The sequence below is a fragment of the Camelus dromedarius genome, unplaced genomic scaffold, assembly GCF_036321535.1.
Source record: "Camelus dromedarius isolate mCamDro1 unplaced genomic scaffold, mCamDro1.pat HAP1_SCAFFOLD_169, whole genome shotgun sequence".
Classification (NCBI taxonomy): domain Eukaryota; kingdom Metazoa; phylum Chordata; class Mammalia; order Artiodactyla; family Camelidae; genus Camelus; species Camelus dromedarius.
Genome location: NW_026989778.1, coordinates 1 through 288,358, shown reverse-complemented (window position 1 = coordinate 288,358; position 288,358 = coordinate 1). Strand labels below are relative to the sequence as shown.

General features: G+C 43.9%; 1 protein-coding gene across 14 annotated transcripts; it reads right to left on the bottom strand.

Moving 5' to 3' along the window:
• Positions 1–152,632: 152,632 nt before the first annotated feature.
• LOC135320633 (uncharacterized) lies at positions 152,633–288,352 on the bottom strand. Of its 14 annotated transcripts, XM_064483775.1 has the most exons (25): positions 288,270–288,352; positions 287,762–287,922; positions 287,425–287,471; positions 284,750–284,878; positions 284,273–284,406; positions 283,816–283,868; positions 281,873–282,037; positions 281,453–281,565; positions 279,501–280,044; positions 272,026–272,185; positions 268,742–268,972; positions 268,244–268,377; positions 255,105–255,327; positions 241,336–241,517; positions 240,644–240,783; positions 239,118–239,448; positions 238,629–238,853; positions 231,823–231,946; positions 213,838–221,181; positions 209,177–209,820; positions 187,179–187,364; positions 186,212–186,419; positions 185,233–185,292; positions 184,482–184,702; positions 152,633–154,565 (listed from the first exon to the last, which is right to left on the bottom strand). In XM_064483775.1, the coding sequence occupies exons 1-8, from the start codon at positions 288,297–288,299 to the stop codon at positions 281,562–281,564; spliced, it is 723 nt and encodes a 240-aa protein (XP_064339845.1). In that variant the 5' UTR covers positions 288,300–288,352; the 3' UTR covers positions 152,633–154,565; positions 184,482–184,702; positions 185,233–185,292; positions 186,212–186,419; positions 187,179–187,364; positions 209,177–209,820; positions 213,838–221,181; positions 231,823–231,946; positions 238,629–238,853; positions 239,118–239,448; positions 240,644–240,783; positions 241,336–241,517; positions 255,105–255,327; positions 268,244–268,377; positions 268,742–268,972; positions 272,026–272,185; positions 279,501–280,044; positions 281,453–281,561. The 14 variants fall into 14 exon arrangements, with proteins under 14 accessions (XP_064339845.1, XP_064339840.1, XP_064339842.1 ...); XM_064483770.1 differs by lacking the exons at positions 213,838–221,181; positions 239,118–239,448; positions 240,644–240,783 and having other exon boundaries at positions 209,177–209,948; XM_064483772.1 differs by lacking the exons at positions 209,177–209,820; positions 213,838–221,181; positions 239,118–239,448; positions 240,644–240,783.
• Positions 288,353–288,358: the final 6 nt, after the last annotated feature.

Genomic DNA, 288,358 nt, shown 5'->3' with positions numbered 1-288,358 from the left:
CAACTTAAAAGAAGCTTTGTGTTCCCAACAAGCTTGGTGAAGGACGGCTTTCACACACAATTCTCTCTCAGAACTGAGCAAGTGGAGAGACGTTCGTTCATCTAGCACCAAGGGAACGGGTTGCAGGAGACACTTTTTCTCTGGTTTCTCAGTCTGTTTCCTAGTGCCGGTTTGAAGTTCCTGCAGTTTTCACTGTGAAACCGAGTTGGAGCTAGTACCTCCCCATATATATGTATGGAATGGAGTTTGCAACTGAAAAGAAACTTTGTGTTCCCCACAATCTAGCTGAAGGATGGCTTTCAACACACTTATCTCTCAGAACTGAGCAAGTGGAGAGACGTTCGTTCATCTAGCACCAAGGGAACGGGTTGCAGGAGATAGTTTTTCTCTGCTTTCTCAGTCTGTTTCCTAGTGCCGGTTTGAAGTTCCTGCAGTTTTCAGTGTAAAACCGAGTTGGAGCTTGTACCTCCACATATATATGTATGGAATGGAGTTTGCAACTGAAAAGAAACTTTGTGTTCCCAACAAGCTAGTTGAAAGACGGCTTTCACACACACTTATCTCTCGGAACTGAGCAAGTGGAGAGACTTTCGTTCATCTAGCACCAAGGGAACGGGTTGCAGGAGACACTTTTTCTCTGCTTTCTCAGTCTGTTTCCTAGTGATGGTTTGAAGTTCCTGCAGTTTTCACTGTAAAACCGATTTGGAACTCGTAACTCCCCATATATATGTATGGAATGGAGTTTGCAACTGAAAAGAAACTTTGTGTTCCCAACAAGCTAGGTGAAGGACGGCTTTCACACACACTTATCTCTCAGAACTGAGCAAGTGGAGAGACGTTCGTTCATCTAGCACCAAGGGAACGGGTTGCAGGAGACACTTTTTCTCTGCTTTCTCAGTCTGTTTCCTACTGCCGGTTTGAAGTTCCTGCAGTTTTCACTGTCAAAACGATTTGGAACTTGTACCTCCCCATATATATGTATGGAATGGAGTTTGCAACTGAAAAGAAACTTTGTGTTCCCCACAATCTAGGTGAAGGATGGCTTTCAACACACTTATCTCTCAGAACTGAGCAAGTGGAGAGACGTTCGTTCATCTAGCACCAAGGGAACTGGTTGCAGGAGACACTTTTCCTCTGCTTTCTCAGTCTGTTTCCTAGTGCCGGTTTGAAGTTCCTGCAGTTTTCACTGTGAAACCGAGTTGGAGCTAGTACCTCCCCATATATATGTATGGAATGGAGTTTGCAACTGAAAAGAAACTTTGTGTTCCCCACAATCTAGCTGAAGGATGGCTTTCAACACACTTATCTCTCAGAACTGAGCAAGTGGAGAGACGTTCGTTCATCTAGCACCAAGGGAACGGGTTGCAGGAGATAGTTTTTCTCTGCTTTCTCAGTCTGTTTCCTAGTGCCGGTTTGAAGTTCCTGCAGTTTTCAGTGTAAAACCGAGTTGGAGCTTGTACCTCCACATATATATGTATGGAATGGAGTTTGCAACTGAAAAGAAACTTTGTGTTCCCAACAAGCTAGTTGAAAGACGGCTTTCACACACACTTATCTCTCGGAACTGAGCAAGTGGAGAGACTTTCGTTCATCTAGCACCAAGGGAACGGGTTGCAGGAGACACTTTTTCTCTGCTTTCTCAGTCTGTTTCCTAGTGATGGTTTGAAGTTCCTGCAGTTTTCACAGTAAAACCGATTTGGAACTCGTAACTCCCCATATATATGTATGGAATGGAGTTTGCAACTGAAAAGAAACTTTGTGTTCCCAACAAGCTAGGTGAAGGACGGCTTTCACACACACTTATCTCTCAGAACTGAGCAAGTGGAGAGACGTTCGTTCATCTAGCACCAAGGGAACGGGTTGCAGGAGACACTTTTTCTCTGCTTCCTCAGTCTGTTTCCTAGTGCCGGTTTGAAGTTCCTGCAGTTTTCACTGTAAAACCGAGTTGGAGCTTGTACCTCCCCATATATATGTATGGAATGGAGTTTGCAACTGAAAAGAAACTTTGTGTTCCCCACAATCTAGGTGAAGGATGGCTTTCAACACACTTATCTCTAAGAACTGAGCAAGTGGAGAGACGTTCGTTCATCTAGCACCAAGGGAACGGGTTGCAGGAGACACTTTTTCTCTGCTTTCTCAGTCTGTTTCCTAGTGCCGGTTTGAAGTTCCTGCAGTTTTCACTGTCAAACCGATTTGGAACTTGTACCTCCCCATATATATGTATGGAATGGAGTTTGCAACTGAAAAGAAACTTTGTGTTCCCAACAAGCTAGGTGAAGGACGGCTTTCACACACACTTAATTCTCAGAACTGAGCAAGTGGAGAGACGTTCGTTCATCTAGCACCAAGGGAACGGGTTGCAGGAGACACTTTTTCTCTGCTTCCTCAGTCTGTTTCCTAGTGCCGGTTTGAATTTCCTGCAGTTTTCAGTGTAAAACCGAGTTTGAGCTTGTACCTCCCCATATATATGTATGGAATGGAGTTTGCAACTGAAAAGAAACTTTGTGTTTCCAACAAGCTAGGTGAAGGACGGCTTTCACACACACTTATCTCTCAGAACTGAGCAAGTGGAGAGACGATCGTTCATCTAGCACCAAGGGAACGGGTTGCAGGAGACACTTTTTCTCTGCTTTCTCAGTCTGTTTCCTAGTGCCAGTTTCAAGTTCCTGCAGTTTTCCCTGTCAAACAGAGTTGGAGCTTGTACCTCCCCATATATATGTATGGAATGGAGTTTGCAACTGAAAAGAAACTTTGTGTTCCCAACAAGCTAGGTGAAGGACGGCTTTCACACACACTTATCTCTCGGAACTGAGCAAGCGGTGAGACGTTCGTTCACCTAGCACCAAGGGAACGGGTTGCAGGAGACACTTTTTCTCTGCTTTCTCAATCTTTTTCCTAGGGCCGGTTTGAAGTTCCTGCAGTTTTCACTGTAAAAACGTGTTGGAGTTTGTACCTCCCCATATATATGTATGGAATGGAGTTTGCAACTTAAAAGAAGCTTTGTGTTCCCAACAAGCTTGGTGAAGGACGGCTTTCACACACAATTCTCTCTCAGAACTGAGCAAGTGGAGAGACGTTCGTTCATCTAGCACCAAGGGAACGGGTTGCAGGAGACACTTTTTCTCTGGTTTCTCAGTCTGTTTCCTAGGGCCGGTTTGAAGTTCCTGCAGTTTTCACTGTAAAACCGAGTTGGAGTTTGTACCTCCCCATATATATGTATGGAATGGAGTTTGCAACTGAAAAGAAGCTTTGTGTTCCCAACAAGCTAGGTGAAGGACGGCTTTCACACCCACTTATCTCTCAGAACTGAGCAAGTGGAGAGACGTTCGTTCATCTAGCACCAAGGGAACGGGTTGCAGGAGGCACTTTTTCTCTGCTTTCTCAGTCTGTTTCCTAGGGCCGGTTTGAAGTTCCTGCAGTTTTCACTGTAAAACCGAGTTGGAGTTTGTACCTCCCCATATATATGTATGGAATGGAGTTTGCAACTGAAAAGAAGCTTTGTGTTAACCACAAGCTAGGTGAAGGACGTCTTTCACACACACTTATCTCTCAGAACTGAGCAAGTGGAGAGACGTTCGTTCATCTAGCACCAAGGGAACGGGTTGCAGGAGACACTTTTTCTCTGCTTTCTCAGTCTGTTTCTTAGGGCCGGTTTGAAGTTCCTGCAGTTTTCACTGTAAAACCGAGTTGGAGCTTGTACCTCCCCATATATATGTATGGAATGGAGTTTGCAACTGAAAAGAAACTTTGTGTTCCCCACAATCTAGGTGAAGGATGGCTTTCACACACACTTATCTCTCAGAACTGAGCAAGTGGAGAGACGTTCGTTCATCTAGCACCAAGGGAACGGGTTGCAGGAGACACTTTTTCTCTGCTTTCTCAGTCTCTTTCCTAGTGCCGGTGTGAAGTTCCTGCAGTTTTCACTGTCAAACCGAGTTGGAGCTTGTACCTCCCCTATATATATGTATGGAATGGAGTTTGCAACTGAAAAGAAACTTTGTGTTCCCCACAATCTATGTGAAGGATGGCTTTCAACACACTTATCTCTCAGAACTGAGCAAGTGGAAAGACGTTCGTTCATCTAGCACCAAGGGAACTGGTTGCAGGAGACACTTTTTCTCTGCTTTCTCAGTCTGTTTCCTAGTGCCGGTTTGAAGTTCCTGCAGTTTTCACTGTGAAACCGAGTTGGAGCTAGTACCTCCCCATATATATGTATGGAATGGAGTTTGCAACTGAAAAGAAACTTTGTGTTCCCCACAATTTAGGTGAAGGATGGCTTTCAACACACTTATCTCTCAGAACTGAGCAAGTGGAGAGACGTTAGTTCATCTAGCACCAAGGGAACGGGTTGCAGGAGATAGTTTTTCTCTGCTTTCTCAGTCTGTTTCCTAGTGCCGGTTTGAAGTTCCTGCAGTTTTCAGTGTAAAACCGAGTTGGAGCTTGTACCTCCACATATATATGTATGGAATGGAGTTTGCAACTGAAAAGAAACTTTGTGTTCCCAACAAGCTAGTTGAAAGACGGCTTTCACACACACTTATCTCTCGGAACTTAGCAAGTGGAGAGACGTTCGTTCATCTAGCACCAAGGGAACGGGTTGCAGGAGACACTTTTTCTCTGCTTTCTCAGTCTGTTTCCTAGTGATGGTTTGTAGTTCCTGCAGTTTTCACTGTCAAACCGATTTGGAACCTGTACCTCCCCATATATATGTATGGAATGGAGTTTGCAACTGAAAAGAAAGTTTGTGTTCCCAACAAGCTAGGTGAAGGACGGCTTTCACACACACTTATCTCTCAGAACTGAGCAAGTGGAGAGACGTTCGTTCATCTAGCACCAAGGGAACGGGTTGCAGGAGACACTTTTTCTCTGCTTCCTCAGTCTGTTTCCTAGTGCCGGTTTGAAGTTCCTGCAGTTTTCACTGTAAAACCGAGTTGGAGCTTGTACCTCCCCATATATATGTATGGAATGGAGTTTGCAAGTGAAAAGAAACTTTGTGTTCCCCACAATCTAGGTGAAGGATGGCTTTCAACACACTTATCTCTCAGAACTGAGCAAGTGGAGAGACTTTCGTTCATCTAGCACCAAGGGAACGGGTTGCAGGAGACAATTTTTCTCTGCTTTCTCAGTCTGTTTCCTAGTGCCGGTTTGAAGTTCCTGCAGTTATCACTGTCAAAACGATTTGGAACTTGTACCTCCCCATATATATGTATGGAATGGAGTTTGCAACTGAAAAGAAACTTTGTGTTCCCAACAAGCTAGGTGAAGGACGGCTTTCACACACACTTATCTCTCAGAACTGAGCAAGTGGAGAGACGTTCGTTCATCTAGCACCAAGGGAACGGGTTGCAGGAGACACTTTTTCTCTGCTTTCTCAGTCTGTTTCCTAGTGCCGGTTTCAAGTTCCTGCAGTTTTCCCTGTCAAACAGAGTTGGAGCTTGTACCTCCCCATATATATGTATGGAATGGAGTTTGCAACTGAAAAGAAACTTTGTGTTCCCAACAAGCTAGGTGAAGGACGGCTTTCACACACACTTTTCTCTCGGAACTGAGCAAGCGGTGAGACGTTCGTTCACCTAGCACCAAGGGAACGGGTTGCAGGAGACACTTTTTCTCTGCTTTCTCAGTCTTTTTCCTAGGGCCGGTTTGAAGTTCCTGCAATTTTCACTGTAAAACCGAGTTGGAGTTTTTACCTCCCCATATATATGTATGGAATGGAGTTTGCAACTGAAAAGAAGCTTTGTGTTCCCAACAAGCTATGTGAAGGACGGATTTCACACCCACTTATCTCTCAGAACTGAGCAAGTGGAGAGACGTTCGTTCATCTAGCACCAAGGGAACGGGTTGCAGGAGACACTTTTTCTCTGCTTTCTCTGTCTGTTTCCTAGGGCCGGTTTGAATTTCCTGCAGTTTTCACTGTAAAACCGAGTTGGAGTTTGTACCTCCCCATATATATGTATGGAATGGAGTTTGCAACTGAAAAAAAGCTTTGTGTTAACAACAAGCTAGGTGAAGGACGGCTTTCACACACACTTATCTCTCAGAACTGAGCAAGTGGAGAGACGTTCGTTCATCTAGCACCAAGGGAACGGGTTGCAGGAGACACTTTTTCTCTGCTTTCTCAGTCTGTTTCTTAGGGCCGGTTTGAAGTTCCTGCAGTTTTCACTGTAAAACCGAGTTGGAGTTTGTACCTCCCCATATATATGTATGGAATGGAGTTTGCAACTGAAAAGAAACTTTGTGTTCCGAACAAGCTAGGTGAAGGACGGCTTTCACACACACTTATCTCTCAGAACTGAGCAAGTGGAGAGACGTTCGTTCATCTAGCACCAAGGGAACGGGTTGCAGGAGACACTTTTTCTCTGCTTTCTCAGTCTGATTCCTAGAGCCGGTTTGAAGTTCCTGAAGTTTTCACTGTAAAACCGAGTTGGAGATTGTACCTCCCCATATATATGTATGGAATGGAGTTTGCAACTGAAAAGAAACTTTGTGTTCCCCACAATCTAGGTGAAGGATGGCTTTCACACACTCTTATCTCTCAGAACTGAGCAAGTGGAGAGACGTTCGTTCATCTAGCACCAAGGGAACGGGTTGCAGGAGACACTTTTTCTCTGCTTTCTCAGTCTCTTTCCTAGTGCCGGTTTGAAGTTCCTGCAGTTTTCACTGTCAAACCGAGTTGGAGCTAGTACCTCCCCATATATATGTATGGAATGGAGTTTGCAACTGAAAAGAAACTTTGTGTTCCCAACCAGCTAGTTGAAGGACGGCTTTCACACACACTTATCATTCGGAACTGAGCAAGTGGAGAGACGTTCGTTCATCTAGCACCAAGGAACGGGTTGCAGGAGACAATTTTTCTCTGCTTTCTCAGTCTGTTTCCTAGTGCCGGTTTGAACTTCCTGCAGTTTTCACTTTCAAAACGATTTGGAACTTCTACCTCCCCATATATATGTATGGAATGGAGTTTACAACTGAAAAGAAACTTTGTGTTCCCAAGAAGCTAGTTGAAGTACGGCTTTCACACACACTTATCTCTCAGAACTGAGCAAGTGGAGAGACGTTCGTTCATCTAGCACCAAGGGAACGGGTTGCAGGAGACACTTTTTCTCTGCTTTCTCAGTCTGTTTCCTAGTGCCGGTGTGAAGTTCCTGCAGTTTTCACTGTCAAAGCGATTTGAAACTTGTACCTCCCCATATATATGTATGGAATGGAGTTTGCAACTGAAAAGAAACTTTGTGTTCCCAACAAGCTAGTTGAAGGACGGCTTTCACACACACTTATCTCTCAGAACTGAGCAAGTGGAGAGACGTTCGTTCATCTAACACCAAGGGAACGGGTTGCAGGAGACACTTTTTCTCTGCTTCCTCAGTCTGTTTCCTAGTGCCGGTTTGAAGTTCCTGCAGTTTTCAGTGTAAAACCGAGTTGGAGCTTGTACCTCCCCATATATATGTATGGAATGGATTTTGCAACTGAAAAGAAACTTTGTGTTCCCAACAAGCTAGGTGAAGGACGGCTTTCACACACACTTATCTCTCAGAACTGAGCAAGTGGAGAGACGTTCGTTCATCTAGCACCAAGGGAACGGGTTGCAGGAGACACTTTTTCTCTGCTTTCTCAGTCTGTTTCCTAGTGCCGGTGTGAAGTTCCTGCAGTTTTCAGTGTAAAACCGAGTTGGAGCTTGTACCTCCCCATATATATGTATGGAATGGAGTTTGCAACTGAAAAGAAACTTTGTGTTCCCCACAATCTATGTGAAGGATGGCTTTCAACACACTTATCTCTCAGAACTGAGCAAGTGGAGAGACGTTCGTTCATCTAGCACCAAGGGAACTGGTTGCAGGAGACACTTTTTCTCTGCATTCTCAGTCTGTTTCCTAGTGCCGGTTTGAAGTTCCTGCAGTTTTCACTGTGAAACCGAGTTGGAGCTAGTACCTCCCCATATATATGTATGGAATGGAGTTTGCAACTGAAAAGAAACTTTGTGTTCCCCACAATCTAGGTGAAGGATGGCTTTCAACACACTTATCTCTCAGAACTGAGCAAGTGGAGAGACGTTCGTTCATCTAGCACCAAGGGAACGGGTTGCAGGAAACACTTTTTCTCTGCTTTCTCAGTCTGTTTCCTAGTGCCGGTTTGAAGTTCCTGCAGTTTTCACTGTGAAACCGAGTTGGAGCTAGTATCTCCCCATATATATGTATGGAATGGAGTTTGCAACTGAAAAGAAACTTTGTGTTCCCAACAAGCTAGGTGAAGGACGGCTTTCACACACACTTATCTCTCAGAACTGAGCAAGTGGAGAGACGTTCGTTCATCTAGCACCAAGGGAACGGGTTGCAGGAGACACTTTTTCTCTGCTTTCTCAGTCTGTTTCCTAGTGCCGGTTTGAAGTTCCTGCAGTTTTCACTGTCAAAGCGATTTGGAACTTGTACCTCCCCATATATATGTATGGAATGGAGTTTGCAACTGAAAAGAAACTTTGTGTTCCCAACAAGCTAGGTGAAGTACGGCTTTCACACACACTTATCTCTCAGAACTGAGCAAGTGGAGAGACGTTCGTTCATCTAACACCAAGGGAACGGGTTGCAGGAGACACTTTTTCTCTGCTTCCTCAGTCTGTTTCCTAGTGCCGGTTTGAAGTTCCTGCAGTTTTCAGTGTAAAACCGAGTTGGAGCTTGTACCTCCCCATATATATGTATGGAATGGAGTTTGCAACTGAAAAGAAACTTTGTGTTCCCAACAAGCTAGGTGAAGGATGGCTTTCACACACACTTATCTCTCAGAACTGAGCAAGTGGAGAGACGTTCGTTCATCTAGCACCAAGGGAACGGGTTGCAGGAGACACTTTTTCTCTGCTTTCTCAGTCTGTTTCCTAGTGCCGGTGTGAAGTTCCTGCAGTTTTCAGTGTAAAACCGAGTTGGAGCTTGTACCTCCCCATATATATGTATGGAATGGAGTTTGCAACTGAAAAGAAACTTTGTGTTCCCCACAATCTAGGTGAAGGATGGCTTTCAACACACTTATCTCTCAGAACTGAGCAAGTGGAGAGACGTTCGTTCATCTAGCACCAAGGGAACTGGTTGCAGGAGACACTTTTTCTCTGCTTTCTCAGTCTGTTTCCTAGTGCCGGTTTGAAGTTCCTGCAGTTTTCACTGTGAAACCGAGTTGGAGCTAGTACCTCCCCATATATATGTATGGAATGGAGTTTGCAACTGAAAAGAAACTTTGTGTTCCCAACAAGCTAGGTGAAGGACGGCTTTCACACACACTTATCTCTCAGAACTGAGCAAGTGGAGAGACGTTCGTTCATCTAGCACCAAGGGAACGGGTTGCAGGAGATACTTTTTCTCTGCTTTCTCAGTCTGTTTCCTAGTGCCGGTTTGAAGTTCCTGCAGTTTTCAGTGTAAAACCGAGTTGGAGCTTGTACCTCCACATATATATGTATGGAATGGAGTTTGCAACTGAAAAGAAACTTTGTGTTCCCAACAAGCTAGTTGAAGGACGGCTTTCACACACACTTATCTCTCAGAACTGAGCAAGTGGAGAGACGTTCGTTCATCTAGCACCAAGGGAACGGGTTGCAGGAGACACTTTTTCTCTGCTTTCTCAGTCTGTTTCCTAGTGCCGGTGTGAAGTTCCTGCAGTTTTCAGTGTAAAACCGAGTTGGAGCTTGTACCTCCCCATATATATGTATGGAATGGAGTTTGCAACTGAAAAGAAACTTTGTGTTCCCCACAATCTAGGTGAAGGATGGCTTTCAACACACTTATCGCTCAGAACTGAGCAAGTGGAGAGACGTTCGTTCATCTAGCACCAAGGGAACTGGTTGCAGGAGACACTTTTTCTCTGCTTTCTCAGTCTGTTTCCTAGTGCCGGTTTGAAGTTCCTGCAGTTTTCACTGTGAAACCGAGTTGGAGCTAGTACCTCCCCATATATATGTATGGAATGGAGTTTGCAACTGAAAAGAAACTTTGTGTTCCCAACAAGCTAGGTGAAGTACGGCTTTCACACACACTTATCTCTCAGAACTGAGCAAGTGGAGAGACGTTCGTTCATCTAACAACAAGGGAACGGGTTGCAGGAGACACTTTTTCTCTCCTTCCTCAGTCTGTTTCCTAGTGCCGGTTTGAAGTTCCTGCAGTTTTCAGTGTAAAACCGAGTTGGAGCTTGTACCTCCCCATATATATGTATGGAATGGGGATTGCAACTGAAAAGAAACTTTGTGTTCCCAACAAGCTAGGTGAAGGACGGCTTTCACACACACTTATCTCTCAGAACTGAGCAAGTGGAGAGACGTTCGTTCATCTAGCACCAAGGGAACGGGTTGCAGGAGACACTTTTTCTCTGCTTTCTCAGTCTGTTTCCTAGTGCCGGTGTGAAGTTCCTGCAGTTTTCAGTGTAAAACCGTGTTTTAGCTTGTACCTCCCCATATATATGTATGGAATGGAGTTTGCAACTGAAAAGAAACTTTGTGTTCCCCACAATCTAGGTGAAGGATGGCTTTCAACACACTTATCTCTCAGAACTGAGCAAGTGGAGAGACGTTCGTTCATCTAGCACCAAGGGAACTGGTTGCAGGAGACACTTTTTCTCTGCTTTCTCAGTCTGTTTCCTAGTGCCGGTTTGAAGTCCTGCAGTTTTCACTGTGAAACCGAGTTGGAGCTAGTACCTCCCCATATATATGTATGGAATGGAGTTTGCAACTGAAAAGAAACTTTGTGTTCCCCACAATCTAGGTGAAGGATGGCTTTCAACACACTTATCTCTCAGAACTGAGCAAGTGGAGAGACGTTCGTTCATCTAGCACCAAGGGAACGGGTTGCAGGAAACACTTTTTCTCTGCTTTCTCAGTCTGTTTCCTAGTGCCGGTTTGTAGTTCCTGCAGTTTTCACTGTGAAACCGAGTTGGAGCTAGTATCTCCCCATATATATGTATGGAATGGAGTTTGCAACTGAAAAGAAACTTTGTGTTCCCAACAAGCTAGGTGACGTACGGCTTTCACACACACTTATCTCTCAGAACTGAGCAAGTGGAGAGACGTTCGTTCATCTAACACCAAGGGAACGGGTTGCAGGAGACACTTTTTCTCTGCTTCCTCAGTCTGTTTCCTAGTGCCGGTTTGAAGTTCCTGCAGTTTTCAGTGTAAAACCGAGTTGGAGCTTGTACCTCCCCATATATATGTATGGAATGGAGTTTGCAACTGAAAAGAAACTTTGTGTTCCCAACAACCTAGGTGAAGGACGGCTTTCACACACACTTATCTCTCAGAACTGAGCAAGTGGAGAGACGTTCGTTCATCTAGCACCAAGGGAACGGGTTGCAGGAGACACTTTTTCTCTGCTTTCTCAGTCTGTTTCCTAGTGCCGGTGTGAAGTTCCTGCAGTTTTCAGTGTAAAACCGAGTTGGAGCTTGTACCTCCCCATATATATGTATGGAATGGAGTTTGCAACTGAAAAGAAACATTGTGTTCCCCACAATCTAGGTGAAGGATGGCTTTCAACACACTTATCTCTCAGAACTGAGCAAGTGGAGAGACGTTCGTTCATCTAGCACCAAGGGAACTGGTTGCAGGAGACACTTTTTCTCTGCTTTCTCAGTCTGTTTCCTAGTGCCGGTTTGAAGTTCCTGCAGTTTTCAGTGTAAAACCGAGTTGGAGCTTGTACCTCCACATATATTTGTATGGAATGGAGTTTGCAACTGAAAAGAAACTTTGTGTTCCCAACAAGCTAGTTGAAGGACGGCTTTCACACACACTTATCTCTCAGAACTGAGCAAGTGGAGAGACGTTCGTTCATCTAGCACCAAGGGAACGGGTTGCAGGAGACACTTTTTCTCTGCTTTCTCAGTCTGTTTCCTAGTGCCGGTTTGAAGTTCCTGCAGTTTTCACTGTCAAACCGATTTGGAACTTGTACCTCCCCATATATATGTATGGAATGGAGTTTGCAACTGAAAAGAAACTTTGTGTTCCCAACAAGCTAGGTGAAGTACGGCTTTCACACACACTTATCTCTCAGAACTGAGCAAGTGGAGAGACGTTCGTTCATCTAGCACCAAGGGAACGGGTTGCAGGAGACACTTTTCTCTGCTTCCTCAGTCTGTTTCCTAGTGCCGGTTTGAAGTTCCTGCAGTTTTCAGTGTAAAACCGAGTTGGAGCTTGTACCTCCCCATATATATGTATGGAATGGAGTTTGCAACTGAAAAGAAACTTTGTGTTCCCCACAATCTAGGTGAAGGATGGCTTTCAACACACTTATCTCTCAGAACTGAGCAAGTGGAGAGACGTTCGTTCATCTAGCACCAAGGGAACGGGTTGCAGGAGGCACTTTTTCTCTGCTTTCTCAGTCTGTTTCCTAGTGCCGGTGTGAAGTTCCTGCAGTTTTCAGTGTAAAACCGAGTTGGAGCTTGTACCTCCCCATATATATGTATGGAATGGAGTTTGCAACTGAAAAGAAACTTTGTGTTCCCCACAATCTAGGTGAAGGATGGCTTTCAACACACTTATCTCTCAGAACTGAGCAAGTGGAGAGACGTTCGTTCATCTAGCACCAAGGGAACTGGTTGCAGGAGACACTTTTTCTCTGCTTTCTCAGTCTGTTTCCTAGTGCCGGTTTGAAGTTCCTGCAGTTTTCACTGTGAAACCGAGTTGGAGCTAGTACCTCCCCATATATATGTATGGAATGGAGTTTGCAACTGAAAAGAAACTTTGTGTTCCCCACAATCTAGGTGAAGGATGGCTTTCAACACACATCTCTCAGAACTGAGCAAGTGGAGAGACGTTCGTTCATCTAGCACCAAGGGAACGGGTTGCAGGAAACACTTTTTCTCTGCTTTCTCAGTCTGTTTCCTAGTGCCGGTTTGAAGTTCCTGCAGTTTTCACTGTGAAACCGAGTTGGAGCTAGTATCTCCCCATATATATGTATGGAATGGAGTTTGCAACTGAAAAGAAACTTTGTGTTCCCAACAAGTTAGTTGAAGGACGGCTTTCACACACACTTATCTCTCAGAACTGAGCAAGTGGAGAGACGTTCGTTCATCTAGCACCAAGGGAACGGGTTGCAGGAGACACTTTTTCTCTGCTTTCGCAGTCTGTTTCCTAGTGCCCGTGTGAAGTTCCTGCAGTTTTCAGTGTAAAACCGAGTTGGAGCTTGTACCTCCCCATATATATGTATGGAATGGAGTTTGCAACTGAAAAGAAACTTTGTGTTCCCCACAATCTAGGTGAAGGATGGCTTTCAACACACTTATCTCTCAGAACTGAGCAAGTGGAGAGACGTTCGTTCATCTAGCACCAAGGGAACTGGTTGCAGGAGACACTTTTTCTCTGCTTTCTCAGTCTGTTTCCTAGTGCCGGTTTGAAGTTCCTGCAGTTTTCATTGTAAAACCGAGTTGGAGCTTGTACCTCCACATATATATGTATGGAATGGAGTTTGCAACTGAAAAGAAACTTTGTGTTCCCAACAAGCTAGGTGAAGTACGGCTTTCACACACACTTATCTCTCAGAACTGAGCAAGTGGAGAGACGTTCGTTCATCTAGCACCAAGGGAACGGGTTGCAGGAGACACTTTTTCTCTGCTTCCTCAGTCTGTTTCCTAGTGCCGGTTTGAAGTTCCTGCAGTTTTCACTGTAAAACCGAGTTGGAGCTTGTACCTCCCCATATATATGTATGGAATGGAGTTTGCAACTGAAAAATAACTTTGTGTTCCCCACAATCTAGGTGAAGGATGGCTTTCAACACACTTATCTCTCAGAACTGAGCAAGGGGAGACACGTTCGTTCATCTAGAACCAAGGGAACGGGTTGCAGAAGACACTTTTTCTCTGCTTTATCAGTCTGTTTCCTAGTGCCGGTGTGAAGTTCCTGCAGTTTTCATTGTAAAACCGAGTTGGAGCTTGTACCTCCCCATATATATGTATGGAATGGAGTTTGCAACTGAAAAGAAACTTTGTGTTCCCCACAATCTAGGTGAAGGATGGCTTTCAACACACTTATCTCTCAGAACTGAGCAAGTGGAGAGACGTTCGTTCATCTAGCACCAAGGGAACTGGTTGCAGGAGACACTTTTTCTCTGCTTTCTCAGTCTGTTTCCTAGTGCCGGTTTGAAGTTCCTGCAGTTTTCACTGTGAAACCGAGTTGGAGCTAGTACCTCCCCATATATATGTATGGAATGGAGTTTGCAACTGAAAAGAAACTTTGTGTTCCCCACAATCTAGGTGAAGGATGGCTTTCAACACACTTATCTCTCAGAACTGAGCAAGTGGAGAGACGTTCGTTCATCTAGCACCAAGGGAACGGGTTGCAGGAAACACTTTTTCTCTGCTTTCTCAGTCTGTTTCCTAGTGCCGGTTTGAAGTTCCTGCAGTTTTCACTGTGAAACCGAGTTGGAGCTAGTATCTCCCCATATATATGTATGGAATGGAGTTTGCAACTGAAAAGAAACTTTGTGTTCCCAACAAGTTAGTTGAAGGACGGCTTTCACACACCCTTATCTCTCAGAACTGAGCAAGTGGAGAGACGTTCGTTCATCTAGCACCAAGGGAACGGGTTGCAGGAGACACTTTTTCTCTGCTTTCTCAGTCTGTTTCCTAGTGCCGGTTTGAAGTTCCTGCAGTTTTCACTGTCAAAGCGATTTGGAACTTGTACCTCCCCATATATATGTATGGAATGGAGTTTGCAACTGAAAAGAAACTTTGTGTTCCCAACAAGCTAGGTGAAGAACGGCTTTCACACACACTTATCTCTCAGAACTGAGCAAGTGGAGAGACGTTCGTTCATCTAGCACCAAGGGAACTTGTTGCAGGAGACACTTTTTCTCTGCTTCCTCAGTCTGTTTCCTAGTGCCGGTTTGAAGTTCCTGCAGTTTTCAGTGTAAAACCGAGTTGGAGCTTGTACCTCCCCATATATATGTATGGAATGGAGTTTGCAACTGAAAAGAAACTTTGTGTTCCCCACAATCTAGGTGAAGGATGGCTTTCAACACACTTATCTCTCAGAACTGAGCAAGTGGAGAGACGTTCGTTCATCTAGCACCAAGGGAACGGGTTGCAGGAGACACTTTTTCTCTGCTTTCTCAGTCTGTTTCCTAGTGCCGGTTTGAAGTTCCTGCAGTTTTCACTTTCAAACCGATTTGGAACTTGTACCTCCCCATATATATGTATGGAATGGAGTTTGCAACTGAAAAGAAACTTTGTGTTCCCAACAAGCTAGGTGAAGGACGGCTTTCACACACACTTATCTCTCAGAACTGAGCAAGTGGAGAGACGTTCGTTCATCTAGCACCAAGGGAACGGGTTGCAGGAGACACTTTTTCTCTGCTTCCTCAGTCTGTTTCCTATTGCCGGTTTGAAGTTCCTGCAGTTTTCAGAGTAAAACCGAGTTGGAGCTTGTACCTCCCCATATATATGTATGGAATGGAGTTTGCAACTGAAAAGAAACTTTGTGTTCCCCACAATCTAGGTGAAGGATGGCTTTCAACACACTTATCTCTCAGAACTGAGCAAGTGGAGAGACGTTCGTTCATCTAGCACCAAGGGAACGGGTTGCAGGAAACACTTTTTCTCTGCTTTCTCAGTCTGTTTCCTAGTGCCGGTTTGAAGTTCCTGCAGTTTTCACTGTGAAACCGAGTTGGAGCTAGTATCTCCCCATATATATGTATGGAATGGAGTTTGCAACTGAAAAGAAACTTTGTGTTACCAACAAGTTAGTTGAAGGACGGCTTTCACACACACTTATCTCTCAGAACTGAGCAAGTGGAGAGACGTTCGTTCATCTAGCACCAAGGGAACGGGTTGCAGGAGACACTTTTTCTCTGCTTTCTCAGTCTGTTTCCTAGTGCCGGTTTGAAGTTCCTGCAGTTTTCACTGTCAAAGCGATTTGGAACTTGTTCCTCCCCATATATATGTATGGAATGGAGTTTGCAACTGAAAAGAAACTTTGTGTTCCCAACAAGCTAGGTGAAGTACGGCTTTCACACACACATTTCTCTCAGAACTGAGCAAGTGGAGAGACGTTCGTTCATCTAACACCAAGGGAACGGGTTGCAGGAGACACTTTTTCTCTGCTTCCTCAGTATGTTTCCTAGTGCCGGTTTGAAGTTCCTGCAGTTTTCAGTGTAAAACCGAGTTGGAGCTTGTACCTCCCCATATATAAGTATGGAATGGAGTTTGCAACTGAAAAGAAACTTTGTGTTCTTAACAAGCTAGGTGAAGGACGGCTTTCACACACACTTATCTCTCAGAACTGAGCAAGTGGAGAGACGTTCGTTCATCTAGCACCAAGGGAACGGGTTGCAGGAGACACTTTTTCTCTGCTTCCTCAGTCTGTTTCCTAGTGCCGGTTTGATATTCCTGCAGTTTTCAGTGTAAAACCGAGTTGGAGCTTGTACCTCCCCATATATATGTATGGAATGGAGTTTGCAACTGAAAAGAAACTTTGTGTTCCCAACAAGCTAGGTGAATGACGGCTTTCACACACACTTATCTCTCAGAACTGAGCAAGTGGAGAGACGTTCGTTCATCTAGCACCAAGGGAACGGGTTGCAGGATATACTTTTTCTCTGCTTTATCAGTCTGTTTCCTAGTGCCGGTTTGAATTTCCTGCAGTTTTCAGTGTAAAACCGAGTTGGAGCTTGTACCTCCACATATATATGTATGGAATGGAGTTTGCAACTGAAAAGAAACTTTGTGTTCCCAACAAGCTAGTTGAAGGACGGCTTTCACACACACTTATCTCTCAGAACTGAGCAAGTGGAGAGACTTTCGTTCATCTAGCACCAAGGGAACGGGTTGCAGGAGACACTATTTCTCTGCTTTCTCAGTCTGTTTCCTAGTGCCGGTTTGAAGTTCCTGCAGTTTTCACTGTCAAACAGAGTTGGAGCTTGTACCTCCACATATATATGTATGGAATGGAGTTTGCAACTGAAAAGAAACTTTGTGTTCCCTACAAGCTAGGTGAAGTACGGCTTTCACACACACTTATCTCTCAGAACTGAGCAAGTGGAGAGACGTTCGTTCATCTAGCACCAAGGGAACGGGTTGCAGGAGACACTTTTTCTCTGCTTCCTCAGTCTGTTTCCTAGTGCCGGTTTGAAGTTCCTGCAGTTTTCAGTGTAAAACCGTGTTGGAGCTTGTACCTCCCCATATATATGTATGGAATGGAGTTTGCAACTGAAAAGAAACTTTGTGTTCCCCACAATCTAGGTGAAGTATGGCTTTCAACACACTTATCTCTCAGAACTGAGCAAGTGGAGAGACGTTCGTTCATCTAGCACCAAGGGAACGGGTTGCAGGAGACACTTTTTCTCTGCTTTCTCAGTCTGTTTCCTAGTGCCGGTTTGAAGTTCCTGCAGTTTTCACTGTGAAACCGAGTTGGAGCTAGTACCTCCCCATATATATGTATGGAATGGAGTTTGCAACTGAAAAGAAACTTTGTGTTCCCAACAAGCTAGTTGAAGGACGGCTTTCACACACACTTATCTCACAGAACTGAGCAAGTGGAGAGACGTTCGTTCATCTAGCACCAAGGGAACGGGTTGCAGGGGATACTTTTTCTCTGCTTTCTCAGTCTGTTTCCTAGTGCCGGTTTGAAGTTCCTGCATTTTTCACTGTCCAACCGATTTGGAACTTGTACCTCCCCATATATATGTATGGAATGAAGTTTGCAACTGAAAAGAAACTTTGTGTTCCCAACAAGCTAGGATAAAGTGCGGCTTTCAACACACTTATCTCTCAGAACTGAGCAAGTGGAGAGACGTTCGTTCTTCTAGCACCAAGGGAACTGGTTGCAGGAGACACTTTTTCTCTGCTTTCTCAGTCTGTTTCCTAGTGCCGGTTTGAAGTTCCTGCAGTTTTCACTGTGAAACCGAGTTGGAGCTAGTATCTCCCCATATATATGTATGGAATGGAGTTTGCAACTGAAAAGAAACTTTGTGTTCCCAACAAGCTAGGTGAAGGACGGCTTTCACACACACTTAACTCTCAGAACTTAGCAAGTGGAGAGACGTTCGTTCATCTAGCACCAAGGGAACGGGTTGCAGGAGATACTTTTTCTCTGCTTTCTCAGTCTGTTTCCTAGTGCCGGTTTGAAGTTCCTGCAGTTTTCAGTGTAAAACCGAGTTGGAGCTTGTACCTCCACATATATATGTATGGAATGGAGTTTGCAACTGAAAAGAAACTTTGTGTTCCCAACAAGCTAGTTGAAGGACGGCTTTCACACACACTTATCTCTCAGAACTGAGCAAGTGGAGAGACGTTCGTTCATCTAGCACCAAGGGAACGGGTTGCAGGAGACACTTTTTCTCTGCTTTCTCAGTCTGTTTCCTAGTGCCGGTTTGAAGTTCCTGCAGTTTTCACTTTCAAACCGATTTGGAACTTGTACCTCCCCATATATATGTATGGAATGGAGTTTGCAACTGAAAAGAAACTTTGTGTTCCCAACAAGCTAGGTGAAGGACGGCTTTCACACACACTTATCTCTCAGAACTGAGCAAGTGGAGAGACGTTCGTTCATCTAGCACCAAGGGAACGGGTTGCAGGAGACACTTTTTCTCTGCTTCCTCAGTCTGTTTCCTATTGCCGGTTTGAAGTTCCTGCAGTTTTCAGAGTAAAACCGAGTTGGAGCTTGTACCTCCCCATATATATGTATGGAATGGAGTTTGCAACTGAAAAGAAACTTTGTGTTCCCCACAATCTAGGTGAAGGATGGCTTTCAACACACTTATCTCTCAGAACTGAGCAAGTGGAGAGACGTTCGTTCATCTAGCACCAAGGGAACGGGTTGCAGGAAACACTTTTTCTCTGCTTTCTCAGTCTGTTTCCTAGTGCCGGTTTGAAGTTCCTGCAGTTTTCACTGTGAAACCGAGTTGGAGCTAGTATCTCCCCATATATATGTATGGAATGGAGTTTGCAACTGAAAAGAAACTTTGTGTTACCAACAAGTTAGTTGAAGGACGGCTTTCACACACACTTATCTCTCAGAACTGAGCAAGTGGAGAGACGTTCGTTCATCTAGCACCAAGGGAACGGGTTGCAGGAGACACTTTTTCTCTGCTTTCTCAGTCTGTTTCCTAGTGCCGGTTTGAAGTTCCTGCAGTTTTCAGTGTAAAACCGAGTTGGAGCTTGTACCTCCCCATATATATGTATGGAATGGAGTTTGCAACTGAAAAGAAACTTTGTGTTCCCCACAATCTAGGTGAAGGATGGCTTTCAACACACTTATCTCTCAGAACTGAGCAAGTGGAGAGACGTTCGTTCATCTAGCACCAAGGGAACTGGTTGCAGGAGACACTTTTTCTCTGCTTTCTCAGTCTGTTTCCTAGTGCCGGTTTGAAGTTCCTGCAGTTTTCACTGTGAAACCGAGTTGGAGCTAGTACCTCCCCATATATATGTATGGAATGGAGTTTGCAACTGAAAAGAAACTTTGTGTTCCCAACAAGCTAGGTGAAGGACGGCTTTCACACACACTTAACTCTCAGAACTTAGCAAGTGGAGAGACGTTCGTTCATCTAGCACCAAGGGAACGGGTTGCAGGAGATACTTTTTCTCTGCTTTCTCAGTCTGTTTCCTAGTGCCGGTTTGAAGTTCCTGCAGTTTTCAGTGTAAAATCGAGTTGGAGCTTGTACCTCCACATATATATGTATGGAATGGAGTTTGCAACTGAAAAGAAACTTTGTGTTCCCAACAAGCTAGTTGAAGGACGGCTTTCACACACACTTATCTCTCAGAACTGAGCAAGTGGAGAGACGTTCGTTCATCTAGCACCAAGGGAACGGGTTGCAGGAGACACTTTTTCTCTGCTTTCTCAGTCTGTTTCCTAGTGCCGGTTTGAAGTTCCTGCAGTTTTCACTTTCAAACCGATTTGGAACTTGTACCTCCCCATATATATGTATGGAATGGAGTTTGCAACTGAAAAGAAACTTTGTGTTCCCAACAAGCTAGGTGAAGGACGGCTTTCACACACACTTATCTCTCAGAACTGAGCAAGTGGAGAGACGTTCGTTCATCTAGCACCAAGGGAACGGGTTGCAGGAGACACTTTTTCTCTGCTTCCTCAGTCTGTTTCCTATTGCCGGTTTGAAGTTCCTGCAGTTTTCAGAGTAAAACCGAGTTGGAGCTTGTACCTCCCCATATATATGTATGGAATGGAGTTTGCAACTGAAAAGAAACTTTGTGTTCCCCACAATCTAGGTGAAGGATGGCTTTCAACACACTTATCTCTCAGAACTGAGCAAGTGGAGAGACGTTCGTTCATCTAGCACCAAGGGAACGGGTTGCAGGAAACACTTTTTCTCTGCTTTCTCAGTCTGTTTCCTAGTGCCGGTTTGAAGTTCCTGCAGTTTTCACTGTGAAACCGAGTTGGAGCTAGTACCTCCCCATATATATGTATGGAATGGAGTTTGCAACTGAAAAGAAACTTTGTGTTCCCAACAAGCTAGGTGAAGGACGGCTTTCACACACACTTAACTCTCAGAACTTAGCAAGTGGAGAGACGTTCGTTCATCTAGCACCAAGGGAACGGGTTGCAGGAGATACTTTTTCTCTGCTTTCTCAGTCTGTTTCCTAGTGCCGGTTTGAAGTTCCTGCAGTTTTCAGTGTAAAACCGAGTTGGAGCTTGTACCTCCACATATATATGTATGGAATGGAGTTTGCAACTGAAAAGAAACTTTGTGTTCCCAACAAGCTAGTTGAAGGACGGCTTTCACACACACTTATCTCTCAGAACTGAGCAAGTGGAGAGACGTTCGTTCATCTAGCACCAAGGGAACGGGTTGCAGGAGACACTTTTTCTCTGCTTTCTCAGTCTGTTTCCTAGTGCCGGTTTGAAGTTCCTGCAGTTTTCACTTTCAAACCGATTTGGAACTTGTACCTCCCCAAATATATGTATGGAATGGAGTTTGCAACTGAAAAGAAACTTTGTGTTCCCAACAAGCTAGGTGAAGGACGGCTTTCACACACACTTATCTCTCAGAACTGAGCAAGTGGAGAGACGTTCGTTCATCTAGCACCAAGGGAACGGGTTGCAGGAGACACTTTTTCTCTGCTTCCTCAGTCTGTTTCCTATTGCCGGTTTGAAGTTCCTGCAGTTTTCAGAGTAAAACCGAGTTGGAGCTTGTACCTCCCCATATATATGTATGGAATGGAGTTTGCAACTGAAAAGAAACTTTGTGTTCCCCACAATCTAGGTGAAGGATGGCTTTCAACACACTTATCTCTCAGAACTGAGCAAGTGGAGAGACGTTCGTTCATCTAGCACCAAGGGAACGGGTTGCAGGAAACACTTTTTCTCTGCTTTCTCAGTCTGTTTCCTAGTGCCGGTTTGAAGTTCCTGCAGTTTTCACTGTGAAACCGAGTTGGAGCTAGTATCTCCCCATATATATGTATGGAATGGAGTTTGCAACTGAAAAGAAACTTTGTGTTACCAACAAGTTAGTTGAAGGACGGCTTTCACACACACTTATCTCTCAGAACTGAGCAAGTGGAGAGACGTTCGTTCATCTAGCACCAAGGGAACGGGTTGCAGGAGATACTTTTTCTCTGCTTTCTCAGTCTGTTTCCTAGTGCCGGTTTGAAGTTCCTGCAGTTTTCAGTGTAAAACCGAGTTGGAGCTTGTACCTCCACATATATATGTATGGAATGGAGTTTGCAACTGAAAAGAAACTTTGTGTTCCCAACAAGCTAGTTGAAGGACGGCTTTCACACACACTTATCTCTCAGAACTGAGCAAGTGGAGAGACGTTCGTTCATCTAGCACCAAGGGAACGGGTTGCAGGAGACACTTTTTCTCTGCTTTCTCAGTCTGTTTCCTAGTGCCGGTTTGAAGTTCCTGCAGTTTTCACTTTCAAACCGATTTGGAACTTGTACCTCCCCATATATATGTATGGAATGGAGTTTGCAACTGAAAAGAAACTTTGTGTTCCCAACAAGCTAGGTGAAGGACGGCTTTCACACACACTTATCTCTCAGAACTGAGCAAGTGGAGAGACGTTCGTTCATCTAGCACCAAGGGAACGGGTTGCAGGAGACACTATTTCTCTGCTTCCTCAGTCTGTTTCCTATTGCCGGTTTGAAGTTCCTGCAGTTTTCAGAGTAAAACCGAGTTGGAGCTTGTACCTCCCCATATATATGTATGGAATGGAGTTTGCAACTGAAAAGAAACTTTGTGTTCCCCACAATCTAGGTGAAGGATGGCTTTCAACACACTTATCTCTCAGAACTGAGCAAGTGGAGAGACGTTCGTTCATCTAGCACCAAGGGAACGGGTTGCAGGAAACACTTTTACTCTGCTTTCTCAGTCTGTTTCCTAGTGCCGGTTTGAAGTTCCTGCAGTTTTCACTGTGAAACCGAGTTGGAGCTAGTATCTCCCCATATATATGTATGGAATGGAGTTTGCAACTGAAAAGAAACTTTGTGTTACCAACAAGTTAGTTGAAGGACGGCTTTCACACACACTTATCTCTCAGAACTGAGCAAGTGGAGAGACGTTCGTTCATCTAGCACCAAGGGAACGGGTTGCAGGAGACACTTTTTCTCTGCTTTCTCAGTCTGTTTCCTAGTGCCGGTTTGAAGTTCCTGCAGTTTTCACTGTCAAAGCGATTTGGAACTTGTTCCTCCCCATATATATGTATGGAATGGAGTTTGCAACTGAAAAGAAACTTTGTGTTCCCAACAAGCTAGGTGAAGTACGGCTTTCACACACACATTTCTCTCAGAACTGAGCAAGTGGAGAGACGTTCGTTCATCTAACACCAAGGGAACGGGTTGCAGGAGACACTTTTTCTCTGCTTCCTCAGTATGTTTCCTAGTGCCGGTTTGAAGTTCCTGCAGTTTTCAGTGTAAAACCGAGTTGGAGCTTGTACCTCCCCATATATAAGTATGGAATGGAGTTTGCAACTGAAAAGAAACTTTGTGTTCTTAACAAGCTAGGTGAAGGACGGCTTTCACACACACTTATCTCTCAGAACTGAGCAAGTGGAGAGACGTTCGTTCATCTAGCACCAAGGGAACGGGTTGCAGGAGACACTTTTTCTCTGCTTCCTCAGTCTGTTTCCTAGTGCCGGTTTGATGTTCCTGCAGTTTTCAGTGTAAAACCGAGTTGGAGCTTGTACCTCCCCATATATATGTATGGAATGGAGTTTGCAACTGAAAAGAAACTTTGTGTTCCCAACAAGCTAGGTGAATGACGGCTTTCACACACACTTATCTCTCAGAACTGAGCAAGTGGAGAGACGTTCGTTCATCTAGCACCAAGGGAACGGGTTGCAGGAGATACTTTTTCTCTGCTTTCTCAGTCTGTTTCCTAGTGCCGGTTTGAATTTCCTGCAGTTTTCAGTGTAAAACCGAGTTGGAGCTTGTACCTCCACATATATATGTATGGAATGGAGTTTGCAACTGAAAAGAAACTTTGTGTTCCCAACAAGCTAGTTGAAGGACGGCTTTCACACACACTTATCTCTCAGAACTGAGCAAGTGGAGAGACTTTCGTTCATCTAGCACCAAGGGAACGGGTTGCAGGAGACACTATTTCTCTGCTTTCTCAGTCTGTTTCCTAGTGCCGGTTTGAAGTTCCTGCAGTTTTCACTGTCAAACAGAGTTGGAGCTTGTACCTCCACATATATATGTATGGAATGGAGTTTGCAACTGAAAAGAAACTTTGTGTTCCCTACAAGCTAGGTGAAGTACGGCTTTCACACACACTTATCTCTCAGAACTGAGCAAGTGGAGAGACGTTCGTTCATCTAGCACCAAGGGAACGGGTTGCAGGAGACACTTTTTCTCTGCTTCCTCAGTCTGTTTCCTAGTGCCGGTTTGAAGTTCCTGCAGTTTTCAGTGTAAAACCGTGTTGGAGCTTGTACCTCCCCATATATATGTATGGAATGGAGTTTGCAACTGAAAAGAAACTTTGTGTTCCCCACAATCTAGGTGAAGTATGGCTTTCAACACACTTATCTCTCAGAACTGAGCAAGTGGAGAGACGTTCGTTCATCTAGCACCAAGGGAACGGGTTGCAGGAGACACTTTTTCTCTGCTTTCTCAGTCTGTTTCCTAGTGCCGGTTTGAAGTTCCTGCAGTTTTCACTGTGAAACCGAGTTGGAGCTAGTACCTCCCCATATATATGTATGGAATGGAGTTTGCAACTGAAAAGAAACTTTGTGTTCCCAACAAGCTAGTTGAAGGACGGCTTTCACACACACTTATCTCACAGAACTGAGCAAGTGGAGAGACGTTCGTTCATCTAGCACCAAGGGAACGGGTTGCAGGAGATACTTTTTCTCTGCTTTCTCAGTCTGTTTCCTAGTGCCGGTTTGAAGTTCCTGCATTTTTCACTGTCCAACCGATTTGGAACTTGTACCTCCCCATATATATGTATGGAATGAAGTTTGCAACTGAAAAGAAACTTTGTGTTCCCAACAAGCTAGGATAAAGTGCGGCTTTCACACACACTTATCTCTCAGAACTGAGCAAGTGGAGAGACGTTCGTTCATCTAGCACCAAGGGAACGGGTTGCAGGAGACACTTTTTCTCTGCTTCCTCAGTCTGTTTCCTAGTGCCGGTTTGAAGTTCCTGCAGTTTTCAGTGTAAAACCGAGTTGGTGCTTGTACCTCCCCATATAATTGTATGGAATGGAGTTTGCAACTGAAAAGAAACTTTGTGTTCCCAACAAGCTAGGTGAAGGACGGCTTTCACACACACTTATCTCTCAGAACTGAGCAAGTGGAGAGACGTTCGTTCATCTAGCACCAAGGGAACGGGTTGCAGGAGACACTATTTCTCTGCTTTCTCAGTCTGTTTCCTAGTGCCGGTTTGAAGTTCCTGCAGTTTTCACTGTCAAACCGAGTTGGAGCTAGTACCTCCCCATATATATGTATGGAATGGAGTTTGCAACTGAAAAGAAACTTTGTGTTCCCAACAAGCTAGTTGAAGGACGGCTTTCACACACACTTATCTCACAGAACTGAGCAAGTGGAGAGACGTTCGTTCATCTAGCACCAAGGGAACGGGTTGCAGGAGATACTTTTTCTCTGCTTTCTCAGTCTGTTTCCTAGTGCCGGTTTGAAGTTCCTGCATTTTTCACTGTCCAACCGATTTGGAACTTGTACCTCCCCATATATATGTATGGAATGAAGTTTGCAACTGAAAAGAAACTTTGTGTTCCCAACAAGCTAGGATAAAGTGCGGCTTTCACACACACTTATCTCTCAGAACTGAGCAAGTGGAGAGACGTTCGTTCATCTAGCACCAAGGGAACGGGTTGCAGGAGACACTTTTTCTCTGCTTCCTCAGTCTGTTTCCTAGTGCCGGTTTGAAGTTCCTGCAGTTTTCAGTGTAAAACCGAGTTGGTGCTTGTACCTCCCCATATAATTGTATGGAATGGAGTTTGCAACTGAAAAGAAACTTTGTGTTCCCAACAAGCTAGGTGAAGGACGGCTTTCACACACACTTATCTCTCAGAACTGAGCAAGTGGAGTGACGTTCGTTCATCTAGCACCAAGGGAACGGGTTGCAGGAGACACTATTTCTCTGCTTTCTCAGTCTGTTTCCTAGTGCCGGTTTGAAGTTCCTGCAGTTTTCACTGTCAAACAGAGTTGGAGCTTGTACCTCCACATATATATGTATGGAATGGAGTTTGCAACTGAAAAGAAACTTTGTGTTCCCAACAAGCTTGGTGAAGGACGGCTTTAACACACACTTATCTCTCAGAACTGAGCAAGTGGAGAGACGTTCTTTCATCTAGCACCAAGGGAACGGGTTGCAAGGGAAACTTTTTCTCTGCTTTCACAGTCTGTTTCCTAGGGCCGGTTTGAAGTTCCTGCAGTTTTCACTGTAAAACCGAGTTGGAGCTTGTACCTCCCCATATATATGTATGGAATGGAGTTTGCAACTGAAAAGAAACTTTGTGTTCCCAACAAGCTAGGATGAAGTGCGGCTTTCACACACACTTATCTCTCAGAACTGAGCAAGTGGAGAGACGTTCGTTCATCTAGCACCAAGGGAACGGGTTGCAAGAGACACTTTTTCTCTGCTTTCTCAGTCTGTTTCCTAGTGCCGGTTTGAAGTTCCTGCAGTTTTCACTGTCAAACAGAGTTGGAGTTGTACCTCCCCATATATATGTATGGAATGGAGTTTGCAACTGAAAAGAAGCTTTTTGTTCCCAACAAGCTAGGTGAAGGACGGCTTTCACACACACTTATCTCTCAGAACTGAGCAAGTGGAGAGATGTTCGTTCATCTAGCACCAAGGGAACGAGTTGCAGGAGACACTTTTTCTCTGCTTTCTCAGTCTGTTTCTTAGGGCCGGTTTGAAGTTCCTGCAGTTTTCACTGTAAAACCGAGTTGGAGCTTGTACCTCCCCATATATATGTATGGAATGGAGTTTGCAACTGAAAAGAAACTTTGTGTTCCCAACAAGCTAGGTGAAGGACGGCTTTCACACACACTTATCTCTCAGAACTGAGCAAGTGGAGAGACGTTCGTTCATCTAGCACCAAGGGAACGGGTTGCAGGAGACACTTTTTCTCTGCTTCCTCAGTCTGTTTCCTAGTGCTGGTTTGAAGTTCCTGCAGTTTTCAGTGTAAAACCGAGTTGGAGCTTGTACCTCCCCATATATATGTATGGAATGGAGTTTGCAACTGAAAAGAAACTTTGTGTTCCCAACAAGGTAGGTGAAGGACGGCTTTCACACACACTTATCTCTCAGAACTGAGCAAGTGGAGAGACGTTCGTTCATCTAGCACCAAGGGAACGGGTTGCAGGAGACACTTTTTCTCTGCTTTCTCAGTCTGTTTCCTAGTGCCGGTTTGAAGTTCCTGCAGTTTTCACTGTCCAACCGATTTGGAACTTGTACCTCCCCATATATATGTATGGAATGAAGTTTGCAACTGAAAAGAAACTTTGTGTTCCCAACAAGCTAGGATAAAGTGCGGCTTTCACACACACTTATCTCTCAGAACTGAGCAAGTGGAGAGACGTTCGTTCATCTAGCACCAAGGGAACGGGTTGCAGGAGACACTTTTTCTCTGCTTCCTCAGTCTGTTTCCTAGTGCCGGTTTGAAGTTCCTGCAGTTTTCAGTGTAAAACCGAGTTGGTGCTTGTACCTCCCCATATAATTGTATGGAATGGAGTTTGCAACTGAAAAGAAACTTTGTGTTCCCAACAAGCTAGGTGAAGGACGGCTTTCACACACACTTATCTCTCAGAACTGAGCAAGTGGAGAGACGTTCGTTCATCTAGCACCAAGGGAACGGGTTGCAGGAGAAACTTTTTCTCTGCTTCCTCAGTCTGTTTCCTAGTGCCGGTTTGAAGTTCCTGCAGTTTTCAGTGTAAAACCGAGTTGGAGCTTGTACCTCCCCATATATATGTATGGAATGGAGTTTGCAACTGAAAAGAAACTTTGTGTTCCCAACAAGCTAGGTGAAGGACGGCTTTCACACACACTTATCTCTCAGAACTGAGCAAGTGGAGAGACGTTCGTTCATCTAGCACCAAGGGAACGGGTTGCAGGAGACACTATTTCTCTGCTTTCTCAGTCTGTTTCCTAGTGCCGGTTTGAAGTTCCTGCAGTTTTCACTGTCAAACAGAGTTGGAGCTTGTACCTCCACATATATATGTATGGAATGGAGTTTGCAACTGAAAAGAAACTTTGTGTTCCCAACAAGCTTGGTGAAGGACGGCTTTAACACACACTTATCTCTCAGAACTGAGCAAGTGGAGAGACGTTCTTTCATCTAGCACCAAGGGAACGGGTTGCAAGGGAAACTTTTTCTCTGCTTTCACAGTCTGTTTCCTAGGGCCGGTTTGAAGTTCCTGCAGTTTTCACTGTAAAACCGAGTTGGAGCTTGTACCTCCCCATATATATGTATGGAATGGAGTTTGCAACTGAAAAGAAACTTTGTGTTCCCAACAAGCTAGGATGAAGTGCGGCTTTCACACACACTTATCTCTCAGAACTGAGCAAGTGGAGAGACGTTCGTTCATCTAGCACCAAGGGAACGGGTTGCAAGAGACACTTTTTCTCTGCTTTCTCAGTCTGTTTCCTAGTGCCGGTTTGAAGTTCCTGCAGTTTTCACTGTCAAACAGAGTTGGAGTTGTACCTCCCCATATATATGTATGGAATGGAGTTTGCAACTGAAAAGAAGCTTTTTGTTCCCAACAAGCTAGGTGAAGGACGGCTTTCACACACACTTATCTCTCAGAACTGAGCAAGTGGAGAGATGTTCGTTCATCTAGCACCAAGGGAACGAGTTGCAGGAGACACTTTTTCTCTGCTTTCTCAGTCTGTTTCTTAGGGCCGGTTTGAAGTTCCTGCAGTTTTCACTGTAAAACCGAGTTGGAGCTTGTACCTCCCCATATATATGTATGGAATGGAGTTTGCAACTGAAAAGAAACTTTGTGTTCCCAACAAGCTAGGTGAAGGACGGCTTTCACACACACTTATCTCTCAGAACTGAGCAAGTGGAGAGACGTTCGTTCATCTAGCACCAAGGGAACGGGTTGCAGGAGACACTTTTTCTCTGCTTCCTCAGTCTGTTTCCTAGTGCCGGTTTGAAGTTCCTGCAGTTTTCAGTGTAAAACCGAGATGGAGCTTGTACCTCCCCATATATATGTATGGAATGGAGTTTGCAACTGAAAAGAAACTTTGTGTTCCCAACAAGGTAGGTGAAGGACGGCTTTCACACACACTTATCTCTCAGAACTGAGCAAGTGGAGAGACGTTCGTTCATCTAGCACCAAGGGAACGGGTTGCAGGAGACACTTTTTCTCTGCTTCCTCAGTCTGTTTCCTAGTGCCGGTTTGAAGTTCCTGCAGTTTTCAGTGTAAAACCGAGTTGGAGCTTGTACCTCCCCATATATATGTATGGAATGGAGTTTGCAACTGAAAAGAAACTTTGTGTTCCCAACAAGGTAGGTGAAGGACGGCTTTCACACACACTTATCTCTCAGAACTGAGCAAGTGGAGAGACGTTCGTTCATCTAGCACCAAGGGAACGGGTTGCAGGAGACACTTTTTCTCTGCTTTCTCAGTCTGTTTCCTAGTGCCGGTTTGAAGTTCCTGCAGTTTTCACTGTCCAACCGATTTGGAACTTGTACCTCCCCATATATATGTATGGAATGAAGTTTGCAACTGAAAAGAAACTTTGTGTTCCCAACAAGCTAGGATAAAGTGCGGCTTTCACACACACTTATCTCTCAGAACTGAGCAAGTGGAGAGACGTTCGTTCATCTAGCACCAAGGGAACGGGTTGCAGGAGACACTTTTTCTCTGCTTCCTCAGTCTGTTTCCTAGTGCCGGTTTGAAGTTCCTGCAGTTTTCAGTGTAAAACCGAGTTGGTGCTTGTACCTCCCCATATAATTGTATGGAATGGAGTTTGCAACTGAAAAGAAACTTTGTGTTCCCAACAAGCTAGGTGAAGGACGGCTTTCACACACACTTATCTCTCAGAACTGAGCAAGTGGAGAGACGTTCGTTCATCTAGCACCAAGGGAACGGGTTGCAGGAGAAACTTTTTCTCTGCTTCCTCAGTCTGTTTCCTAGTGCCGGTTTGAAGTTCCTGCAGTTTTCAGTGTAAAACCGAGTTGGAGCTTGTACCTCCCCATATATATGTATGGAATGGAGTTTGCAACTGAAAAGAAACTTTGTGTTCCCAACAAGCTAGGTGAAGGACGGCTTTCACACACACTTATCTCTCAGAACTGAGCAAGTGGAGAGACGTTCGTTCATCTAGCACCAAGGGAACGGGTTGCAGGAGACACTATTTCTCTGCTTTCTCAGTCTGTTTCCTAGTGCCGGTTTGAAGTTCCTGCAGTTTTCACTGTCAAACAGAGTTGGAGCTTGTACCTCCACATATATATGTATGGAATGGAGTTTGCAACTGAAAAGAAACTTTGTGTTCCCAACAAGCTTGGTGAAGGACGGCTTTAACACACACTTATCTCTCAGAACTGAGCAAGTGGAGAGACGTTCTTTCATCTAGCACCAAGGGAACGGGTTGCAAGGGAAACTTTTTCTCTGCTTTCACAGTCTGTTTCCTAGGGCCGGTTTGAAGTTCCTGCAGTTTTCACTGTAAAACCGAGTTGGAGCTTGTACCTCCCCATATATATGTATGGAATGGAGTTTGCAACTGAAAAGAAACTTTGTGTTCCCAACAAGCTAGGATGAAGTGCGGCTTTCACACACACTTATCTCTCAGAACTGAGCAAGTGGAGAGACGTTCGTTCATCTAGCACCAAGGGAACGGGTTGCAAGAGACACTTTTTCTCTGCTTTCTCAGTCTGTTTCCTAGTGCCGGTTTGAAGTTCCTGCAGTTTTCACTGTCAAACAGAGTTGGAGTTGTACCTCCCCATATATATGTATGGAATGGAGTTTGCAACTGAAAAGAAGCTTTTTGTTCCCAACAAGCTAGGTGAAGGACGGCTTTCACACACACTTATCTCTCAGAACTGAGCAAGTGGAGAGATGTTCGTTCATCTAGCACCAAGGGAACGAGTTGCAGGAGACACTTTTTCTCTGCTTTCTCAGTCTGTTTCTTAGGGCCGGTTTGAAGTTCCTGCAGTTTTCACTGTAAAACCGAGTTGGAGCTTGTACCTCCCCATATATATGTATGGAATGGAGTTTGCAACTGAAAAGAAACTTTGTGTTCCCAACAAGCTAGGTGAAGGACGGCTTTCACACACACTTATCTCTCAGAACTGAGCAAGTGGAGAGACGTTCGTTCATCTAGCACCAAGGGAACGGGTTGCAGGAGACACTTTTTCTCTGCTTCCTCAGTCTGTTTCCTAGTGCCGGTTTGAAGTTCCTGCAGTTTTCAGTGTAAAACCGAGTTGGAGCTTGTACCTCCCCATATATATGTATGGAATGGAGTTTGCAACTGAAAAGAAACTTTGTGTTCCCAACAAGGTAGGTGAAGGACGGCTTTCACACACACTTATCTCTCAGAACTGAGCAAGTGGAGAGACGTTCGTTCATCTAGCACCAAGGGAACGGGTTGCAGGAGACACTTTTTCTCTGCTTCCTCAGTCTGTTTCCTAGTGCCGGTTTGAAGTTCCTGCAGTTTTCAGTGTAAAACCGAGTTGGAGATTGTACCTCCCCTTATATATGTATGGAATGGAGTTTGCAACTGAAAAGAAACTTTGTGTTCCCAACAAGCTAGGTGAAGGAAGGCTTTAACACACACTTATCTCTCAGAACTGAGCAAGTGGAGAGACGTTCGTTCATCTAGCACCAGGGGAACGGGTTGCAGGAGACACTTTTTCTCTGCTTTCTCAGTCTGTTTCCTAGTGCCGGTTTGAAGTTCCTGCAGTTTTCACTGTCAAACACAGTTGGAGACTGTACCTCCACATATATATGTATGGAATGTAGTTTGCAACTGAAAAGAAACTTTGTGTTCCCAACAAGCTAGGTGAAGGACGGCTTTAACACACACTTATCTCTCAGAACTGAGCAAGTGGAGAGACGTTCGTTCATCTAGCACCAAGGGAACGGGTTGCAGGAGACACTTTTTCTCTGCTTTCTCAGTCTGTTTCCTAGTGCCGGTTTGAAGTTCCTGCACTTTTCACTGTCAAACAGATTTGGAGCTAGTACCTCCCCATATATATGTATGGAATGGATTTTGCAACTGAAAAGAAGCTTTTTGTTCCCAACAAGCTAGGTGAAGGACGGCTTTCACACACACTTATCTCTCAGAACTGAGCAAGTGGAGAGACGTTCGTTCATCTAGCACCAAGGGAACGGGTTGCAGGAGACACTTTTTCTCTGCTTTCTCAGTCTGTTTCTTAGGGCCGGTTTGAAGTTCCTGCAGTTTTCACTGTCAAACCGAGTTGGAGCTTGTACCTCCCCATATATATGTATGGAATGGAGTTTGCAACTGAAAAGAAACTTTGTGTTCCCAACAAGCTAGGTGAAGGACGGCTTTCACACACACTTATCTCTCAGAACTGAGCAAGTGGAGAGACGTTCGTTCATCTAGCACCAAGGGAACGGGTTGCAAGAGACACTTTTTCTCTGCTTTCTCACTCTGTTTCCTAGTGCCGGTTTGAAGTTCCTGCAGTTTTCACTGTCAAACAGAGTTGGAGTTGTACCTCCCCATATATATGTATGGAATGGAGTTTGCAACTGAAAAGAAGCTTTTTGTTCCCAACAAGCTAGGTGAAGGACGGCTTTCACACACACTTATCTCTCAGAACTGAGCAAGTGTAGAGACGTTCGTTCAACTAGCACCAAGGGAACGGGTTGCAGGAGACACTTTTTCTCTGCTTTCTCAGTCTGTTTCTTAGGGCCGGTTTGAAGCTCCTGCAGTTTTCACTGTAAAACCGAGTTGGAGCTTGTACCTCCCCATATATATGTATGGAATGGAGTTTGCAACTGAAAAGAAACTTTGTGTTCCCAACAAGCTAGGTGAAGGACGGCTTTCACACACACTTATCTCTCAGAACTGAGCAAGTGAAGAGACGTTCGTTCATCTAGCACCAAGGGAACGGGTTGCAGGAGACAGTTTTTCTCTGCTTCCTCATTCTGTTTCCTAGTGCCGGTTTGATGTTCCTGCAGTTTTCAGTGTAAAACCGAGTTGGAGCTTGTACCTCCCCATATATATGTATGGAATGGAGTTTGCAACTGAAAAGAAACTTTGTGTTCCCAACAAGCTAGGTGAAGGACGGCTTTCACACACACTTATCTCTCAGAACTGAGCAAGTGGAGAGACGTTCGTTCATCTAGCACCAAGGGAACGGGTTGCAGGAGACACTTTTTCTCTGCTTCCTCAGTCTGTTTCCTAGTGCCGGTTTGAAGTTCCTGCAGTTTTCAGTGTAAAAGCGAGTTGGAGCTTGTACCTCCCCATATATATGTATGGAATGGAGTTTGCAACTGAAAAGAAACTTTGTGTTCCCAACAAGCTAGTTGAAGGACGGCTTTCACACACACTTATCTCTCAGAACTGAGCAAGTGGAGAGACGTTCGTTCATCTAGCACCAGGGGAACGGGTTGCAGGAGACACTTTTTCTCTGCTTTCTCAGTCTGTTTCCTAGTGCCGGTTTGAAGTTCCTGCAGTTTTCACTGTCAAACACAGTTGGAGCTTGTACCTCCACATATATATGTATGGAATGGAGTTTGCAACTGAAAAGAAACTTTGTGTTCCCAACAAGCTAGGTGAAGGACGGCTTTCACACACACTTATCTCTCAGAACTGAGCAAGTGGAGAGACGTTCGTTCATCTAGCACCAAGGGAACGGGTTGCAGGAGAAACTTTTTCTCTGCTTTCTCAGTCTGTTTCCTAGGGCCGGTTTGAAGTTCCTGCAGTTTTCACTGTAAAACCGCGTTGGAGCTTGTACCTCCCCATATATATGTATGGAATGGAGTTTGCAACTGAAAAGAAACTTTGTGTTCCCAACAAGCTAGGATGAAGTGCGTCTTTCACACACACTTATCTCTCAGAACTGAGCAAGTGGAGAGACGTTCGTTCATCTAGCACCAAGGGAACGGGTTGCAGGAGACACTTTTTCTCTGCTTTCTCAGTCTGTTTCTTAGGGCCGGTTTGAAGTTCCTGCAGTTTTCACTGTCAAACCGAGTTGGAGCTTGTACCTCCCCATATATATGTATGGAATGGAGTTTGCAACTGAAAAGAAACTTTGTGTTCCCAACAAGCTAGGTGAAGGACGGCTTTCACACACACTTATCTCTCGGAACTGAGCAAGTGGAGAGACGTTCGTTCATCTAGCACCAAGGGAACGGGTTGCAGGAGACACTTTTTCTCTGCTTTCTCAGTCTGTTTCCTAGTGCCGGTTTGAAGTTCCTGCAGTTTTCACTGTCAAACCGATTTGAAACTTGTACCTCCCCATATATATGTATGGAATGGAGTTTGCAACTGAAAAGAAACTTTGTGTTCCCAACAAGCTAGGTGAAGGACGGCTTTCACACACACTTATCTCTCAGAACTGAGCAAGTGGAGAGACGTTCGTTCATCTAGCACCAAGGGAACGGGTTGCAGGAGACACTTTTTCTCTGCTTCCTCAGTCTGTTTCCTAGTGCCGGTTTGAAGTTCCTGCAGTTCTCAGTGTAAAAACGAGTTGGAGCTTGTACCTCCCCATATATATGTATGGAATGGAGTTTGCAACTGAAAAGAAACTTTGTGTTCCCAACAAGCTAGGTGAAGGACGGCTTTCACACACACTTATCTCTCAGAACTGAGCAAGTGGAGAGACGTTCGTTCATCTAGCACCAAGGGAACGGGTTGCAGGAGACACATTTTCTCTCCTTTCTCAGTCTGTTTCCTAGTGCCGGTTTGAAGTTCCTGCAGTTTTCAGTGTAAAACCGAGTTGGAGCTTGTACCTCCCCATATATATGTATGGAATGGGGTTTGCAACTGAAAAGAAACTTTGTGTTCCCAACAAGCTAGTTGAAGGACGGCTTTCACACACACTTATCTCTCGGAACTGAGCAAGTGGAGAGACGTTCGTTCATCTAGCACCAAGGGAACGGGTTGCAGGAGACACTTTTTCTCTGCTTTCTCAGTCTGTTTCCTAGTGCCGGTTTGAAGTTCCTGCAGTTTTCACTGTTAAACCGATTTGAAACTTGTACCTCCCCATATATATGTATGGAATGGAGTTTGCAACTGAAAAGAAACTTTGTGTTCCCAACAAGCTAGGTGAAGGACGGCTTTCACACACACTTATCTCTCAGAACTGAGCAAGTGGAGAGACGTTCGTTCATCTAGCACCAAGGGAACGGGTTGCAGGAGACACTTTTTCTCTGCTTCCTCAGTCTGTTTCCTAGTGCCGGTTTGAAGTTCCTGCAGTTCTCAGTGTAAAAACGTGTTGGAGCTTGTACCTCCCCATATATATGTATGGAATGGAGTTTGCAACTGAAAAGAAACTTTGTGTTCCCAACAAGCTAGGTGAAGGACGGCTTTCACACACACTTATCTCTCAGAACTGAGCAAGTGGAGAGACGTTCGTTCATCTAGCACCAAGGGAACGGGTTGCAGGAGACACATTTTCTCTCCTTTCTCAGTCTGTTTCCTAGTGCCGGTTTGAAGTTCCTGCAGTTTTCAGTGTAAAACCGAGTTGGAGCTTGTACCTCCCCATATATATGTATGGAATGGGGTTTGCAACTGAAAAGAAACTTTGTGTTCCCAACAAGCTAGTTGAAGGACGGCTTTCACACACACTTATCTCTCGGAACTGAGCAAGTGGAGAGACGTTCGTTCATCTAGCACCAAGGGAACGGGTTGCAGGAGACACTTTTTCTCTGCTTTCTCAGTCTGTTTCCTAGTGCCGGTTTGAAGTTCCTGCAGTTTTCACTGTCAAACCGATTTGAAACTTGTACCTCCCCATATATATGTATGGAATGGAGTTTGCAACTGAAAAGAAACTTTGTGTTCCCAACAAGCTAGGTGAAGGACGGCTTTCACACACACTTATCTCTCAGAACTGAGCAAGTGGAGAGACGTTCGTTCATCTAGCACCAAGGGAACGGGTTGCAGGAGACACTTTTTCTCTGCTTCCTCAGTCTGTTTCCTAGTGCCGGTTTGAAGTTCCTGCAGTTCTCAGTGTAAAAACGAGTTGGAGCTTGTACCTCCCCATATATATGTATGGAATGGAGTTTGCAACTGAAAAGTAACTTTGTGTTCCCAACAAGCTAGGTGAAGGACGGCTTTCACACACACTTATCTCTCAGAACTGAGCAAGTGAAGAGACGTTCGTTCATCTAGCACCAAGGGAACGGGTTGCAGGAGACACTTTTTCTCTCCTTTCTCAGTCTGTTTCCTAGTGCCGGTTTGAAGTTCCTGCAGTTTTCCCTGTCAAACAGAGTTGGAGCTTGTACCTCCCCATATATATGTATGGAATGGAGTTTGCAACTGAAAAGAAACTTTGTGTTCCCAACAAGCTAGGTGAAAGACGGCTTTCACACACACTTATCTCTCGGAACTGAGCAAGTGGAGAGACGTTCGTTCATCTAGCACCAAGGAACGGGTTGCAGGAGATACTTTTTCTCTGCTTTCTCAGTCTGTTTCCTAGTGCCGGTTTGAAGTTCCTGCAGTTTTCAGTGTAAAACCGAGTTGGAGCTTGTACCTCCCCATATATATGTATGGAAAGGAGTTTGCAACTGAAAAGAAACTTTGTGTTCCAAACAAGCTAGGTGAAGGACGGCTTTCACACACACTTATCTCTCAGAACTGAGCAAGTGGAGAGACGTTCGTTCATCTAGCACCAAGGGAACGGGTTGCAGGAGAAACTTTTTCTCTGCTTTCTCAGTCTGTTTCCTAGGGCCGGTTTGAAGTTCCTGCAGTTTTCACTGTAAAACCGAGTTGGAGCTTGTACCTCCATATATATATATATGGAATGGAGTTTGCAACTGAAAAGAAACTTTGTGTTCCCAACAAGCTAGGATGAAGTGCGGCTTTCACACACACTTATCTCTCAGAACTGAGCAAGTGGAGAGACGTTCGTTCATCTAGCACCAAGGGAACGGGTTGCAGGAGACACTTTTTCTCTGCTTTCTCAGTCTGTTTCGTAGTGCCGGTTTGATGTTCCTGCACTTTTCACTGTCAAACACAGTTGGAGCTAGTACCTCCCCATATATATGTATGGAATGGAGTTTGCAACTGAAAAGAAGCTTTTTGTTCCCAACAAGCTAGGTGAAGGACGGCTTTCACACACACTTATCTCTCAGAACTGAGCAAGTGGAGAGACGTTCGTTCATCTAGCACCAAGGGAACGGGTTGCAGGAGACACTTTTTCTCTGCTTCCTCAGTCTGTTTCCTAGTGCCGGCTTGAAGTTCCTGCAGTTCTCAGTGTAAAAACGAGTTGGAGCTTGTACCTCCCCATATATATGTATGGAATGGAGTTTGCAACTGAAAAGAAACTTTGTGTTCCCAACAAGCTAGGTGAAGGACGGCTTTCACACACACTTATCTCTCAGAACTGAGCAAGTGGAGAGACGTTCGTTCATCTAGCACCAAGGGAACGGGTTGCAGGAGACACTTTTTCTCTCCTTTCTCAGTCTGTTTCCTAGTGCCGGTTTGAAGTTCCTGCAGTTTTCCCTGTCAAACAGAGTTGGAGCTTGTACCTCCCCATATATATGTATGGAATGGAGTTTGCAACTGAAAAGAAACTTTGTGTTCCCAACAAGCTAGGTGAAAGACGGCTTTCACACACACTTATCTCTCGGAACTGAGCAAGTGGAGAGACGTTCGTTCATCTAGCACCAAGGAACGGTTTGCAGGAGTTACTTTTCTCTGCTTTCTCAGTCTGTTTCCTAGTGCCGGTTTGAAGTTCCTGCAGTTTTCAGTGTAAAACCGAGTTGGAGCTTGTACCTCCCCATATATATGTATGGAAAGGAGTTTGCAACTGAAAAGAAACTTTGTGTTCCCAACAAGCTAGTTGAAGGACGGCTTTCACACACACTTATCTCTCGGAACTGAGCAAGTGGAGAGACGTTCGTTCATCTAGCACCAAGGGAACCGGTTGCAGGAGACACTTTTTCTCTGCTTTCTCAGTCTGTTTCCTAGTGCCGGTTTGAAGTTCCTGCAGTTTTCACTGTCAAACCGATTTGAAACTTGTACCTCCCCATATATATGTATGGAATGGAGTTTGCAACTGAAAAGAAACTTTGTGTTCCCAACAAGCTAGGTGAAGGACGGCTTTCACACACACTTATCTCTCAGAACTGAGCAAGTGGAGAGACGTTCGTTCATCTAGCACCAAGGGAACGGGTTGCAGGAGACACTTTTTCTCTCCTTTCTCAGTCTGTTTCCTAGTGCCGGTTTGAAGTTCCTGCAGTTTTCCCTGTCAAACAAAGTTGGAGCTTGTACCTCCCCATATATATGTATGGAATGGAGTTTGCAACTGAAAAGAAACTTTGTGTTCCCAACAAGCTAGGTGAAAGACGGCTTTCACACACACTTATCTCTCGGAACTGAGCAAGTGGTGAGACGTTCGTTCATCTAGCACCAAGGGAACGGGTTGCAGGAGACACTTTTTCTCTGCTTTCTCAGTCTGTTTCCTAGTGCCGGTTTAAAGTTCCTGCAGTTTTCACTGTCAAACAGAGTTGGAGCTAGTACCTCCCCATATATATGTATGGAATGGAGTTTGCAACTGAAAAGAAACTTTGTGTTCCAAACAAGCTAGGTGAAGGACGGCTTTCACACATACTTATCTCTCAGAACTGAGCAAGTGGAGAGACGTTCGTTCATCTAGCACCAAGGGAACGGGTTGCAGGAGACACTTTTTCTCTGCTTTCTCAGTCTGTTTCCTAGGGCCGGTTTGAAGTTCCTGCAGTTTTCACTGTAAAACAGGGTTGGAGTTTGTACCTCCCCATATATATGTATGGAATGGAGTTTGCAACTGAAAAGAAGCTTTGTGTTCCCAACAAGCTAGGTTAAGGACGGCTTTCACACCCACTTATCTCACAGAACTGAGCAAGTGGAGAGACGTTCGTTCATCTAGCACCAAGGTAACGGGTTGCAGGAGACACTTTTTCTCTGCTTTCTCAGTCTGTTTCCTAGGGCCGGTTTGAAGTTCCTGCAGTTTTCACTGTAAAACCGAGTTGGAGATTGTACCTCCCCATATATATGTATGGAATGGAGTTTGCAACTGAAAAGAAACTTTGTGTTCCCAACAAGCTAGGATGAAGTGCGTCTTTCACACACACTTATCTCTCAGAACTGAGCAAGTGGAGAGACGTTCGTTCATCTAGCACCAAGGGAACGGGTTGCAGGAGACACTTTTTCTCTGCTTTCTCAGTCTGTTTCTTAGGGCCGGTTTGAAGTTCCTGCAGTTTTCACTGTCAAACCGAGTTGGAGTTTGTACCTCCCCATATATATGTATGGAATGGAGTTTGCAACTGAAAAGAAACTTTGTGTTCCCAACAAGCTAGGTGAAGGACGGCTTTCACACACACTTATCTCTCGGAACTGAGCAAGTGGAGAGACGTTCGTTCATCTAGCACCAAGGGAACGGGTTGCAGGAGACACTTTTTCTCTGCTTTCTCAGTCTGTTTCCTAGTGCCGGTTTGAAGTTCCTGCAGTTTTCACTGTCAAACCGATTTGAAACTTGTACCTCCCCATATATATGTATGGAATGGAGTTTGCAACTGAAAAGAAACTTTGTGTTCCCAACAAGCTAGGTGAAGGACGGCTTTCACACACACTTATCTCTCAGAACTGAGCAAGTGGAGAGACGTTCGTTCATCTAGCACCAAGGGAACGGGTTGCAGGAGACACTTTTTCTCTGCTTCCTCAGTCTGTTTCCTAGTGCCGGTTTGAAGTTCCTGCAGTTCTCAGTGTAAAAACGAGTTGGAGCTTGTACCTCCCCATATATATGTATGGAATGGAGTTTGCAACTGAAAAGAAACTTTGTGTTCCCAACAAGCTAGGTGAAGGACGGCTTTCACACACACTTATCTCTCAGAACTGAGCAAGTGGAGAGACGTTCGTTCATCTAGCACCAAGGGAACGGGTTGCAGGAGACACATTTTCTCTCCTTTCTCAGTCTGTTTCCTAGTGCCGGTTTGAAGTTCCTGCAGTTTTCAGTGTAAAACCGAGTTGGAGCTTGTACCTCCCCATATATATGTATGGAATGGGGTTTGCAACTGAAAAGAAACTTTGTGTTCCCAACAAGCTAGTTGAAGGACGGCTTTCACACACACTTATCTCTCGGAACTGAGCAAGTGGAGAGACGTTCGTTCATCTAGCACCAAGGGAACGGGTTGCAGGAGACACTTTTTCTCTGCTTTCTCAGTCTGTTTCCTAGTGCCGGTTTGAAGTTCCTGCAGTTTTCACTGTCAAACCGATTTGAAACTTGTACCTCCCCATATATATGTATGGAATGGAGTTTGCAACTGAAAAGAAACTTTGTGTTCCCAACAAGCTAGGTGAAGGACGGCTTTCACACACACTTATCTCTCAGAACTGAGCAAGTGGAGAGACGTTCGTTCATCTAGCACCAAGGGAACGGGTTGCAGGAGACACTTTTTCTCTGCTTCCTCAGTCTGTTTCCTAGTGCCGGTTTGAAGTTCCTGCAGTTCTCAGTGTAAAAACGAGTTGGAGCTTGTACCTCCCCATATATATGTATGGAATGGAGTTTGCAACTGAAAAGTAACTTTGTGTTCCCAACAAGCTAGGTGAAGGACGGCTTTCACACACACTTATCTCTCAGAACTGAGCAAGTGGAGAGACGTTCGTTCATCTAGCACCAAGGGAACGGGTTGCAGGAGACACTTTTTCTCTCCTTTCTCAGTCTGTTTCCTAGTGCCGGTTTGAAGTTCCTGCAGTTTTCCCTGTCAAACAGAGTTGGAGCTTGTACCTCCCCATATATATGTATGGAATGGAGCTTGCAACTGAAAAGAAACTTTGTGTTCCCAACAAGCTAGGTGAAAGACGGCTTTCACACACACTTATCTCTCGGAACTGAGCAAGTGGAGAGACGTTCGTTCATCTAGCACCAAGGAACGGGTTGCAGGAGATACTTTTTCTCTGCTTTCTCAGTCTGTTTCCTAGTGCCGGTTTGAAGTTCCTGCAGTTTTCAGTGTAAATCCGAGTTGGAGCTTGTACCTCCCCATATATATGTATGGAAAGGAGTTTGCAACTGAAAAGAAACTTTGTGTTCCCAACAAGCTAGTTGAAGGACGGCTTTCACACACACTTATCTCTCGGAACTGAGCAAGTGGAGAGACGTTCGTTCATCTAGCACCAAGGGAACGGGTTGCAGGAGACACTTTTTCTCTGCTTTCTCAGTCTCTTTCCTAGTGCCGGTTTGAAGTTCCTGCAGTTTTCACTGTCAAACCGATTTGAAACTTGTACCTCCCCATATATATGTATGGAATGGAGTTTGCAACTGAAAAGAAACTATGTGTTCCCAACAAGCTAGGTGAAGGACGGCTTTCACACACACTTATCTCTCAGAACTGAGCAAGTGGAGAGACGTTCGTTCATCTAGCACCAAGGGAACGGGTTGCAGGAGACACTTTTCTCTCCTTTCTCAGTCTGTTTCCTAGTGCCGGTTTGAAGTTCCTGCAGTTTTCCCTGTCAAACAGAGTTGGAGCTTGTACCTCCCCATATATATGTATGGAATGGAGTTTGCAACTGAAAAGAAACTTTGTGTTCCCAACAAGCTAGGTGAAAGACGGCTTTCACACACACTTATCTCTCGGAACTGAGCAAGTGGAGAGACGTTCGTTCATCTAGCACCAAGGGAACGGGTTGCAGGAGACACTTTTTCTCTGCTTTCTCAGTCTGTTTCCTAGTGCCGGTTTAAAGTTCCTGCAGTTTTCACTGTCAAACAGTGTTGGAGCTAGTACCTCCCCATATATATGTATGGAATGGAGTTTGCAACTGAAAAGAAACTTTGTGTTCCAAACAAGCTAGGTGAAGGACGGCTTTCACACACACTTATCTCTCAGAACTGAGCAAGTGGAGAGACGTTCGTTCATCTAGCACCAAGGGAACGGGTTGCAGGAGAAACTTTTTCTCTGCTTTCTCAGTCTGTTTCCTAGGGCCGGTTTGAAGTTCCTGCAGTTTTCACTGTAAAACCGAGTTGGAGCTTGTACCTCCATATATATATATATGGAATGGAGTTTGCAACTGAAAAGAAACTTTGTGTTCCCAACAAGCTAGGATGAAGTGCGGCTTTCACACACACTTATCTCTCAGAACTGAGCAAGTGGAGAGACGTTCGTTCATCTAGCACCAAGGGAACGGGTTGCAGGAGACACTTTTTCTCTGCTTTCTCAGTCTGTTTCGTAGTGCCGGTTTGAAGTTCCTGCACTTTTCACTGTCAAACACAGTTGGAGCTAGTACCTCCCCATATATATGTATGGAATGGAGTTTGCAACTGAAAAGAAGCTTTTTGTTCCCAACAAGCTAGGTGAAGGACGGCTTTCACACACACTTATCTCTCAGAACTGAGCAAGTGGAGAGACGTTCGTTCATCTAGCACCAAGGGAACGGGTTGCAGGAGACACTTTTTCTCTGCTTCCTCAGTCTGTTTCCTAGTGCCGGCTTGAAGTTCCTGCAGTTCTCAGTGTAAAAACGAGTTGGAGCTTGTACCTCCCCATATATATGTATGGAATGGAGTTTGCAACTGAAAAGAAACTTTGTGTTCCCAACAAGCTAGGTGAAGGACGGCTTTCACACACACTTATCTCTCAGAACTGAGCAAGTGGAGAGACGTTCGTTCATCTAGCACCAAGGGAACGGGTTGCAGGAGACACTTTTTCTCTCCTTTCTCAGTCTGTTTCCTAGTGCCGGTTTGAAGTTCCTGCAGTTTTCCCTGTCAAACAGAGTTGGAGCTTGTACCTCCCCATATATATGTATGGAATGGAGTTTGCAACTGAAAAGAAACTTTGTGTTCCCAACAAGCTAGGTGAAAGACGGCTTTCACACACACTTATCTCTCGGAACTGAGCAAGTGGAGAGACGTTCGTTCATCTAGCACCAAGGAACGGTTTGCAGGAGTTACTTTTCTCTGCTTTCTCAGTCTGTTTCCTAGTGCCGGTTTGAAGTTCCTGCAGTTTTCAGTGTAAAACCGAGTTGGAGCTTGTACCTCCCCATATATATGTATGGAAAGGAGTTTGCAACTGAAAAGAAACTTTGTGTTCCCAACAAGCTAGTTGAAGGACGGCTTTCACACACACTTATCTCTCGGAACTGAGCAAGTGGAGAGACGTTCGTTCATCTAGCACCAAGGGAACCGGTTGCAGGAGACACTTTTTCTCTGCTTTCTCAGTCTGTTTCCTAGTGCCGGTTTGAAGTTCCTGCAGTTTTCACTGTCAAACCGATTTGAAACTTGTACCTCCCCATATATATGTATGGAATGGAGTTTGCAACTGAAAAGAAACTTTGTGTTCCCAACAAGCTAGGTGAAGGACGGCTTTCACACACACTTATCTCTCAGAACTGAGCAAGTGGAGAGACGTTCGTTCATCTAGCACCAAGGGAACGGGTTGCAGGAGACACTTTTTCTCTGCTTCCTCAGTCTGTTTCCTAGTGCCGGTTTGAAGATCCTGCAGTTCTCAGTGTAAAAACGAGTTGGAGCTTGTACCTCCCCATATATATGTATGGAATGGAGTTTGCAACTGAAAAGAAACTTTGTGTTCCCAACAAGCTAGGTGAAGGACGGCTTTCACACACACTTATCTCTCAGAACTGAGCAAGTGGAGAGACGTTCGTTCATCTAGCACCAAGGGAACGGGTTGCAGGAGACACATTTTCTCTCCTTTCTCAGTCTGTTTCCTAGTGCCGGTTTGAAGTTCCTGCAGTTTTCAGTGTAAAACCGAGTTGGAGCTTGTACCTCCCCATATATATGTATGGAATGGGGTTTGCAACTGAAAAGAAACTTTGTGTTCCCAACAAGCTAGTTGAAGGACGGCTTTCACACACACTTATCTCTCGGAACTGAGCAAGTGGAGAGACGTTCGTTCATCTAGCACCAAGGGAACGGGTTGCAGGAGACACTTTTTCTCTGCTTTCTCAGTCTGTTTCCTAGTGCCGGTTTGAAGTTCCTGCAGTTTTCACTGTCAAACAGATTTGAAACTTGTACCTCCCCATATATATGTATGGAATGGAGTTTGCAACTGAAAAGAAACTTTGTGTTCCCAACAAGCTAGGTGAAGGACGGCTTTCACACACACTTATCTCTCAGAACTGAGCAAGTGGAGAGACGTTCGTTCATCTAGCACCAAGGGAACGGGTTGCAGGAGACACTTTTTCTCTGCTTCCTCAGTCTGTTTCCTAGTGCCGGTTTGAAGTTCCTGCAGTTCTCAGTGTAAAAACGAGTTGGAGCTTGTACCTCCCCATATATATGTATGGAATGGAGTTTGCAACTGAAAAGTAACTTTGTGTTCCCAACAAGCTAGGTGAAGGACGGCTTTCACACACACTTATCTCTCAGAACTGAGCAAGTGGAGAGACGTTCGTTCATCTAGCACCAAGGGAACGGGTTGCAGGAGACACTTTTTCTCTCCTTTCTCAGTCTGTTTCCTAGTGCCGGTTTGAAGTTCCTGCAGTTTTCCCTGTCAAACAGAGTTGGAGCTTGTACCTCCCCATATATATGTATGGAATGGAGCTTGCAACTGAAAAGAAACTTTGTGTTCCCAACAAGCTAGGTGAAAGACGGCTTTCACACACACTTATCTCTCGGAACTGAGCAAGTGGAGAGACGTTCGTTCATCTAGCACCAAGGAACGGGTTGCAGGAGATACTTTTTCTCTGCTTTCTCAGTCTGTTTCCTAGTGCCGGTTTGAAGTTCCTGCAGTTTTCAGTGTAAATCCGAGTTGGAGCTTGTACCTCCCCATATATATGTATGGAAAGGAGTTTGCAACTGAAAAGAAACTTTGTGTTCCCAACAAGCTAGTTGAAGGACGGCTTTCACACACACTTATCTCTCGGAACTGAGCAAGTGGAGAGACGTTCGTTCATCTAGCACCAAGGGAACGGGTTGCAGGAGACACTTTTTCTCTGCTTTCTCAGTCTCTTTCCTAGTGCCGGTTTGAAGTTCCTGCAGTTTTCACTGTCAAACCGATTTGAAACTTGTACCTCCCCATATATATGTATGGAATGGAGTTTGCAACTGAAAAGAAACTATGTGTTCCCAACAAGCTAGGTGAAGGACGGCTTTCACACACACTTATCTCTCAGAACTGAGCAAGTGGAGAGACGTTCGTTCATCTAGCACCAAGGGAACGGGTTGCAGGAGACACTTTTCTCTCCTTTCTCAGTCTGTTTCCTAGTGCCGGTTTGAAGTTCCTGCAGTTTTCCCTGTCAAACAGAGTTGGAGCTTGTACCTCCCCATATATATGTATGGAATGGAGTTTGCAACTGAAAAGAAACTTTGTGTTCCCAACAAGCTAGGTGAAAGACGGCTTTCACACACACTTATCTCTCGGAACTGAGCAAGTGGAGAGACGTTCGTTCATCTAGCACCAAGGGAACGGGTTGCAGGAGACACTTTTTCTCTGCTTTCTCAGTCTGTTTCCTAGTGCCGGTTTAAAGTTCCTGCAGTTTTCACTGTCAAACAGTGTTGGAGCTAGTACCTCCCCATATATATGTATGGAATGGAGTTTGCAACTGAAAAGAAACTTTGTGTTCCAAACAAGCTAGGTGAAGGACGGCTTTCACACACACTTATCTCTCAGAACTGAGCAAGTGGAGAGACGTTCGTTCATCTAGCACCAAGGGAACGGGTTGCAGGAGAAACTTTTTCTCTGCTTTCTCAGTCTGTTTCCTAGGGCCGGTTTGAAGTTCCTGCAGTTTTCACTGTAAAACCGAGTTGGAGCTTGTACCTCCATATATATATATATGGAATGGAGTTTGCAACTGAAAAGAAACTTTGTGTTCCCAACAAGCTAGGATGAAGTGCGGCTTTCACACACACTTATCTCTCAGAACTGAGCAAGTGGAGAGACGTTCGTTCATCTAGCACCAAGGGAACGGGTTGCAGGAGACACTTTTTCTCTGCTTTCTCAGTCTGTTTCGTAGTGCCGGTTTGAAGTTCCTGCACTTTTCACTGTCAAACACAGTTGGAGCTAGTACCTCCCCATATATATGTATGGAATGGAGTTTGCAACTGAAAAGAAGCTTTTTGTTCCCAACAAGCTAGGTGAAGGACGGCTTTCACACACACTTATCTCTCAGAACTGAGCAAGTGGAGAGACGTTCGTTCATCTAGCACCAAGGGAACGGGTTGCAGGAGACACTTTTTCTCTGCTTCCTCAGTCTGTTTCCTAGTGCCGGCTTGAAGTTCCTGCAGTTCTCAGTGTAAAAACGAGTTGGAGCTTGTACCTCCCCATATATATGTATGGAATGGAGTTTGCAACTGAAAAGAAACTTTGTGTTCCCAACAAGCTAGGTGAAGGACGGCTTTCACACACACTTATCTCTCAGAACTGAGCAAGTGGAGAGACGTTCGTTCATCTAGCACCAAGGGAACGGGTTGCAGGAGACACTTTTTCTCTCCTTTCTCAGTCTGTTTCCTAGTGCCGGTTTGAAGTTCCTGCAGTTTTCCCTGTCAAACAGAGTTGGAGCTTGTACCTCCCCATATATATGTATGGAATGGAGTTTGCAACTGAAAAGAAACTTTGTGTTCCCAACAAGCTAGGTGAAAGACGGCTTTCACACACACTTATCTCTCGGAACTGAGCAAGTGGAGAGACGTTCGTTCATCTAGCACCAAGGAACGGTTTGCAGGAGTTACTTTTCTCTGCTTTCTCAGTCTGTTTCCTAGTGCCGGTTTGAAGTTCCTGCAGTTTTCAGTGTAAAACCGAGTTGGAGCTTGTACCTCCCCATATATATGTATGGAAAGGAGTTTGCAACTGAAAAGAAACTTTGTGTTCCCAACAAGCTAGTTGAAGGACGGCTTTCACACACACTTATCTCTCGGAACTGAGCAAGTGGAGAGACGTTCGTTCATCTAGCACCAAGGGAACCGGTTGCAGGAGACACTTTTTCTCTGCTTTCTCAGTCTGTTTCCTAGTGCCGGTTTGAAGTTCCTGCAGTTTTCACTGTCAAACCGATTTGAAACTTGTACCTCCCCATATATATGTATGGAATGGAGTTTGCAACTGAAAAGAAACTTTGTGTTCCCAACAAGCTAGGTGAAGGACGGCTTTCACACACACTTATCTCTCAGAACTGAGCAAGTGGAGAGACGTTCGTTCATCTAGCACCAAGGGAACGGGTTGCAGGAGACACTTTTTCTCTCCTTTCTCAGTCTGTTTCCTAGTGCCGGTTTGAAGTTCCTGCAGTTTTCCCTGTCAAACAGAGTTGGAGCTTGTACCTCCCCATATATATGTATGGAATGGAGTTTGCAACTGAAAAGAAACTTTGTGTTCCCAACAAGCTAGGTGAAAGACGGCTTTCACACACACTTATCTCTCGGAACTGAGCAAGTGGAGAGACGTTCGTTCATCTAGCACCAAGGGAACGGGTTGCAGGAGACACTTTTTCTCTGCTTTCTCAGTCTGTTTCCTAGTGCCGGTTTAAAGTTCCTGCAGTTTTCACTGTCAAACAGAGTTGGAGCTAGTACCTCCCCATATATATGTATGGAATGGAGTTTGCAACTGAAAAGAAACTTTGTGTTCCAAACAAGCTAGGTGAAGGACGGCTTTCACACACACTTATCTCTCAGAACTGAGCAAGTGGAGAGACGTTCGTTCATCTAGCACCAAGGGAACGGGTTGCAGGAGACACTTTTTCTCTGCTTTCTCAGTCTGTTTCCTAGGGCCGGTTTGAAGTTCCTGCAGTTTTCACTGTAAAACAGGGTTGGAGTTTGTACCTCCCCATATATATGTATGGAATGGAGTTTGCAACTGAAAAGAAGCTTTGTGTTCCCAACAAGCTAGGTTAAGGACGGCTTTCACACCCACTTATCTCACAGAACTGAGCAAGTGGAGAGACGTTCGTTCATCTAGCACCAAGGTAACGGGTTGCAGGAGACACTTTTTCTCTGCGTTCTCAGTCTGTTTCCTAGGGCCGGTTTGAATTTCCTGCAGTTTTCACTGTAAAACCGAGTTGGAGATTGTACCTCCCCATATATATGTATGGAATGGAGTTTGCAACTGAAAAGAAGCTTTGTGTTCCCAACAAGCTAGGTGAAGACGGCTTTCACACACACTTATCTCTCAGAACTGAGCAAGTGGAGAGACGTTCGTTCATCTAGCACCAAGGGAACGGGTTGCAGGAGACACTTTTTCTCTGCTTTCTCAGTCTGTTTCTTTGGGCCGGTTTGAAGTTCCTGCAGTTTTCACTGTAAAACCGAGTTGGAGCTTGTACCTCCCCATATATATGTATGGAATGGCGTCTGCAACTGAAAAGAAACTTTGTGTTCCCAACAAGCTAGGTGAAGGACGGCTTTCACACACATTTATCTCTCAGAACTGAGCAAGTGGAGAGACGTTCGTTCATCTAGCACCAAGGGAACGGGTTGCAGGAGACACTTTTTCTCTGCTTTCTCAGTCTGTTTCCTAGTGCCGGTTGAAGTTCCTGCAGTTTTCACTGTAAAACCGAGTTGGAGCTAGTACCTCCCCATATATGTATGGAATGGAGTTTGCAACTGAAAAGAAACTTTGTGTTCCCCACAATCTAGGTGAAGGGTGGCTTTCACACACTCTTATCTCTCAGAACTGAGCAAGTGGAGAGACGTTCGTTCATCTAGCACCAAGGGAACAGGTTGCATGAGACACTTTTTGTCTGCTTTCTCAGTCTCTTTCCTAGTGCCGGTTTGAAGTTCCTGCAGTTTTCACTGTCAAACCGAGTTGGAGCTAGTACCTCCCCATATATATGTATGGAATGGAGTTTGCAACTGAAAAGATACTTTTTGTTCCCAACAAGCTTGGTGAAGAGCGGCTTTCACACACACTTATCTCTCAGAACTTAGCAAGTGGAGAGACGTTCGTTCATCTAGCACCAAGGGAACGGGTTGCAGGAGACACTTTTTCTCTGCTTTCTCAGTCTGTTTCCTAGTACCGGTTTGAAGTTCCTGCAGTTTTCACTGTCAAACCGAGTTGGAGCTTGTACCTCCCCATATATATGTATGGAATGGAGTTTGCAACTGAAAAGAAACTTTGTGTTCCCCACAATCTAGGTGAAGGATGATTTTCAACACAATTATCTCTCAGAACTGAGCAAGTGGAGAGACGTTCGTTCATCTAGCACCAAGGGAACGGGTTGCAGGAGACACTTTTTCTCTGCTTTCTCAGTCTGGTTCCTAGTGCCGGTTTGAAGTTCCTGCAGTTTTCACTGTCAAAACGAGTTGGAGCTAGTACCTCCCCAAATATATGTTTGGAATGGAGTTTGCAACTGAAAAGAAACTTTGTGTTCCCAACAAGCTAGCTGAAGGACGGCTTTCACACACACTTATCTCTCAGAACTGAGCAAGTGGAGAGACGTTCGTTCATCTAGCACCAAGGGAACGGGTTGCAGGAGACACTTTTTCTCTGCTTTCTCAGTCTGTTTCCTAGTGCCGGTTTGAAGTTCCTGCAGTTTTCACTGTCAAACCGATTTGGAACTTGTACCTCCCCATATATATGTATGGAATGGAGTTTGCAACTGAAAAGTAACTTTGTGTTCCCAACAAGCTAGGTGAAGGACGGCTTTCACACACACTTATCTCTCAAAACTGAGCAAGTGGAGAGACGTTCGTTCATCTAGCACCAAGGGAACGGGTTGCAGGAGACACTTTTTCTCTGCTTCCTCAGTCTGTTTCCTAGTGCCGGTTTGAAGTTCCTGCAGTTTTCAGTGTAAAACCGTGTTGGAGCTTGTACCTCCCCTTATATATGTATGGAATGGAGTTTGCAAATGAAAAGTAACTTTGTGTTCCCAACAAGCTAGGTGAAGGACGGCTTTCACACACACTTATCTCTCAGAACTGAGCAAGTGGAGAGACGTTCGTTCATCTAGCACCAAGCGAACGGGTTGCAGGAGACACTTTTTCTCTGCTTTCTCAGTCTGTTTCCTAGTGCCGGTTTGAAGTTCCTGCAGTTTTCACTGTCAAACAGAGTTGGAGCTTGTACCTCCACATATATATGTATGGAATGGAGTTTGCAACTGAAAAGAAACTTTGTGTTCCCAACAAGCTAGTTGAAGGACGGCTTTCACACACACATATCTCTCGGAACTGAGCAAGTGGAGAGACGTTCGTTCATCTAGCACCAAGGGAACGGGTTGCAGGAGACACTTTTTCTCTGCTTTCTCAGTCTGTTTCCTAGTGCCGTTTTGAAGTTCCTGCAGTTTTCACTGCAAAACCGAGTTGGAGCTTGTACCTCCCCATATATATGTATGGAATGGTGTTTGCAACTGAAAAGAAACTTTGTGTTCCCAACAAGCTAGGTGAAGGACGGCTTTCACACACAGTTATCTCTCAGAACTGAGCAAGTGGAGAGACGTTCGTTCATCTAGCACCAAGGGAACGGGTTGCAGGAGACACTATTTCTCTGCTTTCTCAGTCTGTTTCCTAGGGCCGGTTTGAAGTTCCTGCAGTTTTCACTGTAAAACAGGGTTGGAGTTTGTACCTCCCCATATATATGTATGGAATGGAGTTTGCAAGTGAAAAGAAGCTTTGTGTTCCCAACAAGCTAGGTTAAGGACGGCTTTCACACCCACTTATCTCTCAGAACTGAGCAAGTGGAGAGACGTTCGTTCATCTAGCACCAAGGTAACGGGTTGCAGGAGACACTTTTTCTCTGCTTTCTCAGTCTGTTTCCTAGGGCCGGTTTGAAGTTCCTGCAGTTTTCACTGTAAAACCGAGTTGGAGATTGTACCTCCCCATATATATGTATGGAATGGAGTTTGCAACTGAAAAGAAGCTTTGTGTTCCCAACAAGCTAGGTGAAGGACGGCTTTCACACACACTTATATCTCAGAACTGAGCAAGTGGAGAGACGTTCGTTCATCTAGCACCAAGGGAACGGGTTGCAGGAGACACTTTTTCTCTGCTTTCTCAGTCTGTTTCTTTGGGCCGGTTTGAAGTTCCTGCAGTTTTCACTGTAAAACCGAGTTGGAGCTTGTACCTCCCCATATATATGTATGGAATGGCGTCTGCAACTGAAAAGAAACTTTGTGTTCCCAACAAGCTAGGTGAAGGACGGTTTTCACACACATTTATCTCTCAGAACTGAGCAAGTGGAGAGACTTTCGTTCATCTAGCACCAAGGGAACGGGTTGCATGAGACACTTTTTGTCTGCTTTCTCAGTCTCTTTCCTAGTGCCGGTTTGAAGTTCCTGCAGTTTTCACTGTCAAACCGAGTTGGAGCTAGTACCTCCCCATATATATCTATGGAATGGAGTTTGCAACTGAAAAGATACTTTTTGTTCCCAACAAGCTTGGTGAAGAGCGGCTTTCACACACACTTATCTCTCAGAACTTAGCAAGTGGAGAGACGTTCGTTCATCTAGCACCAAGGGAACGGGTTGCAGGAGACACTTTTTCTCTGCTTTCTCAGTCTGTTTCCTAGTACCGGTTTGAAGTTCCTGCAGTTTTCACTGTCAAACCGAGTTGGAGCTTGTACCTCCCCATATATATGTATGGAATGGAGTTTGCAACTGAAAAGAAACATTGTGTTCCCCACAATCTAGGTGAAGGATGGTTTTCAACACAATTATCTCTCAGAACTGAGCAAGTGGAGAGACGTTCGTTCATCTAGCACCAAGGGAACGGGTTGCAGGAGACACTTTTTCTCTGCTTTCTCAGTCTGTTTCCTAGTGCCGGTTTGAAGTTCCTGCAGTTTTCACTGTCAAAACGAGTTGGAGCTAGTACCTCCCCAAATATATGTTTGGAATGGAGTTTGCAACTGAAAAGAAACTTTGTGTTCCCAACAAGCTAGCTGAAGGACGGCTTTCACACACACTTATCTCTCAGAACTGAGCAAGTGGAGAGACGTTCGTTCATCTAGCACCAAGGGAACGGGTTGCAGGAGATACTTTTTCTCTGCTTTCTCAGTCTGTTTCCTAGTGCCGGTTTGAAGTTCCTGCAGTTTTCACTGTCAAACCGATTTGGAACTTGTACCTCCCCATATATATGTATGGAATGGAGTTTGTAACTGAAAAGTAACTTTGTGTTCCCAACAAGCTAGGTGAAGTACGGCTTTCACACACACTTATCTCTCAGAACTGAGCAAGTGGAGAGACGTTCGTTCATCTAGCACCAAGGGAACGGGTTGCAGGAGACACTTTTTCTCTGCTTCCTCAGTCTGTTTCCTAGTGCCGGTTTGAAGTTCCAGCAGTTTTCAGTGTAAAACCGTGTTGGAGCTTGTACCTCCCCTTATATATGTATGGAATGGAGTTTGCAAATGAAAAGTAACTTTGTGTTCCCAACAAGCTAGGTGAAGGACGGCTTTCACACACACTTATCTCTCAGAACTGAGCAAGTGGAGAGACGTTCGTTCATCTAGCACCAAGGGAACGGGTTGCAGGAGACACATTTTCTCTGCTTTCTCAGTCTGTTTCCTAGTGCCGGTTTGAAGTTCCTGCAGTTTTCACTGTCAAACAGAGTTGGAGCTTGTACCTCCACATATATATGTATGGAATGGAGTTTGCAACTGAAAAGAAACTTTGTGTTCCCAACAAGCTAGTTGAAGGACGGCTTTCACACACACATATCTCTCGGAACTGAGCAAGTGGAGAGACGTTCGTTCATCTAGCACCAAGGGAACGGGTTGCAGGAGACACTTTTTCTCTGCTTTCTCAGTCTGTTTCCTAGTGCCGGTTTGAAGTTCCTGCAGTTTTCACTGTCAAACAGAGTTGGAGCTTGTACCTCCACATATATATGTATGGAATGGAGTTTGCAACTGAAAAGAAACTTTGTGTTCCCAACAAGCTAGTTGAAGGACGGCTTTCACACACACATATCTCTCGGAACTGAGCAAGTGGAGAGACGTTCGTTCATCTAGCACCAAGGGAACGGGTTGCAGGAGACACTTTTTCTCTGCTTTCTCAGTCTGTTTCCTAGTACCGGTTTGAAGTTCCTGCAGTTTTCACTGTCAAACCGAGTTGGAGCTTGTACCTCCCCATATATATGTATGGAATGGAGTTTGCAACTGAAAAGAAACATTGTGTTCCCCACAATCTAGGTGAAGGATGGTTTTCAACACAATTATCTCTCAGAACTGAGCAAGTGGAGAGACGTTCGTTCATCTAGCACCAAGGGAACGGGTTGCAGGAGACACTTTTTCTCTGCTTTCTCAGTCTGTTTCCTAGTGCCGGTTTGAAGTTCCTGCAGTTTTCACTGTCAAAACGAGTTGGAGCTAGTACCTCCCCAAATATATGTTTGGAATGGAGTTTGCAACTGAAAAGAAACTTTGTGTTCCCAACAAGCTAGCTGAAGGACGGCTTTCACACACACTTATCTCTCAGAACTGAGCAAGTGGAGAGACGTTCGTTCATCTAGCACCAAGGGAACGGGTTGCAGGAGATACTTTTTCTCTGCTTTCTCAGTCTGTTTCCTAGTGCCGGTTTGAAGTTCCTGCAGTTTTCACTGTCAAACCGATTTGGAACTTGTACCTCCCCATATATATGTATGGAATGGAGTTTGCAACTGAAAAGTAACTTTGTGTTCCCAACAAGCTAGGTGAAGTACGGCTTTCACACACACTTATCTCTCAGAACTGAGCAAGTGGAGAGACGTTCGTTCATCTAGCACCAAGGGAACGGGTTGCAGGAGACACTTTTTCTCTGCTTCCTCAGTCTGTTTCCTAGTGCCGGTTTGAAGTTCCTGCAGTTTTCAGTGTAAAACCGTGTTGGAGCTTGTACCTCCCCTTATATATGTATGGAATGGAGTTTGCAAATGAAAAGTAACTTTGTGTTCCCAACAAGCTAGGTGAAGGACGGCTTTCACACACACTTATCTCTCAGAACTGAGCAAGTGGAGAGACGTTCGTTCATCTAGCACCAAGGGAACGGGTTGCAGGAGACACTTTTTCTCTGCTTTCTCAGTCTGTTTCCTAGTGCCGGTTTGAAGTTCCTGCAGTTTTCACTGTCAAACAGAGTTGGAGCTTGTACCTCCACATATATATGTATGGAATGGAGTTTGCAACTGAAAAGAAACTTTGTGTTCCCAACAAGCTAGTTGAAGGACGGCTTTCACACACACATATCTCTCGGAACTGAGCAAGTGGAGAGACGTTCGTTCATCTAGCACCAAGGGAACGGGTTGCAGGAGACACTTTTTCTCTGCTTTCTCAGTCTGTTTCCTAGTGCCGTTTTGAAGTTCCTGCAGTTTTCACTGCAAAACCGAGTTGGAGATTGTACCTCCCCATATATATGTATGGAATGGAGTTTGCAACTGAAAAGAAACTTTGTGTTCCCAACAAGCTAGGTGAAGGACGGCTTTAACACACACTTATCTCTCAGAACTGAGCAAGTGGAGAGAAGTTCGTTCATCTAGCACCAAGGGAACGGGTTGCAGGAGAAACTTTTTCTCTGCACTCTCAGTCTGTTTCCTAGGGCCGGTTTGAAGTTCCTGCAGTTTTCACTGTAAAACAGAGTTGGAGCTTGTACCTCCCCATATATATGTATGGAATGGAGTTTGCAACTGAAAAGAAACTTTGTGTTCCCAACAAGCAAGGATGAAGTGCGGCTTTCACACACACTCATCTCTCAGAACTGAGCAAGTGGAGAGACTTTCGTTCATCTAGCACCAAGGGAATGGGTTGCAGGAGACACTCTTTCTCTGCTTTCTCAGTCTGTTTCCTAGGGCCGGTTTGAAGTTCTTGCAGTTTTCACTGTAAAACCGAGTTGGAGCTTGTACCTCCCCATATATATGTATGGAATGGAGTATGCAACTGAAAAGAAACTTTGTGTTCCCAACAAACTAGTTGAAGGACGGCTTTCACACACACTTATCACTCAGAACTGAGCAAGTGGAGAGACGTTCGTTCATCTAGCACAAAGGGAACGGGTTGCAGGAGACACTTTTTCTCTGCTTTCTCAGTCTGATTCCTAGTGCCGGTTTGAAGTTCCTTCAGTTTTCACTGTCAAACCGAGTTGGAGCTAGTACCTCCCCTTATATATGTATGGAATGGAGTTTGCAACTGAAAAGAAACTTTGTGTTCCCTACAAGATTGTTGAAGGGCGGCTTTCACACACACTTTTCTCTCAGAACTGAGCAAGTGGAGAGACGTTCGTTCATCTAGCACCAAGGGAACGGGTTGCAGGAGACACTTTTTCTCTGCTTTCTCAGTCTGTTTCCTAGTGCCGGTTTGAAGTTCCTGCAGTTTTCACTGTCAAACCGAGTTGGAGCTTGTACCTCCCCATATATATGTATGGAATGGAGTTTGCAACTGAAAAGAAACTTTGTGTTCCCCACAATCTAAGTGAAGGATGGCTTTCAACACACTTATCTCTCAGAACTGAGCAAGTGGAGAGACGTTCGTTCATCTAGCACCAAGGGAACGGGTTGCAGGAGACAATTTTTCTCTGCTTTCTCAGTCTGTTTCCTAGGGCCGGTTTGAAGTTCCTGCAGTTTTCACTGTAAAACCGAGTTGGAGTTTGTACCTCCCCATATATATGTACGGAATGGAGTTTGCAACTGAAAAGAAGCTTTGTGTTCCCAACAAGCTAAGTGAAGGACGGCTTTCACACACACTTATCCCTCAGAACTGAGCAAGTGGAGAGACGTTCGTTCATCTAGCACCAAGGGAACGGGTTGCAGGAGACACTTTTTCTCTGCTTTCTCAGTCTGTTTCCTAGTGCCGGTTTGAAGTTCCTGCAGTTTTCACTGTCAAACCGAGTTGGAGCTAGTACCTCCCCATATATATGTATGGAATGGAGTTTGCAACTGAAAAGAAACTTTGTGTTCCCACCAAGCTAGGTGAAGTACGGCTTTCACACACACTTATCTCTCAGAACTGAGCAAGTGGAGAGACGTTCGTTCATCTAGCACCAAGGGAACGGGTTGCAGGAGACACTTTTTCTCTGCATCCTCAGTCTGTTTCCTAGTGCCGGTTTGAAGTTCCTGCAGTTTTCAGTGTAAAACAGAGTTGGAGCTTGTACCTCCCCATATATATGTATGGAATGGAGTTTGCAACTGAAAAGTAACTTTGTGTTCCCAACAAGCTAGGTGAAGGACGGCTTTCACACACACTTATCTCTCAGAACTGAGCAAGTGGAGAGACGTTCGTTCATCTAGCACCAAGGGAACGGGTTGCAGGAGACACATTTTCTCTGCTTTCTCAGTCTGTTTCCTAGTGCCGTTTTGAAGTTCCTGCAGTTTTCACTGTCAAACAGAATTGGAGCTTGTACCTCCACATATATATGTATGGAATGGGGTTTGCAACTGAAAAGAAACTTTGTGTTCCCAACAAGCTAGTTGAAGGACGGCTTTCACACACACATATCTCTCGGAACTGAGCAAGTGGAGAGACGTTCGTTCATCTAGCACCAAGGGAACGGGTTGCAGGAGACACTTTTTCTCTGCTTTCTCAGTCTGTTTCCTAGTGCCGGTTTGAAATTCCTGCAGTTTTCACTGTCAGAGTTGGAACTTGTACCTCCCCATATATATGTATGGAATGGAGTTTGCAACTGAAAAGAAACTTTTTGTTCCCAACAAGCTTGGTGAAGAGCGGCTTTCACACACATTTATATCTCAGAACTTAGCAAGTGGAGAGACGTTCGTTCATCTAGCACCAAGGGAAAGGGTTGCAGGAGAAACTTTTTCTCTGCTCTCTCAGTCTGTTTCCTAGGGCCGGTTTGAAGTTCCTGCAATTTTCACTGTAAAACCGAGTTGGAGCTTGTACCTCCCCATATATATGTATGGAATGGAGTTTGCAACTGAAAAGAAACTTTGTGTTCCCAACAAGCTAGGATGAAGTGCGGCTTTCACACACACTCATCTCTCAGAACTGAGCAATTGGAGAGACGTTCGTTCATCTAGCACCAAGGGAATGGGTTGCAGGAGACACTTTTTCTCTGCATTCTCAGTCTGTTTCCTAGGGCCGGTTTGAAGTTCCTGCAGTTTTCACTGTAAAACCGAGTTGGAGCTTGTACCTCCCCATATATATGTATGGAATGGAGTTTGCAACTGAAAAGAAACTTTGTGTTCCCAACAAGATAGTTGAAGGACGGCTTTCACACACACTTATCACTCAGAACTGAGGAAGTGGAGAGACGTTCGTTCATCTAGCACCAAGGGAACGGGTTGCAGGAGACACTTTTTCTCTGCTTTCTCAGTCTGATTCCTAGTGCCGGTTTGAAGTTCCTGCAGTTTTCACTGTCAAACAGAGTTGGAGCTAGTACCTCCCCATATATATGTATGGACTGGAGTTAGCAACTGAAAAGAAACTTTTTGTTCCCAACAAGCTAGGTGAATGACGGCTTTAACACACAATTATCTCTCAGAACTGAGCAAGTGGAGAGACGTTCGTTCATCTAGCACCAAGGGAACGGGTTGCAGGAGATACTTTTTCTCTGCTTTCTCAGTCTGTTTCCTAGTGCCGGTTTGAAGTTCCTGCAGTTTTCATTGTAATACCGAGTTGGAGCTTGTACCTCCACATATATATGTATGGAATGGATTTTGCAACTGAAAAGAAACTTTGTATTCCCATCAAGCTAGGTGAAGGACGGCTTTCACACACAATTATCTCTCAGAACTGAGCAAGTGGAGAGACGTTTGTTCATCTAGCACCAAGGGAACGGGTTGCAGGAGACACTTATTCTCTGTTTCTCAGTCTGTTTCCTAGTGCCGGTTTGAAGTTCCTGCAGTTTTCACTGTCAAACAGAGTTGGAGCTTGTACCTCCCCATATATATGTATGGAATGGAGTTTGCAACTGAAAATAAGCTTTGTGTTCCCAACAAGCTAGGTGAAGGACGACTTTCACACACAATTATCTCTCAGAACTGAGCAAGTGGAGAGACGTTCGTTCATCTAGCACCAAGGGAACGGGTTGCAGGAGACACTTTTTCTCTGCTTTCTCAGTCTGTTTCCTAGTGCCGGTTTGAAGTTCCAGCAGTTTTCACTGTAAAACCGAGTTGGAGCTAGTACCTCCCCATATATATGTATGGAATGGAGTTTGCAACTGAAAAGATGCTTTTTGTTCCCAACAAGCTAGTTGAAGGACGGCTTTCACACCCACTTATCTCTCAGAACTGAGCAATTGGAGAGACGTTCGTTCATCTAGCAACAAGGGAACGGGTTGCAGGAGACACTTTTTCTCTGCTTTCTCAGTCTGATTCCTAGTGCCGGTTTGAAGTTCCTGCAGTTTTCACTGTCAAACCGAGTTGGAGCTAGGACCTCCCCATATATATGTATGGAATGGAGTTTGCAACTGAAAAGAAACTTTGTGTTCCCAACAAACTAGTTGAAGAGCGGCTTTAACACACACTTATCTCTCAGAACTGAGAAAGTGGAGAGACGTTCGTTCATCTAGCACCAAGGGAACGGGTTGCAGGAGACACTTTTTCTCTGCTTTCTCAGTATGTTTCCTAGTGCCAGTTTGAAGTTCCTGCAGTTTTCACTGTCAAACAGAGTTGGAGCTAGTACCTCCCCATATATATGTATGGAATGGAGTTTGCAACTGAAAAGCAGCTTTGTGTTCCCAACAAGCTAGGTGAAGGACGGCTTTCACACACACTTATCTCTCAGAACTGAGCAAGTGGAGAGACGTTCGTTCATCTAGCACTAAGGGAACGGGTTGCTGGAGAAACTTTTTCTATGCTTTCTCAGTCTTTTTCCAGGTGCCGGTTTGAAGTTCCTGCAGTTTTCACTGTCAAACCGAGTTGGAGCTAGTACCTCCCCATATATATGTATGGAATGGAGTTTGCAACTGAAAAGAAACTTTGTGTTCCCAACAAGCTAGGTGAAGGACGGCTTTCACACACACTTATCTCTCAGAACTGAGCAAGTGGAGAGACGTTCGTTCATCTAGCACCAAAGGAACGGGATGCAGGAGACACTTTTTCTCTGCTTTCTCAGTCTGATTCCTAGTGCCGATTTGAAGTTCCTGCAGTTTTCACTGTCAAACCGAGTTGGAGCTAGTACCTCCCCATATATATGTATGGAATGGGGTTTGCAACTGAAAAGAAACTTTGTGTTCCCAACAAGTTTGTTGAAGAGCGGCTTTCACACACACTTATGTCTCAGAACTGAGTAAGTGGAGAGACGTTCGTTCATCTAGCACCAAGGGAACGGGTTGCAGGAGACACTTTTTCTCTGCTTTCTCAGTCTGTTTCCTAGTGCCGGTTTGAAGTTCCTGCAGTTTTCACTGTCAAACCGAGTTGGAGCTACTACCTCACCATATATATGTATGGAATGGAGTTTGCAACTGAAAAGAAACTTTGTGTTCCCCACAATCTAGGTGAAGGATGGCTTTCAACCCACTTATCTCTCAGAACTGAGCAAGTGGAGAGACGTTCATTCATCTAGCACCAAGGGAACGGGTTGCAGGAGACATTTTTCTCTGCTTTCTCAGTCTGTTTACTAGTGCCGGTTTGAAGTTCCTGCAGTTTTCACTGTCAAACAGAGTTGGAGCTAGTACCTCCCCATATATATGTATGGAATGGAGTTTGCAACTGAAAAGAAGCTTTGTGTTCCCAACAAGCTACGTGAAGGACGGCTTTCACACACACTTATCTCTCAGAACTGAGCAAGTGGAGAGACGTTCGTTCATCTAGCACCAAGGGAACGGGTTGCAGGAGACACTTTTTCTCTGCTTTCTCAGTCTTTTTCCTAGTGCCGGTTTGAAGTTCCTGCAGTTTTCACTGTCAAACCGATTTGGAAATTGTACCTCCCCATATATATGTATGGAATGGAGTTTGCAACTGAAAAGAAACTTTGTGTTCCCAACAAGCTAGGTGAAGGACGGCTTTCACACCCACTTAACTCTAAGAACTGAGCAAGTGGAGAGACGTTCGTTCATCTAGCAACAAGGGAACGGTTTGCAGGAGACACTTTTTCTCTGCTTTCTCAGTCTGTTTCCTAGTGCCGGTTTGAAGTTCCTGCAGTTTTCACTGTCAAACCGAGTTGGAGCTTGTACCTCCCCATATATATGTATGGAATGGAGTTTGCAACTGAAAAGAAACTTTGTGTTCCCAACAAGCTAGGTGAAGGACGGCTTTCACACACACTTATCTCTCAGAACTGAGCAAGTGGAGAGACGTTCGTTCATCTAGCACCAAGGGAACGGGTTGCAGGAGAAATTTATCTCTGCTTTCTCATTCTCTTTCCTAGTGCCGGTTTGAAGTTCCTGCAGTTTTCACTGTCAAACAAGTTGGATCTTGTACCTCCCCATATATATGTATGGAATGGAGTTGGCAACTGAAAAGAAACTTTGTGTTCCCAACAAGCTAGTTGAAAGACGGCTTTCACACACACTTATCTCTCAGAACTGAGCAAGTGGAGAGACGTTCGTTCATCTAGCACCAAAGGAACGGGATGCAGGAGACACTTTTTCTCTGCTTTCTCAGTCTGATTCCTAGTGCCGATTTGAAGTTCCTGCAGTTTTCACTGTCAAACCGAGTTGGAGCTAGTACCTCCCCATATATATGTATGGAATGGGGTTTGCAACTGAAAAGAAACTTTGTGTTCCCAACAAGTTTGTTGAAGAGCGGCTTTCACACACACTTATGTCTCAGAACTGAGTAAGTGGAGAGACGTTCGTTCATCTAGCACCAAGGGAACGGGTTGCAGGAGACACTTTTTCTCTGCTTTCTCAGTCTGTTTCCTAGTGCCGGTTTGAAGTTCCTGCAGTTTTCACTGTCAAACCGAGTTGGAGCTACTACCTCACCATATATATGTATGGAATGGAGTTTGCAACTGAAAAGAAACTTTGTGTTCCCCACAATCTAGGTGAAGGATGGCTTTCAACCCACTTATCTCTCAGAACTGAGCAAGTGGAGAGACGTTCATTCATCTAGCACCAAGGGAACGGGTTGCAGGAGACATTTTTCTCTGCTTTCTCAGTCTGTTTACTAGTGCCGGTTTGAAGTTCCTGCAGTTTTCACTGTCAAACAGAGTTGGAGCTAGTACCTCCCCATATATATGTATGGAATGGAGTTTGCAACTGAAAAAAAGCTTTGTGTTCCCAACAAGCTACGTGAAGGACGGCTTTCACACACACTTATCTCTCAGAACTGAGCAAGTGGAGAGACGTTCGTTCATCTAGCACCAAGGGAACGGGTTGCAGGAGACACTTTTTCTCTGCTTTCTCAGTCTTTTTCCTAGTGCCGGTTTGAAGTTCCTGCAGTTTTCACTGTCAAACCGATTTGGAAATTGTACCTCCCCATATATATGTATGGAATGGAGTTTGCAACTGAAAAGAAACTTTGTGTTCCCAACAAGCTAGGTGAAGGACGGCTTTCACACCCACTTAACTCTAAGAACTGAGCAAGTGGAGAGACGTTCGTTCATCTAGCAACAAGGGAACGGTTTGCAGGAGACACTTTTTCTCTGCTTTCTCAGTCTGTTTCCTAGTGCCGGTTTGAAGTTCCTGCAGTTTTCACTGTCAAACCGAGTTGGAGCTTGTACCTCCCCATATATATGTATGGAATGGAGTTTGCAACTGAAAAGAAACTTTGTGTTCCCAACAAGCTAGGTGAAGGACGGCTTTCACACACACTTATCTCTCAGAACTGAGCAAGTGGAGAGACGTTCGTTCATCTAGCACCAAGGGAACGGGTTGCAGGAGAAATTTATCTCTGCTTTCTCATTCTCTTTCCTAGTGCCGGTTTGAAGTTCCTGCAGTTTTCACTGTCAAACAAGTTGGATCTTGTACCTCCCCATATATATGTATGGAATGGAGTTGGCAACTGAAAAGAAACTTTGTGTTCCCAACAAGCTAGTTGAAAGACGGCTTTCACACACACTTATCTCTCAGAACTGAGCAAGTGGAGAGACGTTCGTTCATCTAGCACCAAGGGAACGGGTTGCAGGAGACACTTTTTCTCGGCTTTCTCAGACTGATTCCTAGTGCCGGTTTGAAGTTCCTGCAGTTTTCACTGTCAAACCGAGTTGGAGCTAGTACCTCCCCATATAGATGTATGGAATGGAGTTTGCAACTGAAAAGAAACTTTTTGTTCCCCACAAGCTAGGTGAAGAGCGGCTTTCACACACACTTATCTCTCAGAACTGAGCAAGTGGAGAGACGTTCGTTCATCGAGCACCAAGGGAACGGGTTGCAGGAGACACTTTTTCTCTGCTTTCTCAGTCTGTTTCCTAGTGCCGTTTTGAAGTTCCTGCAGTTTTCACTGTCAAACCGAGTTGGAGCTAGTACCTCCCCATATATATGTAAGGAATGGAGTTTGCAACTGAAAAGAAACTTTGTGTTCCCCACAATCTAGGTGAAGGATGGCTTTCACACACACTTATCTCTCAGAACTGAGCAAGTGGAAAGAGGTTCGTTCATCTAACACCAAGGAAACGGGTGGCTGGATACACTATTTCTCTGCTTTCTCAGTCTCTTTCCTAGTGCCGGTTTGAAGTCCCTGCAGTTTTCACTGTCAAACGGAGTTGGAGCTAGTACCTCCCCATATATATGTATTGAAGGGGTTTTGCAACTGAAAAGAATCTTTGTGTTCCCAACAAGCTAGGATGAATTGCGGCTTTCACACACACTTATCTCTCAGAACTGAGCAAGTGGAGAGACGTTCGTTCATCTAGCACCAAGGGAACGGGTTGCAGGAGACACTTTTTCTCTGCTTTCTCAGTCTGTTTCTTAGTGCCGGTTTGAAGTTCCTGCAGTTTTCACTGTCAAACAGATTTGGAGCTAGTACCTCCCCATATATATGTATGGAATGGAGTTTGCAACTGAAAAGAATCTTTGTGTTCCCAACAAGCTAGGTGAAGGACGGCTTTCACACACACTTATCTCTCAGAACTGAGCAAGTGGAGAGAAGTTCGTTCATCTAGCACCAAGGGAACGGGTTGCAGGAGACACTTTTCTCTGCTTTCTCAGTCTGTTTCTTAGTGCCGGATTGAAGTTCCTGCAGTTTTCACTGTCAAACCGAGTTGGAGCTTGTACCTCCCCATATATATGTATGGAATGGAGTTTGCAACTGAAAAGAAACTTTGTGTTCCCAACAAGCTAGGTGAAGGACGGCTTTCACACACACTTATCTCTCAGAACTGAGCAAGTGGAGAGACGTTCTTTCATCTAGCACCAAGGGAACGGGTTGCAGGAGACACTTTTTCTCTGCTTTCTCAGTCTGTTTCCTAGTGCCGGTTTGAAGTTCCTGCAGTTTTCACTGTCAAACCGAGTTGGAGCTAGTACCTCCCCATATTTATGTATGAAATGGAGTTTGCAACTGAAAAGAAACTTTGTGTTCCCAACAAGCTAGGTGAAGTGCGGCTTTCACACACACTTATCTCTCAGAACTGAGCAAGTGGAGAGACGTTCGTTCATCTAGCACCAAGGGATCGGGTTGCAAGAGACACTTATTCTCTGCTTTCTCAGTCTGTTTCCTAGTGCCGGTTTGAAGTTCCTGTAGTTTTCACTGTCAAACCGAGTTGGAGCTAGTACCTCCCCATATATATGTATGGAATGGCGTTTGCAACTGAAAAGAAACTTTGTGTTCCCAACAAGCTAGGTGAAGGACGGCTTTAACACACACTTATCTCTGAGAACTGAGCAAGTGGAGAGACGTTCGTTCATCTAGCACCAAGGGAACGGGTGGCAGGATACACTTTTTCTCTGCTTTCTCAGTCTGTTTCCTAGTGCCGTTTTGAAGTTCCTGCAGTTTTCAGTGTAAAACCGAGTTGGAGCTTGTACCTCCCCATATATATGTATGGAATGGAGTTTGCAACTGAAAAGAAACTTTGTGTTCCCAACAAGCTAGGTGAAGGACGGCTTTGACACAAACTTATCTCTCAGAACTGAGCAAGTGGAGAGACGTTCGTTCATCTAGCACCAAGGGAACGGGTTGCAGGAGACACTTTTTCTCAGCTTTCTCAATTTGTTTCCTAGTGCCGGTTTTAAGTTCCTGAAGTTTTCACAGTCAAACAGAGTTGGAGCTTGTACCTCCCCATATATATGTATGGAAAGGAGTTTGCAACTGAAAAGAAACTTTGTGTTCCCAACAAGCTAGGTGAAGGACGGCTTTCACACACAATTATCTCTAGGAACTGAGCAAGTGGAGAGACGTTAGTTCATCTAGCACCAAGGGAACGGGTTGCAGGAGACAGTTTTTCTCTGCTTTCTCAGTCTGTTTCCTAGTGCCGGTTTGAAGTTCCTGCAGTTTTCACTGTCAAACAAGTTGGATCTTGTACCTCCCCATATATATGTATGGAATGGAGTTTGCAACTGAAAAGAAACTTTGTGTTCCCAACAAGCTAGGGGAAGGACGGCTTTCACACACACTTATCTCTCGGTACTGAGCAAGTGGAGAGACGTTCGTTCATCTAGCACCAAGGTAACGGGTTGCAGGAGACACTTTTTCTCTCCTTTCTCAGTCTGTTTCCTAGTGCCGGTTTGAAGTTCCTGCAGTTTTCACTGTCAAACAGAGTTGGAGCTAGTACCTCCCCATATATATGTATGGAATGGAGTTTGCAACTGGAAAGAAGCTTTGTGTTCCCAACAAGCTAGGTGAAGGACGGCTTTCACACACCCTTATCTCTCAGAACTGAGCAAGTGGAGAGACGTTCGTTCATCTAGCACCAAGGGAACGGGTTGCAGGAGACACTTTTTCTCTGCTTTCTCAGTCTGTTTCCTAGTGTCGCTTTGAAGTTCCTGCAGTTTTCAGTGTAAAACCGTGTTGTAGCTTGTATCTCCCCATATATATGTATGGAATGGAGTTTGCAACTGAAAAGAAACTTTGTGTTCCCAACAAGCTAGTTGAAAGACGGCTTTCACACACACTTATCTCTCAGAACTGAGCAAGTGGAGAGACGTTCGTTCATCTAGCACCAAGGGAACGGGTTGCAGGAGACACTTTTTCTCGGCTTTCTCAGTCTGATTCCTAGTGCCGGTTTGAAGTTCCTGCAGTTTTCACTGTCAAACCGAGTTGGCTCTAGTACCTCCCCATATAGATGTATGGAATGGAGTTTGCAACTGAAAAGAAACTTTTTGTTCCCCACAAGCTAGGTGAAGAGCGGCTTTCACACACACTTATCTCTCAGAACTGAGCAAGTGGAGAGACGTTCGTTCATCGAGCACCAAGGGAACGGGTTGCAGGAGACACTTTTTCTCTGCTTTCTCAGTCTGTTTCCTAGTGCCGTTTTGAAGTTCCTGCAGTTTTCACTGTCAAACCGAGTTGGAGCTAGTACCTCCCCATATATATGTAAGGAATGGAGTTTGCAACTGAAAAGAAACTTTGTGTTCCCCACAATCTAGGTGAAGGATGGCTTTCACACACACTTATCTCTCAGAACTGAGCAAGTGGAAAGAGGTTCGTTCATCTAACACCAAGGAAACGGGTGGCTGGATACACTATTTCTCTGCTTTCTCAGTCTCTTTCCTAGTGCCGGTTTGAAGTCCCTGCAGTTTTCACTGTCAAACGGAGTTGGAGCTAGTACCTCCCCATATATATGTATTGAAGGGGTTTTGCAACTGAAAAGAAACTTTGTGTTCCCAACAAGCTAGGATGAATTGCGGCTTTCACACACACTTATCTCTCAGAACTGAGCAAGTGGAGAGACGTTCGTTCATCTAGCACCAAGGGAACGGATTGCAGGAGACACTTTTTCTCTGCTTTCTCAGTCTGTTTCTTAGTGCCGGTTTGAAGTTCCTGCAGTTTTCACTGTCAAACAGAGTTGGAGCTAGTACCTCCCCATATATATGTATGGAATGGAGTTTGCAACTGAAAAGAATCTTTGTGTTCCCAACAAGCTAGGTGAAGGACGGCTTTCACACACACTTATCTCTCAGAACTGAGCAAGTGGAGAGAAGTTCGTTCATCTAGCACCAAGGGAACGGGTTGCAGGAGACACTTTTCTCTGCTTTCTCAGTCTGTTTCTTAGTGCCGGATTGAAGTTCCTGCAGTTTTCACTGTCAAACCGAGTTGGAGCTTGTACCTCCCCATATATATGTATGGAATGGAGTTTGCAACTGAAAAGAAACTTTGTGTTCCCAACAAGGAAGCTGAAGGACGGCTTTCACACACACTTACCGCTCGGAACTGAGCAAGTGGAGAGACGTTCGTTCATCTAGCACCAAGGGAACGGGTTGCAGGAGACACATTTTCTCTTCTTTCTCAGTCTGTTTCCTAGGGCCGGTTTGAAGTTCCTGCAGTTTTCAGTGTAAAACCGGGTTGGAGCTAGTACCTCCCCATATATATGTATGGAATGGAGTTTGCAACTGAAAAGAAACTTTGTGTTCCCAACAAGCTAGGTGAAGGACGGCTTTCACACACACTTATCTCTCAGAACTGAGCAAGTGGAGAGACGTTCGTTCATCTAGCACCAAGGGAACGGGTTGCAGGAGACACTTTTTCTCTGCTTTCTCAGTCTGTTTCCTAGTGCCGGTTTGAAGTTCCTGCAGTTTTCACTGTCAAACCGAGTTGGAGCTAGTACCTCCCCATATTTATGTATGAAATGGAGTATGCAACTGAAAAGAAACTTTGTGTTCCCAACAAGCTAGGTGAAGTGCGGCTTTCACACACACTTATCACTCAGAACTGAGCAAGTGGAGAGACGTTCGTTCATCTAGCACCAAGGGATCGGGTTGCAAGAGACACTTATTCTCTGCTTTCTCAGTCTGTTTCCTAGTGCCGGTTTGAAGTTCCTGTAGTTTTCACTGTCAAACCGAGTTGGAGCTAGTACCTCCCCATATATATGTATGGAATGGAGTTTGCAACTGAAAAGAAACTTTGTGTTCCCAACAAGCTAGGTGAAGGACGGCTTTAACACACACTTATCTCTGAGAACTGAGCAAGTGGAGAGACGTTCGTTCATCTAGCACCAAGGGAACGGGTGGCAGGATACACTTTTTCTCTGCTTTCTCAGTGTGTTTCCTAGTGCCGTTTTGAAGTTCCTGCAGTTTTCAGTGTAAAACCGAGTTGGAGCTTGTACCTCCCCATATATATGTATGGAATGGAGTTTGCAACTGAAAAGAAACTTTGTGTTCCCAACAAGCTAGGTGAAGGACGGCTTTGACACACACTTAACTCTCAGAACTGAGCAAGTGGAGAGACGTTCGTTCATCCAGCACCAAGGGAACGGGTTGCAGGAGACACTTTTTCTCAGCTTTCTCAATCTGTTTCCTAGTGCCGGTTTTAAGTTCCTGAAGTTTTCACAGTCAAACAGAGTTGGAGCTTGTACCTCCCCATATATATGTATGGAAAGGAGTTTGCAACTGAAAAGAAACTTTGTGTTCCCAACAAGCTAGGTGAAGGACGGCTTTCACACACAATTATCTCTCGGAACTGAGCAAGTGGAGAGACGTTAGTTCATCTAGCACCAAGGGAACGGGTTGCAGGAGATAGTTTTTCTCTGCTTTCTCAGTCTGTTTCCTAGTGCCGGTTTGAAGTTCCTGCAGTTTTCTCTGTCAAACCGTGTTGGAGCTAGTACCTCCCCATATATATGTATGGAATGGAGTTTGCAACTGAAAAGAAGCTTTGTGTTCCCAACAAGCTAGGTGAAGGACGGCTTTCACACACACATTTCTCTCAGAACTGAGCAAGTGGAGAGACGTTCGTTCATCTAGCACCAAGGGAACGGGTTGCAGGAGACACTTTTTCTCTGCTTTCTCAGTCTGTTTCCTAGTGCCGGTTTGAAGTTCCTGCAGTTTTCACTGTCAAACCGAGTTGGAGCTAGTACTTCCCCATATATATGTATGGAATGGAGTTTGCAACTGAAAAGAAGCTTTGTGTTCCCAACAATCTAGGTGAAGGACGGCTTTCACACACACTTATCTCTCAGAACTGAGCAAGTGGAGAGACGTTCGTTCATCTAGCACCAAGGGAACGGGTTTCAGGAGATACTTTTTCTCTGCTTTCTCAGTTTCTTTCCTAGTGCCGGTTTGAAGTTCCTGCAGTTTTCACTGTCATACCGAGTTGGAGCTAGTATCTCCCAATGTATATGTATTGAATGGAGTTTGAAACTGAAAAGAAACTTTGTGTTCCCAACAAGCTAGGATGAAGTGCGGCTTTCACACACACTTATCTCTCAGAATTCAGCAAGTGGAGAGACGTTCGTTCATGTAGCACCAAGGGAACGGGTTGCAGGGGACACTTTTTCTCTGCTTTCTCAGTCTGTTTCCTAGTGCCGGTTTGAAGTTCCTGCAGTTTTCACTGTAAAACCGATTTGGAGCTTGTACCTCCCCATATATATGTATGGAATGGGGTTTGCAACTGAAAAGAAACTTTGTGTTCCCAAGAAGCTAGGTGAAGTACGGCTTTCACACACACTTATCTCTCAGAACTGAGCAAGTGGAGAGACGTTCGTTCATCTAGCACCAAGGGAACGGGTTGCAGGAGAAACTTTTTCTCTGCTTTCTCAATCTGTTTCCTAGTGCCGGTTTAAAGTCCCTGCAGTTTTCACTGTCAAACGGAGTTGGAGCTAGTACCTGCCCATATATATGTATTGAAGGGGTTTTGCAACTGAAAAGAAACTTTGTGTTCCCAACAAGCTAGGATGAATTGCGGCTTTCACACACAATTTTCTCTCAGAACTGAGCAAGTGGAGAGACGTTCGTTCATCTAGCACCAAGGGAACGGGTTGCAGGAGACACTTTTTCTCTGCATTCTCAGTCTGTTTCTTAGTGCCGTTTTGAAGTTCCTGCAGTTTTCAGTGTAAAACCGAGTTGGAGCTTGTACCTCCCCATATATATGTATGGAATGGAGTTTGCAACTGAAAAGAAACTTTGTGTTCCCAACAAGTTAGGTGAAGGACGGCTTTGACACACACTTATCTCTCAGAACTGAGCAAGTGGAGAGACGTTCGTTCATCTAGCACCAAGGGAACGGGTTGCAGGAGACACTTTTTCTCAGCTTTCTCAGTCTGTTTCCTAGTGCCGGTTTGAAGTTCCTGCAGTTTTCACAGTCAAACAGAGTTGGAGCTTGTACCTCCCCATATATATGTATGGAATGGTGTTTGCAACTGAAAAGAAACTTTGTGTTCCCAACAAGCTAGGTGAAGGTCGGCTTTCACACACAATTATCTCTCGGAACTGAGCAAGTGGAGAGACGTTAGTTCATCTAGCACCAAGGGAACGGGTAGCAGGAGACACTTTTCTCTGCTTTCTCAGTCTGTTTCCTAGTGCCGGTTTGAAGTTCCTGCAGTTTTCTCTGTCAAACCGTGTTGGAGCTAGTACCTCCCCATATATATGTATGGAATGGAGTTTGCAACTGAAAAGAAGCTTTGTGTTCCCAACAAGCTAGGTGAAGGACGGCTTTCACACACAATTTTCTCTCAGAACTGAGCAAGTGGAGAGACGTTCGTTCATCTAGAACCAAGGGAACGGGTTGCAGGAGACACTTTTTCTCTGCATTCTCAGTCTGTTTCTTAGTGCCGGTTTGAAGTTCCTGCAGTTTTCACTGTCAAACAGAGTTGGAGCTAGAACCTCCCCATATATATGTATGGAATGGAGTTTGCAACTGAAAAGAAACTTTGTGTTCCCAACAAGCTAGGTGTAGGACGGCTTTCACACACACTTATCTCTCAGAACTGAGCAAGTGGAGAGAAGTTCGTTCATCTATCACCAAGGGAACGGGTTGCAGGAGACACTTTTTCTCTGCTTTCTCAGTCTGTTTCCTAGGGCCGGTTTGAAGTTCCTGCAGTTTTCACTGTCAAACCGAGTTGGAGCTTGTACCTCCCCATATATATGTATGGAATGGAGTTTGCAACTGAAAAGAAACTTTGTGTTCCCAACAAGCTAGGTGAAGGACGGCTTTCACACACACTTATCTCTCAGAACTGAGCAAGTGGAGAGACGTTCGTTCATCGAGCACCAAGGGAACGGGTTGCAGGAGACACTTTTCTCTGCTTTCTCAGTCTGTTTCCTAGTGCCGTTTTGAAGTTCCTGCAGTTTTCACTGTCAAACCGAGTTGGAGCTAGTACCTCCCCATATATATGTAAGGAATGGAGTTTGCAACTGAAAAGAAACTTTGTGTTCCCCACAATCTAGGTGAAGGATGGCTTTCACACACACTTATCTCTCAGAACTGAGCAAGTGGAAAGAGGTTCGTTCATCTAACACCAAGGAAACGGGTGGCTGGATACACTATTTCTCTGCTTTCTCAGTCTCTTTCCTAGTGCCGGTTTGAAGTCCCTGCAGTTTTCACTGTCAAACGGAGTTGGAGCTAGTACCTCCCCATATATATGTATTGAAGGGGTTTTGCAACTGAAAAGAAACTTTGTGTTCCCAACAAGCTAGGATGAATTGCGGCTTTCACACACACTTATCTCTCAGAACTGAGCAAGTGGAGAGACGTTCGTTCATCTAGCACCAAGGGAACGGGTTGCAGGAGACACTTTTTCTCTGCTTTCTCAGTCTGTTTCTTAGTGCCGGTTTGAAGTTCCTGCAGTTTTCACTGTCAAACAGAGTTGGAGCTAGTACCTCCCCATATATATGTATGGAATGGAGTTTGCAACTGAAAAGAATCTTTGTGTTCCCAACAAGCTAGGTGAAGGACGGCTTTCACACACACTTATCTCTCAGAACTGAGCAAGTGGAGAGAAGTTCGTTCATCTAGCACCAAGGGAACGGGTTGCAGGAGACACTTTTCTCTGCTTTCTCAGTCTGTTTCTTAGTGCCGGATTGAAGTTCCTGCAGTTTTCACTGTCAAACCGAGTTGGAGCTTGTACCTCCCCATATATATGTATGGAATGGAGTTTGCAACTGAAAAGAAACTTTGTGTTCCCAACAAGGAAGCTGAAGGACGGCTTTCACACACACTTACCGCTCGGAACTGAGCAAATGGAGAGACGTTCGTTCATCTAGCACCAAGGGAACGGGTTGCAGGAGACACTTTTTCTCTGCTTTCTCAGACTGATTCCTAGTGCCGGTTTGAAGTTCCTGCAGTTTTCACTGTCAAACCGAGTTGGAGCTTGTACCTCCCCATATATATGTATGGAATGGAGTTTGCAACTGAAAAGAAACTTTGTGTTCCCAACAAGCTAGGTGAAGAGCGGCTTTCACACACACTTATCTCTCAGAACTGAGCAAGTGGAGAGACGTTCGTTCATCTAGCACCAAGGGAACGGGTTGCAGGAGACACTTTTTCTCTGCTTTCTCAGTCTCTTTCCTAGTGCCGGTTTGAAGTTCCTGCAGTTTTCAGTGTAAAACCGAGTTGGGGCTTATACCTCCCCATATATATGTATGGAATGGAGTTTGCAACTGAAAAGAAACTTTGTGTTCCCAACAAGCTAGGATGAAGTGCGGCTTTCACACACATTTATCTCTCAGAACTGAGCAAGTGGAGAGACGTTCGTTCATCTAGCACCAAGGGAACGGGTTGCAGGAGACACTTTTTCTCAGCTTTCTCAGTCTGTTTCCTTGTGCCGGTTTGAAGTTCCTGCAGTTTTCACTGTAAAACCGAGTTGGAGATAGTACCTCCCCATATATATGTATGGAATGGAGTTTGCAACTGAAAAGAAACATTGTGTTCCCCACAATCTAGGTGAAGGATGGCTTTCACACACACTTATCTCTCAGAACTGAGCAAGTGGAGAGACGTTCGTTCATCTAGCACCAAGGGAACGGGTTGCAGGAGACACTTTTTCTCTGCATTCTCAGTCTCTTTCCTAGTGCCGGTTTGAATTTCCTGCAGTTTTCAATGTCAAACCGAGTTGGAGCTAGTACCTACCCATATATATGTATTGAATGGAGTTCGCAGCTGAAAAGAAACTTTGTGTTCCCAACAAGCTAGGATGAAGGACGGCTTTCACACACACTTATCTCCCAGAACTGAGTAAGTTGAGAGACGTTCGTTCATTTAGCACCAAGGGAATGGGTTGCAGGAGACACTTTTTCTCTGCTTTCTCATTCTGTTTCCTAGGGCCGGTTTGAAGTTCCTGCAGTTTTCACTGTAAAACCGAGTTGGAGCTTGTACCTCCCCATATATATGTATGGAATGGAGTTTGCAACTGAAAAGAAACTTTGTGTTCCCAACAAGCTAGGTGAAGGACGGCTTTCACACACACATACCTCTCAGAACTGAGCAAGTGTAGAGACGTTCGTTCATCTAGCACCAAGGGAATGGGTTGCAGGAGAAACTTTTTCTCTGCTTTCTCAGTCTGATTCCTCGTGCCTGTTTGAAGTTCCTGCAGTTTTCACTGTCAAAACGAGTTGGAGCTAATACCTCCCCATGTATATGTATTGAATGGAGTTTGAAACTGAAAAGAAACTTTGTGTTCCCAACAAGCTAGGATGAAGTGCGGCTTTCACACACATTTATCTCTCAGAACTGAGCAAGTGGAGAGACGTTCGTTCATCTAGCACCAAGGGAACGGGTTGCAGGAGACACTTTTTCTCTGCTTTCTCAGTCTCTTTCCTAGTGCCGGTTTGAAGTTCCTGCAGTTTTCACTGTAAAACCGAGTTGGAGCTTATACCTCCCCATATATATGTATGGAATGGAGTTTGCAACTGAAAAGAAACTTTGTGTTCCCAACAAGCTAGGATGAAGTGCGGCTTTCACACACATTTATCTCTCAGAACAGAGCAAGTGGAGAGACGTTCGTTCATCTAGCACCAAGGGAACTGGTTGCAGGAGACACTTTTTCTCAGCTTTCTCAGTCTGTTTCCTTGTGCCGGTTTGAAGTTCCTGCAGTTTTCACTGTAAAACCGAGTTGGAGCTAGTACCTCCCCATATATATGTATTGAATGGAGTTCGCAACTGAAAAGATACTTTGTGTTCCCAACAAGCTAGGTGAAGTACGGCTTTCACACACACTTATCTCTCAGAACTGAGCAAGTGGAGAGACGTTCGTTCATCTAGCACCAAGGGAACGGGTTGCAGGAGAAACTTTTTCTCTACTTTCTCAGTCTGTTTCCTAGTGCCGGTTTGTAGTTCCTGCAGTTTTCACTGTAAACCCGAGTTGGAGCTTGTACATCCCCATATATATGTATGGAATGGAGTTTGCTACTGAAAAGAAACTTTGTGTTCCCAACAAGCTAGGATGAAGTGCGGCTTTCACACACATTTATCTCTCAGAACTGAGCAAGTGGAGAGACGTTCTTTCATCTAGCACCAAGGGAACGGGTTGCAGGAGACACTTTTTCTCTGCTTTCTCAGTCTGATTCCTAGTGCCGGTTTGAAGTTCCTGCAGTTTTCACTGTCAAACCGAGTTGGAGCTTGTACCTCCCCATATATATGTATGGAATGGAGTTTGCAACTGAAAAGAAACTTTGTGTTCCCAACAAGCTAGGTGAAGAGCGGCTTTCACACACAGTTATCTCTCAGAACTGAGCAAGTGGAGAGACGTTCGTTCATCTAGCACCAAGGGAACGGGTTGCAGGAGACACTTTTTCTCAGCTTTCTCAGTCTGTTTCCTTGTGCCGGTTTGAAGTTCCTGCAGTTTTCACTGTAAAACCGAGTTGGAGATAGTACCTCCCCATATATATGTATGGAATGGAGTTTGCAACTGAAAAGAAACATTGTGTTCCCCACAATCTAGGTGAAGGATGGCTTTCACACACACTTATCTCTCAGTACTGAGCAAGTGGAGAGACGTTCGTTCATCTAGCACCAAGGGAACGGGTTGCAGGAGACACTTTTTCTCTGCATTCTCAGTCTCTTTCCTAGTGCCGGTTTGAATTTCCTGCAGTTTTCAATGTCAAACCGAGTTGGAGCTAGTACCTCCCCATATATATGTATTGAATGGAGTTCGCAACTGAAAAGAAACTTTGTGTTCCCAACAAGCTAGGATGAAGGACGGCTTTCACACACACTTATCTCCCAGAACTGAGTAAGTTGAGAGACGTTCGTTCATTTAGCACCAAGGAAAGGGGTTGCAGGAGACACTTTTTCTCTGCTTTCTCATTCTTTTTCCTAGGGCCGGTTTGAAGTTCCTGCAGTTTTCACTGTAAAACCGAGTTGGAGCTTGTACCTCCCCATATATATGTATGGAATGTAGTTTGCAACTGAAAAGAAACTTTGTGTTCCCAACAAGCTAGGTGAAGGACGGCTTTCACACACACATACCTCTCAGAACTGAGCAAGTGTAGAGACGTTCGTTCATCTAGCACCAAGGGAATGGGTTGCAGGAGAAACTTTTTCTCTGCTTTCTCAGTCTGATTCCTCGTGCCTGTTTGAAGTTCCTGCAGTTTTCACTCTCAAAACGAGTTGGAGCTAATACCTCCCCATGTATATGTATTGAATGGAGTTTGAAACTGAAAAGAAACTTTGTGTTCCCAACAAGCTAGGATGAAGTGCGGCTTTCACACACATTTATCTCTCAGAACTGAGCAAGTGGAGAGACGTTCGTTCATCTAGCACCAAGGGAATGGGTTGCAGGAGACACTTTTTCTCTGCTTTCTCAGTCTCTTTCCTAGTGCCGGTTTGAAGTTCCTGCAGTTTTCACTGTAAAACCGAGTTGGAGCTTATACCTCCCCATATATATGTATGGAATGGAGTTTGCAACTGAAAAGAAACTTTGTGTTCCCAACAAGCTAGGATGAAGTGCGGCTTTCACACACATTTATCTCTCAGAACAGAGCAAGTGGAGAGACGTTCGTTCATCTAGCACCAAGGGAACTGGTTGCAGGAGACACTTTTTCTCAGCTTTCTCAGTCTGTTTCCTTGTGCCGGTTTGAAGTTCCTGCAGTTTTCACTGTAAAACCGAGTTGGAGCTAGTACCTCCCCATATATATGTAGGGAATGGAGTTTGCAACTGAAAAGAAACTTTGTGTTCCCCACAATCTAGGTGAAGGAAGGCTTTCACACACACTTATCTCTCAGAACTGAGCAAGTGGAGAGACGTTCGTTCATTTAGCACCAAGGGAACGGGTTGCAGGAGACACTTTTTCTCTGCATTCTCAGTCTCTTTCCTAGTGCCGGTTTGAATTTCCTGCAGTTTCCAATGTCAAACCGAGTTGGAGCTAGTACCTACCCATATATATGTATTGAATGGAGTTCGCAACTGAAAAGAAACTTTGTGTTCCCAACAAGCTAGGATGAAGGACGGCTTTCACACACACTTCTCTCCCAGAACTGAGCAAGTGGAGAGACGTTCGTTCATTTAGCACCAAGGGAACGGGTTGCAGGAAACACTTTTTCTCTGCTTTCTCATTCTGTTTCCTAGGGCCGGTTTGAAGTTCCTGCAGTTTTCACTGTAAAACCGAGTTGGAGCTTGTACCTCCCCATATATATGTATGGAATGGAGTTTGCAACTGAAAAGAAACTTTGTGTTCCCAACAAGCTAGGTGAAGGACGGCTTTCACACACACATATCTCTCAGAACTGAGCAAGTGGAGAGACGTTCGTTCATCTAGCACCAAGGGAACGGGTTGCAGGAGAAACTTTTTCTCTGCTTTCTCAGTCTGTTTCCTAGTGCCGGTTTGAAGTTCCTGCAGTTTTCACTGTCAAAACGAGTTGGAGCTAGTACCTCCCCATATATATGTATGGAATGGAGTTTGCAACTGAAAAGAAACTTTGTGTTCCCAACAAGCTAGATGAAGAGCGGCTTTCACACACACTTACCTCTCAGAACTGAGCAAGTGGAGAGACGTTCGTTCATCTAGCACCAAGGGAATGGGTTCCAGGAGACACTTATTCTCTGCTTTCTAAGTTTCTTTCCTAGTGCCGGTTTGAAGTTCCAGCAGTTTGCACTGTCAAACCGAGTTGGAGCTAGTACCTCCCCATGTATATGTATTGAATGGAGTTTGAAACTGAAAAGAAACTTTGTGTTCCCAACAAGCTAGGATGAAGTGCGGCTTTCACACACATTTATCTCTCAGAACTGAGCAAGTGGAGAGACGTTCGTTCATCTAGCACCAAGGGAACGGGTTGCAGGAGACACTTTTTCTCAGTTTTCTCAGACTGTTTCCTTGTGCCGGTTTGAAGTTCCTGCAGTTTTCACTGTAAAACAGGGTTGGAGCTAGTACCTCCCCATATATATGTATGGAATGGTGTTTGCAACTGAAAAGAAACTTTGTGTTCCCCACAATCTAGGTGAAGGATGGCTTTCACACACACTTATCTCTCAGAACTGAGCAAGTGGCGAGACGTTCGTTCATCTAGCACCAAGGGAACGGGTTGCAGGAGACACTTTTTCTCTGCATTCTCAGTCTCTTTCCTAGTTCCGGTTTGAATTTCCTGCAGTTTTCAATGTTAAACCGAGTTGGAGCTAGTACCTCCGCATATATATGTATTTAATGGAGTTCGCAACTGAAAAGAAACTTTGTGTTCCCAACAAGCTAGGATGAAGGACGGCTTTCACACACAATTATCTCCCAGAACTGAGCAAGTGGAGAGACCTTCGTTCATTTAGCACCAAGTGAACGGGTTGCAGGAGACACTTTTTCTCTGCTTTCTCAGTCTGTTTCCTAGTGCCGGTTTGAAGTTCCTGCAGTTTTCACTGTAAAACCGAGTTGGAGCTTGTACCTCCCCATATATATGTATGGAATGGAGTTTGCAACTGAAAAGAAACTTTGTGTTCCCAACAAGCTAGGATGAAGTGCGGCTTTCACACACATTTATCTCTCAGAACTGAGCAAGTGGAGAGACGTTCGTTCATCTAGCACCAAGGGAACGGGTTGCAGGAGACACTTTTTCTCAGCTTTCTCAGTCTGTTTCCTTGTGCCGGTTTGAAGTTCCTGCAGTTTTCACTGTAAAACCGAGTTGGAGATAGTACCTCCCCATATATATGTATGGAATGGAGTTTGCAACTGAAAAGAAACATTGTGTTCCCCACAATCTAGGTGAAGGATGGCTTTCACACACACTTATCTCTCAGAACTGAGCAAGTGGAGAGACGTTCGTTCATCTAGCACCAAGGGAACGGGTTGCAGGAGACACTTTTTCTCTGCATTCTCAGTCTCTTTCCTAGTGCCGGTTTGAATTTCCTGCAGTTTTCAATGTCAAACCGAGTTGGAGCTAGTACCTACCCATATATATGTATTGAATGGAGTTCGCAGCTGAAAAGAAACTTTGTGTTCCCAACAAGCTAGGATGAAGGACGGCTTTCACACACACTTATCTCCCAGAACTGAGTAAGTTGAGAGACGTTCGTTCATTTAGCACCAAGGGAATGGGTTGCAGGAGACACTTTTTCTCTGCTTTCTCATTCTGTTTCCTAGGGCCGGTTTGAAGTTCCTGCAGTTTTCACTGTAAAACCGAGTTGGAGCTTGTACCTCCCCATATATATGTATGGAATGGAGTTTGCAACTGAAAAGAAACTTTGTGTTCCCAACAAGCTAGGTGAAGGACGGCTTTCACACACACATACCTCTCAGAACTGAGCAAGTGTAGAGACGTTCGTTCATCTAGCACCAAGGGAATGGGTTGCAGGAGAAACTTTTTCTCTGCTTTCTCAGTCTGATTCCTCGTGCCTGTTTGAAGTTCCTGCAGTTTTCACTGTCAAAACGAGTTGGAGCTAATACCTCCCCATGTATATGTATTGAATGGAGTTTGAAACTGAAAAGAAACTTTGTGTTCCCAACAAGCTAGGATGAAGTGCGGCTTTCACACACATTTATCTCTCAGAACTGAGCAAGTGGAGAGACGTTCGTTCATCTAGCACCAAGGGAACGGGTTGCAGGAGACACTTTTTCTCTGCTTTCTCAGTCTCTTTCCTAGTGCCGGTTTGAAGTTCCTGCAGTTTTCACTGTAAAACCGAGTTGGAGCTTATACCTCCCCATATATATGTATGGAATGGAGTTTGCAACTGAAAAGAAACTTTGTGTTCCCAACAAGCTAGGATGAAGTGCGGCTTTCACACACATTTATCTCTCAGAACAGAGCAAGTGGAGAGACGTTCGTTCATCTAGCACCAAGGGAACTGGTTGCAGGAGACACTTTTTCTCAGCTTTCTCAGTCTGTTTCCTTGTGCCGGTTTGAAGTTCCTGCAGTTTTCACTGTAAAACCGAGTTGGAGCTAGTACCTCCCCATATATATGTATTGAATGGAGTTCGCAACTGAAAAGATACTTTGTGTTCCCAACAAGCTAGGTGAAGTACGGCTTTCACACACACTTATCTCTCAGAACTGAGCAAGTGGAGAGACGTTCGTTCATCTAGCACCAAGGGAACGGGTTGCAGGAGACACTTTTTCTCTGCTTTCTCAGTCTGATTCCTAGTGCCGGTTTGAAGTTCCTGCAGTTTTCACTGTCAAACCGAGTTGGAGCTTGTACCTCCCCATATATATGTATGGAATGGAGTTTGCAACTGAAAAGAAACTTTGTGTTCCCAACAAGCTAGGTGAAGAGCGGCTTTCACACACAGTTATCTCTCAGAACTGAGCAAGTGGAGAGACGTTCGTTCATCTAGCACCAAGGGAACGGGTTGCAGGAGACACTTTTTCTCAGCTTTCTCAGTCTGTTTCCTTGTGCCGGTTTGAAGTTCCTGCAGTTTTCACTGTAAAACCGAGTTGGAGATAGTACCTCCCCATATATATGTATGGAATGGAGTTTGCAACTGAAAAGAAACATTGTGTTCCCCACAATCTAGGTGAAGGATGGCTTTCACACACACTTATCTCTCAGAACTGAGCAAGTGGAGAGACGTTCGTTCATCTAGCACCAAGGGAACGGGTTGCAGGAGACACTTTTTCTCTGCATTCTCAGTCTCTTTCCTAGTGCCGGTTTGAATTTCCTGCAGTTTTCAATGTCAAACCGAGTTGGAGCTAGTACCTCCCCATATATATGTATTGAATGGAGTTCGCAACTGAAAAGAAACTTTGTGTTCCCAACAAGCTAGGATGAAGGACGGCTTTCACACACACTTATCTCCCAGAACTGAGTAAGTTGAGAGACGTTCGTTCATTTAGCACCAAGGAAAGGGGTTGCAGGAGACACTTTTTCTCTGCTTTCTCATTCTTTTTCCTAGGGCCGGTTTGAAGTTCCTGCAGTTTTCACTGTAAAACCGAGTTGGAGCTTGTACCTCCCCATATATATGTATGGAATGTAGTTTGCAACTGAAAAGAAACTTTGTGTTCCCAACAAGCTAGGTGAAGGACGGCTTTCACACACACATACCTCTCAGAACTGAGCAAGTGTAGAGACGTTCGTTCATCTAGCACCAAGGGAATGGGTTGCAGGAGAAACTTTTTCTCTGCTTTCTCAGTCTGATTCCTCGTGCCTGTTTGAAGTTCCTGCAGTTTTCACTCTCAAAACGAGTTGGAGCTAATACCTCCCCATGTATATGTATTGAATGGAGTTTGAAACTGAAAAGAAACTTTGTGTTCCCAACAAGCTAGGATGAAGTGCGGCTTTCACACACATTTATCTCTCAGAACTGAGCAAGTGGAGAGACGTTCGTTCATCTAGCACCAAGGGAACGGGTTGCAGGAGACACTTTTTCTCTGCTTTCTCAGTCTCTTTCCTAGTGCCGGTTTGAAGTTCCTGCAGTTTTCACTGTAAAACCGAGTTGGAGCTTATACCTCCCCATATATATGTATGGAATGGAGTTTGCAACTGAAAAGAAACTTTGTGTTCCCAACAAGCTAGGATGAAGTGCGGCTTTCACACACATTTATCTCTCAGAACAGAGCAAGTGGAGAGACGTTCGTTCATCTAGCACCAAGGGAACTGGTTGCAGGAGACACTTTTTCTCAGCTTTCTCAGTCTGTTTCCTTGTGCCGGTTTGAAGTTCCTGCAGTTTTCACTGTAAAACCGAGTTGGAGCTAGTACCTCCCCATATATATGTAGGGAATGGAGTTTGCAACTGAAAAGAAACTTTGTGTTCCCCACAATCTAGGTGAAGGAAGGCTTTCACACACACTTATCTCTCAGAACTGAGCAAGTGGAGAGACGTTCGTTCATTTAGCACCAAGGGAACGGGTTGCAGGAGACACTTTTTCTCTGCATTCTCAGTCTCTTTCCTAGTGCCGGTTTGAATTTCCTGCAGTTTCCAATGTCAAACCGAGTTGGAGCTAGTACCTCCCCATATATATGTATTGAATGGAGTTCGCAACTGAAAAGAAACTTTGTGTTCCCAACAAGCTAGGATGAAGGACGGCTTTCACACACACTTCTCTCCCAGAACTGAGCAAGTGGAGAGACGTTCGTTCATTTAGCACCAAGGGAACGGGTTGCAGGAAACACTTTTTCTCTGCTTTCTCATTCTGTTTCCTAGGGCCGGTTTGAAGTTCCTGCAGTTTTCACTGTAAAACCGAGTTGGAGCTTGTACCTCCCCATATATATGTATGGAATGGAGTTTGCAACTGAAAAGAAACTTTGTGTTCCCAACAAGCTAGGTGAAGGACGGCTTTCACACACACATATCTCTCAGAACTGAGCAAGTGGAGAGACGTTCGTTCATCTAGCACCAAGGGAACGGGTTGCAGGAGAAACTTTTTCTCTGCTTTCTCAGTCTGTTTCCTAGTGCCGGTTTGAAGTTCCTGCAGTTTTCACTGTCAAAACGAGTTGGAGCTAGTACCTCCCCATATATATGTATGGAATGGAGTTTGCAACTGAAAAGAAACTTTGTGTTCCCAACAAGCTAGATGAAGAGCGGCTTTCACACACACTTACCTCTCAGAACTGAGCAAGTGGAGAGACGTTCGTTCATCTAGCACCAAGGGAATGGGTTCCAGGAGACACTTATTCTCTGCTTTCTAAGTTTCTTTCCTAGTGCCGGTTTGAAGTTCCAGCAGTTTGCACTGTCAAACCGAGTTGGAGCTAGTACCTCCCCATGTATATGTATTGAATGGAGTTTGAAACTGAAAAGAAACTTTGTGTTCCCAACAAGCTAGGATGAAGTGCGGCTTTCACACACATTTATCTCTCAGAACTGAGCAAGTGGAGAGACGTTCGTTCATCTAGCACCAAGGGAACGGGTTGCAGGAGACACTTTTTCTCAGTTTTCTCAGACTGTTTCCTTGTGCCGGTTTGAAGTTCCTGCAGTTTTCACTGTAAAACAGGGTTGGAGCTAGTACCTCCCCATATATATGTATGGAATGGTGTTTGCAACTGAAAAGAAACTTTGTGTTCCCCACAATCTAGGTGAAGGATGGCTTTCACACACACTTATCTCTCAGAACTGAGCAAGTGGCGAGACGTTCGTTCATCTAGCACCAAGGGAACGGGTTGCAGGAGACACTTTTTCTCTGCATTCTCAGTCTCTTTCCTAGTTCCGGTTTGAATTTCCTGCAGTTTTCAATGTTAAACCGAGTTGGAGCTAGTACCTCCGCATATATATGTATTTAATGGAGTTCGCAACTGAAAAGAAACTTTGTGTTCCCAACAAGCTAGGATGAAGGACGGCTTTCACACACAATTATCTCCCAGAACTGAGCAAGTGGAGAGACCTTCGTTCATTTAGCACCAAGTGAACGGGTTGCAGGAGACACTTTTTCTCTGCTTTCTCAGTCTGTTTCCTAGTGCCGGTTTGAAGTTCCTGCAGTTTTCACTGTAAAACCGAGTTGGAGCTTGTACCTCCCCATATATATGTATGGAATGGAGTTTGCAACTGAAAAGAAACTTTGTGTTCCCAACTAGCTAGGTGAAGAACGGCTTTCACACACACTTATCTCTCAGAACTGAGCAAGTGGAGAGACGTTCGTTCATCTAGCACCAAGGGAACGGGTTGCAGGAGAAACTTTTTCTCTGCTTTCTCAGTCTGATTCCTCGTGCCAGTTTCAAGTTCCTGCAGTTTTCACTGTCAAAACGAGTTGGAGCTAGTACCTCCCCATATATATGTATGGAATGGAATTTGCAACTTAAAAGAACCTTTTTTTCCCAACAAGCTAGGTGAAGGACGGCTTTCACACACACTTATCTCTAGGAACTGAGCAAGTGGAGAGACGTTCGTTCATCTAGCACCAAGGGAACGGGTTGCAGGAGACACTTTTTCTCAGCTTTCTCAGTCTGTTTCCTTGTGCCGGTTTGAAGTTCCTGCAGTTTTCACTGTAAAACCGAGTTGGAGCTAGTACCTCCCCATATATATGTATGGATTGGAGTTTGCAACTGAAAAGAAACTTTATGTTCCCCACAATCTAGGTGAAGGATGGCTTTCACACACACTTATCTCTCAGAACTGAGCAAGTGGAGAGAAGTTCGTTCATCTAGCACCAAGGGAACGGGTTGCAGGGACATTTTTTCTCAGCATTCTCAGTCTCTTTCCTAGTGCCGGTTTGAATTTCCTGCAGTTTTCAATGTGAAAACGAGTTGGAGCTAGTACCTCCCCATATATATGTATTGAATGGCGTTCGCAACTGAAAAGAAACTTTGTGTTCCCAACAAGCTAGGATGAAGGACGGCTTTCACACACACTTATCTCCCAGAACTGAGCAAGTGGAGAGACGTTCGTTCATTTAGAACCAAGTGAACGGGTTGCAGGAGACACTTTTTCTCTGCTTTCTCAGTTTCTTTCCTAGTGCCGGTTTGAAGTTCCTGCAGTTTTCACTGTCAAACCGAGTTGGAGCTAGTACCTCCCCATGTATATGTATTGAATGGAGTTTGAAACTGAAAAGAAACTTTGTGTTCCCAACAAGCTAGGATGAAGAGCGGCTTTCACACACACTTATCTCTCAGAATTGAGCAAGTGGATAGACGTTCGTTCATCTAGCACCAAGGGAACGGTTTGCAGGGGACACTTTTTCTCTGCTTTCTCAGTCTGTTTCCTAGTGCCGGTTTGAAGTTCCTGCAGTTTTCACTGTAAAACCGATTTGGAGCTTGTACCTCCCCATATATATGTATGGAATGGAGTTTGCAACTGAAAAGATACTTTGTGTTCCCAACAAGCTAGGTGAAGTACGGCTTTCACACACACTTATCTCTCAGAACTGAGCAAGTGGAGAGACGTTCGTTCATCTAGCACCAAGGGAACGGGTTGCAGGAGTAACTTTTTCTCTGCTTTCTCAGTCTGTTTCCTAGTGCCGGTTTGTAGTTCCTGCAGTTTTCACTGTAAAACCGAGTTGGAGCTTGTACCTCCCCATATATATGTATGGAATGGAGTTTGCAACTGAAAAGAAACTTTGTGTTCCCAACAAGCTAGGATGAAGTGCGGCTTTCACACACATTTATCTCTCAGAACTGAGCAAGTGGAGAGACGTTCGTTCATCTATCACCAAGGGAACGGGTTGCAGGAGACACTTTTTCTCTGCTTTCTCAGTCTGATTCCTAGTGCCGGTTTGATGTTCCTGCAGTTTTCACTGTCAAACCGAGTTGGAGCTTGTACCTCCCCATATATATGTATGGAATGGAGTTTGCAACTGAAAAGAAACTTTGTGTTCCCAACAAGCTAGGTGAAGAGCGGCTTTCACACACACTTATCTCTCAGAACTGAGCAAGTTGAGAGACGTTCGTTCATCTAGCACCAAGGGAACGGGTTGCAGGAGACACTTTTTCTCTGCTTTCTAAGTCTCTTTCCTAGTGCCGGTTTCAAGTTCCTGCAGTTTTCACTTTAAAACCGAGTTGGAGCTTATACCTCCCCATATATATGTATGGAATGGAGTTTGCAACTGAAAAGAAACTTTGTGTTCCCAACAAGCTAGGATGAAGTGCGGCTTTCACACACATTTATCTCTCAGAACTGAGCAAGTGGAGAGACGTTCGTTCATCTAGCACCAAGGGAACGGGTTGCAGGAGACACTTTTTCTCAGCTTTCTCAGTCTGTTTCCTTGTGCCGGTTTGAAGTTCCTGCAGTTTTCACTGTAAAACCGAGTTGGAGCTAGTACCTCCCCATATATATGTATGGAATGGAGTTTGCAACTGAAAAGAAACATTGTGTTCCCCACAATCTAGGTGAAGGATGGCTTTCACACACACTTATCTCTCAGAACTGAGCAAGTGGAGAGACGTTCGTTCATTTAACACCAAGGGAACGGGTTGCAGGAGACACTTTTTCTCTGCTTTCTCATTCTGTTTCCTAGGGCCGGTTTGAAGTTCCTGCAGTTTTCACTGAAAAACCGAGTTGGAGCTTGTACCTCCCCATATATATGTATGGAATGGAGTTTGCAACTGAAAAGAAACTTTGTGTTCCCATCAAGCTAGGTGAAGGACGGCTTTCACACACACATATCTCTCAGAACTGAGCAAGTGTAGAGACGTTCGTTCATTTAGCACCAAGGGAACGGGTTGCAGGAGAAACTTTTTCTCTGTTTTCTCAGTCTCATTCCTCGTGCCGGTTTGAAGTTCCTGCAGTTTTCACTGTCAAAACGAGTTGGAGCTAGTACCTCCCCATGTATATGTATTGAATGGAGTTTGCAACTGAAAAGAAACTTTGTGTTCCCAACAAGCTCGGATGAAGTGCGGCTTTCACACACATTTATCTCTCAGAACTGTGCAAGTGGAGAGACGTTCGTTCATCTAGCACCAAGGGAACGGGTTGCAGGAGACACTTTTTCTCTGCTTTCTCAGTCTGTTTCCTAGGGCCGGTTTGAAGTTCCTGCAGTTTTCACTGTAAAAACGAGTTGGAGCTTGTAACTCCCCATATATATGTATGGAATGGAGTTTGCAACTAAAAAGAAACTTTGTGTTCCCAACAAGCTAGGATGAAGTGCGGCTTTCACACACATTTATCTCTCAGAACTGAGCAAGTGGAGAGACGTTCGTTCATCTAGCACCAAGGGAACGGGTTGCAGGAGACACTTTTTCTCTGCTTTCTCAGTCTGATTCCTCGTGCCGGTTTGAAGTTCCTGTAGTTTTCACTGTAAAACCGAGTTGGAGCTTGTACCTCCCCATATATATGTATTGAATGGAGTTTGCAACTGAAAAGAAACTTTGTGTTCCCAACAAGCTAGGTGAAGGACGGCTTTCACACACACTTATCTCTCAGAACTGAGCAAGTGGAGAGACGTTCTTTCATCTAGCACCAAGGGAACGGGTTGCAGGAGAAACTTTTTCTCTGCTTTCTCAGTCTGATTCCTCGTGCCGGTTTGAAGTTCCTGCAGTTTTCACTGTCAAAACGAGTTGGAGCTAGTACCTCACCATATATATGTATGGAATGGAGTTTGCAACTGAAAAGAAACTTTGTGTTCCCAACAAGCTATGTGAAGAGCGGCTTTCACACACACTTATCTCTAAGAACTGAGCAAGTGGAGAGACGTTCGTTCATTTAACACCAAGGGAACGGGTTGCAGGAGACACTTTTTCTCTGCTTTCTCATTCTGTTTCCTAGGGCCGGTTTGAAGTTCCTGCAGTTTTCACTGAAAAACCGAGTTGGAGCTTGTACCTCCCCATATATATGTATGGAATGGAGTTTGCAACTGAAAAGAAACTTTGTGTTCCCAACAAGCTAGGTGAAGGACGGCTTTCACACACACATATCTCTCAGAACTAAGCAAGTGTAGAGACGTTCGTTCATTTAGCACCAAGGGAACGGGTTGCAGGAGAAACTTTTTCTCTGCTTTCTCAGTCTGTTTCCTTGTGCCGGTTTGAAGTTCCTGCAGTTTTCACTGTCAAACCGAGTTGGAGCTAGTACCTCCCCATATATATGTATGGAATGGAGTTTGCAACTGTAAAGAAACTTTGTGTTCCCCACAATCTAGGTGAAGGTTGGTTTTCACACACACTTATCTCTCAGAACTGAGCAAATGGAGAGACGTTCGTTCATCTAGCACCAAGGGAACGGGTTGCACGAGAAACTTTTTCTCTGCATTCAAAGTCTCTTTCCTAGTGCCGGTTTGAATATCCTGCAGTTTTCAATGTCAAACCGATTTGGAGCTAGTACCTCCCCATATATATGTATTGAATGGAGTTCGCAGCTGAAAAGGAACTTTTTGTTCCCAACAAGCTAGGATGAAGGACGGCTTTCACACACACTTATCTCCCAGAACTGAGCAAGTGGAGAGACGTTCGTTCATCTAGCACCAAGGGAACGGGTTGCAAGAGACACTTTTTCTCCGCTTTCTCAGTCTGTTTGCTATTGCCGGTTTGAAGTTCCTGAAGTTTTCACTGTAAAACCGAGTTGGAGCTTGTACCTCCCCATATATATGTATGGAATGGAGTTTGCAACTGAAAAGAAACTATGTGTTCCCAACAAGCTATGTGAAGGACGGCTTTAACACACAATTATCTCTCAGAACTGAGCAAGTGGAGAGACGTTCGTTCATCTAGCACCAAGGGAATGGGTTGCAGGAGAAACTTTTTCTCTGCTTTCTCAGTCTGATTCCTCGTGCCGGTTTGAAGTTCCTGCAGTTTTCACTGTCAAAACGTGTTGGAGCTAGTACCTCCCCATATATATGTATGGAATGGAGTTTGCAACTGAAAAGAAACTTTGTGTTCCCAACAAGCTAGGTGAAGGACGGCTTTCACACACATTTATCTCTCGGAACTGAGCAAGTGGAGAGACGTTCGTTCATCTAGCACCAAGTGAACGGGTTGCAGGAGACACTTTTCTCTGCTTTCTCTGTCTGTTTCCTAGTGCCGGTTTGAAGTTCCTGCAGTTTTCACTGTCAAACCGAGTTGGAGCTTGTACCTCCCCATATAAATGTATGGAATGGAGTTTGCAACTGAAAAGAAACTATGTGTTCCCAACAAGCTAGTTGAAGGACGGCTTTCACACACACTTATCGCTCGGTACTGAGCAAGTGGAGAGACGTTCGTTCATCTAGCACCAAGAGAACGGGTTGCAGGAGACACATTTTCTCTGCTTTCTCAGTCTGTTTCCTAGGGACGGTTTGAAGTTCCAGCAGTTGTCAGTGTAAAACCGGGTTGGAGCTTGTACCTCCCCATATATATGTATGGAATGGAGTTTGCATCTGAAAAGAAACTTTGTGTTCCCAACAAGCTAGGTGAAGGACGGCTTTCACACACACTTATCTCTCAGAACTGAGCAAGTGGAGAGACGTTCGTTCATCTAGCACCAAGGGAACGGGTTGCAGGAGAAACTATTTCTCTGCTTTCTCAGTCTGATTCCTCGTGCCGGTTTGAAGTTCCTGCAGTTTTCACTGTCAAAACGAGTTGGAGCTAGTACCTCCCCATATATATTTATGGAATGGAGTTTGCAACTGAAAAGAAACTTTGTGTTCCCAACAAGCTAGGTGAAGAGCGGCTTTCACACACACTTATCTCTCAGAACTGAGCAAGTGGAGAGACGTTCGTTCATCTAGCACCAAGGGAATGGGTTGCAGGAGACACTATTTCTCTGCTTTCTCAGTCTGTTTCCTAGTTCCGGTTTGAAGTTCCTGCAGTTTTCACTGTCAAACCGAGTTGGAGCTAGTACCTCCCCATATATATGTATGGAATGGAATTTGCAACTTAAAAGAAACTTTGTTTTCCCAACAAGCTAGGTGAAGGACGGCTTTCACACACACTTATCTCTCGGAACTGAGCAAGTGGAGAGACGTTCGTTCATCTAGCACCAAGTGAACGGGTTGCAGGGGACACTTTTTCTCTGCTTTCTCAGTCTGTTTCCTAGTACCGGTTTGAAGTTCCTGCAGTTTTCACTGTCAAACCGAGTTGGAGCTTGTACCTCCCCATATATATGTATGGAATGGAGTTTGCAACTGAAAAGAAACTATGTGTTCCCAACAAGCTAGTTGAAGAACGGCTTTCACACAAACTTATCGCTCGGAACTGAGCAAGTGGAGAGACGTTCGTTCATCTAGCACCAAGGGAACGGGTTGCAGGAGACACATTTTCTCTGCTTTCTCAGTTTGTTTCCTAGGGCCGGTTTGAAGTTCCAGCAGTTTTCATTGTAAAACCGTGTTGGAGCTTGTACCTCCCCATATATATGTATGGAATGGAGTTTGCAACTGAAAAGAAACTTTGTGTTCCCAACAAGCTAGGTGAAGGACGGCTTTCACACACACTTATCTCTCAGAACTGAGCAAGTGGAGAGACGTTCGTTCATCTAGCACCAAGGGAACGGGTTGCAGGAGACACTTTTTCTCTGCTTTCTCAGTCTGTTTCCTAGGGCCGGTTTGAAGTTCCTGCAGTTTTCACTGTCAAACAGATTTGGAGCTTGTACCTCCCCATATATATGTATGGAATGGAGTTTGCAACTGAAAAGAAACTTTGTGTTCCCAACAAGCTAGGTGAAGGACGGCTTTCACACACAATTACCTCTCGGAACTGAGCAAGTGGAGAGACGTTAGTTCATCTAGCACCAAGGGAACGGGTTGCAGGAGACACTTTTTCTCTGCTTTCTCAGTCTGTTTCCTAGTGCCGGTTTGAAGTTCCTGCAGTTTTCTCTGTCAAACCGAGTTGGAGCTAGTACCTCCCCATATATATGTATGGAATGGAGTTTGCAACTGAAAAGAAGGTTTGTGTTCCCAACAAGCTAGGTGAAGGACGGCTTTCACACACACATTTCTCTCAGAACTGAGCAAGTGGAGAGACGTTCGTTCATCTAGCACCAAGGGAACGGTTTGCAGGAGACACTTTTTCTCTGCTTTCTGAGTCTGTTTCCTAGTGCCGGTTTGAAGATCCTGCAGTTTTCACTGTCAAACCGAGTTGGAGCTAGTTCCTCCCCATATATATGTATGGAATGGAGTTTGCAACTGAAAAGAAGCTTTGTGTTCCCAACAAGCGAGGTGAAGGACGGCTTTCAAACAGACTTATCTCTCAGAACTGAGCAAGTGGAGAGACGTTCGTTCATCTAGCACCAAGGGAACGGGTTGCAGGAGATACTTTTTCTCTGCTTTCTCAGTCTGTTTCCTAGGGCCGGTTTGAAGTTCCTGCAGTTTTCACTGTAAAACCGAGTTGGAGCTTGTACCTCCCCATATATATGTATGGAATGGAGTTTGCAACTGAAAAGAAACTTTGTGTTCCCAACAAGCTAGGTGAAGGACGGCTTTCACACACACTTATCTCTCAGAACTGAGCAAGTGGAGAGACGTTCGTTCATCTAGCACCAAGGGAACGGGTTGCAGGAGACACTTTTTCTCTGCTTTCTCAGTTTCTTTCCTAGTGCCGGTTTGAAGTTCCTGCAGTTTTCACTGTCAAACCGAGTTGGAGCTAGTACCACCCCATGTATATGTATTGAATGGAGTTTGAAACTGAAAAGAAACTTTGTGTTCCCAACAAGGTAGGATGAAGTGCGGCTTTCACACACACTTATCTCTCAGAATTGAGCAAGTGGAGAGACGTTCGTTCATCTAGCACCAAGGGAACGGTTTGCAGGGGACACTTTTTCTCTGTTTTCTCAGTCTGTTTCCTAGTGCCGGTTTGAAGTTCCTGCAGTTTTCACTGTAAAACCGATTTGGAGATTGTACCTCCCCATATATATGTATGGAATGGGGTTTGCAACTGAAAAGATACTTTGTGTTCCCAACAAGCTAGGTGAAGGACGGCTTTCACACACACTTATCTCTCAGAACTGAGCAAGTGGAGAGACGTTCGTTCATCTAGGACCAAGGGAACGGGTTGCAGGAGAAACTTTTTCTCTACTTTCTCAGTCTGTTTCCTAGTGCCGGTTTGTAGTTCCTGCAGTTTTCACTGTAAACCCGAGTTGGAGCTTGTACATCCCCATATATATGTATGGAATGGAGTTTGCTACTGAAAAGAAACTTTGTGTTCCCAACAAGCTAGGATGAAGTGCGGCTTTCACACACTTTTATCTCTCAGAACTGAGCAAGTGGAGAGACGTTCTTTCATCTAGCACCAAGGGAACGGGTTGCAGGAGACACTTTTTCTCTGCTTTCTCAGTCTGATTCCTAGTGCCGGTTTGAAGTTCCTGCAGTTTTCACTGTCAAACCGAGTTGGAGCTTGTACCTCCCCATATATATGTATGGAATGGAGTTTGCAACTGAAAAGAAACTTTGTGTTCCCAACAAGCTAGGTGAAGAGCGGCTTTCACACACACTTATCTCTCAGAACTGAGCAAGTGGAGAGACGTTCGTTCATCTAGCACCAAGGGAACGGGTTGCAGGAGACACTTTTTCTCTGCTTTCTCAGTCTCTTTCCTAGTGCCGGTTTGAAGTTCCTGCAGTTTTCAGTGTAAAACCGAGTTGGGGCTTATACCTCCCCATATATATGTATGGAATGGAGTTTGCAACTGAAAAGAAACTTTGTGTTCCCAACAAGCTAGGATGAAGTGCGGCTTTCACACACATTTATCTCTCAGAACTGAGCAAGTGGAGAGACGTTCGTTCATCTAGCACCAAGGGAACGGGTTGCAGGAGACACTTTTTCTCAGCTTTCTCAGTCTGTTTCCTTGTGCCGGTTTGAAGTTCCTGCAGTTTTCACTGTAAAACCGAGTTGGAGATAGTACCTCCCCATATATATGTATGGAATGGAGTTTGCAACTGAAAAGAAACATTGTGTTCCCCACAATCTAGGTGAAGGATGGCTTTCACACACACTTATCTCTCAGAACTGAGCAAGTGGAGAGACGTTCGTTCATCTAGCACCAAGGGAACGGGTTGCAGGAGACACTTTTTCTCTGCATTCTCAGTCTCTTTCCTAGTGCCGGTTTGAATTTCCTGCAGTTTTCAATGTCAAACCGAGTTGGAGCTAGTACCTACCCATATATATGTATTGAATGGAGTTCGCAGCTGAAAAGAAACTTTGTGTTCCCAACAAGCTAGGATGAAGGACGGCTTTCACACACACTTATCTCCCAGAACTGAGTAAGTTGAGAGACGTTCGTTCATTTAGCACCAAGGGAATGGGTTACAGGAGACACTTTTTCTCTGCTTTCTCATTCTGTTTCCTAGGGCCGGTTTGAAGTTCCTGCAGTTTTCACTGTAAAACCGAGTTGGAGCTTGTACCTCCCCATATATATGTATGGAATGGAGTTTGCAACTGAAAAGAAACTTTGTGTTCCCAACAAGCTAGGTGAAGGACGGCTTTCACACACACATACCTCTCAGAACTGAGCAAGTGTAGAGACGTTCGTTCATCTAGCAACAAGGGAATGGGTTGCAGGAGAAACTTTTTCTCTGCTTTCTCAGTCTGATTCCTCGTGCCTGTTTGAAGTTCCTGCAGTTTTCACTGTCAAAACGAGTTGGAGCTAATACCTCCCCATGTATATGTATTGAATGGAGTTTGAAACTGAAAAGAAACTTTGTGTTCCCAACAAGCTAGGATGAAGTGCGGCTTTCACACACATTTATCTCTCAGAACTGAGCAAGAGGAGAGACGTTCGTTCATCTAGCACCAAGGGAACGGGTTGCAGGAGACACTTTTTCTCTGCTTTCTCAGTCTCTTTCCTAGTGCCGGTTTGAAGTTCCTGCAGTTTTCACTGTAAAACCGAGTTGGAGCTTATACCTCCCCATATATAAGTATGGAATGGAGTTTGCAACTGAAAAGAAACTTTGTGTTCCCAACAAGCTAGGATGAAGTGCGGCTTTCACACACATTTATCTCTCAGAACAGAGCAAGTGGAGAGACGTTCGTTCATCTAGCACCAAGGGAACTGGTTGCAGGAGACAGTTTTTCTCTGCTTTCTCAGTCTGTTTCCTTGTGCCGGTTTAAAGTTCCTGCAGTTTTCACTGTAAAACCGAGTTGGAGCTAGTACCTCCCCATATATATGTATTGAATGGAGTTCGCAACTGAAAAGAAACTTTGTGTTCCCAACAAGCTAGGATGAAGTGCGGCTTTCACACACACTTATCTCTCAGAATTGAGCAAGTGGAGAGACGTTCGTTCATCTAGCACCAAGGGAACGGTTTGCAGGGGACACTTTTTCTCTGTTTTCTCAGTCTGTTTCCTAGTGCCGGTTTGAAGTTCCTGCAGTTTTCACTGTAAAACCGATTTGGAGCTTGTACCTCCCCATATATATGTATGGAATGGAGTTTGCAACTGAAAAGATACTTTGTGTTCCCAACAAGCTAGGTGAAGTACGGCTTTCACACACACTTATCTCTTAGAACTGAGCAAGTGGAGAGACGTTCGTTCATCTAGCACGAAGGGAACGGGTTGCAGGAGAAACTTTTCTCTACTTTCTCAGTCTGTTTCCTAGTGCCGGTTTGTAGTTCCTGCAGTTTTCACTGTAAACCCGAGTTGGAGCTTGTACATCCCCATATATATGTATGGAATGGAGTTTGCTACTGAAAAGAAACTTTGTGTTCCCAACAAGCTAGGATGAAGTGCGGCTTTCACACACATTTATCTCTCAGAACTGAGCAAGTGGAGAGACGTTCTTTCATCTAGCACCAAGGGAACGGGTTGCAGGAGACACTTTTTCTCTGCTTTCTCAGTCTGATTCCTAGTGCCGGTTTGAAGTTCCTGCAGTTTTCACTGTCAAACCGAGTTGGAGCTTGTACCTCCCCATATATATGTATGGAATGGAGTTTGCAACTGAAAAGAAACTTTGTGTTCCCAACAAGCTAGGATGAAGTGCGGCTTTCACACACATTTATCTCTCAGAACTGAGCAAGTGGAGAGACGTTCGTTCATCTAGCACCAAGGGAACGGGTTGCAGGAGACACTTTTTCTCAGCTTTCTCAGTCTGTTTCCTTGTGCCGGTTTGAAGTTCCTGCAGTTTTCACTGTAAAACCGAGTTGGAGATAGTACCTCCCCATATATATGTATGGAATGGAGTTTGCAACTGAAAAGAAACATTGTGTTCCCCACAATCTAGGTGAAGGATGGCTTTCACACACACTTATCTCTCAGAACTGAGCAAGTGGAGAGACGTTCGTTCATCTAGCACCAAGGGAACGGGTTGCAGGAGACACTTTTTCTCTGCATTCTCAGTCTCTTTCCTAGTGCCGGTTTGAATTTCCTGCAGTTTTCAATGTCAAACCGAGTTGGAGCTAGTACCTCCCCATATATATGTATTGAATGGAGTTCGCAACTGAAAAGAAACTTTGTGTTCCCAACAAGCTAGGATGAAGGACGGCTTTCACACACACTTATCTCCCAGAACTGAGTAAGTTGAGAGACGTTCGTTCATTTAGCACCAAGGAAATGGGTTGCAGGAGACACTTTTTCTCTGCTTTCTCATTCTTTTTCCTAGGGCCGGTTTGAAGTTCCTGCAGTTTTCACTGTAAAACCGAGTTGGAGCTTGTACCTCCCCATATATATGTATGGAATGGAGTTTGCAACTGAAAAGAAACTTTGTGTTCCCAACAAGCTAGGTGAAGGACGGCTTTCACACACACATACCTCTCAGAACTGAGCAAGTGTAGAGACGTTCGTTCATCTAGCACCAAGGGAATGGGTTGCAGGAGAAACTTTTTCTCTGCTTTCTCAGTCTGATTCCTCGTGCCTGTTTGAAGTTCCTGCAGTTTTCACTCTCAAAACGAGTTGGAGCTAATACCTCCCCATGTATATGTATTGAATGGAGTTTGAAACTGAAAAGAAACTTTGTGTTCCCAACAAGCTAGGATGAAGTGCGGCTTTCACACACATTTATCTCTCAGAACTGAGCAAGTGGAGAGACGTTCGTTCATCTAGCACCAAGGGAACGGGTTGCAGGAGACACTTTTTCTCTGCTTTCTCAGTCTCTTTCCTAGTGCCGGTTTGAAGTTCCTGCAGTTTTCACTGTAAAACCGAGTTGGAGCTTATACCTCCCCATATATATGTATGGAATGGAGTTTGCAACTGAAAACAAACTTTGTGTTCCCAACAAGCTAGGATGAAGTGCGGCTTTCACACACATTTATCTCTCAGAACAGAGCAAGTGGAGAGACGTTCGTTCATCTAGCACCAAGGGAACTGGTTGCAGGAGACACTTTTTCTCAGCTTTCTCAGTCTGTTTCCTTGTGCCGGTTTGAAGTTCCTGCAGTTTTCACTGAAAAAACCGAGTTGGAGCTAGTACCTCCCCATATATATGTAGGGAATGGAGTTTGCAACTGAAAAGAAACTTTGTGTTCCCCACAATCTAGGTGAAGGAAGGCTTTCACACACACTTATCTCTCAGAACTGAGCAAGTGGAGAGACGTTCGTTCATCTAGCACCAAGGGAACGGGTTGCAGGAGACACTTTTTCTCTGCATTCTCAGTCTCTTTCCTAGTGCCGGTTTGAATTTCCTGCAGTTTCCAATGTCAAACCGAGTTGGAGCTAGTACCTCCCCATATATATGTATTGAATGGAGTTCGCAACTGAAAAGAAACTTTGTGTTCCCAACAAGCTAGGATGAAGGACGGCTTTCACACACACTTCTCTCCCAGAACTGAGCAAGTGGAGAGACGTTCGTTCATCTAGCACCAAGGGAACGGGTTGCAGGAAACACTTTTTCTCTGCTTTCTCATTCTGTTTCCTAGGGCCGGTTTGAAGTTCCTGCAGTTTTCACTGTAAAACCGAGTTGGAGCTTGTACCTCCCCATATATATGTATGGAATGGAGTTTGCAACTGAAAAGAAACTTTGTGTTCCCAACAAGCTAGGTGAAGGACGGCTTTCACACACACATATCTCTCAGAACTGAGCAAGTGGAGAGACGTTCGTTCATCTAGCACCAAGGGAACGGGTTGCAGGAGAAAATTTTTCTCTGCTTTCTCAGTCTGTTTCCTAGTGCCGGTTTGAAGTTCCTGCAGTTTTCACTGTCAAAACGAGTTGGAGCTAGTACCTCCCCATATATATGTATGGAATGGAGTTTGCAACTGAAAAGAAACTTTGTGTTCCCAACAAGCTAGATGAAGAGCGGCTTTCACACACACTTACCTCTCAGAACTGAGCAAGTGGAGAGACGTTCGTTCATCTAGCACCAAGGGAATGGGTTCCAGGAGACACTTATTCTATGCTTTCTAAGTTTCTTTCCTAGTGCCGGTTTGAAGTTCCAGCAGTTTGCACTGTCAAACCGAGTTGGAGCTAGTACCTCCCCATGTATATGTATTGAATGGAGTTTGAAACTGAAAAGAAACTTTGTGTTCCCAACAAGCTAGGATGAAGTGCGGCTTTCACACACATTTATCTCTCAGAACTGAGCAAGTGGAGAGACGTTCGTTCATCTAGCACCAAGGGAACGGGTTGCAGGAGACACTTTTTCTCAGTTTTCTCAGTCTGTTTCCTTGTGCCGGTTTGAAGTTCCTGCAGTTTTCACTGTAAAACAGGGTTGGAGCTAGTACCTCCCCATATATATGTATGGAATGGTGTTTGCAACTGAAAAGAAACTTTGTGTTCCCCACAATCTAGGTGAAGGATGGCTTTCACACACACTTATCTCTCAGAACTGAGCAAGTGGAGAGACGTTCGTTCATCTAGCACCAAGGGAACGGGTTGCAGGAGACACTTTTTCTCTGCATTCTCAGTCTCTTTCCTAGTTCCGGTTTGAATTTCCTGCAGTTTTCAATGTTAAACCGAGTTGGAGCTAGTACCTCCGCATATATATGTATTTAATGGAGTTCGCAACTGAAAAGAAACTTTGTGTTCCCAACAAGCTAGGATGAAGGACGGCTTTCCCACACAATTATCTCCCAGAACTGAGCAAGTGGAGAGACCTTCGTTCATTTAGCACCAAGTGAACGGGTTGCAGGAGACACTTTTTCTCTGCTTTCTCAGTCTGTTTCCTAGTGCCGGTTTGAAGTTCCTGCAGTTTTAACTGTAAAACCGAGTTGGAGATTGTACCTCCCCATATATATGTATGGAATGGAGTTTGCAACTGAAAAGAAACTTTGTGTTCCCAACTAGCTAGGTGAAGAACGGCTTTCACACACACTTATCTCTCAGAACTGAGCAAGTGGAGAGACGTTCGTTCATCTAGCACCAAGGGAACGGGTTGCAGGAGAAACTTTTTCTCTGCTTTCTCAGTCTGATTCCTCGTGCCAGTTTAAAGTTCCTGCAGTTTTCACTGTCAAAACGAGTTGGAGCTAGTACCTCCCCATATATATGTATGGAATGGAATTTGCAACTTAAAAGAACCTTTTTTTCCCAACAAGCTAGGTGAAGGACGGCTTTCACACACACTTATCTCTAGGAACTGAGCAAGTGGAGAGACGTTCGTTCATCTAGCACCAAGGGAACGGGTTGCAGGAGACACTTTTTCTCAGCTTTCTCAGTCTGTTTCCTTGTGCCGGTTTGAAGTTCCTGCAGTTTTCACTGTAAAACCGAGTTGGAGCTAGTACCTCCCCATATATATGTATGGAATGGAGTTTGCAACTGAAAAGAAACTTTATGTTCCCCACAATCTAGGTGAAGGATGGCTTTCACACACACTTATCTCTCAGAACTGAGCAAGTGGAGAGAAGTTCGTTCATCTAGCACCAAGGGAACGGGTTGCAGGGACATTTTTTCTCAGCATTCTCAGTCTCTTTCCTAGTGCCGGTTTGAATTTCCTGCAGTTTTCAATGTGAAAACGAGTTGGAGCTAGTACCTCCCCATATATATGTATTGAATGGCGTTCGCAACTGAAAAGAAACTTTGTGTTCCCAACAAGCTAGGATGAAGGACGGCTTTCACACACACTTATCTCCCAGAACTGAGCAAGTGGAGAGACGTTCGTTCATTTAGCACCAAGTGAACGGGTTGCAGTAGACACTTTTTCTCTGCTTTCTCAGTTTCTTTCCTAGTGCCGGTTTGAAGTTCCTGCAGTTTTCACTGTCAAACCGAGTTGGAGCTAGTACCTCCCCATGTATATGTATTGAATGGAGTTTGAAACTGAAAAGAAACTTTGTGTTCCCAACAAGCTAGGATGAAGAGCGGCTTTCACACACACTTATCTCTCAGAATTGAGCAAGTGGAGAGACGTTCGTTCATCTAGCACCAAGGGAACGGTTTGCAGGGGACACTTTTTCTCTGCTTTCTCAGTCTGTTTCCTAGTGCCGGTTTGAAGTTCCTGCAGTTTTCACTGTAAAACCGATTTGGAGCTTGTACCTCCCCATATATATGTATGGAATGGAGTTTGCAACTGAAAAGATACTTTGTGTTCCCAACAAGCTAGGTGAAGTACGGCTTTCACACACCCTTATCTCTCAGAACTGAGCAAGTGGAGAGACGTTCGTTCATCTAGCACCAAGGGAACGGGTTGCAGGAGTAACTTTTTCTCTGCTTTCTCAGTCTGTTTACTAGTGCCGGTTTGTAGTTCCTGCAGTTTTCACTGTAAAACCGAGTTGGAGCTTGTACCTCCCCATATATATGTATGGAATGGAGTTTGCAACTGAAAAGAAACTTTGTGTTCCCAACAAGCTAGGTGAAGAGCGGCTTTCACACACACTTATCTCTCAGAACTGAGCAAGTTGAGAGACGTTCGTTCATCTAGCACCAAGGGAACGGGTTGCAGGAGACACTTTTTCTCTGCTTTCTAAGTCTCTTTCCTAGTGCCGGTTTCAAGTTCCTGCAGTTTTCACTTTAAAACCGAGTTGGAGCTTATACCTCCCCATATATATGTATGGAATGGAGTTTGCAACTGAAAAGAAACTTTGTGTTCCCAACAAGCTAGGATGAAGTGCGGCTTTCACACACATTTATCTCTCAGAACTGAGCAAGTGGAGAGACGTTCGTTCATCTAGCACCAAGGGAACGGGTTGCAGGAGACACTTTTTCTCAGCTTTCTCAGTCTGTTTCCTTGTGCCGGTTTGAAGTTCCTGCAGTTTTCACTGTAAAACCGAGTTGGAGCTAGTACCTCCCCATATATATGTATGGAATGGAGTTTGCAACTGAAAAGAAACATTGTGTTCCCCACAATCTAGGTGAAGGATGGCTTTCACACACACTTATCTCTCAGAACTGAGCAAGTGGAGAGACGTTCGTTCATTTAACACCAAGGGAACGGGTTGCAGGAGACACTTTTTCTCTGCTTTCTCATTCTGTTTCCTAGGGCCGGTTTGAAGTTCCTGCAGTTTTCACTGAAAAACCGAGTTGGAGCTTGTACCTCCCCATATATATGTATGGAATGGAGTTTGCAACTGAAAAGAAACTTTGTGTTCCCATCAAGCTAGGTGAAGGACGGCTTTCACACACACATATCTCTCAGAACTGAGCAAGTGGAGAGACGTTCGTTCATTTAGCACCAAGGGAACGGGTTGCAGGAGAAACTTTTTCTCTGTTTTCTCAGTCTGATTCCTCGTGCCGGTTTGAAGTTCCTGCAGTTTTCACTGTCAAAACGAGTTGGAGCTAGTACCTCCCCATGTATATGTATTGAATGGAGTTTGCAACTGAAAAGAAACTTTGTGTTCCCAACAAGCTCGGATGAAGTGCGGCTTTCACACACATTTATCTCTGAGAACTGAGCAAGTGGAGAGACGTTCGTTCATCTAGCACCAAGGGAACGGGTTGCAGGAGACACTTTTTCTCTGCTTTCTCAGTCTGTTTCCTAGGGCCGGTTTGAAGTTCCTGCAGTTTTCACTGTAAAAACGAGTTGGAGCTTGTACCTCCCCATATATATGTATGGAATGGAGTTTGCAACTGAAAAGAAACTTTGTGTTCCCAACAAGCTAGGATGAAGTGCGGCTTTCACACACATTTATCTCTCAGAACTGAGCAAGTGGAGAGTCGTTCGTTCATCTAGCACCAAGGGAACGGGTTGCAGGAGACACTTTTTCTCTGCTTTCTCAGTCTGATTCCTCGTGCCGGTTTGAAGTTCCTGCAGTTTTCACTGTAAAACCGAGTTGGAGCTTGTACCTCCCCATATATATGTATGGAATGGAGTTTGCAACTGAAAAGAAACTTTGTGTTCCCAACAAGCTAGGTGAAGGACGGCTTTCACACACACTTATCTCTCAGAACTGAGCAAGTGGAGAGACGTTCGTTCATCTAGCACCAAGGGAACGGGTTGCAGGAGAAACTTTTTCTCTGCTTTCTCAGTCTGATTCCTCGTGCCGGTTTGAAGTTCCTGCAGTTTTCACTGTCAAAACGAGTTGGAGCTAGTACCTCACCATATATATGTATGGAATGGAGTTTGCAACTGAAAAGAAACTTTGTGTTCCCAACAAGCTATGTGAAGAGCGGCTTTCACACACACTTATCTCTAAGAACTGAGCAAGTGGAGAGACGTTCGTTCATTTAACACCAAGGGAACGGGTTGCAGGAGACACTTTTTCTCTGCTTTCTCATTCTGTTTCCTAGGGCCGGTTTGAAGTTCCTGCAGTTTTCACTGAAAAACCAAGTTGGAGCTTGTACCTCCCCATATATATGTATGGAATGGAGTTTGCAACTGAAAAGAAACTTTGTGTTCCCAACAAGCTAGGTGAAGGACGGCTTTCACACACACATATCTCTCAGAACTGAGCAAGTGTAGAGACGTTCGTTCATTTAGCACCAAGGGAACGGGTTGCAGGAGAAACTTTTTCTCTGCTTTCTCAGTCTGATTCCTCGTGCCTGTTTGAAGTTCCTGCAGTTTTCACTGTCAAAACGAGTTGGAGCTAGTACCTCCCCATGTATAAGTATTGAATGGAGTTTGAAACTGAAAAGAAACTTTGTGTTCCCAACAAGCTAGGATGAAGTGCGGCTTTCACACACATTTATCTCTCAGAACTGAGCAAGTGGAGAGACGTTCGTTCATCTAGCACCAAGGGAACGGGTTGCAGGAGACACTTTTTCTCTGCTTTCTCAGTCTGTTTCCTAGGGCCGGTTTGAAGTTCCTGCAGTTTTCACTGTAAAAACGAGTTGGAGCTTGTACCTCCCCATATATATGTATGGAATGGAGTTTGCAACTGAAAAGAAACTTTGTGTTCCCAACAAGCTAGGATGAAGTGCGGCTTTCACACACATTTATCTCTCAGAACTGAGCAAGTGGAGAGTCGTTCGTTCATCTAGCACCAAGGGAACGGGTTGCAGAAGACACTTTTTCTCTGCTTTCTCAGTCTGATTCCTAGTGCCGGTTTGAAGTTCCTGCAGTTTTCACTGTCAAACCGAGTTGGAGCTTGTACCTCCCCATATATATGTATGGAATGGAGTTTGCAACTGAAAAGAAACTTTGTGTTCCCAACAAGCTAGGTGAAGAGCGGCTTTCACACACACTTATTTCTCAGAACTGAGCAAGTGGAGAGACGTTCGTTCATCTAGCACCAAGGGAACGGGTTGCAGGAGACACTTTTTCTCTGATTTCTCAGTCTCTTTCCTAGTGCCGGTTTGAAGTTCCTGCAGTTTTCACTGTAAAACCGAGTTGGAGCTTATACCTCCCCATATATATGTATGGAATGGAGTTTGCAACTGAAAAGAAACTTTGTGTTCCCAACAAGCTAGGATGAAGTGCGGCTTTCACACACATTTATCTCTCAGAACTGAGCAAGTGGAGAGACGTTCGTTCATCTAGCACCAAGGGAACGGGTTGCAGGAGACACTTTTTCTCTGCTTTCTCAGTCTGATTCCTCGTGCCGGTTTGAAGTTCCTGCAGTTTTCACTGTCAAAACGAGTTGGAGCTAGTACCTCCCCATGTATATGTATTGAATGGAGTTTGAAACTGAAAAGAAACTTTGTGTTCACAACAAGCTAGGATGAAGTGCGGCTTTCACACACATTTATCTCTCAGAACTGAGCAGGTGGAGAGACGTACGTTCATCTAGCACCAACTGAACGGGTTGCAGGAGACAGTTTTTCTCTGCTTTCTCAGTCTGTTTCCTAGGGCCGGTTTGAAGTTCCTGCAGTTTTCACTGTAAAAACTAGTTGGAGCTTGTACCTCCCCATATATATGTATGGAATGGAGTTTGCAACTCAAAAGAAACTTTGTGTTCCCAACAAGCTAGGATGAAGTGCGGCTTTCACACACATTTATCTCTCAGAACTGAGCAAGTGGAGAGTCGTTCGTTCATCTAGCACCAAGGGAACGGGTTGCAGGAGACACTTTTTCTCTGCTTTCTCAGTCTGATTCCTAGTGCCGGTTTGAAGTTCCTGCAGTTTTCACTGTCAAACCGAGTTGGAGCTTGTACCTCCCCATATATATGTATGGAATGGAGTTTGCAACTGAAAGAAACTTTGTGTTCCCAACAAGCTAGTTGAAGGACGGCTTTCACACACACTTATCTCTCAGAACTGAGCAAGTGGAGAGACGTTCGTTCATTTAGCACCAAGGGAACGGGTTGCAGGAGAAACTTTTTCTCTGCTTTCTCAGTCTGATTCCTCGTGCCGGTTTGAAGTTCCTGCAGTTTTCACTGTCAAAACGAGTTGGAGCTAGTACCTCCCCATGTATATGTATTGAATGGAGTTTGAAACTGAAAAGAAACTTTGTGTTCCCAACAAGCTAGGATGAAGTGCGGCTTTCACACACATTTATCTCTCAGAACTGAGCAAGTGGAGAGACGTTCGTTCATCTAGCACCAAGGGAACGGGTTGCAGGAGTCACTTTTTCTCTGCTTTCTCAGTCTGTTTCCTAGGGCCGGTTTGAAGTTCCTGCAGTTTTCACTGTAAAAACGAGTTGGAGCTTGTACCTCCCCATATATATGTATGGAATGGAGTTTGCAACTGAAAAGAAACTTTGTGTTCCCAACAAGCTAGGTGAAGAGCGGCTTTCACACACACTTATTTCTCAGAACTGAGCAAGTGGAGAGACGTTCGTTCATTTAGCACCAAGGGAACGGGTTGCAGGAGAAACTTTTTCTCTGCTTTCTCAGTCTGATTCCTCGTGCCGGTTTGAAGTTCCTGCAGTTTTCACTGTCAAAACGAGTTGGAGCTAGTACCTCCCCATGTATATGTATTGAATGGAGTTTGAAACTGAAAAGAAACTTTGTGTTCCCAACAAGCTAGGATGAAGTGCGGCTTTCACACACATTTATCTCTCAGAACTGAGCAAGTGGAGAGACGTTCGTTCATCTAGCACCAAGGGAACGGGTTGCAGGAGTCACTTTTTCTCTGCTTTCTCAGTCTGTTTCCTAGGGCCGGTTTGAAGTTCCTGCAGTTTTCACTGTAAAAACGAGTTGGAGCTTGTACCTCCCCATATATATGTATGGAATGGAGTTTGCAACTGAAAAGAAACTTTGTGTTCCCAACAAGCTAGGTGAAGAGCGGCTTTCACACACACTTATTTCTCAGAACTGAGCAAGTGGAGAGACGTTCGTTCATCTAGCACCAAGGGAACGGGTTGCAGGAGACACTTTTTCTCTGCTTTCTCAGTCTGATTCCTAGTGCCGGTTTGAAGTTCCTGCAGTTTTCACTGTAAAATCGAGTTGGAGCTTATACCTCCCCATATATATGTATGGAATGGAGTTTGCAACTGAAAAGAAACTTTGTGTTACCAACAAGCTAGGATGAAGTGCGGCTTTCACACACATTTATCTCTCAGAACTGAGCAAGTGGAGAGACGTTCGTTCATCTAGCACCAAGGGAACGGGTTGCAGGAGACACTTTTTCTCAGCTTTCTCAGTCTGTTTCCTTGTGCCGGTTTGAAGTTCCTGCAGTTTTCACTGTAAAACCGTGTTGGAGCTAGTACCTCCCCATATATATGTATGGAATGGAGTTTGCAACTGAAAAGAAACTTTGTGTTCCCCACAATCTAGGTGAAGGATGGCTTTCACACACACTTATCTCTCAGAACTGAGCAAGTGGAGAGACGTTCGTTCATCTAGCACCAAGGGAACGGGTTGCAGGAGACACTTTTTCTCTGCATTCTCAGGCTCTTTCCTAGTGCCGGTTTGAATTTCCTGCAGTTTCCAATGTCAAACCGAGTTGGAGCTAGTACCTCCCCATATATATGTATTGAATGGAGTTCGCAACTGAAAAGAAACTTTGTGTTCCCAACAAGCTAGTATGAAGGACGGCTTTCACACACACTTCTCTCCCAGAACTGAGCAAGTGGAGAGACGTTCGTTCATTTAGCACCAAGGGAACGGGTTGCAGGAGACACTTTTTCTCTGCTTTCTCATTCTGTTTCCTAGGGCCGGTTTCAAGTTCCTGCAGTTTTCACTGTAAAACCGAGTTGGAGCTTGTACCTCCCCATATATATGTATGGAATGGAGTTTGCAACTGAAAAGAAACTTTGTGTTCCCAACAAGCTAGGTGAAGGACGGCTTTCACACACATATCTCTCAGAACTGAGCAAGTGGAGAGACGTTCGTTCATCTAGCACCAAGGGAACGGGTTGCAGGAGAAACTTTTTCTCTGCTTTCTCAGTCTGTTTCCTAGTGCCGGTTTGAAGTTCCTGCAGTTTTCACTGTCAAAACGAGTTGGAGCTAGTACCTCCCCATATATATGTATGGAATGGAGTTTGCAACTGAAAAGAAACTTTGTGTTCCCAACAAGCTAGGTGAAGAGCGGCTTTCACACACACTTATCTCTCAGAACTGAGCAAGTGGAGAGACGTTCGTTCATCTAGCACCAAGGGAACGGGTTGCAGGAGACACTTTTTCTCTGCTTTCTCAGTCTGATTCCTAGTGCCGGTTTGAAGTTCCTGCAGTTTTCACTGTCAAACCGAGTTGGAGCTAGTACCTCCCCATATATATGTATGGAATGGAGTTTGCAACTGAAAAGAAACTTTGTGTTCCCAACAAGCTAGGATGAAGTGCGGCTTTCACACACATTTATCTCTCAGAACTGAGCAAGTGGAGAGACGTTCGTTCATCTAGCACCAAGGGAACGGGTTGCAGGAGACACTTTTTCTCAGCTTTCTCATTCTGTTTCCTTGTGCCGGTTTGAAGTTCCTGCAGTTTTCACTGTAAAACAGGGTTGGAGCTAGTACCTCCCCATATATATGTATGGAATGGTGTTTGCAACTGAAAAGAAACTTTGTGTTCCCCACAATCTAGGTGAAGGATGGCTTTCACACACACTTATCTCTCAGAACTTAGCAAGTGGAGAGACGTTCGTTCATCTAGCACCAAGGGAACGGTTTGCAGGAGACACTTTTTCTCTGCATTCTCAGTCTCTTTCCTAGTGCCGGTTTGAATTTCCTTCAGTTTTCAATGTCAAACCGAGTTGGAGCTAGTACCTCCCCATATATATGTATTGAATGGAGTTCGCAACTGAAAAGAAACTTTGTGTTCCCAACAAGCTAGGATGAAGGACGGCTTTCACACACACTTATCTCCCAGAACTGAGCAAGTGGAGAGACGTTCGTTCATTTAGCACCAAGTGAACGGGTTGCAGGAGATACTTTTTCTCTGCTTTCTCAGTTTCTTTCCTAGTGCCGGTTTGAAGTTCCTGCAGTTTTCACTGTCAAACCGAGTTGGAGCTAGTACCTCCCCATGTATATGTATTGAATGGAGTTTGAATCTGAAAAGAAACTTTGTGTTCCCAACAAGCTAGGATGAAGTGCGGCTTTCACACACACTTATCTCTCAGAATTGAGCAAGTGGAGAGACGTTCGTTCATCTAGCACCAAGGGAAAGGTTTGCAGGGGACACTTTTTCTCTGCTTTCTCAGTCTGTTTCCTAGTGCCGGTTTGAAGTTCCTGCAGTTTTCACTGTAAAACCGATTTGGAGCTTGTACCTCCCCATATATATGTATGGAATGGAGTTTGCAACTGAAAAGATACTTTGTGTTCCCAACAAGCTAGGTGAAGTACGGCTTTCACACACACTTATCTCTCAGAACTGAGCAAGTGGAGAGACGTTCGTTCATCTAGCACCAAGGGAACGGGTTGCAGGAGAAACTTTTTCTCTGCTTTCTCAGTCTGTTTCCTAGTGCCGGTTTGTAGTTCCTGCAGTTTTCACTGTAAAATCGAGTTGGAGCTTGTACCTCCCCATATATATGTATGGAATGGAGTTTGCAACTGAAAAGAAACTTTGTGTTCCCAACAAGCTAGGATGAAGTGCGGCTTTCACACACATTTATCTCTCAGAACTGAGCAAGTGGAGAGACGTTCGTTCATCTAGCACCAAGGGAACGGGTTGCAGGAGACACTTTTTCTCTGCTTTCTCAGTCTGATTCCTAGTGCCGGTTTGAAGTTCCTGCAGTTTTCACTGTAAAACCGAGTTGGAGCTAGTACCTCCCCATATATATGTATGGAATGGAGTTTGCAACTGAAAAGAAACTTTGTGTTCCCCACAATCTATGTGAAGGATGGCTTTCACACACACTTATCTCTCAGAACTGAGCAAGTGGAGAGAAGTTCGTTCATCTAGCACCAAGAGAACGGGTTGCAGGGACATTTTTTCTCAGCATTCTCAGTCTCTTTCCTAGTGCCTGTTTGAATTCCCTGCAGTTTTCAATGTCAAACCGAGTTGGAGCTAGTACCTCCCCATATATATGTATTGAATGGAGTTCGCAACTGAAAAGAAACTTTGTGTTCCCAACAAGCTAGGATGAAGGACGGCTTTCACACACACTTATCTCCCAGAACTGAGCAAGTGGGAGACGTTCGTTCATTTAGCACCAAGTGAACGGGTTGCAGGAGACACTTTTTCTCTGCTTTCTCAGTTTCTTTCCTAGTGCCGGTTTGAAGTTCCTGCAGTTTTCACTGTAAAACCGAGTTGGAGCTAGTACCTCCCCATGTATATGTATTGAATGGAGTTTGAAACTGAAAAGAAACTTTGTGTTCCCAACAAGCTAGGATGAAGTGCGGCTTTCACACACACTTATCTCTCAGAATTGAGCAAGTGGAGAGACGTTCGTTCATCTAGCACCAGGGGAACGGTTTGCAGGGGACACTTTTTCTCTGCTTTCTCAGTCTGTTTCCTAGTGCCGGTTTGAAGTTCCTGCAGTTTTCACTGTAAAACCGATTTGGAGCTTGTACCTCCCCATATATATGTATGGAATGGAGTTTGCAACTGAAAAGATACTTTGTGTTCCCAACAATCTAGGTGAAGTACGGCTTTCACACACACTTATCTCTCAGAACTGAGCAAGTGGAGAGACGTTCGTTCATCTAGCACCAAGGGAACGGGTTGCAGGAGACACTTTGTCTCTGCTTTCTCAGTCTGTTTCCTAGTGCCGGTTTGTAGTTCCTGCAGTTTTCACTGTAAAATCGAGTTGGAGCTTGTACCTCCCCATATATATGTATGGAATGGAGTTTGCAACTGAAAAGAAACTTTGTGTTCCCAACAAGCTAGGATGAAGTGCGGCTTTCACACACATTTATCTCTCAGAACTGAGCAAGTGGAGAGACGTTCGTTCATCTAGCACCAAGGGAACGGGTTGCAGGAGACACTTTTTCTCAGCTTTCTCAGTCTATTTCCTTGTGCCGGTTTGAAGTTCCTGCAGTTTTCACTGTAAAACCGAGTTGGAGCTAGTACCTCCCCATATATATGTATGGAATGGAGTTTGCAACTGAAAAGAAACATTGTGTTCCCCACAATCTAGGTGAAGGATGGCTTTCACACACACTTATCTCTCAGAACTGAGCAAGTGGAGAGACGTTCGTTCATCTAGCACCAAGGGAACGGGTTGCAGGAGACACTTTTTCTCTGCATTCTCAGTCTCTTTCCTAGTGCCGGTTTGAATTTCCTGCAGTTTTCAATGTCAAACCGTGTTGGAGCTAGTACCTCCCCATATATATGTATTGAATGGTGTTCGCAACTGAAAAGAAACTTTGTGTTCCCAACAAGCTAGGATGAAGGACGGCTTTCACACACACTTATCTCCCAGAACTGAGCAAGTTGAGAGACGTTCGTTCATTTAGCACCAAGGGAACGGGTTGCATGAGACACTTTTTCTCTGCTTTCTCAGTCTGTTTCCTAGGGCCGGTTTGAAGTTCCTGCAGTTTTCACTGTAAAACCGAGTTGGAGCTTGTACCTCCCCATATATATGTATGGAATGGAGTTTGCAACTGAAAAGAAACTTTGTGTTCCCAACAAGCTATGTGAAGGACGGCTTTCACACACACTTATCTCTCAGAACTGAGCAAGTGGAGAGACGTTCGTTCATCTAGCACCAAGGGAATGGGTTGCAGGAGATACTTTTTCTCTGCTTTCTCAGTTTGATTCCTCGTGCCGGTTTGAAGTTCCTGCAGTTTTCACTGTCAAAACGAGTTGGAGCTAGTACCTCCCCATGTATATGTATTGAATGGAGTTTGAAACTGAAAAGAAACTTTGTGTTCCCAACAAGCTAGGATGAAGTGCGGCTTTCACACACATTTATCTCTCAGAACTGAGCAAGTGGAGAGACGTTCGTTCATCTAGCACCAAGGGAACGGGTTGCAGGAGACACTTTTTCTCTGCTTTCTCAGTCTGATTATTAGTACCGGTTTGAAGTTCCTGCAGTTTTCACTGTCAAACCGAGTTGGAGCTAGTACCTCCCCATATATATGTATGGAATGGAGTTTGCAACTGAAAAGAAACTTTGTGTTCCCCACAATCTAGGTGAAGGTTGGATTTCACACACACTTATCTCTCAGAACTGAGCAAGTGGAGAGACGTTCGTTCATCTAGCACCAAGGGAACGGCTTGCAGGAGACACTTTTTCTCTGCATTCTCAGTCTCTTTCCTAGTGCCGGTTTGAATTTCCTGCAGTTTTCAATGTCAAACCGAGTTGGAGCTTATACCTCCCCATATATATGTATGGAATGGAGTTCGCAACTGAAAAGAAACTTTGTGTTCCCAACAAGCTAGGATGAAGGACGGCTTTCACACACACTTATCTCCCAGAACTGAGCAAGTGGAGAGACGTTCGTTCATTTAGCACCAAGGGAACGGGTTGCAGGAGACACTTTTTCTCTGCTTTCTCAGTCTGTTTCCTAGGGCCGGTTTGAAGTTCCTGCAGTTTTCACTGTAAAACCGAGTTGGAGCTTGTACCTCCCCATATATATGTATGGAATGGAGTTTGCAACTGAAAAGAAACTTTGTGTTCCCAACTAGCTAGGTGAAGGACGGCTTTCACACACACTTATCTCTCAGAACTGAGCAAGTGGAGAGACGTTCGTTCATCTAGCACCAAGGGAACGGGTTGCAGGAGAAACTTTTTCTCTGCTTTCTCAGTCTGATTCCTCGTGCCGGTTTGAAGTTCCTGCAGTTTTCACTGTCAAAACGAGTTGGAGCTAGTACCTCCCCATATATATGTATGGAATGGAGTTTGCAACTGAAAAGAAACTTTGTGTTCCCAACAAGCTATGTGAAGAGCGGCTTTCACACACACTTATCTCTCAGAACTGAGCAAGTGGAGAGACGTTCGTTCATCTAGCACCAAGGGAATGGGTTGCAGGAGACACTTTTTCTCTGCTTTCTCAGTCTGTTTCCTAGTGCCGGTTTGAAGTTCCTGCAGTTTTCACTGTCAAACCGAGTTGGAGCTAGTACCTCCCCATATATATGTATGGAATGGAATTTGCAACTTAAAAGAACCTTTTTTTCCCAACAAGCTAGGTGAAGTACGGCTTTCACACACACTTATCTCTAGGAACTGAGCAAGTGGAGAGACGTTCGTTCATCTAGCACCAAGGGAACGGGTTGCAGGAGACACTTTTTCTCAGCTTTCTCAGTCTGTTTCCTTGTGCCGGTTTGAAGTTCCTGCAGTTTTCACTGTAAAACCGAGTTGGAGCTAGTACCTCCCCATATATATGTATGGAATGGAGTTTGCAACTTAAAAGAAACTTTGTGTTCCCCACAATCTAGGTGAAGGATGGCTTTCACACACACTTATCTCTCAGAACTGAGCAAGTGGAGAGAAGTTCGTTCATCTAGCACCAAGGGAACGGGTTGCAGGGACATTTTTTCTCAGCATTCTCAGTCTCTTTCCTAGTGCCGGTTTGAATTTCCTGCAGTTTTCAATGTCAAACCGAGTTGGAGCTAGTACCTCCCCATATATATGTATTGAATGGAGTTCGCAACTGAAAAGAAACTTTGTGTTCCCAACAAGCTAGGATGAAGGACGGCTTTCACACACACTTATCTCCCAGAACTGAGCAAGTGGAGAGACGTTCGTTCATTTAGCACCAAGTGAACGGGTTGCAGGAGACACTTTTTCTCTGCTTTCTCAGTTTCTTTCCTAGTGCCGGTTTGAAGTTCCTGCAGTTTTCACTGTCAAACCGAGTTGGAGCTAGTACCTCCCCATATATATGTATTGAATGGAGTTTGAAACTGAAAAGAAACTTTGTGTTCCCAACAAGCTAGGATGAAGTGCGGCTTTCACACACACTTATCTCTCAGAATTGAGCAAGTGGAGAGACGTTCGTTCATCTAGCACCAAGGGAACGGTTTGCAGGGGACACTTTTTCTCTGCTTTCTCAGTCTGTTTCCTAGGGCCGGTTTGAAGTTCCTGCACTTTTCACTGTAAAACCGATTTGGAGCTTGTACCTCCCCATATATATGTATGGAATGGAGTTTGCAACTGAAAAGATACTTTGTGTTCCCAACAAGCAAGGTGAAGTACGGCTTTCACACACACTTATCTCTCAGAACTGAGCAAGTGGAGAGACGTTCGTTCATCTAGCACCAAGGGAACGGGTTGCAGGAGACACTTTTTCTCTGCATTCTCAGTCTGTTTCCTAGTGCCGGTTTGAAGTTCCTGCAGTTTTCACTGTCAAACCGAGTTGGAGCTAGTACCTCCCCATATATATGTATTGAATGGAGTTCGCAACTGAAAAGAAACTTTGTGTTCCCAACAAGCTAGGATGAAGGACGGCTTTCACACACACTTATCTCCCAGAACTGAGCAAGTGGAGAGACGTTCGTTCATTTATCACCAAGGGAACGAGTTGCAGGAGAAACTTTTTCTCTGCTTTCTCAGTCTCTTTCCTAGTGCCGGTTTGAAGTTCCTGCAGTTTTCACTGTAAAACCGAGTTGGAGCTTGTACCTCCCCATATATATGTATGGAATGGAGTTTGCAACTGAAAAGAAACTTTGTGTTCCCAACAAGCTAGGTGAAGGACGGCTTTCACACACACTTATCTCTCAGAACTGAGCAAGTGGAGAGACGTTCGTTCATCTAGCACAAAGGGAACGGGTTGCAGGAGAAACTTTTTCTCTGCTTTCTCAGTCTGATTCCTCGTGCCGGTTTGAAGTTCCTGCAGTTTTCACTGGCAAAACGAGTTGGAGCTAGTACCTCCCCATATATATGTATGGAATGGAGTTTGCAACTGAAAAGAAACTTTGTGTTCCCAACAAGCTAGGTGAAGTGCAGCTTTCACACACACTTATCTCTCAGAACTGAGCAAGTGGAGAGACGTTCGTTCATCTAGCACCAAGGGAATGGGTTGCAGGAGACACTATTTCTCTGCTTTCTCAGTCTGTTTCCTAGTGCCGGTTTGAAGTTCCTGCAGTTTTCACTGTCAAACCGAGTTGGAGCTAGTACCTCCCCATATATATGTATGGAATGGAGTTTGCAACTGAAAAGAAACTATGTGTTCCCAACAAGCTAGTTGAAGGACGGCTTTCACACACACATATCGCTCGGAACTGAGCAAGTGGAGAGACGTTCGTTCATCTAGCACCAAGAGAACGGGTTGCAGGAGACACATTTTCTCTGCTTTCTCAGTCTGTTTCCTAGGGCCGGTTTGAAGTTCCAGCAGTTTTCAGTGTAAAACCGGGTTGGAGCTTGTACATCCCCATATATATATATGGAATGGAGTTTGCAACTGAAAAGAAACTTTGTGTTCCCAACAAGCTAGGTGAAGGACGGCTTTCACACACACTTATCCCTCAGAACTGATCAAGTGGAGAGACGTTCGTTCATTTAGCACCAAGGGAACGGGTTGCAAGAGACACTTATTCTCTGCTTTCTCAGTCTGTTTCCTAGTGCCGGTTTGAAGTTCCTGTAGTTTTCACTGTCAAACCGAGTTGGAGCTAGTACCTCCCCATATATATGTATGGAATGGAGTTTGCAACTGAAAAGAAACTTTGTGTTCCCAACAAGCTAGGTGAAGGACGGCTTTCACACACACTTATCTCTCAGAACTGAGCAAGTGGAGAGACGTTCGTTCATCTAGCACCAAGGGAACGGGTTGCAGGATACACTTTTTCTCTGCTTTCTCAGTCTGTTTCCTAGTGCCGGTTTGAAGTTCCTGCAGTTTTCACTGTCAAACAGAGTTGGAGCTTGTACCTCCCCATATATATGTATGGAATGGAGTTTGCAACTGAAAAGAAACTTTGTGTTCCCAACAAGCTAGGTGAAGTGCGGCTTTCACACACACTTATCTCTCGGAACTGAGCAAGTGGAGAGACGTTCGTTCATCTAGCACCAAGGGAACGGGTTGCAAGAGACACTTATTCTCTGCTTTCTCAGTCTGTTTCCTAGTGCCGGTTTGAAGTTCCTGCAGTTTTCACTGTCAAACAGAGTTGGAGCTTGTACCTCCCCATATATATGTATGGAATGGAGTTTGCAACTGAAAGAAACTTTGTGTTCCCAACAAGCTAGTTGAAGGACGGCTTTCACACACACTTATCTCTCAGAAATGAGCAAGTGGAGAGACTTTCGTTCATCTAGCACCAAGGGAACGAGTTGCAGGAGACACTTTTCCTCAGCTTTCTCAGTCTGTTTCCTAGTGCCGGTTTGAAGTTCCTGCAGTTTTCACTGTCAAACCGATTTGGAGCTTCTACCTCCCCATATATATGTATGGAATGGATTTTGCAACTGAAAAGAAACTTTGTGTTCCCAACAAGCTTGGTGATGGAAGGCTATCACACTCACTTATCTCTCAGAACTGAGCATGTGGAGAGACGTTCGTTCAGCTAGCACCAAGGGAACGGGTTGCAGGAGACACTTTTTCTCTGCATTGTCAGTCTGTTTCCTAGTGCCGTTTTGAAGTTCCTGCAGTTTTCACTGTCAAACCTAGTTGGAGCTAGTACCTCCCCATATATATGTATGGAATGGAGTTTGCAACTGAAAAGAAACTTTGTGTTCCCAACAAGCTAGGTGAAGGACGGCTTTCACACACACCTATCTCTAAGAACTGAGCAAGTGGAGAGACGTTCGTTCATCTAACACCAAGGGAACGGGTTGCAGGAGACACTTTTTCTCTGCTTTCTCAGTCTGTTTCCTAGTGCCGGTTTGAAGTTCCTGCAGTTTTCAGTGTAAAACCGAGTTGGAGTTTGTACCTCCCCATATATATGTATGGAATGGAGTTTGCAACTGAAAAGAAACTTTGTGTTCCCAACAAGCTATTTGAAGGACGGCTTTCACACACACTTATCTCTCGAAACTGAGCAAGTGGAGAGACGTTCGTTCACCTAGCACCAAGGGAACGGGTTGCAGGATACACTTTTTCTCTGCTTTCTCAGTCTGTTTCCTAGTGCCGGTTTGAAGTTCCTGCAGTTTTCACTGTCAAACCGATTTGGAACTTGTACCTCCCCATATATATGTATGGAATGGAGTTTGCAACTGAAAAGAAACTTTGTGTTCCCAACAAGCTAGGTGATGTACGGCTTTCACACACACTTATCTCTCAGAACTGAGCAAGTGGAGAGACGTTCGTTCATCTAGCACCAAGGGAACGGGTTGCAGGAGACACTTTTTCTCTGCTTCCTCAGTCTGTTTCCTAGTGCCGGTTTGAAGTTCCTGCAGTTTTCAGTGTAAAACCGAGTTGGAGCTTGTACATCCCCATATATATGTATGGAATGGAGTTTGCAACTGAAAAGAAACTTTGTGTTCCCAACAAGCTATTTGAAGGACGGCTTTCACACACACTTATCTCTCGAAACTGAGCAAGTGGAGAGACGTTCGTTCACCTAGCACCAAGGGAACGGGTTGCAGGAGACACTTTTTCTCTGCTTTCTCAGTCTGTTTCCTAGTGCCGGTTTGAAGTTCCTGCAGTTTTCAGTGTAAAACCGAGTTGGAGCTGGTACATCCCCATATATATGTATGGAATGGAGTTTGCAACTGAAAAGAAACTTTGTGTTCCCAACAAGCTAGGTGAAGGACGGCTTTCACACACACTTATCTCTCAGAACTGAGCAAGTGGAGAGACGTTCGTTCATCTAGCACCAAGGGAACGGGTTGCAGGAGACACTTTTTCTCTGTTTCTCAGTCTGTTTCCTAGTGCCGGTTTGAAGTTCTTGCAGTTTTCACTGTCAAAAAGAGTTGGAGCTTGTACCTCCCCATATATATGTATGGAATGCAGTTTGCAACTGAAAAGAAACTTTGTGTTCCCAACAAGCTAGGTGAAGGACGGCTTTCACACACACTTATCTCTCGGAACTGAGCAAGTGGTGAGACGTTCGTTCATCTAGCACCAAGGGAACGGGTTGCAGGAGACACTTTTTCTCTGCTTTCTCAGTTTGTTTCCTAGTGCCGGTTTGAAGTTCCTGCAGTTTTCACTGTCAAACAGATTTGGAGCTTGTACCTCCCCATATATATGTATGGAATGGAGTTTGCAACTGAAAAGAAACTTTGTGTTCCCAACAAGATATGTGAAGAGCGGCTTTCACACACACTTATCTCTCAGAACTGAGCAAGTGGAGAGACGTTCGTTCATCTAGCACCAAGGGAATGGGTTGCAGGAGACACTTTTTCTCTGCTTTCTCAGTCTGTTTCCTAGTGCCGGTTTGAAGTTCCTGCAGTTTTCACTGTCAAACCGAGTTGGAGCTAGTACCTCCCCATATATATGTATGGAATGGAATTTGCAACTTAAAAGAACCTTTTTTTCCCAACAAGCTAGGTGAAGGACGGCTTTCACACACACTTATCTCTAGGAACTGAGCAAGTGGAGAGACGTTCGTTCATCTAGCACCAAGGGAACGGGTTGCAGGAGACACTTTTTCTCAGCTTTCTCAGTCTGTTTCCTTGTGCCGGTTTGAAGTTCCTGCAGTTTTCACTGTAAAACCGAGTTGGAGCTAGTACCTCCCCATATATATGTATGGAATGGAGTTTGCAACTTAAAAGAAACTTTGTGTTCCCCACAATCTAGGTGAAGGATGGCTTTCACACACACTTATCTCTCAGAACTGAGCAAGTGGAGAGAAGTTCGTTCATCTAGCACCAAGGGAACGGGTTGCAGGGACATTTTTTCTCAGCATTCTCAGTCTCTTTCCTAGTGCCGGTTTGAATTTCCTGCAGTTTTCAATGTCAAACCGAGTTGGAGCTAGTACCTCCCCATATATATGTATTGAATGGAGTTCGCAACTGAAAAGAAACTTTGTGTTCCCAACAAGCTAGGATGAAGGACGGCTTTCACACACACTTATCTCCCAGAACTGAGCAAGTGGAGAGACGTTCGTTCATTTAGCACCAAGTGAACGGGTTGCAGGAGACACTTTTTCTCTGCTTTCTCAGTTTCTTTCCTAGTGCCGGTTTGAAGTTCCTGCAGTTTTCACTGTCAAACCGAGTTGGAGCTAGTACCTCCCCATGTATATGTATTGAATGGTGTTTGAAACTGAAAAGAAACTTTGTGTTCCCAACAAGCTAGGATGAAGTGCGGCTTTCACACACACTTATCTCTCAGAATTGAGCAAGTGGAGAGACGTTCGTTCATCTAGCACCAAGGGAACGGTTTGCAGGGGACACTTTTTCTCTGCTTTCTCAGTCTGTTTCCTAGGGCCGGTTTGAAGTTCCTGCACTTTTCACTGTAAAACCGATTTGGAGCTTGTACCTCCCCATATATATGTATGGAATGGAGTTTGCAACTGAAAAGATACTTTGTGTTCCCAACAAGCAAGGTGAAGTACGGCTGTCACACACACTTATCTCTCAGAACTGAGCAAGTGGAGAGACGTTCGTTCATCTAGCACCAAGGGAACGGGTTGCAGGAGACACTTTTTCTCTGCATTCTCAGTCTGTTTCCTAGTGCCGGTTTGAAGTTCCTGCAGTTTTCACTGTCAAACCGAGTTGGAGCTAGTACCTCCCCATATATATGTATTGAATGGAGTTCGCAACTGAAAAGAAACTTTGTGTTCCCAACAAGCTAGGATGAAGGACGGCTTTCACACACACTTATCTCCCAGAACTGAGCAAGTGGAGAGACGTTCGTTCATTTATCACCAAGGGAACGAGTTGCAGGAGAAACTTTTTCTCTGCTTTCTCAGTCTCTTTCCTAGTGCCGGTTTGAAGTTCCTGCAGTTTTCACTGTAAAACCGAGTTGGAGCTTGTACCTCCCCATATATATGTATGGAATGGAGTTTGCAACTGAAAAGAAACTTTGTGTTCCCAACAAGCTAGGTGAAGGACGGCTTTCACACACACTTATCTCTCAGAACTGAGCAAGTGGAGAGACGTTCGTTCATCTAGCACAAAGGGAACGGGTTGCAGGAGAAACTTTTTCTCTGCTTTCTCAGTCTGATTCCTCGTGCCGGTTTGAAGTTCCTGCAGTTTTCACTGGCAAAACGAGTTGGAGCTAGTACCTCCCCATATATATGTATGGAATGGAGTTTGCAACTGAAAAGAAACTTTGTGTTCCCAACAAGCTAGGTGAAGTGCAGCTTTCACACACACTTATCTCTCAGAACTGAGCAAGTGGAGAGACGTTCGTTCATCTAGCACCAAGGGAATGGGTTGCAGGAGACACTATTTCTCTGCTTTCTCAGTCTGTTTCCTAGTGCCGGTTTGAAGTTCCTGCAGTTTTCACTGTCAAACCGAGTTGGAGCTAGTACCTCCCCATATATATGTATGGAATGGAGTTTGCAACTGAAAAGAAACTATGTGTTCCCAACAAGCTAGTTGAAGGACGGCTTTCACACACACTTATCGCTCGGAACTGAGCAAGTGGAGAGACGTTCGTTCATCTAGCACCAAGAGAACGGGTTGCAGGAGACACATTTTCTCTGCTTTCTCAGTCTGTTTCCTAGGGCCGGTTTGAAGTTCCAGCAGTTTTCAGTTTAAAACCGGGTTGGAGCTTGTACATCCCCATATATATATATGGAATGGAGTTTGCAACTGAAAAGAAACTTTGTGTTCCCAACAAGCTAGGTGAAGGACGGCTTTCACACACACTTATCCCTCAGAACTGATCAAGTGGAGAGACGTTCGTTCATTTAGCACCAAGGGAACGGGTTGCAAGAGACACTTATTCTCTGCTTTCTCAGTCTGTTTCCTAGTGCCGGTTTGAAGTTCCTGTAGTTTTCACTGTCAAACCGAGTTGGAGCTAGTACCTCCCCATATATATGTATGGAATGGAGTTTGCAACTGAAAAGAAACTTTGTGTTCCCAACAAGCTAGGTGAAGGACGGCTTTCACACACACTTATCTCTCAGAACTGAGCAAGTGGAGAGACGTTCGTTCATCTAGCACCAAGGGAACGGGTTGCAGGATACACTTTTTCTCTGCTTTCTCAGTCTGTTTCCTAGTGCCGGTTTGAAGTTCCTGCAGTTTTCACTGTCAAACCGAGTTGGAGCTTGTACCTCCCCATATATATGTATGGAATGGATTTGCAACTGAAAAGAAACTTTGTGTTCCCAACAAGCTAGGTGAAGTGCGGCTTTCACACACACTTATCTCTTAGAACTGAGCAAGTGGAGAGACGTTCGTTCATCTAGCACCAAGGGAACGGGTTGCAAGAGACACTTATTCTCTGCTTTCTCAGTCTGTTTCCTAGTGCCGGTTTGAAGTTCCTGTAGTTTTCACTGTCAAACCGAGTTGGAGCTAGTACCTCCCCATATATATGTATGGAATGGAGTTTGCAACTGAAAGGAAACTTTGTGTTCCCAACAAGCTAGGTGAATGACGGCTTTGACACACACTTATCTCTCAGAACTGAGCAAGTGGAGAGACGTTCGTTCATCTAGCACCAAGGAACGGGTTGCAGGAGACACTTTTTCTCAGCTTTCTCAGTCTGTTTCCTAGTGCCGGTTTGAAGTTCCTGCAGTTTTCACTGTCAAACAGAGTTGGAGCTTGTACCTCCCCATATATATGTATGGAATGGAGTTTGCAACTGAAAAGAAACTTTGTGTTCCCAACAAGCTAGGTGAAGGACGGCTTTCACACACAATTACCTCTCGGAACTGAGCAAGTGGAGAGACGTTCGTTCATCTAGCACCAAGGGAACGGGTTGCAGGAGACACTTTTTCTCTGCTTTCTCAGTCTGTTTCCTAGTGCCGGTTTGAAGTTCCTGCAGTTTTCACTGTAAAACCGAGTTGGAGCTTATACCTCCCCATATATATGTATGGAAAGGAGTTTGCAAATGAAAAGAAACTTTGTGTTCCCAACAAGCTAGGGTGAAGTGCGGCTTTCACACACATTTATCTCTCAGAACTGAGCAAGTGGAGAGACGTTCGTTCATCTAGCACCAAGGGAACGGGTTGCAGGAGACACTTTTTCTCAGCTTTCTCAGTCTGTTTCCTTGTGCCGGTTTGAAGTTCCTGCAGTTTTCACTGTAAAATCGAGTTGGAGCTTGTACCTCCCCATATATATATATTGAATGGAGTTTGCAACTGAAAAGAAACCTTGTGTTCCCAACAAGCTAGGTGAAGTGCGGCTTTCACACACACTTATCTCTCAGAACTGAGCAGGTGGAGAGACGTTCGTTCATCAAGCACCAAGGGAACGGGTTGCAGCAGACACTTTTTCTCTGCTTACTCAGTCTGTTTCCTAGTGCCGGTTTGAAGTTCCTGCAGTTTTCACTGTCAAACCGATTTGGAGCTTCTACCTCCCCATATATATGTATGGAATGGAGTTTGCAACTGAAAAGAAACTTTGTGTTCCCAACAAGCTTGGTGATGGAAGGCTATCACACTCACTTATCTCTCAGAACTGAGCATGTGGAGAGACGTTCGTTCAGCTAGCACCAAGGGAACGGGTTGCAGGAGACACTTTTTCTCTGCATTGTCAGTCTGTTTCCTAGTGCCGTTTTGAAGTTCCTGCAGTTTTCACTGTCAAACCTAGTTGGAGCTAGTACCTCCCCATATATATGTATGGAATGGAGTTTGCAACTGAAAAGAAACTTTGTGTTCCCAACAAGCTAGGTGAAGAGAGGCTTTCACACACACTTATCTCTCAGAACTGAGCAGGGGGAGAGAAGTTCGTTCATCTAGCACCAAGGGAACGGGTTGCAGGGGACACTTTTTCTCTGTTTCTCAGTCTGTTTCCTAGTGCCGGTTTGACGTTCCTGCAGTTTTCACTGTCAAACCGATTTGGAGCTTCTACCTCCCCATATATATGTATGGAATGGAGTTTGCAACTGAAAGAAACTTTGTGTTCCCAACAAGCTAGGTGAAGGACGGCTTTCACACACACTTATCTCTCAGAAATGAGCAAGTTGAGAGACTTTCGTTCATCTAGCACCAAGGGAACGAGTTGCAGGAGACACATTTCCTCAGCTTTCTCAGTCTATTTCCTAGTGCCAGTTTGAAGTTCCTGCAGTTTTCACTGTCAAACAGAGTTGGAGCTTGTACCTCCCCATATATATGTATGGATTGGAGTTTGCAACTGAAAAGAAACTTTGTGTTCCCAACAAGCTAGGTGAAGAACGGCTTTCACACACACTTATCTCTCGGAACTGAGCAGGTGGAGAGACGTTCGTTCATCTAGCACCAAGGGAACGGGTTGCAGGAGACACATTTTCTCTGCTTTCTCAGTCTGATTCCTAGTGCCGGTTTGAAGTTCCTGCAGTTTTCACTGTAAAACCGAGTTGGAGCTTCTACCTCCCCATATAAATGTATGGAATGGTGTTTGCAACTGAAAAGAAACTTTGTGTTCCCAACAAGCTAGGTGAAGGACGGCTTTCACACACTTATCTCTCGGAACTGAGCAAGTGGAGAGACGTTCGTTCATCTAGCACCAAGGGAACGGGTTGCAGGAGACACTTTTTCTTTGCATTCTCAGTCTCTTTCCTAGTGCCGGTTTGAATTTCCTGCAGTTTTCAATGTCAAACCGAGTTGGAGCTAGTACCTCCCCATATATATGTATTGAATGGAGTTCGCAACTGAAAAGAAACTTTGTTTTCCCAACAAGCTAGGATGAAGGACGGCTTTCACACACATACATCTCCCAGAATTGAGCAAGTGGAGAGACGTTCGTTCATTTAGCACCAAGGGAACGGTTTGCAGGAGACACTTTTTCTCTGCTTTCTCATTCTGTTTCCTAGGGCCGGTTTGAAGTTCCTGCAGTTTTCACTGCAAAACCGAGTTGGAGCTTGTACCTCCCCATATATATGTATGGAATGGAGTTTGCAACTGAAAAGAAACTTTGTGTTACCAACAAGCTATGTGAAGGACGGCTTTCACACACACTTATCTCTCAGAACTGAGCAAGTGGAGAGACGTTCGTTCATCTAGCACCAAGGGAATGGTTGCAGGAGACACTTTTTGTCTGTTTCTCCGTCTGTTTCCTAGTGCCGGTTTGAAGTTCCTGCAGTTTTCACTGTAAAACCGATTTTGAGCTTGTACCTCCCCATATATATGTATGGAATGGAGTTTGCAACTGAAAGAAACTTTGTGTTCCCAACAAGCTAGTTGAAGGACGGCTTTCACACACACTTATCTCTCAGAAATGAGCAAGTGGAGAGACTTTCGTTCATCTAGCACCAAGGGAACGAGTTGCAGGAGACACTTTTCCTCAGCTTTCTCAGTCTGTTTCCTAGTGCCGGTTTGAAGTTCCTGCAGTTTTCACTGTCAAACCGATTTGGAGCTTCTACCTCCCCATATATATGTATGGAATGGATTTTGCAACTGAAAAGAAACTTTGTGTTCCCAACAAGCTTGGTGATGGAAGGCTATCACACTCACTTATCTCTCAGAACTGAGCATGTGGAGAGACGTTCGTTCAGCTAGCACCAAGGGAACGGGTTGCAGGAGACACTTTTTCTCTGCATTGTCAGTCTGTTTCCTAGTGCCGTTTTGAAGTTCCTGCAGTTTTCACTGTCAAACCTAGTTGGAGCTAGTACCTCCCCATATATATGTATGGAATGGAGTTTGCAACTGAAAAGAAACTTTGTGTTCCCAACAAGCTAGGTGACGGACGGCTTTCACACACACCTATCTCTAAGAACTGAGCAAGTGGAGAGACGTTCGTTCATCTAACACCAAGGGAACGGGTTGCAGGAGACACTTTTTCTCTGCTTTCTCAGTCTGTTTCCTAGTGCCGGTTTGAAGTTCCTGCAGTTTTCAGTGTAAAACCGAGTTGGAGTTTGTACCTCCCCATATATATGTATGGAATGGAGTTTGCAACTGAAAAGAAACTTTGTGTTCCCAACAAGCTATTTGAAGGACGGCTTTCACACACACTTATCTCTCGAAACTGAGCAAGTGGAGAGACGTTCGTTCACCTAGCACCAAGGGAACGGGTTGCAGGATACACTTTTTCTCTGCTTTCTCAGTCTGTTTCCTAGTGCCGGTTTGAAGTTCCTGCAGTTTTCACTGTCAAACCGATTTGGAACTTGTACCTCCCCATATATATGTATGGAATGGAGTTTGCAACTGAAAAGAAACTTTGTGTTCCCAACAAGCTAGGTGATGTACGGCTTTCACACACACTTATCTCTCAGAACTGAGCAAGTGGAGAGACGTTCGTTCATCTAGCACCAAGGGAACGGGTTGCAGGAGACACTTTTTCTCTGCTTCCTCAGTCTGTTTCCTAGTGCCGGTTTGAAGTTCCTGCAGTTTTCAGTGTAAAACCGAGTTGGAGCTTGTACATCCCCATATATATGTATGGAATGGAGTTTGCAACTGAAAAGAAACTTTGTGTTCCCAACAAGCTATTTGAAGGACGGCTTTCACACACACTTATCTCTCGAAACTGAGCAAGTGGAGAGACGTTCGTTCACCTAGCACCAAGGGAACGGGTTGCAGGAGACACTTTTTCTCTGCTTTCTCAGTCTGTTTCCTAGTGCCGGTTTGAAGTTCCTGCAGTTTTCAGTGTAAAACCGAGTTGGAGCTGGTAAATCCCCATATATATGTATGGAATGGAGTTTGCAACTGAAAAGAAACTTTGTGTTCCCAACAAGCTAGGTGAAGGACGGCTTTCACACACACTTATCTCTCAGAACTGAGCAAGTGGAGAGACGTTCGTTCATCTAGCACCAAGGGAACGGGTTGCAGGAGACACTTTTTCTCTGTTTCTCAGTCTGTATCCTAGTGCCGGTTTGAAGTTCTTGCAGTTTTCACTGTCAAAAAGAGTTGGAGCTTGTACCTCCCCATATATATGTATGGAATGGAGTTTGCAACTGAAAAGAAACTTTGTGTTCCCAACAAGCTAGGTGAAGGACGGCTTTCACACACACTTATCTCTCGGAACTGAGCAAGTGGTGAGACGTTCGTTCATCTAGCACCAAGGGAACGGGTTGCAGGAGACACTTTTTCTCTGCTTTCTCAGTTTGTTTCCTAGTGCCGGTTTGAAGTTCCTGCAGTTTTCACTGTCAAACAGATTTGGAGCTTGTACCTCCCCATATATATGTATGGAATGGAGTTTGCAACTGAAAATAAGCTTTGTGTTCCCAACAAGCTATTTGAAGGACGGCTTTCACACACACTTATCTCTCAGAACTGAGCAAGTGGAGAGACGTTCGTTCATCTAGCACCAAGGGAAAGGGTTGCAGGAGACACTTTTTCTCTGATTTCTCAGTCTGATTCCTAGTGCCGTTTTGAAGTTCCTGCAGTTTTCACTGTCAAACCGAGTTGGATCTAGTACCTCCCCATATATATGTATGGAATGGAGTTTGCAACTGAAAAGAAACTTTATGTTCCCCACAAGCTAGGTGAAGAGCGGCTTTCACACACACTTATCTCTCAGAACTGAGCAAGTGGAGAGACGTTCGTTCATCGAGCACCAAGGGAACGGGTTGCAGGAGACACTTTTTCTCTGCTTTCTCAGTCTGTTTCCTAGTGCCGTTTTGAAGTTCCTGCAGTTTTCACTGTCAAACCGAGTTGGAGCTAGTACCTCCCCATATATATGTATGGAATGGAGTTTGCAACTGAAAAGAAACTTTGTGTTCCCCACTATCTAGGTTAAAGATGGCTTTCACACACACTTATCTCTCAGAACTAGGCAAGTGGAGAGACATTCGTTCATCTAACACCAAGGGAACGGGTTGCAGGAGACACTATTTCTCTGCTTTCTCAGTCTCTTTCCTAGTGCTCGTTTGAAGTCCCTGCAGTTTTCACTATCAAACGAATTGGAGCTAGTACCTCCCCATATATATGTATTGAAGTGGTTTTGCAACTGAAAAGATACTTTGTGTTCCCAACAAGCTAGGATGAATTGCGGCTTTCACACACACTTATCTCTCAGAACTGAGCAAGTGGAGAGACGTTCGTTCATCTAGCACCAAGGGAACGGGTTGCATGAGACACTTTTTCTCTGCTTTCTCAGTCTGTTTCCTAGTGCCGGTTTGAAGTTCCTGCAGTTTTCACTGTAAAACCGAGTTGGAGCTTGTACCTCCCCATATATATGTATGGAATGGAGTTTGCAACTGAAAAGAAACTTTGTGTTCCCAACAAGCTAGGTGAAGGACGGCTTTCAAACACACTTATCTCTCAGAACTGAGCAAGTGGAGAGACGTTCGTTCATCTAGCGCCAATGGAACGGTTTGCAGGAGACACTTTTTCTCTGCTTTTACAGTCTGTTTCTTAGTGCCGGTTTGAAGTTCCTGCAGTTTTCACTGTCAAACTGATTTGGAGCTAGTACCTCCCTATATATATGTATGGAATGGAGTTTGCTACTGAAAAGAAACTTTGTGTTCCCAACAAGCTAGGTGAAGGACGGCTTTCACACACACTTATCTCTCAGAACTGAGCAAGTGGAGAGACGTTCGTTCATCTACCACCAAGGGAACGGGTTGCAGGAGACACTTTTTCTCAGCTTTCTCAGTCTGTTTCCTAGTGCCGGTTTGAAGTTCCTGCAGTTTTCACTGTCAAACCGAGTTGGAGCTAGTACCTCCCCATATATATGTATTGAATGGAGTTCGCAACTGAAAAGAAACTTTGTGTTCCCAACAAGCTAAGATGAAGGACGGCTTTCACACACACTTATCTCCCAGAACTGAGCAAGTGGAGAGACGTTCGTTCATTTATCACCAAGGGAACGAGTTGCAGGAGAAACTTTTTCTCTGCTTTCTCAGTCTCTTTCCTAGTGCCGGTTTGAAGTTCCTGCAGTTTTCACTGTAAAACCGAGTTGGAGCTTGTACCTCCCCATATATATGTATGGAATGGAGTTTGCAACTGAAAAGAAACTTTGTGTTCCCAACAAGCTAGGTGAAGGACGGCTTTCACACACACTTATCTCTCAGAACTGAGCAAGTGGAGAGACGTTCGTTCATCTAGCACAAAGGGAACGGGTTGCAGGAGAAACTTTTTCTCTGCTTTCTCAGTCTGATTCCTCGTGCCGGTTTGAAGTTCCTGCAGTTTTCACTGGCAAAACGAGTTGGAGCTAGTACCTCCCCATATATATGTATGGAATGGAGTTTGCAACTGAAAAGAAACTTTGTGTTCCCAACAAGCTAGGTGAAGAGCGGCTTTCACACACACTTATCTCTCAGAACTGAGCAAGTGGAGAGACGTTCGTTCATCTAGCACCAAGGGAATGGGTTGCAGGAGACACTATTTCTCTGCTTTCTCAGTCTGTTTCCTAGTGCCGGTTTGAAGTTCCTGCAGTTTTCACTGTCAAACCGAGTTGGAGCTAGTACCTCCCCATATATATGTATGGAATGGAGTTTGCAACTGAAAAGAAACTATGTGTTCCCAACAAGCTAGTTGAAGGACGGCTTTCACACACACTTATCCCTCAGAACTGATCAAGTGGAGAGACGTTCGTTCATTTAGCACCAAGGGAACGGGTTGCAAGAGACACTTATTCTCTGCTTTCTCAGTCTGTTTCCTAGTGCCGGTTTGAAGTTCCTGTAGTTTTCACTGTCAAACCGAGTTGGAGCTAGTACCTCCCCATATATATGTATGGAATGGAGTTTGCAACTGAAAAGAAACTTTGTGTTCCCAACAAGCTAGGTGAAGGACGGCTTTCACACACACTTATCTCTCAGAACTGAGCAAGTGGAGAGACGTTCGTTCATCTAGCACCAAGGGAACGGGTTGCAGGATACACTTTTTCTCTGCTTTCTCAGTCTGTTTCCTAGTGCCGGTTTGAAGTTCCTGCAGTTTTCACTGTCAAACCGAGTTGGAGCTTGTACCTCCCCATATATATGTATGGAATGGATTTGCAACTGAAAAGAAACTTTGTGTTCCCAACAAGCTAGGTGAAGTGCGGCTTTCACACACACTTATCTCTCAGAACTGAGCAAGTGGAGAGACGTTCGTTCATCTAGCACCAAGGGAACGGGTTGCAAGAGACACTTATTCTCTGCTTTCTCAGTCTGTTTCCTAGTGCCGGTTTGAAGTTCCTGTAGTTTTCACTGTCAAACCGAGTTGGAGCTAGTACCTCCCCATATATATGTATGGAATGGAGTTTGCAACTGAAAGGAAACTTTGTGTTCCCAACAAGCTAGGTGAATGACGGCTTTGACACACACTTATCTCTCAGAACTGAGCAAGTGGAGAGACGTTCGTTCATCTAGCACCAAGGAACGGGTTGCAGGAGACACTTTTTCTCAGCTTTCTCAGTCTGTTTCCTAGTGCCGGTTTGAAGTTCCTGCAGTTTTCACTGTCAAACAGAGTTGGAGCTTGTACCTCCCCATATATATGTATGGAATGGAGTTTGCAACTGAAAAGAAACTTTGTGTTCCCAACAAGCTAGGTGAAGGACGGCTTTCACACACAATTACCTCTCGGAACTGAGCAAGTGGAGAGACGTTCGTTCATCTAGCACCAAGGGAACGGGTTGCAGGAGACACTTTTTCTCTGCTTTCTCAGTCTGTTTCCTAGTGCCGGTTTGAAGTTCCTGCAGTTTTCACTGTAAAACCGAGTTGGAGCTTATACCTCCCCATATATATGTATGGAAAGGAGTTTGCAAATGAAAAGAAACTTTGTGTTCCCAACAAGCTAGGGTGAAGTGCGGCTTTCACACACATTTATCTCTCAGAACTGAGCAAGTGGAGAGACGTTCGTTCATCTAGCACCAAGGGAACGGGTTGCAGGAGACACTTTTTCTCAGCTTTCTCAGTCTGTTTCCTTGTGCCGGTTTGAAGTTCCTGCAGTTTTCACTGTAAAACCGAGTTGGAGCTAGTACCTCCCCATATATATGTATGGAATGGAGTTTGCAACTGAAAAGAAACTTTGTGTTCCCAACAAGCTAGGTGAAGGACGGCTTTCACACACACTTATCTCTCGGAACTGAGCAGGTGGAGAGACGTTCGTTCATCTAGCACCAAGGGAACGGGTTGCAGGAGACACTTTTTCTCTGCTTTCTCAGTCTGTTTCCTACTGCCGGATTGAAGTTCCTGCAGTTTTCACTGTAAAATCGAGTTGGAGCTTGTACCTCCCCATATATATATATTGAATGGAGTTTGCAACTGAAAAGAAACCTTGTGTTCCCAACAAGATAGGTGAAGAGCGGCTTTCACACACACTTATCTCTCAGAACTGAGCAGGTGGAGAGACGTTCGTTCATCAAGCACCAAGGGAACGGGTTGCAGCAGACACTTTTTCTCTGCTTACTCAGTCTGTTTCCTAGTGCCGGTTTGAAGTTCCTGCAGTTTTCACTGTCAAACCGATTTGGAGCTTCTACCTCCCCATATATATGTATGGAATGGAGTTTGCAACTGAAAAGAAACTTTGTGTTCCCAACAAGCTTGGTGATGGAAGGCTATCACACTCACTTATCTCTCAGAACTGAGCATGTGGAGAGACGTTCGTTCAGCTAGCACCAAGGGAACGGGTTGCAGGAGACACTTTTTCTCTGCATTGTCAGTCTGTTTCCTAGTGCCGTTTTGAAGTTCCTGCAGTTTTCACTGTCAAACCTAGTTGGAGCTAGTACCTCCCCATATATATGTATGGAATGGAGTTTGCAACTGAAAAGAAACTTTGTGTTCCCAACAAGCTAGGTGAAGAGAGGCTTTCACACACACTTATCTCTCAGAACTGAGCAGGGGGAGACAAGTTCGTTCATCTAGCACCAAGGGAACGGGTTGCAGGAGACACTTTTTCTCTGTTTCTCAGTCTGTTTCCTAGTGCCGGTTTGACGTTCCTGCAGTTTTCACTGTCAAACCGATTTGGAGCTTCTACCTCCCCATATATATGTATGGAATGGAGTTTGCAACTGAAAGAAACTTTGTGTTCCCAACAAGCTAGGTGAAGGACGGCTTTCACACACACTTATCTCTCAGAAATGAGCAAGTGGAGAGACTTTCGTTCATCTAGCACCAAGGGAACGAGTTGCAGGAGACACATTTCCTCAGCTTTCTCAGTCTATTTCCTAGTGCCAGTTTGAAGTTCCTGCAGTTTTCACTGTCAAACAGAGTTGGAGCTTGTACCTCCCCATATATATGTATGGATTGGAGTTTGCAACTGAAAAGAAACTTTGTGTTCCCAACAAGCTAGGTGAAGGACGGCTTTCACACACACTTATCTCTCGGAACTGAGCAGGTGGAGAGACGTTCGTTCATCTAGCACCAAGGGAACGGGTTGCAGGAGACACATTTTCTCTGCTTTCTCAGTCTGATTCCTAGTGCCGGTTTGAAGTTCCTGCAGTTTTCACTGTAAAACCGAGTTGGAGCTTCTACCTCCCCATATAAATGTATGGAATGGAGTTTGCAACTGAAAAGAAACTTTGTGTTCCCAACAAGCTAGGTGAAGGACGGCTTTCACACACTTATCTCTCGGAACTGAGCAAGTGGAGAGACGTTCGTTCATCTAGCACCAAGGGAACGGGTTGCAGGAGACACTTTTTCTTTGCATTCTCATTCTCTTTCCTAGTGCCGGTTTGAATTTCCTGCAGTTTTCAATGTCAAACCGAGTTGGAGCTAGTACCTCCCCATATATATGTATTGAATGGAGTTCGCAACTGAAAAGAAACTTTGTGTTCCCAACAAGCTATGTGAAGGACGGCTTTCACACACACTTATCTCTCAGAACTGAGCAAGTGGAGAGACGTTCGTTCATCTAGCACCAAGGGAATGGTTGCAGGAGACACTTTTTCTCTGTTTCTCAGTCTGTTTCCTAGTGCCGGTTTGAAGTTCCTGCAGTTTTCACTGTAAAACCGATTTGGAGCTTGTACCTCCCCATATATATGTATGGAATGGAGTTTGCAACTGAAAGAAACTTTGTGTTCCCAACAAGCTAGTTGAAGGACGGCTTTCACACACACTTATCTCTCAGAAATGAGCAAGTGGAGAGACTTTCGTTCATCTAGCACCAAGGGAACGAGTTGCAGGAGACACTTTTCCTCAGCTTTCTCAGTCTGTTTCCTAGTGCCGGTTTGAAGTTCCTGCAGTTTTCACTGTCAAACCGATTTGGAGCTTCTACCTCCCCATATATATGTATGGAATGGATTTTGCAACTGAAAAGAAACTTTGTGTTCCCAACAAGCTTGGTGATGGAAGGCTATCACACTCACTTATCTCTCAGAACTGAGCATGTGGAGAGACGTTCGTTCAGCTAGCACCAAGGGAACGGGTTGCAGGAGACACTTTTTCTCTGCATTGTCAGTCTGTTTCCTAGTGCCGTTTTGAAGTTCCTGCAGTTTTCACTGTCAAACCTAGTTGGAGCTAGTACCTCCCCATATATATGTATGGAATGGAGTTTGCAACTGAAAAGAAACTTTGTGTTCCCAACAAGCTAGGTGAAGAGAGGCTTTCACACACACTTATCTCTCAGAACTGAGCAGGGGGAGAGAAGTTCGTTCATCTAGCACCAAGGGAACGGGTTGCAGGAGACACTTTTTCTCTGTTTCTCAGTCTGTTTCCTAGTGCCGGTTTGACGTTCCTGCAGTTTTCACTGTCAAACCGATTTGGAGCTTCTACCTCCCCATATATATGTATGGAATGGAGTTTGCAACTGAAAGAAACTTTGTGTTCCCAACAAGCTAGGTGAAGGACGGCTTTCACACACACTTATCTCTCAGAAATGAGCAAGTGGAGAGACTTTCGTTCATCTAGCACCAAGGGAACGAGTTGCAGGAGACACATTTCCTCAGCTTTCTCAGTCTATTTCCTAGTGCCAGTTTGAAGTTCCTGCAGTTTTCACTGTCAAACAGAGTTGGAGCTTGTACCTCCCCATATATATGTATGGATTGGAGTTTGCAACTGAAAAGAAACTTTGTGTTCCCAACAAGCTAGGTGAAGGACGGCTTTCACACACACTTATCTCTCGGAACTGAGCAGGTGGAGAGACGTTCGTTCATCTAGCACCAAGGGAACGGGTTGCAGGAGACACATTTTCTCTGCTTTCTCAGTCTGATTCCTAGTGCCGGTTTGAAGTTCCTGCAGTTTTCACTGTAAAACCGAGTTGGAGCTTCTACCTCCCCATATAAATGTATGGAATGGAGTTTGCAACTGAAAAGAAACTTTGTGTTCCCAACAAGCTAGGTGAAGGACGGCTTTCACACACTTATCTCTCGGAACTGAGCAAGTGGAGAGACGTTCGTTCATCTAGCACCAAGGGAACGGGTTGCAGGAGACACTTTTTCTTTGCATTCTCATTCTCTTTCCTAGTGCCGGTTTGAATTTCCTGCAGTTTTCAATGTCAAACCGAGTTGGAGCTAGTACCTCCCCATATATATGTATTGAATGGAGTTCGCAACTGAAAAGAAACTTTGTGTTCCCAACAAGCTATGTGAAGGACGGCTTTCACACACACTTATCTCTCAGAACTGAGCAAGTGGAGAGACGTTCGTTCATCTAGCACCAAGGGAATGGTTGCAGGAGACACTTTTTCTCTGTTTCTCAGTCTGTTTCCTAGTGCCGGTTTGAAGTTCCTGCAGTTTTCACTGTAAAACCGATTTGGAGCTTGTACCTCCCCATATATATGTATGGAATGGAGTTTGCAACTGAAAGAAACTTTGTGTTCCCAACAAGCTAGTTGAAGGACGGCTTTCACACACACTTATCTCTCAGAAATGAGCAAGTGGAGAGACTTTCGTTCATCTAGCACCAAGGGAACGAGTTGCAGGAGACACTTTTCCTCAGCTTTCTCAGTCTGTTTCCTAGTGCCGGTTTGAAGTTCCTGCAGTTTTCACTGTCAAACCGATTTGGAGCTTCTACCTCCCCATATATATGTATGGAATGGATTTTGCAACTGAAAAGAAACTTTGTGTTCCCAACAAGCTTGGTGATGGAAGGCTATCACACTCACTTATCTCTCAGAACTGAGCATGTGGAGAGACGTTCGTTCAGCTAGCACCAAGGGAACGGGTTGCAGGAGACACTTTTTCTCTGCATTGTCAGTCTGTTTCCTAGTGCCGTTTTGAAGTTCCTGCAGTTTTCACTGTCAAACCTAGTTGGAGCTAGTACCTCCCCATATATATGTATGGAATGGAGTTTGCAACTGAAAAGAAACTTTGTGTTCCCAACAAGCTAGGTGAAGAGAGGCTTTCACACACACTTATCTCTCAGAACTGAGCAGGGGGAGAGAAGTTCGTTCATCTAGCACCAAGGGAACGGGTTGCAGGAGACACTTTTTCTCTGTTTCTCAGTCTGTTTCCTAGTGCCGGTTTGACGTTCCTGCAGTTTTCACTGTCAAACCGATTTGGAGCTTCTACCTCCCCATATATATGTATGGAATGGAGTTTGCAACTGAAAGAAACTTTGTGTTCCCAACAAGCTAGGTGAAGGACGGCTTTCACACACACTTATCTCTCAGAAATGAGCAAGTGGAGAGACTTTCGTTCATCTAGCACCAAGGGAACGAGTTGCAGGAGACACATTTCCTCAGCTTTCTCAGTCTATTTCCTAGTGCCAGTTTGAAGTTCCTGCAGTTTTCACTGTCAAACAGAGTTGGAGCTTGTACCTCCCCATATATATGTATGGATTGGAGTTTGCAACTGAAAAGAAACTTTGTGTTCCCAACAAGCTAGGTGAAGGACGGCTTTCACACACACTTATCTCTCGGAACTGAGCAGGTGGAGAGACGTTCGTTCATCTAGCACCAAGGGAACGGGTTGCAGGGGACACATTTTCTCTGCTTTCTCAGTCTGATTCCTAGTGCCGGTTTGAAGTTCCTGCAGTTTTCACTGTAAAACCGAGTTGGAGCTTCTACCTCCCCATATAAATGTATGGAATGGAGTTTGCAACTGAAAAGAAACTTTGTGTTCCCAACAAGCTAGGTGAAGGACGGCTTTCACACACTTATCTCTCGGAACTGAGCAAGTGGAGAGACGTTCGTTCATCTAGCACCAAGGGAACGGGTTGCAGGAGACACTTTTTCTTTGCATTCTCAGTCTCTTTCCTAGTGCCGGTTTCAATTTCCTGCAGTTTTCAATGTCAAACCGAGTTGGAGCTAGTACCTCCCCATATATATGTATTGAATGGAGTTCGCAACTGAAAAGAAACTTTGTGTTCCCAACAAGCTAGGTGAAGGACGGCTTTCACACACTTATCTCTCGGAACTGAGCAAGTGGAGAGACGTTCGTTCATCTAGCACCAAGGGAATGGTTGCAGGAGACACTTTTTCTCTGTTTCTCAGTCTGTTTCCTAGTGCCGGTTTGAAGTTCCTGCAGTTTTCACTGTAAAACCGATTTGGAGCTTGTACCTCCCCATATATATGTATGGAATGGAGTTTGCAACTGAAAGAAACTTTGTGTTCCCAACAAGCTAGTTGAAGGACGGCTTTCACACACACTTATCTCTCAGAAATGAGCAAGTGGAGAGACTTTCGTTCATCTAGCACCAAGGGAACGAGTTGCAGGAGACACTTTTCCTCAGCTTTCTCAGTCTGTTTCCTAGTGCCGGTTTGAAGTTCCTGCAGTTTTCACTGTCAAACCGATTTGGAGCTTCTACCTCCCCATATATATGTATGGAATGGATTTTGCAACTGAAAAGAAACTTTGTGTTCCCAACAAGCTTGGTGATGGAAGGCTATCACACTCACTTATCTCTCAGAACTGAGCATGTGGAGAGACGTTCGTTCAGCTAGCACCAAGGGAACGGGTTGCAGGAGACACTTTTTCTCTGCATTGTCAGTCTGTTTCCTAGTGCCGTTTTGAAGTTCCTGCAGTTTTCACTGTCAAACCTAGTTGGAGCTAGTACCTCCCCATATATATGTATGGAATGGAGTTTGCAACTGAAAAGAAACTTTGTGTTCCCAACAAGCTAGGTGAAGGACGGCTTTCACACACACCTATCTCTAAGAACTGAGCAAGTGGAGAGACGTTCGTTCATCTAACACCAAGGGAACGTGTTGCAGGAGACACTTTTTCTCTGCTTTCTCAGTCTGTTTCCTAGTGCCGGTTTGAAGTTCCTGCAGTTTTCACTGTCAAACCGATTTGGAGCTTCTACCTCCCCATATATATGTATGGAATGGAGTTTGCAACTGAAAAGAAACTTTGTGTTCCCAACAAGCTAGGTGAAGGACGGCTTTCACACACACTTATCTCTCGGAACTGAGCAAGTGGAGAGACGTTCGTTCATCTAGCACCAAGGGAACGGTTTGCTGGAGACACTTTTTCTCTGCTTTCTCAGTCTGTTTCCTAGTGCCGATTTGAAGTTCCTGCAGTTTTCACTGTCAAACCGATTTGGAGCTTCTACCTCCCCATATATATTTATGGAATGGAGTTTGCAACTGAAAAGAAACTTTGTGTTCCCAACAAGCTAGGTGAAGAGCGGCTTTCACACACACTTTTCTCTCAGAACTGAGCAGGTGGAGAGAAGATCGTTCATCTAGCACCAAGGGAACGGGTTGCAGGAGACACTTTTTCTCTGCTTTCTCAGTCTGTTTCCTAGTGCCGGTTTGACGTTCCTGCAGTTTTCACTGTCAAACCGATTTGGAGCTTCTACCTCCCCATATATATGTATGGAATGGAGTTTGCAACTGAAAAGAAACTTTGTGTTCCCAACAAGCTAGGTGAAGGACGGCTTTCACACACACTTATCGCTCAGAACTGAGCAAGTGGAGAGACGTTCGTTCATCTAGCACCAAGGGAACGGGTTGCAGGAGACACTTTTCCTCAGCTTTCTCAGTCTGTTTCCTAGTGCCGGTTTGAAGTTCCTGCAGTTTTCACTGTCAAACCGATTTGGAGCTTGAACCTCCCCATATATATGTATGGAATGGAGTTTGCAACTGAAAAGAAACTTTGTGTTCCCAACAAGCTAGGTGAAGGACGGCTTTCACACACACTTATCTCTCAGAACTGAGCAAGTGGAGAGACGTTCGTTCATCTAGCACCAAGGGAACGGGTTGCAGGAGACACTTTTTCTCTGTTTCTCAGACTGTTTTCTAGAGCCGGTTTGAAGTTCCTGCAGTTTTCACTGTAAAACCGAGTTGGAGCTTGTACCTCCCCATATATATGTATGGAATGGAGTTTGCAACTGAAAGAAACTTTGTGTTCCCAACAAGCTAGGTGAAGGACGGCTTTCACACACACTTATCTCTCAGAAATGAGCAAGTGGAGAGACTTTCGTTCATCTAGCACCAAGGGAACGAGTTGCAGGAGACACATTCCTCAGCTTTCTCAGTTTATTTCCTAGTGCCAGTTTGAAGTTCCTGCAGTTTTCACTGTCAAACAGAGTTGGAGCTTGTACCTCCCCATATATATGTATGGAATGGAGTTTGCAACTGAAAGGAAACTTTGTGTTCCCAACAAGCTAGGATGAAGGACGGCTTTCACACACATACATCTCCCAGAATTGAGCAAGTGGAGAGACGTTCGTTCATTTAGCACCAAGGGAACGGGTTGCAGGAGAAACTTTTTCTCTGCTTTCTCATTCTGTTTCCTAGGGCCGGTTTGAAGTTCCTGCAGTTTTCACTGTAAAACCGAGTTGGAGCTTGTACATCCCCATATATATGTATGGAATGGAGTTTGCAACTGAAAAGTAACTTTGTGTTCCCAACAAGCTAGGTGAAGGACGGCTTTCACACACACTTATCTCTCGGAACTCAGCAAGTGGAGAGACGTTCGTTCATCTAGCACCAAGTGAACGGGTTGCAGGAGACACTTTTTCTCTGCTTTCTCAGTCTGTTTCCTAGTGCCGGTTTGAAGTTCCTGCAGTTTTCACTGTAAAAACGAGTTGGAGCTTGTACCTCCCCATATATATGTATGGAATGGAGTTTGCAACTGAAAAGAAACTTTGTGTTCCGAACAAGCTAGGTGAAGAGCGGCTTTCACACACACTTATCTCTCAGAACTGAGCAGGTGGAGAGAAGTTCGTTCATCTAGCACCAAGGGAACGGGTTGCAGGAGACACTTTTTCTCTGCTTTCTCAGTCTGTTTCCTAGTGCCGGTTTGACGTTCCTGCAGTTTTCACTGTCAAACCGATTTGGAGCTTCTACCTCCCCATATATATGTATGGAATGGAGTTTGCAACTGAAAAGTAACTTTGTGTTCCCAACAAGCTAGGTGAAGGACGGCTTTCACACACACTTATCTCTCGGAACTGAGCAAGTGGAGAGACGTTCGTTCTTCTAGCACCAATGGAACGGGTTGCAGGAGACACTTTTTCTCTGCTTTCTCAGTCTGTTTCCTAGTGCCGGTTTGAAGTTCCTGCAGTTTTCACTGTAAAACCGTGTTGGAGCTTGTACCTCCCCATATATATGTATGGAGTGGAGTTTGCAACTTAAAAGAAACTTTGTGTTCCCAACAAGCTAGGTGAAGGACGGCTTTCACACACACTTATCTCTCAGCACTGAGCAAGTGGAGAGACGTTCGTTCATCTAGCACCAAGGGAACGGGTTGCAGGAGACACTTTTTCTCTGCTTTCTCAGTCTGTTTCCTAGTGCCGGATTGAAGTTCCTGCAGTTTTCACTGTAAAATCGAGTTGGAGCTTGTACCTCCCCATATATATGTATGGAATGGAGTTTGCAACTGAAAAGAAACTTTGTGTTCCCAACAAGCTATGTGAATAGCGGCTTTCACTCACACTTATCTCTCAGAACTGAGCAGGTGGAGAGACGTTCGTTCAGCTAGCACCAAGGGAACGGGTTGCAGGAGAAACTTTTTCTCTGCTTACTCAGTCTGTTTCCTAGTGCCGGTTTGAAGTTCCTGCAGTTTTCACTGTCAAACCGATTTGTAGCTTCTACCTCCCCATATATATGTATGGAATGGAGTTTGCAACTGAAAAGAAACTTTGTGTTCCCAACAAGCTTGGTGATGGAAGGCTATCACACTCACTTATCTCTCAGAACTGAGCATGTGGAGAGACGTTCGTTCAGCTAGCACCAAGGGAACGGGTTGCAGGAGACACTTTTTCTCTGCATTGTCAGTTTGTTTCCTAGTGCCGTTTTGATGTTCCTGCAGTTTTCACTGTCAAACCGATTTGGAGCTAGTACCTCCCGATATATATGTATGGAATGGAGTTTGCAACTGAAAAGAAACTTTGTGTTCCCAACAAGCTAGGTGAAGGACGGCTTTCACACACACTTATCTCTCGGAACTGAGCAAGTGGAGAGACGTTCGTTCATCTAGCACCAAGGGAACGGGTTGCAGGAGACACTTTTTCTCTGCTTTCTCAGTCTGTTTCCTAGTGCCGGTTTGAAGTTCCTGCAGTTTTCACTGTAAAACCGAGTTGGAGGTTGTACCTAGCCATATATATGTATGGAGTGGTGTTTGCAACTGAAAAGTAACTTTGTGTTCCCAACAAGCTAGGTGAAGGATGGCTTTCACACACACTTATATCTCAGAACTGAGCATGTGGAGATACGTTCGTTCATCTAGGACAAAAGGAAATGTTTGCAGGAGACACATTTTCTCTGTTTCTCAGTATGTTTCCTAGTTCCGGTTTGAAGTTCCTGCAGTTTTCACTGTAAAACCGAGTTGGAGCTTGTACCTCCCCATATATATGTATGGAATGGTGTTTGCAACTGAAAAGAAACTTTGTGTTCCCAACAAGCTAGGTGAAGGCGTCTTTCACACACACTTATCTCTCAGAACTGAGCATGTGGAGAGACGTTCGTTCATCTAGCACCAAGGGAACGGGTTGCAAGGGAAACTTTTACTCTGGTTTCTCAGTCTGTTTCCTAGTGCCGGTTTGAAGTTCCTGCATTTATCAGTGTAAACCTGAGTTGGAATTAGTACCTCCCCATATATATTTATGGAGTGTAGATTGCAACTGATAAGAAACTTTGTGTTCCCAACAAGCTATGTGAAGGACGGCTTTCACACACACTTATATCTCAGAACTGAGCATGTGGAGAGACGTTCGTTCATCTAGGACAAAGGAAAGGTTTGCAGGAGACACTATTTCTCTGCTTTCACAGTCTGTTTCCTAGTGCCGATTTGAAGTTCCTGCAGTTTTCACTGTAAAACCGAGTTGGAGCTTGAACTTCTCCATATAAATGTATGGAATGGAGTTTGCAACTGAAAAGAAACTTTGTGTTCCCAACAAGCTATGTGAAGGCGTCTTTCACACACACTTATCTCTCAGAACTGAGCATGTGGAGAGACGTTCGTTCATCTAGCACCAAGGGAACGGGTTGCAGGAGAAAATTTAGTCTTTTTTCTCAGTCTGTTTCCTGGTGCCGGTTTGATGTTCCTGCAGGTTTCACTGTAAAACCGAGTTGGAACAAGTACCTCCCCATATTTATTTATGGAGTGTAGTTTGCAACTGAAAAGTAACTTTGTGTTCCCAACAAGCTAGGTGAAGGCGTCTTTCACACACACTTATCTCTCAGAACTGAGCATGTGGAGAGACGTTCGTTCAACTAGCACCAAGGAAACGGTTTGCAAGGAAACTTTTACTCTGGTTTCTCAGTCTGTTTCCTAGTGCCGGTATGATTTTCCTGCAGTTTTCACTGTAAATCGGAGTTGGAGCTAGTACCTCCCCATATATATGTACGGAGTGGAGTTAGCCACAGAATAGAATCTTTGTGTTCCCCACAAGCTACTTGAAAGACGGCTTTCACACACACTTATCTCTCAGAATTTAGCAAGTGGAGAGACGTTCGTTCATCTAGCACCAAGGGAAAGGGTTGCAGGAGACACTTTTTCTCTGCTTTCTCAGTCTGTTTCCTAGTGCCGGTTTGAAGTTCCTGCAGTTTTCACTGTAAAACCGAGTTGGAGCTAGTACCTCCCCATATATATTTATGGAATGGAGTTTGCAACTGAAAAGAAACTTTGTGTTCCCAACAAGCTAGGTGAAGGACGGCTTTCACACACACTTATCTCTCAGAACTGAGCAAGTGGAGAGACGTTCGTTCATCTAGCACCAAGGGAACGGGTTGCAGGAGACACTTTTTCTCTGCTTTCTCAGTCTGTTTCCTAGTGCCGGTTTGAAATTCCTGCAGTTTTCACTGTAAAACCGAGTTGGAGCTAGTAACTCCCCATATATATATATGGAATGGAGTTTGCAACTGAAAAGAAACTTTGTGTTCCCAACAAGCTAGGTGAAGGACGGCTTTCACACACACTTTTCTCTCAGAACTGAGCAAGTGGAGACACGTTCGTTCATCTAGCACCAAGGGAATGTGTTGCAGGAGACAGTTTTTCTCTGCTTTCTCAGTCTGTTTCCTAGTGCCAGTTTGTAGTTCCTTCAGTTTTCACTGTAAAATCGTGTTGGAGCTAGTACCTACCCATATATATGTATGGAGTGGAGTTTGCAACTGAAAAGAAACTTTGTGTTCCCAACAAGCTAGGTGAAGTACGGCTTTCACACACACTTGTATCTCAGAACTGAGCATTTGGAGAGACGTTCGTTCATCTAGCACCAAGGGAACGGGTTGCAGGAGACACTTTTTCTCTGCTTTCTCAGTCTGTTTCCTATTGCCGGTTTGAAGTTCCTGCAGTTTTCACTGTAAAACCGAGTTGGAGCTAGTACCTAGCCATATATATATATGGAGTGGAGTTTGCAACTGAAAAGAAACTTTGTGTTCCCAACAAGCTAGGTGAAGGACGACTTTCACACACACTTATATCTGAGAACTGAGCATGTGTAGATACGTTCGTTCATCTAGCACAAAAGGAACGGTTTGCATTAGACACTTTTTCTCTGCTTTCTCAGTATGTTTCCTAGTGCCGATTTGAAGTTCCTGCAGTTTTCACTGTAAAACCGAGTTGGAACAAGTACCTCCCCATATATATTTATGGAGTGGATTTTGCAACTGAAAAGAAACTTTGTGTTCCCAAGAAGCTAATTGAAGGACGGCTTTCACACACACTATTCTCTCAGAAATGAGCATGTGGAGAGACGTTCGTTCATGTAGCAGAAATGGAACGGGTTGCAGGAGCAAGTTTTACTCTGGTTTGTTTGTGTTTTTCCTAGTGCCGGTTTGAAGTTCCTGCAGTTGTCACTGTAAAACCGAGTTGGGGCTAGTACCTCCCCTTATATATTTATGGAGTGTAGTTTGCAACTGAAAAGAAACTTTGTGTTCCCAAGAAGCTAATTGAAGGACGGCTTTCACACACACTATTCTCTCAGAAATGAGCATGTGGAGAGACTTTCGTTCATCTAGCAGAAATGGAACGGGTTGCAGGAGCAAGTTTTACTCTGGTTTGTTTGTCTTTTTCCTAGTGCCGGTTTGAAGTTCCTGCAGTTGTCACTGTAAAACCGAGTTGGGGCTAGTACCTCCCCTTATATATTTATGGAGTGTAGTTTGCAACTGAAAAGAAACTTTGTGTTCCCAAGAAGCTAATTGAAGGACGGCTTTCACACACACTATTCTCTCAGAAATGAGCATGTGGAGAGACTTTCGTTCATCTAGCAGAAATGGAACGGGTTGCAGGAGCAAGTTTTACTCTGGTTTGTTTGTCTTTTTCCTAGTGCCGGTTTGAAGTTCCTGCAGTTTTCACTGTAAAACCGAGTTGGGGCTAGTACCTCCCCTTATATATTTATGGAGTGTAGTTTGCAACTGAAAAGCAACTTTGTGTTCCCAACAAGCTAGTTGAAGGACAGCTTTCACACACACTTATCTCTAAGATTTGAGCATGTGGAGAGACTTTCTTTCATATTTCATCATGTGGTGGTACGTTCTTTTATCCAGTTAATAGGTAGCGTGTATTTTAATAACACCTTCTCATTTCTTTGTAAGTATTCAACGGTCGGTTTTCATGTAAATCTTGTTTGCTCTTTAAAATGTTTTTGCAGTAGTGCTTGCCCTGGGATATGTAATTAATGTATTTTCTCTAGACCAGTAACTCTGGTTTTCCAAGGATTTATGTGAAGGACTTTTCCAACACACATACTGTTGTGGGAATTCTCCATGTGTTGAGCCATTCTATCATCCAGTATTTAAGTTAAGTAATACAGAAACCCTTACTCTGTTTTCTCTGTTTGTTTCTCAAAGCCGGTTTCCAATAAAAGTTTTTTGCACTGGAAACCCGATTTGGTCCTAATACATTGCCATATATATGAAAACAGTTTAGTTTCCCCTCCCAAAAACTCTGGTTTCCCAACAAGCCAGTGGAAACGCGGCTTCCGTACGCATACAGACCTAAAAATTTTGCATGTATATAGGCATTATGTCATCCAGCATAATGTACAAGGTGACTTCTAGAGACACATTCTCTGATTTCTCAGAATGTTTCCTGATGCCGGTTTCTAAGTTAAAGCCGTTTCCTCTGGATAACCGTTTTGGAGATTGTGCCTCCCTTTACATATATAATTAGTGTAGATGCTCTAAGACAGAAGCTCTGTGTACCCAAAAATCTAGTTTTACAACAGCTTCCACACAGATTGAGATGTCAGAAGTGATCATGTGGAGAGGCTTTTTACATCCGTCATAAAAGGTAGAGTGACATGTAGAAACACTTACTCTCTTTTCTCAGCATGATTCTTAAAGCCGGTCTGTAGTAAAATCGGTTTGCAATGGAAAAGCGCGCTGGAGTTTTTGCCTCCCCTTTGATATGTAACTAGCCTATTTCCCCGTGGCCAGAAACTCTGGGTTTCCATAAACCTAAGTGAAGGAGGCTGCAACACATATTCCGTTCCCAAAATGGTACATGTGGGGACGCATTCCTTTATGTAACGTAAACAGCAAGGCTACACCTCAAGCACTTACCATGATTTCTCAGCATGATTTCTAGAGTAGGTTTAAAGCTAAAAGCATTTTTCGCTCAAAAACCTTATTAGAGCTTGTTCCTTCTCTTATATTTATAGGTCGGGCAGTGCCCCTAACACCAAAATTCTGTGTTCCAACAGGGTTGGTGAAGGATGATTTGCAAACATATTCGGTTTTCTCTCCTCCTCACTCTTCTGCTAAGGGAACCATGCAGGTTGTCTATTCTGGAAGCCAAGGAAAGTTTTTTCATTTAGGATCAGCCTCGGAGAAAACTGAGACCTGCTTCTGCTTCTGCTTCTTTTCCCTGCTAGATTTCCTCTTGATGCATTTCCAGATCCTCACGAGTGAGTTCCTGTAACCAAGAAATTATTTCAAAGAAAATGAGCAGGTTTCCGTAAGGCCGCTACTTCTTTTATATTCTTGCTTTTTAATACCTCATTTCCATCTCTTTATCTCCAGGTATCTTATTTCTATGTTCTTTGGTTGAGGCTGAAGTCTAATCAGCAATAGTGTAGAAATTATTGCTTGATATTACTGATCTACTTTCTTTCCATGGATATTTGAATTATCATTGGATTTTAGGGAAGATACATTCTTTAAAAAAATTCTGGTAATTATCTTGTGGGTGATTCTGATTCTCTTTGTCTAGAATTATAATGCTTAATTTCTGAATAAGTGATGCTTTCATAGAGCTCAAAATTCCAAAGGTTTGAGTGCCACCACTGTCCCGAAGCCTTTCAAACTTTTCCTTGGGGGCACTCAGAACTGCGTGTGTCTCTCTCTCTGTGTGTGTGTGTGTGTGTGTGTGTGTGTGTGTGTCCTTCTGGACTTAGTTTAGCCTGAAATGAGCAAAAGGAAGTACCCCTCTTTTTACACAAACAGCAGACGACTTTCACAAATTTATAACTTTTAAAAATATATGAACTGTAATGTTGTAGAATTTTACAAGAGGCAGTGACCTTCAGAGCTGTCAATAATGGAGGCAGAACAGTTGGAAGGACAGCAGGTGCTCGTGCTCAGTGGCTGAAGTCACAGAACATCCACGGCCACCTCTGGTTAATCTTATAGGGTTGGTGCTGTCTGCAGGCATTCAGAGCTGTGCCCCCCTCCCCACCAAATATATATATTAGGAAAACTGGTGAGCCTCAGTATGAGAAACAATAAAGTATTAGAAGGGGAAATTGAGTATATTGTTTTTTAAAAAAAAATTAGCATCCAGGTAGTTAAATTTCAGCTCCTAATAGACTGATGTGATGACATTGACAAGGATGCGTAAACACCTGTAAGATCAAGGGACAGGACCGGAGACTCTGAAGCAGCAATCACCACACACAACCTTCACTGCTGTCCTTGACAACCTTATTGAATTACTTGATTTAAAATAGACTATAGATGTTAAATATCATCATTTTGAGAAAGCAGATCTTTTGAAATCTTATATATTAATGTAACTGAATTGGATAAAGAAATGCTAAATGTGTAATAAAGTATCCAAAGAGGTAACGATTCCTGTAAACACCACAAATTGAATAGGACCACAGCATAATGTGCATATATAGTTTAATGATCTGGAAGAATCACTCACCATTGTATTCAAGACATCTAGAGATGATGTTAAATGTGGTTGTCCTTGGATAGATTTTTGTGAATGTTAGAATGAAATCAGGGTCAAGCACACAAGTTTAGTTTAAAAGCAAAAGGTGAAACAGACTTCTTTTCAAAAAGCTATTGTGTCTGGTTAGAAATCATCGAAACCATGGGTCAAGGGAAGGAAAAAAAACCTAGTGACCACGTGACTGTTTCAGGAGCTGGTAGTAAAATGAAAGTTGACAATAGTGTAAATTAGATATGGTATTGATGTCCAACTGACCCAATGATTTTTAGTCCATGTGTAAAAAATATATCAAGGAATAAATACTGATTTATGTGTTCTCAGCTCTGTTGCCCCCCTTCAAGCCTGCATTCTGGTTGGGAAAATAAGAACTTCTACTGCAGGGAGGAGGATTTTCAAAAAAGGAGTGTCCCCCAACCGACAAAATAAAGAAAAAGTAGACGACCACTTTAGAGACACAGGGAGATCTGTTGAGCCAGATGACACTTGCTTTACTGTCAATTAGTAGGAGGCACAGCTTTTTGATGAGTTGGGTAACGTATTGCTGCCTTTCTCAAGGTATTGCCCACGGCTCTTGAGAAGCGATGAAGTGGGGCCAAGGAATTAGCCTCCGAATGCCCTTTGCCATGGATGTTGTCTCTATTTTCCACTTTTAAGCTTTAGCTTAGACAAGTTGCCGTGTCTTGCCAAGTGAGCTACAGACAGTAAGTACATCTTGAAGCACACGGCTCTTTCCTCTTCACTGCAGCAGAGAACCTCTGCATTGGAGCATCCTGAGATGTCATTGGTGGTCATTTTTCATGTTAGGAATCAGTAAGGATGCTATGTCCACATGGATGAGGAGGGTAAGGCTTCAGTCTCTAAAGTGTAATGATGGGTTTACCTTTTCACTTAAAGAGTCTCACATCAACAAATGCGGGTCTGTTCTGGACCAAGAAGAAACAAGTGTTTCAAAAATAACAGCTTGAAAGGTCAGTGGGACATGCCAGGCATCTTCTTCATGTCTTCAAGTTCGGGTATCAAACATGGGTTTCCTATCCTGAGTGATACTGACAATTTGTCATGCTCTGTGCCTCATGTATACCAAAGGCTTTCCTAGATAAAATGTCTAGAAATGGTATCATTCTTGATATCTGTTAAACAGGGGAAGATGAAGGAATTAAATTTAGTCCCTAATGTGCATTGATTTTTTTAAAGACATCAATTTTATAGAAACTTTTGAAGAATTAAAGTGACAGAAAATTGTAAAGCACCTTCTCCTTCTGGTAGAAAACTATTCTGTTTTCGTTTTTTGAAGAATGTGACATAGAATCAGTACTAATATTGTTTGTATTGTACTTAGTGTTTACAGAGTGATTCACAGATATTCTCCTATTTCATCTGTGCAATGACCTCTGGAAGATAAGATTTCCTAGTTATGCTTTTTAATGTCTGTTTCCTAACTCTGTCTAAAAGCAGATTGATTGAGCTCCATTTGCTCAATTTAGAAGGCTGGACTGATTAATTGTGTCAGAACATTCCAGGAGGCAGAGGAAAGGAAGAGACAGGGGTTCTACACGATGGAAGCTGCTCCTGAAATGATTTGACCAGCAGTCATCCATTTTTCCCAAGGCTGGAAAGAAAAGACAACCCAAGGCAAGGAAAACAGGGAGCCCATGAGACTCCAACCTTGGCACGTAGAGTCACGGCTGTCCTCCTGTGCCTTGGAGAAGAGGAGGCTTTGTGTCTCTGTTCTATAATCTCTGTTTTGCTTTTTCTCCACAGTGTCTTGTTTTACTAGCATATGCTGAAACTTGATTTACATTTCATAGCATTAAAACAAAAATCAGGAACTCTTTATCATTTATTAACTATTTGGTAAATAGTTTTTGGTGAATCTTTAACTTTATTATTAGGACTTACCGTGGCAATGTACAACACCTACTTCCCCAGATAACAGCGGTAGCTTACACATGCTAAACTTGTATTTCCCTCTTACATAAAGAAGTCAAGCAATCGGTACCACAGGGCTGGTTTGCATGAAGGTCCCAGGGTCAGAGAACCAGATGCCTCTTATTTTCAGCCCGTCAACTTGATGGCCCAAAGTGTCTGCCTGAGTGTCAAAAATCAGGCCCACATTCCAGGCAGCAGAAAGGAGGGAAGAAAGGTGCTTCAGTTCCCTTTTGGGTTGGTTCTGTAAAGTCCCAGGTAGCTTTCCTGCTTTTATCTTGCTTTAGACAGAGGGCTGAGAGACAGCTTGCTATGAGGTAAGCTCAGCTCAGGACCAGCCATCTCCATCGAGGGGAGGGGAGGGAGGGGGCGGGGAGGCACTGCTCAACCTGCACATGGTGTAAGACAACACGATGAGACGCCGGGGGCCTCCGCAGTCCGTCCATTGCTTCGGGCTGCACTGATCGTTTGGTAACGGTTGAGATTTTCCCGTAGAAGTGCGTGTATGCTCGAACAATTGTTCAGTTCATTTAAACTAGTGGCTACCAGAGCACGTTGGAGAACACATTTGTTCTCACCTTCTAGCCAGTGACTCTCCCGCCATGTTTCTGTCCTACTGTTCATTTCCACCTTATTTTCCAAGACTCCCGGAGGAAATGTAAGCAGCCTGATGCTCAAATGCTTTTCTGTGTGATTCCCCACTTGTTCTTTGAAGGAAAAACAAATTGCCTAGAGAACAGTGGACGAAATGCCAACCCCCCATTTCTTTAAGGGTCTGAGATTTGGTGTTAGGAAATAGAAATTTCCAGAAACACCCTTAAGAAACATTATTTCTTTCAAATGTGATTTGGAACAACAAAGAACAATATATTTTATAGCACAGCTTTTAAGACAAATGAATTGGCAGTAAGTTAGCATAATGAAACTTCCAACGTCTTTATATTTCTCCTGGAATTTCCATGGTTCTTGGTGTAAATTTTTAATAATTAATACCAGCTTTCTATTCTTTCTCTTCCTGTAGTTGTAGAGTTAACTTGAAAATAGCTTGTTGTGTCACTGAGAAAGCCTCCTGGTCAGCCTTCTAGTTAAACAGCTTGTGTGCGTTTCGGTGGCAGGTGTGCTAAATAGTAGTTTTCAGGCACTTGAGGGATGCCCATCACACCAGCACTGCGGGAGACTATTTCTCACCCACGATAAGGTGAGACCCTCCTTTCCTCCGCTGCCTCGCCCAGGCCCCCGCATTCTGGTTCTTTCTCACGACCCATTTTCATAAATTTCAGCCCTGCACCAGCAGAGCAAGTCTTGGTTTCTCAAAGACCAGGAACTTAGTTCAAGGTTTTCTGTTAAAGGACAGTGTATAAAATCAGGCAAATTGATATGTCTTTTGAGGCCTCAGGATCTCTGCATTTAAAACAAGAACTTGAGTTACAATACTATTCTCTTCCACTTTTGAAATTCTAAAGCTCCACACAATAGCTTTTTTAATTGCTAAAATTTTTTTCTAGACTATATTTTTCAAAGATTCACAAATATCTGTTAATTTATATTTAAAGATATTATATTTAAGAAATGGAATAATTATTTACATTTAAATAGGAATTTAAGTCAAGAAATATTTGATACTGAATGTTTACTCTGAGTTCAAGTATGTAAGCTTAATTTTTGTGGTACTGTCGATAAACCACAAAACGTGAGAGTTGTTGGTTAAAGTTTATCTGGGGCAAAATAAGGACCAGAGCCCAGGTGACAGCATCTCAGAGAGCTCGGAGGAACTGCTCTGAAGAGGAGGGGGAGCTCAGAATTATATAAGATTTCAGTGAAGGGGGACGTGCGGTCCAATACAAGTTTAGGCAGAGGCTGCTGTTAGTCAAGAAGCAGGTGTCTCTGTTAATGATTTTAGCGCTTTTCTAGATAGGAGGGGATGTAAGAATTTGGGCGCATAAAATTTCCTGAAAATGTCTAACTATGTGAATACTCTTCTGCCCATTTTCCCAGAGCACAGAGCGCCCCATTCCTGATCTCCACACTTAACTACTTTCAGAGGGTGTTGAAAGTCAGCAGCTGCAGTGGCTCATGACTTAACCAAATCAGAGGCAGATGACAAGTGCCAATTTTTAGTTGACAATATGTATATATTGTAGGAAAAAATGTTACTTTCCAACCCTACCCGTGTTCTAGTTTTAGTTAGAGATCAACGGATAACTGTGTTCGATGACTTAGGTCAGACGAGGGGGCGACGGGGTCGTCTCGTGAGCCGGCCAGTGCTCTATGTCAGCCTCCTTGATCACATTCAATTTTCTTTCTCTTCAAACAGTATGCTTCTGATTTTGTGAAGTTTGGAGCCTGTCCTGAGCACATGGGGTCTGGAGGTGGCCCTGTTCCTGTGGTCTTTGTTTATTCTGTGAATTATGGTGTGAATCTTTATGTGCCCAAGCTTCATCATAATTTCAAACTTAAAGGATTTAAATATGGGAGATGGATGCCACGTTCTGGGAATAGATTTTCAGGATAACAGCCAGGATTTGTAAAAAGTAGGGAGAATGAATACGGCCTTCAAAAAAGAAATGCTATTTTACAATTTCTTGTAGACAAATTAAAGTGCTTGTTGGGATTCTATCAGGAATGTTTAATTGGGAGACTTGCCTCCCATTTTCATGAAACAAAATAATTTTATTATTTGTTTAGTGCCTACTGTCTGGCAATGAAGTAGCCCCTTTGCATACAGTTTTATCATTTAATCTCTACAAAGAGTCCCAGGAGAACACATGTGTCACCGGTGAGGGAACCAAGGTCATCCAGGGTATGTGGCTGGAAGGCAGATGGGCTGGAGGGCTTACCCTCCTTCAGGCTGAGAGAGAGACACCAAGGTTTATTGACAAGCATGTTGCAGAATGGCTTACTTAATACTTTGCTTCCTTGATGAAGTGGATCTCTTGAAATTGTTTATGTCTGGCTTATATTCCCCTCTCTCCTCTGCCTCAGGACTTCTCGTAAGTAGAATGAATTCAGCCTGAACTGATTCAGGAAAATCAGAAAATATAAAATTAGCTCACACAAATGTCTGATTAGTCCTTGTAATTCAGTAATTCCTAAAACTCCTAGAAATGCAAGGAAGGTGTGTTACCTCGGGGACTGAGTGCATTTGAAGAGTGAGAAATTTAGTGTGATCTGGTAAAGGCACAGGCTCTATAGACAAAGATCCGGGTTTGGATCCTGGCTCCACCAAGTACTGGAAACATGACCACACATAGCCTCAGTTTCTTCATGTGTTAAATGCGCTGATGGAGCTCACCTCTAAGCAGTCAGGTCAAAATAAGATGGTACGAGTGACTCTTAGGCAGAATGCTTGGCAAAGTGCTAGTTGCTCTTGCTGCTTTATAATGTCTTCTTAGGTAATTCCGTTGTCCATTGGCTTGCAAATATCTCCTCATTTGATTTAAGAAATATAGCATGCCTTAAGAATTTTAAAATAAGGAATGAAGATTTACTGGTTAATGCTGGGTGTATTTTTATAGGTCATTTATTAAAAACAAGTAGTTCTCTAAAAAGAATTTATTCAGTGTGCCTAGAACATGATTCAGTTAAAAATGATTTTCCTTTAAATTCTTTTCAGAAATTTTCTGTGATATTTTTATCGAATAGTAGTTGAAGTTTTCTGAGGAGGGGTTACATTTTAAAAAGATTATTCTAGTAACAATTGATATATTAAATAAATGATTCATATCCCTGGACAGCATAAAGCCCTGTTTTTTTTTAAATATATATAATTTTGGGGCTTAGTTCTATGTCATTTTATTGGGCAGAAGTATTTCCCATTTCCATTTTACAGGCAGAGAAGATGAGTCATACAATACTCATTACACAAGAGCAGCAGAGGCTGATTAATTTGGGCAGAGGAGGAAAAGTGTGTGGAGAAAAAATCCTTATTCTCAAACTGGACACATTCTGCAGTGCTGTGCAGCTGGAACGGTTTTGAATTTGCTTCTGGGCTGTCCTAGGTTTCGGCCCATGTGCCTGGAAAGGTCACTCAGGCAAACATGCTAATTTAAGAAGTTTGTCATTCTAAATGCTCTTAAGAGGATTAAACAAAGTCCACAGCAAATAAATGAACATGTTTGGAAGGTTTTCCACCCTCATGTAATTTCCAGAAAACAGACATGATTCACTTGCTAAACCAAACACACATGTATATTAATGAGCCTGGTTCACATGACTGGACAGCACGGAGGGAGCCTCATCTATTGGCGTGGGTTCTGCTGCAGGAACCGCACCTGAAGGTTTAATTAGAATTTATTTCCAGCGAGTGCTGCTCCAGCCTTTTTCTCCCCAATGTAAGAAAGCGCCCTCCTTGCCTGGCCATTAGTCTGCAGAGCCCCGCGGCTCACACACTCCCCTGCTCATCAGGATGCTGATGGAGCCAGCTTGCTTAGACACACTTAGCTACACTCGCAGTGGGGATCATCAGTCTCTTCTGTGTGTTCACCTCCACGTGCAGGGGAGAAAATCGAGTTTTGCTGGAGACAAACGCTAATTGACCACCAGTTGTTTCAGAGGGACTGTGATGTTGAAAACTGGAGTCCCTTTCATTTTTATATGTTGGATGCAGACAAACTGCACGGCGACAACCCCCACTGTAAGTACACCTACCAGGGAGGGGGTCGGAATTTTGATCTGCACGTATTCAGATCCTGGCACTGGTCAGCTTACAGTGTTCTCACTGGGTTTGGGAGACTGTTTCCATAGTGATTTATTTGGTTTCCAATAAATTTGCACAGCCGTCTCCTTCAGTCGAGTTCTGATGGGTTCAGTTGGGAGGGGCATGTGAAATTGGGGCAGGCAGAGAGTTGCAATGAAGACTAGACACCATCTGGTTACCTCTCATTTTTTATGGGCCCAAAAATGCTTGTCTTGTTTTCTTTTCTCCTCCATCTACCCCTTCAGTTCAGGGAGTCGTCTTCAAGAATTTCATCCTAAAATATAAAGTAATGAAGAAGGCAGTGTGTCTTTTTGGTTGATTTCATTTGACTTGGGTTCATTGTTAAAGATTTTCCAGTGAGGATTTTGTGAGCTTTTAAAAGCTGGAAGTGTAGCACAACCAAGGAGAGAAAGTCAGAGAAACGAGTCAGCGGCCCCTGTGAGGTCTGCAGGACGAAGGCAGGAAGTGGGGCGGAGGCAGCACCGTGGCCTCCCCTGTAGCCCTGAGGCCAACGTGGGCATGAAAAGCCAGCTTCTCTTGTCGCCATGTGTTCTACCAGGTCTCCAACTAAAGGAATGCGAGGAGATTTGGAGAGGCCTTACCTTTTACCCTCTTGTCAAACATCTTAATGCTGACTGTATTTATTCAAGATGACACAGAGATCACCTGCAGAGCTTGAGGGAGCGGTGCTTGCTTCCTGACTTGCCCGCCCCAGGCTCACTCATCAGACTCCTGATTCTTGCAGGCACTGCAGTGCCCGTGGGGGGTGCTCTGCTCCTGGGGGGGTCTCTGCTCCTGTGGGGGGAGCTCTGCTCCTGGAGGAGCTGGGCACTGGAGTGCTCACATTGGAGCCGGTCGCACAAGCGCTGATCCCTCACCACGTGATGAGCCCTTTGTGTAAGTAGTAGAGGTGGGAAACAGAGTCTTCCTGTGTCTACGGAGTTCTCCAGTAAAGCCAACTTGGAGGAAAGAAAGAAAATGCCTACTGTTCCATGACTGTGTCCTAAGGGTTTAAAGCTCACTGCGGGGCACACGTGAGATCTCATCCAGTAAATACTCTGGGGTCTTGACTCTGACATGTCATGAATTTGGCATTCTCATAATGTTATTTCTCTTAAAATATGTCTAAGCAATCATTTTTGTGTGATGGTTATATGTGCATAAGTGTCCTGAAGAAACTGTTGTGGATGGAAGTGTGGGCATCAGTGGTACCAGAATGGCTGGTGGTCCTGGGGGTTGCCCGAGCTGCACACCATTTGTTACCAGCAGTCTTTCAGGTCGCATCTTATTCCAGAGCTCACCGGGGCTCCCATCTCTCACTATGTGTCTTGAGAGAATATTTGTTCAGAGGGTAGGGGACAGGGTGCTTCCAAGTCTGGGTTCTGGGGTTCCCTGTCTAAAGGTGGCACTGGCACAAATCCTTTATTCATGGGGTAATTAAGCCACACAGTCTCGTGGTTAATTTGGCCTCCCTGTACTTCTTCATGTTAGGAGCTGGAGGGCTTGGGTAAGGCCCCCAAACCTGTTTTTGGTAAGCTTTCAGCCCTACCACACAACCTGGGTTGTCCCATTTCAGTCACATGACTTTGATTTTTGCAGGTAGGTGTGACTCCTGGACAGTGCCTGGGACTTCCAGGTTTCCCCTACAGTAGGAACACTGAAGAAATTTCAACCCGTAAGTTGTGTTTGGGGGCCTCGAGGACAAGTAGGGACCCACAGAAAGATATCTGGATGGGTGGCGATCAGGCCCGAGTCTTGGAAGGACAGAGATTCCATTATTGTTTTAACAGTGAACTTAAGGGAGGAATTCGGGAAGGTCTGATGCAATTGAGGTTAAAAATATTATCTGGCTTTTATTGTTAGCAGTAGTGGTTTTTAAACCTTAGACCCATTCCCGCTTTTTATAAAAAATATTTTGCAACCTTTCTTTTTTGGTGCCCGGAATTGAACATCATGGAAAGTGTAACCTAAGTATAAATATGATAAACAAATAGACAGGTAGATGGAAAAATGGGGTACCTAAATTCTTATATTATGGGGTATTTTATATTTTTGCTAATTAGTGACCTCTCAGGACAAAAGGCACATACAAAGGGAGTCACTTCTAATAAACTGTTTTTCCAAGCCTTACCTAAATGGGAAACAAGTGGCTTCAGAATGTTAGAGCACCTCCCAGGTCCCCGGGGAAATCTCCTTGTCAGAGTTACACTTGCTGATGGTGTCCTGTGCCAAGTGCAAGCAGATGCGGTTCGGAAGCTGCCCGGGGGCTGACTCCGGGGATTCCTTCTCCGTCTCAGCTCTGAGGGAGCCTTGCCTTTCCTGACCACAACCACAGAGGCGATTTTGAATCTCTGAAAACTGCCATACCAGTGTATATCACAACCCCCACAAGATATGTTGAATAAAGTAGAAAACTTTAAGTGCCTCCTTTAGGATAGAAATAGGATATAAAATAAATCATGATTTAAAAAATTCTAGTGCCCGAATAAGTGCTACATTACACTGGCTGCATTATTAGGTTAGACAACTTCATTACTGCTTTCCATACCACATCTTCTAGTTAGTTTTTATTTATCTTTTTTTCCCTAAAGAAAAAAATCATATGATGCATTCTTGTGTCAGAGGTGACAAGAAGAGAGCAAGTGTAAAACCGGAAATCGTGATGCTGGTCAGTCTAATATCAGCTCCGTCACTGCACAGATCATCTTAACTCATTTTACTGCAATTTTTGGAATTACCTTCTCACTTGGAAAATCCCCTGTGTCAGTTAGATTTGCTAGTAAAACAATTTTTTTTCTTACTTAGTGCATCAGTGATGTTTTCAAGATGATAAAAAATTTTGCCCATGGCATTTAAACAGTTGCTTCTTCTCGTAATTCATGGTTCACGGTCTTGTATTTGTCACAACTGGAGAAATGTGTTTTCTGTGTGCAAATTCTCATTGTTTTGGTGACGCAGGGACACTTGTCCTTACTGGATGGAGTATGATAGTAGTTGTTTGAATTCTCTCTCTAAATCTGGAGTCCTGTGTTATGATTCCTGTTACCTTAAAAAATATGAATATTGTTATTTACCTAAATAGATAACATCACACCAGTGATGTATATCAAATTGGTCCAACTAGGAATTCCAATATTAAATGAGACAGTAATTTCACAACTCACTATTCCAAAAATTTGGATTGATGGTTCAATTATACCAGGGACATTACCTGTTGTAATTGAATCAATCATTGCTTTCTTCAATAAAAGTTTCCATTCCATCTGCTCTTTTGTTTTATTGTCCTTCTGTGTTTTGTTTGCTTTCTTTTCCAAATATATATGATTTTGGATTTTGTCATTGAAAATCCTTGCTGGTTTTGCTACCTCATGCTGCAGAGAAAGCCTTGTGACTGTTTTATAGTCACTGATTTCATGGTTGTATGAGTGCTTAATGCCACCTTGCAGGGATGTGGAGACCTAATGAAGTGTGTGCATAAAAGGCTTAGTCTACATTGAGTGCAGGGTTAGTGTGAGCAGCTCATGTCATCAGTATCATAGTTAATCCATTACAATCATCCTCTGTTAATCAGTGTTATCATTCTAACGTCTCCAGGAGAGGAAATGTAGTATTCTAAATGCAAATCTTTGCCACTCTTTTAGTCAATTCAACACCTTTAAAGCTTTGCTGTAATAGGACTGTGTGCCTGGTATCCCTACTTTTGCTTCTCCTGACCCAGGACGCGGTCTCCACGGCTGATGATCCATGAGACACTGGATTCTTGGTCCCATGGCTCTGTGTGTTCTGGGACATCTGGGGACTTCAGCACTGTTTTAGGGGCTTTGGGTCCCACCTCTTCATAGCATTGCTGAGATGAGATCTGTGGGTTCACCCTCATTCTTGAGTGTATGGTGCATTTTTTCTAGAACCAACACACGCCACCGTGACAGCACTGCTTTGACCACGTGCTGGGGCAGCGTGTGCTTGTCAGTTCTTGGGTTTAAATTTTCTGTTCAAATTTCTAAAATGGGGTATATTGACAGATACACTCCATGTAAACAGAAGCTCTGTGGGGTTTTCAGCAACTTCTAAGAACATAAATATTCCTGAAGCAGCTAATCTTCCTCCCAACAAGTGAGGAGCAAGCCGGCAAGTCCTGGGGGCCTGTGGCGGCCAAGCTCTGCAGCCCAGGCTGCTCACCGAGGAGCAAGGAGAAAATCTTAAAAACCTACTTCAATGCTGTCTTTCACAGAATCTCAGAACTGAATGTTTTAATATTTAAAGAGGGGTGATTAGTTTTTTTATATATTATTTTATTTTTTTCCTTTTTCAGTATTATTAGGTATAATTATTACAGTTCAACTCCACATACACATTGCATGTAAATACATGTATAGAGTATACTGCATTTTTTTAGTTACATATATGTACTAATTATTGTTTCTAAGAACAGATTAGAGTTTCAGATTTTTAAACTTACATAGTTACCAGAGGAATAAAGCCAACTACAAAAGAATAATAAACAGAATATGGTAATCCAATCACAAAGGACAGTCATATGTGCTTAAGCATATTCAAGAAATCAAAATAACAATTAGTTCATTTGTGGTCTTATTATTATTGCTATTAATTTTAGATTCCTCATAAATGAAGTCTTATGGCATTTTTCTTTCTCTTTTCACCCCACTTCACTTAGAATGACAGTCTTCAGGTCCATCCATGTTGCTGCAAATTGCATCTGTTATGGCTGAGTAGTATTCCATTGTAGATATGTATCACCTTGTCTTTATCCAGTCATGTGCTGATGGACATTTGTGTTGTTTCCATGTTCTTTGTTCTATGTCCCTTCTGGCAACAATTACTGATTTTAAATATTTTCCACCTTAAAATCCTTCCTGAAGGAGACGTGGTAACAGGAATCAAAAACAGTTACAGCACAGGGTTGTGTGTGATGGGCCCTAGGGCTTGGTAGGAAGGTTGGCAGAAAAGATTTCAGATTCTGATCAAATGATTCCTCCTCTTGTAGCCCTGCTGACCGCCTCTCTCACGGCCTGCCCTACTAGTCTGACCAGTCCCTTCTGTGAATCCCACTGTATTGTGCACAAATTTTTTCCAATTGGTGTCATCCCGCAGGGACCTTAGGTGAGGCACCTAAGCTCCTGTGTTGGTTTCTTCCATCAGCCCTTAACTTCCTTGGGAGCCAGGACTGTCTCATTGCCCCAAGGATTCCTAATGCCTAGTGAGATGCCTGATACAGCTGGTACTTAACGAGCACATAAGTCAAATGGAAAAACCTGATCAAAGAAATGGCCCTCATTTTTCAGACATGCCTACTTGAGTACATAGGGTAAAATGACATGTTTTCTTGAATTTGCTGTCAAATACTTCAACAAAGGACAAGTAAAAGAACAAAGGTCTGAATAAAGGAAATATGGAAATGTTTGTGAATTCCTTATTGTATTGGGCTTATTGTACTATATTTATTGATGTATAATTAAGTTATTTTATAATTTTCTTATCATTAGCTGAATAGCAAGTATTAATACGTATTAATTGAAATCCTTTGAGCCGACCAAACTTACCCCACACAAAATGCTTAATGTCCTAGTAGTGTGTCTTACAGAAATCTTTTCCCATAAAGACAGGAAAAAGGGAAAGACTGATCTGTGCAGTATTTCCACATTGTCAAAAGACCAAAGACCGACACAAAGAAGAGATTCTAAAAAAGATAAAGAGGCTGAAATCAATGTCCTGAAAACCTAGCCAAGAATTCTAAATGTCCCAACTTAACTAACCTCAGCACTGCCGCATCAAGAATGAGGCAAGTAGAACCTTGAGGATTTTTTTTAAATAAATAAATAATGATCCAGTTCCTACCACAGGCAATTATGGTAAGAGTGAGTACATGTTCTAACACCAACTAGTGTACAAATTGTAATTTATACTTGATTCAAACTGCTTCTTCTATAAAATCTGAATCTTTTTATTCTTAAGACAGATTTGTGGCATATGACCTAGTGATAAAATTTTCAACTCGCTTGTATTCAAAAAGTTCACCAATGTGAGAGTTTATTACAACAACTATTGCTTTTTGGGAAACCCATGTGCCTTGTCACTCTCTTCCATAAGATTTCCTGTGGAAAATTCAATCCCTCATTCAGGAAGGGGCTGAGCAAACAGTCTGATGGAAAACCTTCATACACTGCAACACAAGAAAATGAAAATGACAGTGAGCAGCCCGTGAAGCTGGCAGACACACACAGCTCACGGCTGTGTTCCCGCCATGACATTCTGTAACCAGCAGGGAAAATGTGCATTTCAAGAAATAGACATAAACACTTTTCAGGACCTGAGCACATAATTTCCCTTTCAGGGTTTAGTGGGCTTCCATTTAATTCTATGAGAAGTGTTTAAAACAACAGAACAACAGCTGAGGTATGGTTTAAAGTAACATTTGTCTTAGTGAAAATAAAGCCAGCTGATTGTTATCATTTTTACTTTATTTGATCTCACTCTCCTACTTTACCTCCCCAACCTCCTCCACAAAATGATGGTGAACGTCCCCTCCTGGGTCAGAAGGCTAAGTAGAAAGTACCAATCACATGGAGGTGTGCTTTGTTGTTTTATTTTTCAAAAGAAACATGTTTCATTCATGTGATTTAAAATTAAGATCAAGAAACAAACTCTATTCAATGAATGGTAGCCAACACATGTCGTCATAGCTGCTCATCAGGTTTGGCCCCACGTTACACACATTTACATGGACATGTGACATGTGCTGTCATGGGACATGGTGAGTGGGGACAGGGTCTCTGCTCTCACAGGGCACACAGCCTGGTGGGGGAGGCAGTGTTCAATCATTGCCTTTTTTTTTAATGTACTTACAAATTATGGGAAATGCTATTTAAAAAGAACAAAGTGAGTCAATGAAAGTGAAAAGTTCAAGGACAGTATTTAGGTGAGGGAAGACAGGGAACCTCTTTGAAGAGCTGACACTCCACTGAGACCCAAAGGACAACTCCGGTGCTGCAGGTGAAGGGCAGGGACACATTGATAAAGGGCTGATATCCAGAATACACCAAAATCTCTTTAAACTCAACAAGAAGAATGAATAACCTGCTTAAAAAATGAGCAAAATGCCTCAACACACACCTCAACATGGAAACTAGATGCCAAAGAAATCTATGGAAACATGCTCCACAGCATCTGTCATCAAGGGGCTGCAGACTGAAACAGTGAGTTATCACTGCACACCAGTCAGAACTGCCAAAACTCAGAACACTGACAGCACCAAATGCTGGTGAGGATGTGGAGCATCAGGAATTTTCTTGCATTGCTGGTGGGAATGAAAAATGGCCCAGATACTTTGGAAGACGGTCTGGCAATTTTTTACAAAACTAAACGTACTCCTACCATATGATCTGGCAACTGTGCTCCTTGGTGTTTACTGAACAAAATGGAAAATTACGTCCACACACAAATCTGCATACAGATGTTAATAGCAGCTTTATTCATAATCACCAGAACTCAGAAACAACTAAGCTGTTCTTCAGTAGGTGAATGGATAAATAAACTGTGGTCCAGGCAGAAAATGGACTATTTATGGTGTTAAAATAAAATGAGTTATCAAGGCATGGAAAGACATGGAGGAACCTTAAATGCATATTACTAAGTGAAAGAAGCCGATCTGGGAAGATTCTGCAACTGTCTGATTCCAACTGTATGGTGTTCTGGGAAAGGCAAAACCACAGAGACTAAAAGATCAGTTACTGTCAGAGGCTAGAGGGGAAGGAGTAATGAATGAGGTGCAGCAAGGAGCATTTTTAGGGTCACTAAGACAGACTACTCTGTATGATGCTGTGATGGTAGAAACGTGTCATTGTACATCTGTCCAAACCCACAGAGTGCACACCACCAAGTGTAAATCCTAGTGTCAAGTATGGGCTCTTGGTGATGATGACGTGTCAGTGTAGGTTCACCCATTGTCGCAAATGCACGCTCAGGTACAGTCGTCAATAGTGAGGAGGCTGTGGGGACAAACTGCAGTTCATACACCCAATCCAGCCCCAGCCACTGCTGTGAATAAAGCTCTGTGGGTGTGTGGACTCTCCGGCTGCTCTGGCGTCTGAACAGCAGAGCTGAGCAGCTGCACCAGAGATCAGGAGGTTTGCAGATCCTGAAATATTGCCTCCCAAGCCCTTGACAGAAAAAAGTCTGCTGTGTCCTGCTCTACACGAATCACAATTCACCCTGTTGAGACAGGAGAGCAGGGCCCAAACAAGGCATGGTTAATCGGACTGAAGCAATGTTTTAGTCCCAAAACCTTTGTTGAATCCTGCAGAATCAGTGACAGACTGTAGCCAGGAAGCGTCTGCAGAAGGAGTCGGTAGCAGGCCTTCCCGCCAGGCTCCGGGATGCCGGGGGCCAAGCGCTGCACGGGGGCCACCCACTTGAAGAAGACGGACTTGCAGTGGAAGCCGATCAACTCATAGAGCTCGGAGAGGATGCTGCACTGCTGAATTCTCTCCTAGGAACGCTGAAGCACAGGGAAAAAAGCAACAAGCATCTGAACGAAACATGTAAGTGAAAAAAGACACGTAAAAAATGTTTTCCCATAAAACAGAGACCTGATGACACAGGAAGGAAGAGGAAGGCTGACTTCGTGCACTGATGGGACCGGATGCAGAAATGCAGGGAAGCAGCGCTGTGCAGATGCTCCAGACCCCCTCCGGCCCCACCTATCCACGTTCATCCTGTCCTTTTCCTAGAAAGGCTGTATTCCCTGAAACAGAGGAATCTGCTCCCTACACATGAGACGCAGAGAAAGGAAGGAGCAAAAGAAAGGGAAAGTAAAGGAACAACGTTTCATCTAGACCCTAGTATTTGGGCAGGACTTTCACCAAATACACATCTTCTCAAAGCACAGAGCACACAGTGAGAGGCTGACAGAGTGACTGCGACTTCTGCTCCTTAAGCACCAGCTACCTGCCAGCACACGCTGCGCCCCTTACTGAATCATTACAATCATCTCAGAAACTATTACTACCCCGTCTCACAGGCAAGGAAATCTGAAACTCGGGGAAGAATTATTATCATCCTGGACAATGTCCCACGACCCAGAATTGTCAGAGCCTCCACAGACCCTGGACTAAAATTCTCCACTTCACCACGGGCCCTGAGCCTCAGGCTGAGGCCACATCAGGCCTGCACGGGCCCAGAGCACGAGTATGTGGGACAGGGAATGGTCCCACTCGAAGTGCCAGGCCAAGGCCCTCAGAAACCTATGAAATGAAACCAAATCCCCAAACTCCTTTCCAACCCACTGCCCTGTCCGGGAGGACTGCTCGGCACATCTGCGCTGTCACCTGTGCACAGGCTGAGCAAGGGGCCCAGACAGTGACGTGACGTCCCAGTGGAAGTGGCTAGGAGGCCGCTTCATCACAGGACAGACTCTCCCGGCTTCCAACGTTAACTCTCCATTCCATTTTCAACTGGAAAGTAAGTTTAGACTTCTTTTCCTCTCCTAGAAACAAAGAGAGTGGTAGTATCAGCAGGAAACTCAAGACTGAGGAAGAGTCTCCTGGCCATCTGGAAGGATAGGTCGGGGAGGGAACAGAGACTGGGATCAGAAAGACCCGTGTTCCAGTCCAAAGTCTGCACGTCACTCGCTTTGACAGTTTACTTATTAATAGAGGTGAAAAAATCTAATTATGATTGTTGGGAAAACTAATTGAAATAAAGTATGCCACTAGCATACGTATAAAATCCTTCATGAGTGTCCCAGAAATGGAAGTGATCGTGGTTAGTTACTGTCTGCCAAGTCTTGGGTGCTAAGCCCACATCAGCCAGCCAGAGATGTGCCAGAGAATGCCTCACCAGCTAGCAGCCTTCTCCAACTTGGAAACTCACAGTGTCTGAAGAACAGGCAGTGGTGGATGCTTTGGGACACTCTGGAGGTAACACTCCAGTGATGACTTTAAAAAGCTGGGAAGAATTTAGGGGACCATACAGTTCAAATACAGAAAACACATTCCATGTCTGCCCACATTCATCTCTAGCCATGATGATTCAGAGAGGAAATACATATTCAAACGTACACCATTTTCCCACATAAGTGCATCAAAACAATTTGGAAAGAATGTAACTTTCTTCTCTAGATCACACAGCGGGGATTACAAGGTTTGTACTGAGAGCCCTACTTGTAAAACATCTGCTAACATAACTGGGTCCACTATCAGTCCATTCAAAGAGAAGGATGGAAAAGAACAAAGCCAAGCTAATACGCTCCGGTTTTTTGGTGGGTTACAATGTCACAAAGGAGATGGACAGGTCATCAAGGAACCACCCTGCCGTGATCACGGAGCCGGGCAACGGGGTGGGCGGCAAGATGTATGACGCAGCCGCAGCTGTGCCCGCGCTTCTAGGCAGGTATCCAAAGTCTCCTCGACATGGCGTCCAATGCTTGTGCCCACGTCCTCATCACCTGAGATGTATTTAAAAGAAATGAAAACTAATAAACGGAAAATACCTTTGGTGGGCACACCGTCCAAAAAGCAAAGTCACAGTTTGACAACTGGCCATCCCGGTTCCCTGGGATTCATTCTTGGAGAACCTTAAAAACCACCCCTCTGTCCTCAAGAAGTGCTGCCTACTTGTCCTATCTTTGGCTCAGGGATACAGCACGTTCACGTGAACTTCAATGTCTGCACAGATTTGACTGTCTTTCTCCAGGTTCATTTGTCCATTCTGAAGAGGCCTGAGTTAAGTCCATTTTCTGTAAGATCAATTCCCTCCAGTGAAAACTCATCGAGCCTGCAATTAAAAGCCAAATGAACAGGACTGTCCTCAGCTAAAAAGTTCACCCACCCTTCACTGCTTTCTTAATTTCCTTTCCTAGCTAATTGCAACAGACTAAAACCTCCCTCCACCCAGCTCCCCAACTATGTCAAACAGAAAGTAAGGTCCATAAAAGAGGAGACAACTCCATAGTCACCTCTGAATTCCTAGCATATACTAATGTCAATAAATAGAACTATGATTATGGCTTCTTTCCTTTAAAACCTTTCTGGTTATTTAAATGAGACCTTGGAAGAGAGCTGTTTGGGTCTAGTATCTTGATCCAGAAGACTCAGGAGGCCTTTTTAGGAATGGCTGTTCACTGTTTCATTCAAAACACAACTTCTCATTCCGGGAGGAGCTGTGATTTTCTGCCAGGAGATTGTGGTCACTCTCATGCCAGAACAGCTTTAAACTAAATCCTTACTTTGGATTTGTTATTTTTCCCTGCATCCCCAAAAATTGACTTTCCTTAATTTCTTGCCTTGAGGAATGATATTTTTCTTTCTTTCTAATTCACCCTTTATTAAACAGGATTCTCAGGATGTGCTTGGCCTTACATAGGATGAGCCATCCAATTCCCAGTGTGAGAGGCCCGGGGCTCACCTCCCGCCCTCCTGCCAGGGCAACTAACACTCAGTTCAGGAGCCAACCGGCACCCCAGGGATTCTAAGTCTCACGTATCTCCCAGAATCCCTGCTTTCTGATATGACTTGGATTCTGAGGATTTCCCCTCACTTTCTTGATAATTAGCTGTGCAGCTTGAAAGATGAGGAAGGAAGGATTTATTTCTTAATCAGCATTTTAAGGAACTTGTGTAATGAACGTTTTCACGAGTTTCTAGAACGCTCCATTGCCGAGACAGAAAACACAATAGATATTTTCTAAACTTAGGTATCATGTGCATTGTTTCTTTGCTTTTGTTTTCTTAACTACTAACACACATTTTTTAATTAAAAAAAATAAGGCCCGAAATAGGATAGAAACTTGAAGGGGCAAACAAAATTTAAGGGCAAAGAAAGAAAAATGATAAGTACTCTACAAAGTTAATATAATACATACACTATGGATCAGATCAGCAATTCTCAGTAACAGCTAATTGAAACATGACCATGAGGTAAAACGTCTCTCCTGTCAGGAGATGACCAACAGATAATAGAATTAAAACAACAAATTAAAATTCTAATTCTGGCGAGGTATAGAAGGCTACCAGCTAAATGTGTCTATTTCTGGAAAAGAGGGAGGCTCACCAGCTCTTTACTGTGGAGCCTGAGCCTAGGGGAGGGCGGTGAAGAACCGCCCTGTAAGTATCCAATTAACAAAGTGGGTTATGAATAAAGAGACGTGAGCTTTGATGACAGAGATGATACTACTATTCACTTGTCCTGTAAAGAATACTTCACGTTCAGCGATCAATACCTCGGCGTCCTCAGGGATTGAGATTATAGGAAAATGCACAGCCCGGGCCCAGACCTCCTCTGTGAGCTCGTGACACTGCACTTAGATGTCTCAAGAGCAACTCCAACTCCACCTGAAAAGAGCTGACTTCACGGTGCTCCTCCCATAGCCGTCCTGCCCAGGGCCCCTGGTTGGGAGGGAAGGTCTCTCTGCCCCTCCCAGCTCAGGCCCATCACTCACAGATGTGACTGGACCCCTCCTTCAGGGCTCAGATTTCCTCAGTCACCGAGACCCACCACCGACACCTGACCTACCAGGTATTCACAGGCACTCCCTCAGCACTGACTTTGGGCTGGGGACCACGCTGCACACTGTGCGAATGTTATCTCACTGGATCTCCACAACAGTCCTGGGAATTGGGTACATCACTGCTTCAATTGATTAAATAAATTGTTTCACTTCCTTGAGTGCGTCATCCAAAGTGACACGTCTACTGAGCCACAAACATGGGACTGAAAACCACTTGAAAATTGAACACTGCTACACCTCGCAGCCACCCTACTCTGATTCGTCACATCACTTTCTGCCGAGCCTACTGAATGTTTGCAAGCATTCTACAAACACAAAAGTGATCTACGAGAGCACCCCACTCCCCTAATTAAAATCTGTCAATGATGGTCCACTGCTCTTCAGAGAAAGCCTCACCAGGCCTGAGCACAGCCCAACGGCCCGGCATCCTCGTTCCCTGCGCGGCCAAGCCGCCTCACCCACCAAGCAGCACAGTGCCGTGTCCAGGACTGGGATGCTGACTCCGTACAACACGGGGCTCGTCTCACTCTAACAATGATCACCCTCTTCAGTGGTCACCCTCTAAAATGCTGACTCTCAGAAAAATATTTTCTCAGGATGAATCAATATCTTTTTCCTTACAACTTCCAGTCATTGATAATGAGCTCCCCCAAAAAGAGAGAAGACTTAATCCTCAGTCTCCTTATCTGTAAAGTGGGAATAACAAGGAAATATGTAAGGTTTTCAGAGAAATAAAACTCATGTGAGTCTGAGGGACAATTCCCAACATACAGTAAGCACTCAATATGGGCTTACTTAGTATTAATAAGAATATGTTGCATTCCAGCAACCTTAAATCAATGATTTATGGCTTTGTCCAACAGACTACTGACAAACAGTTGGACGAACCCTTTTGAGCAGATCAGCACAAGTGTATTGGGAGAGGTAAGCGCTGCCTCCAGTTACAGCTCAAACTCTTACATGTTGTTTGAGCATTTAGTTGTCGTTATTGAATAAAGACAGGTGTTCTTTAGTCAAATCTCCTGAAACATAAATCTTCAAAGATAGATACAAATTAGGTTTCAAGTACAACATTCTCACTAGAAATTATTTGAAAATGATAGTCTTAGCTCCTCTGTACATCAAAAGGGCATGTTCTTAATGTATCTGACTATATACACTGAAAGGATTGTTTAAAAGAAATTAAGATGAAGCCATCCTAAATAAGTTCTCAGTATCATCTGCACAAAGCCCCACCCAAGGGTCTCATTTCTCACTTCCACATAGGTGTTCAGGTAGTTTAACCTGGGTCTTGGTTTTTTAAAACACAGGGGAGGGAAGAGTTGTGGATAGATTTTTGAAGCAAATATAAACCTAGTGTATTTGATGTGTAGGAATCCTAGAAATAAACAAATTGATATATAGTCCCACCCTTAAGAAGCTCAGCCTTTCCATTTACAACAGCATTAAAAATAAAATGGGAGATACATTTAACAAAAATTTACAAGATTTGTACATTGAACAATTTGAAGTATCACTGAAAAAATTTTAGAAGATCTACATATACGGAAGACATCCCATGTTCATGGAATAGTAGACAATATTGTTAAAAATGTTAAGACTCCCCAAAGTGATCTACAAATTCAGTGGAATCGCTATCAAAATTCCAGCTGACTTCTTTGCAAAAATTGAAAAACTGATCCCAAAATTCATATGGAAGTGCAAGGGGCCCAGGACAGCCAAAGCTATCTTGAAGAAGCAGAGCAAAGTGGGAGGACTCACTTTAAATGTTACTACAAATCTATAGTACTGAAGTCATTATGGTACTGTCATAAGTTTGGGTACATAAATCTATGAGACACAGTAAAAATTCCAGGGGGGAAACTTATATTTACAATCAGTTTTCAACAAGTGTGCCAACAACACTGCATTGAAAGAATAGTCTATTCAACGAATGGTGCAGGGAAGGCTGGGTATCTGCAGGCAAAAGAATGAATTTAGAATCTGAAACCCCCTATTGTATATAACAAATAAAAATTAATTGAAAATGGATCACAGACAGAAACGTAAAATCTAAACCTATAAACTTTCTAAAAGAAGACATAGTATAAATCTTTGTGGTCCTAGGATAGGTTATGGTTTCCTAGATACAATACCAAGAGCAGAAGTGATAAAAAAAAAAACCAGATAAACTGGACTTCATCAAAATTAAAACCACTTGTTACAAAAGACATCATCAAGAAAATGAAATGAAAGGGGAAGTGGGTAGCTCAAGTGATAGAGTGCATGCTTGGCAAAAAATAAATAAATAAATAAAATAAATGAATAAATCTAATTACCTCCCCTATAAAGGAATTGTCTTAATATTTAAAAAAAGTCAAGTGGAATGACAATCTGCAGAATAGTAGAAAAAAATTTGCAAAGCATATATCTAATAAGAGACTAGTATCCAGGATATAAAAAAAATGTTTACAACTGACCAATACAAAGAAAATCGACCCAATTTTTAAATTTACCAAGGAATTAAATAGATACACAAATGACCAATAAGCATATGAAAAGATGCTCAGCATCACTAGTCAAATCAAAATCAAAATGAGATCTCATTTTACACCCACTAGGATGGTTATAATCAAAACACTGACAATAACAATTGTCGGTCAGGAGGCAGAGGAATGGGAACCCTCAATATGCAGCCATTGGAAATGGGCAATGGTGCAGCTTCTTTGGAAAAGTCTGGTGTTTCCTCAAAAGTTTAGTGTTATCATATGGCTCAGCAATTCTACTCCTACATATAGGGTCATCCCTCAGTATCCTCGGGGGATTGGTTTCAGGAACCCACCACCCTGGATTCCATAATCCAAGGATGTTCGAGTCCCTTTACAACCAGCCATCTGGATCCATGAAGTGGAAACTACAGATATGGAGGGCCAACTGTACAGCCAACAGAATGAAAACATATTCTCACAAAAATTTGCACATCAATATTCATAGCAGTATCATTCAGAGTAGCCAAAAGTTACAATGTCCATCCATCAATGAATGGGTAAAAAAATTATCAAGAATAGTCCCAAAAACTTTTGGTCATTGAATCTTTGACAAAGGAGGTGAGAACATACAATGGAGTAAAGACAGCCTCTTCAGAAAATGGTGTAGGGAAAACTGGACAGCTGCATGTAAATCAATGAAGTTAGACTACTCCCTCACAGCACACACAAAAATAAATTCAAAATGGCTTAAAGACTTAAACATGTAGACAAGACACTACAAACCTCTTAGAAGAAAACGTAGGGAAAACATCTGACATGCATCTCAGCAATGTTCTCCTAGAGCAGTCTACTCAAGCAATAGAAATACAAGCAAAAATATACAAGTGGGGTCTAATTAAACTTTCAAGCTTTTTCACAGCAAAGGAAACAGTAAGCAAAACAAAAAGACAGCCTATGGAATGGGAGAAAATATTTACATTCAATGAGAATGTCAAGGGTTTAATTCCCAGAATATATAAACAGCTTTTACACTTCATAAGAAAGAAAAATAAACAATTCAATCCAAAAATGGGCAGAAGTGCTAAAGAAACTTTTCTCCAATGAAAACATACAAATGGCCAATAGGCACATGAAAAAATGTTCAATATCATTATCAGAGAAATGCAAATCAAAACTACAATCAAGTATCACCTCACACCAGTCAGAATAGCCATCATTCAGAAGTTCACAAACAATAAATGCTGGAGAGGCTGTGGAGAAAATGGAACCCTCCTACACTGTGCTAGGAATGAAGTTTGGTGGAGCCATTGTGGAAAACTGTATGGAGATTCACCAAAAGACAAAAAATTTACTTCCCCTATGACCCAGCAATCCCACTCCTGGGCATATATCCAGAAGTAACCCTAATTCAAAAAGACACCTTCCCCCAAATATTCACAGCAGCACTATTTACAATAGCCAAGACATGGAAACAACCTAAATGTCCACTGACAGATGACTGGATAAAGAGGTTGCAGTATATTTATACCATAGACTACTACGTAGGCATAAAAAAATAATAAAATAATGCCATTTGCAGTAACATGAATGGACCTGGAGAATGTCATTCTAAGAGAAGTAAGCCAGAAAGAGAAAGAAAAATACCATATGAGATCGCTCATATGTGGAATCTTAAAAAAAAAAAGAAAGAGAAACTTATCTACAGAGCAGAAACAGACACAGAGACATAGAAACCAAACTATGGTTACCAGAGGGGAGACGGTGTGGGAAGGGATAACTTGTGAGTTCAAGGTTTGCAGATACTGATTATGTATAGAATAAACAGCAAGTTTATACTGTATAGTACAGGGAAATATGTTTAATATCTTATAGTAACTTATGTTGAAAAAGAATATGAAAATGAATACATGTATATTCCTATATAACTGAAGTGTTGTGCTGTAAACAAGAAACTGATGCAACATTTTAAACTGACTAGACTTCAATGAAACTATTTTTAAATAGACCAAAAACAAAAAAAAGAAAAAGAAAAAAGATATTATTAAACCAAAAGAATAAATTACTGTTTCAGGCTACAACATGGATGAACCTTAAAAAACTATGCTGAAGTAAGCCAGACACAAAAGGACAAATACTGCCCTTTTAGGTGAAGTGTATCTAAGTGTTCATTGTACTACTCCTGTAAATTTTCCAGAAGTTTGAAGTCTATTAAATTAAAAATAAAGTGTATTATTCATTAAAAACCTAAAACGATCCCTCACAGGAGGGCTTTAAATAATAAATGAAGAAATGCATGTAAATCTCCTGGAACAACACTTTGCACGTCCACAGACAGTCACTGCTGTCACTGCCACTCAGAGGTTGGTACCAGCGCTGATGAGAGCTGCCTCCACTCGCTGCCCTGCAGGCAGTTGTGAGGGCCTGGGGTCTGACAGGCAGGGTGACCTGGAACCTGAGTCAGACACAGCAATGCCCCAGACTCTGTGTTACCCAACTTTCTTATACAAGCTGCTACATGTAACATAAACACGTTAGAGGGATGTATCTTACAACATAGGCAATACAGTCAATGTTTTACAATAACTATAAATGGAGCAACTATTGTACACCTGAAACATATATTGTAAATCAGCTATACCTTTTGAAAAAATTAAAAAATAATGTAAAAATATTATAACTTTAATATCAGTCCAGTTTTTAAGTAACTACTAAACAGCTTAGAATGTATAAAAGCATTTAAGTGTGATGTTTATTTACATATTTATTTACTTTCAGCCTCCTGCTAAAAGAGAATTTAAACAATTTTTTAAACACAGCTTAACAACCATAACAACAAAAAGGCAAAACTGAGAGTGAAGAGAAAATGGAGATTCAATACTTAAATGAAACCAGGGGGAGGTAAAGTCATAAAAATGGATTCCCTGGAGTCAGGGCAAGTGTTAAAGGCCGACTAGAAATTCAGCTGTAAGATTTTTGGCAGCTAAAGCAAAAAGAAAAAGATGAAGGGGCGGGTGGTAAAGCTCAGTGTTAGAGCGTGTGTATAGCATACGCGGGGTCTGGGTTCAAGCCCCAGGGCCTCCACTAACAGATAAATACACCTAATTACCTACCCCCCCAAAAAGAGCCCCAAAGAAAATAAAAAGAGAAATTTGTTTCCTAAAAAACCCTGATATTAAATTTAGATTAAATACTTAAAAAAAAAAAAAGAAAAATAGAAACAAATGAGTGACACAAGCGATAATGCCCGTGAGATAAATCTGCGGTGCAGCTGGCAGGTCCCCATGTCCCACGTGGGAAAATCTGAAACATCTTTCACACCACCCAGAGTCATCCTCAGCCTACCCCACCCCTCCCCCTGTTAAATGCAAGAGCACAGCCAGGGCCGGGCCTTTGTTCTCTCTGTGTCATCACAGTGAGACAGGATGGAAGGGGGCAGAGCACAGCCATTCAAGGAAGGCCACAGCAATTAACATCAAAATGGTGAAGGATTCAACCCCCAATAGGCCTTGAGGCTCAGGATGAAGAGATTTAAGTTCTAGCAGATCTTGAGCTTCATTACACACCCGTTGTAATAGTAACATGGTGAATAACAAGCCCCCAGGCACCATGGCAGTCCCAAGGCTAGACAAAAATGGTCAAAGGGTGGGAAATGGCCAACTCCCTGTGAATTCCAGCCCCTTGCCCTTAGGCTGGTCCTTCTACTTATTAGCATATGAAACCACCAAGCCCATGAATACAAGCAACACAGCACTGCCTAGGGGTCACACCTCTCTCTCCCGTTTCAGAGAAGGCCCACACTCTGTGGAGTGTGTACCTACTTTTAATCTGAGCATCAAACCCCCACACATCGTGGAATATCTCTTGCCTTTCAACAAATCTCTCTGAATAAATCTACCTTTACTCAACAGTGGCTTGCCCTTGAATACTTTCCTGCATGAAGCCAAGTACCCACATCTGGCAGGGCACACCCAAGGGGCTCAACCAAAGCCTGGGACACAGCCCTTCTCATGCCCCACTTATTTTTTCTAGTATCAACAGGACTGGGTTGTGAAGGGAGCTCTAAGGCCCCGGCTAAGGGACAGAAGCAGCCCCAAGGGCTCGAATTGGTGGGCAGCCTCTCCCCCAGCAGGGGCCCTGGGGTCTGCCCGGTTCTCTATGTTTCTTTGTTGTGCTGACTCCCCAGCCACAGAGCGTTCTCCCTAGGCCTGTCCCCACAAAACCCTTCTCTCCAAAATACAAGCACATCATGTCACAGTCCTCTTGTTCAAACAGGAAATGTTCAGCCCACTATTTCCCTCCCCAGTAAAGTACCTAACTGTCCTCCCTCCCATCCCACCACTTCTTTCTTTGTGACAACTCTGCACTCTCCACCCACCATCCTGAACGCAGGTGCCTTGCTGGCTGGGACCGAGATGTTTCAGTCTTACACAGCCTGCGTCCTTTCACTTTCCCCTTTCTACCTTAAAAAGCCTTTCCTGAGTCTCCCACCCATCTGATTCTGAACTTCACAAAGTGCTGAGTTTACGGTCACTATGTGCATACATCCCAGGTTTTGACTAGGTTTCCTTCACAAGATCAACATTAAGGCGCTGCATCAAGAAGTTTAAAGAGGCTATTCTTACATCTGAGCGGAGGAGCCTGCATAAAATTTAAATGGCTTTGAATAGACTGTTAACCAGGGACAGAGAGGTCGCAGGTCCTACTCAACAGTGTCATGAGGCAAAATGTTCTTCAAAGGCTCAGAGTGGCTTCTGAACACGGAGTCGGCAGGGAGGAGGTGACAGGCAGTGAGTGGAGTGTGTGACAGAGCTTACGCTCCCCCAGCTGGGGAAGAATTGAATTTTTTTCTAGTTTTCCAAACAATTTCTTACTACCTTTTTCTCCTACTGTCACATACCATTTCCTACGAATTAAGAAAATCAATATCAGTCATTTGGGCCACTTGGGAGAAGCTACACGATGCCATTCACAGGGCTGGGGCATGACAGCCACGCCAGTCTAGGTTGAAAGACCAGTGGGGGTATTTTCACGGTAATCACGGGCATGCAGCAAACTCCCCAGCTTCAATGACCTCATCTCAAAGTTGGGGCCAATAAAACTACCAAGCAAAGTGCGTGATGATTATGGCCAACATCTGTTTACTAGGTAAGTGCCCATGACAGCTGCCGCTTAATGGGGAATGAGTATGACTAACGAGGCCCAGTCTACCTGGTCACACGTGCCCTGCCTTCCTGCCTTTGTGCAGCAGCAGAGCTTGTTTAGCTGAGATGAACGCCCCCAGAGCAGCCCCGACGGGTAAGCTCCCAGCGCTGCACGGCGAGGTCTGTTCCTTTCCTTCTCAGAGCTGATCACAGTTTGCAGTCATCTGTTTTTATGTTTATCCATTTTGTAACTGCCTCCACCCCGGAGTTTTGCTCAAGCAGCATAGGGCCAGGTATGTCTTCCTCCCTGCTGGATATTCTGGGCTGGGAGACAGCCGAGCACACATCTGGCTCAGGTGCTGAAAGGAGAGGGCAGGAGGCCCAGGGGCCTATGCTGAACTGAGGCCCCTGCACCCAAAATTATGGTCTGACTTTGGGCAAATTACACAGTCTTCTTTACCCTGAGATTCCTCATCTGTCCATGAAAATAACTGCCCATGGCACACAGATTTACCAAAAGGAAATAACCAAATTCACAACCTATTCAAGGGGCTACCAGTGCATCCTCAACAGACAAATGCTGCCTTTACGACTCTGACACACGCGAAGCGGGACGTCCACACACAGTGAACACTGCTAAGTGCCAGTGTGTTAAGTGCTTCATGTGTGCTATAATACTCTTTACAACTTACAACAATCCCAGGTAGAAACCAATATTATCATGCCCATTTCACAGATTCACCAACAGGTTAGGAGAGGTTACATTCTAGTCCAAGGCCCCATGGTGAGGAAATGGCGATTTAAACCTGAATCTGGGCCCAGGCCTGGGATCCATCTCTCTCCCATCCACCTGACCACTTGCCTATGAAATCCACCTGTCCAATACACAAGTTTGCAGCCGGCCAGCTCTTGAATGCAATGTTTGCCACAGTTTCTCAATGTTCATTAATTACCATATACTGTTCTCAGGAACCACTACAGAAAAGAAAGGTGGGCTTACGTCCCTGCCCACAAAGAAAAGGAATTCTGCCTTCTCCTGTAATGTGCAGAACACCTTCCCTACACCACGAAATCCTTTTGTATGCTTCCTCCATGTTTATGTTTGCACACGGCTTATTAAATTAGAAGGTACCTGAAGTAATTCCATCTCGGTTGCTTTCCAAGTTTGCAGATTATCCATAATCATTCTGTGACCGAAAATACTACAGTGTGAATGAAAATACTGCAACCATGTAAGTAAACAAAGAATGCTGAAACCAAATCATCAGTGGCTGCCAACACACCCCAGTGAAGACAGGCCTGCAGCCCAGCCACTACAGCCACTCACAACGGTGCCCTCTGAGCAGACTCAGAATAAGAAAGGACAGGATACTTGCCCTAGATAGCTAGGTGCTTGTCTAAAGAATGAATTCAGTGAGTCAAAATGTTTGCTTCCTCCCATACATGGAAAAACACTAAATTCTTGCACTTGAGATACCTGGCTTTCTTTAGATAACAAGCAATCTTTTATTGTTCCAACAACCTTGTCTTTGTTGTAAAGCTCCTATATATCCTAGCTCCTCCTCAACCACTTGGGAACAGTCCCTCCGAGCGATCTGAGAGTCTGTCATCCCGGCTCGAGTCCTCCCGCCAAATAAAACATAACTCTTAACTTTTAGGCTGCACATGTATTTCAGTCAAAAGTTTTGGACACCAGGAAGGGACCCAGAGCAGACTTCTCTCCAGCTGAACTCTCAGAGTTACCGGAGCCTTGGTACCAGCATTGGCACTTTGTGCCCATCTGCCTCCTTGGGGAATCCAGATGAATTTGGGTGAGTCTCTCCTGGTTCTCGGATCTCCCAAATTGGTTGATGATCCTGAGTTTTATTTTGTGGTGTATCCAGGTACCTGGCCCTCCAGTTGAAAGATACTGGGGGGGAATAACCCACCCAGTGGAGACATACTGGGTGGGGCCTGGTTGAAAGATAACAGGAAACACCCACCTTGAGGAGACGTCTGAAGTGGGGCTGGTGGAAACATACCAGGAAAATACTCACCCAGTGAAAACGTCCTGAGTGGGTCCCAGTTGTAAGACACTGGGTTCAGGACTAAGTGGTTAGGTAAGAGGCTGGTCTAATGTTGTCCTCGATTTGGTTACCTCCATTGAATTTTTCGGAATAGAAGTAAAACTCTTATGAGGAACCTTTCAACTCCAAAAATGGGACCCTCCTCCTGGCTGGTAACAGCTTTCTTGGGTGATGGAGAAAATTACAGGAATGGTAGAGGCAAAGACTTCATGCCATAGTGTTGTCCCTGTGGGAAATCTTACCAGCAATTTTATTCTGAGAACCCGACCTTACAATGGGAAATAGAACTTTCAAAAAAAAATTTAAAAAAAAAACACAGAACAGAAAAGAAAAAGAAATGACAGATTGCCAGCCTCCAACTAATACACTAGCCAGGTTTATATACGTACAAAACTCACAACATTCATTAGGAATTAGAAAAAATAACTCACCCTGAAAGTAACTAACCAGGCCTGATAAAATATTTTTTGGAATTCTGAACTTATAAGAACAAAATCCCATTTAGGGGGAACTTGGATTTCTCTTCCTGTGTCCTTGAAATGTAAATGTTTTATCTTTCTCTGGGTGTTTTATGTGTGTGTATGTATGTATATATGTGTTTCTTTTTTTTTAAACGACACCTTGGACTCTGTCATACAAAAGGTACAAGTATTGTGTACATATTGTGGCCACGCAAATAAATTGGGATTCTCAAAAATCCTTTGATTGTACCAATTTTCAGATATTTTGCCATCTTAACCGTTGTTCCATCAGCCTGGACCACAAAGGCTTTTAGCTTTTGGAAAGTAAATTTTGAATTTTATTTAAGCAACACCCCCACTGTCATGTGGAAAAGCCTCTTCATCTTATTGGTTTAAAATCACTTTATATATATATATATAAATTGATGGCCATATGATGGATCCTTTAATTTGGGAAAACTTTTAAATTGGTGAAAGTTGAAAGAGCTCTCATTATAAACAGCCGTTTTATTGGTACCTATTAAAATCAAGTTTAAAGGTAGAAAAATATATCTAATGGTTAACCTAAGAAATTAGTTAAAAAAAAAAAACTGGTTTGAAAACCTACATTTGTGTTTTTCCTTTCCGATCAATGGTTTTAGGGATGCTAATAAATACTTAGAATAATTAATGTTAATTAGGCTGAATAACTGGAAAAAGGATTGTAAAAATGTCAAAAAAGATAAAGATAAGGGGCTTATCCCAAATGGATAAATATTTTTATATGGTTATTTTGAATGAGATAAATAAAATGGACATTTTTGGATTTAGATACAAGGTTTTGATACTACACTATGTAAAGTAAAAAAAAAAGGGCCAAAGAGATCACCTACTCCCCCCCAACATTAAAGTTCAAACAAGTCCGCTTTAGCACAGTTTAAAATATATGTATTTATAGAGCTAAAAAAATACATATTTATAGACTGAAATACTTGATCAATGATTGGGACAACAGACCTATTAATCAAATTGAAAATTGAGAAGGGCCTAAGCTCTTTGGCTGAAACTTGGGAATCCCAGGGACTTTTCTATATAATTAGATACAATGCACACACACACAAAAAAAGCTTCTGACACTCCTTCTAGAAATAGGAATTACTGATTAAACCTAATAAATATAAAAATTAAAGGTACGAGATTTAATAAAATTGAGATAAAGTTTGTAAAATTGGTATATTAAATGGGCTTTATATAAAACATTTGCTTAATTATATTGTGGGATAGATATATTTCAATGGAAAAACGCTTCCCCTTCTTGGTATTATAAGGCTGGGCACATATCTGTCCCTTAGAAAATATTAATTGAACAAACTAAAGGAAACCAATAGAGTTTCGTGAGCCTTCCAATATAACGTAAAATTAAAAACTAATATTCAGTGGCTAATAGACAATAAAGTAAGAGGTTTACCCTGGGTTTAACTTATAACCCAAGGAAAAGAGACCTCACTAAATACCTTATGCAAGCTTTGGAAGACATGCTAAAGTAAATCTTAAAGTTTTAAAACATGGAATTCTTTGTTTACAGCTCTTCTCACTGATACAAAAAAAAGCCAATTAAGGAGATACAATTGGATCTGCGTGACAGAGCAGTTCTCTGGGGAACTGGAAGCGTCTGTCTTTGTCTTGCAGATCAGAAATATAAATACAGCAAACAGTGACCTAGAATGAGCCTAATTAGCTCAACGAGATAATACTTAAGGCCAAGAAATTTTTGGCATTTTAGAACTCATAACTCTGACGTGTCCTTCAGCATTTGTCAAGAAATCTTAAATGTCGGTTTCATAAATAGTAAGCCTTAGTGATTTGAGCAAGCAAATTCAGCTTACTCCAACTATTATTATACCTATCTTATAAGTAAGTTTTAAAGTGAACCTATGAGATCTCTAGCTTTTGTCTGTTTATAAGCCTGCGTACACATTATAGATGTGAGATATTTCTACAGCTGAAAAAAAAATCAAAGTCAAAGATCTCTGCTTATTTGACGTAAAAAAAATAAGAGCTTACAAATTAAGTATTTTTAAAATAAAAACTGACCAAATTGACTTTCAGCGTTACGTGAACTGGAAAATATTCAATATTAAGATTACACTTGGTATTGTTTAGTTTAAGTATGTTCTAATTAATATAGACATCTTTAAAGTCATCAATATTAAGTACAATACCTTTACTGTACCTAGTTTTAATGAAAGTCAAATAAGATCCTGTTATATCTGTTGCAGAATTGTCAAGAAAAAAATAGTAATGTGGTGTAGTAAAATTTTAAGTAAATTAAATGCAAATGAGATGAGAGCTTTGGGTAAATTTTTAAAATATATTTTTAAAATGTATGGTTAAGATACTCTCTAAATGTTTGGTATCTTTAAATTCTAGAGTTGTGCTAAATTGAGTTAAATGATAGGAGTTTATTAAATAGCTATGACACTTTCAGATAAAATAAGATTGTAATATGAATTATTTAACATTTAACTTACCCTTACAGAGAAAGTAAAGGTGTTTAGAAATATTAATAAATGGTTGGTGCTACCCTGAAATAATCTCTATTATTAAGGGTATAATCTCAGTATCCTAGGAAAGTAAGATAAATGTGTAAAGGAAGATATATGAATGTAATTATATTTTGTTAATAAAAAATAGTGACTTTCTTCTGAAGCTGGTTACTTCTGAATGGAAGAGAAAATAAAGGACACACTAATGTGAGTATAGTAAGCTGTGGAACGCTTGTGGAAGAGGAACCCTGAGGAAAGGGTTTTGTACGTTGTCGGAATTGTCTAAGTTTAGAATCAACTTGGGCAAAGTAAATGAATCTTAGAAGTAATCTGGTAGAAGACTAGATTTGGTTTTCTCTCTGTTAAGATGACAAAATTTTCTAAAAATGTTAATCCACTTTCAATAACAAATTGTAAAGCTTCTTATACCACATAACTGACCTGTTCTGCTTTTACCTTTAACGTATTTTCTTGTTAATGAAAAAGAACTACTTTACAGTGATCTATATGTTTATCTGACCAAGTGTTCTGAAAACTTTTAAAAAGCTCCCCAAATATCAATTTCTAATTAAAGTTCTTTTAATCTCCAGTTAAGTTTGGGATGCTACAGAGGGCCCCTGAAACATCCCAAAGAGAGATTTTAAAGTAGTAAGTTTCATTTGGCATGTTAAATAACATGGTATTGTCAAATGAATAATAGATCTTCCTAGGTTATATTGTATGAGAAAATATTATTAATATAGATATTCTAGAAATTATATGGATTCCCTAAAATTCTGGTATATCTGAAATGTTACCAGTCATAATTCTAGTTATAGTGACCAGCTTTCTTTATCGATTATAGTGTAACGTTGTTTAACCATGCTTTTAAATCACTTGTCATTTATATACAGTTAATTGTTTCCTTCTGATGATTTTGCAAATTGCTTTCTCTTCAAGGAGATTTATTGATTTCAAATGAATTTCAAATTATAGCACTGAACTAAACTGGGTAAGTAATTTTAAAGGTCTAATGGATACTCTGAGTAAAAGAATTAGTTACATGGGACTGAGTAAACTGGTGAATATGGTTATAATTTTTGATTTTGTCTGAAATACTACTGGCTTTTAACCTGTTTCCCAGACATAAAGAAACTCTTCTCCTCAAGCTAGTTATGTTTCACAGAAATTTGATAAATTATACTTATGTACGCAGACTTGGAACAGTTATCTTTTCTCTCTATCTGATCCCTTAAGAGACTAAAAACTCTAAGGTCCCCAGTGGCTCTATCAGACAAATGAGGAAGATCATCTCCTAACAGATATAGCAATCTCAAAGTATTTTAAGGATTTTAAAGAGAAAAGAATTTACCTAAATCTGTAAGGCAGAAATCCATGACAAGCCCTTGACGAGGCATTCTGGGCCTAAGAAAACCTTATTAACATTCTACCCTGAGAGTCCTTATTAAAAGTTCCAACACAGCCAATTTAAAAAAAGCCTATATAATCAAATAATCAGACTTAGCTTGTAAATAAATTAATCTTGATTTGACTATATTTGAGAAAACTGAGGGTAACTTTAGAGAGAAAAAAGATTATATTTTAGTGGATATTAATTTCTTGTTTTGTTGATTGAGGTCTATATTTACTTAGACATTTCCCAGATCATTCCTTGCTGTTATGTCACATTGCTGTAAAGTTTAATTGAATTATGAAAAGAACACTCTAGGTTTGTTTCTGAGGCTCAGTAATCTATCCTTGGTAAAGATCCAATGCCCCATGACCAGAAGCCAGGGGAATATACATACTGGTACAGGCATGACTTAAAGAACTGTCTCCAACCTGAATGGAAGGACCTTTTATCAGGTACTCTTAACAAGACCATACACACCAAAGCTGAAGGAAATGGACTTTCAGATTCATTTCCTATCAGAAACAGCCCCTGCAGTGCACTGGCCTATAGAGTACTGCTCACCTTAAAACAATGCCCAAATGGAGAAGAATCTACCAGGTCAGGATGAGAAGAAGTCAACATCTGAAGAAGACTGCAGACCCAAGACACAGAACCAGGCCTGTATGCCAATTACTTTGATAATTTCTCCTACCTTTGATTATGAACTACTCCAGCTGCTAAGTTTATGGTAAATTACCTATGTCTAGTACTTCTGTGTTACCTTGGTGGGTTTCCCTACTCCAAGGCTCTAACTAGATAGCCCTCAGAAACGTTATTCTAAAAAGAAATTATAGTTCTGTTTAGGCCACTATTGATCTTACAAGGTGGGAGACCTCACCTGGCCAATTAATACCTGCTCTGACCCTGACCATAAATATGAAATTTCGCATAAGATCACTCAAACTCAATCAGGAACACAAGGAAAATTTTAACCCAAAAATATAACTTCTTGACTATTAAATTCTTACTCATGACTTTATAAACGTTACTAGCTGAATTACTTATATTCTATCTATATAATAAAATGGTTGTCTGTTACATTTCCCAAGTGTAACTAGGCCTACAAAATTGATGATGGCTAAACATCTTGAAGGAATAGATAAAATTTATAACTCTGTGTAAAATAATTGTAATAGTGTGATTCTAGTTATGGTAATGAGCAACGAAGGGTAAACAATTCCTGGATCATAATAGACTAGTAAGACAGGCGATCCAGAGAACTTTTAGTATCAACAGGGTCTGATAAAAAACTAACACCTTGAATGGCAGCTCAGAAGATACTTCACCTGAACTAGGAATGAGCCATCCTAGCACCCTGGGACAAAATTGGTCATGAAATGTCTCTCAAAATATTGGTCGAATTTAGGACCAAGGGGGAGCACTGTGAATGAAAGTACTACAATGTGAAAGAAAATACTGCAACCATGTCAGTAAACAAAGAATCCTGAAGCCAAGCCATCAGCAGACACTGCCACACCCCAGCGAGTACAGGCCTGCAGCCCAGCCTCTCAGCCACTCATATTGGTGCCCTCTGAGCAGACTCAGAATAAGAAAGGACAGGATACTTGCCCTATATAGCTAGGTGCTTGTTAAAGTATGAATTCAGTGAGTCCAAATGTTTGCTTCCTCCCATACATAGAAAACCACTAAATACTTGAACTTGAGATACCTGGCTTTCTTTAGATAACAAGCAATCTTTTATTGTTCCAACTACCTGGTCTTTGTTGTAAAGCTCCTGTATATCCTAGCTCTTCCCATACCTCTTGGGAGCAGTTCCTCAGAGTGATCTGAGAGGCTGTCATCCCGGCTTGAGTCCTCCCGCCAAATGAAACACAACTCTTAATTTTAGGCTGAACTTTTATTTCAATCAAGTCCCAGAATAGACACAACTCATCACTTCTGTAATGGAATACACTGGATCAGTAACCAAAAGCGTGTTCTAGTCCTGAAAAACTACTGGTTCCTCTTTCTTCCTGTCATTATACAGTCCCACCAGAACTCATTACTTTGCTGTCTGCTCATCTGGTAACCAAACTCAGAGAAGAGTCAACTCAGCAGACTGCCCTACTGGGGAGAACAGCCGGCAAAAGCACTGTGGGCTGCCTGCCCTCCCGCACGCTCTGCTGACCCCTAGTGTCCTCCGTGGAGACCAGAGCAACAGAGCTGTTCCCAACAACTGCAAAGTCCCACACGTTAAGAAAATCATTTTATTTTATACGATATGTTACGTATATACCCATCTCTGAAAACAGCTTTGCCAGAAGCCCAAATCTTCAACATTAATCAGCAAAGGCAAATCCGGTCCCTAAGTGAATACAAGTTTTAAGACGATGCTAAGGCCTCCAAAGTTCTCTCCACGACCATCAATCAAACTGCATGCAGGTCTGCAGCTGCAGGCGGCAACATGTCTGCTTTTAAAGCAAACCCATCCTGCCCTCGGGTGCTACAATGTCCCTCTATGCCCTCCCATCTCAGGGTAAGAGCAGCCGCTGCAGAACCTCACAGGGCAGCACTGACAGGACTGGACACAGAGGATCAGAGCTAAACTAAGCCTTCTGATGACACTAGCTTGTCACTGTGTCACTTTACAGATGAAGATATATATAGAGAGAACTGGGGTGATCTTGCTCAAAGTCACACAGCTAATAAGTGGCAAAGTCTATAACTCTGCTCCTCCCTCCGGCGTGACGCCCCAGCTGGGATGCCCACAGGGTTCTCTCGTGCCTGCCTGACCAGTCCTTTCCTGTCACTCATAACCCACCACAGGGTCTGAACCTAGCCTGCCTTTTCAGCATCTTTTACCTCCAGTCTCTCAGGAACAAGGCTGCTCGTGCCACTGTATGACTTCCGGCTTCCCAAACCCTCCGTGCTCAGGGTGGTCTTGCCTGTGCATCCAGCACCCTGCTCAGAGGCTCTTCCTCCCCTGCAGGAGGACGTTTCCACTCTCTGTAGGGACACCCCCTCAGGGAAACCCTCTTCTCGCCCTCAGCACAGCAGGTGTCCCAGGCCACATCACGAGCTGCCCCATTAGGACTGTGGGTGCCCAGGTTTGCCAGTCAGACCAGAAGCCTCAGAGCAAGGGATTATGCCCGGGTCTCCCTGCAAACCTACTGCCCGCCTAACAGTCCCCAGCCAACAGGTCACCTGGAAGTCACAGCAAGTGCCCCACCCAATCCAGAAGTCTCTTCATTTACCAGCACCGCTGAAGACTGGTTTCCAACCTTTGGTCAGTTTTGCACAAAAAGGCACCTTCCACTGTGAACCGGGGGGGGGGGTTTGCTTATGCAACTCACCCTTACTGGAAACGTCAAGGGAAACCAAAAGGCCTTTTCTCGACAATTTTTTGATGACAACCTCCCACCCACAATACTCAAATGTTCAAGAGAATTGGGTCCACGTGATTTTGTTTTCCTTACGCTGTGGCTCAAAACACTGCAGGTTTCTTTCTCTTTTGAGGGTATTTGTACTAAGTTTATAGGCTTTAATCTGCTTTTGTCTCACTCTTCAGTATCCCTAGCAGTTGCCACTTCTTACTCCCTTCAGCAGCCTCCCTCCCAACATCAAGTCTAGGAAATCAGCTGTGATGAGGGGCCCAGGGGCAGTCACAGAAGATGCAACTAAGGCACAGAGAGGCGACATAATTTGCCCAAGGTGATCAGCTTCAACCCCTAACAGTGTGTGTCACGTCCCTCTGTTTAACTCTTATGCTAAGCAAGTTAACTTTTTGTAGATTATAGTTATAAACAGATGAGGTATCAAAATATACACAAGGACACACATCAAATCTAAGATGTTGATTAACTCCACTATTTTGTTTCTATTTATTTTATTTCTCTTAAAAAAATTAAGAACCTCTGCAGTCAATAATGCAAAATGTTACTGGGTTTTAAATCCAAAATATAGAGGTGTTAAGTGTGTCATTGCTCATCCTTATTTGTATGTTCACAAGACAAAATGATTTGAAAGACTCTCTCCCCTCCCCCTACTCACTACTGGATCTCACCAGAGCTCCCAGTCCACACATCTAACAGCCTTTCATTTACCCACAGCTGAACTCATCAGATTTTCCCCAGAATTCCCTCTGCAGGTTTCCCTCATCACAGCACAGCAGGACTATCATTTACCTCATTAATCCACCCAGAAACCTGGGCCTTACTCCATTCTAACTTCACAGACAGCATTCATCCTTTCTTATTTAACATCGAAACATGTCTTCAATCTGTTCGCTTTAACACACTAACCGTCTCACCGCTCAAGTGGAAGCCACCAACACTGTACTCCTAGACTCACGAGTCTCCCAAGTGGCCCTAAAGCCGCTCTACCCTACTTGAGACAAATGGGATTGTGTCACTCCCGCGCTTTTAGGACTCTTTTCAAACCCACTCTTCTTAGAAGAAACTCCCAGTTCTTCACCTGGTGAAGGTCTTTGCCGTCAAACTGTCAGCTCAGGAAGGGCAGGACACGCCCTCTCCCCTTGGCCCCACCCTCTGGCAGAGCATCAGCATGGGAGGACCTGCTGAGCTACACTAGCCTGTATTCTAAACCTGGTCTTGATTTCTTAGCAAACTGCTTCACTTATCCATACAAATCCAAGGTAGATTAGAAAGATTTTAGATGTTGAGCTAGAATATTGATTTGGGGATTTTGCACTAGCAACCTGCAAGTACATGTTCTAATGATTCTGTCTTCTAAAAACCACACCCAGATTTAAGTAGTACTTGTGGAATGTCTTCGGAGTAAAAGGGACTGTACTTTTACAGACTTTATATTTTATAACATGAACAAACCGGACAGGGTCACAAATGGAACTGCCTCACAAGTGACAGAAGACAGGTGAGAGGCATATAGCAACAAGTCACAAAGATGGTAAGAGAAACGTTGATTCTCCAAACCCCCAAAAAATTTTTGAAAGAACCGAAAACTCTGAATTTTGAAAGTAAAACACTATCATATAAAGAAATAAAATAAATAATCCTCTTCATCAGTGTTTCAAGATCTGACTGCAGAATTTTTAGCAGGCCATACTGAATCCTAGCACAGAAAAATCAGATGGACTAGTGGTGAGTAATTTCCAGGGAAACGGCAGCAATTCCTCCACTTGTAAGAGGACACACACTCAATTGTCGAAGGTGATTTTAAACCACATTCTGGAGAAATTCAGAAGATTCAGGCACCGATTCTAGATGGTGATGACACGGAAGTACGGGTTGGATGCATGCTTCTAACTGAGTCACCGGCATTCTTACACTGCAGGGGGAAACGGAGGCTCTCAGTTATGAGCAGAGATGTTCCTGTCATGTCTCCCAGGCCGTGCCTCGGGGACTCAGTGCCCTGCAGCAGCCTGGCCCCAGGCGAGGACCCGCAGCGTGGCCCACTCAACCAGGAGGGGCACTGTGCTTGAGAAAGCCCATCCCCGATGGGAGAAAGAGGGGCTGGTGGGGTTGTGTGTACCTATAAATGATCATAGAAATACACCTGCATACATTCATTTGATACAATTAATATTAGCAGGCTATTTAACAAAATTTCAATTGTCAGTGTTAATTTTACCATTCCTTTCCTCTTGTCCACTGCACTCTGAGACAGGCTTAGGCTCTCTCACACCTGCAGCTCTGATGCAATATTTGTGAAGTCATTTTACTTTGCTGCAAGTGTCCTCGCTCCCCGTGTCGCTGTGACTGTCATCTCTTAACAGAGTCAAATGTCTTCCTGGATCTCTCCCTGATTTCCCTGCTCCTGCTTCTCAGATCCTGAGATAAAGAACAAGTGAAGACACATGACTAGAAAAGGCACTGTGGACTTGACCAAAGTCCTCAGTGACCCCCTAGGTGAGTGCTGCCCACCCCTTACCTTCGATTCTCAACGTTCTGCCCAGGGTGACATCCAGACAGGAAAGAGTCTTGGGCCCAATTAAAAGCTGTGAGGCTTGGGTGCAGGGAAAGGTGCAGGAGCTGGTTCTGGAGCCGGGCCCCTCCCCACCTCTGCTACTCTCTCTCCCGTGGCCCTGCCCCCAAGCCCCCAGGCTCCCTGATCTTCTGTCCTCTTCTACACTACTCCAAGCCCTTTTCCCCTTCCTTTATTCCCTGATTATCCCCAGCTGTAGTGATTTTTTCATCACAGCATCTAAAAAAATTTCCTACAGCTGAAAAAGAAGTCTCCAGAGGTCAATACCCACATGGTGGTTCCTGAAGAGAGCCCCTGGTTAGGGGGACCCTCACCAACACTCACAGGGCATCAGACATGTTGCAGGGTCGACCACCCCCAACAAGAGTTTGCTGTGACCCCTATGCCCGCACAGCATCCCTGTTCACAAAACTGTAGTTGGGCCACTTATCCGTTATTAAGAAGCAAAAGTAAAAAAATTGCTCATGTTTCTTACTAAAATTATCTATGAGGTGGAAAAAGAAATTGTAATAGAAAAGAACAAATTTGACTCCATGTTAGATGTGTTCATTTGGCTTTAAACCTGTACCCTGTTTTCTAGGCTAAGACTTGTTATCTCTGCACCTTTTGTAAAAGAAAGTTGCCTTTAGCCTGAAATATCCAGGAGGGCCTATTCTGCGGGCTCTGATCTTTAAGGATGTTAGCTCTTCTACACTTATGTAGAGATGGCAAGTTGCAAAATAAAAATAAACTTTGTTTTTTTTTGAGGTTTTACAGGGGCGCCATGATTTGACCCACATGGACACCTGCAAGAACAAAGGATTCCAAGGAAATCAATTCGTACAGCAAGAAGTTTGCAACAACCAACCACACCCCCACCACTTTTTAGTATAAAAGGAGACTGAATTCTGACTTGGGGAAGAGAGTTCTCCTGGATATCAGTATGCCATCTTCTGAGTCTGCCAGCTTTTCAAATAAAGTCACTACTCCTTACTCCAAAAGCTCATCTCCTGATTTATTGGCCTGTCATGCAGCAAGCAGAACGAGTTTGGACTTGGTAAATAAATGACTGCATTAGAGGTAGTATGTCTCCACTGTTTCCTCATTTCCAGTATGTCACAACCAATCAATTTTATATGCTGTTTAAGAACACGACCAAAAAACCTATTATTCGGAATTGATTCCATGGAAATAAAATTATTTCTACTCCTTCAAAACTTTGTTCTTTTCTATTTTATTTTGTTTTGCTTATTGAAAAGAAAATAAAAGTCAAATCATTTTATTTCACGTATTTTTTATAGCTACATATTGTAAATACTACAAAGATATTTAAATTGCAATAAAAATTGTTCATATATTAGTATAAAGATATATACACAATCAAAGCAGAGTAGGAAAGGAGTGGATATTTACTAAAAATCCACTGCACATCCAGTCTTTTACAAGCATATCCTGGAATATAAGCTCTATTATCCAGGGGTCCACCACCCCCATTCTCACTGCCGAGTCCCATAGTAATCAACCTCCAAAGCACCAGCATAGAACCACGCGATCACTATTTTAGGTATAAATGAGGGAATTAGCTCATTCAATTCTAAAACTGAAACCTTAAAATAAATACTGAACTTATTTACAAACAAAGAAAATTGGACACAAAAAAGTACAGTTTCTCCCCCAAGTCACAAAGATAATTACTGGTAAAGGCAATATTTGAACTCATCTGCCTGATTCTAAAAACTAAGGTGGAAATCCCCTTCGACTGTGGAGGTCCAGCAGCACAGCCTATCACCCTATCTTTGTTCAGATCTAGCATTAGACAGCCTGAGACAGCACCCCATTCCTATGGAACTCGAGGGCAAATGATAACAATAAGGATTTTATATTCAGTAGTTTCTTGGTCTCATTTATATAAAGTGTCAGCAGGTCAGCAGAAAACTCTGGGAAATATGAGTGGGTCCAGAGCTTTTTGCTGATAAGAAACAATCTATCAGGACAGAGTGACCTTCCCATGAGAGGCCTCATGGACATAAACTAAAGGCAGCTGAGCAATGAAAACTAGCAAGACCATGGAACTCAAGCAAGAAAGATCCCTGCCATCCCCCACCCAGTTGCCTTTTCACCCACATGGACAAGATGGCAGAAGACCCAGGTTCTTGTCCAAGTTACACCATCATGGATTCTCACCCATAAAAAGTTATGACTCTATGCTGTCTTAAGCCCTTTCCAACTCAAATATGATGACACCAATATCTCAGCAGAATGTCTATGTCTTCACTTTCTCTCTTCTATTAGGATACTATATCTATGGCCAAAAAGCAGAAATCCAATTAAAAACACCATGCACGAAGGCTGGTGAAAGTCTGCGTAAGAGACTTTGTTCTCACGCTCAGTGAATGAAAACTCAGAAAAAGTGTTCCTTCACCCTCTGCAAGTGGGAGGTAGCCTGATTGTGTGTGTGTTTTTGTGCACGCGTGTGTGTGTGTAAATCAAATACAATGCATTCTGGGATGTGTACAGATTTTTTTTATGTTACTGTCATTTCATGAGGATGAGCCAACCTTTAAAGTAACTTGAATCTAGTGTTCTGAGAGAGTCCCAGGATCTTTTGATGGAGGAGGGGAAAGGGGAAAGGAAAGGAGGAAAGAAGTAAATGAAGCAAAGGAGTAAGAATACTACTAGGGAAAGGCAAGACTTTAATTTTGTTCCTACTTGCATCACACACAAATTAGGGACTGGCTTTCCCCCATGTCTCATCAAGCACTGAGTTGCAGAAGAAGAGGCGACAGCCCATTTCTCACTGAGATTGTGACTGTACATGGCATCTTATAGACACAAATTATTTACCCTGATCAAACACTCTAGCAGCAGGCCGTAATTCTCCTGTTTTGAGAGACAAGAAAACAGGAGTTCAAAGAGGATGTATAACTTGAGAAAAGTCAGAGGACCAGTAAACTAAAGAGGATGAATTCAAACTCAGATCTGAATGGAGAGTCTGATCTTCCCACTCCCAGGGCTGGAAAATCCTTAACAGACAGGCTTCCCAGCTCCCTGCATTGTTCCTGGCACCAAGCATTTCCCATGGCGATGGTATCCTGTTCTCACAGACACAGTGCTCTGTGCAGCCAATAACCTCCACTCGACCTTGATCATATATCTGCCTCACTCACCAGGCTTCTCCATACAGGCAGGAAAGCTGGCTTTCAAGTGCGTACAAAGCCACCCCTGTTCTTACCTGGGCTCTTCAGCGGCTTTTCCAGCATAAAGGCAGCCATGAAAGTGCTCACAGTTTGTACATGAGCCACACTACCTCTCTCCATCTGTCTCCCCACCTATACTACTTAGCTATGACCATTTTGAGAATCTTGGAAACAAATTTTTAAAAACAGAAAAGAAACTATTCTGTAACAAGTACTTAATACTTACAATTTTAAATGACAAGTTACAAAGTGAGTATTTACAAATTGAATCTGCCTTCCTAGGTGTCAGTTTTAACAGTTAAAAAATATAATAGCAAAAAATTCTCACTTACAAAATTAACAAAAACTTCAACAATAATCTGGAATAAACTCAAAAACAATGCCCATGTTGTACATGGAGAAACACAGGACTGTACTGAGGGGTAAAGTAAGAAGTGTGAATGCAGAGACATCAACATATTGTATGGAGGAAAGCAGTTTTGTAAAGATGAACGTTCTCCTAAGAATAATTCAAAACTTACTAAAAATTCCCATGACAGCTCTTATCTGTATTTTTTTAACTTGAACAAAATATTTTGGAACTCTTCAGGAATAATAAACTCATAATACTAGACAAGAAAATTGGGGATGGAAAAAATAAAAAAAATCGCACTGTCAGATATTAAATAAATTTTTACAATATGTAAGATATAGCACTGGAGTAAGAAAGTAAGACTGACAGAAATAAACCATGAGCTCAAAAAGAGACTCTAGTGTACATAAATATTTTGTACAGTTGGGATTTCAAATCAAAGAGCAAAGTATGAATTCAATAATTGTCTTGGGACAATCAGAGAATCACCTGGAAAAAACAAATTCTATTCCAGTCATAATGACCACAAGAAAAATTACAGATAGTGATGTAAATATTAGAAAGTACTAATAACAGCAAATACAAATCTTTGCTTATAGTAATTCAACTTCTCCTCACTATAAAAAGTAGTATTATCATCTCCATCATAGAGATTAAAAAATCCTACAGAGGAGATATATACCATTATAAGAAAATATTTCTAAGAATACTATCAAGGATAAAACCCAAAAAGAAGACATTTACTGTCTTAAGATTATTTTCGGCCACAACAAAAATAAACCTACTGAACAAAATGAAAGGCAAGAAATGACAAGAAAAAGCTCTGTGATACATGTTAATGAAGACAAGGGGTTAATGTTCATAACATACAAAGAGCTGTCACAAAGCAACAAGAAGCTCCCTCACTTAAATGTGTGCAAAAGACAAAAGGGATCATTCACCTTTTAAAAGTCAGATGGCTAATGAGTGAAAAATGCTCAATACCTCACTGGTCATCAAGTGCAAACTAAAACAATGAAAAAGCAATTTTGCTCATCATATTGGCAAATGTTTTTAAAAAATATTCTAGGTAGTGTCCATCTTTGAGAGAACAAACTGAGCGATCTTTTTGGAGGATGACGTGTCAATGGATATGTAAACTCTGAAAAATGTGTGTACACACAGACTGAACTCCATTTTAGGAATAGTTTCGCTTAGAAAAAAAATCAGTTCAAAAAGATGTACTCATCAGAGCATTTACACAGCACTGTTTACAATGGTGGGAAGAAAAGCTGAAGTGAAATCATATCCAGCGATAGAGAATTGGTTACATAAGTTATTCTACATCTTTTCATTCCCCACAGGAGAAGGAATTTCTAGAGTCACTTGAAAGGAGCCTGTGATGTATGTAATTGTCACATCCAGGGACTAAATTTCCAGAAGCCTTAACTAAAGGAATACTCATACAAGATCACAGGAATGTTTGTACAAGAAGGACGCCAGTCAAACACCCTTTCTGACAGTGGAAAATGGAGAAAACTTAAGTATCCACCATCAAGACAATGATGCGGTAAATCAAGGCGAGCTGTGGGCACTAAGGGGCAGGCGTTTTGGTGTGGTCCAAGGCCTTGTCCACAGTACTCTCCCACCAAAGGTGTCCTTACACAAGAGACCAAATCTACTGCACATCAGGAGACCCCTCTACTCTATCTGAAAGGACCGGGTGAGTCTGGAGTGGGAGGACGTCTATGATATACACCTCAGTGAATAAACTGAGCTGCACAAAACATATAGTATGGCCTTATTTTTCAATAAAGCATATATACACACACATATACATAGATTTCTCATATACATGTATGTATGTATGTGTATATATATATGACAGGCATAAAGGTCATGAAATATATACACCACATTGTCAGCAGTTTTTACTCTCAGGAAAAAAAGGGGAAGGGATGTAGGGGCCTTTCGGTACCACCACAGTTCTCTTTTCAGTATTTCAGTTAAATATACTTGGAATTTAAAAGGTTATTTAAGTCCGAAGTAAAATGGACGTTGCCTCCACAAGACAGAATGCTATACTGGTCATTAAAAATCATGCCAGGGGAGAGAGAATACTGTAGAAAAAAGTGTAATAAGCCGAATGAAAAATGGAGGTCTCCACAAAGTAAACAGGCACAGAGTGCTCGCTCGTTTTTATGACAGACGTAATACACACTGATGAAAAGAACAGAAAATAGATGTTAAAGTGTTAATTATTATCTCTGAGTAGTGGGACCAGGATAGACCCTTTTGTCCCTTTTTTTAAGACTTATTATATTAAATACACATTATTTTTCATCTGAAAAAAGCATTTTTAGATGTCTAGTACCACACATTGAAAAAAATACACGAGTACTTACAGAAATAACTAGGAGACACGGCAGCAGCGTCACACAGTGTAGAACGGGCGATCCTGAATAACACTGCGCAGTTACATAAGGACCCACAAAGTGAGAGCACCTGCTGTCACAGGGCGTGTCCCCCTTCTATTTGTCAGTTGTGTCTTCAGGGCTGAGGCAGTTCTGAGCACGGCCAGTGTCAGTGCTGGTGTCTGGATGGATGCCACTGGAGGTGAGGGCACCTGCAAGCCGAGAGGAAGAACAGAAATCATCCTCTGCTTTTTCTGTCTTGTTTCTTTGTTACTTTTGAAGAGAGGTGTAAATAAGATAAACTAAATCTTCCCTACTAAAATTTCAGTAATGAAACCGTTTTTAAAGTGTTCACAACTTATATTCTGCCTATAACTGTCTTTTCAACAAAGCATCATATTTTTTAAATGTTAATTAACTCAGTTAATTAACTACCTGTTGAAACCTATTAAAGAACATGAAATGCACTATGTAAAATCACCACGCCTGCAGTGACTGGCACAGCTGTCTTGATAGCAGTGCAGTCAGCCCCCACCATCCCGCGGCCCTGAGCTCCTGATGCTGCTAAGAGAGCACGCTGCCACCTCAGATGGAGAGAAACGGTGAAAGCGTTTTCTGAAATCTACAGCACTGACAAAACATAACTGACAAATCCCAGGCTCCTTTGAGGCTGTCATTTTCTGTTTCTGGCCAACCCCCGTCAATGAGCAGAACCACCCCATTCCCGAGCCATGGGACTCACGTGGGAAGCAGTTTTGGAGAAATTTCCAGGTATAGAATGTAAAAAACTATACATAGATCTCTGAAAAAAGAAAAGATGCAATACTCTGATTTTGGAAGAAACTCAAAATATTCTCCTAAGCCTTAGTAGCTGGAAAGGCTGGGCATCTCCTAAGCCACTTATTTATTTCACAGCCAGTGAGCATCTCCCACAAACCCTGTTTCCCTGTGTCTGCTGGGAGCCTCAGGCACACTGTTGTTGTCGATCTTATAAGTCACAGGGCTGAGGCGTGTGTCTCACGCCTGCATCTCCCACACAGGCTCGCCTCCTAGCCTCACTGTCTGAACTTGGCCCCATTTCCTCACCTGTTTATTTGGTATCTGTTCTTCTGTAAGCTGCCTGAAATGCTTTTTGAAACATGTCAGAAGAATCAGTGGGTAGAGAAATGGACAGATGGACAGGAGAGAGTTGGGGAGACAGAGTGACTCCAAGAAAAGGGGAACAAAGAAAATTTCCTATGCAGAACCCTCTTCTAGTCAGGGAAGAAAACCACCACGGAGAAGTGTGAAGAGGCAGGTGGCTTAGGACTGTTTCCTGGATTCCATGAAAAGTCACACCAAGAGATGAGAGGGTAGAACTATAAATAATAAAAGAAAAAAGCATGCATGCTTGAAAAATATATCTACAATATGTACTTTCTAAAGAATAGATTCAAATCAGCACGGCCCAATAACACAATCCTTGGGTATTTACAGAAGTGAGAATCCCATCTCCAAACCACAAGGCATCCCTTCGGAGCACTAAGAGTCTACACGGGACGGTCATAAAGTTGTCACCGCAAAAGCGATGCTATCCTGCCCTTACGAGGAATGAGCAGCTGTGCTCGGGCTGCCCACGCCTGCCATTTACACCCCACAGCACCTCTACGGGAGAGGGCCGCCTAGCGAGCCCCATCTCTGCAGGACAGAAAACAAGTCCAGGAGAGGCTAAGCCGACCTACCAGTTCTCCATCTCACAGGACTGGTCACTCCAGAGCAGGACTCGAACTCGGACCCACGTTTGTAACCGCAGTACTACCGTGATTTGTGTGCTTTTTGTGTGTATAATACATTTGTGTCCGGCATGAAAGGATATTTAACAAATGTTCGGTTGTCTTGTCTATCTCATTAGCTCACAATCTTTATATTTTTGAATTGTACTCTTTTCCCCTGGAGAAAGGAACGGAAAGAGCGAGGGTCAGAATGAGATGGGGCTCCATTCTTTATCTGTTACCACATCTCATCCAGTCCCCAACCAGGAAGAAGGAGCAAATGTTCTCTTCATCTTTAAAGAGAGAGCTCCACTGATGGTGACTTACTCAACTCCAAAACCAAGTCTGGGGGAAGGGCACAGACAGCAACCAGAGAAGTATCACCCGTAGGAAGGAGAAAAGAGATCAGGGGAGGGCTCAGGGGGTCAGCCTGATTTAATTTCAATGGATAATATAATACCACAGACTAAAAATACTAGCATGCAGTGAATTTGCTATTTCTTGACATCTAGCAAGTTTTCATAGCCCGCATGAAACATTATCGTGAACTAGTGAAAGGAAGAGTCCACACTCAGGGAAAATCAATGCCACAGACAGGCTGAAACCCAGGTTGGAGGAAAGGAAGAGAAAAGGCATAGTTAAGAAGAGGGGAAAGTCTGGGAAAAAGACATCATCACAAGGACTCTCCAGCATCATCCAGCAATCATATAATCATTCATTCAAGAGAGAGTTACTTAGGTCCTATTTTGTGCAAGATTTTACACAGGGCAAAGCAAGAGTGCAGCGTCCATGGTGGCAGCAAGTGGCGGGGCTATAATACAATTCTGATCCTAGTACCTTGCACAATTGTACTCAGTATAAAGGCAAAAAAATAAGGTAAAATAATACTATGTAAACTCTACGCATGGTTGAAAAAAATTAAAGAAGACCTAAATACCTGGACAGACACACCACGCACATTCCTGGATCAGATGACAGCGCTCTTGGGATGGCAGTGCTCCCCAGAGCGATCTGTATACTCAACGTGGTCTCGATCACAATCCCAGCGGGCTCCTCTGCAGTAACTGACTAGCTGCTGCTACTATTCATATGGGAATTTGAGGGACTCAGTAACCAAAACGTACTTGAAAAAGAAGAAAAACATGAGAGGACTTGTAATTCTCAATTTCAAACCTTAAAACTGTATCTCCAGGTGAGATTAGAGGCCATTTTTAAGTTATTACTGGGTTTATCCTTATTTTCAAAATTCTGTACAATGAATATACCTGTTAGAATAAGAAAAATAAAAAGTAAGATATCTTGTAAAACATGCACAGTGATTCATTCATTAGGAAAAAAATTATTTTAACTATAAAGAGGTAAACAAATATCTAGTGAAAAAGGACTACTTAAAAACAAGTGTGCATTTATAATTTTCATAAATTGAAAACTGAAAAGCACAAAAACATCAAGTTTCTAGGGAGACTAGTGAAACATATTAATAGTTATTTTCAAAAATTCTAATTGAACAATGAAAACTCAAGAAAGGGAAAATTGTGATTGACACCCAAGTGCAAACACATGGAGAGCAAAGGCCTAGAAATCACAGTTCCTTTAAATCTGCTTCTAACTCAATAGGAGAGGAAATTCCTCACTTAGGGGACAGTGGAATCCCATACATAAGACAGGATACACAGTACAAACTGCAGTAGTATCGGGAGTGAATTTCTTAGAATTCTAATGTTACAACATTGCTGAAAAACTATAAAAACACTGACAGACAGATTAAAACACACAGTCATATATATTATATTGAAACATATGTAGTCTGCTCCCATGTTGCATAGAAATACAAACATATTTGTTCATTTATAGGCACTGATTACTTTATCCCACATAGAATATTTCAACTAAAACAAAAAATCAATAATACACTCCTCTTGACAAATCTACTTGATAAGTTACTCTGCTATGTAACCATAATGTGTTTAAGATAGATCTAAAATTAGTGAAAAATCTTTGTATGGTTTCTTGAATTGTTCTCAAAATTCCAAGCTTAATTTTCAAATAGATCTGAGCAGTATTTCTATATTATCTTTTCCCTTGTGAAATGAACAACACAGTCTGTTGTCAAAATTCTGTCCTTACAATGATTCACGAGCACCATTTCCTAACAAAACTGCTGAACAGCAAGGCACTATCCAGACACTGTGACCAAATAAATGAAACACAAGGAAGACAGTGACCCTAACCTGGAGGGCTTATAATCTGTGTCAACAGCGGGTTTTTATTTGATTGGTTTGATTGGGTAGCAAAATAAAATCAATCAAGTACTTTCTGCTTTTAGCATTCTGTAAGTCATGACTGTTTTTAGTGTCATGAGAAGGAAAGACTTAAGCATGACTTGATTAGGTCAACTAGCAACAATCATCACTGGAGAGTGAGTAATAAAGAAGTTAACTGATAGAAATGCTTCTGCCTACATGAGACCTAAAATAAATCTATACTGATATCCGAAAGGAAAATGAGGAGATGAGGTCCCCAATGAGAAAACAAACAAGGAATCAAAAAAGGAAAGACGTTTTCATTAACGATTCCAGGCAGTAGTGGAGCATGGTGGTGAGGATCACAGATGTTTGGGACGAACATGAGTGCCTGAACTCCCACAGCACTGGGTAGCTGTGAAACTGATATTTCAGAGAAATTTTCTGCATCTCAGTCTTCTATCCATACACTGGGGACAACAACCGCACCCATCTCCTAGAACGGTCCTACGAATTAAGTTATTTTATATATAAAATTTTAAATAAAATACCTCAGATTTTAAATAATACCCCAAAAGCACAAGGAACAAAGAAAACAGAGATAAATTGGAGTTCATCAAAATTTAAAACTTTGCTTCAAAGGGCACCATCCAGAAAGTGAAAAAACAACACACAGAAGAAATTTTTTTCAAATCATTTATCTGATAAGGAATTTGTATCTATAAAAAATAAAGTACCTCCTACAAATCAACAATAAAAAGGCAACTCAATTAAAAGGTGAATAAAGGATCTGAAATGGTATTTTTCAAGGAAAATATACAAATGGCCAATAAGCACAATGAAACGATGTTCAATATCATTAGCTGTAAGGGAAATCAAGTCAAACCCACTAGGAGAAACCGCTTCACACTCACAACAATAGGTTATAATAAAAAAAAGAGTAACAAGCACTAATAAGGACACAGAGGAAGCGGAGCGCGCAGCCCTTGCTGGTGAGGACGTAACACAGCGTGGCCACTTTGGAAAACAGCCTGGCAGGTCCTCAGAGAGTTGAACATTTGGTTTCTGAATGACCCAGCAACTCTGCTGTCTGGGCACAAACGTAAGAGAACTGAAAACAAATGTCCACATAAAAACTCCTACAGGAATATTCATGGCGACACTACTCATCACAGCCAAAAAGCAGAAACAACCCAATTGCCTATCACCTGATGAATGGGTAAACAGTGGGGCCCAGCCATACAGTGGAATATTAGTCAGCAATAGCAAAGCATAGAGTACTGACCCAGGCCACAACGTGGACAAACTTTGATAACGTTACTCAGTGTGAAATAAGTCAGTCACAATAGACGGTTCCACCTACATGAAGTGACTCGATTTAAATGAAATGTCCAGCAGAGGCAAATCCACAGAGAGAGAAGAGTGGCTCCTTGGGGCTGGGGGAGGATGGGGAAGATGGGAATGACTGCTTATGCATACGGGGCTTCCTGTTGGGGGAATGAAAATATTCTAAGATTAAATGGGATGCACAATTCTGGGCATAGAGTAAAAACGACTGTATATTTAAATGGGTGAATTGTATTAAAACTGGTAAGAAAAAAAGCAACTCGGGCCAGTACCTTCCCTAGTAAATGCAAATTGCTAACTTTTATTAGAGGAAGAAGAAACTGCCCTCAGCATGAAAGTAGGAGATCAGCAAATGTGAGTTAACCAAAATTGGACAAGAGCATTTCACTTGAAACAGTTGCTGAGTGTACACGAACTATTCAGAAATAGGAAAATCAGTTTCACATCAGGAAGAAGCATTCTGCTTCAAATGCAGATCAAGGATTCAGCAAGCCCAGCTGCTACAAATGACCAGAGAAGAAACCTGGTTCTTAAAACAAGCACCAGAGCCAACAAGGAAATGGTGGTGAGGAAAGCAGGCGGCCGAATATCTGGAACAGTTTGCTACAAATAATTTCTCCACTGAAAATTTAAAAATAAAATGAAAGTTATAAAATGCTCTGTTGACCTCACGTGAATGGGCTTCCTTCGGTGCTCGACTGTTCTGTAACCCCGATTGAGAGACTCAGGAGAATCAGCATGTCTCCTGGGAGTCCCCAAAGGACTGCCCACCAGCACGCTGACCACCATCACATCTGCCAGGGTTGAATTGCAGAGAAGAGACCAACTTCTGAAAGGCACAGGAAATGTTGACAAGGGAAGAAAAGGCTGCAGTCAGTCCTGGGACAGAGGCCCTCTGAGCAGAGGCCAGAAGGCTGCAGGTGAACTGCAGTGGCCGTGGGACAGGAAGCGACCATGGGGGAGCATATCTCAATTCTCTCCTCTCTCTCCATCGGGTAGGAGTGGTAAACCTGCATCCTTCTCACCTGGAACTGTGGGTTGGCTGGCAGAAGTCTTACCGACATGGAATGATTATTCAAGTCTCTGTGGAAAAAGTCAATAAATCGAGAGGGAGTAGGGAGCCAACTCCACAAGCCTCTCAATTGCACCCTTATTTATTGTGTATAATCAAAGGAAAAATTCATTAACAATTGTGTGATAGTAATAGGAACTTCGGGAAAGACAGTATGAAGCAGAGATTGTAGAATACACAATGAGTACAAAGGATTAGTGTATCTTTAGGGAAGTAATGGGGTGAGGGGAACAAGATACATTTTTAGACATGTGAATTACAAAGCAGACCACCAGACCAGCCAGGTCCTTGTTCTGTGGATCATAGACTATCTAACAGCACACAAGCTCAGCGTTTATACCTGAGGGCCTCGGTCCTTGCTTTGCAACCAGCAGAGTGCTATCTAAAACCTCAACTATGCAAGCAAAGCATTGTCTCTGCTTTTTAATGCAAGGAGACTGGAGTGAGGATGTACAGGCACTTGCTTGTAAAGCAGTTTTTAAGCATATATTTTTCTTCTTAAAGTTCACAGGCGGCTGGAGTGTGTTACAATTTGTTAAACCAATCATGGGCTCCCACATGGAACCATTATGGAGGACACCCTAAGATGACAAATCCTGCCTCTGGGTCTTTTCCTGCCATCTTCAGCCACTCTAGCAGGGTCTAGGTACATCCGTGAATAACGATCCTACAGAACTACCCACACTCTTAACTCCTGGTGCTTGAAACTTAATTTTAGCTCTACACAACTTACCGTAGAAAAGTTTCAGAAATAAAAGGTATAATATTCCTTTTATATCTCATCATATTACTGATTTTTCTGATTGCTCTAAGTTGCTTCTACTTGGTAAAGCAGATAATTCTGCAGGTGAATTCAGTAATTTCCATTGGGAATATCTAGCCATTTTGGGCTCTCTAACTTCTATTGGTCAAATACCGATACACTTAATTGATTTCTTTGTTTATCAATTTCAGCCGGGAGGAGAGGGAGTGTCACTCTTTTCCTCAGCCCACCCTCAACACTTTTCTCATCAACTCAGGCCTCCTGAAAACAAAACAAAGGATTTGTTTCCCTTCTACTCTTTCCACAAAACCAACAGGAAACATCAGCCTGGAGAAAGAATTCAACACAAATGTTAAAACAAAAATCTATAAACCTTGAGCAACTCCATCTCCGAATCATGATACACAATGACATGAGAGTAAGTGTGTCAGGCACAAAGCATGCGTGAGCCTGACCACCTGATTTCTATTCTTCAAAGGAAGGAAGGTTTTCATATTTTTTATTATCATTCTTTGTCATTGTTTCTGAATATGCCAAAAAATAGTTTATGAAAGAATTATGCACTGCAATAACAGGTTACTATTGTATCAATTATAGAAGGCATTCAGAGGGGATAGGAAAAGCCACCTCTGTAAAAAATGCAAAATTTCTTCCCCTGTTAAGAACACGTATACAAAATGCAACAGAGAATTCAAATTCTTGTGGAGAGGTGCAAAAGCCACAGAACGAAAGCAAAGTCAACAGAATGAGTTAATTCAGAATTCACTGGACAAACATGCTCAATGTATTCAAATAATTTTAAAGGCACACTGCAAACCATTCACTTTATGATCTGCAGGCTAGAGGAAGCATTTCCTGCTTTAACAGACAACAGAAATCAATAGGGTGCCCCAACAAACAAGGACCAAAGAACAATCAGGTTTTTAAAAGCTCTGATAAATCAGCATGTTCTAAAGATCAAAATCCAGAAATTTTAAACATTCATTCACACCACAATGAAACAAGCACTTAAAAAAAAAAAAAACAAAGAAACTAAGCACATAGATCATGTACATAGAACAATGAGGACTTCATGTACCGCTGGAAGAACAGGCTATAGCCTTTTACTTGAAAAATAAAACTACTTTTAATGATAACTGCTAAAACACATTTCATCATTCATGTTGCCTTGAAAAATCTGAGGCACTTGTATCTGATCAGAAAAGCAATTCTGGGTAATAGTCGGTTACAATTCAGTGCCAGTTTGCTTTAGAAGAAAAGAGAAAAAAAAGCTACTGTTTCTCATATCCTGCACAAAGTGTGAAGTGCCTCCCTCCCTCTTTCTCCTCCCGTTTTCTGAGCTCATGCTCCCCAACCCTTCTGAAACAAGTATGAGAAACTCTTATTCCCACCAATATGCAAAATGACAAAAGAATATCAATTTATTTGTGTAAATATATGCCTATACCTTGAACTGTAGGAGAAAGGTATCAGAAGTCCATATGAAACTTATTTCTAGATTCCTGAAATCACACACACAAACGTTCACACAGACACAGACACATACCCCCTGGATTACTGGGCACTTCACAAGTTTAGGAATTCCAACTTCTAGAAGATAACTTTGTAGTTAGTTTAAAATACAAATCTGTCAGCTTTTGAAAGCCTTGATCATCTGCTAAACCATCCAAATATCAAAGAGATCCAATTAGCTTTCTCTGTAGAATGTAATTTCACTTGATGGCAAAACAGACCCTAAGAAGTACTGGATCAAAGATTCGTGTTTATCACTACCTATGATCGTTTTTAAGCACATTAACAGATTCAGAAATGTATGTCTCAACAACATTTATTCTTATTGAAAAAGCATACGTGTTCAACTCTCTATACAGTGACTAGGTCCCATGATGGTGTTTAAGAGCTATTTTGTGTATTGAAATATTTATTTTCAAGTGCAGACAAGGAGGGTGTGTATTACTCAGTTGTAGAGCACCTGCTTAGCATGAACAATGTCCTGGATTCAGTCCCCAGTACCTCCAAAAAAATAAATAAAAATAAGTGCATATTTAAAAATAAGAATAAACTTATATAAAAAAAAGCAGACTAAAAAGCACTGCAATCTATATGCTACAATTATACTAAAAAAAAAGTGTTTCTTTCAAATATTGACTATATGCCAATCACAGAGACTATCACAAATCACACCTGAACCATCACGTGTGATTCTCAACAACCCTAAGTAGACACGGATGAGAAACCCGGCACTGAGGATGAGGAGACGGAGCTCGGAAGATCCGGGGACTCTGACCGTCCTGCTCCCCGTGACACCACGTCAACCCAGGGCAAGCTCTGACAGACCTGCTCTGAGGGGACACCCAGCTGCATGGAACCTTGGGGCATTGGGGAGTCCCAGAAAACACTAAAAATTGTTCAGTGAAAAACCAGCTCAAATATATTACACTTTGCCACATCCTTTAAAAAGGGAAAATGACTGAGACCTTTTTGATGCCTCCGTGTCCTTTCTGCCATCATCAATTATTTGCCCTCTCAGGGTGACCAGTGAAGAACTGGACCCCATATGAAATGCACTCAGATGGAAGAGCTTTTAAAGTTATTTTAAGAAGTTTGTAAGACCCTGTCTATGCCTCACACAGGTGGTCATCCATCACTTCTCACCGGTGTGGACGTACCACCTGAAATCACTCCTTTCTGCTTTTTAAAATCCCTTCATCTAATCCAGGCTTTTCAACAGCAAAGAAGCACCTCAACCACAGACACTGGACAGCTTTTCACCAAACGGACTCGAACAGCCCATTGTACTATCTGGAAACCCTTTTCTTCTATTAAAACCACTTCCAGATACTTCATCATTTTCTGATTGGTGGACTTGGCCTCTGACTGGCCTACTCAGAGAGCTCCCAGCCTCACATGCGGGGGTGGGAGAGGACCCTGCTGTTGGGGGAAATCAGTGAGGAAGGCGGACATACTCCCGCCAGGTCTGCAAGGGTAGAAGTGCCACAACGTGCTCAGAAATTATACCGTCATCACCCCTGGGCTCCCATGGACTTGTTTCACATTAACGAAACTCATGACACACTGATGAAAGAAAACCAGAAACTTAACTTATTAATGTAACAGAAGACGTGAAACTATGAACCAGACTGAAATATCAGAGTTCAACCATGAGTACATTTTCTCAATGGCCTAATCACGGGGAGGCAGTCACATGGCAAGCATGGACAGAAACAGAGCAGGAAGGGTTTCTAGATTAACTCAATGGACTAAATTTCTGTTATAAGAACTGATCTACTGCCTGGAAAACAAATAACGCCAATCACGATTCACTCTCTGTGGACAGTGGCCAATACATGACTATGAGCATCTGTGTAACTCTCTTTTCCCTGTCCTTTCTGGGCTAAAATATGCACAGAGGTACAAAGATTCAGGGATGCAGATAACACTAAACACCCAAAGCCCATCTCTGGGAGCCTCAAACCAGTAAGCCAGGGTTTAGATACCAGCTCTGCCACTTACTATTTCTGTGATTTTGGCCAACTTACCCTCTGTGTGCCTCAATTTCCACACTGTAAAACTGGGATAACAATCAAACCTTCCTTACTCGCTTGTTGAGAAGATTGAAGGATTCATTTCTGTAAAACTCTCAGAAAAGAATGTAGCACATTTTGGGTGTTCAACAAATGTCAACTTAATATCAAAGTGATTTACAAGTCTCCCTTCTAATCATCTTATGTGTTTCCTGGCTAGTATAAGTCCCAAAGAAAATCCTTATTACTCCTTTTATAAACTCTTGGGGAGGACCCTTCTCTTCCATCCCACCACCTGTTTAAACCGAGGGAGGGAATGCCTCCTAACCACTCCTCTGGGCCATGGAGAGTGCTTCTCCATTCACACCCCTGGCCCCTGGCCAACAGCTAGCCCTCGTCACACTAACAGAGTGAGGTGTGAGTCCGAGGAGACAAGCAGGGCATTTGAAACCCTTCCTTTCCCTCCAGTGTTGATCACCATTGGGAAGCACTTGGGATGCTCGGCTTCATGACAGGACAGCTTTGTGCATGAACGGGCAGGTCCTCTCAAGGGAAGGCTCGCTATGTCACAGAGCTACATGGGACAGGGTGAGTCTCTAATTCTGGGACACAGTATCATGACACGCATTTTCCCACAGCCCTGAAGTTCATGGAGAACGTGGCTTCATCAGTAACAAATAAGACATTTATCGCCTGCCTACTCTTTTGTGTCATCTCTCAGTTGGCTGCTGGAGACAACATGTGTATAAGTTTTGGATCCCTTTAAGCCCCAAAATATATGAAGTAACAAAGAATTCTGTGGCTTAACGTTGGTTCAGGGCGACTGTGTAACAGTTCTGACTCTGCTGATGCTTAATTATGGGTATAGGAACTAAGGAACCTCCTCAAATATCTTTCAGCATAAAACCAGCTTTTCTTATTTTCCTGTTTCTTAGTAATTGCCAAAGACTCTCAAATGATGGCTTCACACAAAAAAGCAGCTAAAGTTTATGAGCCCTCTTGACATACCCACTGTGGTAAACACTTTACATAATTTCTAATTCTCACAATTCTACAAAGCAGATATGAATGTCCCCATCTCACAGACAAGGGAAAAACTCAGAGCAAACTGACTCAGGCTCACGTGGCTCAGTGGCAGCACGTGCACGCAAACCCAACTCAAAAATCTACACCCCTTCGTATATGTACCAAACCTCCTACCACCAATTAACACACAGCGGCGGAGTCAATACTCAGGGAACTCAATACACTTTTCAGCTTTAAGGTGCTCCAGAGGCCGCTTCAAGCTGTTTTATAAAATCCCGGCTCACTGACTTCTAACACTGGAAGAAAAGACCGATTTTGCCATTGTTTGCACAGCAAGTCTGAAATGTTCACAGCGAGATGACAGAATAAGTCTAAGACATAAGCAGAATAATTTTTCCAGGTAGACAGACATAATGGACATTGTGCTATTCTGAAGCACTAAGCAACGGAATCAAAACAAAATAACATTTGTTAAGCCTTCTTTTGCAAAAGGAATATTAAGACTGTTAGAAGTTGCAACAGCGCCACCTATGGCTAAAATGACCTTCCAGGTTGCCGGGAAAGATGCAACACAAAAATTGCCTGTAGGATCAGAAAAGAGAATCAGATAACTAAAAGCTTATGTAGCACATACTGCACTTTGCTTCGGGGGAAGGGAAGGGTATTCAGTATTTAATCTGATATTGCTAATACTCCTGAATATAAACAAAAGACATAGGTTCATGGAAACTCATCTTAGAAGAGGAAAGAATCCAGTCCAGCCACTTCATTTTACAGGAGGGGAAACTGAGACATGGGTTCTGTCCTGCAATCGGCAGCAAAGCTCTCCCAGGCCTCATGTCTTGCACTGTAGCATAAACCAACAGATCTGTACTAGGCCTATATTCATAAAAGTCACGTTTGTATTTTTCCAACAGTAGGTTATCTAAGTATCTTGCAAAATAATTCTCAAAGAGCCAGGATATCATACAAGATTGATGAAATACAAAAACATTTATTTACATAATAAAACAGCATGAGCTTTATTCTATTAAAAAAGTGACTTGTTAAATCAATGTTTTGATATTTTAAACCTGTTAAGAGTGCAGGAAAAAAAATCAAAATTTTGCTTAATCACAAAAGAGAGAAGCTTATTCCCTGAAAATGATCAATGTGGATTTTACTAAACTTAATGAATCTGGTCAGAATTCCACGAATTTAAATGTCTGTGTGGATGGTTACACGGCAACATGAATTCTGAGTTGTAACAATACATATTCTGTGTAAATAATATTCAAGGTCGTCTGATTAAGGCAATTTAACTAGTCCCTGTCTCACTAGTATGATACAGATTTCATTAAAACTTCATACTACACTAAAAAAAAAAAAAAAGAATCCTTGTTACTTTAAACCATATTCAAATATATCATATATATAAATATTATAAATATTGAATATGCATCAGAAATAAGCGACACTCTTTAGTATTCAGAGTTGATCCTTCTAAAATATCTGTCATTCTGACAGCACATTTTTATTAAGCACCTCTTGGGTTCTTTGTATACAAGGCGTCTAACTCTCACAGTCAGACAAGTTAAACGATATTACTCAAATTTCACAAATAAGGAAATGTACTTAAGCCATGAAAACAACTTACATATTCACCATCAGGAAAGAAAAGAGTAAAGATTTTACTTATAATATTCACTGACAATCTTGTCTTCCATATTAAGACTACATAAAACCAATTCAGTCTTTGTAAGTATTTCTGTCAATAAGGGCCACTAGAGAAAAACAAGTAACATCATTAACAGTGGTTGGACTTTCAAAGCCCACTTCTCTTTGGCACTATAATTGTTTTTAATGTTTTGTTTTTTGTGCTAACAGACCACTAAATTAAAAAAATTAACTTTTTAAGTAATTACCTGAGAATTAAACATTTGTGAAAATGTACAATTTTAATTTATGACACTCTGTCTCACATTCTCACTGGTGTCTCTCCTTTGAAGTCCTCATAAGGCTGAGATCACTAAAATCGGCCATTTATGGAGTCACAGATGTTCAGGTAGCCACTCAACGGGAGGCTGATTAGAGGAGCAATTAAGAATGCATCCTGTGCAGCCTGGGTTCCAGCACCGAGCTAGCCACGGCCAGCTGGGTGTGATTTAGGACAAGCTGCTCCATCTCTCAATCCCTCAGCTGCAAAAAAGGAGACACTGATACCTACCCTCAAACACCTGCTATGAAGTAAAACATGAGGAAAGCATTTTAGTGTTAGGTAGGTGTCCACTCAGAGCGAGTTTGGTCATTATGATGATGAGGATGGCTGTTAATAAATTAAGCTAGACCAAAAAGGAGAAATCACCTTAAAGGAGAAACATTTTAATTCAATCAGCATTTCCTTTTGGATGGATTGCAGAATGTTCTATTGATGTTTTTAATAAACCAAGTTTTGTCCATTAATTATAGATTTACAGGTTCATGGACAAGTCTCCAGAAAAAGAATTAGAGGCCTCTAACCTCTGAATACTAAGAAAGTAAATTAAAAAAAAATCATTTGGGAGATTATACCTCATTTGGGAGAGTATGTGCTTAGCATGCATGAGGCCCTCAGTTCAGTCCCCATAAACTCCATTTAAAAACTTTCTTTTTTAAGAAATGGAGAATTAAAGCAAAAAGATGGAGGAATACAGAATATTTTAGAGACTCATCTCAGATTTAAGATGGGGAGAAAACATCCATTTCTCAGAGGAAATCTTGAGAACTATGTAAAGAGTATCTGAGATGTCTAGTCTTCTAACATTATTCATGAATTCATATTACCAAGTCTTAAAACTACCTGATAACCCACAGAGGTGATACTGATCGTAACACCTGCCAACACGGATCGAGCTCCTGCTAGGACTGCTCTGTTCTGACATCTCTGCTCCTGAGGCCTGACCAGGCTGAGAGCACTAAATTCGGTCATTCATGAGCATCTCGTGTAAGTCCTCCATGTGTGCTTCTAACTCTCCCCTCACCAGCCCCTCTGAGGGAAGCACTGTTATCATCATCCCCACCTGCAGATAAGGCCACTGAGGCACAGAGACTAAACCCTTTCCAGGTCACATTGGCATTAAAGGACGTCTGTATTTCTGCTGTTTTGCTTTTGACAAAGTAATCTGAGATAACAATTCAAGGGAGACTGTTAAATAGTCAAGTCTGTCAGGTCTTCACCTCAAAGAGCAGATACTATAAATTCCTGATGTAGGATGAGGCTGCCGCCACAAACTGACTCAGCTTGAAATTAATATCCAAGGTGAAGCAGCGGATTCACGTAAATATTCACGACTGTCAACTCCGCTCACGGGTCTGGGCTCTTCACTGCCTGAACGGGGGTGAAATCCCCACCCGTGTCAGGGAGGGACTCGCAGCTCTTCCGGGACTCACCCAGGATTCACGGGCTGTTTCCCCCCACAGGCTGTCCTCAACGATTAAAAAGCTCTCAAGATTTTTACACCATGCAAAACTGAAAGACATTTCTGCAGATGGAGCACTTTCTCAGGCTTAAACCTTTTTTGCCTACACTCAGCAAGGGGCAAAAAAAAAAAGAAACATGACTCTACAAAGTCTCTGACCCTCACCACTCACGGGAGTAGAACGGCCACAGCAGCAGATGAGACTTCTCATTGCACGATGAGAACAAAATAAAGCCGCCCCAACAACAGGCACTCCCAGAGACAGAGCTCAGCAGTCTTCTGCACACTCACAGTTGTGCAGCCCACACCACCATCTATTTCCTGAACACTTCATCACCCCAGAAGAAACCTCCTGTCACTAACAGTCACTCCCTAATCCCCCTCCACCCAGCCCCTTTCAACCATCACCTGCTCTCTGCCTCTGCATGTGCCTTTTCTGGGCATTTCAGATCACTGAAATCAACAATATGTGGCCGTTTGTGTCTGCTTCCTTTCACTTAAAATGCTGTTTTCAAGGCTTGTCCATTTTGAAGTGGTATCAGCATCTCTCTCTCTCTTTTTTTTTTTTTGAAACCGTTAAAGTTTATTAGAAGGTAGTAAGTACTATCAAAAAGAGTACGGTGGAGCATAAGTGATTGGGTTTCAAAGGGAAAAGTGCGGGTTGAACAGTCAGGGAGGATTTCCCAGAACAGGTGGCCTTTTTCATTTTCCTCTTTATTTGTTTTTTCTTTTTTATTCACTCTTACATGTGAATAATGTTCCACAACATGGAGTTACTACATTCTGTTCTTCCATTCAGCAGCTATTTTTGGACGAAGTCCAGTAGAATGAGTGTAAGAAGTGACTATCATGGATGGCATTTAAGCAAAGGGCAAGACGTGCTTTCAAAAAACAAGCCAACAAACAGAGGCACAAGGAAATTCAGTGCGTTTCTGAGCAAAGAGCATGCTTGCTTCGGCAGGACTACCGTGCAGGGCTGGGGCGGATACTGGCAAGAATCACGGTGAGGGAGTCACCTGAGAAAACTCCCCACTGCAAGCAGCTCAGCCAATTCTCCCTCACCCTGTATTGTTAGAGCCATGTTTCTAGGTTACTCTTGTTTCAAGTAATAGTACTTTAACTGCACATCTGATCATCTGCCTCAGACCACATTACCTAGAAGCCACAGAAAATCATTCACTGACCGGAGCAGCTCCAGGACATAACGGTGATGGATCAGGGAGTCCAGCAGCATTCCAGCCTGCAGGCACAAACCCCACATGTGCCCTGGTGATGACCGGAAAATAAAATGCATGGAAATATCTCATTGCTGGTACACGACATCTGCCCTCAAATTGCCCCAAAATCATGCTGGCAAAGCACTACTCAAACTTTTCACTCCAAAAAAAAAAAAATGCTAAGAAGGCAAATTTAGGCCCTTCCATTAAAAGCCAGCAACCATCACTGCCAGTATCTGAGCTGGAATTCTCCTGACTTCAAAAACCACCGCGCAGTTACTTTTCAAACGTGAAAGTCATATATGTATTCCACGTAGATGATATTACAGTAGGATTTTTCTTTTCAAAATTTCCAGTTGCAACATTAGCACAAGAAAGTTTATGTTTCAGCTTTAAAAAAATCAATTATCCTCCACTTTCTTAATTTTGAACCTATTATTATTTTATAAAGGGAGCTATGCTGCATATTATAAACCAACTGTTTGGTTTCTGCAAATAAGACCTTTATGACCTCACTATTTCAGAGCAAACTTTAATGATGTTTTGAGAGGTGGGGCCTGGGGCGCTCACTAACAGCTTTTTAAATACTGACAAGTATGTGCTCTTAAGTAATGCAAAGGCTCTAACTCCACACTAGCTCAGAAAGCAAAGAAACTGCACCAAAGACTTACTTTAACATTTTAATATATTCCTATTGTTTTGAATATTAACGTTCTTAAAAGATATGATTTTTTTGAGAAAGCCAACAGCTGTATTAAATTTCCTCTCACCAAGAAAGCAATCTTTATCAAGAATAAAAACCCCTATAGAAATTGAAATGACGGGATGTTTCTAGCTAAGTGAACATGCAGATCAGAACACAAACCTAAATCCTATCAGATCTCACTCGAACGAGCTCAACAAAGTCCTGGGCTACCCTGGAACTTAGCTCTTCTTTTCCAAAAGTTGGCTGAGCTAAGATCATCACACAAGGCAGGGAAGGAAAGAAGAGGAAAGTCCACCTGGCAGCCTCCATCTGTTTACTTCCAGCCAAAAGTCGCCTCTAGGGTCGCCCTGCTAACAAGCCCTCCCCATAAGGAAATCCGGCATCCACACTGCCCCTGCTGTCCCCAAGCAGTCCCGACGCCTCTCTCCCAGCCTGTGAATGTTCTTCTAATGACCCCCCCTGTTGGTGGCACCCTTCCCCTCTTCCCTGCTACACACACACACACACACAGAGCCACAGCAGTCTTCCCAAATCACAAATTTGATTACATCACCCCCACTTCAAACCCTTCAGAGGCTCCCTGGTGGAATTCTAGCCCCACCCCAGACACTGCTTGCCCAGCCTCACCTCAGTACACAGGTCCCCAGTGACCTCAGGGGCCCCCTGACTTGCTCCTACTCCCCACTTGTCTCCAGGCTCATTTTGACTGTTTCCCAAGGAAGCCTTCCCTCCTTCCAACTACCACAATTTGTTCCTCTATTCCTAGAACATTCTAGGCTAAGTCAACTTCTGACAATGCTAAGCTCACAAGAAGCAAATACATTTTGCTTACTAATGTGGGTCCACCCTCTCTCCCCTAGACACACAAAAGTGCACGTGTTATGAATAAATGAATGACGGGGTGGGTCTCAAAGGGACAGACATACCTACTCTCACCCGTCCCTACCCTTGTGTCTGTAGAATATCAGAAGAAAAACCAGAATTACCTTTACTGAGGGTCACTTTCTGATGACACCCTTCACTGACTACTGTGTCAGTTCTAGTAAAACCCAAGCTCTTCCAAAGCCCTCCATCCCGGACTCTCTCCAGTGTCCTCACCAGCAGGGGCACCTTCCACCCTGGACCACACAGGGCACTCTCCCCGTTTCCCCACGCCAAAAGCCTCCAGGCATCTGCCCGGGCTGCACCTGCCACCTGAGCCACATTCTTGACTACTTCTCCTGGCTGACACTCTGTCCTCACAAATGAATATAGACTCCATTTCTTCCAGGAAGTCCTCTCTGATAATGTCCTTTAGGTCTTGGTTGGGCTTCATCTATAGCAGCAGTACATGGTGACCAACTGGGTGTTTGCCCGCTCCTTTGAGACCACGAACTCTTGGGGGCCACGTGGGAAGGAGTGAGAGATTACAAGAGGGGTGCGGGAAGCAAAAAGCAAAAATCACAGCCCAAGTCCCAAATTCAAAGATACTTTCTCAGGAAAAATTATAAACAATTTCACACGTGTGCAATTTGGCTACTGTTTTTGTGGCTTGTGGACAGCAAGAACTTGGTGTTCTAGTCCAAAACCCAGATTACATGCAAAGAAATGTATATATTCATATCCAAAGGAAACCAGAGCTGCTCAAAAACAGTTTGCAGTTAGAATTGAAAGGAAATTTGATAAAGGCAATCTCTCTCTCTCTCTTCCTTCTTTTCTGGCATCATATAATTTTAGAAGTATTTGCGTGACCAAGAGATGGCTACAGCCCGTGATTCTTCACTGGAGTGTTTGGGGCTGAGGAAGACCAGATTACATTCACTGCGTAAATGCAATCACACCAACACACTGATAGGTGCCGTGGTGGTGGAGATGATGTTCCAAAGCAGGCAACCTTATTCTGTAAGAGAACTCTAAATAGAAAGTAAGAAATGCAATGTTCTGTAGTCAATTTCATTTGCTATATGGGTCATTAATTGATAGTATATCTTGTCTAATGAAACCCAAAAATAAATTGTCAACGTCGATTTTCTTCATCTGACCATTTTATGCTAACTTTGGATATTAAACCCTCACTCCATAAGTAAAACTCAGGCCTACGCTGCAGCAGTTACATCCCGTGGAAGAAAGCCGATCAAGGGAGAACTGGAGAGTTTCCCTTCAGAAGCTGCTAAGTCTGGTTTTGCACCTGTACGTTATTTGCAACCACGTCATCGAGAATGGAGAAAACCTAACAACTGTGGGGCGAAAAGCACTGAGGTGCTTCAGAAAAATCAAAGAACGCTGAGCTTTGTGAAACAGTCCTGAGGCACTTAAATCGTACTTTATCTGAAAGGCTCCAAAACTGACCCAATTCACCATTCCAGGTTCAACAGGGAGGTACCGGATTTAGTAGAGAAAACATGCCCTTGAAGTCTGACAAGGCCTTGCTTGAATTCTGCTGCAGCATTTACTAGCCACTAAATGGACCAATTCCTTAACCCTCTGAGAAGGCTTCCCGATCTGCAAAAGGGGGCTGCCACCGCTCACCTGGGAGGCATGGATGAGAACGCAACACGCAAGTAGGGCTGCCGACTGGTACCTGACACGGGGCCTGACTAGCTTCCCTCCGCTGCCCTTCTCCCCCTTTAAACTTGCACTGTTCCCCCGGTAAGGATCAAGACCACGGAACAGAATGCCCGATTTTTCTGTGTATCCCCGGATACATGACTTACCCTTAGGAGGCCAGAAAAACTGCTTCCTCCCCAGTCACTATCAACGTTCTTAAGATTCTGGGTATTTTTAACTCTATTTTCCAGGGAGACTATTCCAGAACTTTCCAAGCACCATTCTCCAGGTTGGCTCCCCTCCCAGCACCCATCCTTTCTCACTTCAGATACTCTGTATGATTGCCGTCTGTTCATGGGAAAGCGAGTCCGGTAGGGTGGGGACTCCCAAGGACTCCCCCCTCCCTCACAGGTGAGTGTGACTACCTTCTGCCCACTCCTCACTCCAACTCCAGCTTCTAAGAAGTCTACCCTCCAGGACCCTGCAGACTCTGCATGTTCCCAAGACACACACGTGGCCACGACCCTCCCTTCAGATTTCTTCCTGGCTGGCCCTGCACACCCCCCGGCCCCTTAAAGATAAATGGCATTAGGCTGAAAATCGCAAATGCCGCTGACTGACACACCAAAGCTGCATGGTCTGGGCTTTCCTCCAACACAGGCAGGGCCCTGCCCCCCCTCAGCCTCAGTCTGCAGCTCTCGAGATGATCTAATTCACATGCAAGGCTATGAACACCAGCTAAGAATGACGACTCCCAACGTGTATCTATAGTCCGGCTCCTTCACCTGAGCCACAATCTCATAGACACGAGTGCCTCTTTGAAGTCCTAACTTGGATGACAAATGGCATCTTAAAAATGCCTCATGTTAACCATTTACTCTGGAATTCGATTCCTGGCAGGTACCTCCCAGACTCCCCATTTTAGTAACAGCCCCAGCACCCAACTATGTGTTTGAGGTCACATTCAATTTCCAATGTTCCCTCCCCTAATCCCTGCCCTGGAATCAGTCCTATTATTTCCGTCGCTAAGCCCATCTCAAATGTGGTTCTACAGGGACCATGGCCGTAACCCCCCAAGTTCACAGCATGGTACACTGACTAACAGTCCTCCGTAGGGTGCTCCCTGGAGGGGGAGGCATCTCCTGCCGCTGGTCACCTCAGAAGGCACTGGATTCTCACAAAGGAGGCCCAGGAGAAGGGACTCAAGGTTCTCCCGTGGTCTGAGCTTTGAAGGGCCCGAGGTCTGGGGGAGCTCCTAATTAGCAGACACACTTGCCAGTGAGCAGATGAGGATGGAGGAACCCAGGCAAGGCTGTTCTCACTCCAACCCCTGGGCTCTCGGGAGCCACGGGAAAGGCCTGTGTCCAGGGCACAGCCCGGCCATCACAGATCCCAGCCAGCATTAGCCAACACGGACAGCCTAGTCTCCATCTAATTGTGACAATTACTTCTGTTCTGTTCCCCACCCAGAATGTGATGGACTCATTCAGATATTATGGCCTGTCTCAAGCAATACAAATTCAGTGATAAATGAAGTGTCCACATTTGGACCAGAGCATGAAAGGAGAAACAAGGCCTCATGTTCAGCATGATGGTGGTGGACAAACCCTTCCACCGAGTGAGATGAACCATGATGGGGGTGAGAATCCAAGGTCCTAGGTCGGCCAAAACATCTTCCTTCAAGGTTGGCTGGGGTGTTGCAGACTCCCTACCGCAAACTAACTACACGGCCGTCAGTGGTGGAAATCAGCTGCAACAGACACGGAGTCAGATATTTATGCCAACATGGGTTAAAAGTAAAGGCCGGGGCAGGGAGGCCTGCACGGCTGCTGAGGCAAAGCACAGACCCGGCTCTGAATGCCCACTGGCTGGAGAAGAGAGGAAGCTACGGTCCCCTTTAGCGGTCGCTGTGTCAACAAGATCCAGGTGAGCCAGCTACTTAGGAGAAGGCCATGTTTTCCTGATACTCAGAAAAACCAGCCTCGTAAAGGGAACACAAGAGTGGCATGGATTTTAGACCCACTTCTGCCCCTTTATGAAGGCAAAGTAAAGTAAATGGCACAGGGATGTTGAATGCAAAAAAAAAAAAATTAAATAAGTAAACGGTGACTGCTTCCTCCAACAGCGTCCCCTGCAGCTGCACACCCATGAGCCTGCCACTTTCTCACCAGTGACCGCTGGCCAGGAAGTGCCATCACGCACGTCACACTGTGACAGCCAGGAACCGCGTGAAGAGCACGTTTGTGTAAAAGCAGGAATCGAGCAAGATGCTGCAGACTTTGACTTTACAAGATTAAATACTCCATGAAAAGAATCCCTCAGCAGCCGCCAAAATCAATTCGCATCTCACTTCTTCAAAACAATCAAACAAATTTAATAAGGGCGCATTTGTCACCAAATATAAGGAGGACCAAACAGGTTCCTCAAAGCAAGGATTTTAACAGGTATCAAAAACCAGTGGGTGATGTGCTAACAAAGCAAATATTCCAAAAAATTAGAAAATAAAAAAAGACTAGGATAATACATGGATCAAGGCAACTGTTAAGTTTTTGCTCTTTAAAGCGATGGAGACTGTACGGAGGGCAATCTGGATATTTCCAATGCAGAGTGTGCACAGCCCACATTTTCAGACGCAACAACATGCTCACTGGGCAGTACAAGAGAAAAAGAATAAAGAAAAAGGAAAAGAGGAACAAGAGAAAATTACAAACACACAAGAACAAAAATGATTTTGACAGCATGTACAAGAATTTATGTGAGTGTGTGAGGCCAGGGATGCTGGGACGGTGAGACCCACACTCACCTCCTGCTCCAGGGAAGGCAGGGGCCTGAGGGGAGCGGTGCTGCCGGAGGACCCCAACGTGATCAGCGCCCCTAACCAAAACTCCACCTATATGCGTCTAGGCAGCTTTTGAGCTACAAATTGTGGTCGCATTTCAGGCTGGACAGTTTTACTCACTTCCACCAAGAGTAGCAGGAGAGAATTAGGCTGTTCCTGTACCAAAGCATTGTTTAAAAAATTAATGACTGTGGAATAGTAAAAGAAAAAATTGAGTAAAAGTGACTGGAGGAGAATGTGCTTGACCCGAGCTCACTGGCCACGTTATCTCACTGACGTTAAGATGCTGGCTGAGCCCTTATGGTAGCAAAACAGACAGACCCACCAGGAGGGAGGTTTAATGCGCTGCTGTATTTTGATGCCGAGAGCCATGCCTGGTACACGAGGTTCTGGGTAAACAATGGTGACAGTGTCAACCACTATGGGCTAAGCACACATCCAGCTACTCCGCCAAATCCCAAGGGCAGACTTCAAAAGGCAAAAACAAGTTGGCATTCTCTGGTGGGTCTGCAGAGTCAGAGCCAAGCATTTGCTGAGCAAAAATGACACCAGTGCCTCCTATGACAAAAGAGGAGGCACTGGCCTGGGGCTGGGGCAGGGCTCTAGGCTTCCACTGCTCACCAATCAATCTGTCCAGGGGGAGAACGTGGTCTCTGCGTATGTTGCACCTATGCACCTACCTTGACTGACGCCTGGGGGCTCAGCAGGTGGTGACATGTGAGGAGAACGGAGCCAGCCTCGGTGTAGCACAGTGCTGGCAGCTATGCCCTCAGCAGTGCCCAGGCTCCTAAACCTGACACCTCATCTCCAAGGAGCAGAAGGGGAGTGTGGGCATGAAGATCACAGGGCCCTGTGAGGACAAGTACAGGCCATGACATGACTTGCCCCTTCCTTAAGCCATAGAGTTATGTCCGGGAGGAACAGAAAATTCATCCAGAGCCCGCTAGGCACCTCACACACGTGGGGGACTCGGGTCCCCTGTGCCTATCACTCACAGGGCTGGTCTGGACATTCTTTTTATCAATTCTCTGGCATCTTCTCCTCCAACTTACCAATAACCAGAAAGTAGAATCTGATCTTAGTTAATTTCAAGAATCACAGAGCACCGCCTCCACAGTGGGCCCGGCAGCCGTGCCAGGTCCTCCGACCGTCACCTGTCAGACCGCCATGAGTACTCTCCAGACTCAAGGCCTGAGGCCGTAGGCCGTGGGCACACAGCTTCCCTCACTCTCCCCAGCAAAGGGGGACCACCTCTCGGCAAAGGCATGTCACCCTCTTCTGCACGAAGGACAGCACTATAGATACACGGGGAAACAGAGCAGATGGTGGGGGGTTAGGCAGCCCAGAAGAGCTCGTCTGTAATTCCGAGACAAAGTGGGGCCGTTGACTTAATCACAGGGACAAAGTGAGGATGAACATTTCCCTGCTCTTTCCCATACTCCGTGATACGCCTTTCCCTGCATAAGGAGTTCATTCGGAGGTCCCTGGCGGTGATTCTGATGTCCTAACATGGCATGCTGGCTGTCGGGCAGGAAGAGAGGGCCTGAGCCGAACAGGTGCTGGGCCTGGGAGGCAGGAGACACCGGCTCCAGCCCCAGCTCAACCAGCGCCTCGTTCTGCCTCTCGGGATTCAGCATCTCATCTACAAGCAAAGGGATGAGACTATCTAAAGACAGGCTGCCCAACATAAATGAAATGAGAGCCATGTAAAGAAAGTTTCCCAGTTGCCACATTTAAAACGGTAAACAAAGAAACAAACCAACAAACAAAAAACAAATACTAGAAAATGATTTTAAGAACAAATCTTAACCTACTGTATGTAAAATACTATCATTTTGACATGTAATCAATATAGGAAGTGATAAGATAGTTTACATTCTTTTTACTAGACAAGTCTCAGCGTCTGATGTTCATTTGACCTACAGCAAATCTCAGCTCAGAGCAGCCTTCTCCCCAGCTCTCCTAGCATCAGTGGCTGTGGCTACTCTATTGGTCAGCAACTCCAGGGGTCCCACCAGGGTCCTGGCTGAAAAGCTGCAGTAAGTGTCCACAATAACCCTAAAAGGATCTCTCTGAAACAAAGGCGGATTCACTTTTAAATGTCTGTAAAGCGGCGGGCTGCACCTCCCTCCACCCTTGGCTACAAGAGAGTCCTCTTCCTTGCTGATCACTTTCTGGATGTAGGGAAGAACCCCGGCACACAGCCAGGGTGGACTGGCCTCCAGGTAAACTTACCTGCTTTCTGTGTCCAGTCCCATGATGTCCTCCTTCTCAAATGGGATGCAGAGAAGGAGGATCTTGTCCCCAGAATTGTCGGATGCACCGTCCAGCCACTTGGACTTGGGCAAGATGAAGAGTGACTCAGTGAAGTCGTCGATCCTCTTCTCCACCACCCTGCAGTCCTCGTAAATTGAAGGCCACTTCGGTGCGTGGCTGCTCGGCCACCTCCCCATGCAGCAGAAAGTCAAAGAGCTGAGAGTCATAGAGCGTGGTGCCATACAGCTCCTCTGCACGTGGAGCTTTTCGAAGCCTTGGCCGAGAGGCATTCAGTAATGATGACAAGGCCCAAGAACTTGCGGTGGGTCTGGAAGTCGCTCCACCCATTCTTGGGTGCATAGTGGTGCCTGTAGTGGATACAGTTTGCCCACTGGGAGCTGCACGGACTGATCTGACTCACCAAGGTGATTCACTTATAGATGCAAAAGAAATTCTCCTCTGAGATGATCCCCACGTGTTCGACCACCACGGGGAAAGTCTGGTGGTCCTCAGCACAGTGCACGTAGTCAGGGATGCTCATGCTGCAGGCCCTGACGAGAGGGGAGAGGAGATCGAGGTACATACTGTACTGTGGGCTGCAGGTCCATCTGGGTTGCGATGACCTGGTGTGTACCAACCAGAAGGCAAGGGAAGCTCAAGTAAATCCGGAGGTACAGTTTGTCCTCAGAGTCTTCAAATGGCTACCGTAGCTCTGATCACATTACCCAGCTTTTGGTCTAGGCTTCCTGCCCTGCAGAGAAGGGTCATTTCTTGTTTTCTGTTTCCAAGCACCTACCAAGGCCCTGATGCAAAGTCACTGCTGAAAAATGCTGAATAAGGAAGTGAACAAAGGAAGTGCTTTCCCCAACCTCCTTCAGCAGAATATAAAGAAAAGGACTACAGTGGGATCAAAAGATCTGGTTTTCTATCCAATTTATTTGAACTCCTAAGCTTCAGAATAATGGATAAGAAAACTTGCCTTGGGGAGAAGGGTACAGTTCAGTGGTAGAGCACGTGCTTAGCATGTACGAGGTCCTGGGTTCAAACACCAGTACCTCATTTTAAAAAATGAAACAAATAAATAAACCTAATTACCCTCCTGAAAAAATATTTTTTAATTCAAAATTCAAAAAAAAACCTTGCAATTGATACAACATTGTAAACTTTACTATACTTCAATTAAAAAAAAAATCTTTGTCTTACATGAAAATATCTGGATTACAGAAGTTTGCAAATGTAAAATGCCTAGGGTACCACCTGCATAAAAAGGGGTGACTGTAAAATTTAGTATCGCTCCTTTATGAGCTATATTTCCTTTGGGGGGGTTATAACTTCTTAGAGCTAATTTTCTCAGATTAAAAAATATAAACATTACCTGATTCTCAGGACTGCTGAAGAATCAGATAACCCTATGAAAGCATCTGACCCACAGAGGTTACTCAATAATATTTGTTGAATGAATGAATAAACCAGCAAAGTGAATGCTGCTCCCTGCCACAGACCATCATAATGGTACTGCCTGGAAATCCCAAGCCCACGTTCCACCCGTCTCGACACTAACCATGTGGGTGACCTGGTCAGGCCTGTGTGATTCTCTAAGCCCCAGTTTAATCGTGAATAAAATTAGGGCAATAAAACAAACCTCAAATTGTTAGTGAGTCAGTAATGAATTGTACCCCAAACTTTCAAGTTGGAACCATTAAGGAAAACTATACAAAGGGTCCATAGGCCCTCTCCATATTATCTCTTACAACTACATGGGAATCTACATTATATCTCAAAATAAAAAGTCTAATTTTTTAAAGAGGCTATTGAGGTTAAATGAGCTCACTGTCTCAAATAAGGAACACAAAGCACAAATAGGACAATGCCCAGCACATGAGATACACTCAGTTAACATTCCCACTCAACCCATTGGTCCCTCCAACTTCAGAGCAAGAGGATGGGTCCTCGTGGCAAGAGGCCACTGCACCTGAAGCTAACAAAACTAATGGTGCCCACTTCCAAGAGCTCCTGTCATCACCCTTGTTCTAATTTTCTATTTGTAATTTTTTTCTTTTTATTAAATAGAAACTCCCAATTGCATAGCCTTCACCTGACTAGACATCATGATGGCAGCCCTTCAAAACCTGACCACAGAGATCATGATGGCAGCCCTTCTTGGTGAAACAATAAAATGAAAATCCATTTCCACAAGACCTCTGTGTAAATCTACTAGGGAACTTAATCCTGGACTGAGGAAGAGGACTGGGGAGGAGGGGGCAATCAGGCGCACAGAAAACTATGGGCCACCTGTCCCACGATGGACTTTAGACTCAACCCTCACCCTCCAGGAAATTCAAAATACACACCGACAGATTGCTATGGACAAGATTTTTTTTTTTTAAACAAATCCCTGAATCCCTAGCAGGTCTTATTTCTACCGAAACACAAATGGATTATGTGTATAATGTTTCACAAAAGCCCTAAAATATTATCACGCCAACTTGACACATCAAGAAAAACTGAGGTAGAGAAGTTTATCACATTGTACATGATTAGAGAGAGGCCACGTCAGACACCGTATTTAAATCCAAGCCACTGCTCCAGTGCTCACACCAGAAAGTGTGACATACTGCACCTTTCCTGCCCTCTCCCTGCAATAAATCTCTGAAGAGTCTTTTCTGTGCCACCTGGAATCACAATCACATCAATTTTCCACAAAGTGCTATGTCACTCCTTGGAGGCTGTATCAAAATCTAAAGGGTTGGGATGGGAGGAGTGATTTGCATTTTCTGTTTCTCAAAGGAAACATGGCTTTAAAAGAAACTGAAAAGCACATATCTAGTCTAAGCCCTCATTGTGCAGAGAAAAAAATGGAGGCTCAGAAGAGATGAGGAAAGGTCCTTATTAATAAATATATCCTCAGTGCAGCACCAAGCCAGCCCTAGGCACTGCTGGGGGAGGATCTGGGAGACCCAGGAGAATGAGTGTTAGAAAAAGGAAAGAGAATAAGCATAAAAGGCCCTGTCTCTACACCACCATACCATGGAATTCCACCAAATTACCAAGTAAGGGTGCAGCCAATATTAAGGTGGGCCAAGCAGGTTATAGAAACCTGGAAGTCTCAACCATATTGGAAATTCCAACATTTACTATGTTTTTTTCCCAGTTCAAGCATCAACTCAGTGGGAACTCTGTACCAGGGACTACACGAGGCCTGGAGTTCTCCCAAATACAGACCTCTATTACCACGTGTACAAACCACATAAAGGCCACCAGAAGAAAAGCACCCACAGATGGAATTACTGAAACTGAAAGCAGCCAACCAGCATATATTACTAAGAAAAATGGTGCTCCTAGAAATGGACTCATGGACATAGAAAGCCAACTGTGGTTAGCAGGCAGGAAAGGGGGGATTAACAGATACACGTTAATAAATATAAAATAAATGACAAGGACCTACTATATAGCACAGGGAACTATATTCAATTTCTTGTAATGAGTTGTACTAAAAACAATCTAAAACATATTTATACACATATGCATATGTTCATAACTGAATCTCTGCTGTACACCTGAAACTAACATTGTAAATTGACTACACTTCAAAAAAATTAATTTAAAAAAATAAGTAAAAATAAAAGCAACGCCATTAAGGAAAAATAAAAGAACACTCTAATCCCCTTAGCTGTAGCTGCTGAATATTTTTAGTTGCAAGCACCAAGTCCACTGGATCACTCCAGCACTGGCTGTCACTCTTTCTGACCATCAGAGAGTCACTTGGCTTCACTGAGGTTAATTTTCTCTTCTGTGAAAGGCTACAGTTGCAACTAATGATGTATAGAATCTCATCATTCACAAGCCCAACAATTAGTGAGGACTTCCCATGGGCCAGGCTCTGGAGAGATGAAAATATAGGGTCCCAGTTATATTCATGAGTAGAAGAAGTTTATGCCATAAAGACATTAAGTCTTCCTATTTTGATAGACAGATTCATTGCAATTCTGATTAGAATTCCTACCAGATTTTTCATGGAATGTAACAAGTTAATTTATGGTCAAGAATAGCCAAGAAACTTCTTTAGAACCACCACTGGGGAGGGGTGGATTGGTCATTCATTTCCACTGGTCTTTCTGATGTGATGAAAACGTTCTGGAATAATAATTGTTGCACAACTGTAAATATGCTAAAAGCTGCTGAATTGTACCATTTAAATGGGTGGACTTCATGGTGTGTGAACAATATCACAATAAAGCTGTTATATGAAAAAATATTTCTTGACAATTATTTTTCCCTCTATACTACTTAGTCTGCCCCACAATTTAAGGAAAACAAAAAACGAAAACAAACCAAACTGTGCCAGGAGCTCTTTAGGACTGCAATGTCCCTGGGTCTCCAACGCCTCTGGTGGTGCTCTTCCTGTTAACACACCAAGCTGGGCTGGGCTAGTTAGGGAATGTAACTGTCTTTTTAAAATCGATGGTCACACTTTTCACCCTGGGAGAGGGAAGGAAGGAGGATGACACAGCCTTATGCCTTCAGCTCATTTTTAACTGAACCAAGCCCTGCTTTCAACACTGTAATCCCTCTCACTATAAAAACACATGACACCAACAAGCACCGCCATCATAACACCTGAAAGTGTTCAAGGTACTTACCTGGGGCAGAAACACTGAGGGAGGAGACAGAAGCTCGCTTGGCACTGAGGATCCCTTTTCCCGACTCCACCAGTAGCTGGGCTTTACAGCCGGAGGCTCTCAGCCCAGGGAGCAGTGCAGACGCCACTGAGCTGTTCCTCAGGGAGCGGGAAAGGAAGACCAGGGCAGCCCCGGAGTCGCGGGGCAGGGAAATGGGTGGAAACGCGGGCTGCAGCCCCGCTCGGAGGCCATCCCCAGCCCCAGCCCCAGCTGCCCCGTCCGGGTCCGCAGACCCCGCCCGCCTGGGACGCAGCCCGCCCAGTTGTGGGAACGGGCCGGTGGCCGAGGAGAGGAAGCCCGGGAGGAGAGGACTCGCGGGCGAGAGAGGGGAAGGGGACGCCAGCAGCGGACTGAGGGGAGCCCGGCTGGGTGAGAGGCGGCAGGTGCACACCTGGCCCCGGGAAGCTGTGGCACTGGGGCACTGGGGCAGGTGGCGCGGGCAGAGGGGTCTGGCCCGAGCAATTCAGCTGAACACAGGCTGACTCGCGCCCTCGTGGTCTGTGACACGCGGACCGCCCTCCCGCAGCCACCTGACCCCTTTCCCGGGAGACCCCACATTGCACTTCCACGGCCAGAGGCACCGGCCCCGGGCAGGAGCTAAAGGCCTGCCGGGCGACAGAGCTGAGAAGCCTTTGGGGCTAATCCCCGGCTCCGAGCTGGAGCTTCCAACCCGCGGTCCAGCTGACACCGACCGCCCATGCGCAGGAGGGCCAGCAATCCGCTCTGGGTTCTGCGAGAGAAGGTGGGGCAGTGAGGGAGGGAAAAGATGGGAGGGGGAGGAGAGGAGGGAAAAAGTGGAGGGAGACAGATGGACAGGAATAGCAGAGAGAATGGAGGGATCCTGAAAGGGTAAGGTCCTAGCGAGGATGGAGAGAAAAAGCTTTACCTCTGGTGGCACCCTGAAGAAGGCGGCAGTCCTGCCTCTGTACCCTTCTGTAACACTTCAAGGCCCGCAGCTCAAGTTTTACCTCCCTGATCCAGCCCTCCATCCGATGCTGCTGCAGAACCCCTACGGGTATCACACCTGTTGCCCCCACGCGGAGCAGGGTTTTCTGTTGGTCTGGGAACCAAGCACCCGCAGGTGTTGTCGCTCAGAACTACCTTGGGAAGAGTACATATTCCCCTTTTACACGCTGGGAAACAGGCAGGCACGATCTTTGCCTTAGCTCCACTGTCCCAGGTGTTGGGCTGGCAGGGAGCGGGGTGGTTCAAGATCAGAGCCCCAGACAGAGCAGACTGCCTGAGTGTTGGTGCATAGTCCCCATCCGTCCTGGGTAATCCACACTCCACCCTAGTGGAACCATCAAGGGCTCACAGTAGTTCCCTGGGTGTGGGAGAGCTGTCCTCATGTGAAGGAAAAGCCCAGCTGGGCTAACAAGCTAAGTCACAAATCTAAGTGTGATGTGTCAGTTTACTGATCTAAATTCTGCTGGGCTAACTCGTAAATCTGAAGTTTAGTGTCAGTTTACTGGGCTAACAAGCTAAGCCGTAAATCGAAGCTCAACAAGTGTCTATTACAAGTTGACAAGCACCAGTGTGCTGATTCCTTGCTTTTTGTTGCTTGAGCCTTATTGGCTAATACACCCTTACTTGTAATTAACCCTTTAAAACTTCATGTGTATGTCTTGGAGGTGGGTGCTCAGAAATTCGGAGCAGAAGCCCCTCTGAGCCCGCCGGCATAATAAATCTGAGTACGCCAACACTCCGAGTGGTGATTGTTCCTTGGCTGGCCTGTTGTTTCCATAACACTCAGTTCCAGTGCCCAGCTTGCTAGGTATATAGGAGTGCTACCAAATCCAAATTCATTCTCTTCAGTGCAGGACAGGCCAATAAGTTGGGAGACCAGGTGTTGGGGTATGGAATAGCAAGTTTCTGTAGACCTAGATGGCAAACTAATGTCCTGGAAAACCATCTCCCCAAGTCAGAATTCAGGCTTTTTTCCTACGTGCTTGGTTGTTGCAATCTTCTTGGTGTAGGAATTCCTTCTTGTTAGAATCCTTTGTTCTTGCAGCTATCTGCCTGGGTCAAATCTCTGTAAACCTCTAACAAAACAAACGTTATTTTCTATTCTGCAATTTCTAATCTTTTTATGAATGAAAATGTGTTAAATATACTTAAAGATCAGAGCCTTCAGAATAGGTTCTCCTGTATATTTCAGGCTCTAAGCAACATTGTTTTACAAGCAAGATGAAGCCTAGGAGACAGAGCATAGGGTTAAAGTCAAAGGAAAAGATCTAATATGGAGTCAGATTTGTTCTGTTCTATTACCCAGGCAGAAGCCACTTGAGGATTTAAATCCCTTTAAGTTAAAAATAACTAAAACTTTAAAGGAATTTACATACATAGGTGGGAATGTGCATAGCATATCTGGAAAAGCACCCAAAGGATAGTAAACAGTGGCATCTCCAGGGAGGGCCGGAAGAACAGAGGATGAGGGAAAACTTCTTTCACTTGTGTATTTTTGTGCTGTTTGAATTTTTTTTAACCATTTGCATGTATTTCTTTTTCAGTTAAAAAAATGTGTAATGGAGCAAAGGAGTAACTAGCTCAGCCAATACAGCAGCCATGGAATCACTGAGTCATCACTTTTGATTTAAGCCAGGAAGCATTTATTGACTCTCAACTATGTGCCCAGTGCTGTTTTAAGACTTCTTTTATTATTATTATTATTTTTATTATTTTTATTATTTTTATTATTACTATTTTTATTATTATTATTATTTTATGAAATAATAACAAGGTATCCCTCACCCCTGCCCATGGCTGGTGGAAAACCAACTGAGTTTTTATTGAGTTGTTTTCCAAGGAGTAGAGATGAGTTATAAACTGAACACATCTTCAGGGCAAAACAGTCGGAGTGGTTTTCCAGCACTCCAGACAGCTATGTAGGGTTTTCAATAAAGGTGCCCAGAGGCTGAGAGAGAAAGCCTCGAGGACCCTATAAAAAGCTGCCCAAACTGTCTTCTCCATGGCAATACTGAAATAGGAAAGAACAAATCTGACTCCATATTAGATCTGTTCCTTTGACTTTAACAAAGCCAAGTTAATACTCTCCGGTCTTTTCATGGGTTATGATGTCACAGAGGAGATGGACAGGTCAACAAGGAACCACTCTGCCGTGATCACGGAGCCGGGGAGTGGGATGGGCGGCAACATGTGTGACGCAGCTGTAGCCGTGCCCGCGTTTCTAGGCAGGTACCCAAAGTCGCCTCGACAAGATGTCAAACACTTGTGCCCATGTCCTCATCACCTGACATGTATTAAAGAGAAATGGAAATGTATAAAAGGCCAATACCCTTGGTGGGTACACCGTCCTAAGTGCAAAGTCACAGTTTGACAACTGGCCATCTCGGTTCCCTGGGCTTCATTCTTGGAGAACCTTAAAAACCACTCCTCTGTCCTTAAGAAGTGCTGCATATTTGTCCTATCTTTGGCTCAGGGATGGAGCACGTTCAAGTGAACTTTAATGTCTGCACAGATTTGACTGTCTTTCTCCAGGTTCACTTGTCCATTCTAAAGAGGCCTGAGCTAAGTCCATCCTCCGTAAGATCTATTCCCTCCAGTGACTACTCATTGAGCCTGCAATTAAGGGCCAGCAGAACAATAATGTCCTTAGCTAAAAAGTTCACCCACCCTTCACTGCTTTCTTAATCTCCTCTCCTGGCTAATTGCAACAGACTATCACCTCCCTCCACCAAGCTCCCCAACTATGTCAGTTTGTCTCCCCAAAGAGAAGGTAAGGTCCATAAAAGAGGAGACAACTCCATAGTCACCTCTGAATTCCTAGCATAAAGTAATGTTAAGAAATAAAACTATGATTATGGCTTCTTTCCTTTAAAACCTTTCTGGTTATTTGATAGAGACCTTGGAAGACAGGTGTTTGCAGTCAAGTATCTTGATCCTCAAGACTCTGGAGGCCTTTTTCGGAATGGCTGCTCACTGATTCATTCAAACCACAGCTTCTCATTCCAGGAGTAGCTGTGATTCTCTGCCAGGAGTTTGTGGTTACTCTCATGCCAGAAGAGCTTTAAACTATATCCTTACTTTGGATTTGTTATTTTTCCCCTCTTCCAAAAAAGTTGACTTTCCTTACTGTCTTACCTTGAGGAATTTTTTTTCATAGTTAACCCTTTAGTAAACCATGCTTCTCGGAATGGGCTTGGCCTTACATATGATCAGTCATCCAACTCCCAGTGTGAGAAGACTCGGGCTCAGCTCCTACCCTCCTGTCAAGGCAACTGAAACTCAGTACAGGAGCCAACAGGCACCCCAGGGCTTCTAAGGCTCGTGTATCACCCAGAATTCCTGCTTTCTGGTTTGTCTTGGCTTCTGAGGATTTCCCCTCACTTTCTTCACAATTAGCTGTGCAACTTGAAAGATGAAGAAAGAAGGTTTTATTTCTTAATCAGCATTTTAAGAAACTTGTGTAATGAAGGTTTTCACGAGTTTCTAGAACCCTCCGTTGCCGAGACAGAAAACACACTAGATATTTTCTAAGTTTAGCTATCATGTGTATTTTTTCTTTTCTTTTGTTTTCTTAACTGCAAATAGACATTTTTTAATTTAAAAAAATAAGGCCCCAAATAGGATAGAGACTTGAAGGGGCATACAAAATTAAAGGGCAAAGACAGAAAAATGATATATACTCTACAAGTTTAATATAATACTTACACTATGGATCAGATCAGCAATTCTCAGTAACAGCTAATTGAAATATGTCCATGAGGTAAAACGTCTCTCCTGTCAGGAGATGGCTAACAGAAAATAGAATTAAAACAACAAACTAAAATTCTAAGTCTGGCGAGGTACAGAATTCTACCAGCTAAATGTGTCTTCTTCTGGAAAAGAGGGAGGCTCACCAGCTCTTTACTGTGGAGCCTGAGCCCAGGGGATGGCGGTGAAGTGAGCTCTGTAAGTACCCAATAGCAAACTTGTGATGAATAAAGAGATGTGAGCTTTGATGACAGAGATGATACTACTATTCACTTGTCCTGTAAAGTATGTCTTCACGTTCAGTGATCAATACCTCGGCGTCCTCAGGGATTAAGATTATAGGAAAATTCACAGCCCGGGCCCAGACCTCCTCTTTGAGCTCATGACAATGCACTTAGATGTCTCAAAGGCAATTCGAGCTCCACCTGCAAAGAGCTGACTTCACGGTGCTCCTCCCATAGCCGTCCTACCCAGGGCCCCTGGTCGGGGGGCAAGGTCTCCCTGCCTCTCCCAGCTCAGGCCCATCACTCACAGATGTGACTGGACCCCACCTTCAGGGCCCAGATTTCCTCAGTCACCGAGTCCCACCACCCACACCTGACCTACCAGGTACTCACTGGCACTCACTCAGCACTGACTGTGTGCTGGGGACCACGCTGCACACTGTGCACACGTTATCTCACTGGATTGCCACAGCAGTCCTGGGAGGTCGGTACATCACTTCTTCAATTGATTAGATAAATTGTTTACTTCCTTGAGTGCATCATCCAAAGTGACACAGCTACTCAGCCACAAAACTGGGACTGAAAACCACTTGAAAATTCTACACTTCTACACCTGGCAGCCACCCTAATCTGACTCATCACATCACCTCCTGCAGAGCCTTCTAAATGTTTCTAAGCATTCTACAAGACAAAAGTGATCTACGAGAGCACCCCACTCCCCTACTTAAGATCTGTCAATGACGGCCCACTGCCCTTAGGAGAAAGCCCCACTGGGCCTGAGCACAGCCCAATGGCCCGGCATCCGCGTTCCCTGCGCGGCCTCGCCGCCTCACCCACCACACAGATCTACACGTGCCGTGTCCAAGACAGGGATGCTGACTCCGTACAACCCAGGGCTCGTCTCACTCAAACAATGATCACCTTCTTCAGTGTTCACCCTCTTCACTGCTGACGGTCAGAAAAATATTTTCTCAGGATGAATCAATATCTTTTTCCTTACAACTTCCTGTCATTGATAATGAGCTCCATCCAAAATACAGAAGACCTAATTCTCAGTCTCCTTATCTGTAAAGTGAGAATAACAAGGAAATATATGAAGTTTTAAGTGAAATAATATACATGTGAGGCTGAGGGACAATTCCCAACATACAGTAAGCACTCAATATGTGCTTAGTTAATATTAATAGGAATATATTGCATTCCAGCAACCTTAACTCAATGTTTTATGGCTTTGTCCAACAGACTACAGACAAACATTTGGACGAACACCTTTGAGCAGATCAGCCCAAGCGTGCTGGGAGAGGTAAGCACTGACTCCAGTTACAGCTGCAGCCAACCAGCACTACGGGGCTGGGGCAGTTTGCTCAAACTCTTACATGTTGCTTGAGAATTTAGTTGTCATTAATGAATAAAGACAGGTGTTCTTTAGTCAAAATTCCTGAAACATATATCTTCAAAGATTGATGCAAATTTGATTTCAAGTACAACACTCTCACTAGAAATTATTTGAAAATGATAGTCTTAGCTCCTCTGCACATCAAAAGGGCATGATCTTAATGTATCTGACTACACCAAAAGTGTTGTTTAAAGGAATTTAAGATGAAGCCATCCTAAATAAGCTCTCAGTATCATCTTCACAAAGCCCCACCCAAAGGTCTCATTTCTCACTTCCACATACGTGTTCAGGTAGCTTAACCTGGGTCTTGGTTTCTTATAACACGGGGGTGGGAAGAGTTGTGGATAGATTTATGTAGCAAATATAAACCTAGAGTATTTGCTGTGTAGAAATCCTAGAAATAAACAAATTAATATATAGTCCTACCCTCAAGAAGCTCAGCCTTTCCATTTACAACAGCATTAAAAATAAAATGAGAGATACATTTAACAAAAATTTACAAGATTTGTACATTGAATATTTTGATGTATCACCGAAATAATACTTAAAAGACCTATATATATGGAACACATCCCATGTTCATGGAATGGTAGACAATATTGTTAAAAATGTTAAGACTCCCCAAAGTGAGTTACAAATTCAGTGGAATCCTTATCAATATTCCAGCTGAATTCTTTGCAAAAATTGAAAAAGTGATCCCAAAATTCATATGGAAGTGCAAGGGGCCCAGGTCAGCCAAAACAATCTTGAAAAAGCAGAGCAAAGTTGGAGGACTCACTTTAAAGGGTACTAAAAAGCTATAGTACTAAGTCAGAATGGTACTGGCATAAGTTTGGATAAATAAATCTATGAGACATAATAAAAACCCAGGGGGAAAAACTTACATTTACAGTCAGTTTTCCACAAGGGTGTCAACAACACTCCATTGAAAGAATAGTCTATTCAACAAATGGTGCAGGGAGTGCTGAGTATCTGCAGGCAAAAGAATGAATCTGGAATCTGGACCCCCATATTTTAAATAAATAAAAATTAATTCAAAATTGATCACAGACAGAAACGTAAAAACTAAACCTATAAACTTTCTAAAAGAAGACACAGTATAAATCTTTGTGGTCCTAGGATAGGCTTTGGTTTCCTAGATACAATACGAAGAGCACAAGTGATAGAAGAAAAAAGCAGATAAACTGGACTTCATCAAAGTTAAAACCTTTTTGTTACAAATTACATCATCAAGAAAGTGAAATGACAGGGGAAGTGGGTATATCAAGTGACAGAGTGCATGCTTAGCAAGAAAAATAAAATAAATCAATACATCTAATTACCTCCCCTGTAAAGAAATTGTTTTAATGCTTAAAAAAACTAAAGTGAATGGACAATCTGCAGAATAGGAGAAAAATTTTGCAAAGCATGTATCTAAGAAGAGACTAGTATTCAGGATATATAAAAAATGCTTACAACTGAACAATACAAAGAAAATCGACCCAATGTTTAAATTTGCCAAGGATTTAAATAAATACACAAATGCCCGATAAGCACATGAAAAGAAGCTCAGCATCACTAGCCAAATCAAAATCAAAATGAGTTCTCATTTTACACCCACTAGGACGGTTTTAATCAAAACATGGACAATAACAAGTGTCGTTCAGGAGGCAGAGATACCTCATTTGCGGCCAATGGAAAGGGACAATGGTGCAGCTTCTTTGGAGGAGTCTGGTGTTTCCTCAAAAGGTTAGAGTTATATGGCTCAGCAATTCCACTCCTACATGTAGAGTCATCCCTCAGTATCCTCGGGGGGTTGGTTTCAGGAACCCCCCACCCTGGATACCATAATCCAAGGATGTTCGAGTCCCTTTACAATCAGCCATCTGGATCCATGAAGTGGAAATTACAGATATGGCGGGCCAACTGTACAGCCAACAGAATGAAAACATATTCTCACAAAAACTTGCACATCAATATTCATGGCAGTATCATTCAGAGTAGCCAAAGGTTACAAACAATATCCATCCATCAATGAACGGATAAACAAAATTACCAAGAATAGGCCCACAAACTTTTGGTCATTGAATCTTTGACAAATGAGGTGAGAACATACAATGGAGTAAAGACAGCCTCTTCAGCAAATGGTGTAGGGATAACTGGACAGCTGCATGTAAATGAATGAAGTTAGACTACTCCCTCACAGCATACACAAAAATAAATTCAAAATGGCTTAAAGACTTAAACATGTAGACAAGACACTATAAACCTCTTAGAAGAAAACATAGGCAAAATATCTGACATACATCTCAGCAATGTTCTCCTAGAGCAGTCTACTCAAGCAATAGAAATACAAGCAAAAATATACAAGTGGGATGTAATTAAACTTACAAGGTTTTGCACAGCAAAGGAAACAGTAAGCAAAACTAAAAGACAACCTATGGAATGGGAGAAAATAGTTGCAATAAATGAGACTGACAAGGGCTTAATTCCCAGAATATATAACACCTTTTACACTTGATAAGAAAGAAAAACAAACAATTCAATTCAAAAATGGGCAGAAGGCCTAAAGAAGCTTTTCTCCAATGAAGACATACAAATGGCCAATAGGCACATGAAAAAATGCTCAATATCATTATCAGAGAAATGCAAATCAAAACTGCAATCAAATATCACATCTCACCAGTCAGAATAGGCATCATTCAGAAGTTCACAAACAATAAATGCTGGAGAGGCTGTGGAGAATAGGGAACCCTCCTACACTGTGGTTGCAGTTTGGTGGAGCCATTGTGGAAAACAGTACAGAGGTTCCTCAAAAGACAAAATATTGACCTCCCATATGACACAGCAATCCCACTCCTGGGCATATATCCAGAAGGAACCGTAATTCAAAAAGATACCTACACCCCAATATTCAGAGCAGCACTATTTACAATAGCAAGACATGGAAACAACCTAAATGTCCACTGACAGATGACTGGATTAAGAGGTTGTAGTATATTTGTACAATAGACTACTATTCAGCCATAAAAAAATAATAAAATAATGCCATTTGTAGAAACATGAATGGACTTGGAGAATGTCATTCTAAGTGAAGTAAGCCAGAAAGAGAAAGAAAAATACCATATGAGATCGCTCACATGTGGAATCTAAAAAAACAAACAAACAAAAAGATAAACTTATCTACAGAACAGAAAGAGACACACAGACATAGAAACCAAACTATGGTTACCAGAGGGGAGAGGGTGTGGGAAGAAATAAATTGGGAGTTCAAGATTTGCAGATACTGAATATGTATAGAGTAAACAGCAAGTTTATACTGTATAGCACAGGAGAATATATTTAATAACTTATAGTAACTTATGTTGAAAAAGAATATGAAAATGAATACATGTATGTTCCTATATAAATGAAGTGTTGTGCTGTACACAAGAAACTGATGCAAAATTATAAACTGACGCAACATTATAAACTGACTAGAATTCAATGAAAATATTTTTAAATAGAGAAAAAACGAAAAAAAAAGAAAAAGGATATTATAAAACCAAAAGAATAAAGTACTGACTGAGGATACAACATGGATGGACCTTGAAAGTTTATACTAAAATAAGCCAGACACAAAAGGGCAAACAGTGCCCTTTTAGGTGAACTGTATCTAAGCCTTTATTGTACTATTCCAGTAAATTTTCTGGAAGTTTGAACTCTCAAAATCAAAATAAAATGTATTATTCATTAAAAACCTAAAATGATTCCTCACAGGAGGGCTTTAATTATTAAATGCAGAAATGCATGTAAAGCTCCTGGAACAACAATTTACACGTCCACACACAGTCACTGCTGTCACTGCCACTCAGAGGGTGGTGCCAGCGCTGATGAGGGCTGCCTCCAGTTGCTCCCCTGCAGACAGGAGTGAGGGCCTGGGCTCTGACAGGAAGGGTGACCGGGAACATGGGTTAGACAGAGCCACGCCCCAGACTTTGTATTACCCATGTTTCTTATACAAACTGCTACATGTAACATAAACACGCTACAGGGATGTATCTTACGACACAGGGAATATAGCCAATGTTTTACAATAACTATAAATGGAGCATAACAATAAAAATTGTGCAATTATTGTACACCTGAAACATATCATATTGTAAATCAGCTATACTTTTATAAAATGTTAAAAAATAATTTTAAAATGTTATCACTTCAGTATTCAATTCGGTTTTTAAGTAACTAATAAACAGCTTAGAATGTATAAAACATTTAAGTGTGATAAGTTTGTTTACATATTTATTTACTTTCAGCCTCCTGCTAAAAGAGGAATTAAACAATTTTTAACACAGCTTAACAACCATAACAACAAAAAGACAAAAGTTAGAGTGTAGAGAAAATGGAGATTCAATACTTAAATGAAACCAGGGGGAAGTAAACTCATAAAAACGAATGCCATGAAGTCAGGGTAAGTGTTAAAGGCCCACTAGAAATTCAGCCGTAAGATTCTTGGCAGCTAAAGCAAAAAGTAAAAGATGATGGGGCGGGTGGTAGAGCTCAGTGGTAGAGCGTGTTCTTAGCGTGCACGGGGTCCCGGGTTCAACCGCCAGGGCCTCCTCTAACAGATAAATACACCTAATTACCTACCCCCCAAAAGAGCCCCAATGAAAAGAAAAAGAGAAATTTCTTTCCTAAGAAAACCTGATGTTAAATTTAGATTAAATAATTGAAAAAAAAAAGAAAGAAAAATAGAAAAATATGAGTGACACAAGTGATAATGCCCGTGAGATAAATCTGCGGTGGCTGCTGGCACTTCCCCATGTCCCACGTGGGAAAATCTGAAACATCCTTCTCACCACTCAGAGTCATCATCAGCCCACCCCACCCCTCTTCCTGTTAAATGCAGGAGCACAGGCGGGGCCCGGCCTTTGCTCTCTCTGTGTCAACACAGTGAGACAGGATGGAAGGGGCCAGAGCACAGCCATTCAATGCAGGCCACAGCAATTAACATCAAAATGGTGAAGGATTCAACCCCCAGTAGGCCTTGAGGCTCAGGATGAAGAGATTTTACTTCTAGCAGATCTTGAGCTTCATTATACACCCGTTGTAATAGTAACATGGTGAATAACACGCCCCAAGGCACCATGGCCATCCCAAGGCTAGCCACAAAAGATCAAACGGTGGGAAATGGCCAAATCCCAGGGAATCCCAGCCCCTTGCCCTTAGGCTGCTCCTTCTAATTATTAGCATATAAAACAACCAAGCCCATGAAAACCAGCAACACAGCGCCACCTCGCGGTCATCACTCTCTCTCCCTCTTCGGAGAAGGCCCACACTTTGTCTGTGGAGTGTGTACCTACTTTTAATCTGAGCACCCAACCCCCAAACCTCGTGGCCTTTCTCTTGCCTTTCAATGTGTCTCTGTGAATAAATCTACCTTTACTCAAGAGTGGCTTGCTCTTGAAACCTTTCCTGCATGAAGCCAAGGACCCACGTCTGGTGGGGCACATTCCAGGGGCTCAACCAAAGCCTGGGACACAGCCCTTCCCATGCCCCACATCTGTTTTCTTGTATCAACAGGACTGGGATATGAAGGGAGTTCTGAGGCCCCAGCTAAGGGACAGAAGTAGCCCCCAGGACCAAAATGGCGGGCAGCCCCTCCCCCAGCAGGGGCCTTGAGGTCAGCCCGGTTCTCTGTGGTTCTCTGTTGTGCTGACTCCCCAGCCAGAGAGCGTTCTCCTAGGCCTGTCCCCACAAAACCCTTATCTCCAAAATGCAAGCACATCATGTCACAGTCCTCTTATTCAACCAGTAAATTTTCAGCCCACTTTTTCCTTCCCTAGTAAAGAATCTATCTGTCCTCCCTCCCATCCCACCACTTCTTTCTTTGTGAGAACTCTGTACTCCCCATACACCATCCTGAACGCAGGTGCCTTGCTGGCTGGGACCGAGATGTTTCAGTCTCACACAGCCTGCATCCTTTCACTTTCCCCTTTCTACCTTAAAAAGCCTTTCCTGAGTCTCCCACCCCTCTGATTCTGAACTTCACAAAGTGCTGAGGTTGCATGCACTCACTGTGTGCATACCTCCCAGGTTTTGACTAGGTTTCCTTCACAAGATCTTCATTAAGGAGCTTCATCAAGAAGTTTAAAGAGTCTTTTCTTACATCGGAGTTGAGGAGCCTGCATAAAATTTAAATGACCTTGAAGAGAGAGTAAACCAGGGACAGAGAGGTCATAGGTCTTAGTCAAAAGTGTCACGAGGCAAAATGTTCTTCGAAGGCTCAGAGTGGCTTCTGAACACGGAGTCGGGAGGGAGGAGGTGCCAGGCTGTGAGTGGGATGAGTGACAATGGGTACGCTACCCCAGCTGGGGAAGTATTGGATTTTGTTCTAGTTTTCCAAAGAATTTCTTACCACCTTTTCTCTTATTGTCACATACCATTTCCTACGGATTAAGAAAATCAATGTCAGTCATTTGGGCCACTTGGTAGAAGCTACACGATGCCATTCACAGGGCTGTGATGTAACAGCCACACCAGTCTATGTTGAAAGACCAGTAGGGGTATTTCCAAGGTAATCACGGGCATGCAGCAAACTCCCCAGCTTCAATTACCTCATCTCAAAAGTGGGGCCAATAAAACTACCAAGCAAAGTGCGTGATGATTATGGCCGACATCTGTTTACTAGGTAAGTGCCCGTGACAGCTGACACTGGATTAGGAATGAATATGATCAACGAGGCACAGTCAGCCTGGTTACATGCACCCTGCCTTCATGCCTTGGTGCAGGAGCGGAGATTGTTTAGCTGAAATGAACGCCCCCAGAGCAGCCCTGAAGGGAAAGCTCCCAGCTCTGCACGGCGAGGCGTGTTCCTTTCCTTCTCTGAGCTGATAACAGTTTGCAGTCGTCTGTTTTTACATTTATCCCTTTAGTACCTGCCTCCCCTCCGGAGTTTTTGCTTAAGCAGAACAGGTCCAGGTTTGTGTTGCTGCCTGCCGGATATTCTGGGCTGGGAGACAGGCGACTCCACGTCTGGCTCTGGTGCTGAACAGAGAGGGCAGAAAGCCCAGGGGCCCATGCTGAACAGAGGCCCCTGCACCCAAAATTATGGTCTGACTTTGGGCAAATTACACCGTCTTCTTTACCCTAAGATTCCTCATCTGTTCATGAAAATAACTGCCCATGGCACGTAGAGTTTCAAGGATTAAAGGAAATCACCAAATTCACAACCTATTCAAGGGGCTGCCAGTACGTCCTCAACAGGCACATGCTACCTTTACGGCTGTAACACACGCTAAGCGGGGCGGTAGGACACAGTGAACACTGCTAAGTGTCTGTTAAGTGTTTCATGTGTGTTATAATACTGTTTAAAACTTACAACAAACCCAGGAAGAAACGAATATTATAATGCATATTTCACAGATTCACCAACAGTTTAATGGAGGTTACACTCTAGTCCAAGGTCCTTTGGTGAGGAAATGGCGATTTAAACCTGAATCTGAGCCCAGGCCTGGGCTACACCTCTCTCCAATCCACCTCACCACTTGCCTATGAAATCCACCTGTCCAATACACGTTTGTACAGGTCAGCTCTTAAATGCAAAGTGTGCCACCGTTTGTCAATGTTTGTTAATTACCATAAAGTGCTCTCAGAAACCGCTACAGAAATGACAGGTTGACCCACATCCCTGCCAACAAAGAAGAGATACTCTGCCTTGCGTTCTCCTGTAATGTGCAGAAACCCTTCCCTACACCACCAAATTCAAATGTATGCTTCCTCCATGTTTATGTTTGCACACGGCTTATTAAACTAGAAGGTACCTGCAGTAATTCCATCTCGTTTCCTTTGCAAGTTTCCAGATTATCCACAATCAGTCTGTGAATGAAAATACTACAATGTGAATTAAAATACTACAACCATGTCAGTAAACAAAGAATGCTGAAACCAAGTCATCAAGGCTGCCGCCACCCCCCAGTGCGGACAGACCTGAAGCCCAGCCTCTACAGCCCCTCACAATGCTGCCCTCTGAACAGACTGAGAATAAGAAGACAGGATAATTGCCCTAGATAGCTAGGTGCTTGTCTAAAGAATGAATCCAGTGAGGTCAAATGATACATACAAAGGCACTAAATTCTTTAACTTGAGATGCCTGGATTTCTTTAGATAACAAGCAATCTTTTATTGTTCCAACTCCCTGGTCTTTGTTGTAAAGCTGCCATATAATCCTAGTTCCTCCCCTACTTCTTGGGAGCAGTCCCTCAGACAGATTTGAAGGCTGTCATCCCGCCTCGAGTCCTCCCGCCTAATAAAGTGTAACTCTAAACTTTCAGGCTACACATTTTTTTCAGTCGACAAGTCCCAGAATAGACACAACTCATCAATTCTGTAATGGAACACACTGGATCAGGAACCAAAAGCGTGTTCTAGTCCAGAAAAACTACAGGTCCCTCTTTCTTTCTGTCATTATACAATCCCACCAGAACTCATTAATTTGCTGTCTGCTCATCTGGCAACCAAACTCAGAGAAGAGTCAACTCAGCAGAGTGCTCTACTCGGGAGAACACCCCGCAGCAGCACTGCAGGCTACCTGCCCTCCCGCACGCTCTGCCGACCCCTAGTGTCCTCCGTGGAAACCAGGCCAACAGAGGTGTTCCCAACAGCTGCAAAGTCCCACAGATTAAATAAAAGCATTATATTTTCTACGATATGTTATGTATATTACCATCTCTGTAAACAGCTTTGCCAGAAGCCCAAATTTTCCACATTAATCTGCATAGGCAATTCCGGCCCCCAAGGGAAAACAAGTCTTATGACGATGCTAAGGCCTCCAAAGTCCTCTCCAGGACCATCAACCAAACTGCCTGCAAGCCTGCAGCTGCAGGCGGCTACATGTCTGTTTTTAAAGCAACCCCTTCCTGCCCTCGGGCGCTACAAAATCCCTCTATGCCCTCCCATCTCAGGGTAAGAGCAGCCACTGCAGAAACTTGCAGGGCAGCACTGACAGGACTGGACACAGAGGATCAGAGCTAAACTAAGCCTTCTTATGACACGAGCTTGTCACTGTGTCATTTTACAGATGAATGTATATATAGAGAGGTGGGGTGAACTTGCTCAAAGTCACACAGCTAATAAGTGGCAAAGTCTATAACTCAGCTCCATCCTCTGGCGTGACGCTCCAGCTGGGACACCCACAGGGTTCTCTCGTGCCTGCCTGACCAGTCCTTTACTGTCACTCATAACCCACCACAGTGTCTGACCCTAGCCTGACTTTTCAGCCTCTTCTCCCTCTAGTTTCTCAGGAACAAGGCTGCTCGGGCCACTGTGTGACTTCCGGCTCCCCAAACCCTCAGTGCTCAGGGTGGTCTTGCCTGTGCAACCAGCACCCTGCTCAGAGGCTCTTCCTCCCCTGCAGGAGGACGTTTCCACTCTCCGCAGGGACACCCCCTCAGGGAAGCGCTCTTCTCCCCCTCAGCACGGCAGGTGTCCCAGGCCACATCCCGAGCTGCCCCATTAGGTCTGCCTGTGCCCAGGTCTGCTAGTCAGAGCAGCAGCCTCAGAGCCAGGGATTATGCCCGGGTCTCCCTGCAAACCTACTGCCCGCCTCACAGCCCCCAGTCAGTAGGTCACCTGGAAGTCACAGCAAGTGCCCCACCCAATCCCGAAATCTCTTCATTTGCCAGCACCGCTGATGACTGGTCTCCAAAGTTTGGTCAGTTTCACACAAAACAGCAGCTTCCACTGAAGCTGAGGGTTTTCACTTCTGCTCCCCATCCTTAATGGAAACGTCAAGGGAAACCAAAAGACCTTTTCTCAACCCTTTTCTGATGAGACATTCCCACCCACAATACTCACATGCTCAAGAGTTTTGGGTCCACGTGATTTTGTTTCCCTTATGCTAAGTGTCTCAAAACACTGCAGGATTCTTTCTCTTTTGAGAGTATTTGTTTGTACTGAGTTTATTGACTTCAATCTCTTTTTGTCTCTCTCTTAAGTGTCCCTAGCAGTTGCCACTTCTTACTCCCTTCAGCAGCCTCCCTCCCATCATCTAGTCTAGGAAATCATCTCTGATGAGGGGCCCGGGGGCAGTCACAGAAAATGGAACAAAGGTACAGAGAGGCTACATAATTTGCCCGAGAAGATCAGCTTCAAGCCCCAAAACTGTGTGTCACGTCCCTCTGTTTAACACTTATGCTAAACTAGTTAACTTTTTTTAGATTATGTTTATAAACAGATGAGGTATCAAAATACATAGAAGGACACACATCAACTCTAAGATGTTTATTAACTCCACTATTTTGTTTCTATTTATTTTATTTCTATTAAAAAATATTAGGAACCTCTGCAGTCAATATAACAAAATGTTAATGGGTGTTAAATCCAGAATATAGAGGCGTAAGTGTATCATTACTCATAATTATTTGTATGCTCACAAGACAAAATGATTTGAACGTCTCTCTCCCCTCCCCCTACTCGCTACTGGCTCTCACCTGAGCTCCCAGACCACACATTTAACAGCCTTTCACTTTATCCACAGCTGAACTCATCAGGGTTCCCCCAAAGCTCCCTCTGCAGCTTTCCCTGCTCAGAGCACAGCAGGACCATCATTTACCTCATTAATCCACCCAGAAACCTGGGCCTTACTCCATCCTACCTTCACAGACATCATTCATCCTTTCCTTTTTACCATCTAAACATGCCTAAAATCTGTTCGTTTTTTCCCGGTGACTGTCCCACTGACTGTCCCACCGCTCAGGTAGAAGCCACCAACACTGCCCACCTGGACTCACGAGTCTCCCAAGTGGCCTTCCAGCTGCTCTCCCCTACTTGACACAAATTGGATTTTGTCACTCCCGTTCTTTTATGACTCTTTTCAAACCTAGTGTTCTTAGAAGAAACTCCAAGTTCTTCACATGGTGAAGGTGTTTGCCATGAAACTGTCAGCTCAGGGAGGGCAGGACCCTCCTCCTCCTTGGCCCTCCTATTTCCCTAAGCCCCGCCCTCTCCCTCGGCCCCGCCCTCTGGCACAGCGCTGGCTCAGGAGGACCTGCTGAGCTACACCAACCTGTATTCTAACCCTGGTGTTCAATTCTTAGCAAATTGCTTCACTTATCCATACAAATCCAAGGTAGATTAGAAAGATTTTAGATGTTGAGCTAGACTATTGATTTGGGGATTTTGCACTAGCAACCTGCAATTACATGTTCTAATGATTCTGTCTTCTTAAAACAACACCCAGATTTAAGGAGTTATTTGTGGAATGTCTTCGGAGTAAAAGGGACTGTACTTTTACAGACTTTATGTTGTATAACATGAACAACACGGACAGGGTCACAAATGGAACTGCCTCACAAGTGACAGAAGACAGGTGAGAGGCACAAAGCAACAGGTCGCAAAGACGGTAAGAGCAAATTTATTTTGCGAACCCCCCCAAAAATGCCTGAAAGAACCAAAAATTCTGAATTTTGAAAGTAAAAGATTATCATATAGTGAAATAAAATAAATAATCCTCTTCATCAGGGTTTCAAAATCTGACTCCAGATTTTTTAGCAGGCCATACTGAATCCTAGCACAGAAAAATCAGATGGACTAGTGGTGAGTAAGTTCCAGGAAAACTGCAGTAATTCCTCCACTTGTGTAAGGACATACACTCACCTGCCGAAGGTGAATGTAGACTGCATTCTGGAGAAATTCGGAAGCTTCCAGGCTCCGCTTCTGGATGCCGAGGACACGGACAGCTTGGAAGCATGCTTCTAACTCAGTCACCGGAATTCTTACACTGCAGGGGGAAAAGGAGGCCCTCAGTCGATAGCAGAGATGTTCCTGTCGTGTATCACAGGCCGTGCCTCAGGGACTCTGTGCCTTGCAGCAGCCCGGCCCCAGGCGAGGACCCGAAGCGTGGCCCACCGAAGCAGGAGGTGCACTGTGCTTGAGAAATCCCATCCCCGATGGGGGCAAGAGGGGCTGGTGGGGTTGAGTGAACCTATAAATGCCCACAGAAATATGCCTGCATTCATTCAAGTGATACAAGCAACAGTAGCAGGCTATTTAACAAAATTTCAATTTTCAGTGGAAATTTTGCCATTCCTTTCCACTTGTCCCCTGCACTCTGAGACAGGCTTAGGCTCTCTCACACCTGCAACTCTGAAGCAATAGTTGTGAAGTAATTTTACTTTGCTGCAAGTGTCCTCGCTCCCCGTGTCACTGTGTCTGTCCTCTCTTAACACAGTCGGATATCTTCCTGGATCTCTATCTGAGTTCCTTTCTCCTCCTCCTCAGATCCTGAGATAAAGGACAAGTGAAGACACATGAACAGAAAAGGCACTGTGGACTTGACCGAAATCTACAGTGACCCCTAGGTGAGTGCTGCCCACCCCTTACCTTCGATTCTCAAGGTTCTGCACAGGGTGACATCCAGCCCAGAGAGGTGGCCCAATTAAAAGCTATGTGGCTTGGGCATGTTGACAGGTGCAGGAGCTGGTTCCGGTGCCAGGCCCCTCCCCACGTCTGCTCCCCTCTCCCCCGAAGCCCCGCTGCCAAGCACTCAGGCTCCGTGATCTGATGTCCTTCTCTTCTACTCTACTCCAAACCCTTTTACTTTTCCTTTTTTCCCTAATTATCCCCAGCTGGAGTGATTTTTCAATCGCAGTATCTAAAAAATTTCCTGCAGCCGAAAATGAGGTCTCCAGATATCAATGCCCATATGCTGCCTCCTGAAGAGAGCCGCTGGCTAGGGGACCCTCACCAACACTCACGGGGCATCAGACATGTTCCAGGGTCGGCCACCCCCAACAAGAGTTTGCTGTGACCCCTATGCCCGCACAGCATCCCTGCTCACAAAAATATAGTTGGCCCACTTATCGGTTATTAAGAAGCAAAAATACAAAATTGCTCATGTTTCTTACTAAAATTATCTATGAAGCGGAAAAGGGAATTGTAATAGAAAAGAACAATTTTGACCCCATGTTAGGTCTGTTCCTTTGGCTTTAAACCTGTGCCCTGTTTTCTAGGCTCAGACTTGCTATCTCTGCACCATTTGTAAAAGAAAGTTGCCTTTAGACTGAAATATCCAGGACAGCCTCTTCTCCTGGCCGTGATCTTGAAGGATGCTAACTAATCTGCACTTATGTAGAGATGGCAAGTTGCAAAATAGAGAATAACTTTGTTTTACTTTTGGAGGTATTACAATGGCAACATGATTTGATCCACATGGACAGCTGCAAGAACAGCGGATTCAAAGGACAAGCAATTCATACAACAAGAAGTTTCCAACAACCAACTGCAGCCCCACCCCTTTTTAGTATAAAAGGAGACTCAATTCTGACTTGGGGAAGATGGTTCTTCAGGACATCAGTCTGCCATCTTCTGGGTCTGCCAGCTTTGCAAATAAAGTCACTATTCCTTGCTCCAACACCTCATCTCCCAGTTTATTGGCCTGTCATTTGGTGAGCAGAATGAGTTTGGACTCGGTAACAAAATGACTGCATTGGAGGTAGTATGTCTCCACTCTTTCCTCGTTTCCAATATGTAACATGCACATTATTTATGATCTAGTGCAAATAATTCATCAAAGACAACCACAAAAAGAAACTATACTCACCCAGCTATCAACACTGAAGTCAAAACCTGTCAATTTTATATGCTGTTTAAGAACACAACCGAAAAACCTAACATAGGGAGTCGATTACACGGAAATAAAATTATTTCTACTCCTTCAAAACTTTTTCTTTTCTTTTCTATTTTATTTTGTTTTGTTTATTGAAAAGAAAATAAAAGTCAAATCATTTTATTTCACGTATTTTTGTTATAGCTACATACTTTAAATACTACAAAAAGACTTATATTGCAATAAAAAATTGTTCATATATTAGTATAAAGATATATACACAATCAATGGGGATTAGGAAAAGAATGGACATTTACTAAAAATCCACTGCAATCCAGTCTTTTACAAGCATATCATGGAATATAAGCTCTATTATCCAGGGAGCCTCACCCACATTCTCACTACTGAGTCCCTTAGTAATCAACCACTAGGTCACCAGCATAGAACCATGTGATCAGTATTTTAGGAATAAATGAGGGAATTAGCTCATTCAATTCTAAAACAAAAACCCTAAAATAAATACTGAACTTATTTACGGATAAAGAAAATTTGTCCCCAAAAAAGTAAAGTTTCTTCCTCAAGGTCACAAAGCTAATAACTGGTAAAGGTAAGATTTGAACTCATCTGCCTGATTCTAAAAACTAAGGTGGAAATCCCATTCGACTGGGGAGTGTCCAGCTGCACAGCCTATCACCCTATCTTTGTTCAGAGCTGGCCTTAGACAGCCTGAGACAGCACCCCATTCCTGTGGAACTCGAGGGCAAATGATAACAATAAGGATTTTATATCCAGCAGTTTCTAAGATCTCATGTATATAAACTGTCAGCAGGTCAGCAGAAAATCTCTGGGAAACATGAGTGGGTCCAGACCTTTTTGCTGATTAGAAACTCAATCTATCAGGATAGAGTGACCTTCCCATGAGAGGCCACATGGACATAAACTAAAGGCAGCTGAACAATGGAAACTAGCAAGACCCCGGAACTCAAGTAAGGATCCCTGCCATCCCCCACCCAGTTGCCTCTTCATCCGCGTGGACATGAAGACAGAAGACCCGGGTTCTTGTCCAAGTTACACTATCATGGATTCTCACCCATAAAAAGGTACGACTCTATGCTGTCGTAAGTCCTTTCCAACTCAAATATGATGACACCAATATCTCAGCAGAATATCTATGTCTCCACTTCCCCTCTTCTAATAGGAGTCTATTTCTGTGGACACAAAGCAGAAATCCAATTTAAAAAACCATGCAAGAAGCCAGGCGAATTTCTGCTTAAGAGACTTTGCTCTCACGCTCAGTGAATGAAAACTCAGAAAAAGTGGTCCTTCTCCCTCAGCAAATGGGAGGTAGCCTGATTGTGTGTGTGTGTGTGTGTGTGTGTGTGTGTGTGTGTGTGTGTGTGTGTGTGTGTAAATCAAATATAATCATGTCTGGGACGTGTACAGATTATTTTTAATTTCACTGTAATTTCATGGGGATGAGCCAACATTTAAAGTAATTTGAATGTAGTGTTCTGAGACAGACTCAGTCTCTTTTGGTGGAGGAGGTGAAAGGGGAGAGTAAAGGAGGAAAGAGGTAAATGAAGCAAAGAAATAAGAATCCTGCTAGGGAAAGGCAAGACGTTAATTTTGTTCCTCATTGCATCACATACAAATTAGGGACTGGCTTTCCCCCGATGTCTTATCGAGCACTGAGTTGCAGAAGAAGAGGCGACAGCCCATTTCTCACTGAGATTGTGACTGTACGTGGCATCTTATAGACACAAATCATTTACCCTGATCAAACACTCTAGCAGCAGGCTGTAATTCTCCTGTTTTGAGAGACAAGAAAACAGGAGTTCAAAGCGGGTAGATAACTTGACAAAAGTCAGAGGACCAGTAAACAAGAGAGGATGAATTCAAACTCAGATCTGAATGCAGAGTCTCATCTTCCCACTCCCAGGGCTGGAAAATCCTTAACACACAGGCTCCCCAGCTCCCCTGCAGTGTTCCTGGCGCCAAGCATTTCCCATGGTAATGGTCTCCAGTTCTCACAGACACAGTGCTCTGTGCAGCCAATGACCTTGATCAGACCTTGATCATCTACCTGCCACGCCCACCAGGCTTCACCATACAGGCAGGAAAGCTGGCTTTCAAGTGCATACAAAGCCACCCTTGGTCTAACCTGGGCTCTTCTGTGGCTTCTCCAGCCTAAAGGCAGCCATGAAATTGCTCACAGTTTGTTCGTGAGCCACACTTCCTCTCTCCATCTGTGTCCCCACCTATACTACTTAGCTATGAACATTTTGAGAATCTTGGAAACAAATTTTAAAAAACAGAAAAGAAAGGATTCTGGAACAAGTACATAATACTTACAATTTTAAATGACAAGTTACAAAGTGAGTATTGACAAACCGAATCTTCCTTTCTAAATGTCAGTTTTAAACATTTAAAAATATAATAGCAAAAAATTCTCACTTACAAAATTAACAAAAACATAAACAATAATCTGGAATAAATTCAAAAATAATGCCCATATTCTAAATGGAGAAACTTCAGGACTGTACTGAGGGTTAAAGTAAGAGGTATGAATGTAGAGACATAAACATATTGCATGGAGAAAAGCAGTTTTGTAAAGATGTAAGTTCTCCTAAGAATAATTCAAAACTTACTAAAAAATCCCATGAAAATTCCAATCTGATTTTTTTTAACTTGAACAAAATATTTTGGAATTCTTCAGGAATAATAAAGTCATAATACTTGACAAGAAAATTTGGGATGGAAGAAAAGAATCAAAAAAAATCAGACTGCCAGTTATTAAATAAATTTTTACAACATGTAAGATATGGTGCTGGAGTAAGGAAAGGAGATTGACAGAAGGGAACCATGAGCTCAAAAAAGACTCTAGTGTATGTAAGTATTTTGTACAGGTGGGATTTCAAATCAAAGAGAAAATTATGAATTCGATAATTGTCCTGGGACAGAGAATCACCTGGAAAGAATAAATTCTACTCCTGTCATAATGACCACAAGATAAATTGCAGATAGCGATGTAAATATTAAAAAGTACTAGTAACAGCAAATACAACTCTTTGCTCTTATTAACTCAACTTCTCCTCACTATAACATGTACTATTATAATCTCCATCTTAGAGATTAAAAAATACCTACAGAAGAGATTTATTCCATTATAAGAGAGTATTTCTAAGAATAATGTCAAAGATAAAACCCATAAGGAAGACATTTACTATCCTAAGAATAGTTTGAGCCACAACAAAAATCAGAAAACTTCCTGAACAAAATGAAAGGAAAGAAATGACAAGAAAAAGCTCTGTGATACATGTTGATGAATTCACGAAGTTAATTTTCATAACATACAAAAAGCTGTCACAAAGCAACAAGAAGCTCCCTCACTTAAATGTGGGCAAAGGACAAAAGGAATCATTCATTTTAAAAAAGTCAAATGACTAATGAGTGAAAAATGCTCAAAACTTCACTGGTCATCAAATGCAAAAAAAAACAATGAAAAAGCACTTTTGCTTATCATATTGGCAAATATTTTTAAGATAATCTAGCTAGTGTCCATCTGTGGGAGAACAAATCATGAGCGACTTTTTCAGAGGATGACATATCAATGGATTTGTAAGCTCTGAAAAACGTACATACACACTGACTCAACTCCACTTCTAGGAATCGTTTCCTTTAGGAAAAAAAAATCAGTCCAAAAAGATGTACCCATCAGGGCATTTACACAGCACTGTTTACAAAGGTGGGAAGAAAAACTGAAGTGAAATCATATCCAGCGATAGAGAATTGGTTACATAAGTAATTGTGCATTTTTTCATTCCCCAATGGAGAAGGAATTTCTAGTCACTTGAAAGGAGTCTGTGATGAATGTAAATGTCACATCCAGGGACTAAATTTCCAGAAGCCTTAACTAAAGGAATACACATACAAGATCACAGGAAGTTCTGTACAAGAAGGATGCAACTCAAACATTCTTTCTGACAGTGGAAAATGGAGAAAACTTAACTGTCCACCATCAAGACAATGATGCGGTAAATCAAGGCGAGCTGCGGGCGCTGAGGGAGCCGGCGTTTCGCCGTGGTCCAGGGCCTTGTCCACAGCAGTCTCGCACCAAATGTTTCCGTGGACAAGAGACGACACCCGCACATCAGGAGACCCCTCCAATCTATCTGAAAGGGCCGGGTGAGTCTGGAGTGGGAGGACGTCCATGATATACCCCTGAGTGAATAAAGCGAGCTGCAGAAAAACATATAGTATGGTCTCATTTTTAAATAAAGCATATATACACACACCTATATATTGATTTCTCATATGTGTATATATATGTATCTCATAGGCATAAAGGTCATGAAATATATATACCAAATTTTCAACAGCTTTTACTCTCAGGAAATAATGAGAAGGGAGTTAGGGGCCTTCCTGTACCACCACAGTTCTCTTTTCAGTATTTCAGTTAAGTACACTTGGAATTTAAAAGTTTATTTAAGTCCGAAGTAAAATGGACCATGCCTCCATAAGACAGAATGCTACACTGGTCTTTAAAAATCATGCCAGGGGAGATAGAATATTGTAGAAAAACATGTAATAAGCCGAATGGAAAATGGAGGTCTCCGAACAGTAAACAGGGACAGAGTGCTCACTGGTTTTTATGACAGAGAGGATACACACTAACGAAAAGAACAGAAAATAAATGTTAAATTGTTAATTATTATCTCTGAGTAGAGGGACCAGGATAGAATCTTTTGCCCCTTTTTTCAGACATATTATATTAAATGCACATTATTTTTCATCTGAAAAAAGCATTTTTAGACGTGTAGTACCACTCAGTGGGGAATAATACATGAATACTTACAGAAACAAGTAACTAGGAGACACCGCAGCAGCGCCACACAATGTAGAACGGGCAATCCTGATTAACACCGCTCAGTTACATAAGGATCCACAAAGTGAGAGCACCTGCTGTAACAGGGCGTGGTCCCCTTCTATTTGTCAGTTGTGTCTTCAGGGCTGAGGCAGTTCGGAGCACGGCCAGTGTCAGTTCCGGTGTCTGGATGGATGCTACTGGAGGTGAGGGCACCTGCAAGCAGAAAGGAAGAACAGAAACAATCCTCTGCCTTTTCTGTCTTGTTTCTTTGTTACTTTAAAAGACAGGCATAAATAAGATAAACTGTGTATCTCCCCTACTGAAATTTCAGTAATGAAACCGTTTTTAAAGGCTTCAGAGCTTATATTCTGTCTATAACTGTCTTTTCAACAGAGAATCATATTTATTAAATGTTAATTAACTCAGTTAATTAACTCCCTGTTGAAACATTCAAGTAAAGAACATGAAAGGCCTTACGTAAAAGAATCAAACCTGCAGTGACTAGCTCAGCTGTCTTGACGGCAAAGCAGTCAGCCCCCACCATCCCATGGCCCTGAGCTCCTGATGCTGGTAAGAGAGCACGCTGCCGCCTCAGATGGAGAGTTACTGTGAAAGCATTTTTTGAACTCTATAGTACTGACAAAACATAACTGACAAATCCCAGGCTCCTTTGAAGCTGTCATTTTTGGTTTCTGGCCAACCCCAGTCAATGAGCAGAACCACCCCATTCCCGAGTCATGGGACTCAAGTGGGAAGAAATTTTGTAGAAATTTCCAGGTACAGAATGTAACCATCTATATGTAGAACTCTGACAAAAGAAAAGATGAAATACTCTGATGTTGAAGACACTCAAAATATTCTCCTAAGCCTTAGTAGCTGGAAAGGCTGGGCTTCTCCTCAGCCACTTATTTATTTCACAGCCAGTGAGCATCTCCCACAAACCCTGTTAACCTGTGTCTGCTGGGAGCCTCAGGCACACTCTTGCTGTCGATCTTATAAGTCACAGGGCAGACGCGTGTCTCTCATGCCTGCCACACTCACACAGGCTCGCCTCCTAGCCTCACTGTCTGAACTTGGTCCCATTATCTCACCTGTTTATTTGGTATCTGTTCTTCTGTAAGCTGCCTGAAATGCTATTTGGAACAAGTCAGAAGAATGAGTGGGAAGAGAAATGGACAGTTGGACAGGTGAGAGGTGGGCAGACAGACAGAGAGACTCCAAGAAAAGGGGAACAAAGAAAATTCCCTATGCAGAACCCTCTTCTAGTCAGGGAAGAAAACCGCCACGGAGACTTGTGAAGAGGCAGGTGGCTTAGGGCTGTTTCCTGGATTCCATGAAAAGTCCCACCAAGAGAGAGGGTAGAACAATAAATGATAAAAGAAAAAAGCATGCATGCTTGAAAAATATATCTACAATATGTACTTTCTAAAGAATAGATTCAAATCAGCAGGGCCCAATTACACAATCCTTGGGTATTTACAGAAATGAGAATCCCATCTCCAAACCACAAGGCATTCCTTCGGAGCACTGAAAGTCCACACTGGGCTGTTATAAAGCCTTCACCACAAAAGCTATGCTCTCCTTCACTTACGAGGAATGAGCAGCTATGCTCGGGCTGCCCATGCGCATCATTTGCACCCTACAGCATCTCTATGGGGGAGGGACGCCTAGCGAGCCCCATCTCTGCAGGACAGAAAACAAGCCCGGGAGAGGCTAAGCCGACCTACCAGTTCTCCATCTCACAGGACTGGTCACTCCAGAGCAGGACTCGAACTCGGACCCACGTTGGTAATCACGGTACTACCGTGCTTTGTGTGCTTTTTGTGTGAATAATACATTTGTTTCTGGCATGAAAGTATATTTAATAAATGATCGGTTGTCCTGTCTATCTCATTTGCTCACAATCAATCTTTATAGTGTTGAATTGTACTCTTTTTCCGTGGAGAAAGGAACGGAACGAGCGGGTGTTAGAATGAGGTGGGGCTCCATTCTTTATCTGTTACCTCATCTCATCCAAGTCCCCAACCAGGGAGAAGGAGCAAATGTTTTCTTCATCTTTTAAAGAGAGGGCTCCACTGATGGTGACTTAACTCCAAAACCAAGTCTGGGGAAAGGGCACATTCAGCAGCCAGAGCATTATCACCTGTAGGATGGCAAAAACAGCTCACAGGAGGGCTCAGGGGGTCACCCTGATTTAATTTCAATTGATAAAATAATAATGCACTCTAAAAATACTAGCATGCAATGGATTGGCTCTTTCTTGACATCTAGCAAGTTTCCACAGCCCACATGTAAAATTATCGTGAACCAGTGAAAGGAAGTGTCTACAGACAAGAAAAATCAATGCCACAGGTAAACTGAAACCCAGGCTGGAGGAAAGGAAGAGAAAGGGCATAGTAAAGAAGTGGGGAAAGGCTGGGGAAAAAAATCATCACACGGACTCTCAAGCATCATCCAACAAGCATATAATCATTCGAGAGAGAGAGTTACTGAGGTCCTATTCTGTGCAAGATTGTAGAGCGGGTGAAGCAAGAGCACAGTGACCATGGTGGCAGCAAGTGGCGGGGCTCAAATACACTTCTGATCCCGGTACCTGGCACAATTGTCCTCAGTATAAAGGCAAAAAAAAAAAAAAGTATAATAACTCTGTAAACTCAAAGCATTGTTAAAAAAAAATTAAACAATACCTAAATACCTGGACAAACCACGCACATTGCTGGATCAGAAGACAGCGCTTTTGGAATGGCAGTGCTCCCCAGAACGATCCGTATATTCAACGTGGTCTCGATCAAAATCCCTGCGGTCTCCTCTGCAGAAACTGACTAGCTGCTGCTACAATTCATATGGGAATTCGAGGGTCTCAGTAACCAAAACGTACTTGAAAAAGAAGAACAATGTGAGAGGACTTGTAATTCTCAATTTCAAACCTTACAACTGTATGTCTAGGTGAGATTAGAGGCCATTTTAAGTTATTAATGTGTTTATCCGTATTTTCTAAATTCTCTACAATGAATATAACTGTTACAATAAGAAAAATAAAAAGTAAGGTATCTTTTAAAACATGCACACCGATTCATACATTGGGAAAAAAATATTTTAACTATAAAGAGGTAACCAAATATCTAGTGAAAAAAGACTACTTAAAAACAAGTGTGTATTTACATTTTTCATAAATTGAAAACTGAAAAGCACAAACACATCAAGTTTCTAGGGAGATCGATGCAACATATTAATAGTTATTTTCAAAAATTCTAATTGAACAATGAAAACTCAAGAAAGGGAAAATCGCGATTGACAGCCAACTGCAAACACATGGAGAGCAAAGGCCTAGAATTCACAGTTCCTTTAACACTGATACTAACTCAATATAAGAGGAAATTCCTCCCTGTGAGGACAGTGGAATCCCATGCATAAGACAGGATACACAGTACAAACTGCACTAGAATCTGGGGTGATTTTCTTAGAAGAATTCTAAAGTTACAACATTGCTGAAAAACTATAAAAACACTGAAAGACAGATTAAAACACACAGTCATATATATTATATAGAAACATATGAAGTCTGCTCCCATGTTGCATAGAAATACAAACATATTTGTTCATTTATGGGCACTGAATATTTTATCCCAGGTAGAATATTTCAACTAAAACAAATAATCAATAATACACAACTCTTGTCAAATCTACTTGATAAGGTACTCTGCTATGTAACCATAATGTGTCTAAGATAGATCTAAAATTAGTGAAAAAGATCTTTGTATGGTTTCTTGAACTCTTCTCAAAATTCCAAGCTTAATTTTAAAATAGATCTGAGCAGTATTTCTATATTAACTTTTCCCTCGTGAAATGAACAGCACAGTCTGTTGTCAAAATTCTGTCCTTACAATGATTCACGAACACTGTATCCTAACAAAACTGCTGGACAGCAAGGCACTATCCAGACACTGTGACCAAACAAATGAAACACAAGGAAGACAGTGACCCTATTCTGGAGGGCTTACCGTCTGTGTCAACTCTGGGGTTCTTATTTGATTGGTTTGATTGGGTAGCAAAATAAAATCAATCAAGTACTTTCTTCTTTAAGCATTCTGTAAGTCATGACTCTGTTGTTAGTGTCATGAGAAGGAAAGACTAAAGCAAGACTTCATTAGGTCAATTAGCAACAGCCATCACTGGGGAGTGAGTAATAAAGAAGTTAACTGATAGCAATGCTTCTGCCTACATGAGACCTAAAATAAACCTACACTGATCTCTTTAAGGAAAATGAGGAGATGAGGCCCCAATGAGAAAAACAAAAACTAACAAGAAATCAAAAAAGTAAAGACTTTTTCATTAACGATTCCAGGAAGGAGTGGAGCATGGTGGTGAAGAGCACAGACGCTGGGGACAAACATGAGGGTCTGAACTCCCAAAGCACTGGGTAGCTTTGACACTGATAAGTCAGTGAAATTTTCTGCAACCCAGTCTCCTATCCATAGACTGGGGACAACAACAGCACCCGTCTCCTAGAACTGTCCTAATAATTAAGTTATTTTATGTATAAAAGTTTAAATAAAATACCTCAGATATTAAATATTACCCCAAAAGGACAAGGTAAACTGAAGGAAAGGACAAGGAAAAAGAAAACAGAGGATAAGGAAAAAGGACAAGGAAAAAGAAAACAGAGATAAATTGGAGTTCATCAAATTTTAAAACATTGTTTCAAAGGACACCATCCAGAAAGTGAAAAAACAACACACAGCAGAAATTTTTTCAAATCATTTATCTGATAAGGAATTTGTATCTACCAAAAAAAAAAAAAAAAAAAAAAAAACAAAACAAAAACAAAAAGAACCTCCTACAACTCAACAATAAAAAGGCAACTCAATTAAAAAATGAATAGAGGATCTGAAAAACATTTATCAAGGAAAATATACAAATGACCAATAAGCACAACGAAACGATGTTCAATATCATTAGCTGTAAGGGAAATCAAGTCAAAACCACTAGGAGAAACCGCTTCACACTCACTACAATAGGTTATAATCAAAAAAAGAGTAAAAAGCACTAATGAGGACACAGAAGATGCAGAGGACGCAGCCGTTGCTGGTGAGGATGTAACACAGCCTGGCCACTTTGGAAAAACGCCTGGCAGGTCCTTAGAGAGTTGAACATTTGGTTTCTGAATAACCAGGCAATTTTGCTTCCTGGGCACACACGTAAGAGAACTGAAAACAAATGTTCACATAAAAACTCCTACAGGAATATTCACGGAGCCATTACTCATCACAGCCAAAAAGCAGAAACAACCCAAATGCCTATCACCTGATGAATGGGTAAACAGAGGGGCCCAGCCATACAGAGGAATATTATTCAGCAATAGCAAAGCATTGAGTACTGACCCAGGCCACAACGTGGACAAATATTGAAAACGTTACTCAGTGTGAAAGAAGTCAGTCACAATAGATGCTTCCACTTACATGAAGTAACTCGATTTACATGAAATTTCCAGCAGAGGCAAACCCACAGAGAGAGAAAAGTGGCTCCCTGGGGCTGTGGGAGGATGGGGAAGATGGGGATGTCTGCTTATGCGTAAGGAGCTTCCTGTTGGGGGGATGAAAATGTTCTAAGATTGAATGGGATGCACAATTCTGGGCATAGAGTAAAAACCACTGTACATTTTAATGGGTGAATTGTTATTAAAACTGTTAAGAACGAGAGCACCTCGGGCCAGTACCTTCCCATAGTAAATGCAAATTGCTAAATTTTATTACAGGAAGAAGAAACTGCCCTCAGCATGAAAGCAGGAGTTCAGCAAATGTGAGTTAACCGAAATTGGACAAGAGCATTTCACTTGAAACAGTTACTGAGTGTACACAAAATATTAAGACATGACAAGGAAAATCAGTTTGACATCACGAAGAAGCATTCTGCTTCAAATGCAGATCAAGGATTCGGCAAGCCCAGCTGCTAGAAATGACCAGAGAAGAAACCTGGTTCTTTAAACAAGCACCAGAGCCAACAAGGAAATAGTGGTGAGGAAAGCAGGCGGCCGAAAATCTGGAACAGTTTGTTACAAATAATTTCTCCACTGAAAATTCAAAAATAAAAAGAAAGTGATGTAATACTGTGTTGACCTCACGTGAATGGGCTTCCTCCGGTTCTCGACAGTTTTGTAACCCCGAATGAGAGACTCAGGAGAATCAGAATGGTTCCTGGGAGTCCCCAAATGACTGCCCACCAGCACGCTGACCACCGTCACATCTGCCAGGGTGGAATTGCAGAGAAGAGACCAACTCCTGAAAGGCACAGGAAATATTGACAAGGGAAAAAAAGGCTGATGTCAGTCTTGGGACAGAGGCCCTGAGAGCAGAGGCCAGAAGGCTGCAGGTGAACTGGAGTGGCCCTGGGGCAGGAAGGGACCACGGGGGAGCAGATCTCAATTCTCTTCTCTCTCTCCCTCGGGTAGGAGAGATAAAGTCTGCATCCTTCTCACCTGGAACTGTGGGTTCTGGCTGGCAGAAGTCTTACCGACATGGAATGAATGACTCAAGACTGTGGAAAAAGGAAAGAAAGCGAGAGGGAGTAGGGAGCCAACTCCAAGAGCCTCTCAAATCCTCCCATATTTATTGTGTATAATCAAAGAAAATAGTCTTTAACAGTTGTGTGATAGTAAACAGGAACTTGGGGAAAGACAGGATGAGACAGAGATTGTAGAATCCACAATGAGTAAAAAGGCTTAGTTTACCTTTAGGGGAGTCATGGGGAGAGGGGAACAAGATAAATTCTTTAGATATTCATTACAAAGCAGACCACCAGTCCAGCCAGGTCCGTGTTTTGGGGATAATAGACTATCTAACAGCACGCACGCCCAGCATTTATAGCTGAGGGCCTGGGTCATTGCTGTGCAATGAACAGAGTGCTATCTAAAACCTCAAATATGCAAGCAAGGCATTGTCTCTGCTTTTTATGGCAAGGAGACAGGAGTGAGGATGCACAGGTGCTTGCTTGAAAGCAGTTACTAAGCACACTTTTTCTTCTTAAGGTTGACATGCGTCTGGTGTCTGTTAAATTTGTTAACCCAATCATGGGCTATCACATGGAACCATTATGGAGGACACCCTAGGATGACAAATCCTGCCTCTGCGTCTTTTCCTGCCAGCTTCGGCCATTCCAGCAGGGTCTAGACACATCCCTGAATAACGATCCCACAGAACCACCCAGACTCTTAACTCCTGGTGCTTGGAACTTAATTTTAGCTCTACACAACTTAACATAGAAAAGTTTCAGAAATAATAGATATTATATTCTTTTTATATCTCATCATAGAACTGATTTTTCTGATTGCTCTAAGCTGTTTCTACTTGGTAAATCACCTAATTCTGCAGGTGAATTCAGTACTTTCCATTGCGCATAACTAGACAGTCTGGGCCCTCTGACTTCTATTGGTCAAATAAATACCGATACACCTAATTGATTTCATCGTTCATCAATTTCAGCCTGGAGGTGAGGGAGTGTCACTCTGTTCCTCAGCCCACCCTCTACTCTATACTCTTCAGCAACTCAGGCCTCCTGAATACAAAACGTAGCATCTGTTTCCCTTCACCTACACTTTCCACAAACGCAACAGGAAACATCAGCCTAGAGAATGAATTCAACACAAATGTTAAAACAAAAATCTACAAACCTGAAGCAACTCCATCTCCGAATCATGATACACAATGACATGAAAGTACGGGTGTCAGGTACAAAGCACGCGTGAGCCTGACCACCTCATTTCTATTCTTCAAAGGAAGGAAGGTTTTCATGTTTTTTATTATCATTCTTTGTCATTGTTTCTGATTAAGCCAAAAAATAGTTTATGAAATAATTAAGCACTGAAATAACAGATTTTCGCTGTATCAATTACAGAAGGCATTCAGAGGGGATAGGAAAACCCACCTATGTAAAAAATGCAAAATTTCTTCCCCTGTTAAGAACACGTATACAAAATGCAACAGAGAATTCAAATTCATGTGGAGAGGAGCAAAAGCCACAGAATCAAACAAATTCATTACTATGAGTCAATTCAAAATTCACTGGACAAACATGCTCAATGCATTCAAAGAATTTTAAAGGCACACTGCAAACCATTCACTTAATGATCTACAGGCTAGAGGAAGAATTTCCCTCTTTAACAGACAACAGAATTCAATAGGTTGCCCCACCAAACGAGGACCAAACAACAATCAGGTTTTTAACAGTTCTGATAAATCAGCATGTTCTAAACATCAAAATCCAGAAATTTTAAACATTCATTCACACCACAATGAAACAAGCACTTAAAAAAAAAAACAAAACAATAACCCGAAGAAACTAAGCACAATTATCATGTACCTGGATCAATGGGAACTTCTTGTAACGCTGGAAGAAAGAACAGGCTATAGCCTTTTACTTAAAAAATAAAACTACATTTAAAGATAATTGCTAAAACACATTTCATCATTCATGTTGCCTTGAAAAATCTGAGGCACTCGTATCTGATCAGAAAAGCAATTCTGAGTAATAGTATGTTACAATTCAGTGCCAGTTTGCTTTAGTAGAAAAAAGAAAAGCTACTGTTTCTCATCCTGCACAAAGTGTAAAGAACCTTCCTGCCTCTATCTCCTCCTATTTTCTAAGCTCATTCTCCCCAACCCTTCTGAAACAAGTATGAGAAACTTTTATACCCACCAATATGCCAAATGACAAAAGAGTATCAATTTATTTGTATAAATATATGCCTACACCTTGAACTGGAAGAGAAAGGTATCAGAAGGCTATATGGAACTTATTTCTACCTTCCTGAAATCACACACACACACACACACACACACACACACACGTTCACAGAGACACAGACATGTACACACTGAATTACTGGGCAATTCACAAGCTGAGGACTTCCAATTTATAGAAGATAACTTTGTAGTTAGTTTAAAATACAAAACTGTCAGCTTTTGAAAGCCTTCATCATCTGCTAAATCATCCAAATATCAACGAGACCCAATTAGCCTTCTCTGTAAAATATAATTTCCCATGATGGCAAAACAGACCCTAAGTAGTGGATCCAAGACTCGTGTTTATCACTACCTATGATCGTTTTTAAACACATAAACAGATTCAGAAATTATGTCCCAACAACATTTATTCTTATTGAATTAGCATATGTATTCAATTGTCTATACAGAAAATAGGCCCATGATGGGGTTTAAGAGCTATTTTGTGTATTGAAATATTTATTTTTAAGTTCAGACAAGGAGGGTCTGTATTACTCAGTTGTAGAACACCTGCTTAGCATGCACAATGTGCTGGCTTCAGTCCCCAGTTCCTTCATAAAAATAAATAAAAATAAGTGCTTATTTAAAAATAAGAATAAATTTATAAAAAGAGTAAATGCAGACTAAAAACCACTGCAATCTAGGAGCCATAATTTTAATAAAAAACAAGAGTTTCTATCAAATATTCACTATATGACAATCACAGAGACAACCACAAATCGCCCCTGACAACCATCACGTGTGATTCTCAGCAACCCTACTAAGTAGACACCGAAGAGAAACCCAGCATTGCGGATGAAGAAACGGAGCTCGGAGGAGCCGGGGACGCTGACTGTCCTGCTCCCCGTGACACCACGTCAGCCCAGGATGAGCGCTGACAGAGCTGCACTGAGGGGACACCCAGCTGCACGGAACCTTGGTGCACTGGGGAGTCCCAGAAAACACTCAAAACTGTTCAGTGAAGAACCAGCTCAAATATATTACATTGTGCCACATCCTTTAAACAGGGAACATGACTGAGACCTTTTTGATGCCTCTGTGTCCTTTCTGCCATTATCAATTATTTGCCCTCTCAGCATGCCCAGTCATGAATTGGACCCCATATGAAGTGCACTCAGATGGCAGAGCTTTTAAAGCTGTTTTATGAAGTTTGTAAGACTCTGTCTATGCCTCACACAGGCGGTCATCCATCACTACTCACCGGTGTGGATGTACCACATGAAATCACACCTTTCTGCTTTTTAAAATCCCTCCATGTAATCCAGACTTTTCAACAGCAAAGAAGCAGCTCAACCAGTAACAGTGGATAGCTTTTCACCAAATGGACTCGAACAGCCCATCGGAATACCTGGAAGCCCTTTTTTTCTATTAAACCCACTTCCAAGGACTTCATTATTTTCTGATTTGTGGACTTGGCCTCTGACTGGCCTACTCTGAGAGCTCCCAGCCTCACATCCGGGGGTGGGAGAGGACCCTGCTGTTCGGGAAAATAAGTGCGGAAGGCGGAAATCTTCCACCCAGGTCCACACGGGTAGAAGTGCCACAACGTGCTCAGAAAATATACCGTCAGCAACACTAGGCTCCCATGGACTGATGTCACATTAACCAAACTCATGAGAGACTGATGCAAAGAAACCAGAAATTGAATTTATTAATGTAACAGGAGATGTGAAACTACGAACCAGACTGAAATATCAGAGTTCAACTATGAGTACAGATTCTCCTCAACGGCCCAATCACGGGCAGGCAGTCACATGGAAACCATGGACAGAAGCAGAGCAGGAAGGGTTTCTAGATTAACTCAATGGACTAAATTTCTGTTATACGAACAGATCTGCTGCCCAGAAGACATTTAACGCCAATCACGGTGCACTGTCCGTGGACAGTGGCTGAGACACGACTGTGAGCACCTGTGTAACTCTCCTTTCCCTGTCCTTTCTGGGCTAAGTGATGCACAGAGGTACAGAGATCCAGGGATGCAGATACCTCTAAACACCCAAAGCCCATCCCTGGGAGCCTGGAAACCAGACAGCCAGGGTTTAAATACCAGCTCTGCCACTTACTAGCTCTGTGACCTTGGCCAACTTACTTACTCTCTCCGTGCCTCAATTTCCACATTGTAAACCTGGGATAACAATCAAATCTCCCTTACTCACTTGTTGTGAAGATTGAAGGATTCATTTCTGTAAAACGCTCAGAAAAGAATGTAGCACATTTTTGGTGCTCAACAAATGTGAATTTAATAAGAAAGTGATTTACAAGTCTCCCTACTAATCATCTTCTGTGTTTCATGGCTAGTCTGAGTCCCAAAGGAAATCCTTATTTCCCCTCTTATAAACTCTTGGAGAGCACCCTTCTCTTGCATCTCACCACCTGTTTAAACTGAGAGAAGGGATGCCTCCTCCACACTCCTCTGGTCCATGGAGAGTGCTTCCCCCTTCACACCCCTGACCCCTGGCCAACGGCTAGCACTCTTCACAATAACAGATTGAGGTGTGAGTCCGGAGAGACAAGCAGGGCATATGAAACCTTTCCTTTCCCTCCAGTGTTGGCCACCCTTGGGAAGCACCCGGGATGCTCAGCTCCATGGCAGGGCAGCCCTGTGCAGGATGGGGCAGATCATCTTAAGGGAAGGCTCGCTGTGGCCCAGAGTTACCTGGGACTGCGTGAGTCTCTAATTCTGGGACACAGTATCATGACATGCATTTTCCCACAGCCCTGAATTTCATGGAGAACGTGGCTTCATCAGTAATAAAGGAGACATTTATCGCCTGTCTGTTCTTCTGTGTCATCTCTCAGTTGGCTGCTGGAGAAAACATGTGTATAAGTATTGGGTCCACTTAAGCCCCAATATATATGAAGTACCAAAAAATTCTGTGGCTTAACGTTGGTTCAGGGCGACTGTGTAACGGTCCTGACTTTGCTGATGCTAAATTATGGGTATAGGAACTATGGAACCTCCTCAAATATCTTTCATCATAAAACCAGCTTTTCTTATTTTCCTGTTTCTTAGTAATTGCCAAAGACTGTAAAATGATGGCTTCATACAAAACAGGAGCTAAACTTTATGAGCCCTTTGACATTCCCACTGTGCTAAACAATTTACATAATTTCTAATTCTCACAATTCTGCAAAGCATATACGAGCATCCCCATCTCACAGACGAGGGAGAAACTCAGAACAAACTGACTCAGGCTCACGTGGCTCAGTGACAGCGTGTGCACGCAAACCCAAGTCAAATCACTACACCCCTTCTTCTATGTACAAAATCACCTCCCACCAAATGACACACAGCGGCTGGGTCAATACTCAGGGAACTCAGTACACTTTTCAGCTTTAAGGTGCTCAAGAGGCCGCTTCTAGCTGCTTTATAAAATCCCGGCTCACTGGTTGCTAACACTGGAATAAAAGACCGATTTTGCCATTGTTGCACAGCAAGTCTGAAATGTTCACAGCGAGATGACAGAATAAAACAAAGATATAAGCAGAATAATTTTTCCAGGTAGACAGACATAATGGACATTGTGCTATTCTGAAGCACTAAGCAAAGGAATCAAAGCAAAAAAATATTTGTTAAGCCTTCTTTTACAAACAGGAAAATTAAGAATGTATGAAGGTGCAACAGCGCCTCCTATGGCTAAAAAGACCTTCCAGGTTGCCGGGAAAGATGCAACACAAAAATTGCTTGTTGAATCAGAAACAAGAATCAGATAACTAAAAGCTTATGTAGCACATACTGCAGTTTGCTTCGGGGAAGGGAGGGGTATTCAGTATTTAATCTGACATTGCTAATACTCTTGAATATAAACAAAAGACACAGGCTCATGGAAACACATCTTAGAAGAGGAAAGAATCCAGTCCAGCCACTTCATTTTACAGGAGGGGAGACTGAGATCTGGGATCTGTCCTTCCGGCAATCAGCAGCAAAGCTCTCTCTCCTAGGCCTCATGTCATGCACTGTAGCAAAAACCAACAGATCTGTACTAGACCTCTATTCATAAAAGTCACGTCTGTATTTTTCCAACAGTAGGTAATCTAAGTATCTTGCAAAATACTTCTCAAAGAGCCAGGGAAATCATACAAGTGTATTGAAATACAAAAACTTTTATTTGCACATTAAAACAGCATGAGCTTTATTCTATTAAAAAAAGTGACATGTCAAATCAATGTTTTGATATTTTAAAACCTATTAAGCATGCAGAAAAATAAATCAAAATTTCTTTAATCACAAAAGAAAGAAGCTTATTCCCTTAAAATAATCAATGTGGATTTTTCTAAACTTAATAGTTCTGGTCAGATTTCTACGAATTTAAATGTCTGAGTGGATGGTTACACGGCAACATGAATTCTGAGTTGTAACAACACACATTCTGTGTAAATAATCTTCAAGGCCATCTGCTTAAGGTGATTTAACTAGTCCCTGTCTCACTAGAATGATACAGATTTCATTAAACCTTCATACTGCACACACACACAAAACCCTGAATCCTTGTTACTTTAAGCCATATTCATATATTCATATATTCATATATATGCATATTGAATATGCATCAGAAACAAGCCACCCTCTTTAGTATTCAGAGTTGATCCTTCTAAACTATCTGTCCTTGTGACAGCATATTTTTACTAAGCAGCTCTTGGGTGCTTCGTATACAAGGCGTCTACATCTCACAGTCAAACAAGGTAAACGGCATCACTCAAATTTCACAAATGAGGAAATGTACTTAAGCCATGAAAACAACTTACATATTCATCAACAGGAAAGAAAAGAGTAAAGATTTTACTTACAATATTCACTGACAAAACTTTCCTCCATACTAAGACTACATAGAACCAATTCAGTCTTTGTAAATTTTTCTGTCAATAAGCACCACTAGAGAAAAACAAGCAACATCATTAGCAATGGTTGGACTTTCAAAGCCCACTCCTATTTTGCACTATAATCATTTTTAATATTTTGTTTTTAGTGTTTACAGAGCACTAAAATAAAAAAATATAAACTTTTTAAGCCATTGCCTGAGAATGCAACATTTGTGAAAATGTACAATTTCAATTTATGCCACTCTGTCTCACATTCTCACTGGTGTCTCTCCTTTGAAGGCTTCATCAAACTGAGACCGCTAAAATCGTTCACTTATGGACTCACAGGAGTTCGGGAAACCACTCAACACGGGGCTGATCAGAGGAGACATTGAGAAAGCATCCTGTGCAGCCTGGGTTCCAGCCCTGAGTCTGCCAGCGCCAGCTGTGTGAGATTTTGGACAAGCTGCCCCATTTCTCAATCCCTCAGCTGCAAAAAAGGAGACACTGATGCCTACCCTTAAACACCTGCTATGAGGTAAAATATGAGGAAAGCATTTTAGCCTTAGGGAGGTGTCCACTCAGAGCAAGCTTGGTCATTATGATGATGAGGATTACTTTTAATAAGTTAAGGCAGACAAAAAATTAGAAATCACCATAAAGGAGAAACATTTTATGTCAATGAGCATTTACTTTTGAAAGGATTGCAGAATGTTTTATAGAATTTTTTAATAAACCAAATTTTGTCCACTAATTATAGATTTACAGGTTCATGGACATGTCTCCAGAAAAAGAATTAGAGGCCTCTAATCTCTGAATACTAAGAAAGAAAAGTTTAAAAAAATCACGGGGGAGATTATACCTCACTTGAGAGAGTATGTGCTCAGCATGCATGAGACCCTCAGTTCAGACACCAGTAACTCCATTTAAAGACTTTTTTTTCAAGAAATGGAGAATTAAATAAAATTTGGAGGAATACAGAAGTTGTTTAGAGACTCAACTCAGATTAAAGATGGGGGAAAAATATCCATTTCTCATAGGAAATCTTGAGAACTATGTAAACCGGATCTGAGTTGTCTAATCTTTTAACATTACTCATGAATTCCTATTACCAAGTCTTAAAACTGCCTGATAACCCACAGTGGTGATACTGATCATAACAGCTGCCAACACGGATCGAGCTCCGGCTAGGACTGCTCTGTTCGGCCATCTCGGCCCTGAGGCCTCACCAGGCTGAGAGCACTAAATTTTGTCATTCATGAGTATCTCGTGTAAGTCCTCCCTTTGTGCTCCTCCCTCTCCCCTCACCAGCCCCTCTGAGGGAAGCACTGTTATCATCTTCCCCACCCGCAGATAAGGCCACTGAGGCACAGAGACTAAACCTGCTCCAGGTCACATCGGCATAAAAGGACGTCTATATTTCTGCTGTTTTACTATTGACAAAGGAATCTGAGATATCAATTCAAGGGAGACTGTTAAATAATCAAGTCTGTCAGGTCTTCACCTCAAAGAGCAGATAGTATAGATTCCTGATGTAGGATGAGGCTGCCGCCACAAACTGACTCAGCTTGAAATTAATATCCAAGATGAAGCAGCGGATACACGTAAATATTCACGATTGTCAACTCCGCTCACGGGTCTGGGCCCTTCACTGCCTGAACGGGGGTGAAATCCCCACCCCTGTCAGGGATGGAAGCGCGGCTCTTCCCAGTGTCACCCAGGCTTCACGGGCTGTTTCCCCCCACAGGCTCTCCTCAACGATTAAAAATCTCTCAAGATTTTTACACCATGCAAAACTCAAAGACATTTCTGCAGATAGAGCACTTCCTCAGGCTTAAAAATTTTTTGCTTACACTCAGCAAGGGGGAAAATAACACATGACTCTGCAAAGTCTCTGAGCCTCACCACTCACAGGAGTAGAATGGCCTCAGCACAAGATGACTCTTCACGGATGAGAACAAAATAAATCCGCCCCCAACCACAGGCACTCCCAGAGACAGCGCTCAGCAGTTTTCTGCACACTCACGGTTGTGCAGCCCTCACCACCATCTATTTCCAGAACACTTAATCACCCCAGAAGAACACCCCTGTCACTAGCATTCACTCCCCAACCCCCCTCCACCCATCCCCTTGCAACCATCACCTGCTCCCTGCCTCTGCATGTGCCTATTCTGAGCATTTCAGATCACTGAAGTCAACAATATGTGGCCGTTTGTGTCTGCTTCCTTTCACTTAACGTGCTGTTATGAAGGCTCGTCCATGTTGAAGTGGTATCAGCATCTCTCTCTTTTTTTTTTTTTTGAAAGTGTTAAAGTTTATTAGAAGGTGGTAAGTACTATCAAAAAGAGTAGAGAGGAGCATAAGTGATTGGGTTTCAAAGGGAAAAGGGCGGGTTGAGCAGTCAGGGTGGACTTCCCAGAGCAGGTGGCTTTTTCATATTCCCCTTTATTTATTTTTTCTTTTTTATTCACTCTTACGTCTGAATAATGTTCCACTACATGGAGATACTACATTCTGTTCATCCATTCAGCAGCTTTGTACGGACGAGGTCCAGAAGAATGAGTGTAAGAGGTGACTAGGCAGGGATGGCATTAAACAAAGGGCAAGATGTGCTTTGAAAAAAAAAAAAGCCAACAAACAGAGGCACAAGGAAATTCAGCGTGTTTCTGAGAAAGTGCATGCTTGCTTCAGCATGACTGCCGTGCAGGGCTGGGTGGGGGGATTGACAGGAGACACAATGAGGGAGTCACCTGAGAATATTCCCCATGCAAGCAGCTCAGCCATTTCTCCTCCTTCATCCTGTATTTTAGAGCCATTTTTGATAGGTTTTCTATTTCAAGTAACAGTACTTTTTACACATCTGATCATCTGCATCAGATCACCTTACCTCCAAGCCACAGAAAGTCATTCACTGACTGGAGCAGCTCCAAGACATAACGGTGATGGACCAGGGAGTCCTGCAGCATCCCGGCCTGCAGGCACAAACCCCCACATGTTCCATGGTGATGTCCGGAAAGTAAAATGCATGGAAATATCTCACTGCTTGTGCACGATATCTGCCCCCAAATTGCCCCAAAATCATGCTGGCAAAGCACTACTGAGCACTCTCACTACAAAAAAAAAAAAAAAAAAAAAAGATAGAGAGAGAGAGAACAGAAAAGAAAAGAATAAAGCTAAGTAGGCAAATTTAGGGTTTTCCATTGAAAACCAGCAAGCATCACTGCCAGTATCTCAGCTGGAATGGTCCTGTCTTCAAAAACCACTGCGCAGTTACGTTGCAAACGTGATAGACATATATGTATTCCATGTAGATGATATTACAGTAGGATTTTTTTTTCGAAATTTCCAGTTGCAACATTAACACAAGAGAGTTTATATTTCAGCTTTAAAAAAATCAGTTATCTTCCACTTTCTTAATTTTGAACCTATTATTATTTTATAAAGGGTGCTATGCTGCAAATTATAAACCAACTGTTTGGCTTCTGCCAACAAGAACTTTATGACTTCAGTATTTCAGAGCAAGATTTAATGATGCTTTGAGAAGTGGGGCCTGGGGCGCTCACTAACAGCTCTTTAAATACTGACAAGGATGTGCTATTTAAGTAATGCAAAGGCTCTAACTCTACATTAACTCAGAATCCAAAGAAACTACACCAAAGCCTTACTTTATCATTTTTAAATTTTGCTATTCTTTTGAATACTAAATTTCTTAAAAGATAAGATTTGTTTTTGAGAAAGACAGCAGCTGTATTAAATTTCCTCTCACCAAGAAAGCAATCTTTATCAAGAATAAATACCCCTATGGAAATCCAAAAGACGGGACGTTTCTAGCTAAGTGAACATGCAGATCTCAACACAAGCCTAAATCCTATCAGATCTCACTCGAACGAGCTCATCAAAGTCCTGGACTACCCTGAAACTTAGCTCTTCTGTTCCAAATGTTGGCTGAGCTAAGATCATCACACAAGGCAGGGAAGAAGAGAAAAGTCCACCTGGCTGCATCCGTTTTCTTCCAGCCACAAGGTGCCGCTAGGGGGGTCACAGTTAATAAGCCCTCCCCATGAGGAAATCCGGCATCCACACTGCCCCTGCCGTCCCCAAGCAGCCCCGACGCCCCTCTCCCACTGGTGGCCCCCCAGCCTGTCAATGGTCTTCTAATGACCCTCCCAGTTGCTGGCACTCTCCCCCTCTTCCCCGCTTCACACACACACACACACACACACACACACACACACACACACACAGCCAGGACAGCCTTCCCAAAGCACAAATTTGATTACATCACCCCCACTTCAAACCCTTCAGAGGCTCCCTGGTAGAGTTCTAGCCCCACCCCCGACCCTGCTCGCCCACCTTCACCACAGTACCCAGGTCCACAATGACCTCAGGTGCCCCCTGACCTGCTGCTACTTCCCACTTGCCTCCAGGCTCATTTTGACGGTTTGTCAAGGAAGCCTTCCTTCCCTCGAACCTCTGCCCTTTGGGTTAGGTGCCCCTGCTGTGTTCCTAGAACATTCTACGCTAAGACAACTTCTGACACTGCTAAGCTCTCAAGAAGCAATACATTTTTCTTACTACTGTGAGTCCACCCTCTCTCCCCTGGACACTCAGAATTGCATGTGTTATGAATAAATGAATGAAGGGGTGGGTCTCAAAGGGACGGGCAGAGTTGCTCTCGCCCACCCCGACCCCTTCTTTCTGTAGAACATCAGAAACAAAACCAGGAGTACCTCTCCTGAGGGTCACTTTCTGCTGACACACTTCACTGCCTCTTCTGTGTCAGTTCTAGTAAAAAAGCAAGCTCCTCCAAAACCCTCCATCCCTAGGCCCACTCCAGGGTCCTCCCAAGCAGGGGCACCCTCCACTCTGGACCACACAGTGCACTCTCCCCGAGTCCCCACCCCACAAGCCTCCAGGCCTCTACCCGGGCTGCTCCTGCCACCTGAGTCACCCTCTTGATTCCTTCTCTTGGCTGACTCTTACTCTGTCCTCATAACTGAATGTAGAGCCCATTTCTTCAAGGAAGCCCTCTCTGATGATGTCCTTTAGCTCTTGGCTGGGCTCCCTCTACAGCAGGACTGCTTGGCGACCAACTGGTGTTTGTCCACCTGCTCCTCGGAGACCATGACATCTTGGAGGCCACGTGGGAAAAAGGAGTGAGACGACAAGAGGGGTGGGAAGAGCAAAAAGCAAAATCACAGCCCAAGTCCCAGATTCAAGGATTCTGTCTCAGAAGAAAAGAATAAAATATTTCATACGTATGTCATTTGGCTATGAGTTTTGTGGCTCATGGAAAGCAAGAGGTTGGTGTTCTAGTCTAAAATCCAAGTTACATGCAAAGAAATGTACATATTCATATCCAAAGGAAACCAGAGCTGCTCAACAACAGTTTGCAGTTAAAATCAAAGGAACTTTGACAAAGGCAATCTCTCTCTCTCTCTCTCTCTCTCTTTTTTTTTTTTTTGTATCATATAGCTGTAGAAGTATTTGTGTAACTAAGTGATGGCTACAGCCTATGATTCTGCACTAGAGTGTTTGGGGCTGAGGAAGCCCAGATTACATGCACTGTGTAAATACAATCACACCAACACACTGACAGGCGCCCTAGTGGCTAAGCTGAAGTTCCAAAGCAGACAACCTTACTTTGCAAGACAGCTCTCATTAGAAATTAAGGAATGCAATATTCTGTATTCAATTACATACGTTATATGGGCCATTAAGCGATAGTGCATCTTGTCTAATGAAACCCCAAAATAAATTGTTAACGTCGATTTTCTCCATCTGACCCTTCTTTGCTAACTTTGGATATCAAACCCTCACTCCATACGGAAAGCTCAGATCTACGCTGCAGCAGGTTACATCCCGTGGAAGAAAGCCTATCAAGGGAGAACTGGAGAGTTTCCCTTCAGAAGCTGCTAAGTCTGGTTTTGCACCTGTACGTCATTTGCAACCACGTCAGCGTCAAAGGAGTAAGACCTTACCTCTGTGGGGCGAAAAGCACTGCGGTGCTTCTGAACCATCAAAGAACACTGAGCTTTGTGAAACAGTCCTGAGGCACTTAAATCGTACTTTTTGTGAAAGGCTCCAAAACTGACCCAATTCACCAATCCAGGTACAACAGGGAGGTACCGGAATTAGTAGATAGAACATGCCCTTGAAGTCTGACAAGGCCCTGCTTGAATCCTGCTACAGCATTGACTAACCGCTAAACGGACCAATCCCTTAACCCCTCTGAGAAGGCTTCCCAATCTGCAAAAGGGGGCTGCCACCGCCCACCTGGGAGACATGGATGTGAATGCAACACGCAAGTAGTGTGGCCGACTGGTACCTGACACGAGGCCTGGCTAGTTTCCCTCCGCTGCCCTTCTCCCCCTTTAAACTTGCATTGTTCCCCCTGGTAAGGGTCAAGCCCCCGGACCAGACTGCCCGATTCTTCTGTGTATCCCCGGATACATGCCTTACATTTAGGAGGCCAGAAAAAGAACTATCTCCTCCAACGTCACTATCAATATTCTTAAGAGTCTGGGTTTTTTAACTCTATTTTGCAGGGAGACTATTCCAGAACTGTCCAACCACCATTCTCCACTTTGGCTCCTCTCCCAGCGCCCGTCCCTTCTCACCTCAAATCTTCTGTCTGCTGGCCTTTTGTTCGTGGGAAAGAGAGTCCGCTAGGGTGGAGACTCCCTAGGCCTCTGTCCCTCCCTCACAGGTGAGTGTGACTACCTTCTCCCCACTCCCCACTCCGACTCCAGCTTCCGAGGAGGTTCCTCTCCCGGACCATGCAGCCTCTGCATCATCCCAAGACGCGCACGCGTGGCCACAACCCTCCCTTCAGATTTCTTCCTGGGTGGCCCTGCCCACCCCCAGGACCCTTAAGGATAAATGCCATTGCTCTGAAAATCCCAAACGCCACTGACTGACACACCAAAGCTGCATGGTCTGGGATTTCCTCCAACCCAGGCACAGCCCTGCCCCGCCTCAGCCTCAGTCTGCACCTCTCGAGATGAGCTCATCCACCTGCACGGCTGTGAACACCAGCTAAGAATGATGACTCCCAACGTGTATCTGTGGTCCGGCTCCTTCACATGAGCCCCAGGGCCATAGACCCGAGTGCCTCTTTGAAGTCCTAACTTGGATGAAAAATGGAATCTTAAAAATGCCTCATGTCCACCATTTACTCTAGAGTTCGATTCCTGGCAGGTACCTCCCAGGCTCCCGATTTTAGTAACAGACCCAGAACCCACCTAGGTGTTTGAGGTCACATTCAATTTCCCCTGTTCCTCCCCCCGGCCCTGCCCTGGAATCACTCCTGTCATTTCTATCGTTAAGCCAGTCTCAAGTCTGGTTCTGCAAGGACCACGGATGGAACCCCACAAGCTCATAGCAAGGTACAGTGCGTCACAGTCCTCCGAAGAGAGCTCCCTGGAGGGGGAGGCATCTCCTGCCGCTGGTCATCTCAGAAGGCACTGGATTCTCACAAAGGAGGCCCAGGAGAAGGGACTCAAGGTTCTCCTGTGGTCTGAACTTTGAAGGGCCCGAGGTTTGGGGCAGTTCCTAGTTAGCAGACACACCTGCCAGTGAGCAGATGAGGATGGGGGAACCCAGGCAAGGCTGTTCTCACTCCGACCCCTGGGCTATCGGGAGCCACGGGAAAGGCCTGTGTCCAAGGCACAGCCCAGCCTTCACAGATCCCAGCCTGCATTTGCCAACCCAGATTGCCTAGACACCTACTTGCTACTCTTCCTTCTGTTCTGTTCCCCCCCAGAATGTGATGGACTCTTTCAGAAAGTCTGGCCTGTCTCAAGCGAGACCAAGTCAGTGAAGGATGAAGTGTCCACAATTGGACCAGGGCATGAAAGGAGAAACAAGGTCTCATGGCCAGCATGACGGTGGTGGCCAAACCCTTTCCCCGGGTGAGATGAACCAGGGTGTGGGTGAGAATGCAAGGTCACTTCACGGCTGACTGGGGTGTTGGAGACTCACTACCGCAAACTAACGACACGGCCGTCAGTGGTGGACGTCAGCTGCAACAGACACGGAGTCAGCTATTTACTGCCAACATGGGTTAATAGTAAAGGCTGGTACAGGGAGGCCTGCATGGCTGCTGAGGCAAACCACAGACCCGACTCTGAATGCCCACTGGCTGGAGCAGAGAGGAAGCTACGGTCCCCTTTAGCGGTCCCTGTGTCCACCAGATCCAAGTGAGCCAGCTACTTAGGAGAAGGCCATGTTGTTCTGATACTCAGAAAAACCAGCCTCGTAAAGGGAAAATAAGAGTGGCATGGAGTTTAGACCCGCTCCTGCCTCTCTATGAAGGCAAAGTAAAGTAAATGGCACGGGGAAGGTGAATGCAAAAACAAAAAACAAAAAAAACATAAAACCGGTGACTGCTTCCTCCAACAGCATCCCCTGCAGCTGCTCATCTCCGAGCCTGCCACTTTCTCACCAGTGACCACCGGCCAGGAATCTCCGTCACGCACGTCACACAGCGACAGCCCGGAACCGCGTGCCAAACACGTTTGTGTGAAAGACAGAATCAAGGAAGATGCTGCAGATTTTGACTTTCCAAGTTTAAATACTCCATGAAAAAAATTCCCTCAGCAGCCGCCTAAATCAATTCGCATCTCACTTCTTCAAAACAATCAAACAAATTTAATAAGTGCGCATTTGTCACCAAACATAAGGAGGACCAAACTGGTTCCTCAAAGCAAGGATTTTAACAGGTATCAAACCCCAGTGGGTGATGTGCTAACAAAGCAAACATTCCAAAAAACTAGAAAATAAAAAGATGACTAGGATAATATATGGATCAAGGCAACTGTTAAGGTTTTTGCTTTTTAAAGCGATGGGGACAGCACGGAGGACAATCTGGCTATTTCCAATGCAGGGTGTGCACAGTCCACTTTTCAGACGCAACAACATGCTCACAGGGCGGTACAAGATAGAAAGGGAAATAGAAAAAGGAAAAGAGGAACAGCGAAAATTAGAAACACATGAGAACAAAAATAACTGACAGCAATTACAAGAATTTAGGTGAGTTTGGTGAGGACAGGGACGAGGGGACGGTGAGACCCACCCTCACCTATTGTTCCAGGGAAGGCAGGGGCCTGAGGCGAGCGGCGCTGCCTGGGGACCCCAACGTGGTCAGCGCCCCAAACCTAAACTTCACCTAGATGCGTGTAGACAGCTTTTGAGCTACAAAATGTGGTCGCATTTCAAGCTGGACAATTTTACTCACTCCCACCAAGAGTAACAGGAGAGAATTAGGCTCTGTTCCTGCACGAAAGCATTGTTTAAAAAAAGTAACGACTGAGGAATAGTAAAAGCAACAATGGAGTAAAAGTGACTGGAGGAGAGCGTACTTGACCCGAGCTCACTGGCCGCGTTATCTCACTGACGTTCAGATGCTGGCTGAGCCCTTACGGTACCAAAACAGACAGACCCACCAGGAGGGAGGTTTAATGCGCTGCTGTATTTTGATGCCGAGAGCCATGCCTGGTACACGAGGTTCTGGGTAAACAATGGTGACAGTGTCAACCACTATGGGCTAAGCACACAACCAGCTACTCCGCCAAATCCCAAGGACACACTTCAAAAAGCAAAAACAAGCTGGCATTCTCTGGTGGGTCTGCAGACTCAGAGCCAAGCAGTTGCTGAGCAAACATATCACAAGTGATTCCTGTGACAAAAGAGGAGGCACTGGCCAGGGGGCTGGGGCAGGGCTCCAGGCTTCCACTGCTCACCCACCATTCTGTCCAGGGGGATAATGTGGTCCCTGCTTACGTTGCACCGATGCACCTACATTCACTGACGCCTGGGGACTGAGCAGGAGGTGACAGGTGACGGGAATGGAGCCAGCCTGGGAGTGGCACGGTGCTGGCATCTGTGCCCTCGGCTTTGCCCAGACCACTACATCTGCCAGCTCATCTACAAGAAGCAGAAGGGGAGAAAGCTATATAGATCACAGGGCCCTGCGAGGACAAGTACAGGTCATGGCCACGATATGCCTCGCCCCTTAAGCCATAGAGGTATGTCCAGGGAGGAAGTGAAAATTCATCCAGAGCCCGCCAGGCACCACAAGCAGGTGGGACTCGGGTCCCCTGTGCCTGTCACTCACAGGACTGGTCTGGACTATCTTTTTATCAATTCTCTGGCATCTTCTCCTCCAACTTACCAACAACCAGAAAGTAGAATCTGATTTTAGACTCACAGAGAATCGCAGAACACCTCCTCCACTTCGGGCCCGGCAGCACGTGCCAGGTCCTCCGACCGTCACCTGTGGGACCGCCATAAGCCCTCTCCAGAGTCAAGGCCCGAGGCCGTAGGCCGGGGGGACACAGATTCCCACAATCTCCCCAGCAAATGGGGACCACCTCTCGGCAAAGGCATCTCACCCTCTTCTTCTCGAGGGATATCTCAATAGATACACAGGGAAACAGAGCAGAAGGTGGGGGGGTAGGCAGCCCAGAAGAACTCGTCTGCACTTCCAAGACAAAGTGGGTCCGTTGACCTAATCACAGGGACAAAGTGAGGACGAATCTTTCCCTGCTGTGCCCCATACTCCGTGACATGCCTTTCCCTGCGTAAGGAGTTCATTTGGAAGCCCCTGGCAGTGTTTCCGTTGTCCTCAATTGGCATGGTGGTTGTCAGGCAGGGAGAGAGGGCCTGAGCCGTGCAGGTGCTGGACCTGGGAAGCAGGAGACACTGGCTCCACCCCCAGCTCAACCAGCGCCTCATTCTGCATCTCAGGATTCAGCATGACATCTATAAGCACAGGGATGAGACTGTCCCAGGAGAGGCTGTCCAACAGGAATGAAATGTGAGCCATGTAAAGAAAGTTTCCCAGTTGCCACATTTAAAGAGGTAACCCCCCCAAAAAAACCCCTAGAAACTGATTTTAAGAACATATCTTACTTATTCTACTGTATGTAAAATACTATCATTTTGACATGTAATCAATAAAGAAAGTAACAAGATAGTTTACATTCTATTTACTAGACAAGTCTCAGCGTCTGATGTGCATTTGACCTAGAGCACATCTCAACTCAGAGCAGCCTCCTCCCCAGCTCTCCTAGCATCAGTGGCTTTGGCTAATCTATTGGACAGCAACTCCAGGGGTCACACCAGGGTAATTGGCTGAAAAGCGGGAGTAAGTGTCCATAATAACCCTAAAAGAATCTCTCCGAAACAAAGGCGGATTCACTTTTAAACGTCTGAAAACCGGCGGGTTGCTCCTCCCTCACGCCTTGGCTACAAGACAGCCCTCCTCCTTGCTGATCCCTTTCTGGATGTAGGGAAGCAACCCTTCACATAGCCAGGGTGGCCGGGCATCCAGGTAGACTTTCCTGTTCTCTGTGTCCAGTCCCACGAAGTCCTCATTCTCAAACAGGATGTAGAGCAGGAGGATCTTGTCCTCAGACTTGTCGGATGCAACGTCCAGCCACTTGGACTTGAGCATGATGAAGAGAGACTCAGTGAAGTCCTCGATCCTCTTCTCCACCACCCTGCAGTCCTCGTAAATTGACGGCCACGTTCATGCGCGGCTGCTCGGCCACCTCCCCATGCAGCACAAAGACAAAGAGCCGAGAGTCATAGAGCGTGGTGCCATACAGCTCCTCTGCACGTGGAGCTTCTCGAAGGTCTTGGCCAAGAGGCAGTCGGTAATGGTGACAAGGCCCACGACCTTGTGGTGTGTCTGGAAGTCGCTCCACCCATTCTCGGGCGCATAGTGGTGACTTTAGTGGATACAGAGTGCCCACTGCGAGCCGCACGGGCTGATCTGCCTCACCAAGGAGATTCGCTTATAGATGCATAACAAATTCTGCTCTGAGATGATCCCCACGGGTTGGACCACCACGGGGAGAGTCTGGTGGTCCTCAGCACACTGCACGTAGTCAGGGATGTTCATGTTGCAGGCCCTGACGAGAGGGAAGAGGAGACCGAGGTACATACTGTGCTGCGGGCTGCGGGCCTCACTGGGTTGCGGTGACCTGGTGTGTACCAGTCAGAAGGCAGGGGAAGCCCAAGCAAAGCCGGGGGTACAGTTTGTCCTCAGCGTCTGCACATGGCTACCGCAGCTCAGATCACATTACGCAGCTTTTGGTCTAGGCCTCCGCCCTCTGCAGAAAAGGGTCATTTCTTGTTTTCTGTTTCCAAGCACCTAGCCAGGCCCTGATGCAAAGTCAGTGCTCAAAACTGCTGAATAAAGGAATGAATAAAGGAACTGCTTCCACACCCCTCAGCAGGATATAATGCAAAGAAACACAGTAGGATCAAAAGTCCTGGATTTCAACTCCAATTTATTTGAACTCCTAAGCTGCAGAATACTTGATAAGAAAACTTGCTTTGGGGAGGAGGGTACAGTTCAGTGGTAGAGCAAATGCTTAGCATGTATGAGGTCCTGGGTTGAATCCTCAGTACCTCATTTAAAAAAAAAATGAAACAAATAAATAAACCTATTTACCCCCCTCAAAAAATATTTTTTGAATTCCAAATTCAAGAAAAAAAAAAAAAACACCTTGCAATTGACACAACATTGTAAACATGAGTATACTTCAATTAAAAAAAAAATCCTTGCCTTACAAGAATATATCTGGATTATGGAAGTTTACAAGTGTAAAATGCCTAGGGTACCACCTGCATAAGAAGAAGGAACTGTACAAATTTACTATCCCTCATTTATGAGCTATATTTCCTTTGGGCGGTTTATAACATCTCAGAGCTAATTTTCTCAGATTAAAAAAAAAGAAGGAAACATTACCGGATTCTCCATACTGCTGAAGAATCAGATAAACCTATGATAGCATCTGACCCACAGAGTTTACTCAATAAATGCTTGTTGAATGAATGAACAAGCAAAGTGAATGCTGCTCCCTGCCACAGAGCATCATGATGGTACTGCCTGGAAATCCCAAGCCCACGTTTCACCCGACTCTACACTAACCATGTGTGACCTGGGCAGGCCTGTGTGCTCCTCTTAACCCCAGTTTAATCATGAATAGAAATGAGGGCAATAACACAAACCTCAAAGGGTTAGTGAGTCATTACTGAATTGTATCCCAACTTTGCAAGATGGAACCTTTAAAGAAACTTGGGCAAAAAGTCCGTAGGCCCTCTCCATATTATCTCTTACAACTACATGGGAATCTACATTATATCTCAAAATAAAAAGTCTAATTTATTAAAGAGGCTATTGAGGTTAAATGAGCTCACTGTCTCAAATAAGGAACACACAGTACAAATAGGTCAATGCCCAGCCCATGAGATACACTCAGTAAACATTCCCACTGAGCCCACTGGTCCCTCAAACTTCAGAGCACGATGATGTGTCCTCATGGCCAGAGGCCCCTGCACCTGAAACTAACAAAGCTAATGGTCCCCACTTTCAAGGGCCCCTGCCACCACCGTAGGTCTAATTTTGTACTTGTAATTTTTTTCTATTTATTAAATAGAAAAACGTAATTGCATAGCCTTCAGGTCACCAAAAGCAGACTACAGAGATCATGATGGCAGCCCTTCTTCATGAAACAATAAAATGAAAAGCCATTTCCACAAGATCTCTGTGTAAATCTACTAGGGAACTTCATCCTGGACTGAGAGGAAGAGGACTGGGGAGGAGGGGGCAATCTGCTGCACACAGACCCATGGGCCACCTGTCCCACGATGGACTTTAGACCCAACACTCACCCTCAAGGAACTTCAAAATAGACACAGACAGAGTGCTGTGGACAAGATTTTTTTTTTTTTAAAAATCCCTGATTCTCTCGCAGGTTTTGTTTCTACCGAGAAACAAATGTCTTATGTGTATAATGTTTCACAAAAGACTTAAACTATTATCACCCCAACTTGACGCATTAAGAAACTGAGGGAGAGAGGTTTATCACATTGTGCAAGATTAGAGAGAGGCAAAAAAAAAAAAAAAGATTAGACTGAGGCCACGTCAGACACTGTATTTAAACCCAAGCCCCTGTTCCAGTGCTCACACTAGAAAGTGGGATATACTGCCCCTTTCCTGCCCTCTCCCTGCAATAAATGTCTGAAGAGTCTTTTCTGTGCCACCTGGAATCACAATCACTTCAATTTTCCACAAAGAGCTATGTCATTCCTTGGAGGATGTGTCAAAATCTGTATGTTGAATGGGAGGAGAGATTTGTATATTCGGTTTCTCAAAGGAAACATGGCTTAAAAGAAACTGAAAAGCACTTTTCTAGTCTAAGTCTTCATTGTGCAGAGAAGGAAACGGAGGCTCAGAAGAGATGAGGAAAGGGTCTTATTAACAAATATTGCCTCAGCGCAGCACCAAGCCAGCCTTGGGCACTTCTGGGGGAGGATCTGGAAGGCCCAGGAGAATGAGTCTTAGAAAACGGAAAGAGAAGAAGCATACGAGGCCCCGTCTCTACACCACCATACCATGAAGTTCCACCAAATTACCCAGTATGGGTGCAGCCAACATTAAGGTGGGCTAAACAGGTTATGGAAACCTGGAACTCTCAACCATAGTGGAAATTCCAACGTTTACTATGTTTTTTTTCCCAGTTCAAGCATCAGCTCAGTGGGCACACTGTACCAGGCACTACATGAGGCCTGGAGTTCTCCCAAATACACAACTCTTATATCACGTGTGCAAACCACACACAGGCCCACCAGAAGGAAAATGCCCACAGATAAGGTGGAATTACTGAAACTGAAAGCAGCCAACCAGCATATATTACTAGCAAATACGGTGCTGCTAGAAATAGACTCATGGACATAGAAAGCAAACTGTGGTTAGCAGGCAGGAAAAGGGGGATTAACAGATACACATTAATAAATATAAAATAAATGACAAGGACCTACTATATAGCACAGGGAACTATATTCAATTTCTTGTAATGAGTTGTACTAAAAACAATCTAAAACATATGTAGATACATATGCATATGTTTATAACTGAATCTCTGCTGTACATCTGAAACTAACATTCTAAATTGACTACACTTCAATAAAAAGTAATTTTAAAAAATAAGTAAAAATAAAAGCAACGCCATTTAGAAAAAATAAAAGAATTCTCTGATCCCCTTAGCTGTAGGTGCTAGAGAAATCTGGTTACAAACACCAAGTCCACTGGGTCACTCCAGCACTGGCTGTCACTCTTTCTGACCATCAGAGAGTCACTTGGCTTCACTGAGGTTAATTTCTCTTCTGTGAAAGGCTTCAGTTGCAACTAACGATGTATAGAATCTCATCATTCACAAACCCAACAATTAAAGAGGACTTCCCATGGGCCAGGCTCTGGAAATATGAAAATATAGGGTCCGAGATATATTCATGGGTAGAAGAAATTTATGCCATAAAGACATTAATTCTTCTTGCTTTGATAGACAGATTCAATACAATTCTGTTTAGATTACCTACCAGAGTTTTTATGGGTAACAAGATAATTTATGGTCAGGAACAACCAAGAAACTTCTTTAGAACCAGCACTGGGAAGGGGTGGATAGGTCATTCATTTCCACTGGTCTTTCTGAAGTGATGAAAACGTTCTGGAATATTAATGGTTGCACCACTGTGAATATGCTAAAGCTGCTGAATTGTAGCATTTAAGTGGGTGGACTTCATGGTGTGTGAACAATATCACAATAAAGATGTTAAATGAAAAAATATTTCTTGACAATTATTTTTCCCTCTATACTACTAGTCTGCCCCACAATTTAAGAAGAACAAAAAAACCAAAACAAACCAAATTTTGCCAGGAGCTCTTTAGGACTGCAAAGTCCCTGAGTCTCCAACTCCTCTGGTGGTGCTGTTCCTGTTAACACACCCTAGCTGGGCTGGGCTAGTTAGGGACTGTAACTATCTTTTTAAGAAAGACGGCCACACGTTTCACCCTGGGAGAGGGAAGGATGGAGGATGTCACAGCCTCATGCCTTCAGCTCATTTTTAACTGAACCAAGCCTTGCTTTCAACACTGTAATCCCTCTCACTATAAAAACAGTGACATCATCAAGCACCGCCATCAAAACACGTGAAAGTGTTCAAGGTACTTACCTGGGGCAGAAACACTGAGGGAGGAGACGGAAGCTCGCTCAGCACTGACGCTCCCTTTTCCCGACTCCAACAGGAGAAGCTGGGGTTCACAGCCGGAGGCTCTCAGCCCGGGGAGCAGCGCCCACACCACTGAGCTGGTCCCCAGGTAGCGGGAAAGGGAGAGGAGGGCAGCCCCGGGGTCGCGGGTCAGGGAAAGCGGGGGGGGGGGGGGACGCGGGCTGTAGCCCCGCTCGGAGGCCAGCCCCAGCCCCAGCCCCAGCCTCCCGCCCCCGTCCGGGTCCGCAGACCCCGCCCGCCCGGGACACAGCCCGCCCAGGGGCGGGGACGGGCCGGCGGCCGAGGAGAGGCAGCCCGGGAGGAGAGGACTCGCGGGCGGGAGAGGGGAAGGGGACGCCAGCCGCGGACTGAGGGGAGCCCGGCTGGGGCGAGAGGCGGCAAGTGCACACTTGGCCCTGGACAGCTGTGGCCGGGGCGCCGGGGCAGGAGCCAAAGTCCTACCGGGCGAAAGAGCTGAGAAGCCTTTGGGGCCGATCCCCGGCTCGGAGTTGCAGCTTCCAACCCTCGGTCCAGCTGGCACAGACTGCGCATGCGCAGGAGGGCCAGCTATCCTCTCTGTGTTCTGCAAGAGAAGTTGGGGAAGGGAGGGACGGAGAAGATGGGAGGAGGAGGGGAGAAGGGGAAAAGTGGAGGGAGAGACATGGACAGGAGGAGCAGAGAGAAGGCAGGGATCTGGAGTGTGGAGGAGAGTAGCAGAGATGGAGAGAAATAGTTTTAACTCTGGGGGCATCCTGAAGGAGGCAGCAGTCCTGCCTCTGCACACTTCTCTAACCCTTCAAGGCCCGCAGCTCATATTTTAACTCCCTGGCACAGCCCTCCACCCAAGGCCTCTGCAGGACCCCTACGGGGATCACACCCGTTGCCCCCAAGCGGAGCTGGGTTTCCTTTTGCTCTGGGAACCAAGCACCCGCAGGTGTTGTCGCTCAGAACTACCTTGGAAAGAGTACATATTCCCCTTTTACACGCTGGGACACAGGCAGGCAATATATCTGCCTTACCTCCACTGTCCCAGGTGTTGTGCTGGCGGGGAGCGGGAGGTACAAGGTCAGATCCCAAAAGGAGCATACTGCCTGAGTTTTGGTGCATAGTTCCCATCCTTCCTGGGTAAACCACTCCCCACACTCGGGGAACCATCAAGGGCACACAGTATGTCCCTGGGTGTGGGATAGCTGCCCTCAATTCCAGTGCCCATCTTGCTAGGAAGATAGGAGTGTTACTGAGTCCAAATTCATTCTCCTTAATGCAGGACAGGCCAGTAAGTTGGGAGACCAGGTGTTGGGGCATGAAATAGCAACTTTCTGTAGACCTAGATGGCAAACTAATGTCCTGGAAAACCATCTCCCCAAGTCAGAATTCAGGCTCCTTTCCTACGAGCTTGGTTTTTGCAATCTTCTTGATGTAGTAATTCTTTGTTGTTAGAATCCTTTGTTCTTGCAGCTATCTACCTGGGTCAGATCCCTGTAAACCTCCAACAAAACAAACGTTATTTTCTATTAGGTAACTTGTTATCTTTATATGAATGGAAAAGTGTTAAATATCCTTAAAGGTCAGAGCATTCAAAATAGGCTCTCCTGTATATTTTAGGCTCTAGGCAACATTGTTTTACAAGCAAGATGAAGCCTAGGAGACAGAGCACAGGGTTTAGTCAAAGGAACAGATCTAATATGGAGTCAGATTTGTTCTTTTCTATTACCAGGGCAGAAGACACATGAGGATTTAAATCCCTTTAAGTTAAAAATAAGTAATATTTTAAAGGAATTTACATACATAGGTCGGAATGTGCATAGCATATCTGGAAAACACACAAAGGTTTGTAAACAGTGGCATCTCCAGGGAGGGCTGAAAGAAGAGAGGATGAGGGAAAACTTCTTTCACTTGTGTATTTTTGTGCTCTGTTTGAAATTTTTTAACCACATGCATGTATTTCTTTTTCAGTTAAAAAAAATGTGTAATGGAGCAAAGGAGTAGCAAGCTCAGCAAATAAAGCAGCCATGGAATCACTGAGCCATCACTTTTGATTTCAGCCAGGAAGCATTTATTGACTCTCTCCTATGTGCCCAGTGCTGTTTTAAGACTTCTTTTATTTTTTTTCATAAAATAATAAAGTGCTATTCCTCACCCCTGCCCATGGCTGGTGGAAAACCAACTGAGTTTTTATTGAGTTGTTTTCCAAGAAGTAGAGATCAGTTATAAACAGAACACATCTTCAGGGCAAAACAGGCGGAGTGGTTTTCCAGCAGGCCAGATAGCTATGAAGGGTTTTCAACAGAGGCACACAGAGGCTGAGAGAGAAAGCCTCCAGGACCCTACAAAAAGCTGCCCAAACTGCCTTCTCCATGGCACTACTGAAATAGGAAAGAACAAATCTGACTCCATATTAGATCTGTTCCTTTGACTTTAACCCTGTGCCCTGTTTCCTAGGCTTAGTCTTGTTGGTTCTGCACCTTTTGTAAAACAATGTTGCCTAGAGCCTGAAATATACAGGAGACCCTATTCTCAAGGCTCTGACTTTGAAGGATATTAACACTTTTCTATTCACATAAAGATAACAAGTTACAGAATAGAAAACAACATTTGTTTGTTGGAGGTTTACACGGATGTGACCCAGGTGAAGAGCTGCAAGAACAAAGGATTCTAACAACAAAGAATTCATACACCAAGTTTGCAACAACCAAGCATTCCCACTTCCCATTTTTAATATAAGAAGAGCCTGAAATCTGACTTGGGGTGATGGTTCCCCAGGACATTATTCTACCATTTCTCAGCTGGCTTTCCAAATTAAAGTCGCTATTTCTTGCCCCCAAAACCAGGTCTCCTGATTTATTGGCCTGTAATGCACGAGCAGAACAAGCCTGGACTCGGAAACACACACATTGAAAGTACCCATTTGGTATATTAAATGACCTGCTTCTACTCATCTTCCTGACGTTTTATTCTCTTGACCACTCCTGCTATGTTTATGAAAAACCTGTCATGTGGACACATTTCCACCTCTAGCCACTACCCTTCCAGGTAAGAACTGATGCCAAGAAGGCAATGGAAGTTGCTAGAAGGTATTACCTGGACAAAATAGAGCAGAAGTGGGTTCTGGCTGATGTTCAGGAGCAGGCTGGAACACCTGACAAGATGTTATAAGTACGGATAGACAGCTGGGCACCAAAGGAGAAGCTTCTAAACTTCCATGAGGGACTTGTTGGATAGGAAGGAAAAGTCCCAGACTATAGCTCGGATCCCACCACGAGCTTCCTGGGCGAGTCTGGGCAAGTAATTTAAAATCTCTAGGCCCGTGCTGTCCAACATGGGAGCTACCAGCAACATGCAGGATTATGAAGTTATTCTGTAGCCAGACAGAATTATAAAAAGACATTTTATTGCAAAGGCCCAGCAGGTATAATATTTAAAAACGTTATTGGTTATCTTGACCTAACGAGATATTTTTGTATGTGTAGGTTTCTGTGGTTTGTAAGGCCTGTGACTAATGATTCCGTTACAGTGAAGTATTTTGAAATTATAAGTTACTGGACACAGTACCCTCATATCACAGTTGAAAAAAACTGATCCACATAAGCAAGGTGATCTGACTTATTAGTTATGAGCAGGGGCTCTGGGGCCAGCCTGCCTGAGTATAAATTCTCACTCTGCCTCCAGGGGGTTCTGTGTGAATCTTGGACAAATTATTGTTGTTTTTGTTGTCGTTGTTATTATTTGTGCCTCTTTTTCCTTACCTTTTAAGTAGCGAGGAATATGTAGACTCTATCTCCTACTGTGTTGGCAGGATTAAATGAGTAAACGTCTGTGCTGCCCACTTCCCTGGGTTTCAGCATTCTCCAGGCAATCAGTGCCAAACTCAGAGGCATTCTCCACTGTCTTCGTCAGTCTGGGGTGCTGTAACAAATTACCGTGGGTCGGGTGGCTTAAACAACCAGCATATTCCTTATGGTTTGGAGGCTGAGACTTTCAAGGTCAATGTATCCTTGAGAGGATTGCCAGCTCGAAGATGGCTGTCTTCCCAATATCTTCATATCCCAGAGAGCAGAGAGAAGCAAGCACTCTGGGGGCTTGTATAAGAACACTAATCCCATTCATGAGGGCTCTACTCTCATGACCTCATTTTATCCTACTAATCACGTCCCAAAGGCCCCACCTCCCAATACCATCACCCTGGGAGATGGGGTTTCGACATATGGATTTTGAGGGGATGCAAACATTCAGTCCACACATCGGCTAAGTCTCCCCAACATGCAGTCATCAAACCTGTAGCTAATTTCAAAGTAATATTTATGTCTCTCTGCCCATTTCCATTCCTACATCCACTATCACTGAAGCCCTGTTACATTTTATTCCTTATTTTTCTGGTAGAGATTTAATTGATTCCTCTAACTCCAATGCTCCCCTCGCTCCAGTCTGCTTAATAGCCCTGCCAGGTAGGTCTTCCTTAAAACACCTTCCACTTCACCTGGTTGTTTTTTAGTTGTAAATGTCAGAATCCTCTCCACACCCCATCCTATACCTTTAATCCGTTACACTACGGCTCACTATGTTATTTTCCTCTTACCAATGTAAGAAATTTCCATAAGCTTAAGAGCTTAAACCAGCACAGATTTATCAGCTTATGGCTGTGGAGGTCAGAGATCCAACACAGTTCTCATTGGGCTAAATTCAAGGTAGCAGCAGGGTTCCTTCCTTCTAGAGGGTCTAGAAGAGAATGTTTCCTTGTTGTTGTTGTTGTTTTTTTCCAGTTTCCAGAGGTCACCCACCTTCCTTAGCTTGTGCCCCACGACTTCCTCCATTTTCATGGTCAGCAGCCTTTCTGAACATTGCTCTATGGCTACACCTCCCTCTGATTTTAAACTCAGCTGGGAAATGTCCTCCATTTCAAGGACCCCTGTGATTACATTCAGCCCACCTGGACAATCCAGGCTACTCGCCCTATTGTCTCATCTCAGGATCCCCTTGTCCCATCCCATTCAGGCATTATGAATGTGGCTGTGACACTCACCTTGGGTAACATTTCCTCTCATGGGCATTTTATGGTTCAAGGCACATATGAATGACTTTTTGTTTTTCTTCCTTAGCCTTTCTACATTCAGTATGTCTGGTGAGATTATATGAATCCTTTTTATTTGTCCCCCTGCACTAATCTTTAATAATGTATCATGGGTTTAAAATGCTAACTGATAGACAATTTAGAAGACAGAAATCCTCTAAGATTTTTGTCCTAAAATATCTGTCATGCATTTTGCCATGTAGAGTAACATGTCACAGGTGGCTACCCTGTGGCCGGGGAGGGACATGATTCTGCCATAACACTCCCCTCATTCTCACCAATGTGCTGATCACCTAACCAAGGACCTATGCTCCCTGCTTCGCTCACTTCCTCCTCCTTTCCATTGACTACCCTGTTCCCATCGCTTCCTTCATTCAGCACATCAGGATTTCATGACCACATTCTTCTCTAAATGGAATGGGTATCTTGAATCTAATGTCTGACAACTGTTCTTACTGTATATGCACACACTGACCTGCACATAACCCCGTCCAGCTCTTTATTTTCCTAGAATCTCCCAGAGGAATCAGTTCCATGATGATGGTGATGATGATGATGATACTGACAATGATGACAGGGACCTCTCAAGGATTCTGATAAAGAGGGAATTAATAAAGGGAGGGAATCATTGCAAAATTGCCCCAGAGACAGGCTTAAAAGTAAATAACTGCTGTAGTGTTTAATGAAATTGACTAATATTTAACTATTTTTAAAACTTTATATCACTGAATTTAAAATTTTAACGGGAATTCTCATTCACCAGTAACCAAGATTCAACTCTAGGACCAAAGTCTAAGGATTTCAACCTTCTAACAAATTGTCCACTAGCCTTTTAAACACGTGATCCTTTTAAAAAGCTTAGTGCTGGGCTGAAAATAAGCAGGATTCATATAATCTCACCAGACACAGTGAATGTGGAAAGACTAAGGAAGAAAAACAAAAAGCCATTCATAACGTCTTGAACTTCACGTTGCTCACAGGAGAAAATGTTAGCCAAGGTGAGCGTCACATCAACATGACGCCTGAGTGGGATGGGGAAGCTGATCTTCCTCATCAGACATTTATCCTGATTTGTTAGATGCCAACACAGTTTCCTCATTGGATTTGCTTCTAACAAGTATGGAAGAATTTACGTTCTACCAAAAGCAGTCTAAACATTTTCCCCTGCTGTCAGGTCTCTGGACTGAATGTCCCCACAAGAAGGACATGAATATGTTTCATAGGGAATTCTTCCTGAGAAACAACAGGATTTTCGAGGGAAGAACTGCAGGCCCCCCATGGAGGGCTGGAGGAGTGCTAGAGGGGGCACTGGAAAAACAGCAGGAGTGAGTTCAGATACTACCGCTCAGGTTGCCAAAGACAGCATTGCTATCTCTGAGGATATGACATTCTCCCAAAAGTTCCATGAGTGAAGGTACCTGTGAACACTAAGCAGGTTGTTAAGAAACAGCAGCACATAATTTGCGTCACAGCTCAATTACAGTATGTTTAGATATTTGGAAAATAATTAGCCCATTTTCCTTTGAAACTGCAGCAGTAGCAATAGAAATAAAAAAGGCTGAGCCGTCTTGGAGACAACAATCAATAAACAATTCTAAATCGGCAGGATTCCTTGACGATATGCAAGCAATGAGCTAGATGTGTGCTGCAGATACCTCTTACTGCAGGGCTCACTCCTGCAAAGCATAGAACTAGTTTTCTCAGCAGACAGAGGGAACCAAGTCAAGATTCCAAATCTTGAGAGATTTACTATATGGCAGGAAAGATCACACAAGTACATCCAGCCAAATATGAATAAATGTAATCAAATATTATCAAATGTGATTGGAGCACAGATGAAACAGAAATTCCTTTCACCTGGGATCTAGAGAGACTTCTTCAGAAAATGTGGCTTTGGAGATGGCCAAAGACATGGGTGGAAATTTGGCAGAACAGGATGTAAGGAATTTTAAAACTGATTCTAAAATTCATATAAAAATTCAAAGGATCCCAAATATCCAAAACAATTTTGAACAAGAAAAACAAAGTTGGAAGACTTGCACTATCTGATTTTCAGCCTTTTTTTTTTTTTTTTTTTAAACTACAGTAATCAGAAAGTATGGTGTTGGTGTAAAACAGGAAAATAGAATAATGGAGCAGAATAGAATGTTCAGAACTAAACCAACACTTATATAGACAATTGATTCTCAAAAAGGATGCAGTGGAGAAAGGATCTTTTCAACAAGTAGTGCTGGAAGAATTAGATAGTGATATGCAAAAAAAAAAAAAATGAACTTTGATCCACACCTCACAAAATATACAAAAATTAAGTCACAATGGATCATAGATCTTAATAGGAAATCTAAAACTATAAAACAGCTAGGAGAAAAAGCATAGGCTTAAGCTTTATGACCTTGGGTTTGGCAAATATTTCTTTGCTATGACACCAAAAGTATAATCTATTTTAAAAAGAAACTGATAGAGTGAACTTTATCAAAATGAAGACTCTTCAAAGCTGTTCTAAACACTGCTAAGCAAATGAAAAGACAAGCCTTAGACAGAAGCTATTTGCAGATCATATATCTGATAAAGGTCTCTCTTTGTATCTGATCCAGAATAAAGAGGTCTCAAAACTCAATAATAATGCAAACACCTGAATGAATGAATGAGGCCAGAAAACACACTTCAGTAAAGATATCCAGATGGATAATAAGCATATGAAAAGATGCTGATTAAAGATGCCATTAGTCATTAGAGAAATGCTTTCAAAAACCACAGTGTGATACTAGTACACATACATACAAGAATGAATACGATTAGAAAGACCGACCTTACCAAGTGCTGGTAAGGAAGTAGAGCAACCAGAGCTGATACACACCACAAGGAATTTACAATAGTACAACCATTTTGGAAAAGTCTTTAACAGTTTCTTTAAAAAAGGTAAATACCTATCTACCATATAACCCAGATATTCCTCATGTGGTGCTTTAGAAAAGAAAAGCATATGTCCATATAAAGACTTGTATCCAAATATTCACTGCAATTTTATTTATAATAGCTCAAGTTGTAAATAACCCATGCATCCATCAAGAAGTAAATGGAGAAACAAATGATGGTCTATCCAAACACTGCTCACAACAAACTCTTCAGTAAAAACTCAGCACTAAACAATACTCTGCTATAAGAAAAATAAGCTATTAATACAGCAACACAGATGACTCTCAAAATAATTACACTGAATGAAAGAAGTCAGACAACATAGAGTAGATACTGCATTAATCCATTCATACAAGGATCTTGAAAATGCAGACCAATATGTTGTGATGGAAAGCAGATCAATGGTTTCCAGGGGAAGAGATGGGGAGGGAGGGAGGGACAACAAATGGCAGGAGAGAAGCTTTGTGGGTGATGGGTATGTTCACTCTCTTGAATGTGGTCATGGTTTCTTGGGGATATACTTATGTCAAAACTTATTAGCTGTACACTTTATACGTGTGAAAATTACTTTGCCAAGTATACCTCAAAGCTGTTTTAAGAAAAAAGGCACTTCAGTCCTGATCCACCTCAGCGCCTGATTGGAGCGACATGATCAGTCCCTCACCCTGTTTGCCTAACAGGAAGGTAGAAAACCTCTCACGGAAAATAACATATGGATTTTTCATTTGCAATGTCTGCCATGTAATAAAGAATTTCAAGACATGCAACATGTCAAGACTATATAACGGATAATATGAGAATAAGAAACATTAGACAAAGGATGCAAACCCCCAGGTGATGTAGGCATCAGAGTTACCAATAAAGGCTATAAAATACTTTTAATATATTCAAGAAAATAAGGAAATTATGGGAGAATAGACAACAGGGTAAAGACTTTCACCAGAGAAATATACTGGAATGTATTTTTAAGAGAAATCAAACAGATAATCTAGAACTGAAGCCTTCAGCTCTGGAAACAGGTAAACAGAGCTAATTAGGATCCATTTTAAGTAAAACTTTCAGTAATGCCGGGTAAAATACAACAACAAATGTAACACAGAGCTAACTATGGAAAGAGAAGTTCCCAGGTGTCAATACAAAGAGGACACTTAAAGCCCAGAGTGGTAATCTTGTGAGCTGATGCCACCACACCCTGGAGGGAAGGGGTTTTAATCTGCACATAAATAGAGATACAATGTCCATTTAGGAAAAAGGGTCCATACCAGATGTCGAAGACTCTTCCTTTATATCTATATAGTCAGAGACAGAGATGTAAAGTGGCAGCAGAGGTCACAGTGACACAGGGCCCTGGGCCAAGGAGTGTGAACACCTCTGCAAGCTGGGAAAGGTAGGAAGACGAATCCCTCCCTAGAGCCTCGGTGTGGAACGTAGCCTTGGCCACACGTTGGCTTAAGCCCACTGACAATGACTTTGCACTTCTGCACAAAAGAACAGTGAGATGATGAATGTGTATTGCTTTAAGCCACTGAGTCTGTGGTCCTTTGTTAGAACAGCAAAAGGAAAGAAACTCAGGAACCAACATGAACATGAACCCCAAGCTGCCTGCTGTGCTGGCAAGAAGTTCTTTGTCTCTGAACCTGGGGGAGTCTCCTGTCTTCTGGCAGCATCCACAAACTACCTCATGCTAACTTGAGAGCTTGCAGAGGGTTCAATCTTAACCCTGCACAGTTCTTGATATTTAGTTAATAAAAATGATGGTGTCATCATGGGTATTTTTCCATCTTTTAAATACCCTTCAGTCTTCTAATAAAGCTACCTCTAATTGAGAGACAGTGTAAATAGTTTTCAAACTTCATAATAAATAACTGTGGTTTAATTTGGTTACTTAATTTATGAGTAATAATATTCACATTAGTAAAAGTTATTAAAATCAACATTGTTTAATGAAAATATCATTTCTTTTTGCATGAACATGTATTAACTACAATAAATGTTCCATGCTTTGTTCTACGATTTACTGTTAGAGCCTTAAAGAATAATATTTTCCTCAAAAGATATTATGGCAAAGGGATTTCTTTTGGTGGAACAGTTCCTACATCAAATCTGGTGCATGGCTCAGGCCACTGGGAACCTAGAGATGATAGATATTAGGAGGCATTATAAACACAAAATGATTTTTAAAAGAATTAAACAACTGGATGTGTGAAAACATAGAATCTGAGAATATTCTAGTGAAATAAATGTATTTTTCAGCTTAAGCAAGACACTGGGTGAATAAATCTAAAATGAAAAAACCACCCAGAGATCAGCAGTGAGTCATGCATGCAGTGTGACTGATCAAAACCAAGTTGTTTCCAAACCAGTGTGCAGGCTTGATGCCTTCATGAATCAAGTCTGTGTGGCACCAGGCCATCTCGAATACATGTTGATGAGGTATTTATAAGCCCTTCACCATCCCAGCACAAAGCCCACACATGAGCCACAAGACCATCACCTACACATCTGCAAAAGACACAGCATGGTGAATAGCACTTTTCTTGTTCAGTAGCCGGTGGCAGGGCACTGTGAGCAGACAGAGATACAGGGACACAGAGACACAGAGGCACTTCCCCTCACTCAGCTGATAACCTTCCGTGCATTCCTGGGGACAGGATTGTCATAAAATGCACCATGGATTGATCCTCCTCCTAGGAAAGGAACGGTAGGTCTGTCCTCAGGTTGGAGCAAGGGTGGCCGGAGGATCTCAGAAGAGCTGTTTCAGCACAACCAATAGAAATGTCTGCCACCGTGACCAGGAGAGACAGGTCTCCTGCCATCCCGGTAGGCACTTGGGCTCCTGACAAAAGCTGGGCTCAGTAAAGGCTTGAGTAGAAGGCACAGACCTGAGGGATGCCCCAGCAAGAGACAGGAGGTAGGGCCTGGTTTATGCTGCTCTGGGTGTATCCCAGCCTCATCCGAATACGAAATCAGAAATTTGCAAAACAGCAGAGCTGGGATGGATCATCTACTCCAGACTCCTCACCTTACAGTTTAAAGGGTGGCAGCCCTGGGAGGCAAAGCAACGTGCTAAAGGCAGAGCGTGGAAGTGGCAGCGCCAGATGAAAAGCACCATGGCAACCCCGTTCAAGGCCGCTGACACTGAGGACGGGGCCAAGGTTTCCAACGAGGAGAATGAGACAGTGTAAATACTTTGTTCCCCCCAAAACCCCAAATGTTTACTAAGGCACAAAAACTCACCTTAACTAGCTCTCTTCTGAGGGGGCTCTCTTCTGTCTCCGTCTTTCTGTCTGTCTCCATTTCTCTCTCTCAGACACAAACACATACAATTTTGTGAAAGGGGACTTCCTGCCATACAAAGACAGACTTCACATCTTCAGAGAAACACTTGACAAAGCACATTTCCAATTCAAGTCTTTGTGTGAGGTCTGGGCAACTGGCTTATTTTCTAGAACAATCGGTGGTTCCAAAATCAGGAGATCATCTTCCCCAAAGGAAGAGTTCTGGTCCGTGTTGATGAAGCTGGGGGTGTCACATTTCATGAGCCCGTTAGGCTCCTTCTCTGGCCACCTGCTGCATCTGATGGCTTCCTGGAGCCGAACATCACTGTCAAGGGCTATGGTTGGGATACCAGCTTTGGCCTTGTCCATGCGGTCCACTTCATTGACGTAGCAGTGAAAGAGGGACCTAGATTCGTCATTGTGCTGCCAGAGAACCCCTTGGGCACCAGCGGTCTTCCAAAGTCCGACACAAAGCTGTTCAGTCTGAATCTCTTCTCGGGAGACTCCGCATTGCAATAAAGAAAACCAAAATAAAAGATCGCCCACACTCTAGCTCGGTGACCTGAAGACTTATAGTTTTTGATATCTGCTGAGAGCAAATCCCTGCACAGAGCATGCTGACAAGCACTGGAAGTGAGAGACATCACTTTCGAACACATACAATTACACCCAAGGCAAAAGTCTCGTGAGGGCCCTTGGACCATCCTGAAAAGACATCGCTCCCTGAGAATCCTCAATACTGGTGCATCGCACACCAGTGTTTCTCAGTGGGACACTCAGATCATCTTCATCAGAATTAGTTAAAGTGCTTCTTAAAATGCAGAATTCTGGGGTGCACACCCTCAGAGTCTCCAGAATTAGGGACCGGCAGTCTGTATTTTCATAGCCACCAAGATCACTAAACATGCTCAGATTTAGCACCGCCGTCTACATCGGGTCACCTGAGCATCGACAATGCTGTCTCATGGGGTGGGGGGGGTGCCATATGTGTCAGTGTGCTGTCCTACCCACGTGTCTCCCCTGATTCTCAGAACTGACAGTGCAGTCCCATTGGGCAAGAAATACCACCATTTCACAATGCATACGCAGGGCGCCTGACTGACAGATACAATCAGTGCTAGGAAAGGGGACAAAACTCAGGTTCCTCATCGCTTGTTTCACTTACTGTGGGACAAATGATCAATTCAAGGGTAATAAATCAGTGTATGAGTGAATAACATGACTCTCGTTAGTCCCACGAGTGCCTGGAAGAGCGAGCCTGGGCACACTGAGAATCATAACAGCCCATCTACTTAATTGTCATCCTCCCCAGATTTATGTAAAGGTTACTTCCACCCAGGCAGTGACCCCTGAAGGGCAAGAATCATGTCTGAACACACTCTCAAATCCAGAACAGAACCTGACAACAATTAGGCTCTGGGGTCTGTGTTTAGCGAGTGTGGAATCTCAGTGATGCCAGCTCTTAGACCTTGCCTTCCCATCCCACCCCTCACGATATGGCCCTTATGACCAGCTCTCCCGGGGCTGGGGCCACGGAACCCATTTACAGGACTGGAAGAATCTGATCATATAAACCATCCCCCAGATTATCATCAAGAGTCACCTGCATTTCAGGGATCAGTAATCCCAGAAGCTTTGCAGTTCAGGCAGGTGAGGGATTTTTATATCAGCTCTGTCTTCTACTGTGACTGCCTGGGTGACATCAGACAAGGAATTCTCAAAAGCCTGAGCTTTTCCTTTCAGGAATAATCTAAATAACAAATCTCGTTGACCACTCAACAAGTGTGATGTGAAGATCAATGATTTACACAGGAGTACAACATTCACTAGGTCATGGATTTAGAATCAGAGAAAAATCATTTGAGAAAGATTGACAGAATGTAGCTTTAATGCAAATTTAAGTATTCTTACCTTTCAGTAAATCATCTTCTTCCCCAACTTATCACTTCACCCAAGTTTAAAAGATGTTTGAGAACAGGGATGAGTGTGCCAGCAATCTGGGACCCAATAACCTAAAATGTCACCTAGGAAAAAGAGGGGAGTAACACATTTTTAAAAAGCATGGTGAGGATGGCGGGGCCATCCCCCAACTCCAGACTAAGAAGCTCTAAGCAATACATTTCCTGCCTGCCTGGGGCATCAGCTGATGTGAAAACCCACCCAGAAACCTCACTGTCCAGCAGCTCCTCCGTAACACAGGCTACACTTTCTCAGAATTAAGAATTGGGGCCAGTAACCACTTTGCTGAAGAATAAAGACAAAGAAGAAGAAGAGCGTTCTGCCCCTCCCCAGGGGAGAGCCCAGACCTTGGGCTGCATGCACTGAGCCTACCTCCCAGGAGAAGGATAAACTGGAGAAGGGCGTCCTGCGAAACTGGGACAGCAAATGTTGAGATGGGAACAAATTGACCGGCTGGCCAGGGACAGCCCCCTCCGTCGCTGCCTTGGCGGCTGCCTCCGCCCCCTCAGCACATCCTGCCCACTTCCGGTGGTTAAGCTGTCAGGGAAACAGTGCTTTGCGACCTGGGGCAACAGAGGCTGCCCCCAGGCCAAGCTGCGGGGGAAATGGGATCTAAACCACCAGCTCCCAAGCGGCAAGCTCCATACCCCCGCCAACAACCCGCCGCCCCCGCAGCCTACAGCACCCCCGGGGCAATATGTCCTGGAGAAGGGTGACCCAGGAATGAGGGGCAGCAGATGCCACCCCCACGTCAGGCCTCCAGAGAGATGGGAGCTTATCCTCCAGCCCGCCAGGGGCAGCCCCCCTCCTCTCCAACCCTTGATGTCACCGCGCCCACCTCCCAGGAGCAACCTGACCGGGTGTGGGGTTTCAGGCTAATCTTGGGCGGGAGAGGCCGTCCCCAGGCCAGGTCAGGGGAGAGGAGAAGAAGTGGCCCCATTAGGCGGGGCAGCCGGCCGTCGCAGCTGCCTCTGCCCCTCGACAGCATCGCGCCCGCCTCCCAGGAGCAAGCTGACCTGGAGACGGGCATCCGGCTTCTTGGGCAGCAGAGTACGCCCCCAGGTTTGGCCGTGGGGAAGAGGAGAGCAAATTGACCGGCTCCGCGCTGCAGGTCCTCTACGCCTGCCGTCGCCTCCCCCACACTTTAAAGGCACTTCCCAGGGCGCCCCTCCCCCAGCAGGCTAAATGGGACAGGTGTGTCTGGTGATCTGAGGCAGGAGAGGCCACTCCCACACCAGGCCATCGGGGAGACGGGAGCCAATCCACCAGCTCCCCAAGGCAGCCCCCTACCCCCAGAGCAGCCACCGCTCCTGCCCCCTGACCTCACGGTGGCCGCCTCTAGGGAGCAGGCTGACCTGGAGATGGACGTCCGGCGAACTAGGGACAACAGGGACCGCCCCCAGGGCAAACCACGGGGAGAAATGGGAGCAAATGGACCGGCTCCATGGGAAAACCTGCCGCTGCTGCCACCACCCCCAACGTAACACGCCCGCCTCCTGGGGCCAGGCTGACTAGGATACACGTGTCTCTTAACCCAGGGCAAGAGACACCGCCCCCAGGACAAGCCGCGGGGAAGATGGGAGCAAATGTGCCCGCTCCCCCGCTGCAGGCCCCCGACCCCCGCCACCCGTGCACCCTGACTACCCTGCCTCCCGCCCCCAGCAGGCAAAGTGGGAAAGGGTTGTCCCAGGACCTGGCGCAGCAGAGGCCGCCTGCAGGCCACGCGGCACAGACATGGGAGCTAATCCTCAAGCTCCCCCGGGGCAGCCTCCCTATCCCCGCAGCCACCACCATCCCAGCCCCCTGACTGCACCGCACCCATCTCCCAGGAGCAAGCTCACCTGGAGTCGGACCTCAGGCAAATCTCTGGCGGCAGAGGTCGCCCCCAGGCCAGGCCGCGGGGGAGAGAAGAAATGGAGCAGCTCCCTGGAACGGACCCCAACCCCCAGCCGCCGCCGCCGCCGCCGCCTCCCAGGACCAAGCTCACCTGGAGACCGGCGTCCCGCCTCTACGGCAGCAGAAGCCGCCCCTGGCTCCGCCGCGGGGGAGAGCGGAGCGAATTGACCGGCTTCCGTGCGGCAGCCCCCCTATCCCCGTGGGCCCTGCACCTTAACCACACCGCCTCCACTCCCCACTCAGCTTGCTGAGTGGGACAGGTGTGTGCAGCGACCTGGGGCAGCAGAGGCCGCTCCCAGGCCCGGCAGCCGGGAGAAGGCAGCTATTCCATCAGTTCGCCAGGGGCAGCCCCGCTCCGCCCCCTTGCCGCTGCCACCGCCCACTGACCTAACCGCCCCACCACCCAGGAGCAAGCTTACCTGGAGTCCAACATCTGGCGAATCTCCGGCGGCCAACACCCCCCCAGGCCAGGCTGCAGGGAAGAGAAGAAATCGACCGGCTTGCCCGGGCAGCCTCCCACCCACCGCCGCCGCCGCCGCCGCCGCCGCCCCCTCCGCCACCCCAGACCATTGCACTAATCTCCCGGGGTCAGGCTGACTGCGAGGATGTGCACTTGCCTTCTGACCCTGGCCACGTGCCGGAGCACCTTCCTGCACCCCTACACTCCCTGTACCTCTGCACCCCTGCCACTCTCTGCCCTTCCGCACTGCCTGCACCCCCGCATCCCCTGAACTGCCTGCACCCTCCACAGCCCCTGCACCCCTGCCACCATTTACACCTTTGCACTGCGTACACTCCTGCACCCCTGCTTGTCCCACACACCACCTCTTGGGCCTGTGGCAGTCTCTGCTGTTAGACCAATGCACAGGAACTCACATCTTTGCCAGTATATGATGCATCAGTGGACGTCTGGGGTTGGCTGCAGGAAGGTACATGTTCCCGGTCACTAGCCTGGGCCACTAGGGTGATCTCTGTGAGGTCACCCAGGACGGGCTCAGAGATGCTGTTCTCTGGGAAGAGAGGAGTTGAAACCGGTCTTGAGGGCAGAGCTGTGCTCACCAGGTCGTCCACGCTTCATGTTTTACACAGGGTTTCGGAGAAGTGAAATTGATCCGGCCAAGTAAGACCGGCCTGCTGTGCGCCCACCTCAGTCCTGGGCTCTGAGGCAGACCGACTGGCTCCCACCATCAGGACACAGTTTGGGCATCTGAATGGTCCCTTGGAGGCATCCTATCACTTCTCAGGAAGAAGTCTGGCTGCTTCCACCCTATGGCCCTCCCTCCCACTGTGCTGGCCTCAGGAAGGTTCCTTATTTGGGGAAGAGTGCAGCCCACCCCCTACCCCACCCCTCACCTTTCTCTAACCCAGGCTGGTGCTTTCTCTGCCCTTCAGAGTCTGGAAAGCCATTTCTCTTCAGGTATGTCCCTTCTGAGATGGACTTGCTTCCACTCAATTCTAGGCGAGGATGCACCATGGAATGCACTGGGTAAGAGAACCAAAATAAATAGTTTCTTCTGTGAGGTTTTCTGTTTATCTACTGGGGCTGGGCTGTGTGTAGTTTGCTACAGCTATTCGTGCGAGAGGCTAAAGCCACCCGTGAGTCCTTGTTTCCATCTCCCCGCTGTCTTTGGGTTTTCCCTAGACACTCCTGAGACATTTACTTCTTTTAATTTTATTCCTGTTATAACACAGGGGCCCTACTGAAATGGAGGTAAGGTGTTGGGGGAGTGGGACAGAGCAGGGCATCTGTAGTCCTGTGATTAGTTCTCATTGAGCCTGTGCCCTGAGCTGTGACCTCCACAAGTGTGTCTCTTTCCCCCACCCCAATTTGGGTGACACAGAAGGTATTTCCCTTCCCCCAGGTAGGTTAGGCTCTGGTAAAATAATTTCTCATTAAAAAAAAAAACAAAACACAACCACCCACAATGGAAGAGAATGTTCTGGGTGTATTTCAATAGAGCTATTTTTCCCTTTCCTGGCAGGAACCATGAGGAGTTTTCCTATGATCTTCACTCTGAGAACAGGAAACGGTCCTGGAAGTAAAATGCATGAAAAAGAGCAGGGGGCCCCTCTGACTGTCCCCCTGGAGTTGTCACACTCGGACTTCCCCACGCTGAGCCTCCAGCTGGCCTCAGGGACCTGTTAAATCTGCCTGCCCCCGGGGTTCTTACAAAAGCGGGTTCTGCCCTGGGAGCTGTGACTCTCCAAGCCTGCCCGGCTGCCTCTCTGGGTTGGGAGCAGCTTTCCCCCTCAGTTTTCTTGTGGATCTAAGAAGAGCAGTGGGTTTGCAGCTCCCTCAGCTCTGGTGTTGTTTTCAGGACAGAAGGAGCAACTTCTGAGCTCCACACGAGCTGGACCAGAGGCTGGAAGCCTCCCCTCCTCTGCCTCCATGCAGACAATCAGTGGCTGTGGTTCTGGCCGAGTTTCTGAAGATGTGGATTTAAACACACACATCCCAGCCCCCACAGGAGCACACAGTCCCATAAATCCCTACAACTTCCACTGGTAACTACGGAACTGATGAGGACACGGGTTTCGGGGCTGCAGAGGCCTGACTGCATGACTTTCTCCGTGGCCTATTAATGTGGTTGTTATGGGCCTTGTCTGAAGTGGCTTGCTTACCGCACCTGGTACATGGGAAATATAAAATAAGTACTAGAACCTCCACTTTTTCTCCCTCTTGGGCCTTCCAACCTAAAAAGTAATACGTGAACTCAGACGGCCTAGTCACCACAATGAGGTCCGACCAGCCCGGCTCTCCTGAGTGATGGACACTGACTTGCGCATTAACTCGGAACAGTAGGGGAACCGCCTTCCTCTAACTGGGCATCTCCCCACACCAGGCACGCCCTCAGCTGAGAAGGGGCCAACTCCCCCATTGAGGTGTGTGCTGGTGGCTTCAGTGTGACCTGGCCCTGCCGGGACATGAACCTGCAGTGAGGTGGAGTGTCAGGAGGAGTGGGGTCCCTGCTGGGGCAGCAGGGGGCCCGGTAGCACCCTGCGCAGCCTGGTGCCTGAGGCTCCCCAACATCTCCTACGGCCCCCGGGTCGGCTCTGGTCTGGGCCACTCCATGCACCCTCCCAGTATCTTTTCATTAAGTCCCTTTTTTGCTTTTATCAGCCAGAGGTGGCTTCTGTTGCTTGTTCAGTGAAACAGTGCATCAGGAAACCAGACTATTTCTAAGATCAGTAAAATACGAACTTTGGTCAGCTCGCCGGGCAGACCGTGCAGCACAAATTCCCGCACAGGGCTGTGCAAATGCCTTACGTGAAGGGTCCTCATCATCTGTCTTCAGAGATACAGAAGCTCGTGGTTCAGGTAAAACCTCAGGGAGGGATTGAGGAATCCAAAGCTGGTTGGTTTCAAAGACTAACCGGTCAGAACAGACCCCTGAGCTGTGGTCAGAAGCCTGGCTCAATGTCACGCAGACTTAGCACCCTAATGTCCAGTGGGGCCGGTGCTGTTTCCTTTACAGGCTCTCGTTGGGGAGTCACTGTAGCCCCTTACACTCAGCAGGGAATCCAGCCCTCTTAGCCCCCACCCTGAGTGTTCCATGACACAAATCTCGGGAGTGTTTAATTTTCATCTTTGTTTAGGAGGATGAATGTGGGGCAAGAGGAGAGATAAATTCACACTTAGTGACACCAAGTCACAGCCAGTACCTCCTCCTCGGAGAGCTATGTGCTCCCACAGTGGTGGCTGGGGGGCTGGGCAGAGCCCCTCCTCTGGTCACAGAGGGACTCACTCCTCTGACTGCAACTGATGGGTTGGACAACCAATCCAGAGGGGACAGAGCATCTTTCCCGGGAATTTGGAACTGACACACAGAAATTAATTTCACTCATCTGGGGATTGGGAGGAGGGTGGGAATCAAATGAAACCAGAGCAGTAGAGAAAGTTACAAGTGAATGAGAGAGACAGAGAGACTGAACTTGTGAGAGTAAATAGTGTGAAGGAAGGATTACAATCAGGGCACAGAGGAATTCCAGCTCCTGGCAGTCTAGTGTGTCCCAGCCCATCAACAAACCTGCGGGATGGTTAACATCATTCCAGTTTTGCAGATTAGGAAACAGGCTGAAAGAGACGGGGGTTGGCTTTGGGTGCACAGTTAATTTAATTGCCACTGGACCCCTCACTTCCCACTGCCTGAAGGCACCATGATCCTCACAGGGACCCTGCAGTGCTGACAGCCTAGCACCCTGATCAAAGGGACCCTGCGGGAGTGGGAACCTCTCTGAGTTTGGAGAGTTCCCTGCACCGAGATTCCATGCATCAGCCGGCTCCCGCTCACCCCAGGTTAACGTCTCCCCAGCTGTGTAGTCCCCCGACCCGCTTCCCTCCCTGCCAGGCACCCCCGTTCTTACCACCGAGTGTACTGCAGGAATTCAGGCACAGGGATGCCCAAAGCAACACGAGCCCACCGGCTGTACAAACAGCAGACTCCCAGCCCCACCTGCGCTCCATGGGGATAGTAGGTGTCCTCACCTTTCATGTACCTAAGGCAATCTGTTTCTTCAGCTGGAGGCTATAGAGAAAAATAAAAGGTCCAAAACATTGTTCAGTGAGGAATTCCTCCAAGGACCTGACTTCAGAGTCTACAAACAGTTGTGCTGGCCGCTCTTACCCCCGGACATTGGGTGAGGTGGATTATTGATCAGCACAATCGCCGGTGGCCCAGCTCCTGGGCTTGGCTGCCCAGAGGGGGCTGGGGGAATGGGTAAGGCCAGGGCACTCAGGAAGAGCACAGAGGACCTGACATCTCGCCTCCGCAGTTGTAAACCCTTCCCCAAATCTCAAGGCATCGGACAGAGTGCAGCCACCACAATAATGAGATGTTCCCATCACTTCACTCACTCCTGTTGGTTCACTTACGTGCTGAGCATCCACTGGGTCACAGGACATGACACACAGGATGGCCGATGGGACAGGCTTGGTACTTCCCCCTGGATCCTGTTCAATCT

What these genes read in the sequence shown, in the direction of transcription:
- LOC135320633 (XM_064483775.1), bottom strand. Translation starts at nt 288,299, where the DNA reads ATGTCCTGTGACCCAGTGGATGCTCAGCAC. An exon ending in TGATGTTAACCATCCCGCAG is followed by an intron (nt 284,879 to 287,424) that starts GTTTGTTGATGG and finishes TCTCTTACCCAG; the next exon opens with TGCATTCCATGGTGCATCCT. An exon ending in CATCATATACTGGCAAAGAT is followed by an intron (nt 283,869 to 284,272) that starts GTGAGTTCCTGT and finishes TCTTCCCTGCAG; the next exon opens with CCTGGCCTGGGGGGGTGTTG.